The 288,358-nt window shown below is 39.5% G+C and overlaps 3 protein-coding genes across 10 annotated transcripts in view; 2 read left to right on the top strand and 1 right to left on the bottom strand.

Moving 5' to 3' along the window:
* LOC126281321 (leucine--tRNA ligase, cytoplasmic) overlaps positions 1 to 66,076 on the top strand; it is a 142,542-nt gene extending 76,466 nt beyond the window's left edge. Inside the window, exons 6-19 of the mRNA XM_049980169.1 lie at positions 625 to 850; positions 10,712 to 10,930; positions 11,533 to 11,673; positions 11,760 to 11,884; positions 33,054 to 33,241; positions 36,138 to 36,276; positions 39,304 to 39,577; positions 53,802 to 53,940; positions 54,023 to 54,125; positions 54,209 to 54,443; positions 54,669 to 54,923; positions 58,446 to 58,658; positions 60,137 to 60,365; positions 64,068 to 66,076. Coding sequence (XP_049836126.1) covers positions 625 to 850; positions 10,712 to 10,930; positions 11,533 to 11,673; positions 11,760 to 11,884; positions 33,054 to 33,241; positions 36,138 to 36,276; positions 39,304 to 39,577; positions 53,802 to 53,940; positions 54,023 to 54,125; positions 54,209 to 54,443; positions 54,669 to 54,923; positions 58,446 to 58,658; positions 60,137 to 60,365; positions 64,068 to 64,300 — 2,719 coding nt within the window. The 3' untranslated portion in view covers positions 64,301 to 66,076. The remainder of the gene's footprint in view (positions 1 to 624; positions 851 to 10,711; positions 10,931 to 11,532; positions 11,674 to 11,759; positions 11,885 to 33,053; positions 33,242 to 36,137; positions 36,277 to 39,303; positions 39,578 to 53,801; positions 53,941 to 54,022; positions 54,126 to 54,208; positions 54,444 to 54,668; positions 54,924 to 58,445; positions 58,659 to 60,136; positions 60,366 to 64,067) is intronic.
* Positions 66,077 to 95,706: 29,630 nt separating this feature from the next.
* Positions 95,707 to 232,826, bottom strand: LOC126281323 (AP-5 complex subunit beta-1-like). 6 transcript variants are annotated; one of them, XM_049980174.1, is made up of 18 exons: positions 232,496 to 232,826; positions 232,302 to 232,424; positions 232,117 to 232,212; positions 220,954 to 221,097; positions 206,984 to 207,114; positions 206,764 to 206,863; positions 180,123 to 180,305; positions 169,162 to 169,432; positions 156,611 to 156,761; positions 143,911 to 144,154; positions 137,671 to 137,806; positions 137,457 to 137,563; positions 131,129 to 131,297; positions 122,939 to 123,055; positions 118,621 to 118,780; positions 118,445 to 118,539; positions 97,711 to 97,881; positions 95,707 to 96,114 (listed from the first exon to the last, which is right to left on the bottom strand). In XM_049980174.1, exons 1-18 carry the CDS (start codon positions 232,595 to 232,597, stop codon positions 95,954 to 95,956), a joined length of 2,661 nt encoding a protein of 886 aa, XP_049836131.1. In that variant the 5' UTR covers positions 232,598 to 232,826; the 3' UTR covers positions 95,707 to 95,953. The 6 variants fall into 6 exon arrangements, 5 of the variants coding, with proteins under 5 accessions (XP_049836131.1, XP_049836132.1, XP_049836133.1 ...); XM_049980175.1 differs by lacking the exon at positions 180,123 to 180,305 and having other exon boundaries at positions 232,496 to 232,813; XR_007551250.1 differs by lacking the exon at positions 95,707 to 96,114 and having other exon boundaries at positions 97,795 to 97,881; positions 118,445 to 118,534; positions 232,496 to 232,815.
* Positions 232,827 to 233,195: 369 nt separating this feature from the next.
* Positions 233,196 to 271,884, top strand: LOC126281322 (zinc finger RNA-binding protein). 3 transcript variants are annotated; one of them, XM_049980172.1, is made up of 19 exons: positions 233,196 to 233,346; positions 243,875 to 244,032; positions 249,148 to 249,309; positions 250,546 to 250,719; positions 251,033 to 251,316; positions 258,055 to 258,228; positions 258,405 to 258,624; positions 259,004 to 259,135; positions 259,529 to 259,757; positions 260,204 to 260,357; positions 260,687 to 260,897; positions 263,147 to 263,330; positions 263,598 to 263,790; positions 266,900 to 267,056; positions 267,893 to 268,002; positions 268,907 to 269,002; positions 269,120 to 269,329; positions 270,786 to 270,927; positions 271,227 to 271,884. In XM_049980172.1, exons 1-19 carry the CDS (start codon positions 233,297 to 233,299, stop codon positions 271,313 to 271,315), a joined length of 3,129 nt encoding a protein of 1,042 aa, XP_049836129.1. In that variant the 5' UTR covers positions 233,196 to 233,296; the 3' UTR covers positions 271,316 to 271,884. The 3 variants fall into 3 exon arrangements, with proteins under 3 accessions (XP_049836129.1, XP_049836128.1, XP_049836130.1); XM_049980171.1 differs by having other exon boundaries at positions 233,201 to 233,346; positions 260,189 to 260,357; XM_049980173.1 differs by lacking the exons at positions 267,893 to 268,002; positions 269,120 to 269,329; positions 270,786 to 270,927; positions 271,227 to 271,884 and having other exon boundaries at positions 233,238 to 233,346; positions 260,189 to 260,357; positions 268,907 to 268,996.
* The last annotated feature ends 16,474 nt before the right edge of the window (positions 271,885 to 288,358 follow it).

The following is a 288,358-nucleotide window of genomic DNA, read 5'->3' as shown; positions in this document are numbered from 1 at the left end:
CTGTACAAAGCTCAAAGTATAGTGCTGCCTGCATACTCCACTGCCTTCTCCCTCTCTCACCTCAAACCTTCAGGCTGTCAATTAAAAACTTTAGGAAACAGTACATTTTGGAAAGTAAACCTATTTTTGCTATTAGCTTCAACCCCCCCCCCCCCCCTCCCCCAAATTCACCCACCAGAAATTTTCTTTTGGAGAATAGGTCCTCTGGTCAAGAGTCAGATCATAGAATGGGCCTTTTAAATCAGAGGAGAGAGGCTATTAATTATAAGGATAGTTCTACGTGTGGGTTTCTCTGAAAAGGCATAAAATAAAAATAAGGAGCTCTCCTAGTGTATTCGAAGCATGTGATTGATAAATTCACTTTCCAGCTGTTAGAATTTGGTAGGCTTGGTTTCTTTTCTGTAAAGCAACTATTATATCCAGATATAAATAGAATAGGAACTTGCAATTGATTTCAGTGAACATGTTCACTGGAAAATACTATCTATCAAACACATCACAATCCTCTCTACTTTTGTGTTCCATGCTTATTCTTATTGCATTTAATAGGAGTAATTTTAAAACTTGCATACATAATTATTTATAAGAAATGTTCTATATATATTCTTTGGTTATGTTTACAAGATCCTTGACTGGACGACCAGTTTTTCTTGTTGCTGCTACTCTTCGTCCAGAAACAATGTATGCGCAGACAAACTGTTGGATGAAACCTGATATGCGGTACATAGCTTTTGCTGCTGCAAAAGAGGAAGTATTCATTTGCACTGCCAGAGCAGCAAGAAATATGTCTTATCAAGGTCTTACGGCACAAAGTGAGCGTGTAGATATTCTTGCAGAGCTTACTGGTCAGGTAAGTGCAAAGAAAATTACTAAAGTTTAAATGAACTTAATCATTTATTTTAAAAAAGACTTGAAAATGAGTGAGTGTGTGTATTTAAAATGCATTGTTGGGACCATCTAATCAGGAATTCAGATTCATTCATGTTTTTAAACTTACTGTTGTGAAAAAATGAAAAGTTTTAAGCAGTCTTCCCCAATTTTTAATTGCTTAAGTAGGAAGATAGATAGTTTGCCACTGAAAATACACGTTTGCATGGAGTACCTCACAAGCTCTATCCCTCACCTTGATCCTAATCTTCATTGCAGATAGGCAGACAACAAGAAATTAACTTTACAAAAAAGTAGTATAAGTTTCCACATAAGCAGAAAACACAAAAATAACTCTTTAAAGGTGAAAGATGACCTCATAGAATGTGTATTGCACGCAAAATTTCAAGGGATGCATGTTGACGCACAACTAAAATGTACTGAGTGTGTTGCTGTTATCGCCATCGGGAAACGAATAGCTTCAGCATGCTTTGCAGAGAGAATAATAAATTCTGTGTATAGTAGCTCTTGCACCAGAACAACATATTTTGCATATACTGTATTCATTCTGTGACGAGTTATGGGATAATGTTGTGGGGAACAAATGAGCGGAACAGACAAACAATCTTAAAGCTACAGAAAAGGGATGTGGGAATTATGACAAAAAGCAGAAAGAGAACTCACTGCACCGAGTTGTTTATATCTATGGCAATCTTGACTGTTCCATGTGAGTACATTTTGCAAACACATTAAAAAAGATGTTGATCAGTACCCAAAGAACAGGTCTCTACACGAACATGGAACACGTCCAGCCACAACGTATATCTCAATTTAGAAGAAGGAAAAAAAAAAGTACCACAAGAAATCAAAGACAAAAGTTAAATACATGCCTTCAGGAGTATAAAAAAATTATATTTATTATTTAAAATGAGGTATAAATTTTGTCGACAATTGTGCTAATGATTAATTATTGCAATTAAGAGGCATTTTACAATATATTCAATAGAACAGTCAAATCCAATGTCCAATGGTTTAATCAGCAAGACAGGACATGTATGTATCTATTTATGTGTGTAATTGTGTGTGTTTATGTATCTGTGTCTCTGTGTTTTATGCATTTATGTTTTGACAACATCCATACAACCTACATTGCCTATGGAGGGATAAATAAAATAAAACTTTACGTTCAAGTTGCAATCAACATTGCTTGAGTATGATACAGGACGTTCATTATTACAAACTGAATATTCTGCCTGGGATTAAATATCTGTGGCTTCTTCGGAAGTGGCATATCTTTTAAGGTCATAACTGTTAGTTGAACATGCAAATAAATCTCTCTTAACTTCTGTGAATAAAACAGTTTTTGTTTTCTTCCTTTTTTACTTCCATTCATTCATTCAGTCATCATGTTTGGCATACCCCATCAAGAAAGGGAACCTTCAAAGTTGTGATATAGTTCAAGTTATATATTAAAAGGAGGTAGGGAAATTATAGAAACTTCTGTATTAGTAGTAAACTGTCATTATACTCTTTCATTACATTCATGCTTACACCATGTAAATTTAATCAATTAAATTAAAATACAAGCAATACTTTGTAAAAAGTTGCTGCCTTGTCATTTAAACTAAAGAGTTTCTGTTTATAAGCCATTATTAGCTTACCATTTGCTTGATTACATTGGTATTTTTGAAATACTGTACGTGCTGTGTTGTTTTTACAGTGCATTACTACATTTCAATAAAGTTGTAGATTTACAACTAACACTGACTGAGTGAGGTGGCGCAGTGATTAGTACACTGGACTCGTATTTGAGAAGATGATAGTTCAAACTGTGTCTGACCATCCTGATTTTGGTTTTCTGTGATTTCCTTAAATTGTTTCAGGCAAATACCGGGATGGTTCCAGTTAAAGGGCACAGCCAACTTCCTTACCAATCCTTCCCTAATCTGATGGGACCAATGACCTCGCTGTTTCGTCCCCTCCCCCAAATCAACCAGCCAGCCAACAAACACTGCTACTTGCCCTGTAGCTTACAGAACTTTTCAATCCTTGAATCTAAATATGTGTAAAAAGAGGGGCAGATAAGATATTTTTTTAATTGGTTGGGATTTCCATTTCTTGTTCCATGTTAGGTGGCAGCTTTTTGTATGTCTTATCGTGAGCATACATAATTCTATTCTGAACCCTAGACAAGGAGGCAAGTTTACTTTAAAATTAGTTTTAATGCCTTATCAGCATAAGGCATTGTTGGGAAGTTAGCTTGAGAAATCAAAGATCCTTTAAAAGGTTCTGGAAGACATACCTTACTTACTGTACACAATATTCTTACAGCTTGCTCCTATTGAATATCTACTTTATTTGTTGTAGGTTAATCCCACAATACAAAAACAATGAAAATATGCAACATAAGCCAACATTCTTGTCTTTCGTTCAACACAATGAAAGATGCTTCTAAGTGCAAGACATACCAAACTGAACTTCTCTATTAGTTTGTGTGTTGACACCATTCTAACTTGTTATCTGTATGGTCTCCAATGAATTTTGCACAATTTGAAATCACAAAATATGGGTGGCAGGAAATGGTTTCCACACCATATAGGAATAGCCTGTAGTGAGAGCCTCTATTTGGAGTGAGTGACACCAGGGCAGAAGGTCTACTGTGAGGTATATCACACTTTCTCAGAGTGGTGGCCATATGATATCACCAGATATGTTAGTTCATTAGCTAGTTTTATGTTCCATAGATCATTTACACGATAAATCATAATGATGTAGAAAGTCACTTTACATTCACATTACGAATTAATTTGTGAATATGGCTACACACTGAACATTTAAAAGCTTTTTTCTCTTATTGTTATTTATTTATGTTAATGTACAGATGTGAGTTAGTAATGCATAACCACCACCATTTACACATTACAACAATAGAAATTCTTCTGCAGAATAGGAGAAATTGCCAAGGTGAAACCATTCCGGTTTGTTTCACTTGTCAGTCTGTCAGACATTCCAGTGGTCTTGCTGCAGTGATAATACCAGTCCTGTCATATCACTAAAGATAAGTACTGTCAGGCTTGGTTAGCACTTGGATGGGTCACCGTCCACGTCTGCCGAGTGAGGTACATCCAGCCCTTGTGAGGCCAGTTGAGTAGCTGCTTGATTGAGAAGCAGTGACACTGGTCACAAACAGAGAACAGCCAGGAGAGCTGTGTGCTGACCACATGCCCCTCCATATCCACATTCAGTGACACATGTGGGCTGAGGATGACACAGCAGCTGGTCTGTAGTGTTGGTCCTCCAAGGCCTGTTTGGACAGTGTTCACTTTTTTATCTGTCAGTCATTTTATATCACTGGGTCAGTTACTACAATTTTTAGTTGCTGTGTTGTACTCCATATTTTTGTGCTAAAGGAAACCTTAATGCAGAATAACGACTAATTTTTCCTTCTGGCATTGAAATTATGTACGTCATTGTTCCTTTTGTACTTCAGTGGATTATTTACAACAAACTTCATGAGTAAACATACTGTGAAGCAGTAGTCAAAATGCCCAACTCCTTAAGCAAATATGTTGAGCACCACTTTGAGCAGCGAAGACTTTAAGGAATTAAGTTGAGTTATATCAGAATATTACTCAATATATGTTGCCGGAGGACACTGCCTTATCGTAGACACCTTTAGAATCAGAAGGGGTGGGGAGGTTGCTAATTCAATGATACTACTGGCAGGCTGACCGGACAAGACTAAGCAGGACTGTCCGACGAAGAGTATTCCACAACTTAGGGAAGGAGAACTGTCTTTCTCCTAGGGGTCTCCATCAACAGTGATTGGGTATTTTCATGGTGATCCCAGATTTCCCAAGCTGGGGACTGGCTGGCACCACCAGACCTCTTCAACTGTGAACTGTGGGCATACTTCAGGGGCCATTATTAGATGTGGTCGTGGAATGTTGTGTGTTTCAAAGAATGGAGGCCTTGGCTTCACTGCCTGGACTGCAAAGAAGGCACCTCAACCTCAAGGTGTGCTGTGTGTTGACAAGGTGAATGGCTGTTGAGGTAAAACAGTCTCTAGAAGATAATCTGTGGGACACCTGTTGCCCTCCAGTTACATTAGGCTGACTCAGGCACAGAGGGTTTTGCTTGGATTGATATTTATCTCCCTAGCAGCTCAGGGAATTTCTGTTGTGTGAATTCAGGTCAAATCTTCTACCAAAGGGACAAGTGTACTGTCAGGTAGTACCTGCACACACCTGATAAAGAGCACTCAGTTGTTCAGCCTGCCGGAGAAGAAATCAGAATTGTAGTAACTGGGCACTAGTCTACCATAACATCATAAATCAACACCTTGTGATGACCGAAACAAAGACCATTGTTTTTTAATGTCAAACAAAACAGAGCTCCAACTCTTACTTAAAGAATATGTCTTATCTCTGTTTATAATGTTATCAGACAGGTGGATTTCAATAGCTTCTTTCACAATACAGTCCTAATAACATGATGCAGGGCAACCATGTGTGTCTCATTGTACAACATTTTATGTCCTTCAGTAAGACAGTGTTTCCACAAATGCAGTTTTCTCGGGCTGAAACAAAGGTGTGTTGCGATGGTGCTCCACGCGTCGATCCTGGACCAAATGAATCATTTGTCCAATATAGGCTTTCCTGCAGTGTCAGGATATTTTCCTCAAGTCAAAATCATCCTTTGCTAAGCCAAACAGTGTTCTAGTCTTAGCTGGGAGGTGGAATACACTTTTAATATCAAATCTCAATAAAACTCTTCTTATTTTTAAAGGTATGTTACACACGAAAGATAGAAATGCCATTGTATCTTCTGTTGGTTCCTGCGAAGGTGTAATCTGTAAAGCACAAAAGATCTGATTGTCGGTATACATATTCTGCTTGAACACTGCCTTTAGATGACCCAGTTCTTGTGTCAAACTATCTGCATCTGAGGTGGCATAAGGTCTTTTTACCGATGTATGGAGGACCCTTTTGCGTTGGTATATGGACGACAACTTGATGCATGAAGATACTGGTTCGTATGCCTGAGCTTACAATAAACACTTGCATCCTAATATGTCTACAAAATTCCCTGCCATTGTAGGAAAGCCTATATTGGACAAACGATTTGTACAGTCTTGTATTGCTTTGTGGAGCGGTATCTCACACACTTTTATTTCATCCAGAAAAATCTGTGGTTGTGGAACATTATCTTAGTGAAGGACATAAAATGTACAATGAGACACAAGTAGTTTGTGATCATTTTAAGTCGGACTTCACACGAAGTTATCATGTAGAAAATTCAGTCTAAGACTGAACCTTAGGGAACCCCCTATGCGATTTCTGCGCAGTCAGAATCATCTCCCCTGATCTCATTGTTTGACTTACTAAGAACAACTTTCTTCACTCTTGTGATTAGATATGACATCTGTTGGTTGGCTATACCATCAGTTCCACAAAACCACAATTTATCCAAGAGAATTTGTGATTCACAGAGTCAAATTTCTGTACATAGGTCGCAGAAAAAACCAGTAGACATTACTTCTTGTTATTTGATGCTTGTAAAAATTGGTGATTGAACATGTAAATGGAGTTTTCAGTGGAGTAGTCATCTGAAATACAGTCTGTGATTTACTGAGGATATTATTGTTGCTCAGGTGGGATACTACTTTACAATACATTATCTTCTCAGAGTATTTGGTAAATGATGTCAGTAGTCACAGGTCAGTAGTTGACATTTCTCCTATCATCTTTCTTGTGGAGATGTTCAACAATGGCATATTTCAGTCTCTCTGGAAAAGTGCCCTGAGTTAGTGATGCATTACATATTTATGAATTTTTGTATAGGGGACAAATCTTTATTACTCTGATGGAAACGTTGACAGGTCTAGATAAGCTTTTATTTTTGACAGAATATTTAATTCTCTGTATGTCCATCTTTTTAGAGATGGTTGCTGGACTCTGCTGTTCGATAGAGGATGTCAAATTAAACACCTTTCAGCCGCCAGATTTCCAACCTTATTTTATTTGGCAACCAGTTTCAGAATTTTACTGTGCCATTTTCAGGCCCATGACCGACATGTAGGAAGAATCTACTTCGGTTGTGATCAAAACAGGGGTCAGCAATATTGGAATTAGTAGACTTTTGCTATAATGATCACTTCAACACTCACCTGCAGACTTTATTTAATTTTCTTAATTTCAGAGGAGAAGTTGGTGATTCATTCATATGACTAAATTTTACAAGAGTTGCCTTTGTAACATAACTGCTTTGATTTTTCTCTTGAACTGTTGATTACTATACACATTTGTTACCTGTGGCTCATCATTAGTAACCCTTCCATTTAATTCAGAAGTTATGTTATCCTGTTCTCTGACTGGTTGTCTTGTCTCATTTTGCTATATTCCATGTAGCCTGAAGTCTTTTGTTGGAATTACAGATTTCTGACATAATGTGCTTATTCCTTGATTTTTTAACAACTTTTATAAATAATTTTGGATAGTTTTTGTAGTGTGCAACTACTGCAGGATCTACTGGTTCTTTCCAACGATACACTTCCATTTGCCTTTCACAAGATACTTTTAACTCCCCAATGAGTGATGGTTTTTTATGTAACTATTTAGTGTCCTTTCTGATTAGCTTAGACGGAAAGCTATTTTCAAATAATGGTACGAACTTATCATGGAACAGGTTGAATTTCATGACAGCTTTTGGTTCATAGAAAATTTTGTTCCAGGTAACCTCTTGAAACTACCCTTAAAATCATTTGTCCACTGAGGAGTATCAGTACTGTGAAGACACCATACTATATATCCTAACTAACTGTGCGTCATGGCCACAGAGAGCGTTTGTTACTGGGTGTAAAGTTATTTTCTTGCTTTAAGCCTTCATCAAAGAAAACAATGTCAATTAGAATCCTCTTGTCATTATTCATGGGAGGGGGAGTTTACTGAGATTAAAGTAAAGGATCAAAATAAGGTTTCCTGGTCATTTTGCATATCAAACTCATTTCGAAAATCTACATTGAAATCACCACAGACTATTAACTGTTTGCTGCTGTCGGACAGGTAGCGTAGTAAGCAATTTAAATTCCTTGTAAACAATTCAAAGTTTCCGAGCGGAGGTCTATATACAGTTACAATTAAAAGTGGACTATTTTTTCACTATTAATTCACAAGCACACACTTCCGTGTGCTGACCACTACAAAATCTGCTTAATTTCTGTCTTGATATATGGTATGTAACGACTCTTTTTGCCACATTACTTGTACATGAGTAAGATTCTGGAATGTAATCTTTTGTACTTTTCTCTGATGCTGTGGCTATGTGGTCCTCAGATAGGCATAGAATGTCTATCATTTCAGGACTTTCTCAATTTTTTAAACATGTAACTTATTACCCAACCCTCAAATATTGTGCTGAAATAAGCTAATTTTACATTTATGTAGATTCTGAAGAATATTGTGAGGCTCTCCTGTTAATTTAATTTCTTTTCCAGCAGGGTGCCTGAATTATTGTTCTAAACAGAAAAAGATGGGCCCCTCTGACATCAGTAATCATAGCAATGGGGTGATGATGCCTTCCCCCCTCTCTCTTTCTCCCGTACATTTTCTGCAAGAAGCTCAGCTATCCTATCTTTCCCTCTTTTATTCTAGTGTGGGCGTGTGCAGTGTTAAACCAGCACTGGTCATGGTGCCATTGGACCTCCACAAAAGTCATGCTTGTGTGTGTAGTCATTGCTCGTATTTCATCCAAATCACCCATAATGCTGTAATTTCTGTTTTTAGCCAAGCTGCTCTCTGCTCCAGTCAAGCTGCTCCCTGCTCCCTCTACTCTGATATTCTGACCATCTTTGTCAAAATCTATACAAAATTTCCCTTCATCCTATGTCATTTGGCTATGCTATCACTTAGCGTCACAACACTGTGACCTCGTGCTAGGTTCCTGATTTGTCCTGGCATACACATCTCCAACGGCTGTTACCTAGCAGCAAGACTCTTTTAATGCTACTTGCTGTTGGTACTGACTTACACCTAGTTTCCTTGCTTGAAGTCTGCTGCACCCTACTGTGACCTACAGCAGGATAAGATTCTTCACCCACTACATCAGGTAACAAGTCAAACCTGTTAGATACTGTAACCTCAAATGTAGATGAAGTTGCAGAGCTTGTTGCCCTTTCCGCATTACTTTTTGTATGTACGCAGTTCCCATTATCTTCCCCTCTTTTCAACCTATCTAGTTCATATTTCATGCAATCAGGACACAAATCTTTGTCTCCTGTTCAGTACACCCCACCCCCCTCCCTCCCAGCGCCATTGAGTCTCCCATTCAACATTGCAGCACTTCAAAACGGAATTCAATCACATAACACATTTTACAATAATTTACAAGCTGCAAAAATTAGACCTATGGGTTAGCTGTTCTAACATGAAAAGTTAATTATTTTTGCTTAAAACAAGAACTTGTCGCTCACTCAGCTGTTAATCTACTTTTTCACAATAAAATTTAACTTTTAATTGCTACCTATCATACATATTACTTGATATTAGACAATGTTTGCTGTTGGTAGGATACAGGCTACTCTGCATTTTTCGATTTTACTTGATAATTTAGAAAGAAAAACCTCAGATCACAAAATGTTCAATTGTGTGGGTAAAGAGAGCATAAAAGAACAAACTATTTCATACCATCACTTTATTTTATGAAAATTGACTGTTTAATGCAGAGCTATGAACCTATAATGTTCACACCCAGTTAATTACTGGAGGAAACTCAGGCTAGGAGAAATGCAAGTAAACATCCAGAACTGATGCTAAATCATTCACAACAAGAAAACAACTTTTCTTTTTCAAACTAGAGCCAGTATAGAAAATAAGAAATGGATCCTTTCCAATTGAAATACACTTCCTTGCACTGCAGTTCTTTTATTACTTCCTTTGCTGTTGTTTGCGCAAGACCCTCCGTGCTTAATAAGTATTCACAAGGTGTTTCTCATGCTGTTCTTACCAGTGTCCCCATGTCCTCAGGTGCAATATAAGCACAGATCAGTGTGATTTTGTGATTTCTGTCACCGTTTTGCTCTCATATCCAGTTGCATAATACTTTTGTGTGTACTTGCTTTGTCACTGCAACTATTCTTGCTTCTTTTTCTTTTACACCATCATTCCTTCTAGTCATTAGTTGTTACTGTTTTGGCAGATGGTAAGTCAATGGTGATCTCTCATAAAAAAAAAAGGTTTGATGATGTGATGACTGTCAGATTATTATGTCAAACAATGTAAAATCCAGGATGGAATGTAACTACTAACTGGTTTCAGTTGCCTGAGACTGCAGTCGTGTTGTGAGTTGCATTTGATGAAGGCCTTACTGTTCGAAAGCTCTATTTGTGACATTCTTTTTGTTGTGCCCATCTGCAACTTAGCATCTCCGCTACATGGTAATTGTCAGATTATAGTGTGATGACTGTCAGATTCAGTGCAGCCACTCTTCATGTACTAATGTTTGTAATGTTTACAGTTGCAATTGTTTGTATTGGTGTTTGCCGTTAAAGTTATCTATGTGAAATAAATATTTCATGAGACATTTGTTACTTCCAAAAATTGATCCAGTAAAATTTCAAAATGTCTGAGGTATTTGTAAAAATGGTAATGTAACTTTACTGTGGAAACTTATACTGTCAAGAGTCAGATTACAGATACGTAAAATAAAGCTGAACCACAGTTTGCTATTTCCATTTTATTTTTGAATTGAAGAATCTTCTGCCACTTTTCTCCATTTTTGCCTTAAATTTCTGAAAATGTAGTTTCTGTTATGTACTAAATGATTTAGGTTTTAATGTTTCTTACAGGATCTTATGGGTGTGGGACTGAGTGCACCTTTGACTGCTTACAAGACCATTTATGTGTTGCCTATGATGACAATAAAAGAGGACAAAGGCACAGGTGTGGTAACAAGTGTTCCATCAGACTCTCCAGATGATTATGCAGCTCTTGGGGATTTGAAACGGAAACAACCGTTTCGGGAAAAATATGGCATTGAAGATCATATGATTTTCCCCTTTGACCCTGTAAGTTCATGTTCTTGTATAAGAAGTGGTATTTTGTGCACTTCAAATAATTTTATTTAGGAATTTATTATCACACATTCTTCAATATATCTTATAAATTACATTTTATTTTAAAGAAATTGTGAAAGTCAGTTTGTCATAAACCTACATTTTTTTGTGCCCCGTCTGCTATAGACATGTGGTTGCCTTTCCCTTGTTTTGTGTATTGCTCCACAGTAAGTTTTTCTGGGATGACTAAAATCTGATTGAGGAAAATTATTCACGGATATGTATGTTTAGAACTTGGTGGGGCATGTGAGAATAGAATTACCAACACCAGTCAAACTGTGATTTTAACTAAGAGGAAAATAGTGGTTGAAAGTAGAGACTGATTACTGATATTGCTAGGGATAGCATATGTTTCTTAGCATCAATAAATAACATATTTTTCTGTATGTTTCACAAAGTTCCTCCCTAGTACAAACATAAGCTCTCTTACAACTCTTCCAGTACACATTAATTAATGTAATCTCACACAGTGGCCAAAGCTCAGAGAAGTTGCTGAAATGGATTTAGTTGAAAGCATATATATTTTTTTAATACCTTATTTCAATTTACCACAGATTCCAGTTATTGAAGTACCGGAATATGGACAACTTACAGCAGTGACTTTGTGCGAGCAATTAAAAGTACAGAGTCAGAATGACCATGAAAAACTTCAACAAGCTAAGGAATTGGCATATCTCAAAGCCTTCTATGATGGGGTATGTAGTTATCAGGGTATTTGATGAAAAGTGGAAATGGTTGCAAAATAAGTTTTGTACTAAACATATCCTGGAAATTTTAACAGATTATGGTGGTTGGTGACTTTAAAGGAAAGAGAGTTCAGGATGTGAAGAAACTGATACAGAAGCAAATGGTAGACTCTTCACAAGCTGTCATATATTACGAACCAGAGAAACAAGTGATCTCCAGGTGACTTTCCAACTCATTCTTATACTAACTTTTTTTATGATCTTTGAATTACTGGCCATAATCTTTGTCAGCTTCTTTTAAAATAATATCTACTGTATAGTGATGCAGCTAGTTACTTCACTGGTTTCCTCAGAGTAAAGAAAAATCGAAAGTATGGTGTTAACTTGGGGGAAACTTAACTTAAAGATCATTAGGTTTGTTGTTACCACAGTACTTTTTTATAAAATAATTACATGCAACTTACAGTGTTGAACTCAGCTTGTCATAGCTGATAACTCTGTATTTGTGAGCAGAACAATTGTGATATTGAGAAATTAAAACTGTGATGATCAACTTTCCTTAACAGCATAGAGGTTCTGATTCGTTGAACAAATTAGTAGGACAATGTCCGTAATGACTAAACCTCATGAAACCACACTTAAATTGCGCACGCAGAAACTGTTCCAAACTCGTCACGAATCGTGTAGTAACCAAGTAATACACAAAACTGATCCAACCAACACAAATATGGATTTATACATAAACCTCTGTACAATAATGGTAATAAGCCTGTAACGACTCCTCACATCACAAGACTAAAGAATAATACAGAAAGTTCAGCAATGCACGAAACAACTAATGTAAGTGGTACAAAGTAAAGTGTACATAGTGAACATGGTCAGCATTGCTCCGCATGCATATTGTATAGGCATGAATCGCCGGTAGAGGACACTGCAGAGACGTGACGTGTGCACACTTCCTACAGGCAGCATCTAATGGCTGGCCCACACTGATAGAGTTGGCAGATGATTTAAGTACACACACCCTAGTAGCTGGATACAGCATTGCTGAATTTATAGAAAACATTTGTTCGTGTCCCCTTAGTGTCTGTAGTGTGATTAATTTTGCTACAGTCTGTAAAATAGTTTTCTTGCATGTACTTGGGAAGCTGTGCTAGTGGTAGATAAATAATGAATCATATTTCCCCCCTCTTGAAAGATAATTTCAGCATCAAGTTGCTCCTAAACACAGCTCAGTTAATCACTTAGAAGCTGCTGTTTGTATATTTGTAGTTCTAATGCTAGTACTTTATCTAAGAAATTATTATTCCTGTCAAAATACAGACATTTTAATTCTTTAATAGCTATGCTTAGAATTTTAGAATGAAGTTTATAGTGTGATTTAATCTTGTGATCATGTGTGTTCCTTGATATCAAGTAGTACTCTCTTAGTTTTGCATGATATTTTGATTTCGTTCTAACCCAGAGTTGATGAGCATTTGATCTACTTCTTCCAGGCTAATGTCTTAGGATAACAATTTTCAAAATAGACTATAATTGTGTTAGAGGTACATTATATTTTTCATTAACACCAAGTGTTTTGTGTATATCTGTGTAGTCTTGTATTTTGCAAATGTCTAAAATGCCTATTGAATTTCTCAATTCCTTTTGCATCCATTAGCCTTGTAGTTTTTCATTTCATTCAATTTGTCATACACCCTGTCATTAAATGTCAGCAATTGGCCTAGGCTAGGAATTACATTAGGACTTCTCAATATTGATGCATCTATGTCAATGTTGTCAGTAATAATAAATGATGTGATCTTCAGTCCAAAGACTGGTTTGATGTAGCTCTGCACTCTACTCTGACATGTGCAAGCCTCTTCATCTTTGAGTAACTACTACAGCCTACATCCCTCTTAATATGATTACTGTAGCCATCTCTTGGTCTCCATGTATGGTTTTTACCTGCCATTCTTACCTCCGGTACTAAATTGGTGATCGCTTGATGCCTCAGAATGTGTCATACCAACCAGTCCCTTCTAGTCAAGTTGTGCCACAAATTTCTCTTCTCCCGAATTTTATTCAGTACCTCCTCATTAGTTACATGTTCTGTCCATCTAATCTTGAGCATTCTTCTGTAGCACGATATTTCAAAAGCTTCTATTCTCTTCTTGTCTAAACTATTTATTATCCATGTTTCACTTCCATACATGGTTACACTCCATACAAATAGTTTCAGAAAGGACTTCGTGACACTTAAATCTATACTAGATGTTAACAAATTTCTCTTCTTCAGAAACACTTTTCTTGTCATTCCCATTGCCAGTCTACATTTTATATTCTCCCTACCTCAACCATCACCAGGTATTTTGCTCCCCAAATAGCAAAATTCACCTGTTACTTTAAGTGTCTCGTTTCCTAATATAATTCCCTCAGCATCACCTGATTTAATTCAACTATGTTCCTTTAGCCTCAGTGTGCTTCATCTTATATCCTCTTTTCAAGACACTGTCCATTCCATTCAACTGCTTGTCCAAGTACTTTGCTGTCTCTGACAGAATTACAATGTCATCGGCAAAACTCAAAGTTTTTATTTCTTCTCCCTGGACTTAAATCCCCACTCCAGATTTTTCTTTTGTTTCCCTTACTGCTTGCTCGATATACAGATTGAACAACATCAGGAATAAGTTACAACCCTGTCTCACTCCCTTCTCAATCACTGCTCTCTTTTGGTGCCCCTCAACTTATAACTGCCATCTGGTTTCTCTACAAATCGTAAATAGCCTTTCATTCCCTGTATTTACTCCTGACACTTCTAGAATTTGAAAGAGAGTGTTCCAGTCAACATTGTCAAAATCTTTCTCTAAGTCTACAAATGCTGTAATCGTAGGTTTCCCTTTCCTTATCTTGTAGGAGAAGGCATAGGGTCAGTATTGCCTCACGTGTTCCGATATTGCTCTTGAATCCAAACTGATCTTCCCTGAGGTCAGCTTCTACCAGTTTTTCCATTCTTCTCTAAAGGAATCGTGTTGGTATTTTGCAACCGTGACTTATTAAACTGATAGTTTGATAATTTTCATATCTGTCAGCACTTGGTTTATTTGCAATTGGAATTATTATAGTCTTCTTGAAGGTTGAGGATATTTCGCGTGTATCATACGTCTTGTTCACCTGATGGACGATTTTTGTGATGACTGGCACTCCCAAAGCAATCAGTAGGTCTACAGGAACGTTGTCTACTCCCAGGGCCTTGTTTTGACTTAGTCTTTCAGTGCCTTGTCAAATTCTTCTCGCAGTATCGTAACTCCATTCTCATGTCCTTCTATATCCTCTTACATTTTGGTAATACTGCCCTCAAGTACATCTGCCTTGTATAGACCCTGTGTATACTCCTTCCACCTTTCTGCTTTCCCTTCTTTGCTTATAACTGGTTTTCCACATAAGCTCATGATATTCATACAGGTGATTCTCTTTTTTTTCCCAAAGGCCTCTTTAATTTTCCTGTTGGAAGCAACTGTCTTACCTCTGATGATACATGCTTCTACATCCTTACATTTGTCCTCCAGCAATTGCTGCTTAGCAGTTTTGCATTTCCTGCCGATCTCACTTTTAGATGTTTGTATTCCCTTTTGCCTGCATCATATATTGCATTTTTATATTTTCTCCTTTCATTGATTAAATTCAATGTCTTCAGTTACCAAAGGATTTCTAAAAGCCATCGTCCGTTTACTTACTTGATCCTCTGCTGCCTTTATATTCATCCCTCGAAGCTACCCATTCTTCTTCTACTTTATTACTTCTCCTGTTCTTCTCAATCATTCCGTAATGCTCCCTCTGAAACCCTCTACAGCCTCTGGTTCTTTCAGTTTATCCAGGTTCCATCTCTGTAAGGTCCTGCCTTTTTGTAGTTTCTTCACTTTGAATTTGTGGATCATAACCAGTAAATTGTGGTCAGAGTCCACACCTGCCCCGGTAAAGTCTTGCAACTTAAAGCCTGGTTCCAGAATCTCTGTCTTACCATTATATAATCAGTCTGAGACCTTTTGGCATCTCCAGGTCTCTTCCACATATACAAGCTTATTTCATGATCCTTAAACCTAGTGTTAGCTACGATTAAATTATGCTCTGTGCAGAATTTCACCAGTTGGTTCCCTCTTTCATGCCTTTCCCCCGGTCCATATTCACATACTACTTTTCCATCTCTTCATTTTCATATTCTCAAATTCCCGTCCCTCACGACTGTTAAATTTTCATCTACCGAGACTATCTGAATAATTTCATTTATCTCATCATACATTTCCTCTTTCTTCTCTTCAACTGTGGAGCTAGCTGGCATATAAACTTGTACTACTGTGGTAAGTGTGAGCTTCGTGTCTTGGCTAGAATAATGTGTTTACTAGTAGCTTATCCATGTTCTTATTTTTTATTATTATTATTCATTATTAAACCTACTTCTGCATTACCCCTATTCGATTTTGGATTTATAACCCTGTATTCACCTTACCTGAAGTCCTGTTCCTCCTGCTCCTGAACTTCACTAATTTCTACTAGATCTAACTTTAACCCATCCATTTCCCTTTTTAAATTTCCTAACCTACCTGTCCGATTAAGGGATCTGATGTTCCAGGCTCCGATCCATTGAACACCACTTTTCTTCTGATAACGATGTCCTCCTTCGTAGTTTCTGCCCGGAGATGCAAATGGGGTACTATTTTACCTCCAGAATATTATACCCAAGAGGATACCATCATCATTTAAGCATTCGTAGAGCTGCATGCTCTTGGGGAAAAATTATGGATGTAGTTTTCCCTTGCTTTCAGCCGTTCACAGTACCAGCACAACAAGGCCATTTTGGTTAATGTTGCAAGTCCAGATCAGTCAATCATCCAGACTGTTGCCCGTGCAACTACTGGAAAGGTTGCTGCCCCTCTTCAGGAACCACACATTTGTCTGACCTCTCAACAGATACCCGTCCATTGCGGTTGCACCTATGGTATGCCTATCTGTGTTGCCGAGGCACACAAGCCTTCTCACCAGTGGCAAGGTGGTTCAACTACTGCTATTTCCTGTAACTCTTTTTGCAAAGTGTGTGAGAGAGGAGTTCCTAGATAACAGAACGCAGCATGTCATTCTCAATGGAGAGAAGTCTTCCGAAGTAAGAGTGATTTCAGGTGTGCCGCAGGGGAGTGTCATAGGACCGTTGCTATTCACAATTTACATAAATGACCTGGTGCATGACATCGGAAGTTCACTGAGGCTTTTTGCAGATGATGCTGTGGTGTATCGAGAGGTTGCAACAATGGAAAATTGTACTGAAATGCAGGAGGATCTGCAGCGAATTGACGCATGGTGCACGGAATGGCAATTGAATCTCAATGTAGACAAGTGTAATGTGATGCGAATACATAGAAAGATAGGTCCCTTATCATTTAGCTACAAAATAGCAGGTCAGCAACTGGAAGTAGTTAATTCCATAAATTATCTGGGAGTACTCATTAGGAGTGATTTAAAATGGAATGATCATATAAAGTTGATCGTCGGTAAAGCAGATGCCAGAGTGAGATTCATTGGAAGAATCTTAAGGAAATGCAATCCGACAACAAAGGAAGTAGGTTACAGTACGCTTGTTCGCCCAATGCTTGAATACTGCTCAGCAGTGTGGGATCCGCACCAGGTAGGGTTGATAGAAGAGATAGAGAAGATCCAACGGAGAGCAGCGCGCTTCATTACAGGATCATTTAGTAATTGCGAAAGCGTTACGGAGATGATAGATAAACTCCAGTGGAAGACTCTGCAGGAGAGACGCTCAGTAGCTCGGTACGGGCTTTTGTTAAAGTTTCGAGAACATACCTTCACCGAAGAGTCAAGCAGTATATTGCTCCCTCCTACGTATATCTCGCGAAGAGACCATGAGGATAAAATCAGAGAGATTAGAGCCCACACAGAAGCATACCGACAATCCTTCTTTCCACGTACAATACGAGACTGGAATAGAAGGGAGAACTGATAGAGGTACTCAGGGTACCCTCCGCCACACACCGTCAGGTGGCTTGCGGAGTATGGATGTAGATGTAGATGTAGATGTAGAGTTAGATTACGTTTACACAAAGGACTCTAGCATAGCTATAAGATAAATAGTTTGTAAAAAAAGTTGCTACATTCGTAATTTTTTTCCTCTTGGTATTACCTCATTCTGCTTGGAAGTTAAGAAGTTTGATAATGCACCAGACTGTTTCATGATTTACTCAGTTACCCAGTGGAGCTTGTATATTGTAACTTTTATTATTAACTTTTGCAGCACAAGCTTCAAAATGCTGAACACTGCAGAATCTGATGGTTTCAGTGTTTACATAGTTGTATCCTGTCTTGATGTAAGTGACAGCTGCTTCTGTCTTCATGCCTGACTTGCAGTAACTAGATGTTGAGGTGTGATATCCATCCATAGTCAGCATTTCCATATTAGGACTCAAATGATTTTTTGAAAATATGCTTTTTACACTACATTTTATGCAGACAAATCAGAAGTTAATTGATTTTGATTTTTTAACCTTTTAATATTTGGATGCAATAAGTGTACTTTAACTTACTTTTATCTTCAAATATTTCAGGTTCATAATTTTCAGTTATATTTACTCTTCACTGTTCAAGTCAGTAAACCTGTTCATACACAAGAGCTACAGTTCAGTTTATTAATGTACTTAAAGTTTCGTAATGACTCAGTCACAAAAGAGCAAAAAATGTCGTCCCCCTCAAGGTGCTGCCCCTAAGCCCATGCCTAGTGAGCCTGTATGTAAATCCACCACTGGTGGTCTCCTTTAATCTGAAGGAGAATATAGATTTTGATGATAGTTCTTGTTTACATAAACACTGTGACCAAACAATACTTTCCATTCGTTAACAGATACAGTACACTTCTATAAAAATATTTTCATCTGATTTTTCGCAATATTCAAACAACATTGCAGTACAACCGTAGTTGAAATGTTACCACTTTCTGCATAATGTGGTTTACTTTGCGGTACAGCACTATCCAGTTGCTTATGGAGGTTTTTTGTGCAAGGATTTTGGACAGGAGCACCATTGTGTAATAGTGAGTGAGTGATACGCAGTGGTGTTCAGAGTGACTGGGTAAAAATAGGTCCCAAAACACTCTGACTCCCTTGGGTACATGCTGGTGACAATGAACAGCTTCAGTAACAATGCCTCAAATCAAATTACAAGTGCCTGTGTGCAACGTTGATGTTCAAATATTGCGTAAGTTGCAATCACAGTTTGCTCTCACATATGAGCTTGGAAGTGTTTAGTTCTGATGTGTAGATATGTGGTGTAATTGTTGTGACAATGGCTTCATTGTAGTGAATGTAGAGGCATGAAAAAGGATGAATTAAGTGGGATTCTTCCACAGTATTTTAGAGTTTTTGATCAAGAAAAATAACTGTGCTTACAAATGACAAAATTTTTTAATATTGTTAAACAACTTGCTAGTTCAAATAGGCCTTAAATACGAAATTTGACAATACAAGCTTGGAAATATCCATAGTTTACTTGGTGACTGAATGGAAATTTAACATTGGATTTCTGTCTGTTATCATCTTAATGATTGTTCAAAATAGCTGTCAGGACAGCAATCTTTAATACAATGTTTGAAATGTTATTGTTCCGAGAATCTTGTTGGCTTCTACTTAACCCTACTGTATTCCCTGTGATGACTGGGACCCCTGAAAAGCTGTGATAAACTGATCAGCAGTTTCTTAAATACTGTAACATGGGTGGGCCTCAGTATGTAAAACCCAACTCTACTTAAATTTCTTGTACAGATTATGGGGAAGTATCAAGTCAACCCTCCATTACTGTAATTAGTGTGAAAGCTCTGTGATCTTCAATATCTGAGCTTTGACTTAATGACACTCGTTTAACAAAACATGTTGGTAATGGAAGTGTTTTACATTTTTAAACACATGTTTATACAAAAAAAGAAGATAAGCTGAATATCTAATAATGTGTGAAATACACTTCTCAACAACTGAAAAAATTTATTTATTTTTTTACTTAGTTACATTTTTGGCAAAAAAAGAAGAAAAAACCAACTTTCGTTTGTCTCATTTATTGTGCTGCAGTCTGTGCAATCAAATAGTACATGGCATTGCAAATTTTATATTAAACTTCTTAACTAAGATTTTTTTCTTTGATGAAAGGTTATTTTTATTTTATGTTGGAACAAAAGGTGCATTTGCGTGTAGACATAACAGCTGTGTTCACACAAATGACAACACACCACATCAACTGCCAATAAGACTACTTAAACTTTGTAGTCTGTCTTCTCTGCTTCGCTAAAATGTTATAAGAATAAGTGGGATAAGAGTCGGTCCAGCACACCTCACTGCAAGAAACTGCAAAAATTGTTTGCTTTTTAAATTAGAAATACAGTGCCAAGAATATTGAGAACATATTTGCGTCCCAGCTAAAAGTTTGGCGACACAGGAAACAGAAGCCAAAAAGGGACTGTTCCATTTTCTTTACGAGACAAATTCCAGCCGGCAGGTGTGCTTCTACTGTTCACTGATGACAGAGAAACAGGTGACAATGAAATTAAATTATTCTGAATTGTCGTTATTTCATAGCACAGTTACGTCGAGTAATCAGAGTTGGTCAGTTCATCACTCTGTGTTTAAAGGAAAAATCTTTGTGCTCCTGTGCCATGTTTAAAGTAAAAAACTTTGTGCTCAGATGCAGTGTAGTGTGATTGGAACAGGATACAGTCTTGAAACTTCCTGGCAGATTAAAACTGTGTGCCAGACTGAGACTTGAACTTGGGACCTTTGCCTTTCCCGGGCAAGTACTCTACCATCCCGAGTTTGAGTCTCAGTCTAGCACACAGTTTTAGTCTGCCAGGAAGTTTCATATCAGCGCACACTCTGCTGCAGAGTGAAAATCTCATTCTGGATAGTCTTTCTTTTCTTGTACATTTTTTCTTTTGTTTTGACTGTTGGATGGCAATTTTGTATGTGCCTTAACATGAATAACAGTGAAAAAAGCAAACATGCAAAAATTAAGTGGTGCGGCATTTCGGAAATTATCAAACAAGAACAAGTAGCCAGTGTCCTAAAAACACTTGGCAGAGTAAATAAATTTTTTGCAAAAAATGTTCAAGTAGTATGGATGATATTTCTGGCACTGCAGCTGTTGGAAAAGAAGTAAATACAGATGAAACAAAAGTTAAAAATGAAGAAAAGCAAATTTTTCCTGATTTTGAGTTTCACAAAAAACTAAGTGTCGAGTCAGACATCACAAAAAGAAATAACCTTGTTAGTGATGATCCTGCAGAATGGCGTGTCAGTGAATCAATAATTGACATTCTCTTACAACATGGCAGTAATCAAAATTGTAACAGTGCTTTTTCTGATTCAATAAGATCAATAGGTTATAAAACCAGATATTTGAACAAAAATGTATTTTACCGTAAACTTTTAAATGGTGAATCAACTTTGTGGTTTTCTATTATACTCCTGTAGCACCAGTGCTGTTTTTTGTGCACCATTTAAATTGTTCGTAGGTTAGACCGTGATTGGTACTAATGGTATTGCTGATTGGAAAAATGTTTCTAATATTTTATCTCATCGTGAGAATTCACTTGAACACAAAAATTCTGAGTTATCACTCATAACAAGAAAAAAGTTACTTGGAACAATAGATAACCATTTGAAATCATATGTTGAGACAGAAAAAATGTACTGACGCAGTGTGTTGAAAAGCGTGTTTGCAGTAGTGAAGAAGCTAACAAATCGTGACTTCCCCCTATGCGACACGTTGAAAGATTCCATTCATTACATAATGGTCAATTTATGATGTCTCTTGAACTTATAGCCGAGTTTGACCCTTTTCTCAAAGAGCACATTGAACGATATGGAAATCCAGGGCAGGGACATAAAAGTTATCTTTCTTCAACAATTTGTGATGAAATAACAGAGCTTCTTTCTGAATGAATAAAAAGAATTACCGTAAGTGAAATAAAACAGGCCAAATATTTCTCTATAATAGAAGATTCTACTGCAGTCATTTCACATAATTGATCAATTATCTTTCATATTAAGATATGTGAATGAGATTGGTGAACCTGTTGAACGTTTCCTCCTGTTTTTACCACACCCAGGACACAAGTCCAAAAACTTATTCCATTGGTATTACTGACTGTAGAGGCCAGTCATATGACAACGTAGGAATATGTCAGGAACCTACACTGGTTTGCAGGCATGCATTAAAGAATGAAATCCGAAAGCTCATTATGGGCCTTGTGCAGCACATTCTTTGAATTTAGTCAGCACTTGTGCTGCAAGCTGTTGTCTGGAAGCATGTTCAGTTTTCAATGCACTGCAAAACCTTAAAAATTTTTCTCTGCTTCTACACAGCGCTGGAATAAACTTCTTTTTTTCATGACGACCGGAAGCAAAATGGTAAAAAGTTCATCAAAAACACGTTGGTCAACAAGAGAGGAAGTGTAAGTCTATAAGAAAACTGGGAGGGCATTATCAATGCCCTCACGCATATTGCCAATAATATGTTTGAAAACCACTTGTACAAAATGAGGTTTCAGTTTTATTGAATAAACTCGACAGACTAGAAACAATATTCATATTGACAGCTTGGAAGGACGTACTCAAGAGATTTTATAGTGTAAAAATGAAAGTGCAAGGTATAAATATTGAATTTAAAACAGTGCATGAATTATATGAATCACTTGTAGGATTTATTGCATCTATTCGTGGCATGTTCAACTATTACGAAAATAAATCCATGGAAATTGTGACTGATATAGACTGTGAATGCACCTATAAAAGATCACGAAAATGCAAACTTCATGATGACAAAGAAGCGGACTCTGATGAAGTTTTTCTGACTGGAAGGGAAACAAGTAGGGTCAAAACATTTCTCCCAGTACTCGAAAACTTGTACGCTGAATTAGTGAGGAGGAAGGAAAGCTACAGGACACTGTTGGACTCCTTCACAGTTTCCACTAACCGTAAGAACAGTTCAGCAATATTGCTGAACGTTCTGCAAATCTCCAAGCTTCATATGACACAGATTTAGAGCTTTCCTTCCCTAGTGAATGTGTACATTTCACGGAAAATTTGAAATCTTCTGAGATTACTGATATACCTATCCAAATGAGTAAATTTTTATGAAAAGAGGTTACAGTCTGTTTTTCTGAATGTTGACATTGCTCTTAGAATATTTCTATGTGTGGCACTTACAAATTGTTCAGCAAAACGCTCATTTTCGGCTCTTAAAAGACCGAAATCGTACCTATGTTCTACGTTGTCTGAGGAGAGATTGAACATCTTGTCCATTCTTAACATCGAAGCCGACCTTCTAACTGATAACCGTCTGAACTATGTAGATACAATCAGCGAGTTTTATGCTATCAAAGCCAGATGCAAACTTTGCTGACTGGTGAGTTTGTTTATTTATTCATATTAGTTTTAAAAATCTAAGGTTATAATGTGATTTTTATTATAATTTAGAACACATTCATTGGATGTCCAAACTACATATTACCTGTTTATTTTACAATTGGCAATGGCAGAACGTGGAACTAAACCTCAATTACATGCAGACGTGACCCAAGGCACCCGACAATACTATACAATACTCGAATGACCCAGGACGCTCGGCACTGTACAATCAAGTCATACTGATACTGTAGTATATCACTGGTACGTATTCTTGGCGTCTGCTGAAATGTATTGTTATCGCGGAAATATACCTTATCAGAGAGTACACTCAGATGAAAAAGCGTTAGTAAATAATGTAGTTCAGTGCTGCCAATAAATACGTAAAAGCTTAGCTAATAACGTTAGAAAGAGCTATGGTGAGAGCAATAGCTGCAGTACAAAACTGTTGAGCCATTACATGGATTATAGGTACTGTGTGCACTACTTATGCAGCATCTAGCTACACAAACGCTAATGCTTTACATGTTAACTATTAGATTATAAAACAAATTTGATTTTTCTACACTAGTTTCTAAAATTATGTAATAGCAAATCCAGTTCTGTCTTTGTTCATCTGTATTTAGTTATTAATTCGTGCACCAAAATCTCTTTTTTATTTTCATTTCTTACACTTTCCTATAGATTCACATATTAATACCGAACGTGTTTTTTATTAAACATGTTTTTTTTTATTTTTTATCTGCCACACATTCAAGGTATTAGATCATAAAACAACAGTTTAATTTTAATTTTGAACACATCTCTGTAAAAGTACATATTAATTTCTAAGGTATGACATGTTTGCTTCAGTTTTTAGATCTTAACACAACTTACTTTTACTTTCATTGGTTTCATGTAAAAGAACATATTAAAAGTGAATGTATAACAAAAATCCATTGTCTCCTACACACTCTGCTGAACTTTTAGGACATAAATGAAAAGTTAGTTTCCTTGTTCTGTTGACTTTCGACAGAAGAAGGTGTTAAAACAATGCTGTTTTAAGTTTGTTTTATTTGTTGCTGTACACAAAGTAGAGTTCGGGAACCATATTGCATTTTGATTGAATGCGACTAGGCCGCTGTTATGTCCTTCAGAACAACGAGTAGCAGAGTATGGAAACAGCTCATGGCAGTCCCACCCAAAATGGCAATTGTGAGGTGATCAGGTAATAGTTATTATTTAAAACATGTTTGTTTTGGAGGGTGTGTGTATATAATATGGTGTGCCTAGGGGCACAAAATTTTTAAATCTGCGACTGGAGACCACTCACCGGAAAACAGAAGTGTTGAATTATTTATAGGTACACACAAAAAGAGAAACTTTGCTAGCTTCTTAAGTTATCTTTTGATGAACTAAACTAGAGTAAAAATGCCCCCCCCCCACACACACACACACTAACTAACTAACTAACTAACTAACTAACTAACTAGCTAACTACCTATGCCCCTACATGGTGGTGGCTGGACACATTGTTAGCCCAGCCTATCAACAGCTCATTGCTTTTCACTTTTCAGTGAGTGATCTTCTTCAGTCCAAAAGTACTTATATTTCACAAGACTTTCCTATAACAGTTATATATTCTCTTCCAATTGCTAAGACATTATCTTGGTTTGGAGAAATTTGACATCACATTTTCTTTGAAACAGTTGATTTCCTCTTGACAACCTGCTACACCTTAGTTACACTTACACCTACTGGAGATTATTTCTTTTCTAACTGAGGTAGCTGGCCAAAGCAATTTTTTGTGCCTTGAAAAAATTGTCGGATAATGGTCTGTGGCCTCTGTTTCCTTCTACCATTAGAACTGAACATTTCAAGCTCATTTGTGAGAGCAAACTGTCATTGCACCTTACACAACAATTGAACATTATTGTTGCTCACAGGCACTTGTAATTTGATTTGAGGCATTGTTGCTGGAGCTGGTTATTGTCACCAGCATGAACACAAGGCAGTCAGTGTTTTGGGTCCTCCATAAGCAACTGGATAGTGCTGTACCGCAAAGTAAATCACATTATGCAGAAAGTGGTAACATTTCAACTAATGTTGTACTGCAATGTTGTTTGAATATTGTGAAAATTCACACAAAAATATTTTTATGGAAGTGTGCTGTATCTGTTAACAAATGGAAGGTGTTTGCTCAACGTGTTTATGTAAACAAGAACTATCATCAGAATATTTGTGACTGAATCATTACGAAACTTCAAGTTACATTAATAAACTGAACTGCAACTCTTGTGTATAAACAGGTTTACTGACAAGAACAGTTTGCAAAAATGTTGTAAACTTATTCATAAAATAATGGAAAATCAGGACTTTAGTTCTGGTCACATGTGTGTGATTAACCGTCATCCAATGTCAAGTGAAATTGGTTATTTTCATTTTAGGACTTCCAGAATACACAAGTGTATTTACGGGTTCCTGGTATGTTATTTGTGACTCAGCTTGCTACTTACATAATTAACGCTTTCAGGTAAGATCTGTGGCAGAGCGAACATTGAATGGTTGCAGCCTATGTACTGTCAGAAGCTGAGTGACTGATGTAAACTGTGTCATGCTCTAGCTGGACATTCATGAACATTCAAATATACCATCCATGTTTTATTTCGTAATGTGCCCTCTACAGGTATTGGCAGCATGGTCATATGTGATAATAAAAACAGTACCTATGTAAAATTCAGTATGAAAGGCTCTGAAACATCTTTCTTGTAAAGAGTAGGAACCTGTTGATACATTGCTGTTAACACTGAAGTTGTATACCATGTCGAGCGTACAGTTGTTAAGTAAAAATAAAAATAAAACAGAGTTGCACAGAGATTAGTCAGTTTCTGGATTGTGAAAGTTTTAGGCCTAGAGGTGCACCTGCACCTGCATATTTAAAAAAATTCAGATTAGCTCATGAAATCTTCAGTACTCTAATTGACAGAATGCTAATGCTCGTATTGAAAACAAAAGGTTAAATACTACTCTTAATACTTATGAAAAAGACTTGATCTGCCTACAGGAAATCATTGCAAACTTACTCATTGAGAAAAATGAAATTATAGAATTGAGTGTACTGTGTGTGAATTACTGCTTTGTCTGGAATTCATTGATTCTGAAAAAGTTTTTGACTCAGCTAAACCAAAATCTGTACTAACGCACCTGGGAAAAAACAAGCTATTGATTTAACCTATATTAGCACAATTAATCCGGATAATTGGAAACTCAAAATGGGAAGAGGTGGCTGGCAAGGAGATTCCATATTACTAAAATTATTCTCACCAGTCTTAGAGGTAGTTTCCAAGCCCTTAACATCGTTAAAAAAAAGAATGAACTTGTTCTATGAGAAAATAACTGAACTGCCTTAATTTTGCTGAGGGCACTTTGTGATACTATAGACTGCAGCATATTGACAGAGCGAGTGTGAAAATAGGCCTCAAAATCAGTTGTAATTAAACTAAGCTACACAACCAACACATCAGAAATGAAATATTACTAAACTATCAATGAATTCTTACAACCAATGATGATGATGATTAAATTTAAAGCATCATAATATACAGGGTGATTCATGAAGATACGCAAATTCTTTAATATGTTATTCTACAAATAAAACTAAAGAAAAAATTCGTATTAACATAGGTCTGCAAATGTTTGGTTACGGAGTTACGGTTAATAAAAGATTTTGCCTGAAATTTAGCAAATTTGCTAATATGAAGCCATCCCAAAACTGTATGAGGTTAAAGTAAAGCACGATTTCCATTTATTTTGTTGTTATTGGTCTGGTGAATCTAATAAAACATGTGGCAGACATGTATCTTCAGTAGTTTTCCAGAACACCCAGAGAAGCAAAGAAGGGATTTCATAAAATTTTTAATTTATTAACTACTTGGCCCAGTTTGTTTTTTTTTTAAATTCCAGACAGTTGCACAGTTTTCAACAGAAGTTGTAGAGAATGTATTTTTGGAGACATGATGGTAATAACATTAACTGAAACTGTAAGAGTGTATCATATAATCTGTTGTTGTTAATACCATAGCACAAACGAATTCAAATTAAACCAGAAAAAACTAAGCTCAGTGTCAAGGAAGTTATTTTCTTTCACTGAACAACACAGAAAACTAACTCATTTCAAGGTTAGGAAACGACTGAAGCAACTCACTAATGGTTGGAAACAATGACATAAACATTTCTACATTCTTAATTGAAAGTAAACAAATTTACTTATGTAATAATCTTTGATTCTTTGTATGTTCTGGAAAACTACTGCAGATATACATCTGGGATGTGTTTCATTAGATTCACCAGCCCAATAACAGCAAAATAATCTGAGTCTTGCACACAGTTTTAATTTGCCCAGAAGTTTCATAGTTTAAATCTGCTTCATATGCTTTGCTTTCTATTGTACTGTACACAGTGGATGGTGCTTTGCACCAGTGTTAGCTATTTTCTGCGTTATTCCATTCACATAATCAGAGAGAGAAAAATTGCTGTAGGAATGTCTCTGTATGCGAATGTAGACGAGATGTGGCTCAAATTCAAAGATATAGTAGCAACAGCACTTGAGATATTCATACCTCATAAATTGGTAAGAGATGGAACGGATCCCCCGTGGTACACAAAAAAGGTCCGAACGCTGTTGCAGAAGCAACGGAAAAAGCATGCGAAGTTCAGAAGAACGCGAAATCCCGAAGATGTGCTAAAATTTACAGACGCGCGAAATTTGGCACGTACTTCGATGCGAGATGCCTTTAATAGGTTCCACAATGAAACATTGTCTCGAAATTTGGTAGAAAATCCGAAGAAATTCTGGTTGTATGTAAAGTACACAAGCGGCAAGACGCAGTCAATACCTTCGCTGCGCAGTGCCGATGGTACTGTTATCGACGACTGTGCCGCTAAAGTGGAGTTATTGAACGCAGTTTTCCAAAATTCCTTCACCAGGGAAGACGAATGGAATATTCCAGAATTTGAAACACGAACATCTGCTAGCATGAGTTTCTTAGAAGTAGATACCTTAGGGGTTGCGAAGCAAGTCAAATCGCTTGATACGGGCAAGTCTTCAGGTCCAGATTGTATACCGATTAGGTTCCTTTCAGATTACGCTGATACTATAGCTCCCTACTTAGCACTCATATACAACCGCTCGCTCACCGATAGATCTGTACCTACAGATTGGAAAATTGCGCAGGTCGCACCAGTGTTCAAGAAGGGTAGTAGGAGTAATCCATTTAACTACAGACCTATATCATTGACGTCGGTTTGCAGTAGGGTTTTGGAGCATATACTGTATTCAAACATTATGAATCACCTCGAAGGGAACGATCTATTGACACGTAATCAGCATGGCTTCAGAAAACATCGCTCTTGTGCAACGCAGCTAGCACGAAGTAATAGCCGCTATCGACAGGGGATCTCAAGTTGATTCCGTATTTCTAGATTTCCGGAAAGCTTTTGACACCGTTCCTCACAAGCGACTTCTAATCAAGCTGCGGACGTATGGGGTATCGTCTCAGTTGTGCGACTGGATTCGTGATTTCCTGTCAGGAAGGTCGCAGTTCGTAGTAATAGACGGCAAATCATCGAGTAAAACTGAAGTGATATCAGGTGTTCCCCAGGAAAGTGTCCTGGGACCTCTGCTGTTCCTGATCTATATAAATGACCTGGGTGACAATCTGAGCAGTTCTCTTAGATTGTTCTCAGATGATGCTGTAATTTACCATCTAGTATGGTCATCCGAAGACCAGTATCAGTTGCAAAGCGATTTAGAAAAGATTGCTGTATGGTGTGTCAGGTGGCAGTTGACGCTAAATAACGAAAAGTGTGAGATGATCCACATGAGTTCCAAAAGAAATCCGTTGGAATTCGATTACTCGATAAATAGTACAATTCTCAAGGCTGTCAATTCAACTAAGTACCTGGGTGTTAAAATTACGAACAACTTCAGTTGGAAGGACCACATAGATAATATTGTCGGGAAGGCGAGCCAAAGGTTGCGTTTCATTGGCAGGAAACACTTAGAAGATGCAACAAGTCCACTAAAGAGACAGCTTACACTACACTCGTTCGTCCTCTGTTAGAATATTGCTGCGCGGTGTGGGATCCTCACCAGGTGGGATTGACGGAGGACATCGAAAGGGTGCAAAAAAGGGCAGCTCGTTTTGTATTATCACGAGAGAGTGTGGCATATATGATACACGAGTTGGGATGGAAGTCATTACAGCATAGACGTTTTTCGTCGCGGCGAGACCTTTTTACGAAATTTCAGTCACCAACTTTCTCTTCTGAATGCGAAAATATTTTGTTGAGCCCAACCTACATAGGTAGGACTGATCATCAAAATAAAATAAGAGAAATCAGAGCTCGAACAGAAAGGTTTAGGTGTTCGTTTTTCCCGCTCGCTGTTCGGGAGTGGAATAGTAGAGAGATAGTATGATTGTGGTTCGATGAACCCTCTGCCAAGCACTTAAATGTGAATTGCAGAGTAGTCATGTAGATGTAGATGTATGTGCCCTAATCTTTTTTACCACATTCTCATGATACCTGCAAAAGATTACATGGTGACGACAGTATTCTTGTACTGCCTTCATCAAATATTTACACTCTAAATTTACCAAAATGTGTTATGCAAGGACAAAATTCCCTTTCTCAAAATGTGTTATGCAAGGATAAAATTCCCTTTCTTCCAAAGATTCCCATTTAGATTCTATGAGCAGTCTTAAGTGAGCTGCTCTACCTTTTTAACCTTCCCTAACCTAAACCTCTCAGTGTATGTACTTTTACATATGACATTTTCCCTGAATGTAAGTACTGGGCTGAAATTATATCTCATAATTTTATTATTTTCTTCACAGAATTGTTTTTTATGTAGTTTTAAACCGTAATATCAAAAAAACTTGTGTTCAAAATGAACTCCTGAAATAGATTTTAATTTTCATACAGAAAGTGAAACATTATGTTTAAAATTCCTTTTAGGGTCACCTGAATAAAAAACCAAAAGGCAGCTATTTGCTGTAGATGTATGGAGCTTGCCCTCCTGCCTTGCTGACTGTGGTTACGTGTGTGTGTGTGTGTGTGTGTGTGTGTGTGTGTGTGTGTGTGTGTGTGTGTGTGTGTGTGTGTTTTTTTTTTTCTCCTAAACTTTTTATTAGTTTTCATAACAAGACATAACTACCTCTGTGACCTGTGCTCTACCAAATTCGTAGACAAAATGTATTTGGGAACCTAGTGTCTGGTCTCTCATCCATTCCAACAGACTTTTCATCTCAGATTTGTTTGTTTATTTTCCATTGCAAACTAACCAGTGTAGGACTTCACAAGCAATATCACAAAGAGACATGATTAAAGCTTTGCTAAGTACTAACACTAGAAATAAGGACATTTAAAGGAACAGAGAGAAAAAGAAGTGTGCACTACGTAACTTGAGACATGAATGTCAAATGGAAAGTATTTAATGGGAAATAATGTGTCATAACAATATTAGAGAAAACTCAATTCTCTAAAAGATAAGTTGTGTTTTTTGGAAGTGGTTTATTGGTAAAATAGTGTAAAATATCTTCATTGAGTCCATTTGTCTAAGTCATGTGCCAGTTAATAAGCCAAGTGCCTTCAATGTTTTTAAGAAATGACTCATCTGGATGTTTTCTCACTGTTGTTTGATTCTTGTAGTCCTCGGGGAAATGAATAACACCTTGAAATAAAACAAAATTTATGAGGCAAACTGAAAGTTGTCAGTAAATCACTGTAATTTCTTACTTGAAGAGATTTATTTGTTTCACCACTCATCAATATTTTCATTCTATTGCTGTCTGCCTTATTTTGCTGGATTCAGTGTTTTTACTGAATATTGGTAGCACACATTAAAATACTTCTGAAGATTAGAAATCAAAAAGTGTCTTCTATTTTTATTTTACTCATTATTCTCTTAATTTACTCATGCTTATTTTTTTTTCTTGTATTGTCATTTGCACAATAACAATTACCATTTCTCATCAAGTTGGATGTTTTTTTATGTTGGGTATGTGTTGTAAAATTGTTATATTTTACTCTCAAGTTCTGGACATAATGCTGATTCCCAGCCTTGGAACAAAGGTGTGGGCCAAAGTCTACGTTTAACAGAATGAGAGGGAAATAGTTTCTAAGGATGCTTAGCACAGGTGCTTTTGGAATGCAAAGGAGAAATTGTTTGCTTTGTAGGAAGTGAGTAAGGATGTAAACACACTAGGATTCAGATTAAGAAAAATTTACATCATCATCATCATCTCAGCCTTGATATTTTGATAACGTGCTGAGGATGCAGCAATGCTGTAATGGCTAGGCAAGGATAATACCCTCAGGCACCAAGGTGGGGTCGGCATTGCTTTGCTGGATCCTTCTCTTCCATAAATTCCTATCCAGTGCTTCGTCTCTGAGCCAACCTTTCTCCCCTAGGTCCCCTGCTACCTTGTCTTTCCATCTTAGTTTTGGTCTTCCTCTTTTTTTGATCCTTCGATTTCTAGACTATTTCCCAATAGTTCAACCTTATTCAGATAGGCGTCTTACAGTAACTTTGTATCTTTGCAAATCAATTAGCACACCGTATCACTCATTTGTTAGTTTTATCCAGAAGTTCCCAGTCACTGAGCTCTACCTCTTCCCTTCTGAGGTGAGCGCTCTGCTTGCAGATAGTTACAATAATACACAATCAGAACCGATAACCACAATGGGAGACAAATACAAGATTGTGATTCTTCTTTATATTCTGACACACAGAAAATTACCCTTTGCAACTCTACAAAGTCATTCACAATAAGAGAGAAGTTTAAGGCAGGGCTTATTCCTCTTATCACCAACTGCGCCATAATCGCATGTACAAACAGTGATCCAATACGGTAAATTGCTTTTTTATTCCGGTCTCTGATCACAAATGAATTCTTTAGATGATGACTGGTTTCAGTCTGTAATGACCATCTTCAGATCTTTTTTACACCATGTCCTAAAGTGATACGGCCATAATGGCATTGTCAAAACACACAAATATAATCAGCATATTAATGTCACATAGATTTAAAATATGGTGTAGAACAGGCCACATTGTCAACATAGCGATTATTGCCAACTACCTAGTTACAATAATACACAATCAGATACGTTAACCACAATGGGAAACAAGCAGAGCGCTCATCTCAGATGGCAAAAGGAACTGGGAACTGCTGGATAGAACAAACAAATGAGTGGTACGGTGTGCTACTTGATTTGCAGCTAGTGGTCTATTCTACACCATATTTTAAATCTATGTGACGTTGCTATGCTGATTATATTTATATGTTTTGACAATTCCATTATGGCCATATCACTTTAGGACGTGGTGTAAAAAAGATCTGAAGACGGTCATTACAGACTGAAACCGGTCATCGTCTAAAGAATTCGTTTGTGATCAGAGACTGGAATAAAAAAGCAATTATTCCTCTTTATTTTCTGACACATATAAAATATCAACCATCACCAGTTGCTGCTGCTGCTGCTACTACTACTAGAAACAAACTGTACATAGCTTTTTCTTTACTAACAGATTCTCCCATAGATTTTTTGCCACCCCCCCCCCCCCCCCCTCCCCTTGCGATTCTTCTGAAGGTATTTCTAAAGATTCTTCCAGATTCTTGCAGAAGGTATTTGTATGTCCTGGCTGTATGCCAGCATCTGTTAGTCACCTTGGTGCCTGGGGGTATTATACTTGCCTAGCCATTACAGCATTCCTGTATCCTCAGCATGTTAACAAGTGGGACTTCCTAGGTAGCACTGGCCCCACTTTCTGATGTCTGTCTCACACCTTGCTTCTGTGTGACTTTAAATATTACTTTAATAAAGTTTTGTCTCCTGTCCTCACAGCCACTTTCTACATTAATAAAATTTGATAGCCATGACAGCTGTTGTAATTGGGATTTTTATTTTGTTTTCCAGATCTGGTGATGAATGTGTAGTTGCTCTTTGTGATCAGTGGTATCTTGACTATGGAGAGAACAACTGGAGAGCACAGGCTGAAGAGTGCCTTGACGTAATGAACACCTTCCATGAAGAAGTTAAGAAGAATTTTCAAGTGACCCTGAACTGGTTACACGAATATGCTTGTTCCAGGACATACGGTTTAGGTAATTTCGAAGAAATATATGTTACACTAAAGAAACTAAAACAAATCTTTGTTAGCACATAATTCCTATTAGTCCCACATTTGTTAAGGAATTAGAGTGAAGAGCTGACAACTGCTCCCAAGGCCTGTGGAAAAGATTACTCACAGTAAGAATTCCATTTCAGTAAAAGTCAGGGCAATCATATCCCTGATCAGTAGCAGATTCAAGAATTCTAAGGACTAGAATCACTTTTTTAATGAACTTTGCTTAATAATTTACAGTAAAGTTTTGAAAAAGGTGGTCACAACCATTATTGTAACAACATTCAGATAAAGAGTTCCAAAGTTGTTGTAAGTAGGGCATGGATCTAAAACTGTAAATTGTTCTCTTACATAAATCACAAAGGAATTCTATGAGAATCATCACTATGGGAACAGGAGTTTTTAAAATTTCTATCTACTTCTAAGGTGTGAGTTGAATAGGGAGTTAAATTATCATATAAAACTGATAATTCCTGAAAAGTAAATGATTTACTGACACCCCAGTTATATAAAATATGCATGGAACACTTGAATTCAGTTTGTACTACTGTTTCTGATGTATCTTCGGCATTTCTATGTTGTCATTTCATTTTTGCGTTGTTCCATCTTTCCTCCCTGAATCTGTATTCGAGTTTCTAGTTTTATTTTTTATTTAATTTTTTGTTGTTGTTGTTTTATATGCAGACCTTTCCTTCTCTGTATGTATGTTCTGTCATTACGGTGGTGCAGAAATTCTGCAGGTAAAAGGGTAACCAAAAGAAACTATAATCAGATACACCAACTGTTTTGTTTCTGAATGGAGTTGTCTATTCTGGTGCAAAAGTCCGTAACAGATTGTTATCAGACACCAGGCAGGAAATTGGAAATCCCCAAATATTTAAAAACAAAGTAAAAAAAAAAAACTATTAGCCGCTCATTCTGGGATTTGAGACTGCTTGGACTAAAGAATACAAATGCCACATAACTCAAAAGTCCTTGGCTGCTGAGGCCAGACATTACATTCCATCCTGATATTCCATTGTTTTATTTTACCATAATTATAGTTTGAGTAGATCCGCACTACTCACAATTTGTTGTTGGTGCACTTTACAGGACTAGCCAGCACTGGTTACTTCAGCACTTCAGTGTGTAAATTGTCTTGTTCCACATCCCTTAAGCCACCCCCTCAAGACAGGATCCATGGAACGTGATATGTGAAAGAAATTAGAGTGAGAGAAATCAATAGTGAACTAAGAATGACAAAGATATAATGAAATAATCAGCAACCAGCAGCATAAAAGAAATTTAATTTCTTTTATGCAGCTTACTGCAAGTGCCAAATTTGTTTGTGCACTGCTTCGTAGTTCATGTGTGAAATTTGTGCTCGATTCAGTCACTATTGACCACCCGGCCTGCTAGTATGTCAGCAGTTGCATGCACAGTCTGCTGGCTGTATCCCCGGTTAGAGCTAATGACTATATAGGCTGGAGCTGAAGACTCTGCTGGCCACATGTGTGGCATTTGTTGTATGTACTTTGTCTCTCGTGTTTATGCTTTTTCGTGTTTATGCTTTTTCGTGTAATAAAGTTACAGTGATCTGGGGTTAGAGCACAAATGGTTGCTGATTATTTCGATGTATACAACTACAGTTGCTGAAGATGGATAAAATACTGGTACTGATGACAGACAACAACTTAAGAAGTTAAAATTGACAGAGAGTGAAGTTAAGGAAACTTAGATAAGATGGACAGAATGAAAGTTGATGCGTAGACTAGAAGAGGAAAAGGAGCAGGGGATAGCCTGGAAAGAAAAGACAAAAAAAAATACATCAAAATATAAATAAACCAATGAGAGAGACATTAAACATAGAGGAAATCATGGATGAAGGGTAGACAGCAATGGGAGTGATATGTGTCAGTTGGTGCCAAATATGTGCTGGAAACTGAACACATACTGTAGAGTAGAGTGGCAACATGGAAGTTCTTTATCACTGAGATTGAGACATTAGTCACCTTTGAAGTTAACAGCAAATTCTTGTCTGTTGTGCTTTACATCAGTGTGTTAGTATTTCTATGCATTCACCTTAACCGACTGCTCTGTTGTTTTCATAAATAGATATAATTTTTTTTCTATATCTGTGCAAGCACCTCAACGGACAGCTTTGTTGTTTTTCACATATAGATAGAAAGCTGCTCAGTGGCTGTTCATTATTGGCACATGACTGCAAATAAAATTACAGGTGGCCGCCCTTTTTAATCAAGTATGTAAGAAATGAATGGGATAAAACACATGCTGGTAGGATGGTGCATAGGCAAAATTTAGTAATGGGGGCATTCACTTGGCTACAAAACTGAAAAGCAGTGAAATGAATGAAGATGGAGTGCATATAAAGAATTTTTCAGAGTTTGGAAGGTTGATGGAAATCTAGTGTAGGTGGCGTAAGCAAAATAGTGGAAAAGATTGGCCACATTCACTGCATAACTTCAGAAAATCGTAGCCCTGACATAAAAATTGGTGGAGGCTCACAAGTACGACATAGCGACATAGATTTTTTTTTGATAATGTACACTCATTTTCTGTTTTTGAAGAAAATAGATAGTTTTGCACCTTGTTTATGTGCATTTTCCTTAATATACTGTTTAGTAAATTATATAATTTACGTAATCTGTGTCTTTGCAGTGGCCAGTACCTGGATTCAGTAGATCAGGTAGTGACCAGATGATATAAGAAATTATTTTTCAACAAGTAAAATCATCATAAACTTGTTTTTTTTTTAACTATATTAAATTGAAAATAAAAATAAAACTATTAATCTTTTTTCTTGGTGTTTCTTTTCTTTATGTATCTCATGATAGAAGTGAAGTCTTGTTTATACTGATGTGTGGGAAAATTTCCAGGTACAAGACTTCCTTGGGACGAACAATGGCTGATAGAATCTCTGTCTGACTCAACTATCTACCCAGCATATTATACTGTCGCACATTTTCTGCAAGGTGGAACTCTGAAAGGAGATAAATCCAATGCTCTTGGAATTAAGTAAGAGTTCTTTCTTAGATGATAGCACTTACCTTGTTAATAATATGTCTCATTGTGTATATTACAAATAATCAGTGGAGAAATTGCTGTATTTCCCAAATGTTTACAATTTATCTTTAGGTTAAGACTGCGTGCGGATAATTTAAAACTGGCTTGTGCATGTTCGATGTTGTCATCCACATTGACAATGTAACTGACTGTCCTTCTCCATTGTCTACAATAAGTTGACAGTGGATGTTGCCACTCGGACAAGGATGAAAAGCTTATCTCAGAATCACAAAACACAAAGAGCAGGTTTTCAGTATATTTCAAATATTCATTAGGAAATGTTTAAGCTGGCTAGACTAAGAAACTGTTTATTCTTAACACAGCCATGCAATGTCTGGTGTGTTTAGAACATCCCAAAATAAATTTAATTATGTTGCAATTCCAAATTTTTTAGATAGTCTTCAGCTAAAACTTAATGAAACTTTGGACAAGCATAGATAAACTTAATGAAGTAACGACGAAAGAGTTTTATAGGAGGAATTCGATCTGGAACAGCATTAGGAGTAGTTTGTAGTAAACATCAGCATGTAGCTTTTGACCATATAAAATCTTGAGCACAGTTTACTTTCATACCAATCATACATATGCTACAAATAGCAGATCTGAAAACATTGTATAGTGCGGTGGTGTTGCATATGCTATAGAGACTGTCAGAACAATAGAAATGTGACGTAATTTACCTACTGTACATGGTGCAAGAAGTATCCTTGACAGCTCTCAGGTTATAATTAAAGGAAACAATCCAGTGGTGCAATAATAGTTCCTGAAAGGGGTTAAACATCATAAGTACTTTCAGATTTAGGAAGATATATCAATAATTCGTAGAAAAGTAAAGCATGTTTGTCAGGTGCTGTATAACATGGTAAGCAGCATTGATACAAAAACTAAAATTATCAGTGGCGCAATGGAACATCTGGCTCATAGTATGAAGCTGCAATTGTGTGTGCATAATTTGCTTGCCAATGCACCTTCTTAGCAGAAAGGGTGGAAGCGAGGAAGTATAGAATTTATCTTAATAAGCATATCAGGTTGTAAGTGCACTAAACTTGGGAAGCCGTCCTGAGAGAGTCAAGAAGAGTCCTTAATTTAATTTTTCACGATAAAGGATGACAGCCAATGAAGGTCTCGCATAATTAGGTAAAGGTAATAAAGAATGAGACATTTATTTGTTAAGACAGCGAGAAATGTTAGAAAAACATGGGAAACTTATGTTCATTGAGTGTTTCAACATGCCATACAGAACATTTTCTATTTCAATGGTTGCTTCATAATCCATGCGATCTGGATACCCAGTACCAACTCGTTGTTGCCGCTGCCTCCTTTCCATTAATCTGCAGCTCCACTGATATCCTTGTGGCCTTCCAACTCCTCTGTTCTATTCATTGTCCACAGCTATCCACCCATGGCACTCCTCCAGTTCATCGTCTGGCACATGCTACTTCCTCTTACCTACTCTCCGTGAGACAATCCTTATAGCTGCAGTACTCAAAGACAGTGTGGACGTGCTTGCATGTGTTGATCTGTGTGTGTGTGTGTGTGTGAGAGAGAGAGAGAGAGAGAGAGAGAGAGAGAGAGAGAGAGAGAGAGAGAGACGTGAATTACGTGAATTTGTTTGTTGTTGTTGGTAGGTTAGCCCAGAGGAAAGCCATTCTCTGAAAGCTTAGCAATCACTTCTGTCTCATTTATGTGTCTGTTGACTGGTCACCATAGTAGCTACATGATGAATAGTGACCTTCACTTTATTAGGAATGTGTTTCACATTGGTAGCTACAACTGCAGTAAATCATAGCTTATGTGAAGAAACTGGCAGTTTCAGTCCAGGGTAGGATACTCCCATGAGATAAAATTCGGTCTCTTTATTTGTTGAGGGAGTCGGTAGTTTTGGAGCTAGCAATGGTTGCAAGGGAAATTTATTTGCAGACCAAGTTGGTGGAGATAGTTTTGAACTGTGAATTCAGTGATAAGGCTGTTATGTGACTTTGTGTAGCAAATAAGTATCCAAACAAACTGGTTATTAAGCTACATGGGAGATAACATTCTCTGTCAAAATGATGATAGTTGTCATATTGAAAGTTCTCTTGTTTGTTGGTGAGCTTACAAGCATGAAATAATGTAGCTGGGTATGTATGGGATGGGATGAACCCTCAGTAAGGTGGCTTGAGGTTCAGAAATGGAATGGATGTACCTTATCCTGGAAATTAAGCAGTTATTTATCATAGGCTCAATAATGTATATATGAGTGCAGTAAAACGATCACCCAATGTGCTTGTTGGTTCCTGGAATCCTGAAACACTCTTGAGTAACACCTGAAAGGTTCCCTCAAGCTATAACTTTGATTGTTATTGGTAAGTTCCTTATATGTTCATGTTTCATTTCCTGAGAGCACCAAAGCTGCTAACAAGTGTGAAATTAAAGATAATAGCAGAGGTGCTGATTCATTAATAGGTGCTTAAGCAAGATTGAATACATTGCTAGGGTTCAGACAAACCATTCTTTAGAGCTAATCAAACCCCTCTATAGCTACATTGTCCTAGCTGATTACATTGTGCCAGCATGTAAGGTCGACTGGAGTGAGGGACTCTATTGAATGCAATGGACAAGAGGAGAAAGGAAGTAGTGAATGGGAAGGAGGGTTGGGGAAGGTGATTGATTGTTGCGAGGTAGTAAAAGTACAGGATAGGAATCAGATGCTGGTGGACTCATTCTGGCTATAGGCAGAGGCCATTCTGTGCAGTGCACAGTGTCATAAAGTGGAGAACAGATGAAGATGGAAACTGCGGAGAAGAGGTGTCACTGCAGGGTGATTGAAGTTAGGACTGTGGAGCAGAGGTAGAGAGGGTGTTAAACTTCCCCCTTCCTTTTGTTTATCTGCAAAATAGATACTATCAAATTATCAGAGATTTTTCACTGTGGAATTCCTATTAATATTTTTCAGTTTTAGCTATGTGTGTCTGTGATTTAATTCAATCTAAATTACAGGCCAGAACAGATGACTCCAGATGTCTGGGATTATATCTTCATAGCAGGGTCCCCATTCCCCGAGAAAAGTGGCATTCCACGGGAGATTTTGGACAAAATGCGACGGGAATTTGAGTTTTGGTATCCTGTGGATCTGCGAGCCAGTGGGAAAGATCTTATTCAGAACCATCTTTCCTTTTTCATCTATATTCATTGTGCAATATGGTCTGATGATAAGAGTAAGTGGCCAAAAGGTATAAGGGCAAATGGTCACCTTATGCTCAATTCTGCTAAGGTAAGTGATCTTAGAAATCTTGTTTTTTTCCACACATTCTGTTTTGGTATAAATTTATATTAGTTTTGTGCTTCTTTGGAATATTAGTGTATGGTGTAATATTTACCATTAAAAAAATCTTACTGAGAAATTTTTATAAACGTAATATGGCTTAGATCTTTTCACAACTGTTCAAGAATAGTGGCATCATATGTACAAGACACTTAAAGTTGTGAAAATCCTCAGTAAGTAGGGTCAAGTCTGAATAGATTAGTCAGTGCAATGCATACCCACCAGGTTAGCCAAGAGCCCTAATGCACTGCTTCCTGGATTCGGGGAGGCGCATCGGCCCTGGAATGAATCCACCTGGCGGATTAACTATGTGGGCCAGTGTGTCGGCCAGCCTGAATGTGGTTTTTAGGTGGCTTTCCACATCCCACAGGGTAAATATTGGGCTGGTCCTCACATCCCACCTCAGTTACACGATTCAAAACAATGTATTTTGTTACATAACCCTTGCAGGTTATAATGCAAAAATGATAGATTACTATTGTGTAAATATAACCCTGTCTGGAGCAGATGTGAACGACATACACTGCCATTATCTAGTGCAGCATTTGTCCTAAAAACCATCAATTTTGCTCTACAGATGTGTTGTTTCACTGACATTGTTTCCATGATTGATTCTCACAAGAAATTATAATTTTTTTTCCTTTAGAAGAATGATCTCTGTAGCATTACATTGACCATTCAACGTATTGTTTAATATTTCTAGAATCTGAGTTACTACTAAGCCTTAAATATAATGTCCTGTTTATATTATGCACTTTATTTTACATTAGTTTGTAGCCTTTTTAAGCACAGAAAGTGCAGTACATGGTCATTAATGAAACTTAAAACAAAAGGAATAAATCCCTTGAAGTGACTATAGAAATATGAGATAAAATTCCTTAGGAAGTGCTTAATCAAGCAATGGAAACTCTGGGTTGGAATAACAACAATATAAGGAGAATGGCGCGTGGTGTGTGTGTGTGTGTGTGTGTGTGTGTGTGTGTGTGTGTGTGTGTGTGTGTGTGTTGTTTGTTTGTTTGTTTGTTTATGTTTTTCCTTTTCCGATGAAAGCTTTGGCTGAAAGCTGTTGTGTAAGTGCCTTTTCGTTGTGCCTGTGTGCAGCTCAGTGTGTTATCTTTACAGTATGCAGCAATCTTATCTTTTCCTTAAATTGTTGATATACACATTGCTTACATTGAGGAAAAGGTAAAATTAGTAATACTGCTGATAAACATGTGAAAGATAAAATTACATAAAATACCCTGCTTTCAGAAGTACAGGGATAAGCTGTCAAAGGTTTAAAGGAAAGGGGAGGTCACTCAGCCCGCACTATTAGAAGAGCCCGTATTACGACCGCTGAGACCCTCCCATCATGGGATCTGTCATCCACTTGCATGTAGTTGGCATCATTGTCATCATTGACTGGTTGAGTTCAGCTCAAGTTGTCAGAGTCCTGGAATCTTGGCGGGGGGCAGAAGTGAAGGGCAGCTCAGTCTAGAGTGCATTGCAACTTTGTGTATCAACCTGAACAGTTTTGTCCCAGGAGTAAAACAAGCCAAGCATTGTGCCAACCTCAATTTACTTCTTGTATGATAAATGCTTCATTGCATTTTGCTGTCCATGCAAACAGCATTCACTTTTTTTGCAATTTTTTCAACAGATATGCGTTTTACCACTTGGGACATGTTTTTTCCATAGGAATTGATATTTCTTGAAAAGGATTGCAGCTCTTGAACATTTCTGCGTGAAATTGAGTCCAAAGTTATTTTCAGACATGACAACATTGCTACCTAAAATGATGCCGAGTACTCAATAGTGGTGGAGATTTTAAATAATGATGCATTTCTAGGTTTGTTATTGATGTTGTTACCCTTGGCCTGACTTCAAATTGTTCCTGTACTTATCACATGCCAAGTGTAATGCTCCCAGGTTCCCAGGGTATAGTTTCCATGGTGTGGCAAAGCCATTACACTGTTGACTTGTCAGCATAGCCTCCTAGTAAGAAAGATTGTGGAGCCCAACCAGGCAGACTAAAACTGCATAGCCCCACTTGTGGTGGAGTGTGCAAATAAAAGTCTTGGGTCATGTTCCTGAAAACACTGCAAGCAAGAAGTCGGCGGCTGCTCATAAAAGCTGTTTGTTAGTGTGGTACAATTAGAGGTATAGGATAATTCTGAAAATGTGGCTAGGCTATAATGAGGCACAAAATTTGTTGTTACATACAGAATTTAACATACTAAGACGGCTGAGCTAGCCATGTAAAGCTTGGGAATTTTGTTGGAATTGACGTGGATTGAAAACTGAGATGATTTCATCGGTACTACTGCTACTTCAGATAAAAATTAAAAGTGTTGGTAAGGTGATTGCTACACTTAAAAACATGGGCTATAAACATTACATTGTCAAGTGAGGGTCCTTTCAGTGGTATCCTGTTTGACATCTGTGTTAAGTGCAGAACAGACAATCACATTTCATAGAAGAAAGTCCAGATGGGCTCATTAACAATTGGGAATATAACACTTCATAACTTCATATACAGCTAATTCACAAAGATTGGTAATTAGAGTTAAATTTGATGACCCTGGCATGGGCTGTACCAAATCCCCTGCCAATCCAGAGATGTGTTTATTGCTCAAAATGTGTAAACACCAGTGGCACACACATTTACTATTGCCAAACAAGTTGGCTATTGCAGAGCACTGTTTTAATAAAATACACACTATGGAAAATGACTACACCAGAAATTGGCACAAACCTTTAAATATTGGGACCCCAAGTTCTAATATATCAATGAAAATAGAAAAAAAAAAAATGGGCTGATAAAAAATCTACTTGCCAAGTGGCAGCAGGAGAAAACACATCCAGTATAAAAATCATGGAAATGTGCAATCTGTTGGTGCCAATGGCTCCCTCTGGGTGAAAGGTTGAAGGAGAAGGAAAGAGGGGTGAAGGAAATGGACTGACAAGATTTGGGAAATGGCGAGAGTCACCCAGAACCCTGGATCAGAGGAGAAGTACCAGATGGGATGAGAAGGAAAGACATTGTTGGGCACTGCACCAGGTGAAATTTGAAAAGCTGCAAGCTTAAATGTAGAAATTAGGGTAATAAGAAAGTCCGAGATCACTGCCAAAACATTTTGCAAGAGTCAATGAAACAGACAGTTATTTTTTTTTCGGGGGGGGGGGGGGGGGGGGCGTCGGGCAGGCGTTTTCATCAGTCTTCTGACTGGTTTGATGCGATTCACAACATATTTCTCTCCTGTGCCGACCTCTTCATCCCAGAGCAGCACTTCCAACATACATCCTCAATTATTTGCTGGATGTATTCCAATCTCTGTCTTCCCCTACAGTTTTTACCCTCTACAAGTCCCTGTAATACCATGGAGGTCATTGCCTTATGTCTTAAAAATGTCCTACCATCCTGTCCCTTCTCCTTGTCAGTGTTTTGCACATATTTCTTTTCTCTCTGATTGTGAACAGAATCTCCTCATCCCTCACCTTATCAGTCCACCTAATTTTCAACATTCATCTGTAACAGCACATCTCAAATGCTTCAATTCTATTCTGTTCTCTGGTTTTCCCACAGTCCATGTATCACTACCATACAATTATGTGCTCCAAACATATATTCTCAGAAATTTCTTCCTCAAATTAAGGCCTATGTTTGATACTAGTAGACTTACCTTGGCCAGGAATGCCGTTTTTGCCAGTGCTACTCTGCTTTTGATGACCACCTTGCTCTGTCCATCACTGTTTACTTTGCTAAGTAGATAGAAGAATTCCTTGACTTCATTTATTCCATAATTATCAATCCTGATGTTAAGTTTCTTGCTGTTCTCATTTCTGCTACTTCTCATTCTATATTCTATACTCATTGGACTATTCATTCCATTCAGCAGGTTATGTAGTTCTTCTTCACTTTCACTCAGGATAGTAATGTCATCAGTGAATTGTATCATTGATATCCTTTAACCTTGAATTTTAGTTTCCCTACAGAAACTTCATTTTAATTTCATCAGTCCTTCTTTGATATACAGATTGAGCACTAAGGGCAGAAGACTGGATCTCTGTCTTGCACCCTTTTTAATCCAAGCACTTCGTTCTTGTCTTCTGCTCTTTTTATTCCCTCTTGTACATATTATATGTTACCCGTCTCTCCCTCTGTCTTACTCCCATTTTTCTCAGAGTTTCACACGTTTTGCACCACTTTACATTGTCGATTGCTTTTTCTAGGTCAACAAATCCTATGTATGCATCTTGATTTTTCTTTATTCTTGCTTCTATTATCAACTGCAATGTCAGAATTGCCTCTCTGGTGCCTTTACCTTTCCTAAAGCCAAACTGATCATCATCTAACACATCATCAATTTTCTTTTCCGTTCCTATCTATATTATTCTTGTCAGCAAATTGGATGCACAAGCTATTAAGCTGACAGTGCGATAGTTCTCGCACTTCTCAGCTCTTGCAACCTTCAGAATTGTGTGGATGATATTTTTTTGAAAGTCGGATGGTATGTCACGAGACTCACATTCTACACACCAATGTGAATAATGATTTTGTTGTCACTGCCCCCAATGATTTTAGAAATTCTGATGGAATGTTATTTATGCCTTCTGCCTTATTTGACCTTAAGTCCTCCAAAGCTCTCTTAAGTCCTGATTCTAATACTGGATCTCCTATCTCTTCTAAATCGACTCCCTGTTTCTTCTTCTGTCACATCAGACAAATCTTCCCCCTCTTAGAGGTCTCATGTTCTCTTTCCAACTATTCACATTCTCCTCTGCATTTAACAGTGGAATTCTCATTGCACTCTTAATGTTACCACCCTTGCCTTTTATTTCACCAAAGGTTGTTTTGAATTTCCTATATGCTGAGTCGGTCTTTCCGACAATCATTTCTTTTTCAATTTCTTCACATTTTTCATGCAGCCATTTCATCTTAGCTTCCCTACACTTTCTATTTATTTCATTTTTCAGCGACTTGTACTTCTGTATTCCTGAATTTCCCTGACCATTTTTTTACTTTATTCTTTCATCGATTATCTGAACTATTTCTTCTGTTACCCATGGCTGCTTCGCAGTTACATTCTTCGTACCTATCTTTTTCTTTCCAACTTCGGTGATTGTCCTTTTTAGATATGTCCATTCCTCTTCAACTGTACTGACTACTGGAATAGTCTTAATTACTGTATCTACTGCCTTAGAGAACTTCAAGCGTATCTCGTCACTCCTTGGTAGTTCCATATCCCAAATGCGTATTGATTCTTCCTGACTAATCTCTTGACCTTCAGGCTACTCTTCATCACTACTAAATTGTTATCTGAGTCTATATCTGCTCCTGAGTACGCCTTACAATCCAATATCTGATTTCAGAATATGTCAGACCCCAGACATCATCTTCCCATATTACCTGGCCTCTTCCAAGTATATCTCCTCCTCTTGTGATTCTTGAACAGAGTGTTCACTCTTACTAGCTGAAATTTATTACAGAACTCAAGTCAACTTTCTGCTCTCTCATTCCCTGTCCCAAGCCCATATTCTCATGTAACCTTTTCTTCTACTCCTTGCCTTGCAACTGTATTCTAGTCCCCCATGACTATTAGGTTTTCATCTCCCTTTATGTACTGTATAACCTTCCCAATATCCTTGTATACTTTTTCTATCTCTTCACCTTCAGCTTGCTTGTATGTTGCATGACCGGAACTATCATGCCGGTGTTGATTTGCTGTCGATTCTGATAAAAACAACCCTATCACTGAACTGTTCACAGTAACACACTCTCCACCCTACCTTCCTGTCCATAATGAATCCTACTCATGTTATGCCATTTTATGCTGCTACAAGCTTCTGCCATTCCATGTCCAACTCGTAGAACACCATCTTTTCATTGGTTATTCATGCTTTTTCCCATGGTCACCTCCCCCTTGGCAGTTCCATCCCGGAGATCTGAATGGGGGACTATTCTGGAATCTTTTGCCATAGGAGAGATCATCATGACACTATTTCGATTACAGGCCACATGTCCTGCGGATACATGTTGTGTGCCTTGACTGCAGTGGTTTCCATTGCCTTCTGCATCCTCATGCCGTTGATCATTGCTGATTCTTCACCTTTAGGGGCAATTTCCCACCCTAAGGACAAGAAAGCACCCTGAACCTCTGTCCGTTCCTCTGCCCTCTCTGACAAGGCGGTTGGCAGAATGACTTCTTACGCCAGAGGTCTTCGGCCACCAGTGGTGATTATTGATCAAAATTTAAGTGGTGGCGGATTTTGAACCTGGGACCGAGGATGTTTAATTATTAATTAAAGACGCTACCACTAGAGCCGGTCCAAAACGTGCACTTCCACTTTTTACTTTCTTCCTAAGACCCACAGACCCAGTTACCCTGGCTGTCCCATAGTTGCTGGGTTCGAAGAACCCATTGAATGCATATCTGCATTAGCTGATCAACACCTGCAACCTATAGAAGGAAGCCACCCCTCCATATTAAAGACACCAACAATTTCCTAGACTGTCTGAAATCTGCACCCATTCCACTCCCACTACATACCTTCCTTGTCACCACCTCCCTCTATACCAATATTGCCTATGTACTAGGGGTGACCCAAAAATAACCAGAATAGAACAGTTGCACATGCACGCTGTGTAGTTACACGTTTTACCACTAGGTGATGTTAGTTTGGGTCCCCCACATCACTCGGTAAGCTGGCGTCAGTGAGAGTTAAATGGTTTGTTTGTGATTCTCTGTTGTTTGCAGTACTATTTCAACCCTTGAATATTAATGACATGGCCAATAAGAAGGGGCAAAGAGTCTGTGTGAAATTTTGTTTCCTGCATCCAAGAGTATTGGGATGCTTCGGCAAGCCTTTAATGGTGATTCGCTGGGAAAATCTCAGGTCTACATATTGTTTTCTCATTTCAAATCTGGCAACATTTCAACTGAAGACTGCCACACTCCAGTTGTCTTTTAGGAAGAAATGATGGAGACATTGCCTTAATCAAACATGCAATTGATGATGATCCTCGAAGGGCCATTGATCAAATTTCTGAGGAAATGAAAGTGTCTTGGAGCATGGTTGAATGAATTTTAACCAAAGATTTTCACATGAGACAGATGCGTACAAAATTTGTTACTCGCTTGCTCACATATGACCAGAGAGAAAACCGCATGAATATTTGCCGCGACTTGAAGAGCGAAGTCCAGAATGATCCAAATTTTCTTAAAAGAATTGTGACTAGGGATGAGAGTTGGGGTTACGGATTGATCCAGAGTCAAAGCAAGTGTTGAGTCAGTGGAAAACTCAAACGTTACCACTACCCAAGAAAGCACATCAAGCGCAATCCAATGTTAAAACTACATTATTTTATTTTTTTTGTCAGTGGCGTTGTTCACAAGGAGTTTGTTCCTCCAGGACAAATAGTGAACCAACATTTTTATTTTGACGTGTTACAAAGATTGAGAGTGTGTGATGAAAACGGCCAGAATTGTGGAAAAATGGGAAGTAGTTGGTCCACCACAACAATGCTCCAACCCACACAGCTCTGACGGTTCGACCATTCCTCACAGAAAAAAACATGGTGCTTGTGCTTCGTCCACCATACTTACCCAATCTTGCTCTGTCTGACCTTTTTACGTTTTCTCCCCACTGATGAAACCAATGCTGAAAGGAAACAGACTCATTGATGTGGGTGACATCAAAGAAAACACGCTAACGGCTTTGAACAGTATCCAGCCTCAGGAGTTCCAGAGCTGTTTCCAGCAGTGGCAAAAGCATTGGGACAAGCACACATGGACAATACTTTGTAGGGGACTAAAGTACTGTGAATGTAGAGTTCAGTAAAAATGCAAAATAACAAAAATTCCCTTTGTACATGGACTGTCTGCTGCTGAACCTTACCTCAAACACAGTTCACCTAATTCCTAACCTACGACATCCTTCTTGCTCACCTTAATCAACTGCATACGTAAGAATGTGTTCCCACTAAACTCAAGCATATGTTACTGAAGGCCAATTATGGCAGGATTTTGTTGTGAAAAGTGTAACCACTGGATCATGGTGTGCCCTCACTTAAGAGGCACTATTTCCTCACACTGCTTAAACTCGACTGCCTCCACCCAAAAAACTATTTCCACTGACCCCAATGGCCTTATATCATTATTCCACATCTCACGCAATCTATAGTGTGGTGGGTTCCGTTGCCTCTGGCCCACTGATTTCCTACTGGCTATCAATACATGTGCCCCTGTATCTAATAAAAACTTGTACTTTCTTCCCTTCTCCATACCCATTATTGCACACTCTGCCTCTGTATTCATACTTGTTGCATCTAAGTTTAAAGGGAATGCCTTTCAGCAGACTTTGGGCTCCCTCTTGTGTTTAACGGTTGCTTGTTTCTTCTCTGTCCACCCCACCACCATTACCATAATGCTGTTGACGACCTGTATCGTTGCTATTCCACCAAGGCTAGTGGCACCGCTTCTGCATATGCCCTGTACGCCCACAATTCTAACACTTCACATTTGCGGAGAATATACGATGCCTATCCCTCACACCTCTCAACACATCAATCTCCACACACTCTGTCCTTAATCCCACAGCTGAATATAGACCCTTAGACACATCTATGCACACACTACTCAACATATACAGTGGCAAACTCCTTAGGAATGCATCGAGAGCCCTCAGCTCAGCCTCCAGCAGCAAAAAATTTATTCGCTTCATCGCTCTGAGTCAGGTCATAGTTTCATACATTCAATTTCCGTACTCTGTTGGCAAAATCTTCCACACTTCCCCTTGCCTCTTCATAACAGCACTCAACTGCTTCCCAAAGAATCTTGTGCTGTTCTACATCTTGTGTGTTTGTAGTTTACACGGGTCCAACAGCAAGGTTATCAGCACCTATTTTGCTTCTTACACCTCTGCAGAAGTCCCTGTTTCAACTGCTGAAACATTTCTGCCTTGTTCACCACTTCCATGCACCTCACAAAAGTCTTTGCCTGCCCCATCAAACATAGCTTCGTTACTTGCAACAACTGATTATCAGACCAATCCCCAATACTCGCCAACATTGTTATGTCCTTCACAATTGCATCCTCGGACGACCTTCCAGAAAAGAGACTGATTTGTTTAGTAGCAGCTGGCTCTATTACAAGGCTTGGTGCCATGAGCAACAATAACTCATCACATTTAGTTGCAGGCTTATTAAGAAGACCATATTTTCTTCTCTCCATGATGTTACCTGAACTGCATCCGGCCCAGTGACACCCTGGCTGTCCCATTAAATCTTTACCCCTCATTCATAAACAAGTTACATACTATGCTCTATCATCAATTACCTGGATTCTCTACGCTGCTTTGTAACATAACCAAAATGAAGGCATGTAAAACAGCCTGCAGGTACAGATTCAACACATGATTACACTGCGAACACTTCATAGGCTCTAAACACTGGCATTTACTGTGGCCAGTTCAGACATTTCATCCAGTTCTTCTGGTCTAAAGAACAGAGCCTTCTAAGTTATGGCACTCCCTCTTAGATCTCGTGCCTGGCTCACACATATAAAGTAGCAAATAGTTTCTCCAATCACCCCCCCCCCCCCCCCCCCCCCCCCATGTTGATACTGCAGATTGCAGTCCACATGTTGCACCTCATGGACGACTCACTTTCTGCTGTCCACTGATCTCAGCACTTCTGCCACGATTTTATAGTGGTCTTCTGGATGGTGTGATGACTACTTTGTAAGAAGTATGGGTGGCAGTGGCTGAGAGTAGATGGCAGACTGACGAGGCCCAGAACAAAGAGGTTGTCGAAACTAACACTTTATTTCCAACTTAAATATTAGTTCTGTGGTGTGATGGGGAAGCGATTGCACCATTACCCCACAGATGAGAGGGCTAGTAGTTGGTCAGCCATTGGATAGCATCCGTCTAGCTGGGTGCAACATTTGCTGGTGCCGTGCTGTGCTTTGCTATGTATGCACTCAGTGCCGGGCCCATGGCTATTTTGAACGTGCCACAGCACTGGCTTCAGTGGTGTGTACAGGAATTTTGCAGAAGTATCTCCCTCTTGGATGAATTGGTGCAGCCAAGCATGTGGCAAGAGGCACGCCCACCACATTGTTGAAAGGTGGCTGCTGTGCCTAGGGTACGACCCACTGCCTCCTGACAGGAGTCCAGCACTGCTGAAGTGGGCCTAGGACCTGCAGCACTGGCACCAAATTCTCTGGATCAAATTCTCTGGATGGACTTAGTGCAAGAAGCATGTACCCCCATGAGAACTTGAAAGTGTGGTTGGGGCTGGCAGTTCCATGGCATCCTGTCGTCAGGCATAGCACCTGTGCCTTGGTGGCACTACTGTACTGTGAATGAATCTATTACAAAGTCACAATTGTTTATAGCAGGTAGTAGTGCATGTGTTGTGCCAATATGCCACACCTGGTCACATACTCAGCAACACCACTGAAATTCAGAAGATGGAGGCATCTTGCTTGCATCATGCATTATTGCTGCATTGGCAAGTTATGCTGAGCAAAGCCAACCCATCTCATAATTATTTCACATGCTTGTTGTCTTAAAACCAAATGTTGATATGCCATGCTATCGGCCTACAGCTGCTAATGCAATGTTCCACTGCATCTTCTGACATAATTTACTCTTAAACCTGGTAGCAGCACTGCAGAGCAAAAAGCCAATTGCATTTACTAGGTAGAATAGTGAGGTGGGGGTGGGGGTGTGGAAAAGTAGACAGGTCTAAAAATAAGACATAGAAAACTAAAAGGGGAAAAGAAAAGGACCAGTTACTGAATATGGTTATAATGGTTCTGAGCACTATGGGACTTAACATCGGTGGTCATCAGTCCCCTATAACTTAGAACTACTTAAACCTAACTAACCTAAGGACATCACACACATCCATGCCCGAGGCAGGATTCGAACCTGCGACCGTAGCAGTTGCCCGGTTCCAGACTGAAGCGCCTAGAACCGCTCGGCCACAACGGCCGGCAGTTACTGAATAGAAATGCCGAGACCAAAGAAATTAATGTAAATTTAGGCCAGGAGTTGGATTAAAATTCAAAGTGAAAGGATATCAGCGATATGATTCACTTATGACATTTCTATCCTGAGTGAAAATGAAGAAGAATTACATGATGTGCTGAATGGAATGAACAGTCTAATGAGTACAGTATATGGACTGAGAGTAAATTGAAGAAAGGTGAAAGTAATGAGAAGTAGTAGAAATGAGAACAGTGATAAACTTATCAGGATTGATGGTCACGAAGTTAAGGAATTCTGCTACTTTGGCAGTAAAATAACCAATGACAAACGGAGCAAGGAGGATATCAAAAGCAGACTAGCACTGACAAAAATGGCATTCCTGGTCAAGGTAAGTTACTGATAGCAAATATAAGCCTTAATTTGAGGAAGAAATTTCTGAGAATGTACATTTTCAGCACAGCATTGTATGTTAGTCAAACATGGACTGTGGGAAAACCAGAACAGAAGAGAATTGAAGCGTTTGAAGTGTGGTGTTACAGATGAATGTTGAAAATTAAGTGTACTGGTAAGGTAAGGAATGAGAAGGTTCAGAATTGGAGAGAAAAGGAATATGTGGAAAACACTGACAAGGGGAAGAGACAAGATCATAGGACATTTGTTAAGACATCAGGCATTGACCTCCAAGTTACTAGAGGGACTTGTAGAGGGTAACAACTGCAGGGGAAGACAGAGATTGGAATAAATCCAGCAAATAATTGAAGACTTACGTTGCAAGTGCTACTGTGGGATGAACAGGTTGGCACAGGAGAGACGTGTGGCAGGCCGCATCAAACCATCAGAAGACTGATGCCCCCCTCCCACCCCCCACAAAAGAAAGAAAGAAAGGAGTTAGATGGGTGGCAAGAACAAAAGATATGTTGTAACAGCAGTTCCCACCTGCGGAGTTGCCACCGTTTCTGTCCCATATTCCTGGGTTCAAAGCACCCACTAAACGTATACCCGCCTTAGTTTATCAGTACCTGCAACCAATAGCATAGTACTTAAGATACCAACCATTTCCCAGACAGTCTGAATCTGTACACATTCCACTTCCACCACAATCCTTGCTTGTCATCATTGATTCCACCTCCACTTATACCAACATTCCCCATATACATGAAACAATCCAGTTTTAGAAAAAAGTACAGGAACTGTAGGGTATTGTCAAATGTTTGTAACTGGAAAAAAAGTGTGCCATGCTTGTAAAATTACATATTACGAGCAGATAATAAACCAAAGCAACATGTGCCTGTTTCACCACCTGTGCCATCTGAATTCTTCCCCTTGACATCAATCTGTCAGAATTATGCAGGTGGGAACTAGCATTAAAACATGTCCTTCATTCATGCCACCCACCTGGCCTAAATTAATGGAAATTGCTATAGTCTAAGCATTTCTTTTCAATAACTATTCTGTTTCTTTACTCCATTTGAGTTTTCTATGTCTTTTACTTTCTGATTTACTATTTTTTCGCCACCTCGCCTGTCTACCACGGGTAATACTCTCAGCCTTCTGCTTCTATTAAATTGTACACAGTGTTTTGTCAATAATCTCTGTCTTGCTTACTACCCTATCTTCCACCTTTAAGCTCTCAAGTTTTCGAATCCCATCCCCCCAACAATTGGTCTTTCCTTCTGTTCCTGTCTGGTATGTCTCTGCTGACTTGGGGTTGTGGGTGATTTATCCATAACTCTTTCCATTTCCTGAACCTTGCCAGTCCTTTTCCTTCGCCTTCTTCCTTGCACTTCAGCCAGAAGGCGCCATTGACTCTGAAAGCTTGCACATTTCCACAACTTTTATATGTGTTTTCTCCTGCCGCCACTTAGTGAATAGATTTCTTATCCCTCTAACTATATTTTCAATATTGGGTCCATATCATAAGACACCATCCAAGTACGAATCAAGGACCAACTGAAAAACTGTGACTGTCGGAGAACCAACACTCAGTATGGTTAAGGAGAAGAATGAGCTATTAAGCAAATACAATGAAACGGGTTCTGAGATGAGTGAAGTACCTACAGCTATGTCACCATCATCATCACTGCCACTGCTGACACACAGTCCCTGACGCCGCCAGTGTATAGAGCACTGCTTCAGAGACATGGGTGGATTGTATATCCACTATGCATCCAGGAGGACAATTTTTCACTGCACCTTGAAGCGTAAATACACCTACATCTGTGGAATGTTCTGTCAGCAAATACGCCAGAAGATACTAACAATTAAGAAACGGTCTAATTTTTGACTATGACATATCAGTTTAGTTAAATATGTTGGAAGAACACATATATTGGGAAATTAACAATATTATGAGAAGGAAAGTGGCTACTCACCATATAGCGGAGATGCTGTGTCACAGATAGACACAACGAAAAGACTCTCACAATTAACGCTTTTGGCCATTAAGGCCTTCATCAACAATAGACAAACCCACAAGTGTGTGCGCACTCACATTAGTACATGCACACATACACAAACGCAACTCACATTCAAGACTGCAGTTTCAGCCAACTGAAACCACACTGCGAGCAGCAGCACCATTGCATGATGGGAGTGGTGACTGGGTGGGGTTAAGGAGGAGGCTGGGGCTGGGAGGGGGAGGAATAGTATGGTGGACAATGAAGTGCTGCAGGTTAGATGGAGGGCAGGGGAGAGGTGGGAAGGGAGGGGGGGAGGAGAAATGGGAAAGGAGAGGTATAAAAAGACTGGGTGTGGTGGTGGCATGACGGCTGTGTAGTGCTGTAATGGGAACAGGGAAGGGGCTGGATGGGTGATGACAGTTACTAACAAAGGTTGAGGCCAGGAGGGAAGGCCTTAATGGCCGAAAGCTTTAATCACAAGTCTTTTTGTTGTACCTATCTGCGACTCAGAATCTCCACTGTATGGTGAGTGGCAACTTCTCTTCTCATAATATTGTTACATTCCATTCTGGATTTTCCGTTGTTTAGTGTCGGGAAATTGAAATTTACAGTCACTGCACAGCTCTTGATATATTATTCACTTATCTGTGAATGATAAGTACTATACATGTCTTGTGTAAATGGATCTTGTTGTAAAGCTTAGTTTACATATATGTGTAATGTACGATTTTTCTGTCTTTATCTGCAAATTTAAGCCATAGTATTGTGCTGGGACTTCTGTATTGCTTACTCTGCAGATGTCAAAATCTGAGGGTAATTTTCTGACACTTTCGGAAGCCGTGGAGAAATTCAGTGCTGACGGAATGCGTCTAACACTGGCTGATGCTGGAGATTCACTTGAGGATGCAAATTTTGTAGAAAATATGGCTGATGCAGGTATTTCATTAAAACATCTATTATCTGAACAGTGAATAAGATGTCAATATTTGTGTTTAAATTTATTCTACTGTGTTGACAGGTATTCTCCGTCTTTATACATTCATCGAGTGGACAAAAGAAATGTTGAAAGCAGAACTGAGAGATGGTGAACCAGATAGCTTTAATGATCAAGTATTTCTCAGGTAAATAATAATTGGGGAAACTATCATTCTGTGTAATTATGGTGCTGCAATATAGTTTTTTGATATGCTGAATATTGTTTCAGCGAGATGAATCTCAAAATAAAGGAGACGGAAAACAATTATAATAGACTGCTTTTCAAGGAAGCTCTAAGAACAGGTTTCTTTGAGCTACAAGCAGTTCGTGATAAGTACCGAGAACTCACTGTGATGGAAGGAATGCATCGTGGTCTCATCCGGCAGTTTTTGGAAATTCAAGCATTACTTCTGTCACCTATATGTCCTCATGTTGCAGAACATGTTTGGTCTCTTCTTGGGAAAGTAAGAAAGCTCTAAACTCGAAGGACACATTGTAAATTACTGTTAAAAAATCTTTGTCCTGCAGAAAGAAGTGATCTTAATTTATACTTCTGGAGTTATTGTGTGCATTTGCTACAGATACAGCAATTCTGCATCAATTGCATGTTACTGGTTGTGCCATATAGTGTCTCAAATGTTGTTTTAATAATATGTCATGTAATGTTCTATTCTTTTCCATTTCTTTAGAAGGAAAGCATAGTCAAGGCCCATTGGCCAGTGGCAGGTCCTGTTGATTATATATTGGTCAAGTCATCTGCTTATCTCATGGAAGCTGCACATGCTTTCAGAGTATACTTAAAGAATCACCTTCAGCCACGGAAAGCTCGTAAAGGTGAAAACACCGTTGCACCAGTGAAGCCTACCAATGCCACTATTTGGGTGGCAAAAACATTTCCACCATGGCAGTGTACAGTTCTGACACACATGAAAAATTTCTTGTTGGTAAGTAGCAAAGAATGCTCCTATTCATTTTTTTTCCTCAGGAGCTCTGAAATATTGATATTTCAGTGCTCTTTATATACATGAACATACCTACATACATACATACATACATACTTTATGTACATCTACATATCTACATCTGCTGTGGTACAATACACTTCTTACTACGCAAAAAATGAATACACACTTAAATTGTAGAACACACCAAGAGAGTAATCCAAATAGTCCAGAGCCAAGCAAATCCGTCAATAATCCATGTTACAACCATGCAAAAAAAAATAGTAAAGTTGAAATCCAGTAAACAGCTATAACATGAAAGTATGTTGTAAGTGGGGTACAGGTTTTAGCACAGCACAACTTGAAGACTCTTGTAATCTCACAGTAGTCCAGTTTTACCTCTGGTGTGATGTCAATGGCTAGGTCCATGTGGCAGCCTGCTGACGCCTTTTACCTGCTACCGGAGGAATTGGTGAACATAACAGGGTATTAAACTTGTTGTCGGATGATAGAGATATAGCACTTTTAACTTAAAGTGTAATAACAGCAGTTAATTGCAAATAAATAAATACAAAGAAATGGGTGAAAGGTGTTCAGTGAATAAAGCAGGACTATGACTATTCCTTAAAGAACTGATATCATGCACACCATTAAATCCTTGGCCTATAATGTTAGATCAAATGCTAAAGTTTATTCTTGAAACATGAAATTTTTCTATCTTAGATGTGATAACTGTTGTTCTTATAAGTTTATTCTGCTATTGTGTTGAGCAATAACAACAGGAGGTAAAGTGAAGTAATATATGCGTAACAGTGAATCAAACATGAAACCGTCAAAAAAGATAAAGCTGAGTTATTTCTTCATCTATTAAAAGAGGAAGAGAGAGAGAGAGAGAGAGAGAGAGAGAGAGAGAGAGAGAGAGAGAGAGAGAGAGAATATCCAAGGCCTAAGAGGCATTTGTACTTTGGGAAAAGCTAGAAAGTTAATCATAATTTTTGTATTGAGATTAAATTGTTTCTTCCATAAAGCTCTGTACAAAAGTGCATGTAAACAACTGTTTCTGGATATTGACAGTTGCCATCATTTCAAAGTGAAATCCTTAATTTTTCTGCCAGTTTCACTCCTCCTTCCTGTTTCTACTAAACAGACAACCAACCTCCCCACTGCCTTCACTTCTCCCAATTAGTTCACTACATCTTTAATTGAAATAATATTATGATTGGGAACTAAGAGCACAGGGAGAAGCAGCATGACATGCAGAATACTAACACTCTTATTCTCAGCCTTTCATGTCACAATGAGTACATGTGCTTCAACAGTGTTGATTTGATGGAGGCTTACTCCATCTCTTAACTCCTTAAACTGTTCAGTCACAAAGTTATTTTAATCAAGCTATAGTTTTATTCACAATCAGATTTCCCAACAAATCGTAAGGACCCCTCAGCACAAAGGCTGAATGAAATGAATGCTTCAATGCTGTGTAAAACATGGGGTCCTGTTGAGAGCAACACACTCTTGCTCTCTTAGTCTGTGAATGGACTGCTCACCCAAATGTAGGACAACATATAGTTTAGGATGTGAACCATTGCACCTCTCAGCACTTTTCTTGTGTTCAAAGCAGCATTAGAGGTGAGAATAAAGATGAGTGATGGACACCTTTGGATTTGTGAACTGAAATGCATTTGTTCAAGCACCGAGCAACACATACAGATATCAGAGACCATTGAACACTACATAACTGCAACTTATGCCAAACTCTTCTGCTTTTGTCATTCTCCTTTTCACTTAACTTTTGTCATAGACTTTCTGTTCAGTCATATTTGTTTCTTATTATTGTGTCTCTTTTTTATGGTGTTCAAGCAGGGAATCTGTTGTTTCTTTCTTTTTCTTTACTGCTGTTGTTACTTCCTCCTTGTCTAATCAGTGCTTATATTCTAGATATCTTCTCCTTGTCCAACTTTCTAATAACCTTTCTTTGATGTCCTAAAAATCCCAGATTCTCTTTTCTGACAGTTAACAGCAAGCACTAATTTTTTCCATATCAGCATTACTGAAATGAAGTGAAGTGAAATGACATGTGGCATTATTGGCCAGGAGGTTCCATATCGGAAAGTTTGGCCACCGGGTTGCAAATCTTATTTCAGGTGACGCAACATTGGACGACTTGTATGTCGGTGGTGGTAGTGGTGGTGGTATCACAACACCCAGTCCAAGGGCAGAGGAAATCTTCGACGTGGCCGGGAATCGAATCCGGGCCTGCTGCATGGTGGGCAAACACGTTACCATGCAGCTGAAATCACTGCACATGATTCATGTTAATGAGTGTATTGTTTCTACAGAAAATAAATTATTCAGTTAGAATGTAAATGCAAACAGCTGCGGTTGAAAGGATTTGCTTGACCAAGAAGAGGATGAGGAAGGAGTTTCTGAAAAGTGATCAGTTATGACCTTGTTGCAGATGATGAGACTGTGAAGTGTTCTGTTTTAGGTTTGATGAATGCAGTATGCAGGGCACCTAATCTGTAACAGTTATCTGAGTTGACTGTTGTATCATGCTAGTTAGTGGAATTTTTTTAAAAATTTGTCTTGCAGGGTAAAATATCTGAGAACTATAACTCTTTCACACTGTTATGTCCAAGCTCAGAGACTTTCTGATATTACTTATTTCATCAACCATAAATGATAGTGAAATGTAATTGTACAGATAAAAAATATACTAACCAAGCAGTGGCAGGAAAAAATGTATATAAAGGTTAAGTAAATGTGCAATCTTTCCTTCTCATCCTGTCCAGTACATTTAACATGACTCGAGGTCTGAACTCTCCCCATTTCCTAAACCTTGCCAGTTCTTTTCCTTCCTCTTCAACTCTACTGCGAGAAGGAGGAGCCACTGGTTCCAAGAGCTTGCACATTTACTTAACCTTTACGTGTATTTTATCCTGCTGCCACTTGGTGAGTATATTTTTTACCTATCTAGTTACATCATATTTTCAAAAATTTACTATTTTCATTGTTACAAATGAGAGTGAGCCACACACCACCTCCAAGCAACATCTTCTGAATAGATGGAGTAATATAGTGTGTGTGATATATATATATATATATATATATATATATATATATAGAGAGAGAGAGAGAGAGGGGGGGGGGGGGGATATTTTTGTCGTCTTATAATTGCTAAAGAAGGGGTGGAGGGAGTAAGTGTGAAAAGTTCCACCTCATTGTGATTTCCTTAATTTCATGATTCTCTGAAGTGATCCAAGTAACCTTTAAGAATTCAACTTATTTCAGAACATCCACCTTTTGCCTGAAATTGGAAGCTTTTACTCCCAAAAGTGTTGATTTTAATATGATCTGATTTGATTTTAAGGTGGTTAACATTATAAATGTGGAGCTGAATCATTCTCTTAAATGTTTGTTGCAATTAATTGTGTCCTTCTTTTTTTTTCTGTTGTTGTAAGTATGCCATACCGTTTTCTTTTTTCTTATTTGAAACAGCTGTCATTGTTTTATCTGATTTAACAGGCAAATGGAAAACTGCCAGACAACAGAGTTCTCTCAGCAGAACTAAATGCACTTCCTGAGTTGAAGAAGTACGCCAAGAAGCTGATGCCATTTGTCCAGGCAACTCGGGAAAAGGTGGAAACACTTGGAGCTGATGCCCTGAACCTTTCTGTGGACTTTGATGAGAAGGAAGTTCTTATGAAGAATCTAGTATATCTGAAGAATACCCTTGATGTAAGACATTGTTAATTGGAATTTTTCAGTGCTTTCCAGAATAGTGTAAACGTAAATGTTTTACTGTATTAGCAGTGTTTATAACTTCTGCCTTAGAATTAAAAGTTTTATATGTTTGAGGAGGAGGGGAAGGGTAGAATACTCGAGCTTACAGGGCATATCTGATTTGGAACCACTACACATGTATGAAGACATCTGGTAGGGAGATTGTCAGAATCAAACAGAAATGTACCCATGGTATGACGGCCAGTAGTGTCACATCTGTTTCTTTCATTCTTGCATTTTGGAGTGCAAGTTGAATATGTAGTAATAAGTATTCTGCTGTTGCATATTTGATGGCTGCTGGAATGTTATCATTGTGATCTGATGTGATAGTAATGAACATGCCCAGTGGTACAATATGATCAATGTTTGTTGCCAGATGGTTTCCATCAGGTTCAGGTCAGGCGATTTTTGTTACCAAAACATCAGAATGAGTTCAATATTGTGTTCTTATACCAATTTAGTGTGATTTCTGGCCTTGTGACACGGTCGCTTGTCCTGCTTGAAAATGCTATCACTTTAGGGGAAGACATCAAACATGAAGGGATGCAAGTGGTCCACAGTAATGTTCACTTAGTCCACAGCTGCCAGGACAGTGCATGTTTCAAGCAGTCTTTTGCCTGAATGAAGATGATGTATCCACACATGACTATCAACCACGTGCAAGAAGACGCACGATTCATCCACCCATGCAACATATGACCACTGATCCATGGCCCAGTCTCGATGCTCCTGTGCCCACCGCAGTCATAATTGACAGTGTTGCTCAGTCACCATGGGAACACAAGAGGGATCGTCGCCCATAGAAGCGCTTGTTCGACAACACACACTGAATGGTGTACTCTGAAACAGTTGTACCTCAACAGGATTTTACTCTGTCATCAAATCTGCCACAGATAGCTGCCTACCCTGCTTTACAGTGTGTGCAAAGGTCTGATCTCTGTGTTCATTCTCAATACCTTATTGCCTACTCATGGTTTCACCATCCTTCAGTCACTTTCCATAGATGCTGACAACAGCAGCATGTGAACAGCCAGCCAGCGTTGCCATTTCCGAAAAGCTTGTTCAGAGACCCTGGGTCATAACAGTCAGCTCTTTGTCAATAGTTTTCACCACTTGTAGCCTGTATTATCACTAGAATGAATCGCAATTGGTTGCTGCTTTGTATATATACTTTCCTTGCTGCATCATGAGCACTAAGTGGCATCCAATCTCGCATTGAGCAGTGGTGACTACGTTTAGACTCATTATAGGGTGTGTTTGTGTGTGTGTTGTGAATAAATTGGTGGTGTCAGGCATTTTAATGTTTTTTATGTTACGAATTAGATTCCCATACGCTATCTATTCTAAATTTTATTTAGAATATTAAGGATAAACTGTGTTTGTTAGAACTGAGTTAATTGTATTTACTTGGAATTGCACTTCTTTTCTTTCAGATAAAAGACATAGAAGTCCGTTATACAGATGAGGCACCCGAAAATGTTGCACAGGACTGCAGGCCTGGTTTTCCTTTCATGACATTCAGTGCTCAACAGGGAGTGGAATTAACCTTAGTGAATCCACAACCATGCAGTGGACACTTCACTCAACGTATAATTGTTTACAATGGTGACACAGTGTCTACAATTCTGAAGCAACTGATGCAGTGCAATGGAAATATTAAAGGTTAGTTTCATATTCATAATTTTTGAATGGAAAGTTAATATGACTGCATGCTTTTATAGGTGCTTGGTTAGTACATTGTGTTTTAAGTGCTCCTGCAGATGTTAATGCATTGTGATGTAAAATACAGTTTATTACCAAGCACAAGTGGCATGTTTTGTTGCTCAAATTTTACACTTTGTTAATTTTTTGGTAGGACTGTTATGCATTGCTTTTGGTTTCACTTGACCAGTTGTGGCTGCTCTTGTGGGAATGTAGATTGTACAAAAAGGTAGAAACATTGAGGAGTCTTTAGATTTGTGCGTCCTTCATAATGAAAAAAATAGGTTTGAATTATGTTATTTAAAAGAACAGATATGACAAAGGAAGAGCCGCAATCAGATATAGACATATAGTGCACTTAAGAAAATCAGAGAAACAGCAGACATCTTAAGGGAAGATGATGATGCTTAAAAGTATCAACAAACTTCTGTGGATATGTTTACACACACAAAAAGAGCAGCTCATCACAGAACCATTATACCATACCTGATGTAAGGGTATGTTGTGTAAAAGAAAATTGACTGTTTTGTATACTTATAATATGGCTGGCAATATCAAAAATGAATTAATAGGGGCATTGGAGGACTTTTTCAGAAAGCAGGATTTTTGCTGTCGACAAAACTATACATAGAGAGCTACACATCCATACCATGCAGAGCCAATGGAATAGACTTATAACTACTTCACAGCAAATAGCTTATCTCTTAATCTTAGGAACATTCATTTTATGCAATTCCAAACAAATCAGAATGACTTGCAGGTACCAGAAGTAGAGATCAATGGGCACACACTAGATGAGGCTCCATGAGGGAAATTCCTTAGTATCCAAATGATTAATGAACTGGAGTGTGATCAGAACATGGATAAGTTAACCAGAAAAGCCGAATTCTATCAGATTTGCATTTACAGACCTTGTTGTATTGACCAATATATGGACAACTATTATACTTCCTCTCAAGATTGCCATATGACATAATGTTGTAGGATAATGCAGCTAAGGTAAAAATACTATGTCTTCTACAAAATCACGTAGTAAGAGTATTATGTAAAGTCTGTAACCAAACATTTTGTAGAAGCTGCTTCTGTGACACTGGGATTTTAAAACTTTTTTGGTGATATATACAATCCCTAATAGTATTTGTGGTTAGTAATCAGTATTTTATTTATAAAAATCACAGTGCTCACTGTGCTTTGCATAATCTGTTAATCAAATCAGACTGCTACAGATGAGATAATTTGTGATATACTGCTCCAGTGACACTGATAGCCAAATAAATCTCAAATCCCCCCACCCCCCCCCACCCCATAGATCTCATCCCTTGTTTTGACCTAAGCTGAAGTCTGCTAAATTAACTGCACTAACAGTTCTGCATTCAACAGTACGACAGAAAACAATCCCAATGCAGTGCACAATGCAGGTAAGCTCTGTGGAACATAAAGCTGACGGGAAGGCAGGAGGAGAGGTGGGTGTAATAAGACTTATTCACTTGTGCCTTCATTTTCGCATTTGTGCATAATTATATATATTTCAGTAATGTTTAATATCGAATAAGTCCAAGTAAAGTTTAATTAAACAGCTTCTTTTGTGCATTGTGGCATTTTAGATCAATATAAAAATTTGGAAGCCTACAAAAGGCAGAGACCATGAGAATTATGTTTTAAAACATATTTCCTTATGCTACGGAAGAAGCAAAGTAGCATTATCGATTTTGTGAGACTTGGTGACCAACTGCGTGTCAGACTGCCAATTGAAAGGTGCAAGATTCACTTGTCAATCAATCTTAAGATTCTTTATGTCATTTATCACTTCTTTCAGCAGTATATGTAAAATGACTAGCAGCACATTGGTTTGGAGTGCACATTGAACTGTAGATCCCCCTGTAACTGACTGGATAAGTCAGAGGAAGCTAAGGGAATGCCATCTTCACTAGGACTGTGCCTTGTAATGCGCTGTGGTGTTCAAACCAAACTCTGGGTTGAGGATGCTCTATTAAATCTTCATGAAATCTCAATCTTTAAATGTAGAAATTCAGCAAAGCACAGAACAGGGCAGTTTCTAGGAAGAATTAAAAACTGATCTTGCAGAAATAAAAGTTCATGTAACTGTAACATTGGTGGATAGTTTGCACAGATACAGTTCTGATTGGTGCTTGTTGATAGCAGTGGCAGTCGTACAGCAATATCACCTCAAGAGTTGTAAAGATGGTCATCATTCATCTGTGGGATTATGAAACCCTTACATATATCAGTGCAGGCGAAATTCAGCCTGGTCATTTCATCTTAGCCAGCCAATGAGAATAGTTAGTTCTGAGGTCCATTGTTAAAATCTATTTGAAGTTCACTGCCTGCCCATTCAAACAAAATGTGTAATGTTATTTTACATAACAGCATGAAGGTTACAAATTTTACATTGTACTTTCACACCTTTTGGACACATTCACATGATACCACATTAAAAGTTTAAGCAGTTTACAGTAGTCAGGAATTCTGCAATATTCTTAAGTACGTAATAAAAACTATGTACACTGTAAGATCGCTTTGACAACTCCTCTGAAATAATGAAAATCAACAAAGCTTTCAGATTAAAAAGTTTGTATTTTGTTGTGTTTATGGGCGAAGTTGGCGATACTTTGAAAACAACCAAATGCCACCAATCGCTGGTTTCTCTCTTTGATGCCATCCTTAGTCCATTCATTGTGTACTGTTGAAGTTGTGGAGATAAGAATGTTTGAAGTGTTTGCCAAGACGTCTTCTGTCTATTTTCCACCAATGTATTTTTCAAGGGAAAAGATTCATATTATTTTATAATGTTTTTGAATGTTAATGTCTGTTATGAAATGTTCAAGAATATTCTCAAATGTTTTAGAATACAGTGGCTGATATCACTATGATCTGCACTCTTCATAACCAAGTGTATCCACTTATAGAGAGAAACTATTGTGTGAGTTGGCAGTTTCAGCAACTAAAAAATAACAGTTCAGCCAATAAATTGGCAAATATGGAATATGATAATGGGGAAAGGCAAGTCAGTATTGTACTGCAAATTCCATTCATTTCAACTAACTCACCATTCAGCTTTTAAAGCCTCAAATTTATGGTAAAATTAGCATACCATATGATTAGAAAGCACAAGAACAAATATTCTAATGATGCAGAGTGAATTTTAGCTGTTCTCCCAGGAACTATTATAAAAAGCTTTTTCCTCAGTGCACCCAAAAGTAAACAACCAAACGTAATGTATAACAGTATATGTAGAAAAAGTTTGTTGCTAACAGATAAGGTAATTAATTGCATATCTTTCTCCAATTCGGAAAACAAACAGAAAAAAGACTAAGTGAGTCCTTCTCAGCCAGTGAGTCACTAAAATGTTTGTGGCTCTGTGGTGTTTGACATAGCAACATGTATAAGTAATTCATTAGTTCAGTGTAATCTCCAAGAACCTCATTACATAACTAACAATTTTTTTTTAGAAGCTAATGTAGTTAACACTATGCACTAATGGGATACTTCGTTTATCACTTCATACATGCCAGGGAAGTCACTATGCTGAGACAACTAGTTACACATTTACATACAAACAGTTGCATCATTTAAAAAGTAAGTTTTGTTGTATTCATAGGTCCATTTGTTTGATTTGTAACTATTTGTGCTGTTTTGTTTCAGATACATCATGTATTCAGTTGTGGTTTTATAAAGATCCTGAATTGGGTCCCCGTAAAGTGCCTGTAGCTGGTAAAGAGACTCAACACGCTGTTCGCATAAGCCTTGAGGGAACACTCCATGTGAATACAGATAAACCTGGAATTGAACTTGAGTGCAATGGCACACGACAGTACATTGGAACAAACATTTTATATATAATTTCATCAGCAGAATCTAAGAGTGATAATGCATAGTGGCCGTTCTCATGTATTAGTTCATCAGTGCATGGTCAATCTCCATTAATAACTGAAATGGAACTTGCAGTATTTTGTAATTATGTGCATAGTTTAATGGCTATTTTAGTCAGGACAACAGATTGGAAAAAGGAATATATTTTCTTAGGTAAATGAAAGAAAGGATATGATGTGATTCGTTATGTAATAAGTACACTAGATCATCTCAGTACCGCAGTGGAATTATATTTTTAAGAGTTGTGGCATTGTTTGTATCGGATCTTACAACATCTAATGAAGGGAACTTGAGAGGGGCATGTGTACTTAAATATAAAGTAGTAAGGAAGTATGCCTGACTTGCTGATGGGGTAGATATGACTGCCTAAAATGTACACACGATTCTCGCTCTTCTTCCTGTTGAATTTCATATTGTTCTTCAAATTTGAATAGGTCTGGTTTTGTAGCAAGCCTGATATACATTACGTTCTTCACTCCACATTACTTTATTTTTTGTTAACAGGTGCTTCAAAAGACCTAGTTTCCCATAGTAACAAATGGATTAATCTTCATTGAATAATGCATGCTGGTTTCTTTAATCTGGCAGTTCATTACTTTCATTGTGTCCTGCTTTAAATATATTTACTGTTTTCACTGCAATATTTTGTTTTGTGTAATGAAGCTAATGTGTGTGTGAAGCAGGTATAAAGTGAAAACTATTCAAATTTGAGTAAAGTGTCAAAATAGAATAAAAACTGAAGAAAATGGCAGTGGCTGAAAAACAGTTAAACGGATGTTGTTATCATTGTTTTATAAGCATGTTGCATCTGCGATACCATCCTACATTGTAAGTAACATTTTATTACATGGTCTCAGTCTACTGTGAGGAGACTTGTGCTCATTCAAATTTTTCTGGTTCCACGAAGAATGTTAATGTTTTCAGATCCTGGCTTTAATTTGGCAATATGTGTCTCTTGAAATTACATACCTTGTAGGTTGCCTCAATATTCTGTACAATCAGACCAGTCTAGTTGTATAAAACTAAAAAACAACTTCAAATGCAGGTGTGATTGTACAATAAAGTACAGTTTCTTAAATTGACTGCTCTTTTAAGCTGGACATGTTTATGTACAAAAGTAATGGTAAGCTATTCCTTGAAATACTATTGTTTTTAATGTTCTGTGTGTGAGCTATTCCTTGAAAGTACTATTGTTTTTAATGTTCTGTGTGAAGTACCAATCTTCTGAGTAAACGAGACATTTGACTGACAGCAACAAATTATCTTGAAGAGCTCCAAACTTCAAATTCTACCATTCAATAAGAATGTTGTTTCACGGTTAGTGGCGTATTTTTGTTTCAAATTTCAAACTTAGTAACAGATTTTCTCACTAATCTTTTTTTCCTCATATTTTCTACAAAAGCATCAAAGAATTCTTAAAATAACATTTTATTTGAGAGTATAAGAATTTCAAACAGTGGAAAGTATGATGGAAAACAGCACTACTGTATGGAGATATTGTTACTCACCCAGTTGAAGAGGCATTGAGTCATAGACAGGAACAAACACACGACACATGGTCAGTCTCTGGAGACCCAGATGCCCTTGGGCCTTAGTGTCCAGAGACTGGCCAAGTGACTAACAGTTATGCTTGTGCATGACTTTTCTACTGCTGACGAAGCACTTTGTCCATAAGCTGAAATATTTGTAGCTCTCTTTCCATTTTACCTGTCTGCTACTCAGTGCCTGCCCTTTGGGGTAAGTAGGAATTTGTCCTTTCCAAGTTAATGTAATAGCTTCAACGTTTAAGATCCACACTGTAATCTGGCTGGCAGCAGGTTTAAATTTCATAGCACACTGAACTTGTGTGTATTTCTTGCAAACTTTGTTACCTGTATGTCACACACAATTTTACAGTCATAACCAGCTTTGTTTTATAGCACTTAGGGTTCAATCCTGTTTTTCCTGATGGTTGTTACCTTACATCTTTGTTTTATAGATTTATAAATTATTAATTTAATATTTATTGAACAAGTGTGCACCATTTATTTATATATTTTCCAATAGAATATTTTCACTATGAGGAAATGTGTACTTATTTATTTATATATTCTCCAATAAAATATTTTCATTACGAGGAAATGTGTGTTGTTTTGATACACATGATGGTGCTTCTATGTTGGAAGACTCTGTAAAGAACTTCAGTTGATATGAATATTACACTGAAGTGCCACAGACACTGGTATAGGCATAGGTACTGAAATACAGAGATATGTAAACAGGCAAATCAGTTACTTCTGCTACAATGGCAAGTTATCAAGATTTAAGTGAGTCTGCTGCAAGAACAATACCAATGACGACTGAAAAGAGTTGTTCAGCGTGACGGGAGGGCAACCTTTCCGCAAATTGCTGCTGATTTCAATGTTGTGACAACAAGTGTCAGCATGCAAACCATTCAACTAGACACCATAGATATGGCCCATTCGTGTACCCTTGTTGGCTGCACAGCACAAAGCTTTATGCCCCGCCTGGACTCAACAATGCAGACATTGGACTGTTGAGTGGAGAGATCTCCATCGCCTCGTACTCTTATGGGTTTTTGGATAGCCCTGCAAGATTCATGGTGTCAATTCCTTCCAGCACTACTTCAGACTAGTCAAGTCAATGCCATGTCGTGTTGCGGCACTTCTTTGTGCACGCAGGGGCCCTAAACAATATTAGGCAGGTGTACCAGTTTCTTTGGCTCTTCAGTGCAATAATCTTCTAGCAACTATCTGCTGTTAACTGATTCTTTGCAATTTGTGTCATTAACTGTGTGATTAATTAAACACAGACATGACTTCTTAATGATACAGTTCTGCATAACTTACAGTCCCACTGGTAGACCCTTACATCAAAGGAAGCATGATAATAGACTGGGGAATTTTTTTAGGAACAGGAAAAAAAATTATTTGGAACTGATATTCTGGAGGAATGTAAGGAAGAAATGAATATTATAAATTGTTGAAAGAATTGATTTTGAAGAAGTAGCTTTGACAAGAGAGTTTGGAGCTGTGCTTGGTTGCTGGAACTCCAAGATGACATATTCAGAAAAATGGTGCAACGTCTGAATCGATAGCCTCATAGTTGAAAGGATATGGGTTCAAATTCCTGGCTTGCTATCCAGATTTAGGTTTTGCATGGTTTGCTCAAAAAAGAAGGCTGATTTTTCACACTCCATTCTTGTCCAATGAAAACATGTACTCTGTCTGTAATGATCTCACTGTTGTCAGGATGTCAAACGATTATCTTCTTTCCAAGAAAATAGTAAGTAATTCCCATTTAGAATATGAACATTATATATCCAGGAAAATGGCACGGTTCTGAGGCACTACAACCTCCATTAAGCATCCTTGACATTGGTTGCGTGTAGTTTCTCTAACATCACTTCAGTGGAATACTGGCTTGGAATTGTCCCTTAAAAAAGGCCACAGCCAGTTTCATTCCTCATTCTTGTTCCTCTAAACTGCTTGTTAAGCAGTGGAAAATCCAAGATGGAATAATAACAACATTATGAAAAGATGACATTTTAAGTTATGGACAGGCACAATTAAAAGATACACAAAGCTTTTGGCCATAGCCTTCATCAGCAAATGAGAAACACACACCATTCATACACACAAGTGCATGCACGCGTGCTCACTCGCGTGCTCTCTCTCTCTCTCTCTCTCTCTCTCTCTCTCTCTCACACACACACACACACACACACACACACACACACACACACACACACACACTGCCAACTCTGGCAGCTAGGGCCAGAATACAACTTTCAGGTGGGATGGAAGCAACAGTCTGGAGAGGGTGGGGAAGGGGAAGGGATAATAGCGTATAAGTGGCGGGAGAGAGGAATGCTGTCTGGCCACATGCGCTGGAACTTGAATTTTAACGGGCACAGAGACCGGAGGTTTTGGGCAGCAGGGAAAGATGGTGGGTGCATTGGCAGGGGGTGGCAATTAAAGAGGGTGAGAGATAATTCCCATTTGCACAGTTCAGAAATGCTTTTGGTGGATAGGAGACTCCAGATGGCTTGGGTAGTGAAGCAACCACTGAAGTCATACATGTCGTGTTAAGCTGCACGTTGTGCAACAGGGTGGTCTACTGTGCTCTTGGCCACAGTTTGGCGGTGGCCCTTTACCCGGTGAACAACTGGTTGCTAGTCATACCAATATAAAAAGCTGTGTAATGATTCCAGGAGGGCTGGTAAATGACATGGCAGCTTTCACAAGTGACCCAGCCCCTGGTGTAGAAGGATAAACCTGTGACAGGACTGGAATAGGAAGTGCTGGGTGGGCAGTTCTTGCACCTGGGTCTTCCGCAGGGATATGATGCTTGTAGGAAGGTATTGTGATTAGGAGTGACCTAGAGATTGACAGGGATGTTGTGGAGGTGGGCTGGGCAATGGCACACCACTTCAGGACGGGTGGGAAGTATCTGGGATGGGATGTTCCTCTTTTCAGGGCATGATGATAGGTAATCAAAACTGTAGCGAAGGATGTGGTTCAATTGTTCCAATCCAGGGAGGTACTGGCTGATGAAAAGAGAGGGGGGGGAGGGCGGCGGCAGGCACTCCTCTGTGGCCTGTTCTTCGGGTGGTGTGATGAGAAAGGCACATGAGATTTGTTTGCTGACTACGTCTGGCATTGGGGAAGGGAGCTCTTGTCACTGCAGACATGCCATCTCCTGGCGGCAAAGCTGTATGAGAGGGACTTTTGGGTTTGAAAGGGATGACAGCTGCAGCTGCTGTTGGCGGTTGATAGGTTTAATATGGACAGAGGTGTTGATGGAGCCATCAGAGAGGTGGTCATGAATGTCTAGGAAGGTGGCATCTGGGTTGAGGAGGACCAAGTGAAGCAGATGGGAGAGAAGGTATTGTTGTTGTGAAGGAATGCAGATAGGGTGTCTGGGCTCTTCCATCCAGATCATGGAGGTATTATCAATGAACCTGAACCAGGCTAGGTGTCTGGCATTTTGGGAGGTTGGGCCAACCTGGAACTGGGACTTAACATCTATGGTCATCAGTCCCCTAGAACTTAGAACTACTTAAACCTAACTAACCTAAGGACAACACACAACACCCAGCCATCACGAGGCAGAGAAAAATCCCTGACACCGCCAGGAATCGAACCCGGGCGTGGGAAGCGAGAACGCTACCGCACGAGATGCGGGCCAACCTGTTTATGGGCCACCCAGAGGAAAACTTCCTAGCCATTTAATATGTAATCTTTACATTAGGTAGCAATCTGTCTTTTTACTACTTTGTTGAGATTCTTAACTGGAGTTTCCTCTGTTTAATTTTACCGTCCTATAACCCCATATGTTTTTCTTTTTTAGCTTCTCTATAACACTACTCTTTTCACTGTCCAGTCTTTCTCTTCTTTCCTGCCTCCAAACCACATCTACTTCCAAGCCATATTTTGTCAGCAATCATCCACACACAACACAGGCTTTGTGACTTTAGGATTGTTGATGCACCATCTGATGCTCCTGATTCCTTCCTGCAATATTCATACAGTAACTATATTTATTGCTATTGATCTGACTTTATCCCTCACCCTGATGAGCTTTAGTGTTTTATTTTCGAAATCTGCACATTCCCCACGAACTTCTGATCCTCAACCTAACCCATCATCCCTCCCCCTCTCTTCCCTTATTACATATCACAACACACACACACACCTCATTCGTTCCTTTCCTCTCACATTTCTGTATGTTTTTAATGTATTTATGCCTTCATTTATGTGGTTTCGTGTATTTTTGTATGTATCAGTGCATTTCTTACACATATTTTCTCTTATCCAGCTCCTGTCACAGCTATCAACACCTATTTTGCCCATTTCCCTGTTATTCCGATGTTCTTTGCACCAATCCTGCCACAATGGACCCCTGCTCCATCTTTCTGCAACAGTTCAGAAAATTATCCCTTTCCCTAGCTAAAACCCAGCCCACATCCTATTTCTCAAATGTTGTCTAAACCATCCCCTCAAATGGCCTAGCCATAAAAATTCCTTTCTCTGGATAGCACCCCAGCACAAAGTAGTGCTGGAAGGAACTTTGACATCCTTCTCTGATGGCTCCATCCATGCATCTGTCCACATTTAAGCCCACCACAACAGTACCTGCCCAATGACCTGTTGTTGCCTCTCCATGTATGCCAAGCAGGGGGTGCTTGTCATCATGCAGCACTGGAACTCCCAGCGGCAACGGCTGCCAAGCCAATTGGCTGTTGCTGTAGCTGGGTGGCGGCCATGGGGAGACTGCCTAATCAGAGTGGGTGGTATTAGGGCAGATGCTTGGCGCATGAAGCGTATCAAGCTGCAAAAATCTGACCACTCTCAAATGGCTGTCTCTTCAAACGGTAAAGGGTCATTGAATGCTGCTTCGTATGACACAGCAGCCTTTCCTTCCCTGGCTACACCTTGAGAGGAGGGCCAGGCTCACTGTCTTGGGATGAAACACTTCCCCACTACCTTGTCTCCACTAGGAGGGGTGGGGACACATTCATCACCACAAAGCCATTGTTTTTTGTGGAGAATGTCAAGGATAAGTTTGGTGAAGTGGAGTATGTCAGATGTGCTCAGGCTGCCTATTGATCAAAGCTGCTTCTACTGCCCAATCTGCATCTCTTTGTGCTTGTGATCATCTTGGCAGTATCCCAGTGTCTCTTACACCTCACCAGTATCTGAATATGGTCCAGGGAGTTATTTTTCACAGGGACCTCATCCTAAAAACTGATCAGGGGCTCCGGGCTGATCGGGAGCGACACAGTGTTTATGTTGTTTGGTGTATGCGGAAGGGTCGTAAAGACAACTGCATCGATACCCGCCTTCATTCTGGCTTTCAAGGAAGATACCATCCCATGGAAGATCAAGGTAATGTGCTACAGATGTGATATGAAGCCATACATCCCACCACTCATGAGATGCTTTTGGTGCTTGTGTTTTGGGCATATGTCTTTCTGCTGTATGGCAGACCCTCTGTGTAGTGACTGCGGGACACCCACTACATAAGGGAATCCCCTGTGTTCCGCCTGTATGTGTCAATTGTCGTGACTGCCACTGTCCTCACTCACCAGATTGGCCAGCTTACAAGAGAGAAAAGAAGATCCAAGATTACAAGTCCTGCATTGCCTGTCTTATGCTGAGGCTCACCGAAAATATGAGTGATTCGGTCAGACTCACTTTCTTCAACTTTCGCTTCTGTTACATCTTTTCCCCCTCCTTCCTCTTCCTGACCACAACCCCGTCCCCCAATCCCTTCCATCTCCCTTGCAGTTCCCATGCCCTCCCCTCTGGGTGCCGGTCCCCTCCCTGGCCGAAGAAGAGGAGCACTTCTTTGGCACTGCCAGTGATAGATCTCCCTCCATCATGATCCCTCCTCCCAATGTCTCCCAGGCGAGAAGCCTAATACAACTCTGCCACGAGATGCACTGCCTGTGTGCCCCAAGGTCACCTGCTCTCTTTCAGTTCCGGATCTTGCAGAACCTGTTCTCCCTCTGTGCCCTGCCCCCCCCCCCCCCCCCCCCCCTCCTCCACCTCCAAAAGAGAAGAACAAGAAACACAAGTCTCAGGAGAAAGCCTCCCTGGAGCCCCTAGGGCTGTCATCACTCCCCCCACAACCTGAATCTGATGTCTTATCTATGGATGTCACCCCATCCTTGTCAGTGATGACCACTGACCATATGACATGACCTCCCCCGGTTTCTTTATGTCTAACCTGGACTCTCACCACAAGATAATCCAGTTTGACTGTAGCGGATATTATTGTCATCTATGGGAAATACAACACCTTGCTTCCTCTTCCTTCCCACTCTTCAAGAAATGTACTTCCATGATGACCATTTTCCAACATTTCGTGGTTATTGGGCATTCTGCTGGAACCACCGGCCCTGGGATAGCAGCTGAAGTCATCTGCACTTTGGTTCGCAATGATGTCATTAGTGACTGGATTCCCTTCGTACCAACCAGGAAGCAATAGTGGTTAGAATGCAAACAACCCCAGCAATCACTGTTTGCAATATCTATCTCCAACAAGGTTGGCCACTTCCATACATTGAACTGTCTACCTTAATACAGCAATTTCCACCCACATATCTCCCCAAGGATTTCAGTGCACACCACCCCATGTGAGGGAGTGCCATTTCAGTGGCTAGGGGTCTTCTAATTGACCAACTTATTACAGACTTTGATTTGTGTCTCCTCAATGATGGTTCCTCTACCCACTTCAGTGCTGCTCGTGGCATCTTCAGTGCTATCGATCTCATGATCTCCTCACCTGCTCTCATGGCTTCCCTACATTGTTCACTGCATGATGACCACTTTCCAGTGATTTTATTGTTCTCCTGCTGCTGCCAGGCAGACAGGCCCCCATGTTGGGCATTCCACAGGGCCAGTTGGCATGTATATATGTCTGCTGTGTACTTCAACACCTCCCTCTCGAATTCCTTTGATGTAGTCATGCAAGGCATCTCTGTCACTATTTTTCATGCTGCTGGCACTGCTGTCCCCCTATTCACAGGTCCCTTCATCACCAACCTGTATTGTAGTGGACCAAGACTGTAGCAGTCGCTGTCCGGGACTGTCGACAGGTGCTGCAGCAATTTAAATGACATCCTTCACCGGCCAATCATATGACTTTTAAGCATCTTCATGCTAAGGCTTGCTACTTTATTAAGCAGAGTAAAAAGGAATACTGGGAGCACTACATTTCTTTCCTAGGGATGTTTGCCTCTTCATTGCAGGCTTGATCCAAGTTTCGTTGCCTTCTGGGCCATCAGCAACAATCGACTGTCCAGGGTCTTATTCTCCAGGGTGCTCTGTGCACTAATCAATCGGTCCTTGCAGAAAATTTTGTGAGACACTTTGCGACAGCATTGCCCTCCTCTTCTTATCCTGCTACCTTTGTCCGGCAGAAACGCTGAGTTGAACAGATGCCCCTCTGTTTCAACCCCCACCAACCAGAACCCTATAATGAACCCTTCACTGAATAGGAATTCTTGCAGGCTCTTACAGGGTGTTTCAAAAATGACCGGTATATTTGAAACGGGAATACAAACTAAACGAGCAGCGATAGAAATACAGCATTTGTTGCAATATGCTTGGGACAACAGTACATTTTCAGGCAGACAAACTTTCGAAATTACAGTAGTTACAAATGTCAACAACAGATGGTGCTGCGGTCTGGGAAACTCTATAGTACGATATTTTCCACATATCCACCATGCGTAGCAATAATATGGCGTGGTCTCTGAATGAAATTACCCGAAACCTTTGACAACGTGTCTGGCGGAATGGCTTCACATGCAGATGAGATGTACTGCTTCAGCTGTTCAATTGTTTCTGGATTCTGGCGGTACACCTGATCTTTCAAGTGTCCCCACAGAAAGAAGTCACAGGGGTTCATGTCTGGCGAATAGGGAGGCCAATCCACGCCGCCTCCTGTATGTTTCGGATAGCCCAAAGCAATCACACGATCATCGAAATATTCATTCAGGAAATTAAAGACGTCGGCCGTGCGATGTGGCCGGGCACCATCTTGCATAAACCACGAGGTGTTCGCATCGTCGTCTAAGGCAGTTTGTCTCGCCACAAATTCACGAAGAATGTCCAGATAGTGTGATGCAGTAATCGTTTCGGATCTGAAAAATGGCCCATGATTCCTTTGGAAGAAATGGCGGCCCAGACCAGTACTTTTTGAGGATGCAGGGACGGTGGGACTGCAACATGGGGCTTTTCGGTTCCCCATATGCGCCAGTTCTGTTTATTGACGAAGCCGTCCAGGTAAAAATAAGCTTCATCAGTAAACCAAATGCTGCCCACATGGATATCGCCGTCATCAATCCTGTGCACTATATCGTTAGCGAATGTCTCTCATGCAGCAATGGTAACAGCGCTGAGGGGTTGCCGCGTTTGAATTTTGTATGGATAGAGGTGTAAACTCTGGCACATGAGACGATACGTGAACGTTGGCGTCATTTGGACCGCAGCTGCAACACGGCGAACGGAAACCCGAGGCCGCTGTTGGATCACCTGCTGCACTAGATGCGCGTTGCCCTCTGTGGTTGCCGTACGCGGTCGCCCTACCTTTCCAGCACATTCATCCATCACGTTCCCTGTCCGTTGAAATTTTTAAAACAGATTCTTTATTGTATCGCTTTTCGGTCCTTTGGTTACATTAAACCTCCGTTGAAAACTTCATCTTGTTGCAACAACAGTGTTCTAGGCAGTGGAATTCCAACACCAGAAAAATCCTCTGTTCTAAGGAATAAACCATGTTGTCCACAGCACACTTGCACGTTGTGAACAGCACACGCTTACAGCAGAAAGACGACGTACAGAATGGCGCACCCACAGACTGCGTTGTCTTCTATATCTTTCACATCACTTGCAGCGCCATCTGTTGTTGAAAATTGTAACTACTGTAATTTCGAAAGTTTGTCCGCCTGAAAATGTACTGTTGTCCCAAGCAAATTGCAACAAACGGTGTATTTCTATCGCTGCTCGTTTAGTTTTTATTGCCGTTTCAAATATATGGGTCATTTTTGAAACACCCTGTATCTTTTCCCAAGACACAGTCTCAGGCCCAGATTCCATCCACAACCAGATGATCTAACACTTGGGAGTTATCCAAAGGCAACACCTTCTCAAGGTCTTCAACTGCATTTGTCTCACGGATGCCTTTCCCTCACAATGGTGAAACAGTATAGTTATCCCCATCCTGAAGCCTGGAAAGAACCCAACATCTCTCGACAGCTACCGGCTGATTAGCCTGACAAACGCACTTTCTAAATTGCTCGAGAGAATGGTTAGTTTACAATTATGTTGGATGCTTGAATCTCAGAGCCCTTTGTCCCCAAATCAGTATGGCTTGTGGGAAGGACTATCTGCAACTGACCACGTGTTCAGATTGGAAACAGCAATCAGCAGGCTTTTATTCACCGCCGACACCTTGTCGCAGTTTTCTTTGACCTACATAAGACATAAGACAAGCTTGGTACTATCAGATATAAGTATCCTCCATGACTGGAGCTTTTGCGGCCAACTCAAGATTTTTACCTGCGAGTTTTTATCCCACTGGCTCTTCCATATTGGAGTTAGCACTTCACTCAGCACCTCCTCGGGTTCAGGAGAATGATATACCACAGGGTTCTGTGCTACGTGTCACACTCTTCCTCATAGCCATCAATGGGCTTGTAACCTCTTTAGGGCCTCTGGTTACCATGGCATTGTTCATCGATGATTTTTTCATCTGGTGTAGCTCTCACTCGATAGCATTTGTGAACCCTGGCTACAAGGCACCATCTGGCGGGCCTCTGCATGGGCCCTCTCCCATGGCTTCCTGTTTTCTCCCTCCGAAACACAGGGGGACCTATGGTACATCCTGATCCAAAACTTTATTAGGCAACCAGTGCCTAGATGTTGTAGCACAGTCTTGTTTCTTGGGACTTATTTTTTATACAAAGTTGATGTGGCTGCCCCTTATTTGCCACCTGAAGACAACATGCATGCAGAAGCTTAATGCTCTCCACCTCCTGGCCCACATGTTTTTCAGTTGCAGATGGTGCTACTCTTCTCCACCTTTACTGTGCTCTGGTCTCGTCCAGACTAGATATGTTAGTCATGTTTCTGGCTCAGCAGCACCTTCCACTCCGAAAATACTTCACCCTGTTTACCATTGTGGGGTGCGTCTGGCTGTTGGTGCCTTTCACACTAGTCGCATTGACAGTCTCTTCACAGAAGCAGTGATCCCCCCCTCCACAAATATGATGGAGCCAACTCCTGGTTTCGTACGCAATTGCCACTCACTGATTCTCCGACCGTCCCATGTACCCTGTCCTTTTTGCAAATGAGGGATGTCTCCCTCCTGATACTCGATCCACAGGTGGGATTGCCAGTTGTCATACATCCCACTCCCCCCCTGACAAGAGCTACATCTTCACTCACTGGAATGTTCCCCTTGTATTTCCTTCCTCTCCCCCTCCCCTGTGGATAGTGCCTATATCACAGATTAGGACCGACCTATTCGAGAGTCATAAGGTCTGACGTCTATATCATCTTCCGGCATCTTGTACATTCCATCCTTGCTGAGTTCCAGGGTACTACCATCTTCTACCCTCTAAGACAATAGATAAGGCGGGATATGCCTTCACGTCTCTTACTGACTTATAACACCATTTATTGCCGGGATCATGTAGTGTGTTGACAGCAGAGCTCCTGGCCATTAACAGGGTTCTCCGTTTTGTTACTCAGGCCTCCCTCCACCGTGTTTTAATATGTACCGACTCAATGAACAGCCTGCAGGCTATAGACCAATGCTACTCTTGTCACTCTTTAGTCTCTGCTATTCAGGACCTTCTCTCTGCCCTTGGCCAATCCGCCTGCTCATTTTTCTTCCTCTGGGTACCAAGTCACATGAGCATCCCAAGTATGAACTGGCTGACTGTTTGGCTAGAGAAGCAGATACTGACTCCCCATTACTTTTCATGGTTCCGGCTGCAGATATGTGAATCTACATCAAGTCTCTCTTTGCCCAAAAGGGTAATGACATCCGGTGTGCTACTGCTCTCAGTAATAAACTCCACACCATCAAGATAACTACTGTGGTTGGCACTCTTCCTTTCGATCCTCTCATAAGAAATCCACCGTCTTATGCCATCTAAGCATTGGTCATACCAGGCTCACCCATTGTTTTCTCGTGCATAATGAACCACCCCTATAATGTGACTTTGGAGCCAGATTGACTCCCATATATTGGTGGAATGTCCCCTTCTTTTGGCCCTTCATATTACATATAGTCATCCAGATTCATTATCTTTAACATTAGCAGACAATCCACAGATGGCTGAACTGGTCTCCAGTTTCCTCCGTGAAAGTGGTTTTTATTTTCAGTTATAAGGTTTTGCTTTACTCCTGGAGTAGGGGCAGGATGGTTTCGGTTGGGGCCTCTCTTCATGTCTGGGAACCATGACCACTCTGCCATGCAAAGACCTCCATGTTTTTCCAGTTTTTAAATTTGGTATACCCTTTTGTGCCTTTGACTGTGTGTGTTTTAACTTCGTAATTTTATAATTTGACCCCTCTGACTGGATCTGTCCACTTTTAGAGAACCCTCCCTCATCCGCAAGTAATTTTGGAATTGTGGGACTGATGACCTTGCTGTTTAGTCACATAACCCCCCTCCCCCTCAGTTAATCAATCAGCCAACCAACCTATACAGCCTGTCTATCTGAGAACTGCATATAGGCAGTGCCAAGAACTCCCTTCCCCAGTATGCTGAGAGTCTCACCCAGGCCTTCACAGACAGGCACTATCCACCCCCACCCCCCACCCCCAGTCCCGAAACAAATATCCCATGACATTTACCCTCTTACCCCCAATCCTCACACCGCCCCAAAGAACCAGCCACAAGTGTCCCCTTCATCACCCAGTACCACCCCAGACTGGAACAACTGAAGCACATCCTTCACCAGGGCTTTGATTACCTATCGCAATGCCCTGAAATGAGGGACACCCTACACGAGATACATCCCACCCCTCCTAAAGTGGTGTTCCATCACCCACCCAACCTCCACAACATCCTAATCCATCCTTATGCTACTTCCAAACCCAGCCCATTGACACAAGGATCATATCCCTGTGGAAGACCCAGGTTCAGAACCTGTCCAATCCACCCACCCAGCACTTCCTATTCCAGTCCTTTCACATGTTTATGCTACCCTATCAGGGGTCAGGTCACTTGTGAAAGCAGCCATGTCATTGACCAGCTCTGCTGCAATCACTGCACGGCTTTTTATATTGGTATGACTACCAGAGTGAACGGTCACTGCCAAACTGTGGCCAAGTAGACCACCCTGTGGCATGCAGCTTAAAATAATATGATTGATTTAAACGACGCGAACCATCTGGATCCTCCCTTTCACCTTTTCTGAACTGCACAGGTGGGCGTCATCCTTGCAACAGATTCTCCGCTCCTGTAACCATCACAGCCTTGAACTATGGTAACATACTGTCTTCCGCCCTCTCTTTCCTATCACCTCATCTCTCTTCTTGTCTCCCACCCTCTTTGCTGCCCTCGGCCAATGCAACTGCCCATCTTTCCCCGCTCCTCTCCTTTTTCCCCACATCTCTGCACCACAACCTCCAAATGCAGCACCTGCTGGCATTCTAGAACCTACACACTCCGCCGGACAGTGTTCCTCTCTCGCCCTACCAAGACACTACTATTCCTTCCTCTTCACCTCCCCTTCAAGATTGTTGCTTCCATCCCACATTGCGTTCTTGCCCTAGCTGCCAGAGTTGTGATGGTCATGTGTGGGTGATTGTGTGTATGAATAGTGTCTGTCTTGTTTTCTTAAAGACACTTACGCCAAGCCGAAAGCTTGGTGTAAGTGTCTTTAATTTTGCCTGTCTGCGACGTATTATGTCATCTTTACAGTACATAGTAATCTTCCTTTTCCTGCATTGTTGATTTTTCTACCTGGACTTTCCAGTGTTTAATATTATGAAAAGGATATATTGCTATTCACCATATATTGGAGATACTGAGTCCCAGACAGGCACAACAAAAAGACTCCAAGACAAGTTAGCTTTTGTGCGTGTGTGTGATCTACTACAGAAGAAGGCATTTTTGCCAAAAACTTACTTGTTTAGTAGTCTTTTTGTTGTGCATGTCTGCCGATCAGGATCTCCACTATAGGCAAGTAGAAATCTTTTTTTTCATAAATTGATCCTTCTCACATTGGAGGAATGTACAGATCTATCTTACCTTCTTTGTTTAATTTAGAATATAAGATTGAAAGCACTGAGCAGAATATTTCAAAGCCTGTCTGTTATTTCTGTATATGTTATTTAGATTTGTTTAAACAATGGCCAGAGCATGGAAGGGTGGTCGGAAGGCCTGGGGTTGTAAAGAGAATGAAGTAACTTCACATGGTTAGATTTACTTTTGACAGGAGATTGAATGCAACACTAATTTGTAATAGCTCCAGAGAGGTGGAGTGGGGGGGGGGGGGGGGGGGGAGGTGGCATCTTGTAAAATGCAATACCTAATTCATAATGAAGGGTGCCCTATCTTTGTGGAATGCAATCTCAGGTGTCCTTACTAAGAAGTGGAATTGGTCGCAGTTGAAGCATATGGAGATTATTTAACTGTAAGGCTTTTTATGCACCATTATCTTTTCTCTGTAATATTGCATGGAACATATTGAGTTTTAATGAGCTTCAAACATGCTCATTACATTCACTGTGCACTAAAATCAAAAAATTTACTCTCCCATTTGCACAGTAATATAGGGCCATCACAAAAAACTGGTCTTTCTGCAACAGGTATTCACATTTGATGTAGTCCATGTACTGACCACACTTCAGTCACTTGACAAAGACCATTTCTGGGATAATGGCAGTACTTGAGTTGTATAACACTTAGTATTACAAAAGTGTTCACAAAAATCAGTCAACAGTTTAATTGCTTACACATAGCTGTGAATTGCTCATTTGTCTATACACAGATCACATCTAAATGAACTGTTTTCATGAAGGCTGTCCAAAAATATAACCCCCATTAAGCTATAGATAAAATACTGGTACAATCCAAACATGAAGATACAACTTTATTACTTCTCTACATAACCATGGTTTAGATTTAAGCTTATTTTGTCTCATAATGGGTTGACAAAATCTGCATAAAATTCTGCAGCCAGCCTGTGGCAGAATACTGAAGTTGTATAACAAAGGTAGTGTTGGTAGCCAAACCACATTTTCATGTGTTGAAGTGGAAACAAGATGCAAATCTAAAATGTTGAGTGGATTTTTGAAAACATCTCATTTTAAGTGATGCAAGAACACTGTTTGCTAGGTGAAATTTGGCTGAGCACTGTCAAGCAAAAACACAATACTAGTAGTCAAAAGGTTGCCTACAGTTTTCTTAATGTCTCACTAGGCTTCACAACTGATTGTACTACATTCCTTAAAATCCACAAACAAGATTACATTAGTGACAGTTTAGTTTTGTTTGGTGAAACAGTATGACCCCACACCATTGAGTGCTTTTTGTCTCTGCATTAGTATGGAATATCTATGTTCTGTAACCAGTTATGATTCTGTTCAGTATACATCCTCCTTCCATGTTATGGCAAAAAACGAAGTCCTAATGAAGCACATCTGCCGAGCTTTGTGGGTTTTTACAAAGGAATTTTGGAACCCAACAAGCACAGAATGCTACCCTACTTGATTAGTTATGTAGTCCCAGCACAATGTTTTCAGCTGGCTCAGAGTAACTGTTCAGGTCTTTACCCCTAAACTATTTAAAGATAAGCTCAAATATGTAAAATAAGGTAAAGACAACCACATGGCACGGCACACAGACAAATGTAATAGAAAATTCTTGCACTCACTTACCAATACATTTACTCTTAAACCATTTTTTATGCTGATAGTAAAAATCAGTTTCAGCTGAAATATGAATTACAGTCACAATATGAGACAAAAAAATAATTTTCACTTAGACTTTGTGTCCTTATCCTGCATTCAGAATTAAGTTATGTACTCCGGTGGAAAGTTATTCAACAAGCTTCCATCCAGCACAAAGCAATGGTAGTAATTACTATAAATAGTACTGTGTCTACATAATATGTAGAAAAATGTTTTTGTTTGAAACATATCGTACCATTTCAGTCAAATAAATATTAAGTATTGATAGTGGATAAACAACAGCTATATAGTAATAAAATGGAACAGGCAGCAACATTTTACTAATTCACTCAATTAAATTGAGATAGCTTAAGTGTAAAAATATCATTAAAGACTGCTTATGCAGTTTAAATATAAAGTTATAAGTTTCTATGCTTTCCGTTTCTCTTCTTTATACTATATGTTGACTCGTGCCACATTTTTGATGAGACCTGTGAAACACAAATAAATCTACAAGGATACTTTGAAAATCACACTTTAAAGTTCCTGGCAGAGGGTACATCAAATCACCTTCACAATAATTCTCTATTTATTCCACTCTCAGACACATGGAAAAAAAGAATGCCTATAGCTTTCCATGTGAGCTCTGATTTCCCTTACTTTATGATGATCATTTCTCCCTATGTAGTTCAGCATCAATAAAATATTTTCACATTCAGAGGAGAAAGTTGGTGACTGAAATTTCATCACAAGATACTGCCGCAACAAGAAATGCCTTTGTTTTAATTATGTACACCCCAAATCTTGTATCATGTTGTGAGACAGTTTCACATATTTCTCAATAATAAAAGGTGTGCTGGACTTCTTTGAACTTCCTCAATGTACTCCATTAATCCTATTTGGTACAGATCCGAAATTGCACAGCAGTACCCCAAAGAAGACGGACAAGCGTAATATAGGCAGTCGCTTTAGTAGATCTGTTGCATCTTCTAAGTGTTCGGCCAATAAATCGCATTCTTTGGTTCACTTTCCTGACAACATTTTCTGTGTTTTCTTTCCACTTTAAGTTGTTCATTATTGTTAATCCTAGGTATTTAGTTGAATTCATGGCCTTTAAATTTAATTGATTTATCACATTTTAATAGATTCCTCTTAGCACTCATGTGGCTGATCTCCCACTTCCATTTATTTAGGGTCAATTGCCAATTTTTGCACCATACAGATAGCTTTTCTAATTAATTTTGCAATTTGTTTTGATTCTCTTATGACTTTACTAGACAATAAACCACAGCATCATTTGCAAACAACCTAAGACGGCTGCTCAGATTGTCGCCTACATCACTTATATAGACAAGGAACAGAAAAGGGCCTACAACACTATCCTGGGGAATGCCAGAAATTACTTCTGTTATACTCGATGACTTTCTGTCAGTTACCATGAACTGTGACCTCTCTGATTGGAAAAGTTGGTAATAAGCAGAAAAAGTCAGCACTGGTTACTAGCATTTGATTGCAAATGACGTACCTACTCCTATCAGTCATGTAAGACAGAGTCTTCATAGAGTGCGCTTATACTATTATTATACTTAGAGGCATAATTTGTAATAAAACAGACCTTCTTTTGTTGAAATTAGTTTTTCCAGTCCACTTAAAAGTTTAATGAAGATATGTTTTTGTATTGTAAAGTCAGAGGGGACACATTGAGACTTACCCCAAAGCCCGTCCTAGCTCTTACTGTTCTGTATGAATAAAGCATAAAGAAACTTCTTATAGTTCTTCTCAGAACAGTGGCAAAATCTACAAATTTGTGATAAACAATTTACAAGTGTAAAATGACACACTTTTTTTTAGAAAAATAAAAGCTTTTGTGAACAATTGACAATGCCATGCATACTACAGTCAATGAACTAGATAAAATCTTGTACCTTAGTGTTTGAGAAAATGTGTTACCGGTCAAATGGCTAATGATTTTGCACAAGCAGCAACTGAAACAAACACATATATTTTATGGATGACCATGTTCCTTGAGAGTCAGCTCAATAAACTGCTGTGCAAAACTGAATAGTTCCCGCACCGTGTGTCTGTACCCACCAGTAGTAGCAGGTACGGCAGAGTGGCAGGGAAAAAAAAAATTGGGGGCTTTGTTTCAACACTGTTCTGCAAAGGACTGCCCTCTTGGGATCTTGATTTTGATTAGGTGTTGTTACTGTCCAATGCACCACCCAGACTGTGGGAGTATTGTTTTGGGAATTGGTGAATGGCATTAAACATGCAGCCAAAGCCTTCATCAGAAAATAAACACACACAATCTGGTGGCTTCCGGCAACTGGAGGAAGCAATACGGTACTGGTGTGCAAGACTCACACATCCCCTTCATCATTGGACTTACTTGGAGGTGCTTTGCCAATCTTCTACTCAGGATCGCCAGCACCGACGGTCTGCCCAACTTCTTCTCCAAAGATATGATGCTGTTTGGTGGAATTTTCTATACTCTTAAAATGATTGCGTACACTCAGGATACTTTTAAATCAACCCTCCTATATTTCACTTCCACAAACAGAACACTACACAACAGTTTCACACCAATGAATCATATTTCGTAAATCCAATGACTTCCGGTCCATCAGAAACTATTGATTACTTTTACAATAAATACAGTTCCAAAAATCTCTCAAGGCTCTCACCAGTCCACCATCCGCAACTCTAGAGAGTGTCAGTAAGTAAGTAAAAGTGTCTGTCTTTTCTTTTCTGTTTGACAATTCAATTGTTCCTAATAATGACTGACATAGTATCGTCACAGACTAAGATGCGCTTGTTCCTAGTGCTAGTCATGTAAACTTCTGTGACGAGTGAGGCAACCACTTGCCCGTTCCAATCAACCGTTCACCTTGTTGCATTCTCTTGACACAAATCCACCCTGCACACACAGAAAACCAGCAAGGTAGGCACACTCTTGTTTTTCATGCTCATACGTAAAATATCGGGTGTTCGATGCAGTGGAAAGCAGAGGGTCTCTAGAATTTGCGTCGAAATTCTCAAGCCACTACATAAGGTGGACTCTCTCCCATTTTTCACACTCAATGTAAAATATCAGGTGTTAAAGCTGAATGTGCAAGTCTTGTGCCTGCCTGTGACCTGTGAGTTGTCCCCCCGTTTGTACTGTTCTCTCTCGCATTTCTCTCCTCCATGTCTATTCTAAATGTGTTTTTTCAACGCCTTTCAAACGAGCCATTGTTCTAACTTTCGAGCCATACTGGCGATGAGGCCCGAGCAGCCAGAGGTACTAATCGTTTGTGTGTGAGGTGTGCTTACTCGTATGAACGCATGGTTTTTCTTGTCTGATGGAGGCTTTGACCAAAAGCTTAATGTGTAACAGTGTTTATGTTGTGCCTGTGCACAATTCATCATTGTCTTTATGGTGAATAGCAATGTATCCTTCAGCTTTTGTACTGAATTACTGTTGCTTCTTAGAGAGAGAGAGAGAGAGAGAGAGAGAGAGAGAGAGAGAGAGAGAGAGAGTCTGAAAAGTAGCAAAGAGAGGACAGAATGAAGTAATTTTTTAATACAATCTTTCACAACTTAAGGAACAAACGACATTTGGAAAGACATTTAATTTTAATTTCAGATACATGTGCTGGCCAGAATACAAAAAATGACTGTTATGTAGTTTCAGTACATACTGGCTTATGGTATGATGATGATCAACCAGTAACTTTTCCTTTTTCCCGTGAGAGGCCATTATTTAACCTACCAATCAGGATCAGTATTAATCAGCCAATAACTTTTTCAGTGCACACATAATTGCAGAATGAAAATCCATTCTGGTAACAGACCCCCTAGGCCGCAAATAACCTGTTTCTATGAAATATCCTCTCTCCTAGGAGCACTAGTCCCGCAAGGTATACAGGAAAACACTTACGAAGTTTGCAAAGGATGAGAGTGAGTCTGGCAGAAGTAAACCTGTGAGGGCTGGTCACCAGTAGAGCATTTGTCATGGGAAAAACAAAGATTTCCGGTTCGAGTCCTGGTCTGACACACAGTTTTAATCAGCTAGAAGTTTCAACATTCATACTGTTTGATACTATTAGTAATATTAAATCAGTTAGTTCTGCTAAGATATTTGTCAGTGGAGTAGGAGCTGGCCACCACAATACATCCCTTAAGCTTTTCTTAAACTGAGCCTTATTAGCAGCTAATGTTTTTGTGGCTGCTGAGCTAATGTTTTTGTGGCTGCTGTATTTTACAAAATGTTTCTTGTTGGGTTGCATTACTTTACTAGTATGTCATCAAAACAAGATAAAAAAACATAATTGAGAACAAAATTACATCCTGAGTTGCAGACAGGAACAATGAAAAGACACTTACCCATTAGCTTTTGGACAAAGCCTGCTTCAGAAAGAACACACACACATATATATATATATATATATATATATTTTCCAGTTCGAGCTGCCAGAGTTGGCGGTCGTATGTGCATGATGAAGTGTGCTCGCTTGTGTGAGTGAATGTGTGTGTTTCTGAAGAAGGCTTTAGCTGAATGCCAATGTGTAAGGGTCTTTTTGTTGTGCCTGTCTGCAACTCAAAAGTGTCATCTTTACAGTGAATAGCAAGCCATCATTTTCTTATATTGTGGATATTCCAAACTTGAGTTTCCATTGATTGATTGACATTTCAGTAGTTAAAGCAGACACAAATCTGTGTGGCCAATAGATACAAGTAACAGTCTGGTGCTGACATCTAGTGGCTAGAAAGAAAACTGCTAAAACAATCTCATATTTTCTTGGAAGTGAAAGGGTATAAATACACTTTTACCTCTTGCTACAAGTGAATGCAAACAGTTCTTTGTTTTCCGCACTGAGTCTTTAACAGAAGCTATCTAATTTAAAATTATTACATTGGTTATTTGTGATTTATTCTTATTATTTTATTTCCTACACACTTCGCTAATGTTATATATGTTTTTAAAATATAAAAAGTAAGTGCACATCTTTGGAAAATGTCTGAACACTACAGAGAGTTTTGTGCAGAAAATAATTTACCACCTGTTAAAGAGAGTTACTATGGATTTGTGTTCAATACAGCCTTCAGTCTGGTCTGCCATATACCTTGTACCAATTCTTGTGTGACATGTGACAGGTTGCAGAATTTGTTAGTTCATGGAGACCCAAAAATGTTCAGACTGACTCTTGAAAAGGAATTACATTTGCATAAGGCACAGGCAGCTAGAGAAGCACAAATAAGGCACAGGCAGCTAGAGAAGCACAAGACAGGGCAAAAGAATGTTCCAAATATGACAGTTCACAATTGAACTGCAGAAGACACTCCCTAAACATGTGTTTTCTTGCAGTGGAGTGTATTATGTAAGACAGCTGTCTACCTACAGTTTTTGTATACATAATTTATCCTCTGGAGTTGCAACAGTGTACATTAGGCATGTGAGTCAAGTTTGTGGATGCCAAGGAATTGCCTCCTGTCTTTTACACTATGGAAGTAGATTACCCACATCAGTGAAACACATCACAACTTTTAGTCACAACACTGGGGGTCAAAATAAAAGTAAGTATATTGCAAAGTTCTGGCATTACATTACCCAGAATTCGCACTTTCAAAATTTCATGATTTCTGGCCATTCATATATGGAATATGACCAAGATATTGGAAATGTTGCCAGGAAAAAATCCTTGGATTTTTGTACCTGATGAGTGAGCATTGTTTGTTTCCAAGGCCAGCAGGAAGTTTGAGGTAGTCCAGATGATTTCATCACACCAAGTGGATTCAATAACTATCTCAAGGACTCAGTGAAAAGCTTCAGAAAAATGAAGTGGTTGCATTATCATAAAAAAAATCACCCATTATCTTATTTTACAAAGAATCTCTCTATGAAGAGCTGGAAGCTTTTCAAAATGTTAATTACAAGAAAGCACATCTTTGTGGCAGAAATATCAGTGTATTCCCTGCTCTAGAAATAAACAATGAAAAGCTTCAGTGAAAAGGTCTGAAGTACAGAGACCTACAGACTCCATTTCCCTTTGTGCCACCATTACATGATGAATTTTACGAGAAACCTTCACCTCATGAAGCTGCAAGAACAATGAAGCCAGTTAATCAGAATCATGATGAAGTTGATTGTTATCCATAAAATGAAATGTGACAACGGACTCTGAGTAGACTCATGGTCATGTTCAGTTCATATAACGAGTTACTACCTGCGTGAAAGTGTTCTTATTAATGTCACCATGATCCACAGTTTTTAATTAATAATGAAAAATTACAACTGTACAAAATTCAACATTGATTGTTCTGAATAAGGTAGGCAATAAAGCTTCAAAAGTGTTGAAATAATTACTTTTCCTTAAGCTCCTCATAAAATTTTCTGGGATGTGTCAACTCAAAACTAACATTTAGTTCCTTAAATCCCTTGGCTTCTAAGGGTCTCAAATGATTTGTGTTCTTTGTTACATATACATCTATTCTCTGCAAAGCACTGAAGTGAATTAGGTCTCATTGTACCACTTATTAGGGTTCTTCCTGTCCCATTCATGTACAGGAAGAATGCTTGTTTGAACGTGCCTGTGTGTGTGTGTGTGGGGGGGGGGGGGGGGGGGGGGGGCTGCTGTAATTATTCTAATCTTATCCTAATGATTCCTATGCCAGTGGTATGTAGAGGTTTGTAGTACATTCCTAGAGTCATCGTTTACAGCAGATACGTGAAACTTTGTTAGTAGACTTCCTGTTTACAGCTGTCTTCAAGAGTCTGCCAATTCAGTTCTTTCAACATCTCAGACACACTCTCCCACATGTCAAACACACCTGTGGCCATTTGTGCTGCTGTTCTTTGTATACTTGCAGTATCCCTGTTAGTCCTATTTGGTTAAAGTTCCACATGCATGAGCAGTACCTAGAATCAGTTGCACAAGTGATTTGTCAGCAATCTTTTTTGTAGTCTCAATGCACTTCCCCAATATTTTACCAATCAACCAAAGTCTACCAATCACTTTATCCAAGACTGAGACTATGTTATCATTCCATTTCATATTCCCACAAAGTGCTACACTCACGTATTTGTATGAGGTGGCCAATACCAACAGTGACTCATTATTATAGTCGTAAGATACTATATTTTTAATCTTTGCAACCATCTGAAATCTTATCAGGATCTTATTGAATATTTACGCACCTTTATTCAGACACTACTTTATTATAGATAACTGCAACATCTGCAAAAAGTCTGACATTACTATTAATATTGTCTGCAAAGTCATTAATATACAACATGAACAGCAAGTGTCCCAACACATTTTCCTGAGGCACACCTGAAGTTACTTCTACATCTGACAATGACTCACCATCCAAGGTAACACGCTGTGTCCTCCCTACCAAAAAATCATCAATCCAGTCATAAATTAAACTTGATAGCCCATATGACTGAACTTCAGACAATAAGTGCAAATGTGTGTCAAATGCTCTTCGTATATCATGTGAGAAAAGTGTGATGTTTTTGAAATTGTGCTGGTTGGAGTTCTGTTCAAGATACATCATTATGTTTGAGCTCAGAGAATGTTCTAAAATTCTACAAAAAATCAATATCAAAGGTATTGGTCAGTAGTTTTGTGGATCGCTTCTACTACCCTTCTTGTAGACAGGTGTTACCTGTGCTTTCTTCCAACTACTGAGCATGGTTTTCTGTTCAAGGAATCGGCCAACTCAGCTCCAAATTCAGGTTAGAATCTGATAGGGATTCTATCAGGCAATGGAGCTTTGTTCAGTTTTAATGATTTCAGCTGTTTCTCAACACCACTGACACTAACACTGATTTCACTCATCTTTTAGTGGTATCAGGATTAAATTGGTGCAATTCTTCTGGGTTTTCCTTTGTAAAGGAAATTTGAAAACAGAGTTCAGCATTTCGGCTCTTGCTTTGTTACCCTCAATTTCAGTTCCTGGCTTGTTTGCTGGGAACTGAACACTAACTTTGGTGCCACTTACAGCCTTTACAGAGGACCAGAATTTCTTTTAAGTTTTGTGAAAGATCATTTGACAATATTCTGCTACAGTAGTCACTGAAGGCTTCACGCATTGCCCCCTTGACAGACAAACACGCTTCATTCAGCATCTCTGTATCTACAGTCCTAAGCTTTGTTTTACACCTGTTATGCAGTAAGTCTCTGTCTGTGCGTTAGTATCTTATGACTATAATAATGAGTCGCTGTTGGTATTGAGCCTCTCCTGCGCTTGTGACCATATTGATTGGACCCTAGATGAGGGGAAAATCATGGCCTGATCAGAGGAGTCCTCATTTCAGGTGGTAAGAACTGATGGTAGGATTGGAGTGTAGCACAGACCCAATAAATCCATGGACCCAGGTTGTCAACGAGACACTGTGCAACCTGGTGGTTGCTCCATAATGGTGTGGGCTGTGTTTACACAGAATGGAATGGGTCCTCTGGTCCAACTAAACCAATCATGGAATTGGTTATGGTTGACTGCTTGGAGACCATTTGCAGCCATTAATGGACTTCATGTTCCAAACAATGAAGAAATTTTTATAGAAGACAGTTCACTATGTCCCCCTGTCACAATTGTTTGTAACTGGTTTGAAGATCACTCTGAACAATTCAAGCAAATGATTTGGCCACTCAAATCACCCAATGTGAATTCCATCAAACATTTATGGGACATAATCGGGAGATCAGTATGTGTGCAAAATCCTGAAATGCTATAGAGGCAGCAGGGGACTTCCAATTACTTGTGGAGTCCATGCCATATCAAGCTGCTGCATACGCCAGGCATAAGGAGGACCAATACAATATTGGGAGGTATTTCTTGACTTTTGTCACCTCAGTGTATACTTCAGGATAACTATTTCTTCTGCAACTCGCAGCAATGTGAGTTGACTCAGAACAAGCTGAGAGAGGATTAAACTGTCATGTACTCAAAGACTCAGAAATGTCTTTTGCTGCTGTGTGAATCACTCCAGCATGTTCCAGAACATAAATGCGTATTGTTTCACTGCATATTCTACAACTAATGGGGGTGTGACAAATGTAGTTGCAGCTAAGAGTGATTTGGGAGGTCTGTGATAAAACCAACATGTCAGAACTGGCTTTTAATTGAGTCACATGTTTGTTAGCATTGTTGAGTTTAACTGTGTTCTGTAAGTTTTCCTCTGCTACATAAACTTTTGTTCAAAAATGTATTCCAATATTTTAAATACTTTCCTTTGATAGGTAAATACATTTAAAATTATTCCTGCCTATTCGATTCCTTTGCTTTCATCCCACAGCTCTTTACATATAACCAAGAACTTTTCACCACTAGCATATTTGTCTATTCAACCTGAAAAACAAGTAAATAGCTAAAGATAAAAATAAAATCACTCCAATAATATGATTCAGTAAGCCAATAAGTTTTCAAAATATTATACTTGTTATGTGATATTAGTCAATCCACTGCCAAGTTCAACATTAATTTTTTTCAAAAATAGAAATATATACACTACTCCTAGGTTCCTCCTAAATTTAATAAGAGGCAATACATTCACAAACAGATTGTGAAATTTCTTGTTGGCAGCCCCCCCCCCCCTCTCCCACCCACAGGTAAATGGAGGCAACCTTCCCCTGGGCCAGCACACACACACACACACACACACACACTCTCTCTCTCTCTCTCTCTCTCTCTCTGTCTGTGTGTGTGTGTGTGTGTGTGTGTGTGTGTGTGTGTGTGTAAAAACTACAATTATTTTCAGTGCAGAATATGTGAGGCAGTAGATATGAATATGTCTACACGTGCATGTATGTAACTACTTGAATGCGGCAGTGGCTAAGTAATACACTCCTGGAAATGGAAAAAAGAACACATTGACACCGGTGTGTCAGACCCACCATACTTGCTCCGGACACTGCGAGAGGGCTGTACAAGCAATGATCACACGCGCGGCGCAGCGGACACTCCAGGAACCGCGGTGTTGGCCGTCGAATGGCGCTAGCTGCGCAGCATTTCTGCACCGCCGCCGTCAGTGTCAGCCAGTTTGCCGTAGCATACGGAGCTCCATCGCAGTCTTTAACACTGGTAGCATCCCGCGACAGCGTGGACGTGAACCGTATGTGCAGTTGACGGACTTTGAGCGAGGGCATATAGTGGGCATGCGGGAGGCCGGGTGGACGTACCGCCGAATTGCTCAACATGTGGGGCGTGAGGTCTCCACAGTACATCGATGTTGTCGCCAGTGGTCGGCGGAAGGTGCACGTGCCCGTCGATCTGGGACCGGACCGCAGTGACGCACGGATGCACGCCAAGACCATAGGATCCTACACAGTGCCGTAGGGGACCGCACCGCCACTTCCCAGCAAATTAGGGACACTGTTGCTCCTGGGGTATTGGCGAGGACCATTCGCATCCGTCTCCATGAAGCTGGGCTACAGTCCCGCACACCGTTAGGCCGTCTTCCGCTCACGCCCCAACATCGTGCAGGCCGCCTCCAGTGGTGACGCGACAGGCGTGAATGGAGGGACGAATGGAGACGTGTCGTCTTCAGCGAAGAGAATCGCTTCTGCCTTGGTGCCAATGATGGTCGTATGCGTGTTTGGCGCCGTGCAGGTGAGCGCCACAATCAGGACTGCATACGACCGAGGCACACAGGGCCAACACCCGGCATCATGGTGTGGGGAGCTACACTGGCCGTACACCTCTGGTGATTGTCGAGGGGACACTGAATAGTGCACGGTACATCCAAACCGTCATCGAACCCATCGTTCTACCATTCCTAGGCCGGCAAGGGAACTTGCTGTTCCAACAGGACAATGCACGTCCGCATGTATCCCGTGCCACCCAACGTGCTCTAGAAGGTGTAAGTCAACTACCCTGGCCAGCAAGATCTCCGGATCTGTCCCCCATTGAGCATGTTTGGGACTGGATGAAGCGTCGTCTCACGCGGTCTGCACGTCCAGCACGAACGCTGGTCCAACTGAGGCGCCAGGTGGAAATGGCATGGCAAGCCGTTCCACAGGACTACATCCAGCATCTCTATGATCGTCTCCATGGGAGAATAGCAGCCTGCATTGCTGCAAAAGGTGGATATACACTGTACTAGTGCCGACATTGTGCATGCTCTGTTGCCTGTGTCTATGTGCCTGTGGTTCTGTCAGTGTGATCATGTGATGTACCTGACCCTAGGAATGTGTCAATAAAGTTTCCCCTTCCTGGGACAATGAATTCACGGTGTTCTTATTTCAATTTCCAGGAGTGTATCTTGGGCAAAGTCACCTATGTCCAAAAATATGCCTACTGACATGCACACACTCCTCAGCTTTTGGTAAGATCAATGTGTAGCAGAAAGGAAGGCCCCTTGGGCCCCATAATATGTTGTGGCACAGATTATATGAGTCTTTCATCTTGAAGGGATATGTGTACTTCATCACATATGCATATTATGTGTATTGCATCACATAATAAGGAAGGCAAGCAAGAGACTTTATATGTACTGACATTTTGGAGTCTTGCTTATATTAAAGAGATTGTGTATGTACCATTAATATATTAAATTATAATCTTAAATGCCAATACATCTGAAGGAATACAACTTTCCAAACTTGAAGCTAATTAACTTAAAGCAGAAAATTAGCCATTACTGTGGAAACCACTATTCACACATCATCAGCTACATTTAGTTGACGAGTTGGTACATTCCTATATAAACATATCAAGTTAAATAATCACTCACTCACTCACTGAGATGCCTGCAATCTGTGTTCATCGTGTCCTACTATTTACAAGACAGTATTGGATAAGAAGATAGATTACAATATGAATGATGACATGACTAAATTTATTCATATTCTGCACGGGCAAAGTGTATTTTGTGGTGGTCAATTTCATTTTCTATAACTAGCATGCAGGTTCTGTTCAAAACTGCCAGACTATTGCTATCATTTGTTTTTGTACTGTATGAGTTTGGAAAGTTTCCCCTCCTTGAGATGTATTGGTGTTTATGAGATTTATGGTAACTAAAGCAGAAACTGCTCCTCATACAGATACTTCAGCCAAGCAGCAGCAGCTTTCCATGATGCAATCCAACAATGGTATTTGTTATCTAGGTTGCATGATGGAGGTAGTGGCTTCTAGATTTACTATGTCCCTGCTACCGAAATACACTTCACAACTATCTCCATGTGCTGGCAGTAGCCGTGATCACGTAGATCAGGCTTATGAGCACTCTGAACATATGTAAGTCATGTACCAAGTGCATCTGTATAACTGAAGGTACTAGACTTTTCTGAAGCTGCTGAGTGTGGCATCTATTTAGAGGAATACCATTCCCATTCAGGTATGCATTGTCATTGCCTTGTGTGTTATGTTAATGGTATTGAATTAAATGAAATTAATGAGGCTATGTGGTGGAATTCTGGTCTTGAAGTTCAGTTAGATACTCAAGACATAAGTCACCAAACACTCGATTGCAATGCATTACTAAGAGCTATTGCTTTCCATCAATTAATACTAAAGGACTCCCAGTTTAATATTTTTGTTCAGATTAAAATGTGGGTGGAATGACCGTCTTGTGATTGACTATGCAGATTGGTTTGTTATTAACAACTGTTTTTGTAAGAGGTCATGGTATTTCAATGAAGTTTAAGTCAGTTGAAATATGACTAACATATTGTGTTTTGTATATTCAATAAATAGAACCATATATTAAGCTTGCCAAAAAGTTGAGAAGCAATTTCCCCTTTTCTTTTGCAGCCATTCTGGGCTCTCAGTGCAGTATCATGTTTCCTGGGGCTCCCTATGAGTGCTCAATAGATTCTGTAAGCTGTTGCACTGTCCTTGAGCCAGTAAAAACGTACCATAGTGATAGGTGGTTCTATATTTACTTAGCCACAGCTGCAGACACCATTGTGGCGTACTGTCTGCTACATCAACATCATAAGAGTTACCACATTGTTATATAAGCACACCAAGTTAAAAAATTACTCATTCATTTATGTTGTGTACAGCATGTGTACAGATGGCAGCCTATCACATACAAGACAATATTGGATGTAGAGACAGATTACAATATGAATGTCGACAAGTCTAAAGTTATTGCTGATCTGTATGGGCAAAGTGTATTTCCTTGTGGTAGATTTAATTTTGATTTAGCAAGCATGGGTACCTATTTACCATTGTTCATATTGAGTCTGCTCTACATTTATTACCTACATGTTTGGAAAGTTTTTGTGTACGAAATTGATGCAAGTGTAAATGTCCAAAGACAGTGCTGTACTCTTACATCTTTTGTCAAATACATGTTGCTGTTATAAAATAAAGGCATAAATTTATAACTTCTTAAGTCTTCAATTACTGATTCTAATTAGGTTTTGCAGACAACAATCTTGAAAAGAAGTATTACCATCAGCAGCACCAACATGGAGTATTTAATGAATATATTTGCAGTGACTCCCACTATATACATAAGAAAATGAAACATCTGTAGCCATCCTTATGATGTCATTTATTGTATGGCTAATGCTGAAGGGGTTAACACCATCCATATACATGATGCATCAGTGGCCTACACCTATAACTGCTTTACACAGACTACTTGTAACCTTGATGATGTCTCTCCAACTTTCAACTGACTCACTCACTGAGTCAACTGGTAGTTAATGGTTGGAGCGACAACATTGCAATTAGAAGTAGCCTACGTAAACTAGTTACAGATGTTGGCCGGCCACTGATGCATTGTGCATACAGATGGTGTGTAATTACTTCAGCATAAGCAAAAGTCTGAAGATGGTGCACTGAGGCACCAAAACTGGCAGCAATACAACAAATGACATCTTATAAGGATGGCTGTAGATGTTTCATTTTCTTACATAAGTGAATAGCCGAAGTCTCCCAGACCTCCAATCACATGGATGGACATACAGAAACCCAATATATATGTTCCGCAGTACAATTGTGTAGACTGTATGAGAGTTCTATGGTTCAGGGCTGCATTATGGTTATTCCTTGTTTTGTCTCGTTTGGACACTGAATGTTATGCAGACTGCATACTTCTGTGTAATTACTCTATATGGGGAAATAAATCTTTTCATGATTTAACCGCATATAACTGGTACACCCAATGTGATTATGCATAACAGTACATCTGCACCATGTCAAAACTACGAGTATTACTCCCGTGCCAGCCATGTCGGTTTTTCTTTCCGCACGAAAATGAATTCCTCACCAGTACCTAAAGAGACAGCGTCAAGTAATGGAGTTATCAACAGGGTTACGACCAAACAACCGCCTGTTTGGCAAAATATCTCTTTGCTTTGGTTCACATGATTAGTGAGCCAGTTCTTCTAAGCACAGATTATGGCAGATGTAATGAGTGGCCATACACCAGCTCTGTTACTGTGGCTTGGAGACGACGCTTGAAGGCTGTTCGTAATCCTAGTAAAACAATCAGTAGTATTTCTGTCCACTTGTTTGTCACGTGACATCGAAGGGCTGATTTCAATTGTCAGTGCAGGCATTCCGCCACGCTGTTCGCTGCATGATAATAAGTGGGGGTCCTCATTCGCTTGACACCTAACAATGTGGCAAGGGCTTTGAAGAGGTATGCCTCAAATTGACGTCCTTGATCTATTGTTATTCTCAATGCCACACCAAAATTCACAATCCATCCTCTGAAAAATATTTTTGCCACAGTCTCCCCAGTAATGTCTGCCACATGTAATGCTCCTGGTCATTTAGAATGTGTGTACATGACTGTAAGGTCATAACTGCAGTCTTCAGATGTTGACAGTGAGCCAACAATATCCATGTGGACATAGTCAGTTCACTGACTAAGCAGTATAAATGTACCTAGCAGCACCTTGACATGTTGTGCGATTTTGTTCTTTTGACAGACGAAACATTGTCAGACATACAGACAGCCGAGGCTTTCACTTCGTGACATAACATAATAATTTCCACATATTTAATATTATCAGGCACTGTAATTACAACTGATATCAACATATAATTCATATGCTTTTAATACTCATAACAATAAAAACAGTTCAAATAAAATTTAAAGTAAAACAGTTCATAAATAAAATAGTAAAAAAGGTCAACAACAGATCATTCAACTGCATCACAATTAGAGTCTCTCTCTCTCTCTCTCTCTCTCTCTCTCTCTCTCTCTCTCTCTCTCTCTCTATCTATCTATCTATCTCCCCCAATACTTCCTCAAAACTGCATCAATGCATAGGTTACAGTCTGTATTTAACACAGGCCCCACTGTTCAAAGAAATTTCCTGCTAGTGCCATAATATAAGCTTCTTCTGTTAGAAATGTGACAGCTGATTTTTCATCACATATGTGAAATTCTGCCAATAAATGATACTGAGGTGGTAGATAAATTCCAACATGGTAATGACTGCCATCTGAAAAACATATAAATACCACATGGAAGATTAAGTACACCTTGAAATTAACAATATTAATGTATTAATTTTATTATTACATCTTTTTTCCCATAAAGATAATATACAATATAGAACTATTATTTAAACACACAAAAAACACACACAAGAAAATATGTGCTGCTAATCGGTATAATTACAGAGTTGGAAAAGACAATTACTGTAGTGATGTGGAATCCAAAACAGAACAATTATAGGAAATCCCTCAGTATTGGCAACAGTAGCTCACTGGATTTGCCAAAAGTCTGAAATGTGACTGTGCTGCTAAACATAGTTCAGATCCCTCACAAGTATCTTTTTCATTATCACTAACATTTTCATGTGTAAAGAATACCAAATAAACAGGACAAAGATATTATCATACTTATAAAATAATGAAAATGTGGGGTCACACAGAAGCACAGACAAAATCACACATTTCTGAACATCTACAATGGAGGGAAGGTAGGGGAAGGACAGGCAGCTGTTGCATGGGATGTGAATGTAGAACACAGGCACCAGAGCTGGTGCATTTTCACTTTGCCAGAACTTTCCTTACCGCAGTTCCTATAAGATGTTTTGCAAGCTTGTTACGAATGAGTTGCCATTTCACTGAGATATTGTGGTTGAAACTTCCTACAGCTGACAAATAATTCCATAACAGATTTGCAGCAGTGTGGGCTCCCATTATTCTAACAAAAAAAGGACCAATGACTTGTCAAAAATGAAAAAAAGATCAGTTTTCTATGGTTGCCACAGTGTGGGTACTGAAATATAACCTGTGGTTCAAGGTCCTGTAACTGGTAGCCCAGTATCACAAGATCATCACTGCCCCCCCCCCTTTTTTAAGGAACAATATATTTACTTGTTACTTGAGAACCGGTTGTCTGGCATCCACCACTTTTATACACATCCTATGGGTGCTACATGTGGCACTTCCATTGCTCTGGGAGTCTATCTGCAAAATGTTTGCAGTAATATAAGCTGAATCTAAGGGATCATTTACATGATCTTTTCTCTAAATACTACAGCTGCTTTGTGAATCTAAACACAAACATCCTTCCTACTCCTTTCTCTCTCCCTTTCTCATTGTGTCACTCTTTTTACTGATGTTAATGTCTAGAAGCCAATGAGAGGTACGTGACCATAATTTTTAATGAAGCTTACTGGTTACTCTTCACATTTTGTAGGCATCAAGGTCCTATCTGTCAGTATCACTAACTTTAGTAGATGAAATGAAGTTTTTTACACCCTGACATTTCTTCTCACTGCTGTATCGTTCACTGTTGAACACAGTATCCGAATATTGACTGAAATCTCAGTGATGAAATAATAACACAGATGATCTCCAAGACTGCAACATTCCCATGTGCAACACAGCTATCATTTATTTCAATTGAAACTACTCTAAATAGAGAGCACAATGCCGAATGCACACAATTTACATTGTTATCAGAAGAATGTGTGATTAGGTGGAAGCTACAGAAAAGAAATTAATCCTGCAAGTTGAAGGGTGGGGTGTGGATGTGGGAGAGGATAATGAGGTCACTTCACTGAAATTTATGGATCAGCTCTTACCTGATTTGCTGTGCATTATAAAAGGTCCCAGTCTTTCTTCCAATTCTTTGAGAATTTTCTCTTTTGGAGCATACAGAATTGTGACAGACTCACAACATGATGCTTTTAGTTCGCTCCACAATGCACTGTATAATCTCTCTTGAAAGGTGCTTTTTACAGCAGGATCTGAATCTAGAAATAAAAATTCCATAATGTGCGTTTATTACATTACAGTGCCACATAACATGCATTGTAATATATTACTAAAGTTTTTCTGAAACTAATTCTTAATGGAAATAAATTAAGAACACACATAATATTTCTGAAAAAGACAGCTGAAAGATATTGCTTCAGAGACATAAATTTCCCCTTTCAGATCTAAGGCTGAAAAGAAAGACGACAGAGACTGCATAGAAATGGAAAGAAAGAAAGAAAGGGCATGGGCTGCTCAATTTTCATTAATAAAGGATCTGCAATTTATCTGGTAATTCCTGTTGTTTTTCCACAAGTATTTGTCTCTTGTCTGTACATTCAACTGCTTGAAGTGAAGCAGTTGATTTGTGGCTAGGAAAGTGGGAAGACAGGAGGGTGGCAAATTTGCAAGCTAGGTGTGTGATGCACAGTTGTTGGAGTCAGCGAGGAATGACACGAGCTGAAGGTGATGTGGGGATGTGAATTGGGAGGGGGCAACAGAGCAGAGGGAGGAGAACTATTGGGTGGACGGTGTGGGGCCAGAGAGTTGCTGGAGATTGGAACCAGGGTTATTACAGGAGTGAAAGATGTGCTGCAAACTTTGTCCTTGGCAACAGTTTGACGGTGGTCATTCCTCCTGGTGGACAGCTGGCTGGTAGTCAGATCGACATATAAAGCTGTGCAGTGTTTGCAGCAGAGTTGGTATATGGCATGGCTGCTCTCATAGGTGTCCTGGTGTCTGATAGGGTAGGATAAGCCTCTGACAGCATAGGTGTAGTTTTCCACGGTCTTTAGTACGGACAGGGACTGTGATTGTTGTGTGCAGATGCGAGCCGAATTGGTGACACTACGCTCCCAGCTTCAGTCTGTGATGGCTTCGGTTACACAGCTTGAGGATGGCACCACTGTTATGGGCCGGCCGTGGGGATCCAACAGATGTCCAGCACATCAGAGTCCTCCGATCAGTCCTCACCGGTGGCCAACCCAGTTACTGCTCGCACTGAGGCTGACCCTTCACCTGTGGTCGAGTGGGAGGTCACCCTGGGGCAAAGCAGGCGGCGAAAGACTTCCCAGGCGGCTGCACGTAAGGCCTCCCCGATTTGTCTGACAAACAGGTTCCAGGTGCTGTCTGTGGCTGACACTGTCACTGAGCTAGATGCAGTCGCCTGTCCTGTTTCAGAGGAAACCACTCAGCTTGCAAAATCCGGGCAATCGCAGGGGGTGGGATTATTGGTAGTTGGGAGCTCCAATGTTAGGCGTGTTATGGGGCCTCTTCTGACAAGAAGGGTAAGAAAGCCAATGTGCACTCCGTGTGCTTACTGAGTGGAGTCATTCCAGATGTGGAAAGGGTCCTCCCAGATGCCACAAAGAGCACAGGGTGCAGCAAACTGCAGGTGGTTGCTCACATCAGTACCAATGATGTGAGTCACTTTATATCAGAAGAGATTCTCTCTGGTTTCGAGCGGCTAACAGAAGTGGTAAAGGCTGCCAATCTTGCTTGCAAGATGAAAGCAGAGCTTATCATTTGCAGCATAGTCGACAAGACCAATTGCAGACCTCTGGTACAGAGCTCAGTGGAGGGTCTGAATCAGAAGCTTAGACAGTTCTGTGACCGTGAAGGCTGCAGATTTCTTAACTTGCACCAAAGGGAGGTTGGGTTTCGGGTTCTGCTGAATAGGTCAGGTGTCCACTATATGCAGCAGGCAGTTACCTGGGAGCAGGTGCTGTGTGGGGTGGACTGGGCAGTTTTTTTAGGTTAGAGTGTCTTGGGAAAACGCAAGAAGGGCTTCAGTCACAAAGGGCGCAGGCTGAACACAGGAAGAACGGAGATACAGGAACCATTGGTATAACAGTTGTAAATTGTCGTAGCTGCGTTGGGAAAGTACCAGAGCTCCAAGTGCTAATAGAAAGCACTGATGCTCAAATAGTTATAGGCAGTGAAAGCTGGATAAAGCCGGATTTAAGCTCAGCCAAAATTTTTGCGAAGATCCTAATGGTGTTCCAAAAGGATAGGCTAAACATGGTTGGCAGTGGCATGTTTGTTGCTGTCAGAAGTAGTTTATCTTGTCGCGAAATTGAAGTAGATTCTTTCTGTGAGTTAGTATGGGCAGAGATTATTGTTGGCAATGAGAATAAAATAATAATTGGATCCCTTTACTGACCTCCCAATTCAGATGATACAGTTGCTAAAAGGTTCAAAGAAAACTTGAGTTTGATTTCAAACACGTACTCGACTCATATGATAATAGTTGGTGGTTACTTTAATTTACCCTCAATATGTTGGCGAAAATACATGTTTAATTCTGGAAGAACACATAAAATATCATCCGAAATCGCTCTTAACGCATTCTCTGAAAAATTATTTTGAGCAGTTAGTTCATGAACCCACCCGAATAGTAAACAGTTGTGAAAACACACTTGACCTCTTAGCAACGAATAGTCCTGAGTTAATAACGAACATTAAAACTGATTCAGGAATTAGTGAACACAGAGTTGTCATAGTGAGGTTGAATATTATAATCCCCAAATCCTTATAAAATAAGCGCAAAATATACCTATTCAAAAAAGCAGATAAAAATTCACTTGGCGCCTTCCTAAGAGACTAACTCCACTCATTCCAAATTAACAATATAAGTGTAGACCAGATGTGGCTCAAATGGAAAGAAATAGTATCGGCAGCAATTGAGAGATTTATACCAAATAAATTAACAAACAATGGAGCTGATCCTCCTTGGTACACAAAACGGGTTAGGAAAATGTTGCAGACACAACGAAACAAACATGCCAAATTTAAACATGCAAAATTCCCAAGATTGGTGATTTTTACAGAAGCTCAAAATTTAGCACGGACTTCAATCCGAGATGCCTATAACAGTTTCCACAATGAAACTTTGTCTCGAAACCTGGCAGAAAATCCAAAGAGATTCTGGTTGTATGTGAAGTATGTTAACGCTAAGAAACAAACAATGCCTTCTCTGCACGATAGCAATGGAGATACTATCAAAGACAGTGCTGCCAAAGCAGATTTATTAAACACAGCCTTCCAAAATGCCTTCACAAAAGAAAACGAAGGAAATATTCCAGATTTTTAATGGAGAACAGCTGTTGACATGAGTAACGTAGAAGTAAATATCCTCGGAGTAGTGAAGCAACTTAAATCACTTAAAAAAGACGAGTCTTCTGGTCCAGACTGTCTACTAATTACGTTCCTTTCAGAGTATGATGATGCATTAGCTCCATACTTGATTATTGTCTACCAATTAGGTTCCTTTCAGAGTATGATGATGCATTAGCTCCACACTTGACAATCACATACCCAAAGGCTGGAAAGTTGCACAGGTCACACCAACATTCAAGAAAGGTAATAGGAGTAATCCCCTAAATTACAGGCCCATATCGTTAATGTTGATATGCAGCAGGATTTTGGAATGTATATTGCATTTGAATATTATGAATTACCTCAAAGAAAATGGTCTATTGACACATAGTCAACATGGGTTTAGAAAACATCATTCCTGTGAAACACAACTAGCTCTTTATTCACATGAAGTGTTGAGTGCTATTGACAAAGGATTTCAGATTTATTCCGTATTTCTGGATTTCCAGAAGGCTTTTGACACTGCACCACACAAGCGGCTCGTAGTGAAATTGCATGCTTATGGAATATAAACTCAGTTGTGTGACTGGATTTTTGATTTCCTGTCAGAGAGGTCACAGTTCGTAATAATTGATGGAAAGTCATTGAGTACAATAGAAGTGATTTCTGGCGTTTCCCAAGGTTATAGGCCCTTTGCTGTTCCTTATCTAGATACATGATTCTGGAGACAATCTGAGTAGCTGTCTTCGGTTGTTTGCAGATGATGCTGTCGTTTATCAACTAAAATTCATCAGAAGACCAAAACAAACTGCAAAACGATTTAGAAAAGATATCTGAATGGTGCAAAAAGTGGCAGTTGACCCTAAATAACAAAAAGTGTGAGGTCATCCACATGAGTGCTAAAAGGAACACGTTAAACTTCAGTTACAAGGTAAATCAGTCTAATCTAAAAGCAATAAATTCAACTAAATACCTAGGTATTACAATTATGAACAACTTAAATTGGAAGGAACATGTAGAAAATGTTGTGGGGAAGGCTAACCAAAGACTGCGTTTTATTGGCAGGACACTTAGAAAATGTAACAGACCTACTAAGAAGACTACCTACACTAGGCCTGTCCGTCCTCTTTTAGAATACTCCTGCGTGGTGTGGGATCCTTACCAGATAGGACTGACGGAGTACATCGAGAAAGTTCAAAGAAGATCAGCACATTTTTTATTATTGCGAAATATGGGAGAGAGTGTCACAGAAATGATACAGGATTTGGGCTGGAAATCATTAAAAGAAAGGCGTTTTTCGTTGCGACGGAATCTTCTCACGAAATTCCAATCACCAACTTTCTCCTCCGAATGCGAAAATATTTTGTTGGCACCAACCTACATAAGGAGGAATGATCACCATGATAAAATAAGAGAAATCAAAGCTCTTACGGAAAGATACAGGTGTTCATTCTTTCCGCGCTATACGAGATTGGAATAATAGAGAATATCGTGAAGGTAGTTTGATGAACCCTCTGCCAGACACTTGAATATGATTTGCAGAGTATCCACGTAGATGCAGACGCTGGTTGGGTGCTTTGGGCAGGTCTTGCACCTTTGTGTTCCATAGGGATATGATCTAAGGGGCAAACTTTTGTGAGTAGGAGAGGCATAGAGACGAAGCAGAGTGTTGTTTAGATCCAGTGGGTGAGACAACATCACTTCAGGAGGGGTGGGAAGGATCTTTGATAGGATATACCTCATTTCTGCCCATGATGAGAGATAATAAAAGCCCTGGGGAGGGGTGTCTGTCTCAGCTGTTCCAATCTGGATGACAAGGGGACTGTTCCTTTGTAGTTGCTTCTTGGGAGTTGTGGAAGGATAAGGCAAGGGAAATCTGTTTGTGGACTATGGGAGATTGTGCTTGCCTGTGAAGGCCTTCGTGAAAACTTCAGCATACTGGGCAAGGGAGTTTTTGTCACTGCAGATACTTTGTCCACGTGTGGCCAGGCTGTATGTGACAGTTTTTTTTGTGGAAGGGATGGTAGCTGCCAAAATGCAGGTACTGTTTTAATGTAGATAGAGTTGTGGACAGATCCATCAGAGATGTGGATATCAACATCCAGGAGGGCCAAGTGAAGTGGCTTGGAGAGAAAATGTTGAGGTTGTGAAGGAATGAGGGTATGGTGTTTTGGCCCTAAGTCCAGATCATGAAAATATCATCATGAACCGGAACCAGACAAAGGGTTGGGAGTTTTGGGAAGGTTTCCTCTTGGTGGGCCATAAACAGCTTGGCATAGGAGTGTCCATGTGGATGCCCATGACTGTGCTGCATACTTGTTTGTAATCCCAGATATAGTTGGTAAGGTGTATAAGAAATGGGAGTGTGGGTTTGGGATCTGAAGTACATTGGAAGAGGTACTGTTTGACAGCAGCAAAGCCATGGGCACGAGGGATGTTTGTGTATAGGGACAGGGCATCAACTGTGATGAGGAGGGATCCAGGAGGTAAAGGACTGGGGAGGGTGGAGAGTCTGTGAATAACATGGTTAGTATCTTTTATGTGGGACATTAGTTTCATACCTTTGGTTGGAGGTGGTATTCATCAAGATCACGAATTCTTTCAGTGGGAATACAATAACCAGCTACAATGTAGTGTCCAGGATTGTTGGGTCTGTGGATTTGGGGGAGCATGTAGATGGTGGGAGTGCAGGGTGTTTAGCTAGAAGCGTCAGCCAGTTGGTGGAAGTCCTCTGCCAGGCAGTTACTGTGACTCCTCATGACAGCGGTGGAACATTTTTCTGCAGGGAGGATGATTAGGTCAGGATGTGGTTTAAGGTTGTGTTTGGCTGTGCTTTCTTCTGCTGAAAGGTTAGTGTTCTTAGGGAGGTAACTGGGGAAGGATGGTGAGACCACGTTGAAGGTAAGGAATTCCTGAAATGTTGCTGAAACATGAAGGGTACAATATAATACAATGGTACTGATATATGGGTGACATAATCCCTCACATAGATGAAACACAAACTAAAACAGAAGAGCGACAAAGTAACATCAACACAGTAAATGCATAAATACACTTCACAATGGAAACCAAAAGAAACAAGAAACTAAATTGCCTGTACCTTACAATTACAAGAGACAACAACCCACATTAATTTTCTGTCTACAGAAAACTTACATCCACAACCACTGTTACCCATAGCTCATCCAACCACATGAGAGCTCAAATAAGTCAGTTTCAAACACATGCTCCATGGAATAAACAAAATACCTCTCAAAACTAAAAATTACACACACAAACTAAATATAATCAAATTGCTGTTGAAAATGAGTGCAAAACAGATACCATAAACAAGCTAAACAACAAGATAAAAGAAAGATACTGATATTGGAGATCAACTTAAGTACACAACCAACGAGTCTGAAAACAGAGAGACAGAACACACAGACAACACAGCACGTGACACACTGTCAGAATAAAGAACTAAATGGTACAGTCTAACATACAAAAATAAAATACTGCATAGCATTGAAAATATATTGAAGAAGCAAGGGATCCCAATAGCATTCAGAACAAACGACACAGTACAACAAAGACTACAATCAGACAAAAGAACTCCACACAAATTCAGCAATGTAGGAAAGTACTAACTTATGCACAACTCCTGTCAATACCAATACATAGGACAAACAGGCAGAAACTTTGGAATAAGGTACATAGAGCACATGATAGCTCTGAAGTGTGACAGAACACATTCCACTCTCATAGAACACTTCATAAATACAAACCACCATCCCACGAATATTGAAAATGATGTACACAACAGGTTATAACTGAAGCTAGCATTAGAAGAGAATTACTGCAGACAAAAGGCTACACTGAAAACTAGTGACACATGCAAATAGCAAGACTGCATAGTGTTTCGGATTACTGCCAAGGTGATAAGTTATGTTTTTGTGTGCTTTTAGACCATCCACAAGATGATCAACTAACATGAGTATACGACAGGTTACAATATACCCTAGTGCCCACCATGACTGTGTTCACATCAAAACCACTATTCCTAATACTAGAACACAGACATATGCAGTTCACATTCTGATACATGTTAATAACAGCCATTCATACAGTTGCAAATGACATGCTGTATGCCAAAATAATGGCAACAACACAGAAAACTATGCAGTGATTCAAAAGTAAAAAAGTTAATATAAACCTATTTACATCATACAGTATCTTGAACCAAACAGTAATCCATGTAATAATGCTGTGGCTTTTCTGGCTTTCCCAACGTATCTGTTGGAAATGCACTTCTTGGGTTTTCCAGCAGACCTACTGTACAGCTCCCACAATACTTCGATACAACTGTTCAACATGTTCAGGTTGTGGTAGATGCTGTTGTCAGTGCTGCAAGATGCAACTGACGATAATTGTGTGATGGTGTTGAAATTTATCAGGTCAGGAGCAGGCAGCTGAAGGAAAGCAGTGCTTACAGTGCCCCCTGATGGACAGGGCTGCTGAGAGCCTGGACTGGGCTTGAGGAAGGGTGTGTGATTGGCCTCCATGTCCAAATGCAGCAATCCAATTTTACTTTATTTTAGAAAAGGTTTGATTTAAACAACACAATTCAGGAAATACTGGAGATAAACAAAAGATACTCATTAGGACGAAAAATTGGATAATCATAATTTCTTACTAAGTGCTCAACATATCCAGAATGAGATTTTCACTCTGCAGCGGAGTGTGCGCTGATATGAAACTTCCTGGCAGAAGGTAGGAGACGGATACTGGCAGAAGTAAAGCTATGAGTACTGGACATGAGTCGTGCTTCGGTAGCTCAGTTGGTAGAGCACTTGCCCACGAAAGGCAAAGGTCCCGAGTTCGAGTCTTGGTCGGGCACACAGTTTTAATCTGCCAGGAAGTGCTCAACATATGTTTACAAACATAATTTATAATATCATACAATATTTTGCACAAGATATTGTCAGCAGAATTAAAGCAAGCTAACAGCTGTTCACGGCACAAAATACTGAATCATGTAGCACTGAGCAACTACAAACAGCACTAAGTTCAGCTGCATGTTTGATGCAGCGTTATCGTATGTTTCACAGCCTGTGAACATTCATGCAAGTTATAAAGTCTGTGATGTGTTACTGCATTGCGCTTAGAAAGCAGATACCTCCAAAGAAATCACTTGAAGTTTTCCTATGCAGAGCAGAAGGTGTACATGCAGGTTTATAAGAGTAACTGTCCCTAATTTTTCTGATGTCGCACAAGATGTGACCATAAACATACCCATAAATAATACAGCATCTGCAAATGCTTCGTTTTCTATACAGAAGCCAGTGATCACCACTCAGATTTCAGATACTTCCATTTTAGCTCTGATTTTTACCACAGAAATGATGAATTACTCAAGTTTGTTCGTTATTATAAGTCACAGATATATCTTCTTGAAATTTGTTTACTTAGTATCTAGTGTTAAAACATGTGACATTGTTTTTCTTCAGACTTCTTAATTACAGAACTGACACAGAAAGTTAAATTTCCTGCCTTCAGTGCATAATTTTTTTTCGAAGCACACCTTCTGCATTCACATTTCTCATTTCCAAACACATTTTCAACCAGAATGAGAATAGACTGCAGTAGTTACAAATTTACAATATATATTTGCAATTTTCATTATATTTAATTAAAATAATTTCATAGAAAGAAAACAGTTTGTAGTGGACTTGCATAATTTCTCCATTGCTAAGATTGTGCTCTAAATTTCACATTCATTTTGCAGTGAAGTCCTTCCAGAACTTTTATAACAATATACACTTTCCTTCGTTCCAGTACAAGTTCAAAATGACACATTACTGGTCATTGCTTTATTAATGACAATGTTTAATTTCAAGCCATCTGTTATTTCAGAAGTGATACACCTTGTATCATGTTCTATCACAATCAACATCATTTGGAATGCAGTAAAACAAAAAAATTGTCATAAATCATGTCTCCAATTTCGCACTATGGTTTTGGATGAACTAAAACACCAATTGGATGCATCATGAAAGAGTGCAAAGGTTAAACACACGGGGTGCCCGATACGTAAGTTTCCCTGCTTTATATTTAAAAACAATTTATCATGTTAAATTAATTTTATTGACAGTGTGCAGTGCTTCTGTCACTTTTCTATATAGTAGCCATGTTTTTGCATGCATTTTTGGTAATGTGACAAGTTTTCCCAAACTAATGCACTAATGCTGTATAGGTCGGGTCCTATGCTCATATCACTATAGTGGGCCTCTCTGTGTGCTGTTCGTCATATACATTCTTCGCGCCCTCCCACATACTGCACACATCAACATCGAACGATTGAAATGCCCATACAACCTTCCCTGTAGATGGATATCAACAGTGGATAGTTGTTTTTCTGTTAAAAAGTGAATGACAGAGCGCATCTCGCAAGCGGACACACTTTGCAGTGATAACTCCTTGCTAGGTGGCAACATACTGGCAAGATATTGCGGATGAATAACAATAACGACAGTCAACACTCAATAACCAATCAAATTATCATAAAAATTACAACAATTAAAAGGTCAATAATGATGAGGTGTTTCCAAAAGCCACATAGCTGTATGAAGATGCTTTATTCGCAACTACCGGTTTTAAGTCAGTATAGATGCTTCTTCAAGTTTATAATGGTTATATTTCCATAATGTAGATGAGCAGTTAAGCAGGCCAATTTCTCAGGAAGCTATCCTTGTTAATAATCAAAGCAGAATGGTGGGTTGTCATAATAAAATTGAGTACATCCGAAAGAGGCGTCTCGAAATGTACAAAGCAAGACTGTTGCATAAGCCAGGTCGGGTAACACCACATAGGATATAGTACAAGATCTGTTAAACAGTAACTGTATAAACCAATGAAGTAAAACTTAAAATGTGTGTAGTCTCGCCATATTGCTAACAAGCTGATGTGTTGTAAGCGGCCCATGGAAGCTGTATACTACTAGCCTCCATGGGCTGCTTACACCACTTTGGTATTTTGCAATATGGCAGAAGTACGCACATTTTAAGTAAAACTTAAAATGTCAGTTTATACAATTGCTGTCTTAACAGGCCTGTATCACTCAACAGTCATGTATATACTGAGAAGCATCTTTTGGGTGTGCTCAATTTTATTATGACAACCCACCATTGTGGTTTGACTTTTTACGTAAATAACTTCATGAAAACTGGGGCTACTTAACTGTCCATCTACTTTATGAAAATATAACCATTATAAACCTGAAGATGCATCTATATTGATATGAAACCGATAGTTGTGAATAAAACATCTTCATACAGCTATGCGACTTTCGGTAACACCTAATCATTCTTGAATTTTTAATTGTTATAATTTTTATGATAATTTGAATTGTTATTGTTCTTCATAATATGGAGCTGTGGTTGCCGTCCCCAGAAAGTTATTTGTAAGATATTGTGGTAAGCAGGTGTGAGCACTGACAACACATACCAGTCAAACTCGCCAGCCTTATTGGATGACCTCATATATCAAGAAAGGACAGCACCAGCATGGCACTTTCACGGAATAGGAGACTGACTGTATAGTACTAAATATTGGTTTGAAAAACAGTGACAAAGTGATTAGAAAGCCAGGACTGGATGACAGCTCGACTGAGACCAACACTGCAACACAGAAAACTGATATGACTGATAAACTTACTTCTTACAAGTTCGACTTCAGATGTTATTCTCAATAATGAATTATTGTAAACTTATGTATTTGCCATTTAACTTTATTTCATCAATTGGTTTAATTTAACTTCACTCTGAAACAAAAAGCTAAATATATTCTGATTTCTAAGTCGCCAGTAATATTGTGATATGGAGTGTTCAGTTCCAGATATCCACTGACATGCCTACACATTTCAGTAAACAGACATCAGTAAGTTTGCATGTGAACTGCAATGAATTGTGCAACATGTTGCATATTATAACCTGCTTGCCCATAACACTGTCAATGGCACTATGTAAACTTTTCCTTTAGTGACTGTTAGAATTATAGCATCAAAATATAGTTGTCTTGCCAAATTACATTCAGTGTCAAGGTCCCTAAATCTATGAGACATTGTTGATGCACAGTTATCTGAGAATTTTCATCACAAGTCAATGTGCTGAATGCTACACCTTCAGCTACATTTGTTGCTGGAAGAGTGTAGGAGATAAGCATAGCAACACATAAATTCAGAAATTTTAAACTAGGGCAACTTACTCAAGAGGTCTGATAGTTCCAAAGTAATGTAGTCAAAGTTTTAATTATGAATTATTTTCTGATATTTAATTTCTTCTTCCAAGTCTTTTGTACCATCAATGTAATACTCACTAATATCTAACTAACATGCCTCAGCAAGCTGACTGTCAGTCAATTTTGATTATTTCCATAAAAATCCATATGTTTCATCTAAAATCTTCCTAAAGGTTCATCAAGCTGGTCATTAGAACATCAATAATGACATAAAAACATTTATCTTTAACAAATCTTCTGAATTCACATTTGTCACTTACTCCCTGGTTTCATAAAGAAACCATTTCTTCTTCACAATGTGCACCTCAGGAAATTCAGGACCTATATTAATTACACTGGCAAGAACTTAAGTTTGAGGGACAAGAGTGTCCCAATTCTCACAACGATATCTTAAGTTATTTAATGCGGTCTCAACGTGTTTTACCTCAAAATCTATGGTAGTATTTCGAGCTTTTACTAATTTGTTTCTCTAGTCAATTAATACCAACAACTTTAGCTAGGTAGTTGTCACAGTTAAACACTTGAAAAAACACACACAATTCAAAAAACCTGTACCACTTTCTGTGAGGCGTCAATCCGAACACTCCAATGGATATCAGACATGAAATATAAGGAACTTCCAACACACTGTTTCAGAGTTTCCCCATCGTTGTGGACTGCAACTGAACAGGTTGTAAGAAGTTGAATCACTCCAAAAAAATGTAAATGCTTTATTACAACTCTCTGCTCCAAAGCTCTGACAAGCATACAGAGAAAATTTTGCAAGAGGATTCTCTGAAGAAAATGTGCATGAGCTCCTTTATATGACCCTTTCATCTTACTTCTATTACCATAACCTCGTCTGCACACTTTACTGATAGGAACTGAGTGTTTCAGAAGTACTCATCGAATTAAATGCGGAGCAACAATTCATCTTTCTGATTACAATCTAGGAATGCCAAAAGCACACAATTTATTTCATACTAGCAAATTTCCTTACTGAAGTAAATATAATGCACGATGAATGTTTTCTGCCCAGTATGATTTGAATCAGAAGTTGTATCAACAATAGTTAGCATTCGTGACATGATGAGTACAACTAGAAATAAATTTATTCCCATGATCATTTGACAGATAATGCACTTGCAAACACTTTCCACCTATCTTGCATCTTGGCTGTTAATGAGTTTTGCAAGAATTGCATCATAGTGCCCAAAGAGCTCTAATGTTTTGAAAAAATTTCCATTACTGGACCTCCACTTTTGTGAGATGAATTTCTGAAGGCAAGCCTCTTTAACCAAGATATAACATCTCATCAAATAAGATGAAAGCTCCCATGTAAGTTGGGTATTCTACAGAAGAAGAACAGTACCTCTTTACTTCTGAGCATCAGCATGGCCAATGTACCACTTTTATATGTCATTTAATTTCCTTGCTTTTACTGTACTTACAGAGCAGTTATATACAAGTACACAATCTTTTATTTTTGTTTACTCTTGAATGCAAAATATTTTCAGTCTATTTCGAGTAAAATCACCCGTAAATGGAATCAGTAAGGCATTATTTTTTAATGTTGTTGGCAATCCTATCAAATTTTAACAATGTTTCACAGCTGTTGCCATATGCATTTGTTGGGGAAACATTTTGGTAGGATTCCAAAAATATTTTATAGAAGTGCATTTTCGATTTCATTTCAAGGTGGTTTAAGCAGATGATGTCTACAGTATATATCATGCACTTAAGATTCAACATGAAACAGAACTGCATCTAATTGGCCTATAAGAATCACAAATGTCAATAGCTGAAGTGGAGAGCAAGAGCTAGATTGCTAGGCTGCTGTCGGGGTAATGTCCTTTTATTTTTTATATGATACAGAATTTATCTTACGATAGTAGTCTGATATTTGTCAGCTGAGCACCCTTGGGAACCTGATCCCTCGAGACAGTTGAGCCCCCATGAGGCTAGGATCCTGAGGATTTTACCCTCCCCCTTCCGTCTCATTGGGCCTGCTGCCAGGGGGCGTAGAAAGGCCTTCCGTGAGTGTGCAGTGGGCAAAGACTGTGCTGTTGGATGCTCCTGTGGTTAAAAGCTGAATTAAATCCCAGCAGTGCACTGTGTCTTTTCATGATTTGCAAGTTATTGTTTCTCCTGTTTTAATTTAATGGTAGCCAGGGCTGGACTCCAGGCAGCGCTTAATTAAGAACTTGAACCACTGTTGGTAAGATCTGCCATATGGATAAGTATGACCTCCTTAAGAACACAATTCCAGAAAGATGATGCTGAGGATAAAACTTCAGTATTCTCATACAACATGCAATGCCCCATGTCCAGGCAATCCTCCGCCACCACTGATTTATCAGGTTTCCCCAGGTGTGTTTGACGATGGTGTTCGACATAATATCCTTGCAGCAAAGTTTGACACGAAACTTCCTGGCAGATTAAAACTGTTAAAACTGTGTGCCAGATCAAGACTCAAACTCGGCCCCTTTGCCTTTGACAAGTTAGAGTCTCGGTCCAGCACACAGTTTTAATCTGCCAGAAAGTTTCATATCAGCGCACACTCCACTGCAGAGTGAAAATCTCATTCTGGAAAAAGTTTGACTCATTTGCCCAACATAAGATTTCCCGCAATGGCATGAGATCTTATATACATCACGTTTCCTAAGGTTCAGATTGCCTTTGACTGTACACAACAAATTCCTCAAATTTTCTGGTGGCCAAAACACACACTTGATGTTGTTTCCTTTGAGGATTTTTCTATTATTGAAGACACGCTGCCAAAATATGGCGCAAACGCCATTGCAATGGTTGCCTCCACATCTTTATTAACATCCCTGCTCTGAATTTGCTTAGAACAGAATGCTTGGCTATTCTGTCAATCAGAATAGCCATTCTGTTTGAACGATGTTCTTAGGTGTTGCAGCTCATCAGGCAGACTGTTGGCGGTATCTGAAACCACATGTGGTTTATGTATTAAGAGTGTAAGTCACTACAATGTGTAGGATGATAACAGCTTGTGGCCTGCAAATATAATTCTGCACAAGTTGGTTTGTGGACAGTGTCCCAGTGTAACATTGGCTTTTCTTCTAACCATGATGTTCCATGATGTTCCCATGGTGAACTGTATAAATAGATGGCACGAATTCAGATGCTCGAAAAACATAGGTAATTTCTATTCTGTGGGGCCACACCACAAATGTATTGTCTACATACCGCCAGAAGCAGGAAGGTTGGAAACTTTCCAAATGCAGCGCAATTTTCTCAGAGTCTTCCATAAAATAGTTGGCCACCGCGGAAGACAGACGACTTCCTACAGTGACACCTTCCACTTGTTCAAAATATTATCATCAGTCGCATCTTGTAGCAGTGACATCAACCACCACCTGAAGATATCAATGAAATATTGTTGGATTTGCAGAACACGATCCCGTGACAAACCTCAGAAGTGTATTTGCAAAACATCTGTTGGGAAAGTCTGAAAGGTCACATCTGGTACCTCTATGGGGAGGTGGTGGCCAATGATGTACACGAGTTTGACAAATTACATAAGAGAGGTAAACTGCTGTGCACTTTGGCCTTTTTATTGATATGGTGTGACAAGCAAACTGTCCCAATGTTTCCCAAGTTTAACCCTATGCTGCATGAATTATTAACAGGTGAGAAAATTGTTTTGAAATGGGGTTTATATAGTGAAGAACAATGCCTATTACCACAAAATACAAAGTTGTATTCAAATTTTCTATTTACAAAAAGAAAAATACAGATGTCCACTGGAGTGGACACTATGCACTTAAGAACTCTTGGGTCTGTGTCTGTTAATTATTTCTTTTTGTATGGAAACTCTCAAAACAATTTGGACATAGAGGTTCCTTACATTTAGTGCAAACATACTTAGTTTTCCTTTTGCACAATTGACTATGACATCTGTTTGCATTTTTTATGTCCAAAAGTTTCGGCTAATGACCCCTTTGATGAAATCTCACCTCATCTGCTGCTTTACAAACTGGTCTCTTTTTCTGGGATCTTGGAGAACAAACAGCTGACTGTTCATATTTTCCCAGGTTTCTGACTGATAGTGCCACTGACACCTTGAAATCAAGGAGACGGATGGGATTACTTGCTTGCCTATATAGCAACCAAGAGTTCACAATGGCCACATCAATAAAATGAAAAGAGACATGCAGGTACCACCACCTGTTTCGCTGACAATGTGGATATAGTGCTAGACACTGGTCCATGATGTCTACACCTCCCATATGACATTTGTAACAAGTGGAGCTGAATGGTTGAGGTACACTGATGGTTTTGTTCTCATTTTTGCTTCAGTGCTGAACTTGTGATATGGGCTGTGCACCAGCACAGGTAGAAGCAATATGCACACAACTGTTGTCAAACCATGTTGTAATGGTTATGCCCTCTTTACACACAACAGATGCACAGGCCTCCCGTGCACCCTTTCTCACATCTGTCTCAAGGAAGCACCGACTGAGCACCTCAAGGTTTTCTCGGCATGTCCCAGTGCCTCAAATGCCATTTTTTTTAGTTCCTGGAGTAGTGGGACACTTGAAAAAATAAGTTGTCAAAAAATACTTGGTGGTTCTTGTACTTGGTATCAGCACAAGCTCCAAACTCACTAACTGGCTGCCTCCCACCAGACCTGCCTTGGTATATTTCAAAACGGTACACATAACCAGAAGAACCAGCTTTCACCCAGACTTTCAGTCTCAATTTCTTCAGCTTGTTAGCAACACACTGTTTGATATTGCTCCTATCCTTGAAAGGTATGGTCTTTTCGTCAATACACGGATGCTCCTCAGCTTCTGCGGCAAGAAGAAAGCTTTTTGGAGACACTCCACAAATGGACGGATTTTGTACAGACGATCTGTGTTGCTTTGATTGACTGCACTATTATCCACAAAATGAAGAAAATGCAGTATGTTATCATACCAACTGACTGGTAAAGAGTTGGCTACTAAATCCATCCTTAGACCTTCCTCTGATGACCAGTATGACTGGGTACAAGGGTACTTGATGTATGTCATGACTATGTTCACACCTAGTAATGTTTTCAGTTCAATTTGCCATTCTGAAGATCATACAGATTAGTTTGAAACACAATGTCTTCCACCATTTCATTGGAAATTATTTCTGCGGAGAAATCAATAGGACTGTCTCCAGTTATATTTATTTTTTCCACACCTGTACATTTTGGTACTGGAACAGAATTACTGTCAATCTGCTGCCACTTGTAGATTGACAGCTGTGTTCTTTTCACTGGCTGGGAACTTGTAGCATCACATGGAGTTTCACGCTCACTATCATCAGAACCATTGTCGTGAAAGCTGGAACTTGTTTCCACAATTAAGTTTCTCGATGACTGTGGTTCCCTGAATTCATTGTCAGTTTCGTCTCCTACTGTGCAATCTGAATCAGATGGCAAATTTTCAATTACTTCCTGAAATTCAGAATTTTGGGACTAATTTATGATTTCTTGTGTCATAAATTATGAGATCTATGCTTAACTAAGAAACTATACTAGAAACTGTAAAATAAGAAACAAACTAAATGCTTCAGAGTGCTGAGTTACTATGTCACATTGTAAGACAGCTCATGACCAATGCCATTACTGCATGATGTCCCCTGCAGTGGACACATACTTTTTGCTTCATAGTAATCGAAATGATATGTTTCGGCGATCTTTGATTATTTATAAATGGAGCAGTATCTATCTAGATTCATTACAAATTTTCTTACCCTGTATCTTGAACGCCCATAGAAGTCTTTCACTAAATACTACACGCTGGTCCACAACCACGCTTCCTAGATACCATCTTGATCACTTGTGATGTTTGGACACAATCAGACGCTCTAATAGTTCTGCTATCACCCTACTGATGTCAGCACCAGGTGGAGAGTGTCCACTGGGACTGCATGCACTGACAACTTAAAAGTGGCCAATAACATCCGTCCACTACAGTGGACACCATGCACCACAGGGTATCATATTGACTCTGCAGCCTCTGCTAGAATTAAAAGATGAGAGGTGTTACTCAATGGCCATGATTATTGCAAGCTATGAGAGGATCCAAGATGCAAGATCCATAGAAAACATCAGACTGTCTCCAGAAAGTTCTATTCCGACTGAAGTCAAACTCTTAGAGAGGTTGTTTTGAAGAATTCCTTGCCAGTTTTGTTGCATAATTTCCCTGAGAGAATAAGGAATACCCTCATCTGGTTGCTGACTCTTAGTACACTACCATTTTTGATGCCCAGGTTCTCCATAATGTGTACGCATTGCTTGATCTTCTCTGAGAAATTTTGTGATTTGCCCTAGATTGCAACAATTACTTCATCTTAATACTATGTCAAAGGCCATAAACAGGGTGCTTCAGGAAGAATAGTAAATATTTCAGGAGGCTGGAATCCCACCTATTATATTTACTGATTCAGTCAAATCCTTTGAGCCATTTCACTGGATCATGATCATCATCTCTGAAATCACTGACAGATGCTTGATGTGCAGCTGACTTACTGCTGTTTTGGATTCCACTGTTATCCTGGATACAAACCTAGCGAACGATGTACTAATTGTATTCCAGTTTCTGTCCATGAAGGCAATGACTTTTACAATGCCTAATTGGAATCATAGTGATGTAGTTGTTTAGAAGTATTCGGCATCTCCACCAACCTATGTCATGTCATAATCAAGTCTGAAACCAAAAGCTGGGTTGTCAATGAAGTACAACTCTTAGTACTGAAAGCACGTTTATTACGGACACCAATGCACGGACAGAACAGACTTGCCTCCTGGAGGGAATGTGCTGCTATTTACACAGAATATGCAAACACTACAAAAATAAGAAATTCTGTGAACCTTCTAGAAATGATAAATACTAAATAACCAATATTTCCTGATAATTGGGTTTGAAATGACGACCTGCAGCATGCTAGCCAGTGACACGAACCACTACTCCACACTGTGTGCACACAGCTGGCAGCAACATTTAGAATCCCTCCTGAAATACCCTGTGTAGACACAAAAGTAGTACACGCACATTTCTTTTGTATCCAAAAGAAGACCTTTTACTCAAGTACTAACTTAAAATGGATGACAAAATTTAAGTTTTACATTTGGAACTAGCTTGAAACTGTTTAATTACACTCACATGCCATTACATTACTTCTGTCAGCTTTCTCAATGATGTTTCTCTATTTTGTGGAAACGTAGTCTCAATTACAACAACACTGTTCTTTATTCTGACATTTTTTAGCTGTAGAGCAAGTAAAAAGATCATTAGATTGTGTTCCTTTTAAAGGTTCAGTCCTCATGGTCATACTGTATTTCAGTTCATGTTGATCTGACCAAACAGCTGCAACGTAACTTGAAGCTTCTTGAATAGGTTTCACTGCCTCTCTGCTACAAGAAGCAATTTCTTTACTTCATTACATTGCTTATTCCCCCCCAATAGTAACTGATGGATCTTTCTCACGGCTGCTTTCTGTAGGAGATAATTAACACCATTTACTGACACCCCCTCAATTTTGGCCAAGTCAATTTCAATGAAAATTTTCATATGAGTACTAATATTTTACATTCTTTGACCCATTCTCCATCCCCATATGTTTCTCTGTTAAGCCTGGATGGTAATGTAGCCAATTCTGTAGGAAACTTTACAGGTACCTTGCACTCTTCTTTTAGTCTGCAAAAGCCGAGCAAGGTGGCACAGTGGTTAATATGCTGGACTCACATTCAGGACGACGACGGTTCAAACCCAAGACCAGCCATCCTGATTTAGATTTCCTGTGACTTCCCTAAATTGCTTCAGGCAAATGCTGGGATAGTTCCTTTGCGAGGAAAGGGTCAACTTCCTACCCCATCCTTCCCCAATTCAATGGAACTGATGACCTTGCTGTCTGGTCCCTTTCCTCAAATCAACTAACCAACTCTCCAAAAAATCTCACTGTGAAGGAATACCAATCACTGAAAATGAAACAGGAGTTTATTTACAGTTTTATCAATGATTCTGTATGTTATAAATTCATGCTGCCCCTGTTCCACTGTTAGCATCATCAGTTACCATTCCATGCCATGCCATGCCATGTCAATGTGTGACATCCCTAAGTATATGAAAAATCTTCACAGAAACACACTTCACACTGTTGTCACTGGAATGTTATATCAATAGAAGTTAATAGCAATCGTTCATATCAAGTTCCAAACTGGATGCTCTTCACAGTATCGGCACTGTTGACTTCAAGCATAATACTGCAATAAAGCTGATGAACTTCTACTTTGTATTTAAATTATTAAAAAAGAGCCGAAACTCTGATCTACAAACAATTTATGCTCAAGTATTTATCCATATTTACATTTTTTTAAATAAAAAACCAACCTATGCTTTTGTGCGAATGACTAATTCACAGCTAGATGAAAAATTATCATGTATATGTTACACACTGTCGCATTCACAATTGTGTTAGGTGAAACAGACCTGGAACCTGACAACCTATTAACAACAATCAAGACACTTGAGATCAGCAATTGCACTGTACTACCATCAATACACCTCACGTCTCCTTAAGCAACCATATAGCTGATTCTTTCCAAAGCTGAATCTTTGAATGAATTGCAACAAAATGACTATGTACATTTAATTGGTAAACAAATGCTTCAACTGCCTACCAAAATGCTCTGTGGGGACTTTCCAGGTAAATTCAATTTTAATGAAAATTTCCTATTTTCCAGACAAGTTTTCTATCCAACAGTCGCATCAAATTTTAACTTTGGACCCAAAATTAGAACCACATGGAACTTTGCCGAGAGCCAGAAAATTTACTTACTCTTTTAGGGTTCAACCTATCAGTATAATAATGACCTTTCCCCATCTTTACAACTCGTATCTTCGTACACCACAGTTTTAACTATGATGTTACTGGAAATTTCATAATGGAGTTAAAAATAAGGACAGACAGAAGTGCATGCTGATCCCCCCCACACACACACACAGGCAGGCAGGCGTGCACGCCCCACACACACACACACACACACACACACACACACACACACACACACGGGAGGGAGAGGAGAGAGGGGGGGGGAGGGAGGGAGGGAGGGAGGGAGGGAGGGAGGGAGAGAGAGAGAGAGAACATAATCTGAAAAAAAAGAGATTTTTTGATTTTTGATTAAATATACAGCCCTGATGTACTAACCTTGCACAGGTAAACATTCAAAGAAGTCTACAAATTCAATTGGAAATGAATCCAAGGAACAGACATGACATACTTCACCAACAGCAAATTCTGCTCTGAAACATAAGGGCCATATTTACCAACATAATATAATGAAACAGGAAAGAGAGCTATTCAATGGTTATTTTGTATCTCACCTCACTTCTCCTGTTATCGGATATGGCTTACGTGGAAAGCAAACTACTTCAATCTGATAGATATCTCTGAATTCTCGGAAGTTCTTCTTGTTGATATGGCCAACCATAGTTGTTTCTATGTGGCCCCAAGTCTCAGGGACTGAAAACCTGAGTGCTAAACCTAGATGCAGAATGATAATAAATAAAATAATGTTTTATTATATCCAAGTGAATGATGAGGCAATGAGCATGAACATGATAAACTTTGCTAGCAGGTTGTAAAAGCATTTTATTTATTAATATAAATGAGAAATGCAGGCAAGTGATGTCAAGTTGGTCATGAATTACTCAGTTGTCTAATGTTTAGTCCAGCTCATGAGTGATGCAGGGACAGCTCTCACACAGTGTAAAGCCATTTGTCAATCGCAGTTGTATGATTGGAAGAATAAGAAAGGAAGATTAGGGTCTATGCTCACTTGACACTATGGACATTACAGACAGAGCACATGCTCCGATTTTTTCAATAGGGTCCCAGAAAATAAATACACACACACACACACACACAAGCATGTGCGCGCGCAACTGAAACTCGCAGTTTCAGGAAACTGAAACCACACTGCAAGCAGCAGTGCCAGTGCATGATGGGAGTGGCGACTGAATGGGGTAAGGAAGAGGTTGGCGCAGGGAGGGGAAGGGATAGTACGCAGGGGGTGATGGACAGTGAAGTGCTGCATATTAGACAGAGGGCAGGGGAGATGTGGTGAGGGAGAATGGGGAAAGCAGCAGAAAAGTAGAGAAATAAAGAAACTGGGTGTGATAGTGGAATGACGGCTCTGTAGGGCTGGAATGGAAACAGCAAAGGGACTGGATGAGTGAGGACTGTGACCAATGAAGGTTGAGGCCAGGAGGGTTACAGGAACCAGCGCAATTCAGAAAAGCTGCTGGTGGTGGAAAGGATCCATATGCCACAGGTTTCAAGCGGTCATAGAAATGAAGGATATCATGTTTGGCAGCGTTTTCAGCAAGAGGGTGGTCCACCTATTTTTTGGCCACAGATTGTCAGTGGCCATTCATGTGGACAGACAGTTTGTTGATTGTCATGCCTACATAGAATGTACCACAGTGGTTGCAGCTTAGCTTGTAGACCACATGACTGGTTTCTCAGGTAACCCTGCCTTTGATGAGATAGGTGATGTTAGTGATTGGACTGGAATAGGTGGTGATTGGAGGATGTATGGGACAGGTCTTGCATCTAGGTTTATCTCAAGTGTATGACCCATGAGTTAAGGGACTGAGAGCAAGGGTTGTATAAGGATGGATGAGTATATTGTGTAGGTTTGGTAGGCAGTGGAATAACCCTGGTGAAGAACTATGGCTGGACGGTGGGACTTCGGGAGGTAGTAGGAGGCTGGAAAGATAGTGTACAGGAGATTTGATTTTGTACAAGGTTGGGAGGATAATTACCGCCAGTGAAGGCTTCAGCTTTCCCATAGCTTTCAAACAGTCGGAAATTGTTTGTTGTGCAACGTTTAGCATTGCTGCCATTTTCTTCTGACTCAAAGTATCATCTTCATCCAATATTGCTTGCAGTTCGGCGTCTTCAAACTTTTTTGGTGGTCTTCCACGTTCTTCATTTCTTACATCAAAATCATTATTTCTGAACCATTGAAACCATCTTTAGCATGTTGCTTCTGATAGAGCATGATCACCAAATGCCTCGACAAGCATTCGATGTTACTCTGCAGCACTTTTTTTCAAATAAAACAAAAAATTAATGCTTTCCGCAAATCATCAATTTCTGGTACAAACTTCAACATTGTTAACACGATGGAAACATATGATGATGTTTGTTTCATGACTTGATGTATACTAAATACCTTTGACAGATGTCATACCAACCAAAAAGTTAAGGCTCGTTCACAACAAATGTTTCCTATTGACACATTTGTATCTTAACGCTCATTTCATACCAGTACACCTGGTAGCTGTACCCCAGATTTGTTTGTAGGTAATGCCTTCAAAGGAGAAGTAACTGAGGGTGAGGATATAGTTGGTCATGGTGATTAGGAAGGAGGTTGTTTGTTCAGAACCGCCAGGCGTTGGGAAAGTTAGTGTTCAATAGCGGTAAAGCCATGGGCATTAGGAATGTTATTGTACAGGGAGCTGGCATCAAAGGTGACAAACAGAGCACCTTATGGTAAAGGGACAGGAACTGTGGAGAGTTGGTGGAGGAAATGGTTGGTATCTTTTATATAGGAGGGTAGGTTCCGGGTAATAGGTTGAAGGTGTTGGTCTACGAGAGCTGAGATTCTCTCAGTGGAGGCACAGTAACTAGCCACAAAAGTATATCCTGGGTGGTTAGGTTTATGGATTTTAGCATGTAGAAGGTAAGAGTGCAGGGAGTGGTAGGGGTGAATAGAGAGGAGGACTCCAGGGAGAGGTTTTTGGATGGGCCTAAGGATTTGAGTAGTGACTGGAGAGCCTGCTGGTTACTGGAACGGGGTCACTGTGGCAAGATATGCCGAGAAATATACTGCTCACTGTCGGTCCGCAAGAATGGCCACTGACAAACTGTGGCTAAGAAACAAGTGGACCACCATGTTGCTGAAAACGCTGCCAAACATGATATCCTTCATTTCAATGACTGCTTCACAGCCTGTGCCATATGGATCCTTCCCACCAACACCAGCTTTTCTGAATTGTGCAGGTGGGAACTTCCACATTCTCACAATCCTCCAGGCCTCAATCTTTGTTAGTTTAGTCACTGTCCTCACCCATCCAGTCCCTTGCTTGTTCCCATTCCAGCACTACAAAGCTGTCATCCCACCAAAACACCCAGTCTCTTTATTTCTCTCCTTTTCCACTACTTCCTCCCCCCCCCCCCCCCCCCCCCGCCCACTTCACACCTCTCCCCTGCCCTCTGTCTACCCCGTGTGTGTGTGTGTGTGTGTGTGTGTGTGTGTATTGTTGATGAAGGCATTAATGACCGAAAGCTTTAATTGTGAGAGTCTTTGTGTAATGCCTATCTGGGACTCAGCATCTTCGCTATATTGTGAGTGGCAACTTTCCTTCTCATAACATTGTTACATTCCATCCTGGATTTTCCATTGTTTGATTTTAGCCTTACTAAAGTATTTTAATGATGCACTGACATCAGATCATCTGGGATCTGCAAAGATCCTTGACAGAGTCACTGGGCAGGTCTTTGTTGATCTGACAGACTTTATGTAAGCCACTGCAGGAAGTGCTAATGATGAAAACATGCATCTGGTACCAATTCCTCCTGCAGTTGCTTCATTTCATCAGATTATAACTGATCTCTCGGGGATGCTTCCCCAGTTGACAAATGGGAATAAATGGATAGTAGTGTCCACTGACTACTGTTAAACTGTCACCAAGAATGTACCTACTGCCAATGCTTCAGAAATACCCAGGTTTTTTTTTTTTTTTTTTTTTTTTTTACATGACAATCTCTGGTAGTGAAAAAAGTGTTTCAGTCATGACTGGTGTCAGAAGTAATTTGGCTTGCAAGATGTCAATTACAAAATCAAAGATGATGATCTTACACTGAAGAGACAAAATTGCAGACATGCCTTCCACATCCTTTCCATTAAGCGTTTTCATCAGCTTGAGGTGCATACTGATAGCAAGAGATTCTTTACAATGAACATGAAGATGTGTGCACCAGTCAGGATGCCTGAATACGAGTAACTCTACTTCAGTGCCATGGTGACAATGAGGATGCGACAACATTACCAGTAACTGACATCCACCACTGCCACCATATGGAGCACCACTGACTAGATAGTACAGTCTGAAATTAATTGTGTGTGTGTGTGTGTGTGTGTGTGTGTGTGTGTGTGTGTGTGTGTTTTTGTGGAGGTGAGGCTGCAGGCATGAGTATGTATGCATGATGGATGCACAAACACACTCAAATGTCCACTCACACAGTATCTTATTCTGCCTTTCTGAATTTGATAATATGATAATGTGAACAGTGATATCCAATGAATGAGCAGTATAGAAATTTGGCTTGTTCTGCAGTGTGATGGGTCTACTGTTGATGAACTTTAATGTTTACAAGAAAAGGATCTATAACGAAGATCTGTGCAATATATTAAATGTTGCAAAATAATCATTCTTACCAGAAGCTGTTACTTTTATGAATGGTTATTTATCTAATCTCTTGGTAAAGCACCCAAAAACTGAAAGTGCACAATTTGAACTTACACTTTCTTTATTTGGAGAATGAGGAAGATAAATGCCTATTTCTCACACAGAAACAATAACAGGGAGAGACTGACAAAAATTATTAATGAAGCCAGTGTGCTCAACTTACCATCAAGAGATTGTATGTTTCGACCACACTCTTGGGTGAATGCAAGTGAACAATTTAAAACAATACATGCCTGGGACCTCACATTCTTTATACTGCTGTAATATTCCTGTGCAATTTCTGAAAAATTAATTAAAAGAAAACATATAAAAGCTGTGGCACATCATTTAAACATTCTAATGAGTTTATCTTTTTGTCATTAACAAAAAATATGTAATGCAATACATTTTTTACTGAAAAAACTTCATTTCATTTATTAAACTCTATTCTCTTCACCTAATGTCCTATCTCTTAAAACTACATACACAGTATTGAAGACTTATGTAAAATAATGGACAGGCAACCATTTACCTGTATATGATTGGTGCATGGTGCACAGAAATACACAATTGTAAACAGTTAACACTAACTTCGAAGCTTTTGTCTTTTTTCTAGTAGAAGTACACACATTTCCATGAACATCCAAATGACCACAGCCATGATAGCAGTGAGACTGGTTATGGAAAGTAGTTGCTTGGGTAGACAGAGACTGAGAGGAGATAGCTAAGGACCCACAAGGTGAGAGGGCGGGTCTTACACCAGATGGCTCAGTGACTCCACAACAAGACAAAATAATTTCAGAGGGTAGAGCATATAGGGGATAGAGAGAGGGAGAGGGGGAGGGGGGAGGGAGAAAGTTGGAAAGTGGTGGTGATGAGGAACCCACGTGGGAAGGGGGAATGGTGGGAAAAGGTAGTATATGATCTGGATGGGGAAGGAGTCGAGTGGACAGAGGAGAGAAGAGAAAAGGTAAGCTGAGGCAGTGGGAAACAAGTTAGTGGAGATTTAGTGCAGGGGAATTGAGAGAGTGTGGAATATGCTGGAGAGATGATTCCCACCTACGTAGTTCAGAGAAACTTGTGCTGAAAGGGAGTATCCAAGTGGCCTGTGTAGTGAATTAGTTGCTGAAGTCATCAGTATTGTGGCGTACAGCATGTTTGGCAACTGGAGGGTCAAGTTTGCGATTTGCGACAGTTTGACAGTGGCCGTTCATGCAAATAAACAGTTGGTTAGTTATCAAGCCCACACAGAATTCTGTACAGCAACTGCGACCTTTTACTGGGTAGTAGACAATGTGACTGGACTGTGGTAGGAGGTGGTGCCTGGATATTTGGGACAGGTCTTGCACATGTGTCAACCAAAAGGAATGACCCATTTGGGTGCCCAACGGCGAGGTTATCACTGCCCTGACATTTATTACAACAAACAAATGTAAATAAGAACTAAAACTGGTGTACACATATGCACTCGAAATGACCACACAATCACACTATCGCACAGGTATTCTGAAATCCACCAAAACCAATGATAAGGGAAGACAACTAATCAAGAAATTAAAACAGAGGGAAAACAAAACACAGAAGAGCTAAAAGAACAACACAGGGAAATGTGACTGGCTGACTACTTACAAAAAACTTGGATGAGCCAGCAACCCTGTTGACACATGAAAAACATCTCCCCAAAATCTTGTTACACATGTGGGACAATTCACAAAACTACACGAACCACAATCATTTGATCATTACATAAAATAGACTGCAGTTACCTCAGCAAATCTGCTGCAGTCCGCTGGTCGGCAAATACAATTCAGTCCAGTAAAATGTGGCGCACCGTGATCCGCACACCACAAGCACCACACATGGGAGGGTCCTCTTGCCAGAGTAAAAAACCATGCATCATAGGGCTGTACCCAATGTGAAAACGAGTAAGAAGGACCTCGTTCCGTTGACGTGGCTGGAACGAAGTACACCATGGCCGAATTGTGGGCTTGATGACACGGAGCTTGTTGTCGGTCACTTCTAACCACTCGACTTTCCATCGACACAGGACTTTATACCTCACAGTAAGGTGAGAGTATACAGGGGGATAGCACAATGAAAGACCTGACGGTCACAGCATGCCTCCTTGGCTGCTCAATCAGCCCTTTTATTCTGAAGAATTCCCACGTGCCCTGGTATCCAACAGAAAGACATCTTCCCCTTTCGGTGTAGTTGGAAGAGGGCATCCTGGATAGTCTGGGTTACTTTATCTGCTGGGTACAAACTTTGGAGAGACTAAAGGGTGCTCAGAGAATCTGAACATAAGAGAAATCTAATATCATGTGTTTCTGTGTGCCACACACCAATCCTCTGCAGATAAGTGGTTGCATTTCCCTTATTTTACATATGTTTCAATCCAGGAATTTCCATTATTGTTAGTATTGAAGATACATGACCATGTCTTACTACAAAGTGTTTCTTAAAATATCTGTTCTATAGCAGAGCAAGTTGCAACGTTTTTCCAGCTGGCACACAGATGATCTTGGTGCCACTGAGATGCTTTTGGCATTGTGCAATAATATAAGTGAAGTATTAACTTTATCTGCACTTTAATTATAGTATTTAGTTTGAAGTGCATACATTTTATAATTGCACTCAAATGGAATATTTCTGGTCATAAAATACATTGTATTGGGTGGTTTATTGCCAATGGAAACTAATACAAAGTTGGTTGAAGATTATTTAACCATCTGCTCCTTCATTTTCAATTCTGTGGAACAGACAGTTGGATTTAAACTATGTTGTATTTCTCTAGGAGATGATCTATGTATGTAAAGCATACCCTAATCTGAACTAAGATTGAAAAATGTTCGAAGTCCACACAACACTGAACAATCAGCAAGGTGCGTGTAATAGTTGATTCCATAGATATTTCAGAAGGAGTATCGTGCACTTTACAATAAAAACTGACTATGACAAAGTTTCCTAGCATTTTACAAGAATGTCGGCCAATTATGCTGAATACATCTACATCTACATCTACTGACCAATAGAAAACTCAAAAATATATTGGAAGTGTTTCACCCATTTTAAACAAAATTCAACTGATTTCGTGAGCCAATGTGTTACTTGGATGAGAGGGTAGATCACTATTTTACTCTACAAATGAATAATTTGTCAAAACAATGGGTGGAATGCAGTATGTGTGAAAAGGGAAAAGATAAAGTGATTTCATTTTCCAACATGCAACAGATATTACTCTTATTAATCACCTTGCAAAAGAAAAGAGAAAAAAATGTTTTCTCAGGATAATACAGGTGTCCACAAATCTGCTTTGGAAACTGAAAATTGAGCAATTTCAAGTATAAAACCTTGGAAGATCAACCTTGTTACACTTGGGAGATTGAACTTACTCACTAAAAAACCAATGAACATAGTACAGCTTGAAAAGCAAAAAACTTAAAAAATTAAATGTTCTTTCCACTTGAAAATAACCTTTCACACCCAGACCAATACCTTTTCATGTGACTCATGTACATCAGTTCATAGATGGTATGCCTACTACATTTTATTTCTCTGCGATGACTCAGCCTTTGTACAAATTGTCTTGTAATTTTTGATAACATCAGAAGAACTAGATACAAGAAACTTTCAAGACTCAGGATAACTTTGGCTACATTGTCATGAATATCTAATAAAGAAAGGATCACATCAACTTGTCCAAAACTTTTACTAAAAGACTAAATAAAAGAGCACTGAGCCCAGGTGACAGATTGTCAGTAAACTGTTGTGTACTTAATGAGAGAGAGAGAGAGAGAGAGAGAGAGAGAGAGAGAGAGAGAGAGAGAGAGAGAGAACCCAACAGTTGACAATATGTGTAACAGACTACAGAATTCATGAAACAACAAGTTCATAAGTTATTGCCTGTTGGTGTTCTTTGCAGGCACTCTGGCTGATGGCTACTTAACTGTTTTTCTTATATTCTGCCAAGACAAATGGCTGGCTCTGTCAAAGAATCACTGTTCATTCACTGATTCATTCACTGACTCATATGGTTTTCCATAAATACCACAGTCAAGAAGAAGAGCCTTAACGGATGGAAAACAAGTTCATTTACATATCAAGAAATGAATGGATTAACTCTATGTTACTTTTCTAAAGTAAAACAACAACCATTTGTGAATTCAGACTACTATCAACCACAATATACAAGAAGAGAGCCAAAACTATCACATCCATAAGTGGCCACTAGAACATAAACAATTTCATTGTCCTTAAACAGAATGCTAACTACTCATAAATTTTAACTACTGGAGAAGTCACATGACTTGGAACATTCCATCCCCCCCCCCCCCCTCCCTCCACATCCACATCCACATCCATCCATCCCATGTTCACCTCCATCTTTTCCTCTAGTTGCATCTCCTGCTTGCTGACAGGGAGCATTTCCGTGTATGTTAAAATTTGTGTGTGGGGGGGAAAAAAAAAACTGGAAAGTAAAACGATAAAATTGTGTTTATATTCAGTTAGCATGAAACATGATTTGCTGCATTTGTGGAGAAGTAGACTGGATTAGTTCAAGCTGGTCTTGCCTATCAGCAGTAGCCAATAGCTATGGACTGTGGGAAATTTTCCTTGGTAACACTATAGCAGCAAGAATTTTTTTCTGAACATTGTTAATATTACTGTCAGAGCACTACATGACATTTAAAAAAAAGAAACAGGAATTATTTCCTGTAACAGATAACATAAATCAATTAACAAAGAGGAACCAACCACTCAGTGTTGTACTATAGAAGATTTCACAACTTCAGATATGTGAAATGACAGATTCAAAATGCAAGATATGAGAGTCATTCAGAAAAAAAAGATCATTTAGCTACACAAAAAGAAAAACAAATTTATTGGAAAAATCAATTCCGTTACATTCCTGGAGCTCAGCTCCCTTCATTCCTCTATGTAGTCACTGTCTATACTCAAACAATTGTCTATCTGGTCACGAGCTTCAGAATTTCCATGTTATACTCTTCTGGTGCCAGTTCCTCAAGCCATATAGTCACAACATTAAAACAAAATACTGCTCACATATTTCTGTTGCAGAGCTCACTCCTCTTCTCTTTTCAGGGTCAACTGGCTTCCATAACAACTGTGCTCATAATACAGTGAGTGGAGGTTGCAGGAAGATGCCCTTGTGCACCTGGCATGTGGTCAAAATGAACTGCGAAATTGAAAATCTCACCGTGAGGTAAGGAGAGTTATTCGATTTCTGGACATTCAAAATTTAGTAGCAACTGAAAGCAGGATATGGTGATAATGCAAGGAATGAAATAACACAGTGTTTCTCGAGAATATGGCCTATCTTGTCATCAGACTTGCAACTCACTCTGAGGATGGCCAGATGATACATGGCCGAAATATCACTGGAAAAAATTTTATTTGCACGGCTGAATAACTGAAATTCAATGGACTAATCATCCTCATCCCTCAAAAAACTGAAGAAATTTAAACAGACTCTCTCATACAAAAGTCATGGCAACCATCTTTTGGGATCGTAAATTTATTCTTTTGGTGGATTTCACACTAAAAGGCATTATGATCAGTGCAAATCATTATTGTGAAACACTAAGAAAACTCTGGCACGTTACCCAATATGAGAGGTGAGGAATGCTTTCTGGAGGAATTGTACTTCGTTAGAACACTGCCCATTCTCACACTGCTGCTGCAAATCAAGAATTGCTGGAGGATCAATTTGAATAAGAAATTTTTGTTCACCTACCTGATAAAACTGACCTTGCTTCTACTAACAATTTCCACACTTTCTCTAATCTGAAAGACTTTCAGGGCAGTAAATGATTTGGAAGTGATGAGGAGTTGGAGAACGCAGTGGGCACCTGAGCTAATGAAGAGTATAACATGGAAATTCTGAAGCTTGTGACCAGATACACCTGTTTAAATATAGAAGGCGATTATGTGGAGAAGTGAAAGAAGCTTTGTGTATGCAACAGAATTATTTTTTCCAATCAATATTTTTACTTTGTATTACTAAGAAGTCTTTATTTTCTGGATGAACCCCATATCTTACAATCAAAGGAAACAAATTAACAAAGCAGATTTTAATATAAAATTATCATAATATATTGAATGAATCTGAGTAATAAAATAACCACAGCAAGAAATAACAGCTTAGTTATATTAATAGTACATAGTTTTACAGGGTGTATATGTGGACAAAGAAAAAAAATTCCCCGGATTTCCTGGTAAAAAACACACATTCTCCCCAGTGAAAATACACTTTTTACGTGTTAAGTGACAGTACACCCTTCCTCGGCACTGTAAAACCTTTGAATGTTTATGGTTTTATGTACCAATGTATGCCTGGTTAGGTGTAAGAGAGGGCCTGAAGGCCCTAATCTTGCCAGGTAAAATACATGCATAAATAAAAAAATAAATAAATTTCCCAGCACTTCAGAAAACGAAACTCTCGGGAGGGGGTATTATTTTTGTATTACGAAGGTATAAATTTGAATTCCACAAACAGCACAGGTCACTTTCCAAAGCATTGAAATCGGGATAGTGATGTGCTTTTGTAAGCCAGTCATAGCTCATCTCACTTGATCTCGCCTGCTGACAGCATAGGACATGTGATGTAATCAGCCAATAGCAAGATCACCCTTAAGTAGCACGAACACACAAATAAGAAAAGTTCATGGTTTAAATTAAGGTACATCACACAAATGTGCCAGTAAAATTTTTAATAACGATGTTAATGTCTGATCTGGGCTCGAAATTCTTCTAAATGGTCGTCCTCAAAGGGTTGATTTTTAAATGAGAATCAAACGCTTTGTGATTTAAGAAATTCATCGTACATTCTTGCACACAGTTCATCTTGCGCAAAAGGAAATTTGCTTTGCTTGTAATGCTTTTCAAACCACAATTCGCAATGTTTTCCCGCGGCCTGTTAGAAATAGGTTCGTTTCAGCAGTTGCAAGAGATCGCCACATATCAGGTGTCACCGCGCTTGCGCTGCTACGATGACGCAGGAAGCCTATATGTTCGTACGTGTAAAACATTAAAAGATCTTATATTATGACATAAATGAAACAAGACATCAGAAGATACTTCAAGAGCATCAGAATTTTGTGAACCCCACTAATAATTCGGCTTAAAGTGCACATTTGTATGTCCATATTTGGATGTAAATTTTCTTGGAGTACCAGTGCTGTATTATCTCGTGTTTGGTTCTTTATTATGGTATAATGCCAAACATGCACTTAAAATGCAGCGAACAGTTGAACCCAGCCAAGAGTGTGAAATTAAACTCTTCATTTCAAATAAATTGACTGCCTAAGCAGAAAAGATTAATAAAAGTCAAATATCTTCATTGTTCTGCGAGGCGATTAATGCTTCACTGTCAGAAAAGTGGAAATAAAATTTGAAAGTAATAACATATTTTTGCCTTCCGTTACCAAGTGAACGTATTTTAATTCATTTCATAGCGACAAAAATCCGTTTCATCATCATTTAACGTGAGAGCAATAAACGAAGACGAAACAACAAAATCACTGAACATAAAGACGGGTCACGTAGAGGCGACCCACCTCCCCACCACAACTCTGACTGCTCTGTACATCAGCCCCAGATTTAGTATATTCCCAAACTAGGGCAATATTAGGTAGTGGTGCCCAGCCACACTTCGGTAACCAGAAGTGGGAGAAGGTACTACGCATACACCACTAAACTGCGCATTGCAAGAGCCCACCCGCAACTGCTCAAACGACTCTAATTTAAACCAGTAGTCACATCACTCTCATCAGAGGCAACTTGTTGTTATGAAGCATTGCATAGTCTTCCTAAGCCTTCAACACACTGTGCTGTTGGCAGACACTTGTATGAGCACTGTGTTTTGTTGTTGTGTACGGTGCATTTCCTTTGCAACTGAAGTTTTATTTTAGTTTTTTTCTCTCATTAATGTTTTTTTTGCTGCAGTATTATTCTGCAGTAGCAGGATACAGTAATATCCTTAGTCAGAGTATTGCTTCTTACCAGTCAAAAATCACAAAAATTTAACTGAAAACCAAAACAATGAAAAATTCCCGGAATTCTAAACAATTCCCGGGTTTTTCCTGGTTTTCTCATGGAGTAAAAAATTCCTGGGTTTTTCCTGGATCTCCTGGTTGTTCTGGGTCGTATACACCCTGCTTTATACTTTAATAGCCAATGTGTCACATCCAATCATAGTACTGCGAATGTCATGAAACATTTGATGGGGTGCATTTCTTCTTTATATGCAAAGACCTTAATTTCTTAACACACAGCCACCAAAACATTGTCTTTCACCACTCTACCTAGTGTATATACTACGGAACAATGAGGTTCAAAAAATACATGTATATACCTTTCTCTGACATATCTTTGATTTCCATGGAGAATAAATTTGACTGAATTTTAGTTCCACATTTTGAAAGTCTCAGGATTGGTTTTTCCAGTTTCTTGAAAACAGAAGTTGGTTTGAAACTCTCTTCACATTCATCTGCTCCCAGTGAAATTTGTTTTGGCACATTGAGCTGAAAAAAAGAAAACAATTCAAACAATGGAAACTCCATATAGGAATAACAATATAGAAAAATATAGATTGCTATTTACCATAAACATAACACACTAAGTTGCAGATGGGCACAATTAAAAGACACTTACACATAAGCTTTCGGCACAGCCTTTGTCGGAAAAAAAGAAAAATGCACTATTCATTCATGTAAGCAAGCACACAACATCCACACATGAAAGGCAACTTCAGCAGCTCAGATCAGAGCGCAACTATCACGTGGGATGGTAGCAGCAATCTGGAGTGGGCAGGGGAAGAGGAAGGAGAAGGGATAGCAGTGTAAACTGCTATTTCCCCTTCCCCTCCATAGCACTTTATAGCTGCATTTTGGCCTGACCTGACTGGTTAGCGGTCATTTGAGTGTAAGGTGTATTTGCTTGTGTGAATGAATGGTGCGCTTTTCTGTTTTTCCAATGCAGGCTGTGGCTGAAAGCTTATGTGTAAGTGTCTTCTAATTGTGGCTGTCTGCAACTTAGTGTATAATCTTCGCACGTGCGTTGGGGGGGTGGGGGGGGGGGGGAAGTTGCGCAAGGGGGGTGGGGTGTCACGTGCACGTGTGCCCACCCATTGACTTGCTTGAAAGAAAAGATATGAGTTTACAGACTGGACAGAGTCATGAAGATAAAAGACTCTCCATAACGATGAAGAAGACTCATCACTCTAATGAAGAGGTGTGAGATCACATGTAACTGCTAGAAGTTCAACATGAAGTGGATTATTCAAAAAGTAGTAGTCGTAGTAGTAGTAGTAGTAATATTATTATTATTATTATTATTATTATTATTATTATTATTATTATTATTTATTATTATTATTATTATTGCCTCCTATGCTACACACACTTCCTTCAAACATTCTGCCAAGAAAAGAAAATCTGGACCTTTCTGCTGTTTATCAGAGATCCAACATCTATAGGTTGTGGAGAGTGTTATTTAGCGCCTGAGTGGAAGACTTGTGTAGTTATAGTTTATTAGTAAATAACAAAACAAAAGGAGCAATGAAAAGGAACTGAAACGAACATGTACTGGAGAGAAAGGGAAAGGGCAGTGCCGGGGGGAGGGGGGGGGGGGGTGTTACAGTGGAGGCATCCATCTATTTTCAGAATATTGCGATAACAATGCAATCTACCAGTTCTTTATGGAACTGGCATCTTACATCATGTTAAACAATCACACTCTGCACTTGGACAATGCCTATAGTAGTATGATCAAGACACATTGGAAGAACTATCATTGTTTTCTGGTGCAGTGGCATGAGGAGGATTTTTCAATATTCACAAGAATTATAGTTCGTCCAGTGTGTCTTGAACATACTACTATAGGCATTGTCCAAGTGCAGAGTGTGACTGTTTAACATGATGTAAGATGCCAGTTCCATAACAAACTGGTAGATTACATTATTATTGCAATATTCTGAAAATAGATGGATGCTCCACTGTAACGCCCCCCCCCCCCCCCCCCTCCCCCCAGCCCTGCCCTTTCCCCTTCTCTCCAGTACATGTTCGTTTCAGTTCCTCTTCATTGCTCCTTTTGTTTTGTTATTTACTAATAAACTGTAACTACACAAGTCTTCCACTCAGACACTAAATAACACTCTCCACAACCTATAGATGTTGGATCTCTGATAAACAGCAGAAAGGCCCAGATTTCCTTTCTTGGCAGAATGTTTGAAGGAAGTGTGTGTAGCATAGGGAGCAATCATCATCATCATCATCATCATCATCATCATCATCATCATCATCATCATTATTATTATTATTATTCCTAAGACTTTTTGAATAATCCACTTCATGTTGAACTTCTAGCAGTTACATGTGATCTCACACCTCTTCATTATAGTAATGAGTCTTCTTCATCGTTATGGAGAGTCTTATTTTCATGACGCTGTCCAGTCTGTAAACTCATATCTTTTCTTTCAAGCAAGAAAAAAGTATATATATAAAGAAATATTCCACATGGGAAAAATACATTAAAAACAAAGATTCCATGACTTACCAAGCGGGAAAACGCTGGTAGATAGGCACAATAAACAAACACACACACAAAATTTCGAGCTTTCGTCAGGAAAGAGGGAAGGAGAGGGAAAGATGAAAGGATGTGGGTTTTAAGGGAGAGGGTAAGGAGTCATTCCAATCCCAGGAACAGAAAGACTTACCTTAGGGGGAAAAAAGGACAGGTGTATACTCGCACCCACACACATATCCATCCACACATATACAGACACAAGCAGACATATTTAAAGGCAAAGAGTTTGGGCAGGGATGTCAGTCGAGGTGGAAGTGCAGAGCCAAAGATGATGTTGAATGACACGTGAGGTATGAGTGGCGGCAACTTGAAATTAGCGGAGATTGAGGCCTGATGGATAACGGGAAGAGAGGATATAATGAAGGGCAAGTTCCCATCTCCGGAGTTCGGATAGGTTGGTGTTAATGGGAAGTATCCAGATAACCCGGACGGTGTAACACTGTGCCAAGATGTGCTGGATGTGCACCAAGGCATGTTTCGCCACAGGGTGATCCTCATTACCAACAAACACTGACTGTCTGCCTGTGTCCATTCATGCAAATGGACAGTTTGTTGCTCGTCATTCCCACATAGAAAGCGTCACAGCGTAGGCAGGTCAGTTGGTAAATTACGTGGGTCCTTTCACATGTGGCTCTGCCTTTGATCATGTACATCTTCCGGGTTACAGGACTGGAGTAGGTGGTGGTGGGAGGGTGCATGGGACAGGTTTTACACCGGGGACGGTTACAAGGGTAGGAGCCAGAGGGTAGGGAAGGTGGTTTGGGGATTTCATAGCGATGAACTACGAGGTTACAAAGGTTAGGTGGACGGCGGAAAGACTCTCTTGGTGGAATGGGGAAATGCACAAGCTAGCCAAATGACTGAGTGTCCTTTCACATTCAATAAAGTAATCAGAGATTGTCATTCATATTTTGAATGCTTTATGTTTAAACTAGCCCTGAAACAGTTACTTTTGCAAGTGAATGTGAACATTTAATCAACTATGAATACATTATGGACTGAGTTTTACGCCTTCATCTTGTCCTGGGTTTCCAGACAATTATCCAAACTTCAAATAACTCTTGAATTAATGTTGATTAAGTGTAACAAGTTAAACTATATTCAATAAGGTATATGTCTCCATGAAAATGTAACTCCATCACATTATTAAAACTATGCTGGAAAAGGAATTAGACTTTATTCTGTGTTTCAGGTGCTGTGCACTACCAATTGTCCTATCCCAAGTAGTCTGTGAGATAAATGTATTGTCCCTTAGTAATAATAATACTGAGTTATTGCCTCTGATGATGATGATGATGATAACGACAATGATTATGCATAACTGTGCTTTATAAAAGAAATCCTTCATCATTGCAGACTGCCAAGCAAAAGGTATTCTCTCAACAGAGAGAGTCACAACAGTATCTGTAAATGTAAGCACAGCACCACTGACCAATAATGAATGCAAAAAAATAATAAAAATTTATTTTCTTATATATTTTTGACCAAAGTTCAGAGTTTTTATTACTTACAAAAGGGAAATAACTTTCATTTTAAATTTATTCCATTTTGTTTTCTTTTCTTGCTTTTCATAAAGTTATTCTTAGTTACCCCAATAGATGTGCAAATCGAAGGAAACGGATGTGTCAAAATGTCTAACAGACACCATACTGGCAAGACTTCCAATATCACAGAGTGGTCACATGAAATTACACAGCACGCCAATAAAAGGCAGCCTGATGGCTGGCTTGCCCTCAGCATTTTCTTTGCTAGCTGCAATTATCTGCCTCTGCCTCTACGAAGTGAACTATGGCTGCCACTGATGCTTACCTGGATCTGTGAGTGGACAGTAACTGCTGTGCTTTCAAATTTACTTCAAGACTAAAGTGAAGGGCCTGTTATCTGCATACCATGGAGTGATATAACATTTATGTAGAAAGCTTTTATTTGATGAGCACTGTGAGACATAGCTGCCACTGTGTTCAATATAATAACTGTAGTAAGCATGCACAACAAAGCTATTGTGTTTGGACATCATTACTTTTGAAACTTCCTGGCAGATTAAAACTGTGTGCCCGACCGAGACTCGAACTCGGGACCTTTGCCTTTCGCGGGCAAGTGCTCTACCAACTGAGCTACCGAAGCACGACTCACGCCCGGTACTCACAGCTTTACTTCTGCCAGTATCCGTCTCCTACCTTCCAAACTTTACAGAAGCTCTTCTGCGAACCTTCGCAGAAGAGCTTCTGTAAAGTTTGGAAGGTAGGAGACGGATACTGGCAGAAGTAAAGCTGTGAGTACCGGGCGTGAGTCGTGCTTCGGTAGCTCAGTTGGTAGAGCACTTGCCCGCGAAAGGCAAAGGTCCCGAGTTCGAGTCTCGGTCGGGCACACAGTTTTAATCTGCCAGGAAGTTTCATATCAGCGCACACTCCGCTGCAGAGTGAAAATCTCATTCTGGAATCATTACTTTTAATAAGCCACTATTACTGTTTGGTTTGGTTTTGTGGACTAATGAACAGCTTAATCTGTTGTTACAGAATGCTAATTTATGTTCAATAAATGTTTGTTGGCTTTCAGTGCCAGTTACAACACTTAGAATTCGACACAAAACCTCCCATTCTGTTCATGCAGTTTTCCATCTGTGAAGTAATACAGATAGCACAAAATCCAGCTTGCTCTGTTCATACACAAGATCCAGACATCTGTAGGCAGTGGAGCTCATAATTACACATGAAGGGGCTACAAAAAACAAGGAAATTATGTCCGTTAGTAAAAATTAATATTTTATGAGCTGTACACTGACATCAAGGTAGTGCTCTGCTTGTCATAATACATACCTATTAGGGCATCATTTCCTCTAGCACACAGAACTGTAAAGTATGAAACATAGCACTCTGATACTGCAGCTCAGCACCAGACATTAGTGGGATTTCAGCTCCCCAGTCTAGCATGCTATGAGGAAATGATGTATGTATCATGACAAATGCAGTATCACCTAGACATCATGGTGCACCACATATTCATTTTTACTAATGAACATGAATGCAACTAAGAATTTTTCCTCTTTCTGTACACTGCCTTGGTGTATTATCTACTGCACTGGATATTTTTTGCTTTATTCATTGTGTATATGACAGAAGGTACACCATGGTTTCCTAAAACTGATTCTGTTAAATATTTCACAGATGTTTTCAGCAACATTCCTCCCCTGTATCCCTGACAAAAACCAAGCTCATACGTACATGTGGACATCAGACTTTTCTCTTCGTAAGCAACTTTGCATCTATTTAAAGGTACATTTTACCCTAACTCTTTCTTAAGTATAGTGCCTGTCATCAACAATACAAATGTTAGCTGTCCAGTAACCTCACCATACACCCATTTCTCTGTTAATGTTGACTCTTCATGCCAATGAGTAACTACATTTTGTGTTGAGTGACGTTGAATACAATATAGTGAAAATAACACAACAAAAACTCTACTTCATGCCTGGAATATGACATAACACTTTGAGAAAAGTGGATGCATATTACGTAACTGTAAAAAAGTGTAGGACAAAGGCAAAAAACTGGAGCATACAATACTGCATTATCACACTCATGTTAATTTTTTGTGCCCCCCACCCACACCAACTCCCACACTCACCCACACTCACCCCCCCCCCCCCCCCCCCCACACACACACACACCTACACCTACACCCACAAGGCTCCTATCCCGTATCACTGAAGAACATGAAAAGTGGAGGGGGGAGGGGTGGAGGGAGTGAGAGAGGAGGGGAGGGAGAGAGAGAGGAGGGGAGGGAGAGAAAGAGGAGGGGAGGGAGAGAAAGAGGAGGGGAGGGAGAGAAAGAGGAGGGGAGGGAGAGAGGAGGGGAGAGGTGCAGACAGCAGCACAGTGAATGGAGTAGATGTTAGCAGAAAAGTATGTTTATCATTCCATGCTTTCAGAGGGAGAAACAAAAAGAGCTCACAAAATGAACTATGGAGAATGTGGAGAGGACATACGTAATTAAGCTTAAAGAACGTCAAATGATACATGTGTAATGATAAAGATGATCAGAACAAAGAAGTGACAAGAATCAAAATGAATTTCCATACAATTAGAATAGTAATTTACCTTTTTAGCTGAATGACTTGCCATTATAGCATAATAGATCTGTGCTCTGTCTTGCAAATCGATATCAGTGCTCCAGGCAATTATTGATCTCAATACTTCACAAAGTTCTGAAATAGAGGTGAAGAGTAATGTTACAACTATTAATTAAATAAATGTACCAAAAAATCGATGTACATCTTGACAAATTAACAATTTATGGGCTACAAATACTCACCAAAGTAAACTTCTGCAGGGTCATATTCCATCATTAAAAAGTAACACAACGACAATATCTCATGACCTGAGGACCAAGATAGAACACTGCAATTTTCTTGGTTTACCATATGTTTCATAAGATATAGTAGAATTGTCTGTAAATAATTTTTTAAAAAATTGTTAGAGTAGAAAAGATAAATTAGATGAGATTTTTCTGACAAAAGTTTGGTACATTATCAATATTAATAACTATACTTTAAATAAATGTTGCCTGCAATGTTTTTTTTAGATTAAATGTATACACAGTGTAGCAATATGAATACAAAAATATGTCCTGAAGTGGTTATAAATTAAATAGAAGGGTACCACACTCTATAAAAACAACATTTAATGTTCGGTTTATTCTCAGTACTTGATGTCCAGATTTTGTTACTGAGATTCATGTCTGTACAACCGATTGTGACTTCAGAGAAGTCATATTGTGACAGTGCAACAAATCATCACTCCAAGTCTCATTTTATATTCACACATAATCATCTTCAAGAGATTGTCAGGTTGCATTTGCTAAAACGATGCTGTCACACAAATATGTACAATGGGAAGTATAGCACATCATGTCTTATGAATAAGACATTTACCCACTACAAGCTTTTAAAATTTCTTGAAACAATTTACTATACCTAATGGAAATTAAGAAAATGTATGGCATAGACAGTGGCGGCTGGTGATTAGGTGCTAATGTGCTACAGCACAATGTAATTGTCACACTTAAATTATGCCATTTCTCTTCAAATGCAAGCTGGTAATCACATTACAAATACACCTTTTCTCTTGGAATGCATGCTGGTATACAAATAAAACAGATGAAAAAATGTATTGTAGCATCATGTCCATGATAATTATAAACCAGTGTTGAGTGCTGAAATGATGGTGAGCTGCACTACAATCAACTCTAAGTAGGGACAAAGCTCTCTGTTTTTGGCTGTGCCTGTTCGTATGTGGCATCATATCTTCCGGCATTGTAGGTGCTACGTTGCTCACAGCACAAAGTCAATATTTTTCTTTGGAAGTGCATGTAAAGTATTGTGCAAGCGACATGGCAAATCCAGTAGATGATCTGATAAAGAGGCCCTTTTCCAGTATATCTTAGAAGGAGATAGCGAGTAGAAGAAGGTAGAAGCTCCTTTGAGCTCCTAGAATATTTTGCCCGAATGATTCGCAGAAAAAGGTAAGTCACTCTCTAAAGATACATACAGTGGTCAAGTGCTCCAATGGCCAATTCATTGGCTTGTGTATAACTGCTGGTGCTGTCATCTTTCTTTTTATTTTAATTTTATTCCTTGCAATGTTAAACTATTAATTATAAAATTATTGCAGCATAAATATACAAAAAAGATAAGCACTATTAAATTGTTTACATAAATTTTGCTTCAGAAAATTATTTTTTATTTGAAGACCAAGAGTAAAAGTATTAAATTATTGTGCAAGTATGTAAGAGTCAAAGCAGCAACAAGCACAACATAAGCAAGGTGTTCTGGGTTAACTGTGATTCAGAACCAGACTAGCCAGTGGACTTTGTCCCTCTCAAGTGGCATGACATTTACAGCTGCCAAGTCTCTGGCCAGTGTTACCTCAACAGATAAGCCTCCAGCCAATGACTTGCCAGAGAAAGTGCATTACATGTGCCAACATTTGACATAAATAATAACCCATCAACAGTAATAGGTAACTTTGGTGGTAAACAGGAACACAGCTGAGACTGAACAAACAGCATTTTGCAGTACTGTTCCCTCTCTGTTTTTGACAAGTAATGACTGGGGCTCCATCTAGCACTGAACAAATACACCACAGTGTATTCTGCCACCCACCAAACCCATGCAATATCCTTGTCTATTCCCAGTCCACCCCTGATCCCTTCCTTAGGGATCATATTCCTGCAATAGACTTTGATGTCTGCCACCACCACCACCACCACCACCACCACCAGTCCAGTCACAGGTGTCACCCGATCCCATCAATAGTAGAGCTACCTGTGAAAGTATGAAAGCAATCATGTGATCTACAAATCGAGATGTAACAACTGTGCTGCTTTCTACATGGGCATGACAACCAAGATGCTGTCTGTCCGCAGGAATGGCTACCCACAAACTATGGTCAAGAGGCAGCTGGACCACGCAGTTACTGAACATACTGCCCAGAAGAATTTACTTCTCTTCAATGACTGATTCACAGCCTGTGCCATATGGTTTCTTCCCACCAACACCAGCTTTTCTGAACTGCACATGTGGAAACTCTCCCTGCAGTACATCCTACATTCCCATAACCCCTGTGGCCTCAACCTACTCTGATCCCTGTCCTCCACCCACCTATACCCTTCCCTGCCACTGGTCCACCAGCACAAAGCTTTCTATTTCACCACCACATCCACTGGTCTTTTCTCTCCACTACTTCTCACCCCCCCCCCCCCCAACCCCCTCCCAAACCCTTCAACTGCACCTAGCAGCCATACCCTGGCCCCACCATGCCCCTGCATGCTCCCACAAGCAGCACTACACTTTCTCTCACCCCTATCCTACTATCCCCCTCCCTCCCTATCCCAGCCTCCTCCTTACCCCCACCACTCTCATATTGCTTTCTCATCAGGTGCAGTTGCTATAAGAAGCCTGACCTCAGTGCCCAGACACATTGGGAACGTGTGTGAGAGTTGTGCTTGCACGTGTGTTTTCTGTTTCAGAAGAAGGCCCTTTGGCCAAAAGCTCAAATGTATTGTTTTGCACAGTGAGTGCACATAATTAAATAGCGCATGCCTCCATGTCCGGCCTAAAGAGGACACCTCACACCGGCACAGGTGGCACATCAAATGCTGCACCATGTGCAAAACAACCATATATATAAGCCAGTGTGCCAGATCCTTGGCCACTCTAATGTTTAAGTGACTACTGAATACTTCACTGTAGACTGTGCCTTCATGTATTCCCTGATTTCAGGTGTTATACTGACTACAATGTCATTCAGAGACTTAGTATTTTTCTTTATGTGGAGACAAATTAAAAGTTGGTTGGTGGTAATTCTGTTATTATTTGTGTAATGTTAGAGCACACAGCAGTTTTTGTTGCGCCTGTCTCACACATCTCTATATGAGTAGTAATCTATCCTTTTCATAATATTAAAAAATCTAATACTCCTTTTCATTTACAAGTTAATATCAAAATGGTTTCAAGTATGTACATGTACATATATATACACTGATGTAAATAAAATAGAAAGAAACTTCCACATGGGAACTTTATGATGTAAAATGTTTATGTGTTTTATTTATTGTGCCTGTCTACCGGCGCTTTCCCGCTTGGTAAGTCTTGGAATCTTTGTTTTTGTATATACACTGAAGTTCATATGGTAATTCTTAACAATGTAGGAAGAGAGAGATTGTCACTTACTGTAAAGAAGACATGTTAAGTTGCAGACAGGCACAATCAAAAGACACTTCCACAGATCTTTCACATACAGCCTTCATCAGCAAAGGGAAACAGAGGAACATACAGCATCCATCACACAACCAAGCGCATCTCATGCACACATAACCACCAACTGCTGCAGTTCAAGCCACAATGCCATTCGGGCCTGAACTTCCTGAGCTGGTGGTCATGTGTCCATGAGGTGGGCTTGCTTGTGTGCACGAATGGTGTATGTTTCTCTGTTTCCCTTCATGTTAAGTGTCTTTAATTGTGCCTTTCAGGAGCTTAATGTGTCTTCTTTATGGTAAGTAGCAATCTATCTTTCCTACATTGTTGATATTTCTACATGGAGTCTCCATTGTAACATAATTATTAGGTTGTTGTAGCCATGTATGATCAAACAGAAAGCGGTTTACAACATTTATTTACAATGATCATATTACTGCCCTGATGAAATGAGAAGTCAGATTTTAAATAAGACACATGTTATTTGAATCAAGCAATGGAAAAATCCAGGATGGAATGTAATAATATTATGAGAAGTAAAGTTGCAACTCACCATCAGCAGAGATGCTGAGTCACAGATAGGCACAACTAAGACTCTCACAGAGCTTTTAGCCATTGACTTCCGTCAACAATAGATACACACACACACACACACACACACACACACACACACACACACACACACACACAACTACAGTCTCAGGCAACTGAAACCACATTACGAGCGGCAGCACCAGTGCATGGTGGGAGTGGTGACTGAGTGGGGATAAGGAGGAGGCTGGGGCAGGGAGGGGGGACAGATAGTATGGTGGGGGCGGCAGACTGTGAAGTGCTGCAGGTTAGACGGATTAGACAGAGGGCAGGGGAGAGTTTGGGAGGGGGAGTGGGGGGAACCCTCCCCCCTGGAGGGGGAGTGGGGGGGGGGGGACCCTCCCCCCCAGCCTCCTCCATATTCCCACCCAGTCGCCTCTCTTATCATGCACTGGTGCTGCTGCTCGCAGTGTGGTTTCAGTTGCCTGAGACTGCAGTCATGTGTGTGAGTTGCATTTGTGTGAGTATGTGCGCGCATGTGTGTCTATTGTTGACCAAGACCAATGGCCAAAAGCTTTAATTGTGAGTCTTTGTTGCGCCTATCTGCAACTCAGCATCTCTGCTATAGGATGAGTAGCGACTTTCCTTCTCACATAAGTTATTTATTAATATTAATAACATATACCTCAATTGGTTCAACTAAGAAATTTAACAGTGGAGTAGATGATATAGGCTACCAATAAATCCTTTAAGCTCCTCTTAAACTCAACTCTATTAAGGGTTAAAATTTTTAGGGGTGACGGTAAGTTATTGAAAATGTGTGTTCTCAAAGCCATTCTTCAGGAACAAATTATGTGACTATATCCTCCTTTCAATTATTTAAATTTTTAGCACTGATTCCACAAATTGAGCTGTTGATTTAAACAATATATACATTGTTAATGATAAATTTCAGTAAGGAATAAATATACTCAGAAACAGTAGTTAGTGTCGCCGACATGCTCATGTAGTGTAATGCGTAACATGCTAGCTTGCGAAACAAGATGAGCCACATCTACATCAAATCCACATGATCGATAATGCACTGACCAGTCTGAGTGTGGTTTTTAGGTGGTTTCCCCTACACTCATTTAGGCAAATGCTGTGCTGGTTCCAATTTCCACAAACAGTTAAAATACAATTACATACAGAGGAAAGTTTACATAATTCACAGCCATTTGGCACACACGACTTCTCTCCCTTAGGTTATTTGCAACTGTGGAATTAAATAAATATGTCAGATTTTGAGTGCAGCAGACTCCATACTAGGCAGGATAACCCAGAAGAAGAAGAAGAAGAAGAAGAAGAAGAAGTCAGTAGCCCCAGTCCCTCAAATATTCCTCTGAAGGACATCCTTGAACTTATGCCATATCTTTATCATTTTCTTAATGATCACCCCAGTGGCAGTGCAAACAGCACATAATGTAGTCCACATAGGAAAATGCTCTGGTTTATTTAGTGACTAGAGAGTAGCAATAAATTTAATCTTATGAACGAAATAGAGGGAAACATTCCATGTGGATTCGTTTGGTAAGTTACATCATCTTTGTTTTTAAATTAATTTAATCTGTTTAACAGTGTGCTTCCAGGTAATCTACTGAGTTCCTGTTTCCATTTATGCACAATATTTCAACATCTGACTGAGCCATCTTTTTCATGTGCTTCTAGTTTTGCTGTTAGGAGTACTCCCTGCCTGGACTCCAACCAGATTGGTTGGATTCCAGGAAAAGAATACGCATAACAGCAAAACATGACATCTGAAGAAGACAGATGGGTCGGTCGTCAAAATACGCATAAAAAGTATGGTTGAGTCCAGGCAGCAAGTATGACTAACAGCAAAACTCGTAGCACCTGAAGATGACGACTTGCCCAGTCATCAATATATTGCTCAAAAAATGGAAACAACAGCTTGGCAGAACACCTAGAAGCATTCAAAACGTAACTAAAAGGAAGACTGCATAATAAAATTAAAGATGATATAAGAAATTGAAAAGATACTGAATACAGATTAGGAAGATATTACCTCGATCTGTGATGAGTAATAAACTTTAAACTTAGGTTTTCTCACAAGTAAAAAAGGTTCCCCCTTTAGTGCCATTATTTTGTGAACTATGCAACAGAGCATGCTCAAATCTTCAGCAGCAACAACAGAAACAGCGGAGGACACTGAGGAGGACATGCATCTCAAATACAGTAATGACAATCACATGAAAAGACAGGAGCATCACCTTCACCCACTCCATCCCCTTCTCCAATTGACGAAGAGCAGCCCAGAATACTGACACCAAATGACCTAATGTTGTATCTTCCATGTGCACAGCTCCTGGAGCAGGTTGTGTAGTAACCTGCACCAGCAATGAGAGCAGCTCTCTGGGAACAGCACTTTCAGGTCGCCGGTCACGCATTTTCTCCTCAAGGCTGAGTGCAAATGGGATGAATGTCACATCGTCCTCCACCACAGAAGCCACCAAACTGAGAAAGAAAAAAATTGTAATCAGTAAAAATAAACCAAGAAGAGTTTATAGAGATTACTATTTCAATTAGTATTATGCAAAAACTGGAAAAACAGGAATGCTAACTTGGACATCATTAGAGACAATTTAGTATTGTTCACATTTTTTTGTGTGGCTTAAAGACCTTGCTGAATGTGAGCTCACTATCAATACCTTGGTTTTGACAGAGAGATGGAGAGGGTTATGTTGCTGAAGGTGCCAGTAAAACATGTAACAAAATTAGTTTTAGGAAATCATGCAGTACCTTATGTCATATACACAATGGCTAAAACACAAAGTTTCCACATCAAATAGTATCAAGTACAATTACATTCAGCACAACAGCACAAAAACCCTTTACAAGAGTGGAGGCTGCCATTACACATGGACACACTTTCATAAGAAAGACAAATGATACTACCGTAACAATGAAAACTAATTAACTTGTTATTGCAGGTCTATATGGTCTGCGCATGCAGTAAGAACATCTAAAAGTGAATCTTACTCACTGACCCTCTTCAGTTTTCTTCACACTTACACTACACTGTGACAAAAGTCACGGGATACTTCCTAATATCCTGTGGAACCGTCTTTTTCCTGGTGTAATGCATCAACTCCACACGTCATGGACTCAACACATCATTGGAAGTCCCCTGTAGAAATAGTGAGCCATGCTGCCTCTACAGCCATAGATAATTACGAAAGTGTTGTTGGTGCAGAAGTTTGTCCACAAACTGACCTCTTGATTATGTCCCATAAATGTATGATGGGATTCATGACAGGCACTCTAGGTGATCAAATCATTTGCTCAAATTGTGCAGAATTATCTTCAAACCAATCGCAAATAATTGTGGCCCAGTGATGTGACACATTGTCATCCATAAAAATTCCATCTTTGTTGGGGAACATGATGTCTCCAAGTAACTGAACATAACCATTTCCATTTAATGATCAGTTCAGTCGGACTACAGAACCCACCACATTCCAGGTACACAGCCCACATCATCATGCAGCCACCAGCAGCTTGCACATTGTCTTGTTGACAAATTGGGTCAGTGGCTTCAACGGGTCTGCACCACACTCGAACCATCCACCAGCTCTTACCGAATCGAGACTCACCTGACCAGGCCATAGTTTTCCAGTCATATAGGGTCCATTCAATATGGTCATGAACCCAGAAGAGGTGCCGCCATACTCAAGTTACGGCAGATGCAGCTCGTATTTAAAGGCTCTAAGGTGAAGCCACCCCAAAATAATATATTAAAAGAAAGTCTCAATAATGTATTAGAGAATTTAAATTATCAGAACATATTCTGCAGATTTCCCACATGGATTTAATTAATGTCGGTCACTGCCACAAAACAATAATACTTGATGTTTCAAAATGAAATACTGAAAACATTAAGCATGAAGTGAAGCTAACACACACCATGTTAAAGATCTCTTCAAAATACATCTTATAGTATGATTTGTTGAGGTAAACTCTTGGGCAGCATTATGTTGTTGGATAAATAAAATACCTATAGATTTTATCTTGGAGTTAGCTTTTGATATTATTTAGTAGTTGACTATGAAACAGAAAGAAGATACAGTACGTTAACGTTTGGCTAGAGTGCAATACCCCCCCCCCCCCCCCCCCCCCCCCTCCTCCTCCTGAAATCTTGGTTGTCGTGACAGGCTGATTCGTAGTGTGACCAAGATCTAGGTTAGTTCCGATCGATAACTGTCACAGCTTTCCACACTATGGAAACCACAAGCCATGCCTGAGTTACTGGTACCATTACATCAGGTTAAAGGATTCGAGTAGTTAGCATCAAGCACATAATTATAATCAATTGCAGCATCTGTCACTTATACATGCGTCCACTGTTTTGTACAATTTTCTATTAGGCAAATCGACAGTCCACTGCACTGTTCCACATATTGCTTGATCATAGATTACAGCAGTTTTAGTTTGTTTTATAATCAGTTTCCTTAAATATATTGAACTTGTATAGCACCTACAAAAAAAAACGAAAATCCTGTCATTGCAAAGCCCTGGTTACATTCTAGCTAGCAGCAACACTATTTTTTACATTTATTTATACTCTATATTTATTATCACGTGTAAATTTCATTTACAAATAAAGAATTACTTTTTTAAATAAAAGTAACATCTATTTATTTTTCATTATCAGTCATTACAACAAGGGCGTTTTTTGTTGAAGTAAGATCTTTCTGCGAAATTTCAGTCAATAACTTTTAATCCCACCTATATAAAGAAAATTGATCACCATAAAAGAATAAGATAAGTCAGAGAGCCTACAACAATATTTAGTGTCCTTTTTTTCACATGCTATTTCAGAGAGGAATGGCAACAAATAGCCTGAAAGTGGTTCTATCAACCATCTGCGAAAACTTAAGTGATTTGCAGAGTAGTCATATGTGCGCAGATGTTGAACGCACACCTCAGATATCAAAAACAAAGTGAGTGAGAAGAAATCCCCACCCTCTAGATAATTAATGTTATGTCACATTCAGGACTAAAACTGATCTATAGTGTAGCCAGAAGTATAGGTTAGGTTTATGGCTGATAGTTTAAGTAGTGAGTTGACAAAGCAGTACCAAAGACTTCAATTAACCCAGTGCTGATAGATGAGATTATTATCAAAATATCAGTTTAATAAGTTGTAGTTGCAAAATACCGACACAGATTACTTACAGAAGAGTGAAAAACTAACAAAGGCTGGACTCAGGTGTAATCAGTTTTTGGTTCAGAAGAAATGCAAGAACATGTGGGGCAATACTGACGCTATCTTAAAAGATAGTCTGAGAAAGGCAAGCAGCATTCATAGCATTTGTAGGTTTAGAGAAAGCTTTTGACACTGTTGACTAGGATACACTCCTTGGAATTCTAAAGGCACCAGGGACTGAATACAGGGAGCAGAAGGTTAATTACAACTGTTACAGAAAGAGAGACAAAAGTTATGAGTAAAAGGAAATGACAGGGAAGTAGTAGTTGAGAAGAGAGTGGGAAAGGGTTGTGGCCTGTCCTCATGTTTTTCAATTTGTACACAGAACAAGTATTAAAGGAAACTTAGACCAAATTAGAAAATAGAATTAAAGCTGAGAAAGAAGAAATGAAAATGACGAGTCTTTCCTATGGCATTGTAATTCTGTCAAACAAAGCAAAGGATGTGGAAGAACAGTTGAATAAAATGGATAGTGTCTTGAAAAGTGGTTATAACAAAAATTTCAACATAAGTAAAATAACAGTTTTGGAGTGTGGTCAAAAAAATTAAGTGGCACTTATGGAATTGGATTAATAAATGAGATACTAAAAGTTGTCAATGATTTGTGCTACCTGAGCTAGCAAAAGAACTGGCATGGGCAATATAGGCCAGATGTAAAATGCAGACTGGCAAGAACACGAAAGCACTTCTGAAAAAGAGGGCTTTGTTAACATTTAATACAATTTTAAATAATGGAAAGTTCAGGTCGGAATATCAACAATATTATGAAAAAGATAGATTGCTACTCACTGTAAAGAAGATATGGTGAGTTGCAGACAGGCACGATGAAAAGAGTATTACATACAACCTTCTGGCCACAGCCATCTTCAGAAATCAGAAATGCACACGACCCCCTCCCATCAAAACACACACACACACACACACACACACACACACACACACACACACACACAAGTAAGCACTCCTCTCCGGCCCGACTGCAACAGAAATGCGTTCAATGGGAGCAACAATTCGCAGAGGGGCTGGGAAGAGGGAGGGATAGTAGGGTATCAATGGGGGGGGGGGGGGGGGAGGAATCAACACTGCTTGGCAGAGCATGCAAGGATTAGAGGTGGCAGGACACGGCTAACACGCACAGTGTCAGGAGTCTGTGGGGGAGGGAGGTGTGCCGCAATGAGCAGTGCACAATGAGGGTGAGAGCAGGTGAACTGAGAGGATGTGACAGGGCACAGGGGGAGGGCAGGGGATGAACATCTGGGTGGACGAATCAGGGACAGCAGGTCACCACAGACTGAGGTTGGGATGATTTTGGGAGTGGAGAATGTGTTGTAAGGATAACTCCCATCTATGGAGTTCAGAACAGCTGATGGTGGAGGGGAGCATTCAGATGACGTGGGTTGTGAAACAAGTATGTTATGCACAGCTGCATGTTGGGCCACAAGGTGGTCCACTTTGCCCAACAGCTGTCCACGAAGATGAAATGCCACCAACAAACTGTGGCCAAGAGCAGTCATACTAATATAACAAGCTGAACCAAGATTGCAGCAGAGCTGGTATATAATAATGGCTGCTTTCACAGTTGGTCCGGCTTTTGATGAGGTAGGATAAGTCTGTGACAGGACTGGAATAGGAAATGCTGGCAGGTCTTGCACCTGGGTCTTCCACAGGGATACGATCCCTGTGATAAGGGGATGGAACTGGGAGATCGTAAGGATGGACTAGGACGATGTGGAATTTAGGAGTTTGATGCAACGCCTGTTTAGAAGGGGTGGGAAGGATCTTGCGTAGGATGTCCCTCATTTCAGGGCTTGATGGTAGATGATCAGAACCCTGACTAAGGATGAGGTTCAGTTGTTCCAGTCGGGTTTCTATTGGGTGACCGGGGGTGCTCCTTTGTGGCTGGTTCTTGGGCTGGTGGAAGGATTGGAGGTGTGTGGGGTACGGCACAGGAGACCTGTTTGCAGACTAGGTATACAGGATAGTGTGTGCCTGCAAAAGTCTTTGTAAGACCTTCAGTGTACTGGGAAATGGAGCCTCTGTCACTGCAGATATGCTGCCCACAGGAGGTCGGGCTGTATGGGAGCAAAGGTGGAGAAGGAAAGCAGCTGCACCCTTCCGAAGGAACCATCCCTGCATTTTTCTTAAACGATTTAGGGAAATCAAGTAAAACCTAAACCACGAGAGCTGGATTCAGGTTTGAAGTTGTCCTCCTGAATGCAAATCCCGTGTACTAACCACTGTGCAACCCCATTCAGTTTGGTGTGGAAGGGATGACAGCTGTCAAAATGCAAGTATTGTTGGTGGGTTTGATATGGCCACAGGAGTGGCTAGAGCCATCAGAGAGGAGGTGGCCAACATCTAGGTATCGTATTTACTCGAATCTAAGCCACACTTTTTCCTCGGTTTTTGAAATCCAAAAAACCGCCTGCGGCTTAGAATCGAATGCAAAGCAAGCAGAAATTCTGAAAAAAGTTGGTGGGTGCTGCCACAACTTACTTCTGCCGTCGATTATATGTAGCGCTACACAGGCATGCTTTGTAGGAACAAAGATAAATACTGGCGCCAAAACCTCTGCGTCAATAAATAAATTAAAAAGTGGAAGATGAGCTATTTTCTGCGTCCCGAGTTTCGACCACTGCATTTTCATACATTATCCAACGAAGTAAATACAAATTCCGTATTGTTCATCTTCGAATGTAGCAGCATTTCAATGTACTACGAAAATCCGACTGGCAAGACTGTTTGGGATGTTTGTCAATATGGCCAAATCTACGTTCTGAATTTTTTCCTATCTGTGAGAAGAGATGGTTGCTAATAGGAACTTTTATAAATTGTGAATCACATGCAGTATTCTCGTCACCATAAGAGGAATACGCATATAAACATTTTGCCATGTATTGTTTCATGTTTGCTGCTATCTCATTTAAATCCTGTCTGCCTAATAAACTACGAAACTAGAGTGAGACAACAGCAAACGCGGAAGAATATACATATCATGTCATGTTTATATTCATATTATTCTTATGCTTACTAGTGGAGCAGTCACAAATGAAGCACGGCAATTGACTAGATTTTTAAATGTAAGATGACTAATTTCTGTGTAGAATGTAATGTACTAAAGAGGCGCCTGCACAGATTTTCAAACAGAGAAAATTTTTTGCTAAACTCTCGTTCAGAACATGTTCTATCATACGCAGTCTATTATTTGGTTCTTGTTGATCATTATCAAAGAAAGCAGCAGTGTAAGACAACAACAAATAGCAGTTTCTTGCCATTGTTTCGCTAATGAGACGATTCCTCTCTCTTTTTTTGTTTTTTAATTGTAGCGTGCACAAAAGCAAGCCATGCCGCGAGCGGCCACAGGCCGTAAACATGCACTATCAGAATGCGACAAACTATGCATGACACAGTGCAGTAATGCATTTTCAGCTTAGAGTGATGTAAACACCTATAGCAAAGAAACCTGCGCTTATCAGATCAAAGAAAAATAAGCAATCAATTCAAACCAGACGAAGCATGTAGAAAAGGAAGGGTACTCGTATAAATACGGACAGAGTGCCTGACGCATAACAATGGCTACCTGATAAAGCGTAACTGCTAAGCTTACGTCTCTAACCGAACTTCTGTAGGTGTATCATCATTCATTCGACCTAAACTGTATCTCATATTACAATGGGCAAACTTTGTTTCGATTTGGAGATGCGGCCTATAATTTTTCTCTCCCCTTGAATTTCGAGTCTCAGATTTCAGGTGCGGCTTAGATTGCGGGATTTTTTTTTTCCTTGATTTCGAGTCTCATTTTTCAGGCGCGACTTAGATTCGAGTGCGGCTTAGATTCGAGTGCCACACTGGTTTGAGGAGGACCAAGTGTAGAAGCGGACAGGAGAGACGGCATTCAGGTTGTGATGGAATGAGGATAGGACCAGATCATGAAGATACTATCAATGAACCAGAACCAGACCAGGGGTTTGTAGTTTTGTAAGGCTAAAAGGTTTCCTCTAGATGGCCCATAAACAGATTGGCATAGGTGGGTGCTATGCAGGAACCCATGGCTGTGCTGTGGATTTGTTTTTATACCTTCCCTTCAAAGGTGAAGTAATTGTGTGTTAGGATATAGTTAGCACAATGTATGAGGATTGAGGTAGTGGGTTTGGAGTCTGAAGGATGCAGGGAGAGGTAGTGTTCAACAGTGGTAAAACCATGGACATGAGGAATATTGGTGTATATGAAAGTGGTGTCAACAGCGATGAGTAGGGGGATTGTTGGTATGTTTGATGTGGGAGGCTAGAATTTGGGCAACAGGTTAGAGGTGTTGGTCAGTGAGGGCCAAAATTCTTTCAGTGTGAGCATAACAACCTGCTAAAATGGGATATATAGAATTGTTGCATCTGTTGATTTTGGGAAGCATGTAGAAGTTAGGTGTGCAGAATGTCATAGGAGTGAGAAGGGAAATGGATTCAGGGGAGAGGTTGTGAGAATGTCTCAAGGCTTCAACCTAGGACTGGAGATTATGTTGGACTTCTGGGATGTGATCGCTCTTACAGAGTTTATAGGTGGAAGTGTCAGAAAGCTGGCAGAGTCCTTCCACCAGGTAGTCACTGTGATTTGTAACAACAGTGGTGGAAGCTTCGTCTGCACGTACAATAAGGTCAGGATTTGCTTTGAGGTTGTGTATGGTTGTCCTTTCTTCTGCTGAAATGGTGGTGTTCTTCGGAAGAGACCTGGGGAGGAACAATGCGGCCAAGTTGGAGGTAAGTAACTCCTATATGGTGATCACGGGGTGGCTGTGGGGGAGGGGTGAAGGCTCACAGTTGGATGATGGTGTAAACTGGAAGAGGCAGGGTTCAATAATATAATTAGGTTGGATTTGGTAGGAAGGACTGTTGGCAAAGAAGTGTTTCCATTGCAGGGAATGGGAGAATGAGAGTTGCTCTTTGACAAGTTTAACATGGTTAAACTGTGGTGCAGAACTGAAAGTGAGGAATTTGGATAGGACTGAAACTTCTGTAGGGCTGAGAATTTGGATTCTGCCTGACATTCTCCCAACATATCCACTTTCGTGTAGCAGCCAAAAATTGAAATAGTTTTCTCTTCCAGTCACTGTGCAGTTTCTTCCTTCTTTGTATTTGAATTACGAATTTCTCCTTCTTTCCTTGAACGATAACTGTTATCCATGACGAGCACACAACCCTCTTCTAAATCATGTAATAAACCAGCATTTAAATACGTCATGATAATCACTGATTTGCTGTGCACTTTTGATATTCAGATGATCCTGCATGATAGATACACTTTCTGACATGATTTTGATTGAGCCATGTCTTATCAAGATAAATAACATAGCAACAATGATTTTTTTTATTTTTTAGGATTTGGTGTATTTCTCTCAGAAAAATTGCCCCAGGTGCTTCAATATCAGATCTCTCCCTCAGAATACATCTTCCACTGTTGCAAAGATTTTAGAATTTATCCACTCAAGTGGCAACCCTATGTGAACACAGTCTTGTCGTGTAAAAGATCTGCTACCTTTGGCCTTGTAGAACACTTCTCATAATAAGATGATTGTTTTTTCTGGATATCATCCAAATTAGTTTCGATTTTTCTTCCACTAATATCTTTTCTCAGAGGTTAAAACATCATTTCATGACCACAAGTTTCCGTTCTCCATGTTCTTCCGCATACTCTCTGTACTGTTCATAATTAAACACTATACAACTTTCCTGTTGGAGTTTGAGGTGCTGATAAGATTTTCTCTCTTCTGGTATTGTCTTTATGATCACAAAGAAATTTGCGAGTCTTCTAAGTGACTCTCTTTGTTTTGCTCTGTGTGTGTGGACACTACGGCTTGGAAGCAAAAACAGAAATCTATGCAATGAAAATTACTTATCTCTTCACTAACATAAACCTTCTTATGGCAAATACAAAAACAAAAACAAGGCAACAACAAGGTTGTAAAACCATGTCCGACGCAGCATGAATCAATCTGTTAATCCTATTAATGGTAGATGTTTACTAGCTGTTGCTTCTTATAGTTCTATCTAGAAAGGACCTGTGACAGAACTAATACTATAGCAACAACATGTACTCAAAGTCTAAAGACCAAGCCCAACTAGCCAAACACTTCTCAAAGGTCATTAGAAATGGAAGGAAGATGAGGGGCAAGAGAACTCCCAGTTGGCACTTTTGCTGATCCCAACAGTCTGTTCTAAATTAATTTAGAATTGATAGCTATAACAAAGGTAGTACGGGAGAGGCCCACTTAGAAAGCTCAGCATGCATACTGCCAATCCCATAAGACCCGTAAGAGCAGCAAGCTCCTGTAGCTGCCAAACCTTCACTCACACATTTGTTAAGTGGTACAAAACACTACCAGAAGCAATTTCACACAAAGCTAAGAGTGGAAAAGTTTGACATCGATCTCTTGGCCAGAAGAGGGTCACACGAGGTCAGTTGAGAGAAATATTTTGTGTCTTATTGCCTACTCCGAGACTGGAAATGTTAATAGTGGCCCACTGCTTCCCATTAATAAGGTAATAAATACAACTCCTGCAGCTCTGAATATAAAGAAAAACACTGTTGTGAAGACTGGCATGGAAATTTTCGAGAAAGAAAAGAATGATGGGAAAACAATGAAGCTTGAAACTACGGGGGAAAAGCCATTGTGTGGATAAGCACATTGCCCATATAAATTAATATATTGAGGATGTGATTCATCTTAATATTAATGATTATTATCATAGAAAGGAATATCTGATGCTCAGCTAGTTACTGGTCATTGTTAAGCGATGATGCCTTTTTCAAGTAGTCGCACATTGCTATCCACAGTTTTACACAACCCATGATTTCACTACAGACCATTCTGTGGATGCACACTTTTGATGGAGAGGGAGGATATAACCGCATAGCTATGCAGATTTTGAAGGCAGATTCATGGCATGAATGTAGATAAAATGGTGTGGTTTAATGAAATGTTGGTGAATTATGGTCACATTGTCGAACAGGGCTGGGCAGACAACACCATTAAAGAAAGAAAAAGCAATGCCTTTCGGCAAGGTGGGAAGGTGGAGGAACCTCACACAGTTTTTTCTCGAACCATTTCCTGCCTTTAAATTAAAGAAGATGAGATTCTCACAAAGGAATAAACCATGTTATGTTTATCAAGTGGTTCACAAAAGCGCTAATTCGAAATCTGGGAAACCAGATAAGAATTGTTCTAGATAATGCTCCTTAACGTTGTAAAGAGTCTTCACGGGGTTGCTGCCAGATGACATTGTGCAAATTCCACAATGTTTCCATGGAGCAACTGTTCAACATCTTCAGCTGGTTGAAACTTGCTGGTGGCTAGGTATGACTGATGGTATCTGCATGTCAAGAATGAGCAGGTGTGGAAATCACACATGTGCAATGATTTGCAGATAGATGGCTTTCGGCGGAGGCCATTGAGTAAAGTGCCATCTATCTACAAATCATTGCACATGCGTGATTTCTGCTCCTGGGCATTCTTCATGCATGTGTTCTATATACAGGGGCGTCGACGTGTTGATACTGTCAGTTGTGCCTAGCCACCAGCAAGGGTTCAACCACCTGAAGATGTTGGACAGTTGCTCTGAGAGAATAGTGTGGAATTTCCACAGCGTCTTCCGGCAGCAAATCCTTGAATACAATTTACAGCATACCCACCACAAAAGCTTGAAGAGTAACAATGCTCCTCAATATTTAGCTGCTGTGACAAAGCAACTACCATGGCAAAGCAAAGGAGTAAATGCTGATGTAAGTAATAACCTTACAAAGGTGGAGATAATTCCGCTAATCTCTCTCTACAACCCACAGTTCGCCAATGATGAAATTGAAGAGCTGGAAAATAAATAAATAAACTGGGTGTACAGACTTAGGTTACCACCTTACCACTGTCATTTCAAGCTAATAGGGGTTAGTATATGCCCAAATAACAGGTTATATTGCCAGGAATAATAATAAACAGACACTTACAAAGTAAGGTATTAGGGACATTGCCTCTGAAGACTGGAAGGAGGTCATCAACCCAATGTGGAGAATCATATAAAGTTCCAAGCAGACTGAAGCTGTTTTAGAAAATTAAATGGAGGAAATGATAGTTTCATTAAATAACAACAGTGACACTCACAATGAAGTTGACAGAAACACTTCAGCCAACTTTCATAGCAACAAGAGTGATGTTAGTGGAGTTTTTCCTATTATCATACTAGGAATACAACACTGGTGGATATGACTTAATTTTTTGGAGTATGGAAAATAGCTAGATAAAAAAAAAAACTCCTCTCAGGAGTGCAGTGTACATCACACAAAATAAATATCACCATTCACAATGTAATTGCTGCAATAGTAATACATTACTTCTGTTCTCTCCTCTACTACCAGTTACCTAATTTAAAGTAATTTTTCTTACCACAATAAACAAGCATAATCTTACTTTTTTGTTAGAAATAAACAGCTGGATCAGAAAACTTAACAACAGGTTACTCATAAACCTAATAATTTGTTTCTCATGACTGAACCATAAGGAACGAGAACATGCAAGTAGACCATTGTGCATCATATTTAAATGAAATTATCTATGTCAGAAAACTTTGACAGAGTTCCAGTTTGGAGCAGATGAAAACATTATGCTTTCTTGCAAGTTTGTTCACATAAAGTACTCGTCTAACATCAGCAACAAAGAATGCTTCCTGCATATCACAAATTCAGTAAAGTTGTCAGCAAATTCATTTTCATATAACATGAGCACAATGATGCCGGTTCCATCTTTGTACAGCATATAGTTGTCCAATTTGAGTGAGTCGAATGAAATGTAACGTGATGCATGTATTCCATGTGGAACATATCAACTCGGCTCAGTGTCTCCCTGTGCTCCTACCAAACTATCAGTCGCAAAGTAATTTTGATCAGCCTGAAGTAAAAAGAAAGGGGTTGATTAATAGAACACATCCTGAGGTATGAAGGAACTTTCAATTTGGAAACGGACAGAAGTGTGTGTGTGTGTGTGTGTGTGTGTGTGTGTGTGTGTGTGTGTGTGTGTATGTGGAGGGAATTGGGGGGGGGGGAGGTAAAAACTGAAGAAAAAGAGCAAGGATTGAAGGCAGGAAGCAGTAGTTATGCAGATGCGAAGAGGCCTGTACAAGATAGATTTTTGTGGAAAGTTGCACCAAAAAGTCTTTGGACAGAACACTACAACTAAATTCATTCACACACCTGTATATTCCATAGATTGAAGTATTAAAACAAACTCTAATAGATTTTTACTACAAATGATAGTACTCTTAACAAATAAAGATTATTTTGTCATCTGTAAAACAGATTCGAACTAGACAGAGATATATGACAACTAAGCACATTGATTACTGATAAACCTGGTAGGAGCCTTTACACAATTATAAAAGAATCAACTCCTTCTGTATTAAAATTCACAACAATTATTAGATAATTTGGTAACTATGTATGCCTTCTGTTTTTAAATGACATGCATTTTGGAGAAGAATAACATTCCCACAGTATGTGTGTGGTATCAAACCAATAATAGAGTTAAGTTAGCAGATAAAGAACTGTGCCACTTCACCTCATACACTTAGTTGACAGTGTGAGCAATACATCACATTATCAGACATGTTTTCTTCCTCCTTGTTTCCACATAACAAATAGATACACACATTGATGATTAACACACTTACTTTGGTATTTTGCTGTTTAAATCACAAAGATGCAGATCACTCCAGCACAGGAAAATAGCCTTGACTAATATGGATTTTAATTTTGTGGAACTTCTACACAAAATTTCTTGCCTTACACTTTCTATCACAGGTACTATGACAGCTGCGGCGCCTATGTGAAAAAGTTTATATTAGTTCTGTTGTATCACAGGGGGGGTGTAAAAATATGAAATCATATCTAGTTCTAGAAACTGAAGCCTTAACAATGCAGCTGCAAACAAACAATACTGAAATACACAATATAAATTATAAATATAAATTCAGCACTCAAAATGACAACAGTATCATTTAGTCAAAATTTGCGAGTGCTGTGAGTGAGCACCAAAAATCAAATCCAATAGATTGCGAACTTCTCCACTGTACAGTGCAGCATGTTTTCATATATAAGTACCTGGTCACAATGCGAGTTCCAGAAGAAGACACCTCTTTAGCATACTAATGACCTTATAATTACAAAATATAGATAATAGTAAGTGAATGCACATTCCTGCACTAAGACTGAGAAAATTTCCTGAACAAGTATTTTATTCACTAACATGGAGATAAGAAATGTAATGCAAATAATTGCATTCAAGAACTGTCTGTACCCACAGGAAATGTAGCAGTCTTTATTTTATGAAACTTTCTCCTTTGTAGAAATATTCAAGTGACAAACTAACCCCTACTGGACCAAAATGTGTCACACAGCAAAGATTTGTGAAGGGAAAATTCACAATTTTCAACTCAGATGTATTTTTTATTTTAATCTTTTGAGTCACAAGTATATTTTACTTCAGGGTGTTAATTTCCTTATACACGTCCACATTTCTCTCTCAAGTGTGGCATTTGATCCGAGCCAAAGCAGTTCAGTTGTGGAATGAGCCCCTACATAAATATGACTACCACAATACACCAAAACCCATTAAATTACTGTGAAAAAACTTTTCTTCAGAATAAACATTATGTAGCACAAGGAAACTTTTCAACTCCAAATAAACAACTGATTTTTTTACTCCCAGTGAAATCTACCTAAAATGTAATGTGTGAACTAATGCAGAACCTTCTGTAAAATGGCTGAGAAAAGAGTTATTAGAGTCCCAATTATATTTCTGGCTAATGGTCCATGAGTGAACTGCAGCTTCTTTCCCTGGGCATGGTACCCAGACCCAATTGAAGGCTGCCTGCTGAGTGGCTTCCAGGGGCAACAAAAATTTGGTTTTCAATATTTTGCATAATTATTGACAAAAATCAAAATTTTAAAATGCTGTCATAATCTACTCATTAGGAGGTATGATCTTCTGTTAAAAGTTTAAAACAATAACGACAGAATTACAGTTAGAAACAGTGTGTTTGTCTTGAGACAATGTAACTGAGAGGACACAAATGGCTGGGTTTCATTCATCCATTATTTGAGAATGAGAGCACTTAGCAACTTCCAACAAGCTTTACACACAATTCCAAACCTTTTTTGATACTTTTTCTCACCGACAGCCCTAACAAAATGGTGAAAAAAGCATTTATTGGTTATTACATCTCTGCTGTTCCTGCAGTAAAATGCCAACATCGTGAATGATGCTTTAATTCATTACTTCTTTACTACTGGCTCTATTCACGTCACAGTTTGCAGACAGTATCCATGTATACCACTGAATGTACCTAAAAAATTATACCATTATAGAACACATACTTCAGGAGATATGATGTCCTTTGCTTAAAATGGAACACAAATTACCCAGTTTACATTCATCCAGTGTTTCATAATGGGAGCACTTAGTAAATTCCAACAAACTTAAAGCATAATTTCAAACCTTTCCTAAATTTTTTTTTACTCACATGCTTCAAGGAAAATATTTACGACATTTACTCAACTGTAATGGAATCAGATGTTTGAAGCTACTTTAACATAGGAGTTGGATTCTTTAAAGTATTGGGGTTTGCTTCCTAACCACAAATGACACAAGGTCATACATTCACAGGAATGGCAGAATTATATGATGTATGTCCATATTTCTTTTTGAAATTTGCATACTGACATCACAGAAAGTAGTGATCACACTTTTCTGAGCTCAAAATGTTCCTTTTATAGGCACAGAATTACCCAATAACATGATACAACATGACATAATTGAATGAAAACAAGCACAGGAAAATATTTGGAAATTATTCTGAATGTAGCACTTAGTTTCTGCATAATATTCTGATATAAGTGTTGTAAGAAAACTTTCCAGTCTTGCCACAGCCATGGGACTGTATTGTATGTTTGGATATCTATGTGCTTGTGTGTGTGTGTAGCATTGCTGGAAAAAAAGATAGTGCTCAATAGGTAGTGTGAATCCTGTTTTCTGTTACATGTTACTGTGCTCCACATATCAAGCCATGTAAGCGAGTTGTTGCCTTTCTTCCTTTTCGCATTTTACATACGAATAAATATTTATTCTGATATGGACTGCTTTCCTTTAAAATATTATGATCACTGTTGTTCCATAATGAAGTCAAAAGTTATTTAACTATGTATGTAATTTGTCTGTGATAATCCATACAATATGCTGCTCATAGTAGTCCACTCACATTCTTTTCTTGTTCATTACAATACCTATTCCCATATTACCCCTACTTGATTTTCATGACATCATTGTACTCAGCTGACCAGAAATCCTATTCTTTTTGACACTCCACTTAATTACTTTGTACTATACCTAACTTAAATTTATCAATTTCCCTATGCAACTTTATAAGTAACCTACATAATTTCATGATGTAATACATAGGACATTAGAGTTGTTTTTCTGATGACAACTTCCAATGCAGTCCCAGCCTGCAGATCAGAACGAAGGACCTTTCAAACCCCAAAATGTTTTATCCAAAAGGACACTATCATCAATAAACCATGTACAGGGGATAGGGAAAATAATGTGAACAGTGGTAATGGGATGGTTAGGTTCGACTGTCAACAATGCAGGAAAGGCACATGTCACGCTGGACTGTGCATGTTTAGTACAGACTAGGCATCAGTACACGTTGTTTACGAGTAGTGCACACTTCGTATTTGCATTCAGAGATTGCGGTTGATGTGCAATGAAAGACCTAACGGAGTTCCAAATAGAGCGGATTAGGGGGGAGAGGGGGGGGGGGGGGCGATTAGCTGGAGCGTCAGTAACCAAGACAATCAACTTACTGAATGCTTCAAGAGCAACTGTTTCACAGTCTTAACAGCCTACACAAAACGTGGAAAGACACCATTGTGAAAATGTAATAGTGGGTGCAAATCGAAACCACATGACAGATCATTGTATGCCAACACGAGTTGTGTCTAAACAACACAAAACTATGGTAGCTAAAGTGACTGCAGAGCTCAATAACCATCTCTGAAACCGCGTATCTACTGACACTGTCCACCAAGAACTCAATAAAGTGAATATTCATGGACAAGCTGCTATAGCGAAACCATTAGCGACAACTACCAATGCAAAGAAGCTTAAAACATGGTGTCAGGAGCATAAATCCTGGCCGCTGATCAGTGAAAACACGTCATAAGAATCCGACGAGTCAACGTTTTCGTTATTTCCACCATCGGGCCGGATTTATGTATGGAGAATGCCTAAAGAAGCCTACAATTCTGATTGCTTGATTTCAATGGTTAAGCATGGAGGTGGAAGTGTGATGGTATGGTATTATGCTGGTCCCAACATTATTCTCAGAGTATGCATTACAGCCAATGATTACGTGAACATTTTATGTGATCAGGTGCACCCATGATTCAAATGTTGTTCCCAACAATGGTGTCATATTTCAGGATGATAATGTACCCATTCACACAGCCAGGACAGTACTGGCATATTATGAGGAGAATGCAACTGAACTGCAGCGTCTTCCCTGTCAGCACAGTCCCCGGACTTACACTTGTGGGTGGTATTGAGGTGCAGACTCTGGAGCAGGAGTCAGAAGAGGTTCTGACAGAAGAGTGACATACAATCATTACATGCCAGTATTCCAAGAAAAATTGTAGCTGTATTACGGCCAAATGGGGGTGCAACCCCCTTAATAATAAATCATTCCAAAGCAAGTACAGGTGTTCACATTGTTCTGCCTATCCCCTGTATCTTAGGGCAACATGTCATTAAGAAACGTAAGCGTTGTAGTTTCCCCTTGCTTTTAGGCATTCACAGCACTGACATAGCACCATCTTACTGAGTTATCCTACAGATCATTTCATTCTCCAGTCTGTTACACCTGGAACTACTGACCAGGATGCTGACTCTCTTAAGGAACAATTTATTAATCTGGCCTCTTCACAGATACCCTCCAATGTGGCTCCACCTAAAGTGTGGCTACTTGTATTGTTGAGGCACTCAAGTTACTTCACCATGGCACGGTTCATGGTTTGTGTGGATCACTTAATTTAAAGTAATCAATTTCATCTGACTTAAATCCACTTTATCCCTTGTTACAAACAAAAGTGAAATGATCATTAATACACACTTGTAATAGGGTTACTTATGACATATTACATGTTAAGATGTATTGCCCTAAATACTATTTACTTTCTCTGTTTCACACAATGCGGTGACTGCTGTTTTTTCTTTAGGGAATCAATGTAAACTATTTTACTGCTCAAATCTTCTGGCTATTAAGGAGGACATAACAGTACCAATTATTTTGACAGAATCCAACAGGACTTAGTCAGCATTTGGAGATTTTCTGCTTTGAATAAAATGGAGATCATACAGTGTTTTATTGTAGTAATCTAATTTATCTTTCATAAATGACAGTATTTTTTCCTTCCCTGCCTGTTTAGATGCTAACTGTGTGTTTTATGACAGCTCCCATTAATATATACGATTTATCAGTTCCATGACTATAATTGGTACTTTCATACGTGTCCACCATTTTACATTTTTAATATATATGAAGACTTAAACGTATATGGTGATAGCGTTGGAAATTTCCATATTTACATAAGATGATTCAATGAAATGATAAGTGTTTGGAACTGTAATTACAGTACTATAACATTTTTGTTTGTTACCTTGTCTACTATATTCTTCAGCTTTTCTTCAGTTGTCTTCGTTTCATTAAGCTAAACTTTATAAGCACCACCATCACTGGGAAGTTGTCTGAAGACAGGTTTCTGAATTCTTCCATGTTGCTAATATAATGTAGGCTTTCAAGGCCAGTATTAACTTCACTTAAAACTTTCAGACTGACAGGCTGTGGTTGATATGTAAAGCTTTCCTCTAACATTTTGTGTCTGGCTGTGGGAGACATCCTCAGAGGTGAAGCGGGCTAGGGTGGTGGTTAGATTCTTTATGAAGGTAACGATCAATATGCATGGCTTTTCTATAAACCTTACGGATCAATGACCTGCCCATACATTTGCTTACTATCACATCCAGAAGATTAAATTACCCATTATTCTCAATCTCCATAGTAAATGAGATTTTTTGGTTGTTACTATTCAAATGTACTTAGAAAGAATCCAACTCTTCTGCATGTGTCCATATTACAGGGGTATGATCAACACAGCAGTACCACACATCTGGTCTTTTACTGGCAGTCTGGAGTGCCCATTATTCAAAAGTATCCATAGCAAAATTGTCCGCAGATGGACAAACAGAACTGCCCTTAGCCACCACATCAATCTGTTCACAACAAGTATTGTTGTATTGGAAGTAAGTTGTGATGGAATGAAGTCTGGATAACGACACCACATCAAGTTGAAAAATATCTGCTATTTACGAATAGCTTTATTCACTGGAATCGGGGTAAATAACAATGCAACATCAAAACCGACAAGAATATCACTTGTGCCCACATTTATATTTTTTTTATTTTGCAATAAGATGAGCTAAATTTTTAATATAACTTATGTATGTATTTATTACCTACTCTACCTTATTCTTAAGTTTTTCTTCACTTTATCTTTGTTTCACTGTGCTAAACATTGTAAGCACCAACATCACTGGGAATATGTTTCAAAGACATTGTGGCATTCACAATAGACCTCAGAGGAATCTGTTTTAACATTGTATCAACACGTTATCAGAAGCAACACCAATCAAGTTTTACACTGCTTTCACATGTGAAGAGATCCACAATGAATAAGGTATAGAACAGTAAAAAGTCTCATAACTATAGAACACATCCATACACAGTCTCGTAGATGAGCATACAATAAGCAACTAAACATAAGTGAGGGTGAGGGCTCAGTGGGCAGGTTTGTGAGGGCTGTTCAAAAAGTAAGGTGACTTTTTAAATTGTGCTGGCAATGTACATTTGATTATCTATTTTTTTTTATGTTGGCACACATGCTCTGAACATATGTTCACAGTTTCACATGTACAGCATACTTTCTTTGTTTCTGGCAGATATAAAGGTTAGACGTGTTTTAGTGTGTGCAGCAATTTTTTATTATTATAAGAAATTGAGCAAAGAATTTGCATCAAATTTTGTGTGAAAAATGAAATCAAGTGTTCTAAAACACTTGAAATGTTGACAGTGGCATATGGCTACTCTGCTCTAAGTAACAAAAAATGTTTACAATTGGTACAAGTTCTTCCAAAAATGGCTCTGTGCACTATGGGACCTAACATCAGAGGTCATCAGTCCCTTAGAACTTTTTTTTTTTGTCATCAGTCTACTGACTGGTTTGATGCGGCCCGCCACGAATTCCTTTCCTGTGCCAACCTCTTCATCTCAGAGTAGCACTTGCAACCTACGTCCTCAATTATTCGCTTGACGTATTCCAATCTCTGTCTTCCTCTACAGTTTTTGCCCTCTACAGCTCCCTCTAGTACCATGGAAGTCATTCCCTCATGTCGTAGCAGATGTCCTATCATCCTGTCCCTTCTCCTTATCAGTGTTTTCCACATATTCCTTTCCTCTCCGATTCTGCGTAGAACCTCCTCATTCCTTACCTTATCAGTCCACCTAATTTTCAACATTCGTCTATAGCACCACATCTCAAATCCTTCGATTCTCTTCTGTTCCATTTTTCCCACAGTCCATGTTTCACTACCATACAATGCTGTACTCCAGATGTACGTCATCAGAAATTTCTTCCTCAAATTGAGGCCGCTATTTGATATTAGTAGACTTCTCTCAGCCAGAAATGCCTTTTTTGCCATAGCGAGTCTGCTTTTGATGTCCTCCTTGCTCCGTCCATCATTGGTTATTTTACTGCCTAGGTAGCAGAATTCCTTTTCATTGACTTCGTGACCATCAATCATGATGTTAAGTTTCTCGCTGTTCTCATTTCTACTTCTCATTACCTTCGTCTTTCTCCGATTTACTCTCAAACCATACTGTGTACTCATTAGACTGTTCATTCCGTTCAGCAGATCATTTAAATCTTCTTCACTTTCACTAGAACTTAGAACTACTTAAACCTAACTAACCTAAGGACATCACACACATCCATGCCCGAGGCAGGATTTGAACCTGCGACCGTAGCGGTCGTGTGGTTCCACACTGTAGCGCCTAGAACCGCTAGGCCACTCCGGCCAGCCAAGTTCTTCCCAGACAGCCGAAAAAATGCCAATGACGAACCTCGCTCTGGACGCCCGAGCACATCAACAACAAATGATAATGTCAAAGCAGTGAAGAAAATTGTTTTGGAAAATCATTGAATTACTATAAGAGAAACTGCTGAGAATGTTGGCATATCAGCCAGCTGGAGTCATGCAATTTTTCAGGTGTTTGGGGCATGAGACCTGTGCAAGCGAAGTATGTTCCAAAATTCCACAATTTTAATCAGAAGAACCGTCGCATGAGCATCACTCAGGAACTCTTGAATGACGTCAATGATGATCCTGATTTGCTCAAAAGGATCATAACTGGTGAGGAACCATGGGTATATGGTTATGACATGGAAACCAAAGCCCAGTCGTCCCAATGGAAGTATCCCGGAGAGCCAAGACCAAGAATGGCACGCCAATTTCAATCAAATGTCAAAGTTTTGCTTACTGTTTTTTTCTTTTTTTTTTCCAATTACCATGGCACAGTGCATCATGAATTTTTGCCTTAAGGTCATACGGTCAATAAGGAGCATTACCTTGACGTCATGCGCTATTTGCAAGAAGTAATACACAAAAAATGTCCGGAACTGTGGAAAAACAATTCATGGCTTTAGTACCACAACAATGCACCTGCTCATTCAATGTTGCTTGTCAGAGGCTTTATGGCCAGAAATAACACAACAATCCTGTCTACGCCAGCATATTCACCGCTTTTTGGCCCCTGCACCTTTATCCTGTTCCCAAAACTGAAGAGACCTATGATGGGATGAAGATTTTCAATGACTGAGGGAATAAAAACTGCATCGCTGGAAGTACTCAAGGCTGCACCAAAAAGTGCTTATGAGAAGTGCTTCAAGGATTGGAAGAAGCATTGTTGTTGTTGTGATCTTCAGTCCTGAGACTGGTTTGATGCAGTTCTCCATGCTACTCTATCCTGTGCAAGCTTCTTCTTCTCACAGTACCTACTGCAGCCTACATCTTTCTGAATCTGCTTAGTGTATTCATCCCTTGGTCTGCCTCTATGATTTTTACCCTCCAAGCTGCCCTCCAATACTAAATTGGTGATCCCTCGATGTCTCAGAACGTGTCCTACCAACCGATCCCTTCTTCCAGTCAAGTTATGCCAAAGCTTCTCTTCACCCCAATTCTATTCAATAACTCCTCATTAGTTATGTGATCTACCCATCTAATCTTCAGCATTCTTCTGTAGCACCACATTTCGAAAGCTTCTATTTTCTTCTTGTCCAAACTATTTATCGTCCATGTTTCACTTCCATACATGGCTACACTCCATACAAATACTTTCAGAAACGACTTCCTGATACATAAATCTATATTCGATGTTAACAAATTTTTCTTCTTCAGAAACACTTTCCTTGCCATTGCCAGTCTACATTTTATATCCTCTCTACTTCGACCATCATCAGTTATTTTGTTCCCCAAATAGCAAAACTCCTTTACTACTTTAAGTGTCTCATTTCCTAATCTAATTACCTCAGCATCACCCGACTTAATTTGACTACATTCCATTATCCTCGTTTTGTTTTTGTTGATGTTCATCTTATATCCTCATTTCAAGACACTGTCCATCCCGTTCAACTGCTCTTCAAAGTCCTTTGCTGTCTCTTACAGAATTACAATGTCATCGGCGAACCTCAAAGTTTTTATTTCTTCACCATGGATTTTAATACCTACTCTGAAATTTTCTTTTGTTTCCTTTATTGCTTGCTCAATATTCAGATTGAATAACATTGGGGATAGGCTTCAACCCTGTCTCACTCCCTTCCCAACCGCTGCTTCCCTTTCATGCCACTCGACTACTATAACTGCCATCTGATTTCTGTACAAATTGTAAATAGCCTTTCGCTCCTTGTATTTCACCCCTGCCACCTTCAGAATTTGAAAGAGAGTATTCCAGTCAACATTGTCAAAAGCTTTCTCTAAGTCTACAAATGCTAGAAATGTAGGTTTGCCTTTTGTTAATATTTCTTCTAAGATAAGTCGTAAGGTCAGTATTGCCTCATGTGTTCCAACATTTCGACGGAATCCAAACTGATCCTCCCCGAGGTCTGCATCTACCACTTTTTCCATTCGTCTGTAAAGAATTCGCGTTAGTATTTTGCAGCTGTGACTTATTAAACTGATAGTTCGGTAATTTTCACATCTGTCAACACCTGCTTTGTTTGGGATTGGAATTATTACATTCTTCTTGAAGTCTGAGGGTATTTCACCTGTCTTTCACATCTTGCTCACCAGATGGTAGAGTTTTGTCAGGAATGGCTCTCCCAAGGCCATCAGTAGTTCTAATCGAATGTTGTCTACTCCCGGGGCCTTGTTTCGACTCAGGTCTTTCAGTGCTCTGTCAAACTCTTCACACAGTATCGTATCCCCCATTTCATCTACATCCTCTTTCATTTCCATAATAGTGTCCTCAAGTACATCACCCTTGTATAGACCGTCTATATACTCCTTCCACCTTTCTGCTTTCCCTTCTTTGCGTAGAACTGGGTTTCCATCTGAGCTCTTGATATTCATACAAGTGGTTCTCTTTTCTCCAAAGGCTTCTTTAATTTTCCTGTAGGCAGTATCTATCTTACCACAAGTGAGATAAGTCTCTACATCCTTACATTTGTCCTCTAGCCATCCCTGCTTAGCCATTTTGCACTTCCTGTCAATCTCATTTTTGAGACATAAATAAAATAGAAAGAAACTTCCACTTGGGAAAAATATATTAAAAACAAAGATTCCAAGACTTACCAAGCAGGAAAGCACTGGTAGATAGCCACAATAAATAAAACAAACACACACACACACACACACACACACACACACACACACACACATATATATATATATATATATATATATATATATATATATATATCCATCCGCACATACACAGACACAAGCAGACATTTGTAAAGGCAAAGAGTTCGGGCAGAGATGTCAGTCGAGGCGGAAGTACAGAGGCAAAGAAGTTATTGAAAGACAGGTGAGGTTGAGCAGCGGCAACTTGAAATTAGCGGAGGTTGAGGCCTGGCGGATATCGAGAAGAGAGGCTTTGCCTTTACAAATGTCTGCTTGTGTGTGTGTGTGTGTGTGTGTGTGTGTGTGTATGTGTGTGTGTGTGTGTTTTATTTATTGTGCCTATCTACCGGCGCTTTCCTGCTTGGTAAGTCTTGGAATCTTTGTTTTTAATTCATTTTTGAGACATTTGTATTCCTTTTTGCCTGCTTCATTTAATGCGTTTTTATATTTTCTCCTTTCATCAATTAAATTCAATATTTCTTCTGTTACCCAAGGGTTTCTACTAGCCCTCGTCTTTTTACCTATTTGATCCTCTGCAGCCTTCACTATTTAATCCCTCAAAGCTACCCATTCTTCTTATACTCTATTTCTTGTCAATCATTCCTTAATGTTTTCCTGAAACTCTGTATATAACCTCTGGTTCTTTCAGTTTATCCAGGTCCCACCTCCTTAATTTCCCACCTTTTTCCAGTTTCTTCAGTTTTAGTCTACAGTTCATAACCAATAACCAATAGATTGTGGTCAAGAGTCCACATCTGCCCCTGGAAATGTCTTACAATTTAAAACCTGGTTCCTAAACCTCTGTCTTAGCATTAGCATAAGTGTATTGTATCTTAGGGGGATTACTCTGAAGGGGACAACATGAATATTAATGATTAAATAAATATTTTTTCATAAAAATATAAAGTCACCTTACTTTTTGAACACACCTTGTATATTGGGCTGTTGTGCAAATGCACAGTGCTTGCTATGCTGTCTGTGCAGATTGCAAGGTGATCTCTTTAGGCAGGCTGTGGGAGCTCTTTTATAGTGCGCTGTTTGATTTTGAGCACTCACACTTTAGGTTTTCAACAGAATCTATGGCTTGTGCACTTTGGGTGATTGATAGAGCCTAGGTGGGCACACTTCCATTTCACAAAGTAGCTTTTGTCATCAGAAGTGAAGGAAGACGTTTTCACCAATTGATTGGTGATTCTTAAAATCTTCATGGTGAGATCCTGCTAAAGATTTTTTATAATTGGTGAGACTCAAAACATCAATGAACTTTCCCTGATAGTCCTCACTCTTCATCACAGCGATGGCATTACCCATCTGTGGTAAGAACGATAATGTTACTAACTGTGTTAATATCCCTCAGTGCCTTCCCTGGTGTATGTAAAAAAATACTGTTAGCCAGCTTACACTTTCATAGGATTCTAGCTGTTTCCATCCAAATTATATCAGTGAACTGTTATGGAAGCTGTCAGATACCGCCTCAATAGTTGCTCCATGAGTACCTTTAGAGGTGCCTCCCTCAATGTCTGATTGCCCACTCCACCTTTGAGGATGTTTCCTGCAACCAGAGATGAAAAGTTAGCCTCAAAGTTTTAAGTGAAGTCTTCCTGTTGGTCACAATACAGTATAGCCTTACATCTGGCCACACTATTCCTTCAGTTCTGACACTGACTGCACTGTGAAGTCATTGAATTGATAGCTATTCTCTTCCACAACATTGCTGAAGGTTTTTAGACTTTAGCTTCCTACAATATTTTCCACATTCCTTTTCTCTTTATTAACATAGATCTGTCATTACAATGTAATGCAATATATTTATGTTACACATTGTCTGAAGATGTGAATTACAGGTGGGACACTTTGTTGTACAAGTGATGTTCACTTTATTGCTATCTGCAAGTAGTGCAGTTCACTCTCCATTCTGCTTGTTTAGTCTTTTTCTGGAAGAAATCTATATTAGAATTTCGGGGTCAACTTGTGACATTTCCAACCAACTTAACAGTATCTACCACATTATGAACACTTTCAATTCACGAGTATGAATTCCAATCCTCCTTATGTCTCTACTTGACTATGGTTATCTTTATTCCACAAATTCATGAATAGTATTTATACTATCTGAAATATACATCTTATTGTTCTCATCACTGACATTTTGTGTAATAAGCACACACTTCCTCCTATGAGGCATCAGTTGCTATATTATCAGTCACATACCATGACGAGTGTGCAGCACACTAGCTAATGCAATTATCTTCTTGAGCTGTGTCTCAGGTCCATCAAATGATGCTGGGAGCAGGACAGTAACAGCTGCTGCCTGACCCACAGGATTCACTGCAGAAGGTATTGCAGCAAGGCAGTCAGCAAGTATGTCGAGTGCAATAAGACGATGAGCGACAGGAAGGCATGTTGCAGACGCATTCAATGAGAGTAGTGACAAACTGTGTGACTGATCTTGGTTACTTGTCAGTGTCTCACCAATGTCCCGCTACAAATTTAGAACAGGCATTAAAACATTGTTTACGATTACAAATTTTAATCAAATATGGGCAAAAATAATACAATTAACATATAACATCATACACAAATAAAAATGGAACTAATCCTACGCTTCAAACCTGGTAGCTACCTTCTCCAACAAAGAAAGAAAATGTTTAGAAGGGACAAGTCATTCAGACAGTAAACAAAATATTCTCACTTGATCCTCGATTCAGGTGGGCACACCAGGGCAGGGTTAAGATAAATCAAGACACTGGTGAGCCAAAACATTATGAACACTTGTTTAACAGTGTGTTGGTGCACCTTAGGAATGCAATACAGCAGTGATTCCATGTGGCACAGATTCCACAAGCCTTTTTTTTTGTTTTTGGAGGTGCACGACTGCAGATTCCGATGCACAGCTAATGCAGTTCCTATAAATCATGGGTTAATGGTTTATGGATGTGGAGCTGGCAACTGACAGCATCACAGTCATGTGCCATTGTGTTCAAATATGATGGCCAAGACCTCAATGTGAGTAGTATCACAATCCTCAAACCACTGTAGCAAATTTCTGGCCTTGTAACAAACACAGTTATCCTTTAGGTAGATGCCTTCACTGTCAGGGAATACATCAAGCAAGAAGGGGGGTAAGCGATCTGCAATAATGTTTGTGCAGTCTGTGGCTGACATGATGTCTGTAATTACTCCCACAGGTCCCTTGGAAGCCCCTGTTAGTGATAAATATTTGCCAGGATAGTTCGGCTGTGGGTAGTATTGTAGATAATCAGTATGAGTGTTTCTAGCCAACTCTGATAAACAAACAGTTGACATTATCTAGAAAAGTGATAAGCATGTGTGATCTATTTTTGTGTTTTCCTTGCTCAGCAAACATCTTATTTTTGTGACAACTTATTATCAAAGCAGTACTTGGTTTCAGAAACTCAAAGATTACATTGTAGTAGACACACTTATGTCATAAGGAGCACAACTGCTTAGTTGTCAGAAACTGACCACAGACAGGTGTCATGTGTGACAAAAAATACATAAGCAACATAGCTGGGTAAGTATTTAACTGGAGAAAAAATACATTGAGGTGGCAAAAGTCATGGGATACCTCCTAATATTGTGTATGACCACCTTTCATCAAGCATAGTGCAGTAACTCAATCTGAAATGGACTCAACACGTCATTGGATGCCCCTACTGAAAAAGTGGGTCATGCTTCTTCAGCCCATAAATGTTCAATGGGATTCATCTCAAGCAATCTTGGTTGCCAAATTGTTCACTCTAATTGTCTTGAATGTTCTTCAACCCAAGTGCAAACAAATGTGTCATCCATAAAAACCCATTGTTGTTAGAGTAGGTGAAGTTCATCAATGGCTGCAAATGGTTTCCAAGTAGCCAAACATAACCATATCCAATCAGCGATTGGTTCAGCTGGACTAGATGACCCACTCCATTCCATGTTCACACAGCCCACACCATTAGGGAATGACCATAAGCTTGCACAGTGCCCTGTTGACAATGTGGGTCCATGGCTTTATGCGGTCTGTGTCAAGCTTGAATTCTACCATCAGCTCTTACTAACTGAAATCTGAACTCATCTGACCAGGCCACAGTTTCCAAGTCACCTAGGTTTCAAGCGATACTGTAGCAAGTCCAGGAGAGACACTGTAGGCAATGTCTTTCTGTTGGCAAAGACACTCGTAATGGTTGTCTGTTGCCATAGCCTATTAACACCAAATTTCACCACACAATCCCAACAGATACATTCATCATTCAGCATATGTCTCACACTGATTTCTGCGATTATTTCATGCAATGTTGCTTGTCTATTAGCACTGACAACTCTAAACAAATGTCGCTGCTCTCTATCATTAAGTGAAGGCCACTAACCACTGTGTTGTCCACGGTGAGAGATAATGCCTGAAATTTAGTATCCTCATTGCATTCTTGACACTGTAGTTCTCAAAATATTGAATTCTTTAATGATTTATGAAATGGAATCTCCCCTGCATCTAGCTCCAACTACCATTCTACATTCAAGGTCTTGATTCCCGTTGTATGTCCATACTCACACTGGAAACCTTTTCAAATACACTCCTGGAAATTGAAATAAGAACACCGTGAATTCATTGTCCCAGGAAGGGGAAACTTTATTGACACATTCCTGGGGTCAGATACATCACATGATCACACTGACAGAACCACAGGCACATAGACACAGGCAACAGAGCATGCACAATGTCGGCACTAGTACAGTGTATATCCACCATTCGCAGCAATGCAGGCTGCTATTCTCCCATGGAAACGATCTTAGAGATGCTGGATGTAGTCCTGTGGAATGGCTTGCCATGCCATTTCCACCTGGCGCCTCAGTTGGACCAGCGTTCGTGCTGGACGTGCAGACCGCGTGAGACAACGCTTCATCCAGTCCCAAACATGCTAAATGGGGGACAGATCCGGAGATCTTGCTGGCCAGGGTAGTTGACTTACACCTTCTAGAGCACGTTGGGTGGCACGGGATACATGCGGACGTGCATTGTCCTGTTGGAACAGCAAGTTCCCTTGCCGGTCTAGGAATGGTAGAACGATGGGTTCGATGACGGTTTGGATGTACCGTGCACTATTCAGTGTCCCCTCGACGATCACCAGAGGTGTATGGCCAGTGTAGGAGATCACTCCCCACACCATGATGCCGGGTGTTGGACCTGTGTGCCTCGGTTGTATGCGGTCCTGATTGTGGCGCTCACCTGCACGGCACCAAACACGCATACGACCATCATTGGCACCAAGGCAGAAGCGACTCTCATCGCTGAAGATGACACATCTCCATTCGTCCCTCCATTCACGCTTGTCGCGACACCACTGGAGGCGGGCTGCACGATGTTGGGGCGTGAGCGGAAGATGGCCTAACGGTGTGCGGGACCGTAGCCCAGCTTCATGGAGACGGTTGCGAATGGTCCTCGCCGATACCCCAGGAGCAACAGTGTCCCTAATTTGCTGGGAAGTGGCAGTGCGGTCCCCTACGGCACTGCATAGGATCCTACGGTCTTGGCATGCATCCGTGCGTCACTGCGGTCCGGTCCCAGGTCGACGGGCATGTGCACCTTCCGCCGAGCACTGGCGACAACATCGATGTACTGTGGAGACCTCACGCCCCACGTGTAGAGCAATTTGGCGGTACGTCCACCCGGCCTCCCGCATGCCCACTATACGCCCTCGCTCAAGGTCCGTCAACTGCATATACGGTTCACGTCCACGCTGTCGCGGCATGCTACCAGTGTTAAAGACTGCGATGGAGCTCCGTATGCCACGGCAAACTGGCTGACACTGACAGCGGCGGTGCACAAATGCTGCGCAGCTAGCACCATTCGACGGCCAACACCGCGGTTCCTGGTGTGTCCGCTGTGCCGTACGTGTGATCATTGCTTGTACAGCCCTCTCGCACTGTCCGGAGCAAGTATGGTGGGTCTGACACACTGGTGTCAATGTGTTCTTTTTTCCATTTCCAGGAGTGTAATAACCTGAGTACAAACTAAAGCTCCGTCAATGCACTGCTCTTTTGTACCTACCATATGGTATACTACTGCTACCTTATATGTGAATATCGCTTTGTAAAGGCAAAGAGTTTGGGCAGAGATGTCAGTCGCGGCAGAAGTACAGAGGCAAAGAAGTTGTTGAAAGACAGGTGAGGTATGAGCGGCGGCAACTTGCAATTAGCGGAGGTTGAGGCCTGGCGGATATCGAGAAGAGAGGACATACTGAAGGGCAAGTTCCCATCTAGCGAGTTCTGATAGGTTGGTGTTAGTGGAAAGTATCCAGATAACTCGGACGGTGTAACACTGTGCCAAGATGTGCTGGCCATGCACCGAGGCATGTTTAGCCACAGGGTGATCCTCATTACCAACGAACACTGTCTGCCTGTGTCCATTCATACGAATGGACAGTTTGTTGCTGGTCATTCCCACATAGAAAGCTTCACAGTGTAGGCAGGTCAGTTGGTAAATCACGTAGGTGCTTTCACACGTGGCTCTGCCTTTGATCGTGTACACTTTCTGGGTTACAGAACTGGAGTAGGTGATGGTGAGAGGGTTCATGGGACAGGCTTTACACCGGAGACGATTACAAGGGTAGGAGCCAGAGGGTAGGGAAGGTGATTTGGGGATTTCATAGGGATGAACTAAGAGGTTACGAAGGTTAGGTGGACGGCGGGAAGACACTCTTGGTGGAGTGGGGAGGATTTCATGAAGGATGGATCTCATTTCAGGGCAGGATTTGAGGAAGTCATATCCCTGCTTGAGAGCCACAATCAGAGTCTGATTCAGTCCCGGAAAGTATCCTGTCACAAGTGGGGCACTTTCGTGGTTCTTCTGTGGGAGGTTCTGGGTTTGAGGGGATGAGGAAGTGGCTCTGGTTATTTGCTTCTGTACCAGGTCAGGAGGGTAGTTGCGGGATGCGAAAGCTGTTTTCAGGTGGTTGGTGTAATGGTTCAAGGATTCCGGACTGGAGCAGATTCGTTTGCCACGAAGACCTAGGCTGTAAGGAAGGGACCGTTTGATATGGAATGGGTGGCAGCTGTCATGATGGAGGTACTGTTGCTTGTTGGTGGGTTTGATGTGGACGGACGTGTGAAGATGGCCATTGGACAGATGGAGGTCAACGTCAAGGAAAGTGGCATGGGTTTTGGAGTAGGACCAGGTGAATCTGCTGGAACCAAAGCTGGATTTTTCACACGTGGAATGTTTCCCTCATATGTGCTTGTGTCTGTATATGGATGGGCCATTGGACAGATGGAGGCCAGCTTCACACATCCGTCCACATCAAACCCACCAAAAGCAACAGTACCTCCATTATGACAGCTGCCACCCATTCCATATCAAACGGTCCCTTCCCTACAGCCTAGGCCTTCGTGGCAAACGAATCTGCTCCAGTCCTGAATCCCTGAACCATTTCACCAACAACCTAAAAACAGCTTTCGCATCCCGCAACTACCCTCCTGACCTGGTACAGAAGCAAATAACCAGAGCCACTTCCTCATCCCCTCAAACCCAGAACCTCTCACAGAAGAACCCTAAAAGTGCCCCACTTCTGACAGGATACTTCCCGGGACTGGATCAGACTCTGAATGTGGCTCTCCAGCAGGGATACGACTTCCTAAAATCCTGCCCCGAAATGAGATCCATCCTTCATGAAATCCTCCCCACTCCACCAAGAGTGTCTTTCTGCCGTCCACCTAACCTTCGTAACCTCTTGGTTCATCCCTATGAAATCCCCAAACCACCTTCCCTACCCTCTGGCTCCTACCCTTGTAACCGCCCCCGGTGTAATACCTGTCCCATGCACCCTCCCACCACCACCTACTCCAGTTCTGTAACCCAGAAAGTGTACACGATCAAAGGAAGAGCCAGGTGTGAAAGCACCCACGTGATTTACCAACTGACCTGCCTACACTGTGACGCTTTCTATGTGGGAATGACCAGCAACAAACTGTCCATTCGCATGAATGGACACAGGCAGACAGTGTTTGTTGGTAATGAGGATCACCCTGTGGCTAAACATGCCTTGGTGCACGGCCAGCACATCTTGGCACAGTGTTACACCGTCCGGGTTATCTGGATACTTCCCACCAACACCAACCTATCCGAACTCCGGAGATGGGAACTCGCCTTTCAGTATATCCTCTCTTCTCGATATCCGCCAGGCCTCAACCTCCGCTAATTTCAAGTTGCCGCCACTCAACCTCACCTGTCTTTCAATAACTTCTTTGCCTCTGTACTTCCGCCTCGACTGACATCTCTGCCCGAACTCTTTGCCTTTACAAATGTCTGCTTGTGTCTGTGCGCGCGAGTGTATACCTGTCCTTTTTTCCCCCCTAAGGGAAGTCTTTCCGCTCCCGGGATTGGAATGACTCCTTAGCCTCTCCCTTAAAACCCACATCCTTTCGTCTTTCCCTCTCCTTCCCTCTTTCCTGAAGAAGCAACCGTCGGTTGCGAAAGCTAGAAATTCTGTGTGTGTTTTTTTTTTTTTTTTTTTTTTTTTTTTTTTTTTTTTTTTTTTTTTTTAATTGTGCCTATCTACCGGTGCTTTCCTGCTTGGTAAGTCTTGGAAAAATAAAATAGAAAGAAACTTCCACATGGGAAAAATATATTAAAAACAAAGATTCCAAGACTTACCACGCGGGAAAGTGCCAGTAGAGAGGCACAATAAATAAAACACACACACACACACACACACACACACACACACACACACACACACACACACACACACACACCCATCCATACATACACAGACACAAGCAAACATATGTAAAGGCAGAGATATATATACACACACAAAGATGATGGGACTTACCAAACAAAAGCGCTGGCAGGTCGATAGACACACAAATATACACACAAAATTCTAGCTTTCGCAACCAACGGTTGCTTCTTCAGGAAAGAGGGAAGGAGAGGGAAAGACGTAAGGATGTGGGTTTTAAGGGAGAGGGTAAGGAGTCATTCCAATCCCGGGAGCGGAAAGACTTACCTTAAGGGGAAAAAAGGACAGGTGTACAGGGGCGGGCGCGCACGCACGCACGCACACACGCACACACATATCCATCCGCACATACACAGACACAAGCAGACATTTGTAAAGGCAAATAGTTCGGGCAGAGATGTCAGTCAAGGCGGAAGTACAGAGGCACTGCATATATACTCTTTAAAATGTATGCTACTTTCTCTTATTAGCTTGTGTCACTGAAGATATATGTCACTGAAATTTATTAAGAAATGTGGGGAAGCACCATTAAATTCCACTTAAACACCAAATAAAAGTTCAATGAAGACAGAAAAATTGAAGGAAAATATAAGGACAGTAATATGTACTATTTACTCCAATTGTATACAAAAATAACAAGAAAGATGTATAATTTTGTATATTATGACAGATAAATTGTATTTTAATAAAGAAGCAGCTCAAAATATACCAAAGATCTGGACCTTAACTCGAGCAATCTTCCCTTCATGATACGCACTTCTTTTAATAATTAGAAACAGAAATACAATTTAGGTTACACCACAGAAAGCACTTAAATTTACTGCCTAATGTAATAAATATTGATGAGGCTCTCAGGCATTATGTGGAAGGCTTTGCTAATGCTTTGTGATATTTCAAAGCAGCATCTACTTGTTGCCTTCAGATGATGGGTTTTTGGCGAAAACCTAGATAGGATGTTAATCATCATGGAGAAAGGAAAGTGAACATGTGACGCTTTAGTTTTTTCCTGGAGCTAATGATAATTTTTCTGTCATCCAAAAAGCTGGACTTATCTGCGCAACAACTGCAGTATTTTTGAAAGTCAGCGTCATCAGATGTGCCAATGACCAACTGCTTACGGGTGAGAGGCGGGCATTTATTTCCATGCTTGTCCTTCCTCACGGTTGGTCTGTGGCAGCTCCGTTATTCTGTCCATGATTTATCCCTGTGGGAACATTCAATGAGCAATATATGAATTGAATGTGGTCTACATTCAAAACCTATTCATTCTTGTTGCAGGGTAATGCATCGAAACTTATAATTAATCCAAGTGGCCTGGGGGACAGCACTGCATCCTTCCTCCACATCATACAGATCAGAGATACATCATTTTTCTTCAAAAAAGACTAGTGGAGTTCTTGGAAGATACAACACTGAATATTCATAAAGAAATGTGTGCATTTTCTGCAGTCCTTCAGCAATGGTAATCTCGAGGCAATGTTTGGGGAAAGATGGCTATGTAAAAATGGACCACAAGCTTCATCACCAAGATCCCAATATTTGGCCTCCTTAGATATTTTCTTGTGGAGCATGAAGAACCTTGTTTATTAGAAACCTGCAAATCTGGTTTCAAAAAATGGGATGGCGAGAGATGATTCTCCTTGTACCAGATATTTGTGATGAATTGTATTACAACTTTCTGAACAATTAAAACTTATGTAACAACACAGTGATTATCATATTATGCAGTTCTTATTGTCCTATGTGATGTAATCTGCACAATAATCTCAGTTTTGGTGCAGACAACAACAGACTAAGACCACTGTGTTTGTCTTCCTGCATTAACAAGAGTAATGTAATAGAGCGAAGTTGAGCTATTGTAGTATGCAATACATTTGTTTAGTAAATCATCTAATCCCACTCAATTCAATTTTGTATATAATTATGTGGTTATTCTTTCACGTTTCAATCTGCATTTATTATTCTTAATGATGTTAAGAACTATATAATGAATCATTTTAATAGTATCTACAACGAATCTCTATAAAATGAAGTGTAAAATATTTGTAATGTAACCGTATGTCACATTTATCATCTACGATACAAACTGAAACAAAGTTTTTTCTATAAATAATATGAATTGTCATAAGAAACACTACAACAGGAGGGAACTGAAATTATAATTTAGTCACATTTAAAACTAACATTTTGTAGCACTCACTGTTTAAAATAACTTTTGATTTAAAGGAATGCAAATTTATTAAATTTTACTACAATATTTTGTCACATATGTCATGGTCTGATAAGATAACATGGTAACGACTATTTGTAAACATAACTACATGAAAATGTTATTGTCGATAATACATATAGGAGGACCATTCAGAAAGTAGGGAACATTTCCGTCTGATGCCGCTAGACGTGTGCCGATCACGTATATTTTGATAAGTGCATACTCGGCAGCTCAGTCGGCATCCACCCTTAACAGTGGGAACATCTCTGTGTGTCTGGTTTTATCGATATTCGAATTTGAAACGTGCGCTGCAATCGAAAATCCCGCCAGTTGTGAGGTGCGGTCTGTGATACGGTTTTTGTTGCCAAAAACCCTTAAACCTATAGAAATTTATCGTGAACTATGCAAAGTGTATGGAAACATTGTAATGAGTGAATGTTCCATCCAGAAATGGTGCATTCAGTTTTAAAAAGGCCAAACCAACGTCCACGATGAAGAGAAGAATGGATGCCCGAGCACTGTGACTGACAATCTTGTTGCTGAAGTTGATGAAATGATTCGTGACCACGGTCGCTACACAATAATGGAGCTTTTGCTTTCTTTTGCACGAGTTTCACGGACTCTGTTGTTTGAAATTATCACTTAATAGCTAGCCTACCACAAATTTTGTGCACAAAGGGTGCCCAAATTGCTTATAGAACACCATAAATGGGGGCAACGTTGACATTTATAGAGGCCTACCACAAACATGGTGATTCATTACTGGACTGAATCGTAACTGGTGATGAGACTTCGGTGAAACATGTCAATTGCAAGACACAATTACAGTCCATGGAGTGGGGGCACACACAGTCCCTCCAAAAACCACGAAAATGTTTGCAAATATTGTCAGCAAGGAAGTTGATGGTAACAGTGTTTTGAGATAAGCTAGGTGTGCTGCTTATTGATTTTCTCGAGTGTGGAGCATCCATAAATTCTGCCCGGTACTGTCAAAGTTTGCACAGCCTTAGAAGAGCAGCTCGAAACAAACAATGAGGAAAATTGATGTCCAAAATTTTGTTTCTGCACGACAATGCTCGACTTCACATGGTAAACTGCACTAAAGAGCTCCTTAATTCATTCAAATGGGAAATTTTCCCTCATCCACCCTACAGCCCCAATCTTGCACCAAGTGACTTCCACTTGTTTCCCAAGATGAAGAACTGGCTTGTAACACAGCACTTTGATGATGAACTCCAGACCAACGTGACTCACTGGCTGAAGTCTCAGGCGGCAGAATTTTATGATGAAGATCTTTCAAAGCTTGTCCACTGGTATGATAACTGCCTCAGTGTGTTTGGTGACTATGTGGAAAAGTAGTATGTCAGTCGCTCTTTCAGATGTATTTCTTGTACATAGTTTTTTTTTTTTTTTTTTTTTTTTTTTTTTTTTTTTTTTTTTTTTATGCTAACACGTGACCTACTTTCTGAATAGCCCTCATACTCATGCTCACTGTTTGGTGGTTGTGTCTGCCAAACAGTGCAGTACATTTTGCTCGCCAAACTAGTATGCTGTGAAAGCAGTCAGTCATGTGGAGTTGTAAAAGTTTGGAGAATGCTGTGAAAGTAAAACCATTATTCTCTAGTAATAATAATACTTCCAGAAGTTATTCTGTGAATAAATCAGAGAAGTAACCAAAATATGGAGCCTGAATGCTTATTATGAGAAGAAGTCAGTAACTCTAAACTATAAAATTTAGGTGTCAGTGTACCTCCAACAACAAATATAGCACTACCTGTTCTACAACATTTATATTGAAAATAAGGTTTATTTACTACTAGGAGCCGTTGCAATTAAAAAACTTGAAATTTTGAATATTATTAGCATTTTTTAATGACAATATAATTAGAGTAGGGTTGTTACAATTATACAAGAAATGTAGATAAAAACAAGATAGTTAAGGGACATGGGTCAAATATGGTTTGGTTTGTGTGATTGAAGGGACCAGACTGCTAAGGCCATCAGTAGCGGTTGAATATTTTGTCCTTGTAACATTATACTGTTAAATGTACATCTTCTCCTACACAAGCATAAAATATAATTATAGAAAACCCACAACTTTAACAAGTACAGACCTCCAAAATAGCGTCGAGAAAAAAAGAGAGAGAGAGAGAGAGAGAGAGAGAGAGAGAGAGAGAGAGAGAGTAGACATTCTCATGATTCAAGCAATATAGAGCACATACCTGAAGCAAATGCACAATATGAACTAGTGGAAGGTAGTGTGTACGAGTGGCAGTCAGAATTAGAGGCTGTAAGAGAGGTAGGCAGCTTGGAACAGACTTCAACAGTGGTGCTAGTTGTTCCACTACCCATGTTATTGCCTCACTTGTACAAAGAGGCACCTGGTCGACCATAAATGACAGAACCTATAAATAATGTAAATAAAATAGAAAGAAACATTCCACATGGGAAAAATATATTAAAAACAAAGATTCCAAGGTTCTTTTCCGCTTGGTAAGTCTTGGAATCATTGTTTCTAATATAGAACCTATAAATAAATATACAAAGATTATTGTTATGACTACTTTATGAAACTCTTCAACAGTACTTTATATAAGAGCTTCAATTTTCACCTTAAAAACTTTCGACAAACTTTAAAAAAATATTCAAAATGAAAGTAGGAACGTAATATTTACAGTGCTTGTGACAGAGAACAAATGCCCTCTTACTCCCCACTGCAGCAGGATGAACACAAACAAGATCGAAAAACACAAACTCTGAAATATGATTAATCTCCGGCTTTTGTGATATTTTCAAAATGCTTTCATAGGGAGAAAGAAAAAAATATATTCAAACAAGAAATGGATGCAGCAATACACTGTAGTGACAAAATTCATGGAATACCTCCCTACATCATGTTGGAAATCCTTTCGAACAGTGTTGTGCAGCAATTCAACATGGCATTGACGCAACAAGTCGTTGAAAATTCCCTGCAGAAATACTACGCCAAGCTGCCCCTACAGCCATCCATAATACTGAAAGTGTTGCTGGTGCATGAACTGACCTCTCAATTGTGTCCCATAAATGTTCAATGGGATTGATGTCATGTGATCTGATCGGCCAAATCATTTGCTCAAATTGACCAGAATGTTGTTAAAACCAATCACAAACAACTGTGGTCCAGTGACATGGCACATTCTCACCTATAAAAATGAAGTCCATGAATGGTTGCAAATAGTCTGCAAGTAGCCGAACACACCCATTTCCAGTCAATGATTGGTTCAGTTGGAACAGAGGACCCAGTCCATTCCATATAAACACGGCCCACACCATTATGGAGCCATCAACAGCTCCCACAGTGCCTTGTTGCCAACTTGGGTACATGGCTTCATGTGGTCTGTGCCACACTCTAACTGTACCATCAGCTCTTACCAATTGAAATGGAACTCATGTGGCCAGGCCACAGTTTTCCAGTCACCTAGGGTCCAAGTCAAATTGTTATGAGCTGAGGAAAGGTGCTGCAGGTGACGTTGTGCTGTTAGCAAAGGCACTTTTGTTGTTTGTTTGCTGTCATAGCCCATTAACACAAAATTTCGCTGCACTGTCCTAACGGATACATTCATCGTACATCCCACTTTGATTTCTGCAGTTATTACAAGCAGTGTTGCTTGTCTACTAGCACTGACAACTCTATGCAAATGCTGCTGCTCTTGGTCGATAAGTAATGGTCGTTGACCACTATGTTGTCCATGGTGAGAGGTAATGCCTAAAATTTGATATTCTCGGAGCACACTCTTGACACTGTGAATCTTGGATATTGAATTCTCTAACAATTTCCAAAATGGAATCTCCCATGCCTCTAGCTGCAAATACCATTCTGCATGATCACATCCGAAACTTTTTCACGTAAATCACCTGACTATAAATGACAGCTCCTCCAATGCATTGTCCTTTTACACCTTGTGTACATAATACTACTGCCATGTCTATAAATGCATATTGCTACCCCATGACTTGTCATCTCAGTGTAAGTATCTACAGCTGCAGAAGAAAGAAAATCTTGTTTGAAATATTGATTTAGAAGAAACTATACAGCAGAAATGGTTTGGAAGTAACAACGGAGAAATAGCACAGTCTGAAATTCCAGAAAGTCACCAATAAAGAACTGCTGGTAGTAAAGAAATCATAAATTGAAGGAAGGGCACAAACAGAAGTGAGAGATACAGCAAGGTAAAAATAAGGCTGATGGTCAAATGGAAAAAAGAAAAAGAAAATCTAAATTAGATGAAATACAATAATAAAAAGAACTTTTAGGAAGATGGTGCACGGAGAAAGCAAGGAAAAAGGAAAGTGAGGTTAGCAAAGAATATGACCTGGGAGATAGCATAATCAAACTACACAAAGTAGACTCAATTCTAATATCTGGACACTGGTAACATTGGTGCTGAATGGAGGGATCCATTCAATACAAGTGCTAAGGTCTCTAATGTCACATTCCACAGCATGCTTAGCGAAAAGATACTGGGTGTCGCATGTGAAGACAGTTTGCCTGAGGCAATTTTTGGTAACCAGGTAGTGGCTGGCCAATATACAATGCAGGACAAAAATTACTGGTTGGCTGAATAATTAAATGGGTGCTCTTAACTGTCTTTTCTGCAATTATGTATAACTTGATAGTGTTATATTAAAAACAAAGATTCCAAGACTTACCAAGCGGGAAAGCGCCGGCAGACAGGCACATGAACAAAACACACAAACACACACACAGAATTACTAGCTTTCGCAACCGATGGTTGCTTCTTCAGGGAGGAGAGGGAAAGACGAAAGGATGTGGGTTTTAAGGGAGAGGGTAAGGAGTCATTCCAATCCCGGGAGCGGAAAGACTTCCCTTAGGGGAAAAAAAGGACAGGTGTACACTGCACATTGACAGGACAAATAAGACAGCTCTTACATTGCAGGCAAACAATGGCATTCATTAAATGCAGTCTGATCAAATAATAATTTTATGTAAACAGATTTTGGTAAAAAACGAAATTAGTTTAGACTCGACAGAATATGTACCATGTGTATTATTAATTACAAGTTGAGGCTGGATGCTTGATATCAATCTTCTTCTGCTGCTTATCCATTAATGAATGTTGATGACCACATGTTGCATCTTTCTTCCGTGAACTGCAGTATGTAATAGCTGGTCCACACTTCATAGTCCTGTCCACTACTTTATACTGTCCAACCAAAATGTTGTTCTCCGCCCTTGTCTTCTTTTTTGTTCAATCTTTCCTTCTGTTATTAGCTGCAGAAGCATATATTTGGTGTTCCATACTATATGTCCTAGACATGCAGTTTTTCTTATTTCAAGCACTGTCAACATTTCTCACTTCTTGTTCATTTGTTTCAGTACTTCATTGCTGGTTATTCTTGCAGTCCATGCTATTTTAAGTATTCTGCAAATAAATCCACATTTCAAAGGCCTCTCACTTCTTTGTTGTTGTCATATGTCATGTTGTGATATCAATGTTTAAGCCCAAATGGTTTCTTTTTGTGGGAAATGCATTTCTTATTCACCCACCTGAGCGCATCAGAGGGCAAATCAAAGTTTCCGCTTGGCTGTTTTCTCTCCATGGCTTACAAGCTCTACAGAAGTTCCTTTGTGATGATTTAAGGCAAGCAACTCTTGGATAATGTATTTGTTAACAGTGGGTTGTAACAGCCAATGTCATAGCAAGTTACTGACACGAGTCTTGCAAACTTGCAAGAGTGCACAGTTTATTACACCTGTTATTACAGAAGTCATCTGGGTCACCTCCACTAATATAAACATGTGCAGGAGGTTTTGCTTGTTTCCATATGCATGGTGTTTCAGAATGACATTAAAAAATTTGGGGTCAGAGTCCTTACACCAAACCAAGAAAGAAATGTCCAGTAAACATGGACCTAAAATGCAAACCTTAAGAGCTATGATCACTTGTTCATCTTCAATACTGTACCACAGTTCTTTTACTGCAAGCTCTTTGATTTCCATATTTTGGGAGGAGGTAGTATGGACCAAAACAAAAAAAGTCCAGTGAACATGAGGCCTAAAACGCATACCTTGAGAGTTACAAGCACTTTTCATCTTCGTTTCAGCGAAACACGTCTCTTCTACTGCACAAGTGCTCATAGCTCTTAAGGTATGCATTTTAGAACACATGTTTACTGGACTTTTTTCTTGTTTTTAAAATAGCATTTTGCAACCCCTTGTATACACATTGTCACTGAAGTTTCAGTGCACCATATTAACACAGAACACAACTTCAATGTAATGCTGTGTAGCACATAGATGCTCACTGCTTGATTTTATTCTCAACAGCATCTTTATGTTTAGTAAAACAGGAACTATGTTGACTACAAATAAACATGAGAAAAATCAGTCTCTTACAAGCACCTGATTGATGGGTGGCACATACTGCCCTCACTATGGCAGTGTTGTATGGTAAGTTAACTTAGAGTTGCAAATGACACCAATGACTGCTTATCAGCTGCACACTGCACTGGTGCCTGTCCATTTCAGAGCATTGGAAGATGGAGTTGCAGTAGGTAAGGTACAGATCTCATCAGGACTGGAAAGGAAGGTTGATGGAGCAGATTAGTACGAGTATAGGTGGGGGCAGGACTATGCATAGTCAAATCCTATTTTTAGAGTAGATTACAGCAACAGGTTCCCCTACCTGAAAAATGTCTCCACCAGTTTAGAGATTTCTGTGACAGTTACACTGAAGATAGCTTGTATCACACTGTAGGACACAAACGCCAATAATAGGAAATAAAAGGTAAAAGGCCATACACCACAGAAACACATACAGAATTATCATCTTTCTTCAAATATAGTCTGTTGCAAATTAATTTTGAAAAACACAGTAGTACACATTACAGAGGACTGGTGTAGAGACACTGAAATGTAGCACATAGTTCTATCACCACATGAAAGGGCAAGCTGTTACTGTAGAACTACCATAAATAGCATGGGTTCGTGCATTTAAACCTGAAATGGGACACATTTGAAAGATAGTCAAAATCTGATCAAATTTATAGTGTTGTGGATGTCAGGATGCAGGTGATAGTGTGCTGCACTGTGGCAAGGGACAGTTTATCACATGACACTATAACAAATAGTGCCATTCAGTTGTGTCTTTTTAGCATACACTGAGTTGCACACAGAACATTTAGTGTCGATTTTCACATTAGTTTATATATGGAGAACATATTTAACCACTCAAGGATTTACTTCTTGATGGCATAAAGCAAACATTCTAAGTATTATCTTCAAAAGAGTCAGCATCAGTTTTTTGAAAATATAAATTTTTCTCAGGAGCATCCCCCCCCCCCCCCCCCCCAATGAACCATGGACTTTGCCGTTGGTGGGGAGGCTTGCGTGCCTCAGCGAAACAGATAGCCGTACCGTAGATGCAACCACAACGGAGGGGTATCTGTTAAGAGGCCAGACAAATGTGTGGTTCCTGAAGAGGGGCAGCAACCTTTTCAGTAGTTGCAGGGGCAACAGTCTGGGTGATTGACTTACCTGGCCTTGTAACATTAACCAAAACGGCCTTGCTGTGCTGGTACTGCGAATGGCTGAAAGCAAGGAGGAACTACAGCCATAATTTTTCTCGAGGACATGCAGCTTTACTGTATGGTTAAATGATGATGGTGTCCTCTTGGGAAAATATTCTGGAGGTTAAATAGTTCCCCATTCGGATCTCTGGGCGGGGACTACACAAGAGGACATTGTTATCAGGAGAAACAAAACTGGCATTGTGCATATCAGAGCATGGGCTGTCAGATCCCTTAATCGGGCAGGTAGGTCAGAAAATTTTAAAAAGGAAATGGATAGGTTGAAGTTAGATGTAGTGGGAACTAGTGAAGCTTGGTGACTGGAGGAACAAGACTTCTGGTCAGGTGAATACAGGGTTATACATACAAAGTCAAATAGGGGTAATGCAGGTGTAGGTTTAATAACGAATAAAAAAAATATAGGAGCAAGGATAAGCTACTATGAACAGCATAGAGAACACATCATTGTAGCTAAGATAGATACAAAGCCCACGCCTACCACAGTAGTACAAGTACATATGACAACTAGCTCCACAGGTGACGAAGAGATCGAAGAAATGTATGAGGATATAAAAGAAATTATTCAGGTAGTGAAGGGAGATGAAAATTTAACAGTCATGGGGGACTGGAATTTAATAGTAGGAAAAGGAAGAGAAGAAACAGTAGTAAGTAAATGTGGAATGGGGGTAATGAATGAAAGAGGAAGCCGCCTGGTAGAATTCTGCATAGAGCATAACTTAATCATTGCTAACACTTGGTTTAAGAATCATGATAGAAGGTTGTATACGTGGAAGAGGCCTGGAGGTTTCGGATAGATTATATAATGGTAAGACAGAGATTTAGGAACCATGTTTTAAATTGTAAGAAATTTCCAGGGGCAGATGTGGGCTCTGACCACAATCTATTGGTTATGAACTGTAGATTAAAACTGAAGAAACTGCAAAAACGTGGTAATTTAAGGAGATGGGCCCGGATAAACGTAAAGAACCAGAAATTGTAGAGAGCTTCAGGGAGAGCATTAGGAAATGATTGATAAGAATGGGGGAAAGAAATACAGTAGAAGGAGACTGGGCAACTTTGAGGGATGAAGTAGTGAAGGCAGCAGAGGATCAAGTAGGCAAAAAGACGAGGGCTGGTAGAAATCCTTGGGTAACAGAAGAGATATTGAATTTCATTGATGAAAGGAGAAAATATAAAAATGCAGTAAATGAATCAGGCAAAAAGGAATACAGACGTCTCAAAAATGAGATCAACAGGAAGTGCAAAATGGCTAAGCAGGGATGGTTATAGGATAAATGTAAGGATGTGGAGGCATATATCGCTACAGCTAAGATAGATACTGCATACAGGAAAATTAAAGAGACGTTCGGAGAAAAGACAACCACTCGTACGAATATCAAGAGCTCAGATGGAAAACCAGTACTTAAGCAAAGAAGGAAAAAGAGAAAGATGGAAGGAGTATATAGAGGGACTATACAAGAGTGATGTAATTGCGGGCAATATTGTGGAGATGGATGAGGACGTAGATGAAGATGAAATGGAAGATATGATACTGCGTGAAGAGTTTGACAGAGCACTGAAAGACTTAAGTTGAAACAAGGCCCCGGGAGTGGACAATATTCCATCAGAACTACTGATAGCCTTGGGAGAGCCAACCATGACAGCTTCCCTCTGACAACCATGCCTCCATCCTTGCTACCTTCCCTGTTTTCCTTTCCCTGTTGCTTCATAACCTGGGTTTTGAGTAACTAAATCCACTTTCCCTTCTTCCCTTTCTTTCCCCTCTCTCCTCCCTGATGAAGGAACATTTATTCCGAAAGCTAGGAACTTAAATTTTCGGTTGTTTTTTGTGTTTCTATCGGCTGTACTGAGCTGAGGTAAGTACTGGCCAGCCCCTCTATCTCTTTGTTAGTAATTGTTTCACAACCATGATAAAACTCTACCATCTGGTGAGCAAGATGTACAAGACAGTCGAAATTCCCTCAGATTTCAAGAAGAATATTTTCATGTAGAGGAAGGTGTAATTAGATGAATGACGAACACCAACTTCACTTAATGAAGGTTTATGCAGCACCTGCACATACATGAGTGCAGAGTGGTCTGCTTCCGGCCACAACACATACGGTACATATACAACTACAGAACATTCCAGTACAATGATTCTTGCCATTTGTGGATACTTCTAGAATGTACTCAAACCAAATATAGAATTTAAAATGTTTCAGTTCAGGTGAGTTTTAAACTCATGACCATCCATGCAACAATCGAGTATCATAACCACTACATTATGGTGACTGCGCTACTCGGCTTCTTCTGCGACATTGCTCCCTCCTCAAGAGGACAGCATCTCGGTATTATGTCCTCCTAGTCCGTGAACAAGTCATCGGTAATGCATACTCCAACTCCCAATGACTGATGTTTGCCCTGGCAGTGATCTTCTTAGAACGTCTTGCCGCTACATTCTTCGGTACCTTTCACTTATTCCCTGTTGCGGGAGCTTCAAATTTACCCTGGGTTGCAGGATCCTTATAGGGCTTCATTTGAAGGATGTGGCCCGTATCTCTGATGTTTCATCATCCTGTGTCAGGGTCGAAATCTTCAACTTCATAAGTAACATTAGACAACTGTCTTACAACCTTATAAGGTCCAAAGTACTGCCTGAGGAGCTTCTCAGAGAGACCAACCTTCAAAACATGAGTGAAGATCCAAACGAGGTCACCAAGCTGGTAGACAACAGGGTGGTGGCTCACGTCATACCTTCGGCGATCGTTTTCTTGAGCCTGCAGTGTGCAGAGTCAACCTAACTGCAAAGCTTCCTCAGCTCTGGTTAACACATGGCCAGCCAAGCTTCCTCAGCTGTGGTAAACACCTGGCTGATGTAGTCGTCGCCCACATCATCAGGATGTAATGGAAACACAATGTGCATTGTCGTCGTTGCCTCATGCCCATGCACCAGGAAAAATGGTGTAAATTCTGTGGTGTCTTCTTTGGCCATGTTGTAGGCAAACGTCTCGAAAGGTAGCACGTCATCCCAGTTGCTCTGCTCAACACTGATTGCATGTCGACCAAGGTCTTATTAAGGCGTTCCGTAAGCCCATTAGTTTGTGGATGGTAGGCAGTCTACATGTGATGAGTAATGTTGCACTGATGCTTTATCTCTGTCACAAGATTCGATTGAAAAACTTTCCCTTGATCCGTAATTAATGACCTTGGGCCACCGTGTTTTAATACAATGTCTTCTACATTGAATTTGGCTACCTCAAATGCTTCAGCTGTTTTCACAGCTTTTGTAATGGCATACGATGTCAGATAATCAGTGCAAACAATAATCCATCTATTGCCACTAGCCACATTGGAAATCATCCAACGAGATCAATCCCAACAAGCTGGAAAGGCGTTTCGGCTGGTGGTATTGGTATGAGTCGGCCAGGTGGTTTCTGAGGACCTGCCTTTCTCCTCTGGCACTCTTGATAGTGCGACACATAGTGACGGACACTCCTAAATAAACTAGGCCAGATAAATCTCTTGTGGATCCTATCGTATGTCTTAATAAATCCTAAATGTCCGGCGTCAGGTGTGTCATGGAATTTCTGTAGAACATCTAAGCACATGTGTTTAGGAATCACTGGTAGCCACCTCTTTCCAAAAAGATCATAGTTTTTCTTGCAAAGTAATCTATTGACTACCTTAAATTGGCCTTTCACATCCTCCGGCCGATTTAAGGCAAGCATAATCTGAGATAATTTGCCGTCCTCCTTCTGCTCCGCAAAGAGAGCCTGAAGTGCAGTGAGACAGTCACTATCTTCATCAAAGTCTTGATGGTCTTGCACAGGGTTTCTTGAGAGACAGTCGGCATTTTGGCATTTTCTTCAACTTTTGTACACTATGGTAATCTCATAATCTTGAAGGCGCAGTGCCTACTTGGCGTGTCAGCCTATTGGATCCTTAAGACCTGTCAATAAGCAAAGTGAATGATGGTCTGTAACAACTGAGAATGGCATTCCATAGAGATACTGTCGAAATTTGCACATAGCCCAGATCACAGCAAGACATTCTCTTTCTGTAGTTAAGTAGTATCTCTCATCTTTTGTAAATGTCCCACAAGCTATAGGCTATAACCCTCTCTTTTCCATCCAAAATCTGCACCAGAACAGCACCGATCCCATATATACTGGCATCTGTGTGTAGTTCTGTAGGTGCTCTCTCATCATACAGACCAAGTACAGGATCAGTCACCACAGCTTTTTGCAGCACACTTAAAGAATCTTGTTGAGCATCACACCAGATAAATTTAGCATCGGCTTTTAACAACTATTGGAGTGGCCTGGCTTTGATACAAAAGTCTTTGATAAAATGATGGTAATAAGAACATAAGCGGAGGAAGCTTCTCACATATCTAATACTTTTAGGAGGAAATTCCGTTATAGCTCTCACCTTTTCTGGATCTGGGTGCACAGCTTCGTTTGACAAACAGTGCATAGATATTTTGATTTCTTTTGCTCCAAAGAGGCACTTTCTTTGATTAAGTTTCAGTCCGGCTTGTTGGAGACACTTCAGAATGGCCCTCAGTCTTTTTATGTGTTCATCAAATGTCTCTGAGAACACTATAATGTTATCTAAATACCAACGACACATCGTCCACTTCAGGTGCCTTAGAAGATTATCCATCATTCAAAAATTGCTGGTGCATTACACAAACAAAATGTCATTACCTTAAACTCATACAGGCCCTCAGGGGTAATGAATGTAGTTTTCTCAAGATCAGCCTTACCTACTTCGATTTGCCAGTATACTGAGTACATGTTCATGGTTGAGAAAAACTTAGCCTCCTTCAGTCAACCTTGTGTATCGCCAATTCATGGAAGAGGGTAAACATGCTGTTAAGCCATCTTATTAAGCTTCCTACAATCAACACAAGAGCGCCAACTGCCATCCTTCTTCCTGACGAGAAGCACAGGTGATGACCATGGGCTTTGTGAAGGCTGAATGATGTCATTCTTCATCATTTTCTATACCTCGTCATGAATTATTCGATGTTCCGCTGCCGACACACAGTATGCTCTCTGACTTATTGGTTGATGGTCTCCAGTGCTAACCCGGTGCTTCACTGACAACTTGTCTAATTTGCTCTTCACCTGTGGATTGAAGCATTCAAAGAACTCTTGAAGAATGGCAAGTAGCTGCTTCTGTTTTTTTAAGTGAGGTCTGGCGATAGTCGAGCTAGAAGATCTTGTCTCATAGTGGTAGCACTAATTTCGGCCACAGACTCAGCATGGGAGGTTTCTATGACACTCAGCTGTTCTGCAATTAACGGCTCAGCATTTGCTATGCACATGCATATTGGAAGAATTTGCAGTTCTCGGCGACACTTAACTATCCACAACTCGCCGAATCCATTGTTAAATGAGATGGCAGAGGCTGGGATGAGCAAGTTATTCTTCAGTGGTATGCTTCTCTTACATTCCACTACAAGACCCATGGGTTGATGCATGGCATGACACATGACAGCTACCTTTCTAGCTCTTACTGCAGGAATAATCACTTCATCCAGCACACACAGTCTCCACACACTCGGATGCTCATCTTCCTGTCCACAGTATCTCATCTCGTCTAGCATAATCTTCGACCGACCACAATCTATAATTGCCTGAGAAGCTTTCAAAAAGTCCCATCCGAGAATGACGTCATGACTACGCTCTTGTAAGACAAGGAATTCTAAGGGCTGTTTATGGCCATTTATATCCACATGAACGGTACATCTTCCTTTAGGTTTTACATATTTCCCATTAGCCACCTTCAGCAGAGATGTATTGTTGTCAACAAATACGGTATTCTGCAACTGGCGACCATACTTCTCCGAAATGACTGAATATGATCCTCCAGAGTCCACAAGAGCTTGGGCTGGTCAGCCATCCATGAGGACACTGAAGTAATTTCCTATCATTTTTGTAGTGATCGATGGCAGAGGATTTTTCTCTTCGGCGGCCTCATCTCCAAGGAAGGTCGTACCCTTTAGTTTTCCGGGTTGCGGCATCTAAGTGACTGGCTGGAGCTTCTAAATGGCGATGGAGACCTTGATCGGCATGTTGGGGAGCGTCCTCTCCAGTGGCTAGGTTGTGGGGACGGTAACCTACAACATCCTGCACCCACGTCATCTTGTTCATCTTAGTTGTCCTGGAGTTGGCGTCAGCTAAGATCGGGCTGACGTCTTCTGGCACGGACATCATCAAATATCCACCGCCTTTCTCGACAATAGTGCACCACATGTCCTGGTCGTCTGCAGTGGAAACATACTGGTTGGTTATCCTGAGTCCTCCAGATGTCAGTCTTCCGTGGTGCCCAAACAGATTCCTCATGCGGCATTGTGGGAACGTAACTTCGCTGTTTTGAAGGGAAATGAAGGACAAGAGTCTGGGTTCAATGTCTATGACCTTTTGAAGTGTCTTGGTTTTTTGCTCGCCGTGCAATCCAAGTGCCTTCTGAACTTCCTCTCTCACTATCTGACAAAGAACACTTGGGAAATCAGTTTCTTCCTCCATCACAGACATCAATACGAAATTTGGAAGCCTTCTTCTTGCCTGTAATTCTTTTTGGATGCATTGTCTCGATATACTGGCACCATTTTATGAGTCGTCTGCTGTCGAAACCTCCTTCAGGAGTAGGGCTTGATATATGTTCTCAGCAACACCCTTCACGATATGTGCAACCTTATCTTCCTCCTTCAATCGAGAATCCATTATTTACACAGCTCCAAGACGTCTTGAATGTAGGATGCTGTCATTTCTCCTGGATGCCATACCCTGCACTTTAATTTATCTACGGTCTTGCACTTCTGCCGTGTGTCGCCGAAATTCTTGTGCAGTTCCCCCTGGAATACTTCCCAGCTTGTGAACTTCTCCTCATTGTTCTCATACAATTGCTTGGCAGTGCCCTCCAAGTAGAAAAATGTGTTAGCCAAACACACTGTGTCATACCATTTGTTAAATTTGGCTATATGCTCATATACCTTCAGCCACTTGTTTGTATCTTGGCCATCGTCAACAGAGAACCCGGTACATTGTCTTCTTCTTCTTCTTCTTCTTCTTCTTCTGTCTCCGATAGATTGATCTGTTGAATATGGCTTGAACTCAGGTTTTTCGCCATGTAAACGGCAGCTCTGTCGTGGCCTGATGGGAGCCACTGTGTCGTTGATAATGTGCAGTATCACAAGTTCCTATACCTAGCGCATCCACCAGAATAATCTCACATAGAAGAAGGTGTAATTAGATGAATGACGAACACCAACTTCACTTAACGAAAGTTTATTCAGCACTTGCAATACAAGAGCGCGGAGCGAAATGCCTCTGGCCAGAACACATATGGTATATATACAGCTACAGAACATTCTAGTACAATGATTCTTGCCATTTGTGAATACTTCTAGAATGTACTCGAACCAAATATAGAATTTAAAATGTTTCAGTTCAGGTGAGTTTTGAACAACCATCCATGCAACAATATGGCAACTGTGCTACTCGGCTTCTTCTGCGACAATATAATAATTCAAATCCCAAAGAAAGCAGGTGTTGACAGATGTGAAAATTACCGAACTATCAGTTTAATAGGTCATGGCTGCAAAATACTAACACAAATTCTTTACAGACGAATCGAAAATTGGTAGAAGCCGACCTTGGCGAAGATGAGTCTGGATTCTGTAGAAATGTTGGAACACGTGAGCCAATACTGACCATGCGACTTATCTTAGAAGATAGATTAAGCAAAGGCAAACCTACATTTCTGGTTTTTGTAGACTTAGAGAAAGCTTTTGATACTGTTGACTGGAATGCTCTCTTTCAAATTCTGAACGTGGCAGGGTTCAAATGCAGGGATCAAAAGGCTATTTACAATTTGTACAGAAACCATATGGTGGTTATAAGAGTTGAGAAACATGAAATGGAAGCAGTGGTTGGGAAGTGAATGAGACAGGGTTCTAGCCTATCCCAGATGTTATTCAATCTATATATTGAGCAAGCAGTAAAAGAAACAAAAGAAAAATTTGGAGCAGGAATTAGAATCCATGGAGAAGAAATTAAAACTTTGAGGTTCACCAATGACATTGTAATTCTGTCAGAGACAGCAACGGACTTGGAAGGGCAGTTAAAGGAAATGGACAGTGTCTTTAAAGGAGGATATAAGATGAACATTAACAAAAGCAAAACAAGGATTATGGAATGTAGTCAAATTAAGTCGGGTGATGCTGAGGGAATTTGATTAGGAAATGAAACACTTAAAGTAGTAAAGGGGTTTTGCTATTTGGGGAACAAAATAACTGATGATGGTCGAAGTAGAGAGGCTATAAAATGTAAACTGGCAATGGCAAGGAAAGTGTTTCTGAACAAGCGAAGTTTGTTAACATCAAGTATAGATTTAAGTGTCAGGAAGTCTTTTTTTGAAAGTATTTGTATGGAGTATAGCCATGTATGGAAGTGAAACATGGATGATAAATAGTTTAGGCAAGAAGAGAATAGAAGCTTCCAAATTGTGGTGCTAGAGAAAAATGCTTTAGATTAGATGGGTAGATCATGTAACTAATGAGGTGGTACTGAACAGAACTGGGGAGAACAGGAATTTGTGGCATAACTTGACTAGACGAAAGGATCGGTTGGTAGGACATGTTCTGAGGCATCAAGGGATCAACAATTTAGTACTGGAGGGCAGTGTGGAGACCAAGAGATGAATACACTAAGCAGATTCAGAAGGATGTCGGTTGCAGTAAGCACTTTGAGATGAAGAAGCTTGCACAGGATAGAGTAGCAAGGAGAGCTGCATCAAACCAGTCTCAGGACTGAAGACCACAACAACAACAACAACAACAACAACAACAACAACAACAACAACCCAGGAGCATCAGAAGCACAAACAGTAGTGCCTTATATGGCACACACCTCAGCATTAGCAGTTACCAGTTTAGGCAATGGCTTGAGCATGTGGCTAGTAACAGATACAGAGAGAAAAATGGCTCCAAAATGCTCCATTGAATTGTGCAGAATGCATCATGCACTTGCCTTCTTACTTGCTCTCTACTAAAGTGTAGGAAAACTTTTGAAATTATTTGAATTAACAAAGCTTGACATCTCATAACCAGTTTCAGGCTAACATGCCCATCTTCAGATGGCTAATATTTTTCATTGCACAGATGCTTCGATCAACAGCACAGAGCAAGAGATGGTGATTTGTTTTGTTGTGGCCCATATGATTTTCTAGCTGAATGTAAATGTTCTTGAATGAGAGTGACAGTAATTTATATGCAATATATATGTGTTGTGTGGAAATCAAGAACATATACCTAGAGCTAGAAAGCCGTAGGGGTCACAGCAAAACAAATTGCATCTACTGCAATGTATTGTGGAGCAGACAACATGCTGTTGATAAAAACATCCGTGTATTTGTGGCTCGTTGTGTCATTCACCAACTATCATTAATGGCCATGGTGTTCACAAGATACGACATGGATAAAATAAAAACAATATTAGGTGGAGGTGCGAACATAAACAGAAGTATTAAGGATAAAATACCATAAGTTTCCTACTATCTCATCCCGTATGGTATGTCTCGCCTGACCAGCGGTTCTGTGTGACTTTACCCATCTTCCTTCCCCTTCAACCCAAAAGGAGCCAGTGGCTCCAAAAGCTTGCCAGTCACAATAATCTTTTATGTGTGTATTCTGCCACCACTTTGTGAGTAGATTTTTTATCTATCTACTTAAGCCGTTCTAAATATTTTTTGGCATAGTACAAATGGTAAACAGTGCTACAAGGGCAAAAAACACTATTCATCAGCCTTAAACTATGTTCTTACAGATACCAGCACAGAAACTTGCAGGGTATAGGTAAAAGAGTTAGGCCTCAGCATTTGCTACTGCTAAATAGTAAAGCTAAAGGCAGTCTTGGAAAATCCCACTGCACATCTACAACGTAAACATCTCTAAACAACGAATGAAATACTACTTCAAGGATTTTGGCAAACCAAACCTTGGATGAAGCGTATACAGAGAACAATGTAGATGCAAAACTCTCTCAATTCTGTACACTGTTCAAACTAATGTTTGAGGGTACAGCTCCAAAAATTGGACATTTGAGCAACTGGATATTATTCAGTGAACTGAGGCAATTAATGGTCTCAATAATATTTTTAAAAGTATAGATTGTACTCACTGTAAAATTAACATGTCAAGCTACAGACAGTCATGAAGAACACACTGCTATATGTTTAGCTTTTGGCTATAGCCTTCTTCAGAAAAGGAAACACACACACACACACACACACACACACACACACACACACACAAGCAAGTGCACCTTATGCACACAGGCTGCCATAGATAGTGGGCATCTGTGTGTGGGATATGCCAGCTTGTGTGAATGCACCTGCTTTTTCTTCTCTGAAGAATGTTATGACTGAAAGCTATATGTGTAACAGTCTTTTCTGTGTGCCTCTATGGAGCTCGATGTGTCATCTTTAAGATAGGTATCAATCCTCTATGGTTTTCATAATATTGTCGATATTCCAACCTAAACTTTCCATTGTTTGACTTAAAAAAACACTGCACTAATTCATAATGGATAAATTATCAAAGTTACAGAATGATATACATAATGGTACTTTTTGCTGCAAAAAATCCATTTAAACAAAATATATATAATACAGAAAATAAAAGATAATACAAACAGGTGCCATAAAATAAGAAACTGGAAAAGGAAGGCCTGTAAAGTAACATACAAATCAAAGGTAGTGGCACCAGATTAATAGAAAATCTACATTAACAGAGAAACTTTGAAAAAGTTTTTTAGGTATTGCAGAGAAGCTGCCAAAAAAAAAAAAAAAAAAAATCCCTAAAACAAGGATATCACCCATAATGGATTATGCAGCCAGCACAACAACATTGTATCTTACAACAAATTATGAAGTTGTGAAGACAATACAAAATTAAAAAAAAAAAAAAAAAAAAAGAAATATGGGGTGTCAGCAGGGCTATACAAATTGCCAATCTCTGTTCTGAATTCACGCACAGACAGCACAGAAACTTCGTTAACAAAGGTAAGGTATTTTTCTGGAATACTAAAGCATGCTAGATATTGTTTTATGTGATCATCTAACTCACTGAACCTAAATGCCGGGATGGTTCTTTTAACAAGTCCAGTCACCAGTCCATTCCTCATAAAACACTTGGGTATATATTACTATGTTTTGACATATTACTTACAGTTTTACTTTTGTCAGACCGACAAAACCTGTATCACTTTAAAATGAACATTGAATGAATAAATTTCTATAATGTGAAAAGGAAAGTTGCTACTCATCATATAGTGGAGACACTGTGTTGCAGATAGGCACAACAAAAAGACTGTCACAAATACAGCTTTCGGCCTGTAAGGCCTTAGACAAAATTAGATGAGAAACACACACATACACACCCACGCAAATGCAACTCGGGCACACCTGACTGCAGTCTCGAGCAACTGAGGCCACACTGCAAGCAGCAGTACCAGTGCATGATAGGAATAGCAACTCGGTGGGGAGGAATAGTAGGGTAGGGGTGGTGGACAGTGACATGCTGTAGCGAAGCGCACAGGGACAAGGTGGAAAGAGGGTACGGCAGCTATGTGCAGTCGGGAGGTTGGAGGTCGGCAGAGAGGAGGGGAGAGCGGGCGGGGTGCGGGGGGGGGGGGGGGGGGGGGGGGGGGGGGGGTGCGAGAGGAGCGTGGGGCGGTTGGATAGCGGAAAACGAGAGAAGTAAAAGGACTGGGTGCGATGGAAGAATAAGGTTTATATAGTGCTGGAATGTGAACAGAGAAGGGACTGGAGGGGACAGGACAATTACTAACAAAGGTTGAGACCAGGAGGGTTATGGAAACATAGGATATACTGCAGTAGAAGTTCCCACCTGCACAATTCCATAAAGCTGGTGTTAGTGGGAAGGATCCACATGGCATCCATATGGAGACTGTGCCATATGGATCCTTCCCACCAACACCAGCTTTTCTGAATTGTGCAGGTGGGAACTTTCCTTGCAATATATCTATGTTCCTGTAACCCTCCTGGCCTCAACCATCGTTATTCATTGTCGTTTCCCATCCGCCCCCCCCCCCCCCTTTCTCTGTTCACATTCTAGCACTACACAGACCTCATTCCTCTATCACACCCAGTCTTTACTTCTCTTCTCTTCTGCTATCCCCCCCCCTCTCCCTCGCCAACCCTCCGTCTAACCTCCCGACTGCACATAGCTGCTCTACCCTCTTTCCACCTTGTCAATGTGTGCTCCCCTACAGCATGTCACTGTATGCCACCCCTATCCTACTATCCCTCCCCTTCCCTGCCCCAGCCTCCTCCTTACCCCCCCCCCCCCCCCCCCCCACCCAGTCGCCACTCCCATCATACACTGGTGCTGCTGCTTGCAGTGTGGCCTCAGTTGGCTGAGACTGCACTTTTGTGTGTGTGTGTGTGTGTGTGTGTGTGTGTGTGTGTGTGTGTGTGTGTGTGTGTGGTCTATAATTTTTTGACAAAGGCTTTATTGGCCGAAAGCTATATTTGTGACAGTCTTTTTGTCGTGCCTATCTGCAACTCAGCATCTCCGCTATATGGTGAGCAGCAACTTTCCATCTCACAATGTTCTTACAATCCATCCTGGATTTTTCAATGTTAAATTTCTATACTACTACTATACTACAAACATATACTACTGTGGTGGGTTGTGTCTTTTTGTCTATCTTGGTTGTGATATTTTCATTATGTTATTGACATCAGATTACTTGCATACCTGTCACCTTGTTTATGACTCTGCTGCTATTGTATTACATTCACTTCATTTTTTAACCAGTAACTCGCTACTCACCTAACCAGAAATCCCTGACTTCCCACCACTTCACCAATCCCCATTATGTCAACCTATCCAATGATCTTTTCAAGTTTCTAACCTACCTGCATTATAAATGGACCTAACATGACACAGCATAACACACCTTTTTTGTTTTCTCGCCCATTCTAAAGACAACATTCAAGTTAAATTAGGCAACACTGAGGGAATTACATTAGGAAGTGAGACACTAAAAGTATTAGAAGAGTTTCACTGTTTGGGCAGCAAAATAAATGTTTATAGCAGAAGTAGAGAGGATGTAAAATGTAGAGTGGCTATAGAAGAAAAGTATTTCTGGAAAAGAGCAATTTGTTAACATCTAAGTTAAGTTTAAGTGTTAGGAAGCCTTTCTAAAGGTATTTGTCTGGAGAGTATCCTAGCATGCAAATGAAATGTGGGCGATAAACAGTTCAGACAAGAAGAGAATAGAAGCTTCAGAAATGTGGTGCAACACAAGAATGTTTAAGATTAGAGTAGACCGAGTAACTAAAGAGGAGGTACTCGGTCAAATTGAGGGGGAAAAAAAATATATTGCACTTCTTGGCTTGAAGAAGGAATTAGTTGAGAGGACACATCATGAGGAATCACAGAATTGTTAATTTGGTAGTAGAGGGAAGAATTGTACAGGGAAACCAAAGCAAGACAGTAAATAGTTTCAGAACAGATGTAAATTGCAACTGTTGTTCAGGGATGAAGGGGCTTGCACAGGATAGACTTATGTAGAGAGCAACTAAAGACCAACTGAAACTACAGAACTGGCTGCTGCTCCTCTTCTAAAACCTTAAATTAATTTCACCTCTGAACTGTGATGAGGAGGTGGAATTAACATAATACAAAAATGAAGGTAAGGAAAAATAATAGGACAACAAGGACTGGGGAAACAGATGAAATCGGAAGCCAACTAAAGAATTCTACACAATTTTAACACTGTTGGTACTTTGTTAAAGAATCCTGAAAGAAGGTTGTATACCTGGAAGGAATCTGGAGACATAAGATAGATTAAATAACTTTACAACAGAGATTTATAAAGTCGATTTTACATTCCATGGCATTTCCAGAAGGTGGTGAAATCTGTGTAAGTTGAAATAACCAGAGCTTGTTAAGAGTTTCAAAGGAGGTATTAGGCAATGACTGACAGTAATAGGTAAATAAAATATGTAAGAAGATAAATGGAGTGATAAAATAATAAATGCAGCAAATATACAACTAGCCAAAAAGAAAAAGCTCAGCAGGAATACTACGATAATACATAAGATACTAAATGTAATTGATCTAAAGATAAAACATAAAAATGATGCAAGAAAAAGGGAACACAGACGCTGCCTAAAGAATGTGATAGACAGAAAGTACAAAAAGGCCAAAAGAAATGGCTAGTGGAGAAATGAAATCTGTAGAAGCATTCATGACTGGGGGAAAGAGAGGCAGCATACATCAAAATTAAAGATATCTATGGAGAAAAGGGAAGCAGCTGCATGAACATCAAGAACTCAAATGGCATGTCAGGACTAAGCAAAGAATGAAAGATTGAAAGGTGGAAGGAATATAAAAGTGTATATAAGTGAAGTCCGCCTTTGTTACTGAGTGGTTGCCGCATGTGACTGCCGGGTAGGGGACCCAGGTTTGATTCCCTGTATCCCCAAGGACTTTTCCTTAGTGGGAGGACTGGTGCATGGTACTCAGCCTCATGAGGCCAACTGAAGAGTTACACAAACTATTAGTAGTGGTTTCAAGGTAAACAAACCTAACAACGACCAGGAGAGCTGTGTGGTAACCACATATTGCATCCAATGACACCACTGGCAGAGGAAGACACACCAGTCGGTTAGGTCTAATCAGCCCATCTAGAGCCAGACTGTGAACTTTAGCGTTACCTTATATAAAGGAAAGAATCGTGAAGATAATGTGATAATGCTATGGAAAGGGAAGTGGAAGTAAATGGATATGGTATGAGAGTGCAATATTTTGAAAAGCATTTGACAGAATAGTGAATGATGTTAAGTTAAAACAAGGCAATAGAAGTAGATTCTCTCAGAATTATTAAAATCCTTGGGAGTACATACGATAATGAAACTGTTCCATATGGCATGTATGATATGCAAGACAATCTTCCAGAAAAAAAGTAACAACACCAATATCAAAGAAGTGATGTGCTGACAAGTGTATTATGGAACCATCATGTTTAATAAGATATAGTTGCAAATTACTAACATAAATTATGTATTGAAGACTAGAACAACTGATAAAACCAGAATGTGAGAAAGATCTGTTTGGGTTCAGGTGAAAATTACAAACTTTAGAAGACAGATTGAAGAAAAACCTACATTTATAGCATTTGCATACACAGAAAAAGCATTCGATAATTTTAATTGGAATACATTATCCAAAATTCTGAAGTTATTAGGGATCAAATTCAGGGAGAGAAAGGTTATCTACATTTTTATAGGCAGAAGTTAATAACAGCTGAAGGAATTAAAGGGAGGCTGTAGTTGACAAAAAACTGAGAGAAGTTTGTAGCCTAGTAACTTTATAACTGAATCTTTACATAGGCCAAGGAGTTAAGGAAACCAAGGAGAAATCTGAAAAGGATATAAAGTTCGGGGGAGGAAAAAAAAAAAAATTAAGCCTAGTAATGACAATGTAAATTTGTCAGAGATGACAAAGGACATGGAAGTTCAACTGAATACACTGGACAGTGTTCCTAAAAGTGATCATAAAAAATGAATCACTAAAAGAAAGATCTTCAAACTTGGAAAGTAAAATAACTTATGATGACTAGTGTGTGCATTTGTGTGTGTTAGAGAGAGAGAGAGAGAGAGAGAGAGAGAGAGAGAGAGAGAGAGAGAGAGAGAGAGAGAGAGAATACATGTATGTTTATAAATAAGTAAGTAAGTGAGTGACTGACACAGAGGGAGACAGAGGTTAGACTGCAGTAAGCAGGTCCAAATGGATATAGATTATAGTAGTTAGGCAGCAGTGAAGACGATTGTAAAGGATAAGAGTGCTGTAGAGACCTAACATCAAACCATTCTCTGGATTGAAAACCACTACATGAAATATGAAACAAAGTAACTAATAGTAATTACTCACCATAAGAATGTTTTAAACTTCCAGATAAATAAACACTAACCTTAAAACTAGGATGTTTAAGAAGAATGGAAAAGCATTTCAATTTCTGACTGTCTCAGGCGGAGTAGACAAAAAATGTAAACAGCTGGAAATTATTAAAATATTCCAGGTTATTAGGCCATAGAGGAATTTCTTATCGAACAAATTCAAGGAGGGTTACAGCTTTTTTGAAGATCAGGTGCACACCTCGGCTTGCTAATAACTGAAGTAAAATTCTGTGTCCACATGCTCCCATGCAGAGGTGTGACATCACACGTTTTGAAAACACAAATGTAATTGGCTATTGTCAGTTGCTCCCGTCTACCGTTGCTATCACCCTACGCTGGAAGAGCGATACACAAATTCTTCAACATCAGTACCCTGATACCATGTAGTTTCATACCCTCCTACCACCAGCTAAAATTATTGGGGTGTTATCTCTGTGGCCTCTAAGTATAGCCTTCCAAAATATCTGCTCATGGCTTTCAGTACCAGAGTCTTGTCAAATCAAATGTGGCGGTCTCCTAGCCGTAAAGGAGGTTCTGCAATAGCTTATCTATCGGCTTCTCCACTTCTATTGCTGCCCTTGTGTTGCTCCAGTCATTTTTCAGCCATTCTTTTAGTAGAATCCTCTTTACATGTCTCCACAACTACATGGTTTCCTGTAACGGCAGCTTTCTCCAACAGTTTGTGAGCATCCTTGGCAGACTGGGTATTCCTGTATCTTAGGGGTGGGTTTGCAGACTACAATAATATCCCATTTCATAAAGATCTTTCCCATGTGGTCAGCATTGTCTTTTATGAATGGCGTTAATTCATAGAATTTCACAGATGCCTGTACATTGCTGTTTTATTTTTGTTGCTTTCTTAATACTCTTTATCTAAGCATATGAATATCTTTCTTAAGCACTGGATGAGATTCTGAATTCTGTTTCAAGCTGCTCTGGTTCATAGATGTTCCCTGCTCTATCTGCTAACAATTTTGTGACATCTTGTTCTTGTCATGAATGATGACTAGAATTTCGGTGTAGGTAATTGTACATGTGCATGGCTTTTCAATACACTGTGTGGCTGGAGCTATAATCTTTTTTCTTTAAGACTAGCACATCAAGGAAATGTAATTTGCCATCTACTTCCTCCTCCACAGTGAACTGAATCTTCAGACTAAACTCACTGAGATGTTCATGAAAATGTTACATAATGCCTGTTTTTCCAGTTTTTCCATAGAGATGTTTGCTATCATCAGGCCTACGGCACTCCCCAGAGCCATGCCATCCACTTGTATGTATAATTCATCATTCCATTTTAAGTATATGGTCAAGAGACAATATTTACAGAGTTCTTGAACAGTGTCAGGAAAAATCCTCATTCAGCTGTTTCAACACATCATTAATCGAAAGGAGGAGGGTGCAAAAGTAAATGGTATCTGGATTCTGGTGCTGAAGACTATTTGCACTGGACAATGACCAAATGCAATGGGGTTTTTAAAAGATGTGGTGTCATGCGTCTGCACAGGAGCACACAGAAATGCAATTTTACTTCAGTTAGTAGTCAGCTAGGGTGTGCACTGGATCTCTGAAAAAGCTATGATACCCCTTGAAGATGCCCTCCACAAGAGGGACGAAATGTGGGGCTTCAGCAAGATTCATTTGACAGCATAATATCCTCAAATGTTTTAATAAGTGCGATATTTACAACTGAGAATGATTACATTTTACAATTAGACAATTCTATAAGGAGGACGTGTCAAGAGATAAGTGATGCCTGGAAAGACTCTGAAAGATGAGAGCACAGCTTTTGTGCTCCCTCACATTTATGTCTAGTTCCAGGGCAATCATTGATATTCCAAAGTTTCTGAAGAGAAATCATATATTCAGCTCAGTCAATGCACAGCGGATTTTCAAACCAACAGAGGCGGCTTTACGACATGAGCACATTCAACAGACCTGCCAGGATCTGGCAAGTTCAAACTGTAAATTAATAACTCTCCATATGAGTATCAGTGAGAAATTGCATTTTGGTGACTGGGATGAAACTGAAAGATTGTTGCATAATACTATGGGGAAGCCCATGGTGACAATGTCCAGAAGGCAGCAGAAGAAATTTGAGAATTTACAACCAAAAGTTCATTATTTGATAATTGATCTGTGCTTTCCAAAGACAGAAATTTTGCTGTTAGTCTGCAAGTTACGCCCACCGCGAAAATTGTAAGCAGGCACTTGTAATGTGGATGTAATAGCAGCAGAAGAAATGTATATAGAAGTCATACGAATATTGGTATGCCAGAAGCCTTCTAAAAATAATGAAATTGTGGGTGAGAGGAACACAATAAAATGCCTCAATCAGGATAACAGTACTATCATTCTCTCCAATGACAAGAGTAATGCAAAGTATTTGTGACTGTCACCCACTACCGCAGTAAGGTTACAGACTTGTTGAACCAGTACACATACAGGAAGCTGAGTAAGGAATCAACCAACAAATTTCTTAGGTGATTTTGAACAGAGTAAATTACATGGCATAGTGGTGCAGCTGAAAGAGATATTATTCAGTTTTGATGTATCGCTGTTTACCATGGTTCCACGTAATGACTTATTGGAACAGCTATATCGGATTTTTCCTGCCAATACTGCAGAACTCTTTAAATATTGTCCATTGACATTTACTTCAAAGGCAAGAATGAGCTTTATGAACAAATGGATGGCGTGGCTATGGCGAGCCCCTTAAGCCTGGTGATAGAAAATTTCTTTAAGGATAAATTCAAAGAACAGGTATGAGGAACTGTCAAATATATAGTTTCATTAGACAGATGATATGTTTGTGTTGTGGACACAGGGCTGAGAGGATCTGAATCATTTTCATGAACATCTCACTGTTATCTACTGAATGATCCAGTTCTCTACAGAAGAGGAGGTAAACAGCAAATTACTTGATGTGCTAATCTCCAAGAAAGAAGGTTGTAGTTTTGGCCACATAGTATACTGAAAACCCAAGCACACAGACTATTATTTGTGCGGGAATTCAAATCACTATACACAACAAAAATGAAGTGTTATAAAAATATTAGCGAATAAAATGAGGAACATATTTGAACTGAAATATCTCACCAATACATTGCTAAAGAAGGGATATTTGCCTGTTCAGTTTAAAGAAGCATGAAGAGAGTCACAAAAATAAAATAGCGATGTACTGGCATCTGCAAAATACTATGTTTTCCTGCGATCCATAAAGGATTTTACTAAAGGCTTAGAAAAGATCTTGATGAAATGAAATATCATGTAATCTACAAACCCACCTGCGAGAGACAGGAACACTAAGTCTGCCAAGGATACTCTCAAACCCCTGGATAATGGAGGCATTAAGGATACTGTGTAAATGCTCATGTGGGTACAACTATAAAAATAGTCAAAAAATGAATATAAAGACACAAGAGAATATGAGGGCAATTGTAGAAAGGGAGAAACTGATAAATCAGGTGTTGCAGATATGCTTTACAATCACAGGACTATTGGATTCAGTTTGACTCATCTCAAGTACTGGTAGCCACAAGCAGACACTATGAAAGAGTACACAGAGAGGCCATAGAGATTATTAAAAACCCCAATAATTGTAATTGGAAGGATGAGGTAGCAATGGGAAAAACTGATTAGTTAAGACCAACACTAGTTTTTTAGTTCTGAATAACGGGTATTTTTTGGTATTTGCCTGCTATCATTATAACTGATGTTTTTATTTTTATTAATAAACAGGAAAAGAAGAAAGAAATATCAATTAGTCATTGTGTCAGCGTCAAATTTTTTATTTTTTTTATTTCTAAATAAACCTTTTTTAAAGAATGAGTAATTTTTTTTTGTAAAATTTGCATTGCTTTGGAATATTGCATTATTATAGAAAATGGGAATAGTGATCAGTGCTATTTTAATAAAAATAGCAACAGAAACGAGCAACAAATTCATGGCATAATAACTGCTGAGATAATAATGTACCTGTTACCATGTTGTGTGGCCCATTAGATGGTACGTGTATACATGCAGTGTGCAACACATCTCTCATCTGGTCTATATGGCAATTTCTCACTGTCATCTTTGGACATCAATTGTATTACAGGATGGCTCCATCCTTTGTCTGGAAGTTTTTATGAAGTGCAGTATCAATGAAGTACAATGCTCCATTTGCTTTAAGAGGTTAAAAAAACGGGAGAAGCCACAATGAATTTTTTACACTACAAGGACAAAACTTAACAGTTCATTAATAGTTTGCAATAAAAATATAAAGCGATTCATCAGCTGCTGTTGTCTACACAACATGTCTTTACCTTCATGGAGCCTTTCTTAAAGGCAAATTAAACAAATTAAACGAAAGATACAGTTCTTCAACCTCAGTTTCCACTCTTCAGCACTGACTATTCATAAACTCCAAATAGTGGTACGACCCCCAATTGCAACATTATTTTTGACCAGAGTTTCAAAAAATTAGAATCAATAGGAGAATACTAACAATTTTTTGTAGTAGTCAAGCACTTATCACTTTTCGAGAAAAGCAGAAAATGGTGGATGAACTAGGTTTTCTTTCATCTGTCTATTTAATTTAATATTTTGATCCTATGTATATTAAAACAGAGGAAGTCCAAATTTTTCAATCTTTGTTCCATTTCTATGTTTAATATAGGAAATAATAGGAATAAAAAAACCAAAAAGTGGTTATTGTGATTGGTTTTAATAGTCCAGTTCAACTTGCATTAAAAACAGTTGTTTCAGCAATAACTTCCATCCGTAGGAGGGGTATGTGCAACACAGTATCTTGATTCCAATGCTGTAAAAATGTGTACAAGTCTCCTGCCATGGGGTGGCAGCAGTAGCAGACAATATCATCAGACAAAGGCCAATTGCATTTGAGTTTTCAAAATAAGTAACATCACACCTCTGTGCGGAAGCACGAGGAAATGGATTACTACTTCAGTTTGTAGTGAGCCAGGGAATGCATCGGATCTTTGAAAAAGCCTTCTTGAAGAGTTATACACAGAAGGATATGAAACATTGGGTTTCAACAAGAAATTCATCTGACCATGACATAATACTTTAATAGTGAGAGTAAGGTTTAACATCCCACTGATTAGGTCATCAGGGAGGAAGCATAAGCTCAGATTGGGGATGGAAATTGACCATGTCCTTTTACACAATTCGAATTAGGGAAAACTAATTTTGTATGGCCAAATTAAATAATTACAAAAGTATTTCACTATCTGGCAATATCTGTACACTTTGTTTTAAAAGGAATTAAGCTGTCTAAAAACTTACTTGATTTATGTTGGAAAAAGAAACATCAGGAACTGCAGTTTCAGGCCAAGCCATTGCACTCGGCAATTGTTCTCGAATAGTAGGTGGCAAAATGTCCAGGCTATCCATATACAGAGTAAATGTATATTTTACAAAAATTGTGATTACATACAAATATCAGACAACAAAATTTGATTAATGATACATATACGGTACGAGTTTAGAATGATAATACATTTACCTAGCAGATGATTCATAACAGAGAAAATTCTTAATGGTTAAAGCTAACAGACAAAGATATTGCTGATGTGCTGTTGTTGTTTCTGTAACAGTGGCTGTGTACAGTGTGTCCACATACGGCTTCAGAAGTGCCTGCAGAATAAAACATTATGAATTAGAAAAATGAAGCAGGAATACTTACATACATATCACACAAATTACTAAAAAATGTTTGCACCTTATATTTTCACAAGCTGCGGCATAGTCGCTAATGCAAACTGTGATCCAGGTACTGTATATAATCGAACGACTTAATAGTATGATCAAAGACTGGAATAAAAAACTTTTGACTTACCTAATATTAATGTTTCTTGTTATATATAAGGATGCAGTGTGTAAAGAATGATTACCTAGAGACTTCTTTGTGAAATGTTATGAGTCAAATTTTACCGGGATCGCTACGGGAGCAACATATGGCAAACGTAAGAATATTTTTAGATTTTACCGCATGACAACTGATTCTTGGAACTATTTATGAAGGTTTGCATGGAATAAATGGCAACTTTCTACTTGAATGAAGTTAAGTCTAACAAAATTAATGCAACAGGACATTCTCCAGCTAAAAGGTTAAGTTTGATAGAAGAATTATGCAGGGTCAATTGATAATTTGTGCTGGGTATTAGACTTATTACATAAAAGATTCTTTATGACAAAGCTTCATTAACGGTACACTAATATAATTAGTATTTCATTGTGTGTACTTTATAAGTGTTGAAATTTTCATCATACATGCATGCTAAGTGCTCCCTTTACCTGAAAAAATGATTTAGAAATGAATTCCATGAGACTAATAACTTACTATTAACAATTCACAGTATGGGATAAAAAAGTCTTAACTTTCTTCAATATATTATGATCAGAATAACACAAACGTTTAATATATATTTATTAACCATTTGTGTTATTATATTAACCGTTTGTGTTATTTTTCCCATGTGGAAGTTTCAAAAGAAACTTCCACATGGGAAAAATATATTAAAAACAAAGATTCCAAGACTTACCAAGCGGGAAAGTGCCGGCAGACAGGCACAATGAACAAAACACACAAACACACACACAGAATTACTAGCTTTCGCAACCGATGGTTGCTTCTTCAGGAAGGAGAGGGAAAGACGAAAGGGTGTGGGTTTTAAGGGAGAGGGTAAGGAGTCATTCCAATCCCGGGAGCGGAAAGACTTCCCTTAGGGGGAAAAAAAGGACAGGTGTACACACACACACACACACACACACACACACACACACACACACACACACACACACACACACACATCCATCCGCACATACACAGACACAAGCAGACGTATTTAAAGGCCAGCAAATATGTCTGCTTGTGTCTGTGTACGTGCGGATGGATATGTGTGTGTGTGTGTGTGTGTGTGTGTGTGTGTGTGTGTGTGTGTGTGTGTGTGTGTGTGTGGGCGCGCGCGCGCGCGCGAGTGTACACCTGTCCATTTTTTCCCCTAAGGGAAGTCTTTCCGCTCCCGGGATTGGAATGACTCCTTGCCCTCTCCCTTGAAGCCCGCATCCTTTCGTCTTTCCCTCTCCTTCCTGAAGAGGCAGCCATCGGTTGCGAAAGCTAGTAATTCTGAGTGTGTGTGTTTGTGTGTTTTGTTCATGTGCCTGTCTGCCGGCGCTTTCCCGCTTGGTAAGTCTTGGAATCTTTGTTTTTAATATAGAGAAAGAAACTTCCACATGGGAAAAATATGTTAAAAACAAAGATTCCAAGACTTACCAAGCGGGAAAGCGCCGGCAGACAGGCACATGAACAAAACACACAAACACACACACAGAATTACGAGCTTTTGCAACTGGCAGTTGCTTCGTCAGGAAAGAGGGAAGGAGAGGGAAAAATGAAAGGATGTGGGTTTTAAGGGAGAGGGTAAGGAGTCATTCCAATCCCGGGAGCGGAAAGACTTCCCTTAGGGGAAAAAAAGGACAGGTGTACAGTCGCGCGCGCGCACACACACACACACACACACACACACACACACACACACACACACACATATCCATCCGCACATACACAGACACAAGCAGACATATTTAAAGGCCAGCAAATATGTCTGCTTGTGTCTGTGTACGTGCGGATGTGTGTGTGTGTGTGTGTGTGTGTGTGTGTGTGTGTGTGTGTGTGTGTGTGCACGAGTGTACACCTGTCTTTTTTTCCCCTAAGGGAAGTCTTTCCGCTCCCGGGATTGGAATGACTCCTTACCCTCTCCCTTAAAACCCACATCCTTTCATTTTTCCCTCTCCTTCCCCCTTTCCTGACGAAGCAACTGCCAGTTGCGAAAGCTCGTAATTCTTTGTGTGTGTTTGTGTGTTTTGTTCATGTGCCTGTCTGCCGGCGCTTTCCCGCTTGGCAAGTCTTGGAATCTTTGTTTTTAATATATATATATATAAAATGATCCTGCCCCGAAATGAGATCCATCCTTCATTAAATCCTCCCCACTCCACCAAGAGTGTCTTTCCGCCGTCCACCTAACCTTCGTAACATCTTGGTTCATCCCTATGAAATCCCCAAACCACCTTCCCTACCCTCTGGCTCCTACCCTTGTAACCGCCCCCAGTGTAAAACCTGTCCTATGCACCCTCCCACCACCACCTACTCCAGTCCTGTAATCCGGAAGGTGTACACGATCAAAGGAAGAACCACGTGTGAAAGCACCCACACGATTTACCAACTGACCTGCCTACACTGTGAAGCTTTCTATGTGGGAATGACCAGCAACAAACTGTCCAATCGCATGAATGGACACAGGCAGACAGTGTTTGATGGTAATGAGGATCACCCTGTGGCTAAATATGCCTTGGTGCACGGCCAGCACATCTTGGCACACTGTTACACCGTCCGGGTTATCTGGATACTTCCCACCAACACCAACCTATCCGAACTCCGAAGATGGGAACTCGCCCTTCAATATATTCTCTCCTCCTGTTACCCATCAGGCCTCAGCCTCCGCTAATTTCAAGTTGCCGCCACTCGTAGCTCACCTGTCTTTCAAAAACTTCTTTGCCTCTGTACTTCCGCCTCGACAGACATCTCTGCCCGAACTCTTTGCCTTTACAAATGTCTGCTTGTGTCTGTGTATGTGCGGATGGATGTGTGTGTGTGTGTGTGTGTGTGTGTGCGCGCGCGCGCGCGCGAGTGTACACCTGTCCTTTTTCCCCTTAAGGGAAGTCTTTCCGCTCCCGGGACTGGAATGACTCCTTACCCTCTCCCTTAAAACCCACATCCTTTCGTCTTTCCCTCTCCTTCCTGCTTTCCTGAAGAAACAACCATCGGTTGCGAAAGCTAGTAATTCTGTATATATATATATATATATATAAAGGTGGTACTATTTAGATTTTATGCACTTGTTGTAGCCACACGACATATTAGCCAAGGTTGGGCACTAACTGCTGATGTTTGGTTTGGTGAGCTTTGTTTAGTTTTTGAGCACCATATTTGTGAATCATGATGTGGAATGTGTCAGTAAATTTAGAAAATGATACATGTTTTCTCTGTGAAAACAGTACTGCATGCTAGCCATTCATATAACTGGTTTTTTCTTATAAGCTTAATCCCCCCAAAAAATTTGATAAATCTAACTCAACCACATACGTACTACCTACTCCAAAATTAATGTATGAGACACAAGGAGTTGTCAAGCAGAAATGATATCAATTTGTTTTAAAACTTTCATTACCTAACAGCCCTTCAATTCATGAGACACCTACTTAAACATTTTTATGGCTACTTAATTTGCTATTTTCTGTGCACGAGTAAGGTTAAATTGTGGACAGCGGGGATTATTTTTATTCTTAGTGTTACTATTCTGCCTGTTTTCAAATTGTACCTGATTCCTCACAGTAAAGTTTGTAGGAGGTTATATGTACTATGTGGTGGTTGTTAGTCGCCTTTATGAAGTTTGAGGATTGGCAACAGATATTTACAGGATGTTTCTGTGCAATGAATACTTTGTATTTATGAGTATGAGTGGAATGCTCCAGAAAATAATTCCATATGACATATACGAACACCAGTATGCAAATTCTCTTACTCTGCCAAGCAAGATAATTTTGTAATGCTTCTATCATAGAGCCCTGCATTTACAAATGTTGCTGAAATCAGGTGTTTGATACCTATAATATATAAATTACAATTCAAGTTCTGGTCAGTAGGGGCACCCAGGAATTTCAAACAACAAATTCTACATATTTTCATTCCCCATTGCTACACTGTTATGATTCATGATCTATCCTGCGCAATACAGAAAATAATGGACTCTGTTTTTTCTAAGTTATGTAGTAGACCAATTGCCGAGAATTATCCGAGAATACCTGTGAATATTTCATTCATTGGTTTTTTGTTATTGCACTTCTGTTGGGCTTATAATGACCATTGCACCATCAGCGAAGAGCACTATTTCTGCTCTATCAGTGTTAGATAGAAGGTCATTTACATATTTCATAAACGTGAGTGGACCCAGAATACAGTCCTGAAGAATGCCAGTAGAAATTAGTCTCCACTAAAAAGAAGATTGGGGCAACATAAGCTACTTAACAAGAGGTTTTATTTCCCATCTGTTAAATATTAAGGGGACCACTTAATATTCCTCATGAATATAGTACATCAAAGAAGCCTTCACAAGTGACTGTAGTTTATGGAACACAATCAGACATATCCTGGAAATGTTAAACCAGTCAGTGGCTAAACCTTCCACTCCTATGAAACATCATCAGTTAAGTATCAGAGAAAGTTGGCAAACACATACAATTGGTTCTTTTCAAGACTGAAATTATCATGACTTCATTCAATACTGGATTGTCAAGACAGAAAAGAACTACTACTATCACACAAGTGGAAACAACATTTATGGTCATTTTAGCATAAGAAGAGGCAGACAGGTGGATAAATGAACAAAGAACAAGAATTTCTGGGATGAATGCGGAATTAGAATGCCATAATGAGCACTATGGTAGCGCTATCTTTTTAAGACCAGGTACAGAGATTGAGGCAACAAGCATCATGGACAAAAACAACATTGAAATTTTAACAATTGAGCTACTGTCATGTACTACTATGTCAATTTACAAACCACCCAAAATCTATTTTATCTTCCACAACCCAAATAATTTTCATAATGAAACTCTAGAAACCCCATTCTCACCTAAAGAACTGGAAACAGCAGTGCCACAATGAAATCTGCAAGCCTTGATAACATATGAACTGAAAAAATAAAACAGTTTAGTCCAAAATGCTGTGCCTCCCATGAGAAGATACTTGATAAGAATTAACATGACACAGGTAAATAAGGGCAAGGGTTTATTATAAACAAAGTAAAGAGATTTAATAACAAAGTAAGACCTTTATCAATAAAAAAATAATACAATTTTTCAGACATTAACAGCTTACACCTGGAACACGCAGTAAATAAACGTAGTGAGACATAAAGACTGTGCCACTGATAATCCCTAATGACAGGGGTTAAGTGTTCGGTGTAGTTGGCCGAGAGGTATGTCTTGGGATATCACTGAAAAGTCTTAGGATCCACCGTGGTGGCTTCCAACCAAGCTCTGACTGATGGGCAGTTAAGATGCGGAGCACAAATTGGCCCATAGCTGCGATGGGGCAAACTGCTGACATGTTGGCTGGGTAGTGGAGCAGTTCGTGGCAATCTAGTTCCACACACGACGGATGAAATAGGTTCCTGGCACAGAGGACCTCTGGTGGTGCTTGTCCTGCCATCTACCGTCCTTTTCGTGATCGACACAGTCTGGCGAGGCAATGCCTTGTACATGTGCAAACCCTTGATGATTCAGTGTCTGAGGGTTTGCCAATTTCTGTAGGTGGACAGTGGGTACACGGCACAAAAACTAACAAATGACTTGTGAGGACGATGAACAGATATTTGGAAACATTTCTGATTTGCAAACTTCGGAGAAAAGCACAAATAGTTGGATTACTAAAGCCTGACAAAGAGCCATCCAAGCCAAACGTTTTCCATTCCATTTCCTTAACCTGCCACTTATATAAACTATTTGCAATAATGACTCTGTCTAGAATAGCAGCCAAAATTGACACCAAACTTATTACTGAAGAAGCTAGTTTTAGATCAGAGAAACTGTGTTTTAGTCAAATACTAAACCTGACAACGCACACTGAAAACAGTTTCGAAAGGAATTTAATAGCTGCTGCTACGCCCCCCCCCCCCCCCCCCCCACCTTTTTAAAAAAATGTATATGTACACAAATGACCAGCCACGTCAGATGGAAATAAAAAGCAGACGATGCCATCATTACTGCTTAAAGAAGAACTAAAGCAGACGATGCCATCATTACTGCTTAAAGAAGAACTTTTGTAGAGGTTGAAAGAAAATTGACAGAGGCTTTGGAAACCTAGGGAAACTATTATGAGGAAAATCATCTATGACCTAATCTAGGAAAAACTGGAAGCCACAAGACAATTGGAAATAAATGGAGGGGCACTGCACCAACACAAAATACTTACAGTCACGCTAGATCACACACTGTCATTTAAGAAAAAAACACTACTCTGAGCTTAAAGGAAAAATATAAATAAGAAACAATATTATATGTAAACTGCCTGACTCAAAACAGGGAGAGGAGCCTTTGATCATCAGCAATATAGCTGTAGAACATGTGGCATCAGTATGGGAGGTGTCTTGCCAATCCAAACACATAGACATCACTTTACGTGAGACTCTTGGGGTTGTCACCAGACGTCTGAGGCCTATACCTGTCCACCGAATTTACACACTGGCCGCCATAGCAACCCCAGACCTCAGATGCAAAGTAGAAAGAGAAACACAGAGAAAACAACAGCAATACAATCAACAGCACTTAACGCATTATTACCAAACAGTTACAACTCGTCTAAGTCAATAGGCAGTATCACTGCCTGAGGTAATGACAAGACAAACAGGAAATTTGTTGTGTGTTACATATTCCAAGAAATATCCTTATAGTGTTATTATGTCTTGTAGTGCTATTATTTATTAATGTAAAAATCATTGTAACTGTATTATAAATTTTTGACATGTCTTCTGTACGCAAACCAAATGGATTGCAAATGTACATCATGGTGAAGTGTGCTTATTCTGAAGATGACCAGCACAAATGCGAAGGAACACAGTTGACGGAACGTTTACTCATGTGCCACTGGAAGGTTGTTTTTTTAAGGCAATGACAAGGCTATTAAAGCTGCAGACTTCTGGAACACAAGAGAGTTGAGATGTTCTTGCCTGGACACACACAGTACAGTGAAAGAAATTCCTCAGAAACCATAAATATTGAGCTCCTTCAAAAGAACATTGTCTCAGACAGGTAAGAAAAAATCCTGATAGGTGAAATAGTGTCATTCACATATTTTGACACATAGTCAATAAAATGGTAGATGGCATCCTTAGTGGGGAGTCCTTCTAGAATCCAAAATGTGACCAACTCCAAATCTTATATTTGGAGATACATTCAACAATTTTTAAATATATTATTTTCTTACAGTTCTAAGAAGAAAGTTAACAGTGAAAATGCTCAATAATTATTACTATCTGCACTACACTTCTGAAACCAGGATCTAACAATGGCACCTGTCTGGAAAGCTGCCTTATGAGAGTGTGGTAGTAAATAAAATGGCCCAGTATAGAAGCTCTATCAGAAGAATATGCTTTTAATATTTTGCTTGAAATGTTATCAGCAGCATGAGAACTTTTACTTTGAAGAGAGTTAATAAAAAGATGAAGAGATTTCGAATTGATGGGATGCTTGTGATACTCATTGTCACATATACAGCAACAATTTTTCTTTTGAAAAACATCCTGTAGACAGAACAGTCATTAGAGACTGAGCACAAGTTCAGATTATGAAAGGATGGGGAAGGAACTACACTGTGTCCCTTTCAAAGAAACCATTTTGGCATTTGGCAGGAGCAACTTAGGGAAATTACGGAAAACTTGCATCTGGATAGCTTGACAGGGATCTGAACCATTAAATTTCTTTTGAGCTGACTGTATCTAGTTTCTCAGTTACATTTAAAAAGTGGCTGTTAAATATGCTTGACATGTTTTGTGTGATGGACCATTTGGTCATTATCTTTAATTACTAGATCATCTTGTTCCATACCAGACTTATGTTCCCCTCGCAACTACAGTCTACACTGTTTTCATTGCCTCAAATATCTCATTCTGTCCTATGCTTTGAAGGTTCTTCTAAAGCTGTCTGTTGTGAGCTCATCACCCTTTTTAAAAGTTTTCCTACTCATTGCAAGATTTACAGTACACATGTCGATTGTTATAGCCAGCTGGTCATCATGGTTTGATTACCTATTTAAAACTGGATGAACACTATCTCTGTTGACAATGCTAAGTCTACTTCGAACAGTTCATAGGCAGCAACTGATAAAGGTAGGGAGGAAGACAATAAGGAAACTATCAGGCAAGTTATTCACAGAGACGAAACAAGGAAATTCATCCTGCTGCTTAATGGGCCTCATGTAACAGTAAGAATTCTCCATCATAAAGTGGTAATATTAGCCCACCAAAATTCAGAAATAATGGAAGTCTTATACAGTGTACAGAATCTGAAGAAATACATACCTGCAGAACAGAAAGAGAGTATAGATACAATAATTTCACTTCCTGAATGAGATTTTCACTCTGCAGCGGAGTGTGCGCTGATATGGAATTTCCTGGCAGATTAAAACTGTGTGCCCGACCGAGACTCGAACTCGGGACCTTTGCCTTTCGCGGGCAAGTGCTCTACCACTTGCCCACGAAATGCAAAGGTCCCGAGTTCTAGTCTCTATCGGGCACACAGTTTTAATCTGCCAGGAAGTTTCAATTTCACTTCCGATGAAAGTAGTAGTAAGTGCAACTTCAAATGTAAACTCCAAAAATGAAGATATAGAAAACTACCCACCACTGAGGTTTGGGAATGCCTGGAGTTTATAGTAACACAGGAACAAATAACAGATAGCAGTACCATACAAAGAGATTGTATGTCCACGTTGGACAAGATTCCTGATGACAATGGGAAATTAATCACTAGGAAATGAAAGAAATGTCCACAAGCCCTGTTGGCCCACTGATAGTGACCAACTGCTGTGTCGTCATCAGCCAGTAGTGTCACTGGATGTTGTACGGAGGAGTGTGGAGTCAGTGCACTGCTCTCCCGGCTAGTGTCTGTTATTGTGAGCTGAAACTGCTACTTCTCAATCAAGCAGCTCCTCAACTGGCATCACAAGGTTAAGTGCACCCCATTCCAGCCCTCCTGCCACGGGAAATCACTGCAGTACTGGGAGTCAATCCTGATCCTCCGCATGGCAGTCAGCCATGCTGACTACTCAGCTATGGAGGTGGACAATGTTGCAAAGCTTTAGTGATAAACTCCAGGAAGTATTTTTACTGGGGTATTATGAACCAACAATATTTCATGATAAATCTAGACCACAATGAGACAGACATGACTATACAATTCTGGCCAGGAAGCCAATGTCAGACAAATGCAGTATAGAACAAAAGAGGGAATGGCGTAGATGACTTGATGGAAAAGTTAACCAAATCCCATCTGGCAGGCCAAACAAACTATTTACTGTGGCCAACTTAAACTTTAATTTATATTGTGGTGGGTGAGGGAAAAAAAGAAAAAAAAAGGGAGGTTCTTGTTAATACACACACCCGCTCAGACACTGGTCTAGCTGAATGCAGACTAGAAGGCAATGCCCAATTTGTTTATCTATTTATTTTGCAGGTGCAAATAAAAAGGAGAGATTGGCCTCAAATGGCTTATTAATGGTGGGACATTATGCTGTTAATAACTACCGGAAATGTTATAAACTTAGGATGTTAACCTGAAGAACACCACACCCTATCTTAAACTTCTGACAGAATTTCACTTACTTTATGTATACCCAAAACAATCATGCAACAGGAAGGGCTAAAAAATAATGAGAAGATATCCCTGAACCACTCTCTGATCATGCTATCCAAGGACATTATGCTCCCCCGTGAGAGCCTAGGTAAGACAGTTGTTCACGCTATATGTTGTGTTACAAGCTGCAAACGATGTTAAATCCAATTCCCATATGGAAAAGCAGCACTTACAAATTATTTTGTTGTTGGAACAACTTGTTTTCTCTCAAAATAAAAACTGAAAAGTACCTTCTTATTTGTACAAAAATTGACAGTTTCACACAGAGATGCATTATTATCATACTTAAACAGGATAAATAGCTATCAAGAGAACTGACTGAACAATATACAATGGATTAATATCACATTCAGTCGTGACAAATGAGGATGTATTTCAGCAATTCACCTGAGTGTTTTTAAGGCACAAACTCAAAAAAGTTCAGAATAGAATAGAATAGAATATTTTTATTCGCCTTTCAGTATTTTTCATACAATTGGCTTCGTCAAAGTTTACAATGGAGTACAGTTAGGTCAATAAACACTTATATACACAGAATTATTTAGCTTATTTAAGAATTGAAAACATTTATCACTTATCAAAAGCTTATATTATAATGAGTATTTCCTAGGAATTCTTCAATTGTATAGAATTCACTGCATTTTAACCAATTTTGCAATACACTCGTGAATTTATTAAATGGGGCTATACGAGCTGAGTATGGTAACTTACTGAAAAATTTTATGCCCAAATGTTTATAGTTATTATGTACAGCAGCTAGCCTCGAGAAAGGAAAATCCAACAAGCGACTATTTCTAGTATTGTGTGTGTGTACATCACATCTCGTGCTAAATTTGTCCAGATTTTCTTTAGCATACATTAAACAGTTATATATGTACATGCTAGGTACTGTCATTACATTGAGATATTTAAAGTGGTTTCTGCAGGAATCTCTGGGTGCTAATCCTAGTATACATCTGATGGCCTTCTTTTGCCATCTGAAAATACATTTAGCCCCCGAGGAATTACCCCAGAGCAAAATTCCATACTCCAGATGGGAATGGAAGAAAGCAAAATATGACTGGAGTAACAGCTGTTTGCTCACACTGTTTCTCAATTTGTACAGTAAAAAAAGTACATGGGCTAGTTTGCTGCACAGGTGATTGGTGTGTTCTTCCCAGGACAGTTTTTGGTCTATGTGCAATCCAAGTAGTTTCACTGCTTTATTTTTACTTTTTGTAGCTTTTAGGTTAAAAATTATTTCTTCTGTTTTTGTATTGTTTACGCACAGTTGATTGGCCTGACACCAGTGACTAGTCATTTACATTATTTCTCTGTTGTTATCCAGCACAGATTGTAAATTGTCACCTGAGGTTATTAGTGTTATATCGTCAGTGAACAGTATATTCTTACATGGAATATAATTTGAGAAATCGTTAATATAGACAATGAACAGGAAAGGCCTAAGAACTGAGCCTTGGGGTATTCCTCTTTTTATAGGGAGTATTGCTGATCTCTGTTTATTTGCATATACAAGCTGTAACCTATTGCTTAAAAAAGATTTGAATAAGGTGAGTGGTATATCTTCAACACCACAGTATTCTATTTTTTTTAATGATTATGTCATGAGACACTGAATCAAATGCTTTGCTTAAATCAATAAGTGTTCCAGATATATGCAGCCTCTTTTCATATGCTTCATATACGTTGTTCACCAAAGCTTCAATTGCTTTTACAGTTGATAGGTGAGACCTGAATCCGAATTGCTGTTCATTTAGTAGTTTGTTGCTTTCAAAATAGCTGTATAGCTGCATATGCATACAATTTTCTATTATTTTGGATATGATTGGTACTATTGATATGGGTCTGTAGTTGTTTGGGAGGTTTTTATCACCTTTTTTATACATAGGTAGTGTAACTGTGAGCTTAAGACATTCTGGAAAAATTCCTTCATCTAGTACTCTGTTTGACAGTGAGAGAAGTGGCATTTTGATTTCCTTTGTTATACGCTTTATGATGAAATTACTGAGTCCATAATAGTCTTCTGTTTTGGAATTGCTTAGTTTGTTTATCGCTTTGCAAATGTCATTTAGGGTGATAGGGGTCCAAGTAAATTTCTCACTAGTCTGTTTTGTATGAATGAGTAGTGTTTCTGCATCTGTGGTAGAATTATTGAGTGGAGTGGTAGTGGCACTATTTACAAAATAATCATTGAGTGTATCGCAGTCTATAGGGATGTTGTTTTCTTTATTGGTGTTATTAATTTCCTGTTTTATGACTTTCCAAGCTGCTTTACATTTATTTTTGGAATTCAAAATATATTAATCATTTGCATTGCACTTATCCCCTTTTATTTCTGATTTGTAAAGTTTTCTCATATTTATGTAATTTGCCTTGTCTTGATCACTTTTTCCAGACTTATCCTTCAGAATTAGGAGTAGTATCCTAAGTTTGTTAAGTTTTGGAGTGTACCACTTGTTAGCAGGCCACTGCTTATGTGTATTATTAGGATGTTGTCTTTTTGTTACAGTGGGGCACGTCTTTTCTACAATGTGCTTAATTTCTGTGAGGAAAATAGTAAAGCATTTGTCAGTTGTTTTATTATTATTAATTTTATGAGACCAATCAATTTCCTGTAATTCATTAATCATGTTATTTACATTGGATTCTCCTAGAAGTCTATATGTTACTTGTCTTTCTTTAGGGTTGAGTTTTGTATTTTCTATTCGAAGCCATAGTCCTGCATGATCTGATATTCCTAACTCTATTACATCACATTCAAGAGTATCTTTATATACATTACTAATTATGTTATCAAGACATGCATACTGTCTGGTGGGCTTTTCATTAAGACATTAAGATATTCGGGAATATCAGTAAATGCTTAAGATCCATTCTCAAGTATCCCACCTTGGGCTGCAATTTTGGAGGAGTAAAGAGTAGGAAGGGTGGATGTGGGGAGAGAGGGAGGGTATGTACTGACCCTACTTGGGCATACCCGTCTATGTTGAAGCTAGTTATTTAATTTCATATTCCATGGATCAATTTATACAATAAATTGAAATTATGTGGAAAGGGTCATTTTACACTTGCATCTCAAAAATATAGAGGTGAATTGGTAATTCCTACAGACCACCTTTTACACATTACAGTAACAGAAATTATTCTGTAGAGTAGGAGAAGTTGTCAAGGAAAAACTTCCAGAATGAGATTTTCACTCTGCAGCGGAGTGTGCGCTGATATGAAACTTCCTGGCAGATTAAAACTGTGCGTCGACCGGGACTCGAACTCGGGACCTTTGCCTTTCGTGGGCAAGTGCTCTACCATCTGAGCTACTGAAGCACAACTCACAGCCAGTCCTCACAGCCTTACTTCTGCCAGTATCTCGTCTCCTACCTTCCAAACTTTACAGAAGCTCTGCTGCGAACCTTGCAGAGCTAGCACTCCTGAAAGAAAGGATACTGCGGAGACATGGCTTAGCCACACTGGCCGCGAGTTGTGCTTCGGTAGCTCAGATGGTAGAGCACTTGCTCACGAAAGGCAAAGTCCCGAGTTCGAGTCTCAGTCGACACACAGTTTTAATCTGCCATGAAGTTTCAAGGAAAAACTTCTTCAGTTTGTTTTCAGATTTAACTTTGTTGTCCGTCAGACACTTTATATCGTTGAGTAAACGAACAAAAATTCTCGTAGCACCACTGTGCACCCCTTTCTGTGCTAAAGATAACCTTAATGCAGAGTAATTAACATTGTTTTTCTTTCTGGTATTACAATTGTATATCATTGCTCCTTTTGAATTACAGTAATCAGATTTGCCAAACACAGATGTGTCCAAGATGATTGTAGGTGAGCACCACGTAATAATCAGCATTTTATGAATGGTAACAAAAATAATTAACGAATGAACTGTGTACTGTTGTATAACTTACTGCATAGAGAAAACAAATTGATAAGAGTAACACATCTAAAAAAAACATGTATGGCAACAGTAAACACAGTCTAATAAAAGATGTAAGGCAGTTTACTTACTGGAAAACACAACTCCAATTCCAGAAGACAATTGGCAGCAACTGATCTTACATGCGAGTTTTTCACATTATTCACTTGTTTCACAAGTACCATTAAAAAATTGAGGACTTCCGAGAATAGTCCAAATACTTCAGAGCCCTGAAACTTTTGCAGAAAAATTGCATTTTAAATTAAAACAAGGAAGTTATTGTTATGTCAAAACATTAATTGTTGACCATCATGACATGTGAGCTTGAGCAATTCCCTGGCGTATAGACCATAATTTCTGAAAGAGTGACTCAAAACCAGGGTGATACAATTCACCTAAATGCCACAAGACATTATTAATATAATTATTTCTTTTGAAAAAAATCAGGACAATTACAATCACTTGCAAAATAATCATATGTAGTTCATCTGAGTTTCATGTGTTTTGCTGATGTAATGAATCTTTTTGTAGTGCTAATTTCAGTCTTACAGATGCTGTTCTCAAATCATCATTGTAAGTAACAAACAGAAAATGTTTTTCTTTGAATGGGAAAGACTTGATAATTATGCTGGTGTATCAAATTATTAAAATTTTAAGAAAAATATGTAGTTTATGGATTTGTTCCACGAATGTCCTGTGCAGTTTTGTCTTTGCGTAATAATCTGTATATGCAGAAGATGGGTTTTTGTTTGTTTGGTGGCATATATACATATGTTAATTTATAGACTTTCTTATGATAAAAAAATAAAGGTAACTGGATAAACCCGCCACCCACCTATGGGAAGCATTGACTTTCATTGATGATTAAAAGCATATACATTGTTCTTTGGTCTACCAACCTAACTTTACTCAGTTCCATAAGATATTATTAGTATAATAACTTTTTAGTTTTTAGTTTTGTGTTTAGCTCCTCATTTACTTTTCGCTGTCATGGCATGTTTTCATCATCATAAGAATAATATTAGTTTATTTGGTTCTGTGTGTATGACTGAATTATTATTGCTCGTATTATGGAAGAATCCTGTAACTTGGTGAACCCTAGAATACAAAGGAATACAGAAACCCCAGTCAATGTATAAAATCAAACAGTGACTTCACATTATAGCTTTTATTGAGTTGTAATGGCAAAGCTGGTTTTCAACTAAGAGATCTGCAAAAGTGGATAAGTGAATTACAAACACAAAGTGCAACACACAGCGGCATTAATTTATTCCTGCAAGCAGCGAGATGGACGGTATATATGACAAACAGTACTTATCAGAGAAGCCAGAAATGTGGTTTGCAATGTTAGACATGGCACCATGCAAAACATTATTACTAGATATCACATAAAATTTGCAGTGACAGTTAACAGCTTAGATGCCTGAACAGTCACAGTGGTTTCAGACATTACATTAAAGTCCCCCTTGCAATATCAATATCTCAATTTGAGGGACACCTTAGTCAGCCAAATGTGTAAATCAGTAGACCAATGTATGCTGCAGGTATCCCAGTGTGAACATATTGGTGATAGAGCATAATCTCAATTCTGGTGACACCTAAGAAACATCACTAAAGAAGAAGCAAAATCAGATGTAATACTACGACATGTTTGGCTGACACAGCTAGCCTATCAGTAAAAACTGCCATGGTGATGTGCGATAAAAGTGATATTAATCCCTTATTATCAGTAGCAGACAAAATTCACACTATGATGGAACAGGCAAACACTTAGAGGTAGTGATGCAAGCAATTAATGATGTCAGTTACACCGCTGCTATATGACATGAGCAGCAAACTAACACGAATAGCTCTGGAGTCGGATGTCATACGGACGCACTTCAGAAGCAGTGACAAACAAGCGATCCTGCACCAGACAAAATAAAGAAGACAATCACTCATTCCACTGGTAGAACCAAACAGATGGCCAAATAACAGAAGGAAAACAACCTTACTCTGTTTGTTGGCACCACAGGCATTTTTGCAGTCAGGCCACAAGGTGCACGTCTCCACACCTACTCCCATATGTCATCAGCAGTCTGCAGTGGGCACAGCAGATAACATTGTCCCACAAAAGCATCAAATCACAAATTGAGGAGCCACTGTTAGTCCTGGAAGCACAGCTGATGACATAACCAAAACTAATCAAGACACATTACTTAAAATTGGACATTCAGTGGAAAAGGCTTTTTAGACACTGTCAATGGCAAAGCTATTGAGGATACAAGGTACTTATGAATGGTGGAAAATTCGGATTTTTTTAATGGTTTTATTAAATTCTATAGTCTTTCCTGATTATATTGATATATACATTACAGGGTTTCAAATGAAAAATTACCTATATACACCAAATTTTAAAGTTACGGTCATGTACACTGCCACACTCCATTTATTTTTGTTACAGAAACCAGAATTATTTTGAAAAGAACTGAACTGTTTCTAGTGATTATACATATGAAACATTGTATATGTTGGTAACAGTGCATGTTTCTGGGGTCTGTAAATGATTATCTTTGCTGGTATTTATTTTGTTTCCCTAAAGCAGTTTGTTCATGTGTTACTCAATGTTTGTTGCCCAAGCGCTACGTATATTTGTGGAAGTACATATCCTGTATTGTGCAATAAATATGAACTATACCACACATCAAGAAATTCCATGGTAACCAGTTCACAAACAAAGCAAGTCACACAGTTGAAGGTAATCTATGTATCAGTTCTTCAGGGAAGAAACTCCCACATGGCACGCCTCCCGATCATTCAAATTTTTGTGTTAACAACAACGCTATTTGTAGTAGATTTGTTGTTGTTGATGTGGGCATTTTATCTTCTTTGATGAAGGAAGTGGCGAAATGTAAACAATGTGATGGTGTAGGCTGTCTGGGAATAACTGAGCAACAAAGTAGCAGGAAGGGTTTAGCGTCCAAATTGGTTGTTCTGTGTAGATGCTGCAATAAATCTGCCTCGAAGATGACTTCGAACATTGCGCATAATTCATATGATGTGAAATTGTAGTTACTGTATGCAATGCGTGCAATAGGAAAAGGAAAAACAGACTGCTCAAACATTTTGTGGTTTGATGGCCCTTCCTCCTCCTCCCAGTAGGTTCAGTAAAATGAAATGCCGTGTAGCTAGGGCCTTCCGTCAGGTAGACCGTTCGCCTGGTGCAGGTCTTTCGAGTTGACGCCACTTAGGCGACTTGCGCGTTGATGGGGATGAAATGATGATGATTAGGACAACACAACACCCAGTTCCTGAGCAGAGAAAATCTCCGACCCAGGTGGGAATCGAACCCGGGACCTTAGAGTCACGCTGACCACTCAGCTACCGGGGCCGGACATTAGGTTCAGTAAGAACATACAAATACTTTTAGGTGCCTTGACAGTTGTGTCTAAAGCATCTATGAAACATGCAGTAGAAGAAACTGTAAATATTAGTGGAACCAGGGACATTGCTGTTGCAGTTGATGGGACATGGCGATGTTGAAGACATTGTTCCTTGAATGGTGTTGTAAGTGTTACTTCTCTGGAAAATGGAAAAGTTGTTGATGTTGAGTTCTTATCTAAGTACTGCCACACCTACCATGGCAACACTGGAAGGGAATATTGAACATCAGTGTTCTAAAAATTATGATGGTTACGGTGGAGGTATGGAGTGTGATGGGGATCTAAAAATATTACGAAGGTTGGGGTCTATTTATAATGCTAGATATACGCAGTACCTAGGCGAAGGGGACTCTAAAGCTTTCAATAAAATTAATGAGTTCAATGTATATGGTGATGCCTTGGCAACAAAACTGGAGTGTTATGGACATGTGCAAAAGAGGATGGCTGCTAGATTGAGCAAGCTACGAAGAGAAATGAAAGTAAAGTTGCTATCTGATGGAAAGTCTCTGTCTGGCCGAGGCAGATTGACAGAAACTGAAATAAACCTCCTTCAGAGTTATTATGGACTGGCCATTAGATGAAATGCACCTCAGAATGATGTTACAGCAATGATAAAAGCTGTATGGGCCACTTACTTTCATAAGTTGTCCATAGATGACCACCCCGTTCACGGACTTTGCTCTAAATAAGCAGATTCTTGGTATGGTTACCAAAAAGCAAAAGAAAGTGGTCAAATATATCATAAGCATTCTGTTGTTGAGGATGCTATGATGAAATAAAACCAATTTTTAGAGACCTGAGTGATCCTGACCCCACTTAGTAAATGCCTTCATGGGGGCACTCCGAATACAAATGAAAGTTTCAACCATTGCATATGGAAAAGATTACACAAGAATGTTTTTGTAGGACTAAATACATTAAAAGTTGGTCTACTAGATGTAGTGATATGTTTCAATGATGGAGTGATAGGAAGGGTGGAAGACCTGAGAAATTTAGGCATAAAATGTGGCTCTAATATGGAAGATCAATTGCTTGCATGTGACAGACAACAGGTGCTTGAAGCTGAAAGATTGACTCTTCAAGTTACCAGTGAAGCAATAAGTGCTAAAAGGAATGCCAAGAGGAAGCTTGAAGATGAAGAAATGCTGCAGGATGAAGACTATGCTGCAGGAATGTTTGAGGCGCAGTTTAATTGGACTCACATCTTCATTTGCAAATTTCCTGCAAGTTGTATTTTTCAGAATTCAGGTACAAATATTTCCTAAAGTTGATAAAGTATTGCTATAATTGTTTTGTGTAACTTGCAATAGTCCATACTCATGTAGTAGACCTAAGCTTTACTGAATAATCAACTAATTTATAGAAAAAATAACATTTTTATTGGGAAAAAAATTATAAAGTAAGATGTGAAGTTTTTTATCTTTGTAATATTGATAATAGGTGGAATTAAATAGGTCTAGTACCTCAGCCATCATGTCATGCATATCGGGTAAAAACGTATAACATTAGATTAAATGGTACCTCAATATGAGGAAGCTCTTTGGGAAAAAAATGCATCAATTTCTTTGTAAATTTTTTAATAAGCCTAAGCAGGTTCAAAAATATCAAAATACCTCTAATTTGTTTAGAAAGTGTGCTGCATTACCTGATATCAACAAAAAATCTGTAAAACATATACATTATAGAAAGTGCCTGAAAGAAATATGTGTTGATTTTTACATAATACTGAGCCGGAAAAGTACCCTGTATCCTTAAGCCTCTGAAGAAGAAACAAGCTGCAGAAAAAAAATGAGTGGGAAAGGATGCAAAAGCACATGAACTTATTGCTGATGTGGATCACCTACTGTCATATACGATCTCGGCTGGCATGTGGCCTAAACTGAGGGCAATGTATGAGAAAGAGTCCACAGTGAGCATTCACCTACTTCAGCAAAAGTTTTCTCACTTCAATTTGGTGATGACTCGATAGTTACAGTTATGTCAAAAATAGAGGATATCAACATTAATTTGAAGCAAGTGGGTGAACCACTTTCAGAGAAAATGATAATAACCAAGGTGTTGATGTCCTTGTCAGAGAGATATAAACATTTCCATTCAACATGGGAGTCCATCCGCTTTGAGAAGCAAACACTTAATGAGTGAACTTCAAGACTGCTCATTCAGGAAGAGAGAACCTATCAGCTTGATTAACGGAAGGTAGCTTTGGCCAGTGTACGCAGGCAGCAAAAAATTACCTGTTACACTTGTAGTAAAGAGGGCCATTTTTCAAAGGACTGTAAAAACAAAATGAAGAGGGAAACGAGAAGCTACAATTACTGTAAGAAAAAAGGTCATTTGAAGTCAGACTGCAGATTGCTGAAGTCCATGGCAGGCAAAAAGTCTCAGGATGTAAATGCCTTTATGTGTAAGAGTCAAGGAGCTGACCTAGAAGATTACTGGTTCACGGATACAGGGAGTAGTCAGCATATTTGCAATAAGTGTGAGTTGTTTAAGAAAATGGACAATGTGTGAAGCTCAATGAAAGTAACTGTAGATGTTGATAAACTCATTGATGTGATTGGGCATGGTACTGTGGAACTGTACACCTGGAACATCATTAAGTTTATCAGAACAATAGTCAGTGGAGTGTTTTTAATGCCTGAACTGCAATTCAACCTGTTTTCACTAGGAATTGTATTGTACAAAGGTATGTGTGTAGTGTCAAACAGGGAACAATGTGAATTCTTGAACAGTAAAAGTGAAGTTCGTGCATTATTCCAACATGTAAATAACATGCATTGTATATTGTTTTCCTTAAACAGTACACAATCAGAGCAATATCAATAGTTACTTTGAAGTGTGGAGATAAAATGCACTGCACGGTTGACAGTATGACACTAGTGACTTTTCATAGATCAATATTGATAGTGTGTGTGAATTACTGAACTATGGCATGGTAAATTTGTCTAAAATGTTGAGAGCTTGAGTGTTCAGCATAAAACATTGTGCCATCACAGCATTACGCTTATGAGAGAGTTATGTTGCAGAACGGGGTGGACTTCGTTATTGACTTTGTCACTTGCAAAGCGTGTTTGGCAGGTAAACAAATCACTTGTCCTTCCCCATCAGCTCAAAAGCTAAAGCCTCTTTTGAATTGGTTCATGCCAACATTTGCGAACCTGTGGAAATATATTTACTTCTTGGAGGAGCGTGATTTTTGTTTTGTTTTGAGGATGACTATTCAGGTTATCACAAAGTATTCTTTATAAAACAAAATGATCAGGTTAAAGATTTGATGAAGAACTTTATTGCAAAAGCTTACAGAGAAACTGGCCTAAAAATTCAAGTTATAAGGAGAAATAATTGACAATAATTTATGAACACTGATTTAGGTCCATTTCTGAGTGAAACTGACATAACTCATCAAAGAAGAACTGAACACATCACAGCAAAATGAAAGAGCTGAAAGAGAAAGATGCACTATGGCTGAAGCTTCTTGTTCAATAACTTCAGTAATACCCAAAAATTAATGGGCTGAAGCAGATAACATAGCAGCTTATGTAATAAATAAAACTGGTTCAAATCTTGTGAGAGGTAAAACTCCTTTTGAAGTCTTTCATGTAAGAGGATTACCATTACAAGATCCAAAAATGTTTGTTGTTCATGTCTCTAACCTTGTACCCAAAAGAGATTGAAACTAGACCACAAAAACAAAACAGGTTTATTTATGATGATGATGTGAAAGCGTAAAAAATATTTAATCTTCTACAAAAAAACTGAGGTGCACTGAGATCTAGTTTTCTTGTTGTCAACAAGCTCTGAAAGGAAGAAGGCACAGTAAGTGGAGGAGTGTTCATTGGATTGGGCAAAAATATTTTATCTAATGAGTCTGACTATGAAGTTATTGGGACATGTCTAACATATCTAGGTGAACTCAAGTCAATTATAGGATGTAATTCTTCAGGCTTTTCAAGCATTCTATTGACATTTAGTGGTGTCAGGTGTTCTACTGGATGTCAGTGTCATCCACGCACAATGTTTTGGTAACATGATGCTTTGTCTTCATCAGGTGCTACTAAAACTGCTAATCAAGTGGAACTGGTCCAGAGTTTATATCTACTGCTTTCCTTTTCCGTAGTTGGTACTAGGTGTCTCATCTATGGTTCATTCCCCCAAGAATTGTCCTGAGACATCCGTTTTCGGTCCAGTGGACCTGGCCATTAGTTAGCACACCTAATTTGTCCAGATTTGCTTGATTGTGGTCTGGCATTCTGTTCTCAGTACAGTGCTTCTGGGGTTCGTTCCCCTTTCCACATTCCATGATCTTTTTCTTGAGTTTTGTTGCAGTGCTGTTTTAGCAACTCCAGTACAGGGTCTTAGTGTCTTGATTCATTAGGTTTCTCGCCACCTTTGTCCCTCTCAACTCTTTATAACATTTCCCAGTCTGTGTCAGAACCATCATTTTTTTAATAGTTCATGTCATGATTAAGATACAGATAGTGCTCGCCAATGGCTGACATAGCTGTCTACCTCAACTGGGTGTGCATCTCATGTTCTTTGCATCTGAAGACTATTGCCCTGGTTGTAGCATTGTATGACATGTCACTTTGGCATGGAATATCGTAAAACCATGGTTTGTGAAAATCAAGGTCATCTTTCAGATTTCCAAGTAGCCCTTTTATTTTGGCATGGTATATGGAAAGAACACTTGATGTAATGCTTCTTGAAAATCCTGCTGTTCTTGGCAGAAATAGGTCCCAAATGTGGTAGGTAAGCCACAGTCTTTACTTCATCTTGCTCTACTTCTCTACCATGCAGCAAAGTAGCTGGTTGAAAAGCCTTCTGAAAATGGTTGACTGTGTAACCATTTCTGTAGAAGATTGGGTATAGGTGCTGTATTTCTGATGTGAAATTATTTTGGTGTCATAAGGTTAAAAGTGACAGTTTTAGTATCAGTCAAATAAAGTCTACACTCAGTACCACAAAAATACACAAATTGTGTAACAGTTTGCAGGCAGTAAGGACAGCCAATATTGTGAAGTACATTTAAACACATTTTCCAAAAATTGTCTCGAACAACAAGTTCGACAGCTGCACACAATGGAGATGTTTCAGACCTTGTAGCTTTAGCACACATCAACAGCTAGAACACAAGTAAGTTGTGTTTTAATTGTTGATGTGTGCTAAAATTGTGTTTATGTAAGCTGGTGCAAAGACTGGTTATTTTTCATGTAGGTCATTCACATAATTTATCATTGAAAAATTCAGCCACTGTCTAGAATGGAGGACATATTATATTGCCAAAACTTGTAGCCAATAAAATAAATTCGGGATGATGGCATTTTTATATTTCTTACTGGTCTAGCTCTTTTCATCAGCACAAATACAACTTTTGAAATATGGGCTTGCAGTGAACCCAAGCAGAGCTATGTGTAAATTTCATAATCTGCTATTAATCTTGTCTCAGAAAACTATTCCATGAGCTGCAAGGGGCGGTAAGTAACTTAACTAAACCATTCCAGCAGCATCTGAGGCATCCAGGGCAAAACATGCAGAACTGAGTCACTGGGAGAGTTTCCAGTTTATCTTAGTCAACACGTATTCCTAAAAGTTTTGCTCATCATACCCTTTCTAACTCATTTCCACCCAGTACCAAATGAAGATTTTGGTTTCAATTCATCTTTCTAAATTCTACACAATCTATTTTTGTCACATTAACAGTAACCTGTTTTCATTCAACCATAAATATAAGGACTTGATCAGTTGTTGTGGAGAGAGATACCTTAAGATCACTTACTGCATTAGTATCATCTGCAGAGAACATGGTCTTGCCTGGAGTTTCTGAGATTCGTATGTCATTTGTATAAATATGGAATAGATGGGTGCCTAACACACTACATCTACATTTTTACTCCGCAAGCCACCCAACGGTGTGTGGCGGAGGGCACTTTACGTGCCACTGTCATTACCTCTCTTTCCTGTTCCAGTCTCGTAATGTTCGCGGAAAGAACGACTGTCTGAAAGCCTCCGTGCGCGCTCTAATCTCTCTAATTTTATATTCGTGATCTCCTCGGGATTTATAAGTAGGGGGAAGCAATATATTCGATACCTCATCCAGAAACGCACCCTCTTGAAACCTGGCGAGCAAGCTACACCGCGATGCAGAGCGCCTCTCTTGCAGTGTCTGCCACTTGAGTTTGTTAAACATCTCCGTAACGCTATCACGGTTACCAAATAACCCTGTGACGAAACGCGCCGCTCTTTTTTTTTTTTGGGATCTTCTCTATCTCCTCCGTCAACCCGATCTGGTACACATCCCACACTGATGAGCAATACTCAAGTATAGGTCGACCGAGTGTTTTGTGAGCCACCTCCTTTGTTGATGGACTACATTTTCTAAGGATTCTCCCAGTGAATCTCAACCTGGCACCCACCTAACCAACAATTAATTTTATATGATCATTCCACTTCAAATTGTTCTGCACGCATACTCCCAGATATTTTACAGAAGTAACTGCTGCCAGTGTTTGTTCCACTATCATATAATCATACAATAAAGGATCCTTATTTCTAAGTATTCGCAATACATTACATTTGTCCATGTTAAGGGTCAGTTGCCACTCCCAGCACCAAGTGCCTATCCGCTGCAGATCTTCCTGCGTTTCGCTACAACTTTCTAATGCTGCAACTTCTCTGTATACTACAGCATCATCCGTGAAAAGCCGCATGGAACTTCCGACACTATCTACTAGGTCATTTATCATTCACAACTTGCTGCTGCAGCTGCTTATCCAACGGCGGCAGGGAGCACACTGACTGTGATCAACCGACACTGGCCGTTCAAAACACACTCCTGTGGGAATACTTGTATAGACTTTTCCCTTGCATCTATTAATATGAGCTGATGTGAGCTGCACAACCTGTGATAATATTTTGCCTGGAAGGCAATTCATGAACTTTTATTACAAATATTTCAACAATTTACTAACAAAATTTTGACAGTCAAAGTGTCTTTACTTTCTACTTGGTCTGAATTTGCTCTCTACATATTGACAGGTGAGCCCTACAGTTTTCCACCCCACAATGCAGGTCCAGAAATCTGCAGCTAAAACTGTGACAGAACCAAAGAGCCCTTTGGTTGAGACCCTCTACTTGGTTCCAAACTAAAGTCCCCCCCCTCCAAATTGATTCTGGGAATGAAGCTGCAAATTGTGAGCTCTGCTTGCACCCGATATGTGAAACCAGCATTCTTCACAACTTCCACCAGCTGCCCCTACAGACTGAGGATGGCCTAAGAACCCAAGCAACAGACATCACTGGTGCTGACATGAGCCAACACTTGCAGACTGCATCCTACACGCCCGACAACTGTGGGCAGGGTTACCTCCATATCCCTGTATCCCTGCCACAATACAAGTCACAAAAAAATACTTGTCCACAATATTTGGGGGATGAACAGAAGCGGAAAACTTCAGAAGAATCATCTGGATTCTATGATGAATAGGCTTAAATTCAAACAGTACACCGACTTAAAACAGTCGGATGAGGAGAGACTAATATGGCAGCATCAGCAAGGCCTAGCCTATGGGAGAAGATGGTGATAAAATCAATATCACAGTGAAAACATTCCTGCATGAATGGATAAACAAATAGATTTCATTTTAAATAATCTACCTGTTTTAAAAATAGAAGTTTTACTTCCAGCTGTTATTCAATACATATTCCTGTGACTTCTAAGTATCAAATTACAAGAGAGTTTTCGTGGGGTAAAAAGTTTTTTTCCGAATCATTGTTAGTTTTTATTATCATAACATATCATTTAAACAGAGTATGGGTTACGAAAATTTGACTTACGACTGTTATTGTTTGCACCAGCACAGTTGTCATTGTTGACAAGCATTTTCCTTGTAGCAGAATATCATCATCTTCCACACAAGACTCAAACAAATTCTGAAATAGATTGAAATTATTCCTTTTGTTGCAGCAATGCAGCTAACTGCTATTTGGTTAGAGTACTTACTGGTCCTCCAGTTACTTGCCTTCAGTGTTGCAAAAATTAATTCTGCGTCAGTCACAGAGTTCAACAGAGACGTCTGTTCTTCTATAAACGTGCATATACTTAATTTGGTAGTCATCACAACATATTTTTCCTCTAAGAGCACCTGAAAATTTGACTATTACAATAGGTGAAAGTGATTTTCATCTTTTACGTACGCTGGAAAACAACTTTTACCTTCAGTGCACAGTCAAAAATGTCGTGGAGTTCAAGAGAATTCGAAAATACATCCTTCAAGCCAAGCAGTTTCAATTGATGCTTATCTTTGGTGGTCAACATTATCAAAACGGAACATGAACTTAGCTATTCGTATGTGATTTTAATTTTCATCATTTAACGCATAACGTGTTATCCAAGTGACTTCTTTCGTTTAACATGTCTTTATAATACGCACATTGTGCTTTACTTTGACAGCACAATACGCCTCTAACCTTCACACCATCGTTTGTTTACTTACACTGCCTGTCAGATTACAAAACACAGCAAACTGCAAAGATATTTATCTAGATTGTTGGGTTAGATTCCTTCGACGGTAGATTCTCAGTTGAGAATGGAAAACATGGATTGTTGAAAATTAAGATGGAATAGTTTCCTTCCAGATCAAAAATTTGTTTAACTGTATCATAGAGGTTTTAATTAATAAATTTTACTATTTTAAAATTAGATCTGAATATAATATGGACACTAAAAATGCTATGTGATTATCCAAATTTATGTGTAAGGACTTCCTAATTCAATAATAACATTCTAGTTTAATCAGGTTACAAGCTAATAAAAGATTGGCCCAGTTTACAGTAATAATAACAATGTATTGTGAAATTTCTAAACTTCACATTCCTGGAATTTACAGAACAAATATGTTATCTGTGGAATTTTTAAGCCACGTCCCTGCCTTTCGACCAATCGGAATAGCTCTTGCTATACAACGGGTCTGTAATAGCAGCGATCTTGTTCTTTCTCTTGCGTTGTCGGAGGAGGATGGCTACGAACAATTATTTTGGTTTTACGCACGGCGGGACGCAGTATGGGTGTGTATATATTTGTTTACGTTTTGCATGAGATATTTTTCTCTTATTATTGTTATTAACTTAAGCGATTGTTATCAAGCAGGGTTATTTTTGGTGAATCCTGTTCACCGGCTTATCCGATCATCGTGAATGGCGGCGAGGGGTGTCGGTCTCAAGCATGATGGAATAAATATGTGATGGAAGCTAGTGCTATATGTTCAGCTGTAATGTAAAGAAAAAGTAGTAAGGACTTGCGGGTTAATTACATTATTTCTTATCCTTTTTTAGGAAGTTTACGTTCGCTCGTGAATTGGCGGTCGTGAAGCGACGCCATCTTGGCCTTTGAATTTGTTTAGTTGAATTTTAGGTAACAAATTTGGGTTCTTAACATTGTCATTTCGGCGAATCGACGCGAAGCTATGCTTATTTGCGAAAATGTTAATATACTCTAATTCCCGCCTATCCTTTGAAGTGATTGTGTTGAATTCGTGTACGGCCATTGTCTAAGGAAAAAGGCAAGGAGGATACATCACGTATCAAGTTTGAGGTACAACTTAATCAGGAAGAGTTCGTTTAATAATTAGCCTATTTATGGGAAGTGGTTTGTACGTTGTGTGTTCTTAAGTGCTCCTCGAACGATATACCGTTGTACTTGATGTCGCGTCCTAGAATGTTTCTTTTACGCGTATCGATTGACGATAGATATTGCCCGGGGAGAGTGCTTTCATCCTACTGGTTGAAATAAGTGATAGAGCAGAGCAGTTTAGGTGTACAGATTGTTCGAACCAGCTTGGAACCTCTTTAAGTATCAGTAGATTACAGTATAAATTGTCACGCCAACCAAAAGGTAGAGCGTCGTTGATTGACAAAGATCGCCTGTACTGTTTGTTTTTGGATCATATCCAAAAATTACCAAAGTGTGGTAACAATTAAATCCATGTAACTGGTAATCTGAAATTAGTATGTACTTGTCAGTGGATTTATCCTGGTAGTAATGGAAATACATTGATTGTATCTATTCTCACGTATTGTATTAATGTGAAAGATGCCATTGTAGAGTAATAGCATATCGGATATTTTATTAAAGCATAGTAAATAATAAAATTTAAACTGTAGTTAATTTATGTCTTGGTTTAAAATTAGTTTTTTCGCTGTTTCCACACTGTTTATCTGAATTCGTTACAATTTATAATTACTTTTACTAGAAGCGTTACATATATTGCAACACCCATTTTACAATCAACCATGTTATAATTAGCTGATTGAAATTTTTAGCTATGTTTAGTTCAGCCCAGAAATTAGCCAATTAAGCAGTCTCTAGATGCAAAATATTAATGTATGTTTTGTTAAGGGTGGTGGTGCCTGCACTGTACAAAGCAGCTGATAATTTCTTTGTCACCACTCATCAACCCTTAGCGGTCTTAATGTGGAGGCAAGACACACCTCCTACCATTACTGAAAGTTATCTCGTGAATCGTCAACTTATCATGGTCTAGCCGTACATGCATGTAACTTTTGTACCAATTTGCTATGTCTTAGTTATGTCAAGGAAACTAGCTTGACACTGGTTCATAGCATCTAGTATCGGCTCAAAGCAACTCAGATTTCCCTCTATTAAACAGTTATCATATTGTTAATAGCCTCATTATGTAGCTCTTCCGCCAACTGTGACACCGCTTTTGCTCAAATCAGTACTAAATAAAGCATTACGTTTATTTCAGGCTTGTTTCATGATGGCCGCACTCCATCTTGTACCAAGAGGTGATTTGCAATTTTAATTTCAGTCACTTCTGTTATTGTATTATCACAGAAACGATTAACACTTGTGAATGCAGGTGGTGTGAATATTGTTCAGTGTCTGTTCTATTGCATATTCTGAAATGCCTAGTTTATTGGGCACAAGATGTGATAAACTTCACGTGTTCTTGCCAGTGTTGCTCTACAGTGCACACTGTCATTTTTGTCATTAGCTCACAGGAAGGCAAAAATGTAAGATTCTTGTGTTCTTTGTGTGTAGTGTCTGGACTAATCTGCGAATCACGCAGTGATTGTAGTCTTTTGGAAGACTTTGTAGGTGGCTGCAGTCTTGTGACAAGATTTTTGTTATCTTTAGTGCTTTTGCTCAGTGCAGCAGCGTCTTCAGGACATTATGCTTTCTGTGTCGGCTACCAGTAGCAGAGAGCATGCAGATAAGTTGGTGTATGTGTTTTGTTACACTCTGAGGAGGTACTCAGTTTTTTCACTAGAGAGAGATCAAGGAATGGCATGGCATGGTTTGTCACCATTGTGAACATTGTTTGCAAAAACTATTCAGTTGTTTGAGAGCTCTTAAGTTCGTTTGAGCAGTTGCCAGACAACAGGCTGTACTGCTCATAATGCTTTTTGTTGCATTTCTGTGTGTAATTTTGTGTGTGGTGGGGCATCACATGACAATGCACAGTACTGCAGCATCAATTCTATGCAAATAAGGAAGCAGTTTTTTGCTATTATTCATTTCAAAGCTATACTCCACAGCTCAAAGTACCATAACATTTTGCTATGTAGTGAAACTATTTCAAAATGTGTGAAAAATTAACAAGGTTGTCAGTGATGCATAGAAAGTGTACAACTGACAGTTTATGTTCTACTCTAGGAATAATAATAATAAAGCCATGTTGGGAGTTAAAATGATGAAACACGGTATGCTGCCTGTCTACAATTTGGCATAGAATGGCATTCTAGAAATTTAAGATGTAAACAGAAATCAAGAAATAACTTCAGGACTAGAGGAAGTACTAGACAAGTGCCTTGTGATAAAAAAAAAACACTGTTTCACAGAAGGCAGATTTGTAAAATTCTGCTACAGCTGTCAATATATTTGAAACAAAATTTGTAGTTCAAAACTACTGACCAAATTTGCCTGCTTAGCCACTTCAAGTCAATGTTTACGTATGTTTGTACATATATAGCATTAAGACATCCTACCGTGTCATAAAAGGTTTAGGGCATCAGCGTCTAATCCAGCAGTATCAGAATTTCGTGAACCATACTAAAATGCTTCATTCCGCTGTAACTGCACATTTCTACATTCGCAGCTTGGGGTCTCGGGGTTGTGTTCTCGCTTCCTGAGCACGGGGTCCCGGGTTCGATTCCTTTCGGGGTCAGGGATTTTCACGTTTCTCGAGATGACTGGGTGTTGTCGTCGTCATCATTCATCCCCTTTACGGATGGAGGAAGGAAATGGAGAACCACCTCCACTAGGACCTTGCCCAGTACGGCGGTGCGGATCTCCCTCATCGTTCCCCCTACACTCTGTCAAGGAGTATGGGACTTCGTCGTCATCATGTCCAGATGTAGTCTGAAGTACCTGATATTCAGCTTTTCTATGTGGTTTTCATGATATCGATTTTCTTGGAGGTCCAGTGCTGTATTCTCGTGTTTGGTTCTTTGTTATGGTATTGTCATTTGTCCCAGAAAATGAAAATTTGCACTTGAAATTGAATGAAATTGGAAGTAGACAATAGTGTGAAATGAAACACTTCGTTTCAAATAAACTGCCTCAGTGGAACTAATTAATAGAAGAAAATTTCTCTACAAAACTGGCAGAAATAGCTTCATTCAGACTTTAATGGTTGGCTGATAATAACGTGTAAATATAAAAAATTGGAAAATTGAAACTTCTAACTTATTTTGGTATTTCATGGTTATGAGAATGTATATTAATTCACTTGATGGTTCCTGGCCACAGAAATGTTTTGTTTTCATTTGACGTCGGAGCTGTAAACAGAGATAAACATCATGAAACGTGTAAAATGGTCATGTGAAGGATGACTTCCCCACTAAAACTCAGCTTGCTCTGCGCATGCGAGAATCTGGCAGCTTGGGTGCACCAGAATAATTTTTCTGGGTAGCATCTGGCTACTTGCTGCTACTGCTTATACGGCAAACACACACTTCAAGTAGCACTACTCATACACAAATTCAGTCCTGTGCGTGCACATGAGCCCACTGGCAGCTGCTCAAATGAACCTCTTCTTTCCATCTAGTAGATAAATGGGTTCATATAAGCAATGTTGTTCAAAGTACTTATGCTTTCTTGCTAGAGCCACCATTGATTGTATAAAAAACAAGACTAATCCTAGACTGGTTCCCGGTTAATTTTTTTAAAATTTTAACTGGTAAGAACCGATACTCTAACAAAGGGTATTACTGTATCCTGCTACTGCAGAATAATACTGCAGCGAATGAGAGAAAAAACTGAAATAAAAATTAAATTGCACAGGAAATGCGCCATATACAGCAACAAACCAGTACTCATCCAAGCGTCTGCCAACAGCAAAATGTCAAAGGCTTTAGGAAGACTATGCAATGCTTCGTAACAACAAATTGTGTCCAACGAGCATGACGTCACAACTGTTAATATTAGATTTGTTTTAACAGTTACAAATGGGATCATGCGCAGTTGAGTAGTATCTTCTCCACTTGTGGCTACAGAAACGTGGCTGTGTAAGCGGCTGCAAAAGAGAGAGAAGCTAGGCGCTACCGGGAAAAAATTTACTGTCACGGCCAAGTTGCCAGATTGTGCAGCAGCCCTGGATCTAGGAGTGGGGTGGGGGGCAATTCATGCTCCTGAGGAGAAAACCTTGTTTCATGAAGTGCCTAGCATCCAGCGCACATTGGTCTATCCGTTATTCTAATGACTTTGAAACATGTCCTTCTCGGTTTCTGAACGTTGTTGAACACATTCCAAGTTGATTTCTGAATGAATCATAAGTTGATTTGTGAATGCATGCATAGTGTACGTGATGTCTTGTCAGTGGAATCCTCGTCACATCTAGAAATAAACTTTCCTGCAGACAAAAGGGGCTATATGAGCAGAGCAGAGTATAGACGAACGAAAGAAAGCCAACCACTCTCTGATTATGTGGTTGATTGGGTTTGTGAATGATGAGCGTTGTTATGATTACCAGCGAAATCCATTTCAGACTACCAGAGTGCGAATAAATGACTAAAGGGAATAACAGGTTAGAAAGATTACGTATTATCTTCTCGGTGTATCCAGGACAATTTTTGGCCAGATCGATATACTAGCAAGGGCCAGTTGTACAGTCTCCAGCTAGCAGCCGCTTTAAGGTCTGTTCTGGAAGTAGTGTGGAAAACACATTGTACAAACACGTAATACTGCCTAACCGGAGAATAATTGCGGGATAACTTAACTGGTGATTCTAGAAGAGTTAGTCAAGTTATCTGGCAAATAAACTTTGACACTGGCAGGAATAGATACAGAATTAGTGATGGCAACATTGTTAGAACGAGGAAGGAGGAGAAATGGTGACATCACTTAATTTATGGAAGAATATGACGATTCGAAATTTATTTAAAGATTTTGCACTACCGCTTATCAATTTCATGCTTGTGAAACTGGAGCGTACGAATGAAGTGTAAAAGTATTTCCTAACGAAAAGCTTTTTGCTTGTGGCAGGTCTAATAGGCATTTGTTATTGGTACTCTTTTTTAATCATCATATTCTGCCATGCTATAAAAATGACCATTTCTGTCAAAAATCTCGCTTATTTGGCGTGTGTTAAAATTGCTGCAGTATTATAAAGGCCTATTTTGTTTTATCTCAGACAGTGACAAAATACAGGTAATCAGGTTGAGAAACCACACCAGTCTTGGGTCTATTTGTAATTACAGCTTTTTCAGTATTAGACAGTGGCATTTTGAATTTTCTTGTAGCACAACGTTTGTACTTTGAGGTAACAGATCCTTTTGCAGAAAGGAATGCATGCCGTGTAAGGCTGTAGCATGATTAAGAGAGAGAGAAATTCTAGGAGCTAAGGATTGAAGAAATGAGTACTGTCTTGCTAGTCTCTTCTCTTTACTGGTTTTATGCATCCTATACTGAATTTTATGTCACACAAAGCAGCAAGATGTTAGCCAATAGGGAATAAGAGTGCAAATTTTCTAGAAAGAAAGAAAAAGAAAAAAATGGGGGGGGGGCAGGATGTCAAACCAGCAGATTGGAAACAGGAGAGGCACCATAGGACATTTTAATTTCCACTGTCCTGTATATAGTTTGATGGCGATACCACAGGCCGAAATACAGTGACGTGCGACAGAAGAATGTTGTATGAAGAGGTGTGGTGCTGCACTTTGGCACACTTAAGATCAGATAACATGTCTTACAATTCCCCAGACACGTATGTTTTATGTATCAGATTCTTCAGAAAGATTTGTGCTACAGTCCTACCTCAAACACTTGAGGAACGCCACTATCTACTATTATAGCCCCTGTTCGGAAATGTCGTAGATACGCGTGTGTTGCGCAGAGCAGTCTGAGTTATAATAGGGCAGCGGGTAGTCTACACGTGGCCCGTGTTTACATTTAGTGATTTTGCCGTTTCCTCTTTGTCTACTGCACTCACGTCAAATGAAAACAAAATTGATTTCTTTGGCCGGGAGTTATCGTGTGAATTAAAATACATTCACGTGACATGAGCTATGACTGGCTTACAAACACACATCGCAATCTCGATTTCAATGCTTTGGAAAGTAACATGCGGTGTTTGGTGGAATTCATAAAACGAAATTATGCAGCGTACATGTTTTTGCACATCAAATGTCTTTCCAAAAGGTCTCCCCCCCCCCCTTGAGTTTCGTTCTCTAAAGTGCCGGGAAATTCTACACCCATGTATAAAACCATAACCATTCAAAGGATTGATAAGTTATACAGTTCCGAGGTGAAATATACTGTCAGTTGACAGGGAAACACTTATGATTCCACCCGGGTGAAAGTGCATTTTTAACTGGGAAATCTGGAATTTTTTTCCTTGTCCTCGTATACACCCGGTACAAGTTGAAACAGAAAGCCAAATAGTTTGCTATGTGTATACAGGCTGCTGTTCCAACATTGCTATTGTGGTATATAGCCAACCTAACTTTATGTAATGCAAATTGTCAAGTGCATTGTTTCACTGGTGCAGGTATAAGGTATGCTTAATCTAGAAATTTGTTCTATGAAAACCCAGATAAAGGTGTATACAGTATTTTCATCAAACAGGTGTAAATAACAAACCATATCAGAAACGACCATTCAATCTCCTCCAAGATACAGAAATGTTGCAATTTAAGATGTGTAAAGGACAAAGAAATTGATACACAATTTGGCCAGAATCCTAGGTTCGTTTAAGCAGTCGCCAGATAGAACCAGACAACAGGCCATACTGCGCATGCTCAGCTATGATGACCTAGGCAGCTCGTGCTTGGCGTTTGCTCTGCTCATACACTTTTCGTCACATTTCTGTGTGGAATTCTGTGCATGGTGGGGTGTCGCGTGACCATGTGCAGTCTTGCGGCATGTTGTTGAAGAGGACCTAGGGAATTGTACCTGGAGCAATTGTTTTATCATATCCTAGCCATGTAAGGAATGGAAATAAGGAAACAGTTATTAGCATAATATTAATTTCAAAATTAGACTATACAGCTCAAAGTACCATAACATTTTGCTATGTGGTTACATTGACAGATTTTTTGTTAATTGGTACTCAGCAGTATTGTTATGTAGCTTTTCCAATCAGGTTAACAACTACACAGCACTGCAAAAAGCTAGTAAGAAGGAATAAAGGTTTTTAAGTGGTCCTTGTGTAGCTTAACACCAGAATAAAGGACAGTAAATTCCATGACTATTTCAACATGTGTAAAAAATTAACAAAGTTGTCTGAGGCAAAGTACAGCTGAAAGTTTATATTCTATTTTAGGAATAAATATATATTCATGTGGGGGAGTTACAGTGAAGAAGACATGACATGCTGCCAGTCTACAGTTTAGCATAGGTTAGCATTCTATAAATTTGAGATGTAAACCCATATTAAGAAATAACTTCCGGCCTACGGGAAGTACTAGACAGGTGTCTTGTGATTAGAAAACTGTTTCACGGAAGGCAGATTTGTAAAATTCTGCTAGAGCTGTTGGTATATTTGAAACTGAATATTTAGTCAAAACTAAATTTGCCTGTGTAGTCATTTCAAGTCAATGTTTACGTATATAGCTTTGAGATCTTACAGTGTCATAAAAGTAACGGGGCATCAGAGATACTCAATCGGCATCAGAATTTCATAAACCATACTAAAATGCTTCATTCCACTCTTAATTGTACATTTGTGTGTCCAGATGCACTCTGAAGTACCTGATATTCAGCTTTTCAATGTGGTTTTCAGGTTACCAGTTTTCTTGGAGGTCCAGTACTGGTTTCTCATGTTTGGTTCTTTATTATGGTATAATGTCATTCATCCCAGAAAATAAAAACTTGCACTTGAAATTGAACGAAGTTGAAAGTAGCTATTAGTGTGGAATGAAACTTTTTGTTTCAAATAAACTGACTCACTCAGCGAAAAAGATTAGAAGTGAATTTCTTACAAAACTGACAGAAATAGCTTCATTAAGACATTAATGGTAGTTCACTGATAACTTATTTTAGTCTTTCATGATTTAAGAGAATGTATATTAACTCACTTGATGGCTTCTGGCCACAGAAATCTGTTTTGTTTTCATTTGACATGGGAGATTTAAACGGAGAGAGACTGGCAATATCATGAAACATGTACACGGTTCATGTGGAGGATGACCCCCCCACTATAACTCGGCTTGGCTGTGCCAGAAATCTTGACTGGGTAGCATCTGGCTATTTGCTGCTACTGCTTATACAGTAAACAGCCACACTTAAAGTAACCAGAATTGGGAGAACACACTGCTCATACCCGAATTCAGCTCTGCGCATGCGCACAAGCCTGCTGACGAGTGCTCAGATGAACCTTCTCTGATGGTGTCAGCAGCTATTGTGTTGTACATCAATGTTGGAAATTCATTGACTGTTGTAGACAGTGGGCCAGTGAGAATCGCTAAATGTAATTATTTGTTTGGTGGAACATGAAAGTAGTTTACATCTGTTTTCAGTATGGAGAGTGTCAAAATAATTTTTACTGATCCAGTTGTTACAAATTTTAAGGTTGGTAACAGATTATTTCGTTTTACTTGGTAACTGAAAACAAACTTTTATGTTCTGACAAGCTGACCTGTAGTGAAGCCCAAGGCCTAGGTCAGGTTAGAATGTGATAAGTGTGCTTTTGATACGTCAAACCCAAAGAAATGTCTATATGAAAATAAGATAGCTGTACTAGATTGATGTGTAGTGTAGCCCGAGTTGCAGTAGCCTACTTGTCTTATTTCTGATTTTGCTGGAAATCTATAGGAGATGTGTAAATTCTAATCTAATAGACTAAAATATCATATAACTTTATTAACATACCATAGGAAATTATGAAAGAGCACTGTGGTTGGCTACTCACAACTGAGTCAAGATTCCTTGTATTCAGTTTCCATCTCACAAAGTACAGCTGTGAACATTGTAAGTGTGCTTTTATCCACAATGTCTGTCGCAGTTCATTAAAAAAAGTATTTGTGAGAACCGAAGTTTCGTCACATGGGTATTTTTAGCTGTCCTTATTGTCTTTATATCATAAGCTATAATATAAAGACAACAGCTAACAAAAATTTATTTTAAATGAACTGTGACACATTGTATGCACAGAAACCAGAGGACAGTTAAGTCAAGGGGCACAAAAGGGAAGCAGTGGTTGAGAAGGGAGTGAGGCAGGGTTGTAGCCTATCCCTGATGTTATTCAATCTGTATATTGAGCAAGCAATAAAGGAAACAAAAGAAAAATTTGGATTATAAATTAGAATCCTGGGAGAAGAAATAAAAACTTTGAGGTTTGCTCATGGCCTAGCATTTTTGGCACAGGCAGCAAAGGACTTGGAAGAGCAGTTGAATAGAATGAACAGTATCTTGAGAGAAGGTCATAAGATGATCATCAACAAAAGCAAAAGGAGGATAATGGAATAGTCGAATCAAATCAGGTAGGGTTAAGATAATTAGAATTAGGAAATGAGGCACTTGAAGTAGTGAATGAGTTTTGTTGTTTGGGCAGCAAAATAACTGATGGTTGAAGTAGGGAGGATATAAAATGCAGACAGGCAATGGCAAGAAAAGCTTTTTTGAGAAATTTGTTAACTTAGAGTATAGATTTAAGTGTCAGGAAGTTCTTTCCGCAAGTATTTGTATGCGGTGTAGTCATGTATGGAAGTGAAACATGGACGATAAATTGTTTGGACAAGAAGAGATTAGAAGCTTTAGAAATGTGGTGCTCCAGAAGAATGTTGAAGATTAGATGGAGGGAACGTGTAACTAATGGGGAGGTACTGAACAGAATTGGGAGAAGAGAAATTTTTGGTATGGCCTGACAAAAAGAGGGGATCAGTTGGCAGGACGCATTCTGAGACATCAAGGGATCACCAATTAAGTACTGGAGGGAAGTGTGTGGGGTAGAAATTGTCGAGGGAGGCAGAGATGAATGCGGTAAGCAGATTCAGAGGGATGTAGGTTTATTGTTGCTTGGAGATAAAGCAGCTTGCACTGTCAACAGCAGAATCATAAATGCACTAACACAGTAAATTATTCCTAACGCGTGTGCACTTCTCTGCATAATTTGATCATTGTTTCTATTATCAGAGCGACAGGTGCTGCAGCTTACCAGACTGGACAGACGGGATATGCTGTGACTCCAACTGCAGCAACAGCAGCGACATACACAGCGCAGAGAGCTGGCACAGGGTATGAGACGGCTTATCAAACAGCTGCCACTCACACAACAGCTGGGACCTATGCAGGTGGGGAAATATTGTATTGTGTATTCATTTTGGAATATTGTATGTATTTCAGGCAAAGCTAAAGATCTCGTCCTTGACTGAGTAGTTGTGACACTGCTTACTGACTGCATGTACACAGTGTTTTATCTCGTTACATTAAGTATTTACCCGGTAGCACAGTAAACGGCCTTGTGTAATTATCAGTATACATTATGGCTGGTAGCCTGTGCTAAAGCAAATGTTTCCTCACTCTACACTATTTGCTCTGCCAGTGTTGCAGAACTAATTAAGGGTGTAGATACAACATACTTAGATATTACACAGATTATAATAAGAATTTTAATAATAAATGGAAATCAAATTATTTCTATTGTTCCTGCCCAAATTGTCAAATTTTCACAGGAACTATGAAGATATTTGTTCCTCCCTCCCGTCCCTCCTATAAATCTTTTTGAGGCTTATTATTTCATTTTGTCAAGATTATTGTTCTGAATTTCCAAATATTTGCAAACCAGATTTTATGTATGCGGTGCTTAACTTCTTGACTATTGTTCAGAACTGTAAATGAAATTTCAATTGCCAAACCATCACTAGCTCCTTCTAGGATCTCAAACAAAACATCAGAGAAATGTCGTATGTATTGTTTGAGAACTGTCATCACATTCTGTAGCTATCATGCTGAAATACCTAGTTTGTTTCCACCGTGGATTAATGTGCCATAGTTCGTGTGACAGTAGATTCCTAAATCATTGTAATCCAACGATATGATTTGTATCCGCACTCATGAGGGCTACTACACTTTTTATATAAGACGGCAGTTAATCATTCGACTTTGTAATTTGTGTATTTTCCTGAATACATTTTCAAAAAGGATCCATTTTATTTGCAAGAGGTGCATGAAATGAATCTATGAAACTGCATGATTCGTTTTCAGAACATTCTGATTCTGCAGCTCCCTGTTATAAATAAATTTGTCAATCTTCTTGTGTTGGCAAGCAGGCTGGTTTTCAGAGAAATTTTGTCAAACGATTTGGCCAACAAGTTCAACCATTTGTACATGCATTTGTGAAATAGTGAAAGTGCACAGAGGTAGCAAGGGTATTTGCAAATAAATTTTTGAAGATGTACCTTACACACTAAAATTGGAGAAGTCTGAGAGTTTTGATGGATTTGTTTGATAGATAAACTTTGCATGGAATAAATTAGTCAGTTCGAACAGTCCTAACTCCATTGCAGAGTTTAGATTCATTCTACCGCAAGCATAGCTGACACATAGTAAGTTCACCGCGTCCCTTAGTAAAACCCTAGATAAGCAGAATATTTCCAGTGATGTGTGAATTCTCCAATAACTTGATTGAACAGTTAAGGGAGAGGTGGAATGCCCAAGTGAAAATTTACAGTATCTTTGGGTTGATTGTGGAGAGGCGTAAATACTAAAGCTGATTTCATGTCTGTTTCTTTGCCAAGATATTTCCCTAGTAAATATAGTTAGATAATTTCCAGTTCACTTAATAGAATATGATTCAAGATTTCTTTTGGGACAGTTCCCTTGATAAATTTTGTTTAATGTTGGTGTTGATACTACGTGAAAGCATACAATGAACAAATTATTTGTTGTCTTCTCCTAGCTACCATGAGACCTCAATAATACGGAGGCTTCTACAGTGATTGGGTGTTTATATTATTTGACCCTCCTTGAAGTAAAGGACAGTTTGCATGTGCTAGTAAAGTGTGAGGTAAATTAACATCTTTCAGCTGAAGACTTCTTGTGGTATTATGGTATTACATATAATCTGTTCTTATCCCTAGTGTATCTGCGTTCCTATTTAGCAAATTAGATATGTGATGAAGTTGACTGTATAAAATTTTAGATCTCCTAAGGTGTATCTTCCCACCACCACCCACCCACCCAAACTGGCTCTTTTTACGTTGTCAGCCAACTTTTAACTTTTATCCTAACATGTATCCACCAGTGGAACAAACATCAACTTGGGACCTACCAGAACACACACAAAGTTTTCATTGCCTATTTTTAGTAGAAATTGTACTTCACAGCTTAAAATTCCAGATATTTCTCCTTAAACATATCATACATGTCTTTAAAGTCAGTACCACCATTAGACAATTGTTTGTTTACAGTGTGACACTTGCATAATGATGATTTTGGCTTCAAAGTGCCATTATCAAGTGTTTTGTTATAAATTGCCTAAGATGGCATACTGTTGTATTAAATTACACTATTAGACACATTGTCTAAGAGTCGATATTCTATATTCCTGGCAGAGCCTTTCATCTTGAGTCAAGATGGTGTATTCAGTAATGAAAAACAGCCAGAATTATCAACTCTTAGACATTGTGTCTAGTAGTGTATTTTAATATGACAGTGTGCCATCTTAGGCAATTTATAACACTTACAGCACTTGATTATGGCACTTTGAATCCAAAATAAGTGTTGGTATGTTGATAGGAGACAATAACACACACACACACACACACACACACACACACACACACACACACACACACACACACACACATCGAGCTTTCACAACCCAAGGTTGCTTCATCAGGAAAGAGGGAAGGAGAGGAAAAGACCAAAGGATGTGGGTTTTAGGGGAGAGGTAGTGATTCCAATCCCGGGAGTGGAAAGACTTACCTTAGGGGGGGGAACGGGGACAGGTATATACACTTGTGCACATACACACATCCATCCGCAGACACATGTAAAGGCAAAGAGGTTGGGCAGAGATATCAGTCGAGGCGGATGTACAGAGGCAAAGAGGTTGAGTGACAGGTGAGCTACGAGTGGCGGCAACTTGAAATTAGCGGAGGCTGAGGCCTGATGGGTAACGGGAGGAGAGAGTATATTGAAGGGCAAGTTCCCATCTTCGGAGTTCTGATAGGTTGGTGTCAGTGGGAAGTATCCAGGCATCCTGGACGGTGTAACACTTTGCCAAGATGTGCTGGCCGTGCACCAAGGCATGCTTAGACACAGGGTAACCCTCATTACCAACAAACACTGTCTACCTGTGTCCGTTCATGCGAATGGACAGTTTGTTGCTGGTCATTCCCACATAAAACGCTTCACTGCAGGCATGTCAGTTGGTAAAGCATGTGGGTGCTTTCACACATGGCTCTGCCTTTGATCGTGTACAACTTCCGGGTTACAGGGCTGGAGTAGGTGGAGGTAGGAGGGTGCATGGGACAGGTATTACACCGGGGGCGGTTACAAGGGTAGGAGCCAGAGGGTAGGGAAGGTGGTTTGGGGATTTCATAGGGATGAACAAAGATGTTACGAAGGTTAGGTGGATGGCGGAGAGACACTCTTGGTGGATTGTTGGGGGGGGGGGGGGGGGAGATTTCATGAAGGATGGATCTCATTTCAGGGCAAGATTTGAGGAAGTTGTATCCCTGCTGGAGAACCACATTCAGAGTCTGATCCAGTCCTGGAAAGTATCCTGTCACAAGTGGGGCACTTTTGGGGTTCTTCTGTGGGAGGGTCTGGGTTTGAGGGGATGAGGAAGTGGCTCTGGTAATTTGCTTCTGTACCAGCTTGGGAGGGTAGTTGTGGGATGCTAAAGCTGTTTTCAGATTATTGGTGTAATGGTTCAGGGATTCAGGACTGGAGCAGATTCGTTTACCACGAAGACCTAAGCTGTAGGGAAGTGACTGTTTGATATGGAATGGGTGGCAGCTGTCAAAATGGAGGTGCCCTTGCTTGTTGGTGTGTTTGATGTGGACAGATGTGTGTGATTTGTTCGTACCCTTTCGAACTAGTGTGATTCTTTAACAGGAAAAAGTGACATGTTGACTTTTAATTGCTTCAGTGTGCCCTGGAATTGCACTTAAGGGCCTCCCTAAACCTCTTTTTATCTGTAGGAAGTTGTCCTTAATGCAGTACTGATCTGTACTAACTCCATGAGAGATAGAAAATGCTTTCTTCATGGTTGCTTTCTATTTCTGGCTCTTGTAGTATTAATGAGAATTACAGGATTTTTCTTGGTTATGCCTTCTTTTGCATGGCAGCAGGGCTGATAGGTTAAATGAGCTTGTTCATTCTATGTAGAATTTTAATCCTATGAATTTCATCTTTCATTTCATTTCTTGGTTATGCCTTCTTTTGCATGGCAGCAGGGCTGATAGGTTAAATGAGCTTGTTCATTCTATGTAGAATTTTAATCCTATGAATTTCATCTCTCGTGTCGTTCAGCTTGGCAGTAAAATTCGTCTGCACAAGGACAAATAATTACATTGTGTATTGGGTGGTTATCTTCACCATTTCCAACATTATATCCAAAAAGCTTGGAGTAAGTTACTTACAGTTAGGCCATTTTTCTGTAGTTAGTAAGTAAGAGATTAAGTAGAAAGAGTACTTGCAGCGAATATTACAACTTTGTGGATGTAATTCTTTATTACTGCCTACATATATAGTTCATTTTTATTATGTTATAACACTTATATACATGTGTGTTTCTAATTCTTTTTCTTTTTGATACTAACATTGCTATATTATGAAGAATATATGCTTTGAACATGCTTAAAACAACTGGAAAAGCATTATGCATAAAAAGTGCTTCATGTGATATCTGAAATTCTTGTTACCAATGATGCCGGTAACACAACTAGTAATGAAAACGGTTACGCAGTTCGAAAACCAAAGGAAATATTCGCAATTCCCGCATGGTCATTATATATGAGTTTTCCACACATAGTGACATATCTACCCTTCAATTATCATTTTGTCTCAAAAGATGGAATTGTCAAAGTGTCTAATGAAATTTTAAAATTGATTCAGTTGCAGTTAATCGCAGTTTCCAGTAAAAATATGCATTTTCAGTTTTCTGTGAGTTGCGCCATTCTATGTTCTCAGATAATCGGGAGCTCGCTGTAAATCGTTGAAATGTTTGTCAATTTTGTAGAGTAATTCTTGTTCATACAGATAAAGTAATAGTGCGACCAGCAGTCATCGGTTTCAAAATATGCGAGTTTCTTAAACTGTACATACATTATTTTGTCTCATCCCTGTCCAGCATCTACCACATTGTGGTGGGCAAGGGTTCTTTCTTGAGTTTATTATTGTTATTCTCTTATTTCATGTTTTAAGTGAAATCTTAACAAATCTGTTGCATGTTACAGCTGTTGGGGCTGGTACTCCTGCAACTGCCACTACATATGATTATGGATATGGACGCACAGCACAGACAGCATATGACAGCACTAAGACATACTATCAGCAACCTGCTGCAGCTGCCGCAGCAGCAGCTGCCACCTATTCTACTACAGATACACACTATCAGGGTAAGAACAGTAAACATTTTGCCTTAGATTGCCTTGTCTTCGTTGAGCTTATTGTGGATGTATACTGCCTCTTTTATTTTATCTTACAAAGATAATAAACATTGAATGGAACTGTTATCATTGTAATAAGTTTATGGAGCAGAAATATGAGCAGTAGCAGACTGATAATGATTATCAGCTGTGTGCAAAATTATTTTGGCAAGTTTCTGTCATCAAGAATTTTTCAGAAAACTAATGGGAAAATGAAAGGACTGTTGGGGTCGAAAAAAGTGCTTGATGTAATTGACAATCTTCAATTGAATAAGAACAACATGAAGTAGTTTGTGGCAAACAGAATTATAGTGGCAACTATGAGACGTAGAAGACCAAGTGAATTTGACAAAATTGGTGGGGGGGGGGGTGGGTATTTTATGCTCCCAAGACTTATTGGATATTAATGTTGCTGTACAGCTACTTTTAATTGATATTACCATTTTAGATATTACAACAAAAAGTGTTGAATAAGGAGTGACAGAATCACTTAATTCAGTAGTGAGAGTAATACTGATATTTGATGTAAATTATCTATTGAGGATGTAAATATAGGTGGTTAAAGTGTACAAGCACATTTCCACCAATGCACTTTAAGTGCCATATATCATTTGGGTCATAAGCGTTCTTTTCTGTACCTGCTACTGCTTGAAAACTAGCTAATCTGCTCCACACTAACAAATAGCCATAATTCCTTGTAAGAGGTCGGATTCTGATTGATTGGTACCATATAAATCGCACACCCCATTTATAGCAAGTGATAAAGCAAAGCAGTAATACAGCTGGAAAAGCTATCCATTACTATCAGATGTAGTCCATCCAGTGATAAAATTGAGATTGAACAGTATTTTCCAAAATTGAATTTGGTCCTCTTGCTGTTAAATATCTTAGTGTCATTGTTACAAATTTTGAGGTGTAACAATTTACTGAATTAAATTCAATGTTTAGTTCATCTTTATGTAAAAATTACAAACTTTCAAAATTTTGGATAAGCTTCGAAATGTAAAGTGCAAGAGCAGGTGAGAATGAATAAATGATCTTCTGTACCTTAATTTAGGTACCTTCCTAATGGTGTATTGGTGAGGTCCCAAAACTATATTGTTGCATTCAGATTAATTGCAGTCATTGATTCATCAGTTGTTTAAACCTGGTCCAAAACCTTTCCCATAATGTGTGTTTAAATAGAGCTGATTCCAATTTTTGCAGCATCGAAGCCAGCTTTCAGCACGAGCACCTACACAGCAACAACAAGGCAGGTGACTCAGACAACACCTAAGGCAGCATCCTACAGTACTGCTTATACCACACAAGGCACCCAGGGTGCTAGTTACACTTCAGGTTACACAGCAGCTGCTGCACAGACAACAAACACCACAAAGGGTAAGAACTGTCTCGATGGAACTAATACTTCTGTTATACTTTGTGTATTCACGAGGCATCAGAGTTATGTGGTGTAGACTTTGATTTATCGACTGCATAATGTTTTCAGTCCTGAGTTCTCATTACTGTGAGCCCACATTTTTTAAATTTATTTAATATTAAAAGTGTTGCTAGTTGACTACTTTAGAACCTTATTAGCTATAATGACACACATTAAGTTTTTGAGTAGCATTGATAACATTCAGATTTTGTTCACTTTGGATGATAAAGTAGATATATACATATGTAAACGTATTTTTGGTATAACTTTCAGCAACTGGCAACACAACATACTCTGGTTATGATGCTGCCCTGTACAGTGCTGCTACTATGTATGTAGCTCAGCAAGCACAAACAGGTTCGGCAGCTGCAGGCACTGCAACAGGTGCCACAGCAGCAGTAGCCACAAATACAGGTGTTGCAAAACCTGCAGGCACCTGGCAGGGTTATAAGAAGCCAGTGCCTGGAGGTGTCAAGACAATGAAGCTCAAGCAGCCACCAAAGCCCCAGCAGCTGCATTATTGTGATGTCTGTAAGATCAGCTGTGCTGGTCCACAGGTGAGTTGCAGAAGGGGTTGCTCCTTTTGTCACATTCAATTAAAACTAAACGTATGTGAGTAAACACTGCCTTACCACATTTATTCATTTTTTCTTTTTATTCTAAATGCGTTGGTATAAGATTGGGGTTTAATAAAATTTGCCAGTGGCTTTGGTGGCTGAAATGAAAAATGTAAGATAACATTAGTTCATTGAAATACTAATATACTTGTAATTTTCATTGAACTAATTTAAAGTTTAATTTGTAAGGTAATGGTATGATTAAATCTGAAATTTACTAAAAACAATCTTGATCATGTTGAGCACCACAGTTCACACTGATATTAACAAAAACCACCTCAGCTGTATTTTACATATACATTGTCTTTAGGCCAGTTTCTTTGTTGAACAGCCTCAGGTTGCAGAGTTGTGCTGCAGCAATGGTAGTAAACCCTTTTTATCTACTGCCCACTGTTGTATCTCTGTTAATAGAATTTTCAAACCATTAACTGGTTCCATGGTAATGGTGATTTGACCAGGTTAACTATCTCTGTACTAAGGCAATGACATGGCCTGGTTGTCATATGAAATGACCTAGACAGAATGCAAAAACACCGATCATAAACATTCCACCAGGTGGTCAGCAGAATGTTTATGATCAGTGTTTTTTAATTTACTCTTTAACATTCCATACAACAATCTGTCATGACTTAGCTTAGCACAACTTGCAACCAGATGATATTAAAATGGTCTTAAAATGAAACTACTCATAACACAACAAAATGTAATAATACAGTTGTGGTGGCATTTGTTAATCATTAACATAATATTATTATTTGGTCACATCACAATGATTTTAGTGACAGTTGAAATGCAATTTTATTTCATTTAGTTTGCAGAAATAAGTTTTAAAATTAATGTAGAAAATTACCTGCTGTAATTTGTGCAAAGAAGCAATTATTATTATTATTATTATTATTATTCTCTCTCTCTCTCTCTCTCTCTCTCTCTCTCTCTCTCTCTCTCTCTCTCTCTCTCTCTCTCTCTCTCTCTCATCCAAATGTTGGTTGAAGTACCTCATTCCTGTTGTTTGGCAGCTCATCATAATTTCTTCATGCTATTCAAACAATCTGCCTCCACACACATTCATCTAGGTCCACCCCTGTTATTTCTTTTTATAGTAGCAACATTGCCTTGTGCAAACATTTTGATCTTTCTGGTGTTTTAATTTTATCTATTCCATTGCAGGGGTAGCAAAATGTCTTCCACTGCTTAAATGGTCTCTTCACAAAAGTTGGAAACTTGGTAATGCAGCACATACTGCTGTACAGAATTATACCTACATGTCAATGTGCATATTCATCCTTCCGTTAGCACATTTGTTTCATTGTGTATAGTTCACAAATTTCATTTACTGCATTTATAGTTTTTTATTTGGCCTGGTATCCATATAACCTCTGACATTTTTTCAGTAATTGATGATTTGTTTCTCCAAAGAACATACAAAACTCTTCTAATTAACTCGTTTCCTCCCTGTTTGATGTACCCACAATGCAGTTTCAGTAATTTCTTACGTTAAGTGTTGTGAAATGCCCAGTGATACCCACCCGATCATTTCTGAGTATATCTTTTGTAAATACATCTAGCAGCACTGTGGTGTGGGGAGCCCATCTTTAACCAGCCACAAATAATAGTTTTATGGGTGGTTTCATTCAAGAATTAGTTTACTAACACACTGTCCTATTGTTTGCTTTTTTTACAATTGCCTCCGTTCTCTATCTGAATATATTGGATGTCCCCGAAATGTTGAGGTATTTTAGATGGTGTTTTGTGGAACAAACTGAGGCTAGGAACTTGTCTGGAAATGTCCTCCAATGACAGTACAGGGCATTGAAGTTACAGGCTCCAGTGTGTGCCACCAGGCCACCCCCTTTGGTAGTAAATGTTTTTTTGGATAATGATAGAAGCTGAAGAAATGAATTAATATTTGTCCTGGGGCCAGGACCTGAACCTGGGCCCCCTCCTTACTAGATGATGTGCTGGCCATTTTGCCATTGTAGGAGTATAGCTAACTCAGCTGCATGGACTACTATAGTCCAGTGCCCTCCTTCACACAAACTTCAGTTCACACCTTCAGCCCAAGAAGAGGAAAATGGACTGAAAGTGTGAATTGAAGTGTGTGTTAAGGAGGGAACTGGACAAGGGTTGTCCATGCAGTTGTGCTAGCTTTACCACTACAGTGGCCTAATGGCTAGCACATCTGCCTAATAAATAATAAGCAGGCAACCTGCCTTAAAAGTCCTGGTCATGGCACAAATTTTGTTTCTTCGCCTTCTATCATCAGTGAAGATAAATTTCTGATCCTCATGTCTCAAGCAAAATTCAATGCCATCAGATGTGACTTACATGCTGACAGACAATAAGCAGAATGTTTCACTGTTTGTTATTCAGTTGAACAACTGATTACTGCGATTGCCAATGGAGAAGATAAAAAGCTAGCTACTGTATAGAAAGGACTTGTCCAATGAATACAATGTTCCATTGCCTTCGTGGATTATGGTTTCAGGCAGTGATATCATTTTTGCAGTTTTTCTCTTGGAACCCTCTAAAACCCCTAAGTTTTGCAATATATAGGACAAAAGTACCTTAAATTGTAATCCACCAAGCCAAGGAAGCATCCCATTCATAGGAGACACAAGGCCTGTCCATGCAGCAGCTGGCTCTGTAGTCTCTACTGGTGATCATGGCAATAAATTGGAATAACTGGATAATAAAAAACATTGCCATATGTTCCACCTATGGTCTGTCAGCATAGTCACATTTGCTGCCAAAGGCGTGGTATGGCCACAGGTGCTGCACCTATAACGTCAACGCTCTGTAATGTCATTCAGTGACGTTTCTGTACATGCTCTATGGACTATCACTTTTGGCACGACATCTTAAAAATAGAATAAAATATTGTGGTGCCGGACATGGGATTGAACCATCGACGACGGTTCAGTCCCGCGTCTGCCCATGGTGATTTAGGTTTTCTGTGATTTCCCTAAATCGCTGCAGGCAAATGTCGGGATGGTTCCTTTGAAAGGCCACGGCCGACTTCCTTCCCTGTCGTTCCTTAATCCGATGAGACCGATGACCTCTGTCTGGTCTTCTTCCCCAAAGAACCCAACCCCTATTGTGGTGCCAAATTTTGGTTATTTTGGAGGCATTACCTCAAATGTGCATTCAGTTTTTTAGCCTGCTATATCTAGAAAGAGTACTCTTGGAGCCTAAGAAGCTGGTTTCAAACCTGTGCATACGTATGGGTGAAATGCCTTTCAAAAGATTTTGTTAATGAATTACTGAAATTTATTTTACAACATTAAGACAATGACGGCATATTTTTACACCATTGTTGAAGGGATTTATTTAAAACTCAGTTCCTCTTCAGTTTTATTCTTGTAATTAGCTCACTCTTGCAAAGTTTTGTGACTGGACCTAATTGTCATAAGTGTTCATATTTTTATCATGCTAAAAGCTTAAGCTAGTGGTAGTAAATAAAGCTTAGATCAGAACTTAGCTTGACAGAAGAGACCCAGTGTTTTTTTTTTTCCCCCAATGCTTTGTTGATGACAATTTCAGTTTCTGCAAAATTCATTTGAGAAAAACATTTAAGTGTTTACAGCCAGTTGACATTTCTCGTATTGAGAAGATGAAAGTGTTGACTAGTAAAGTTTGGCCAGAATCTTTGCCTCATATATAGACAAGGATTTGATCATAAGCAACAAATGCCTCATAATGAACAAGAATCAGTATACAGAAGCAGTTGATATTTGCTACACGGTGAACACTTCAATAGCATCTCTTGACTGGCTTTTGGAACTAGGTATGGATTAGCAAAAGGGATTCAATGGATTGCATAGGATGGAAAGTTCAGAGAGCCCAAGATTCTATCATCAAGGTTACAGGAGCAGCACTGGTTGGGAACACCTTATGAAGCAATACCAGAAATGAGAGGATATGGACATTTTAAAATGCAGAACACAAAGCAGTTGTTTAGGCAAGACTGTTACTAAAGAGCTAGCTCAGACTCGATCTCCAGCAGTATTAAATGTTCAGTTCAAAACACCCACCACTTAAAACAGCCACATTAAGTTTCCGCATTACACAAGCTTTTGAAAGATGCATTGTCTCCAGTCTTAGTGCTGTGTTGCATTATGCGGTGTGTGTGTGTGTGTGTGTGTGTGTGTGTGTGTGTGTGTGTGTGTGTGTGTGTGTTGTGCAGACAGTTCAATTGCGCATACTTCAAACATGGCATCAGAGCATTGAGTACACCGGTGCGTCGTTGTGTTTGTGCATTGTTTTACTTTGCAAACATGCTCTTATGTGCATTATCTTCCCAAGTTGGGACTCACTGGATTATGTGCATTATCAGTAACTGAAAATTGGGGTCATTGTTGGTATTTGTATGTAGAAAATATAGCTGTTTCAGTCAGTCAGTCTGTAATGAAACAGTTCACCGGAATAAAATTTGCTGTGAAATGTTGTGATATTATCACAAGTGGGAGGGGGGTCAGTGTTGTACAAACTTGTTCAGTATTTCAGATATACTATCTAACTTGTCAACAGGGATGCACAGAGTTTAAAAAGACTTCTCATTAAAGTGGAGAAATGTGATAAAGGCAGCGGATTCTCCAAGTTCATCGCAACCATTTGATTTTGTGCGATTTGCTTATGAACAGCATTGATTCCCCTAAAAGAAGTAGGGGCTGATGAGTCATCTGTTTTTTCAGGATGTTCTAAGCTAGGCCTGGCCAACATTTGCACTCACTCTCTGTGAGCTTCCTCCACAGTGCATTTTTGCGAGCAGGTGTGTGAGGTGGCTATACACAAAGTGCTGCATGTGTGGGGATAATTAGGAAGTCATGTTTGCAACCACTTCCAAGAGGTGGTAACTGCAGCATGTGTTGATAAACAGAATATTTTGATATTGGAATATGTAATACATCTGGTCGTATGGCTCGTGATACAGTCACACATGGAGTTAGATCTATTAAAATCTGTGAAACATGAATGTTTGTGTGGCTTTATAAATTTCATAACACAAGGGGAAAAACATTTGCAGCGTACCAAATAAAATAACTTAGCGGCTTGTCTGTGCAGTCAAGGATATTGTTCTTGGGCCAGTATTTACAGAAGTTTTGTAATAACTTCCTGAGTTGAACAAGCAGGCTGTTGTGCTGTGTATGTCTATCACCTCAAGTCTTAAGTAATGAGATAAATTAGCAACAGAAAGATAGAATGAATTTTTGCGATGTCTTGGAATGTCTTTGAGAACTCGTGAAGTACAGGAAACATTCAAAGTCATTAACAAGAAGCTATTTCCATAGGACTTTTGTTTGATAGTGTCAATTTGTCTACAATATCTGTTACTGAATGATTCTCCCCTTGCATTTTAATAATGAATTCAAATAATTGGTTACATCAGCAACAAGATTTTGTCACCAATCTATCTTCCAGCGACCCAGTTCTTCCATAATGGCCTCATTCAGTTTGGCCAACATTCACTGTTAGTCAAAAGACAAGTGCATCATACTGTCTTCCTGGCTGAGTTGTAATAATAATCCAATGAGTGTTTTTACCAACTTATAATAGATTCTTAAGTGCTTTGCGTGGCCTTTTAAATTATACGAAAAATAGGTAATTACCATTTGACGTGGAACGATGTGGGACACCATAGTATTCCTAATACACAATGAAAATCTCATTTATCGCAAGCAGTTTTGTAAGCAAACAAGGTGAATACTCCAGTGGTGTCTGGCTAGACCCTGTATTTTCCTCCTCCGGGAAGGAGGGTAGCAAGAGTGCTTGTGGAGTACTGTTTGGCCAGGCCTGTTCTAAGCAGACCTTACAGGTGATGGAGAGGTAGTGACATTCCATTCTGTTCAGCCTCTAGCTGCCGTTTTCACTGTTGCAACAGTTGACTACTGGGGCTGTTGTGGAAAAATTGAGATGGGGAGACATCTACTGATGCTAATTTTCTAAGTCATGCCATCTTAATCAGTGCCTGCACCTAAATCTGATAAGTCACTTTCTGGTAAAATAATTTGAATGCTCCAGAATAAGTATAATTAAAGTTTGAAAATGCTATTTGCCAGCAAAAAACAACTAAAAAGTTATGCAGCATCTGCCAGTTATTATTATTATTATTATTATTATTATTATTATTATTATTATTATTCTAAAAATGAGGTAAACAAGTATATTTCATAAAATTATGAAAAATGAATTAAATTGCAGTGTACTATTGCCTGCAGTAGAATAAACGCGAAAAAAAGCATAGAACGATGGAAAGATGCTAGAAACTGAATTCATCTTTTGTGGAAATGTCATATTACACCTTTCAATGTTTGAAGTTGATTAGGAATATTTTGTGATGTACCAAAAGTAGTTTGTTTTGCGACCTGAATAAGTTATCTATTATTATGATTTACATATTTTTATGAAGAATTCACATTGAACAAAATGTCTCAATATCTGCAGTTTCTAATGCATTGGTATTCTCCACGGAAAGACTTAATGGGAGACCATACTGTCCCAGTTGGGTTGTATCATAACAATTGACTGCTGTATATTTACATTGTATATTTTTCTTCCTGTTTTTATTTTGTTTGAAATTAAATGATTGTGGTTTGTGTTTATGCATGAACATAATTGTTATAGTGTCTTTCAGTAAAAAATCTGTGACCTACAAATGTAGAAGGGAAACTAAATTTTCAGACATACCGTGAACATTTAGATGGCCAGAAACACAAGAAGAAAGAATCTGCACTTACAGCTGGTTCAGCCCCAGTAGCTCGAGGAGGCAATGCACTCCGTTGTGAGCTTTGTGATGTCACATGCACTGGTTTTGATGCATATGCTGCCCATATACGAGGTGCCAAACATCAAAAGGTAATGTCTATCATGTTTATTCACTTTTTTACCAAAAAGAGGAAAATGTCGTACATACTATTGAATAGTTGTCACTGACTTCCTTCTGAGTTGGTCTGATAAGTATGTCAGTAAGCTGTGTAATCATTTTCATGTACTGTAAGTAATTTGGGTTATTTTGTTCAATTATGTTGCAGGTTGTAAAATTGCACACGAAACTTGGCAAACCCATTCCATCAACTGATCCTGTAGTAGTAGGTGGTACAACTACTAAAACTACAGCAAGTTCTGCCATCACAACATCTACTACGTCAACAAAAGCTACTCCTGGTACTACTACTACTGCAAAAGTAACTGTGGCAAATGCAGCTGCCAAGAAACCAACCACAGCTGCACCTAAGATCAATTTTGCTTCAGGTATGTGCAAAAATATTAACTTTAAAATAGGGTTAAAATAGCAGGTGTAATTGAAAGTATTGTGAATTTTGGTTTGAAAATAGAAAAGTCTGTTAGAGTAATTGAATTTTTCAGTGTATATCAAGGAACTAATTGCATTTTATATTTGTTTGTTCCGTTTTCTGTTATGATTAGAACTTTTTAATAAGGCTGCAGTGATGACATACCTAGCTCGCTTTGACTGAAGGATGAAGAATATTAAATGTTCCCTATTTCTTTTCTGAGCAGTCCTTGTTTTGAGAACCAGATATTAATATCATAATGTCACTTGCTTTTTTAATATCAGTGTCATTTTTTTAGTATTCTGATGTCACTTTACATATGAATTGTGTTTATACAGGCACATCGGCTAACACAGAAATAAAATGTGATACTAAAGAAGAAACTACAGTATCTGAAGATGTAGCACTGAATGATAAAGATGTGCAACCTGTTGGTCAGGACTATATAGAAGAGATAAAAAATGATGAAGGTAATATTTTAAATTTACATCAGAACACTGTTGTTTTCCTGTTTGGTAAAATCACGGTCCTCTTATCAGCTTTGCAGTTCATTTATACTGTGTAGTAGTGGGCATAGAGTTGAAATTTAACAGATTTGCCATTTATTATTAAACTTGTGAATTACTTGGAAAAAGTTTCACTGGTAGGCTGTGTGACCTAGTCCTCTCCCATCCAAAATGCTATGAAAATATAATATGGCTGGAATGATGATATACCTAGCTCGCTTTGACAGATGGATGAAGAACATTCAGTGTTCCCATTAAATACCTGATCAGTCGTATCATATAAAATTCTCATTATATGCAGCATTAGAAGCCTCTACAGAAGAAGTTGTCTTAATTTTATTTTTCTTTAATTTACAGGAAAAGTTATCAGTTTTAACTGCAAGTTGTGTGAATGCCGTTTTAATGACCCAAACGCAAAAGAAATGCATATGAAAGGTAGACGTCATCGTCTTCAGTATAAGAAGAAAGTAAACCCTGAACTAGTTGTGGATGTAAAACCATCCCTACGCCAGCGTAAATTACAAGAAGAGAAACTGCGCCGTCAACAGTTGCGTGCTGAATATTGGCGAAGACGGGATGAGGAAAGGTAAGACACATGTGGATTGGTATCTGTTTATGGTTTTGCAAGTAGTCATTATTATAATATTGGGTAGTGTGCTTATTTGGGGGGGGGGGGTAGTATATGTGGGGATGAGCAAATAATATACAGTCGGCATGGGGTCATTCCTTTTCTTATGTAGTGATTCATAGGATTAAGCCTTAATAGCCTTGTAAAAAATACTTAAGATTCTATTCATTCAATGTCATTCAAAGTTAACAAAATTCAAAGATGTGACTGCAATGATGATATACCTAGCTCGCTTTGACAGATGGGTGAAGAACATTTTGTTCCCATTTTATAACTGATCAGTCATATCATAACAATCTCTTATTTTTAAGTATTTGTTCTGTAGTAAGACATAAGCATTGTAACGTTTTATAATATATTTGCAATTTCATTTCTGCAATAATAAATAGGAATATACCATACAGGATGATGGAGGAAGAAGAACGTATGTATTGGGAGGAACGTCGCCGATATGAAGAGGAGGTGGAATATTTTGAATGGTACAGGCGATATGGTCGTGATCCTCGTGCTCTTCCTCCACCACCACGCCCATTTGGACCTGGTGTACCACCACTAATGGTAATTTATTCGTCTATAGAGAAATACTTTGTTTTATTGGTTGAGGAAACTGAGATAAAATAATTGAATACAAATTTCAAGTGATCTATCAGCATATAGGAGAAAAACTGTTCATAGTAGTAACGAAAAAATTTAGGGAAATATTAGAGCTGAATAGCTACATTAATAAATATTGTAGTTCAATACATCGTCAAAATTACTCAGTCTGACTGGTACTGCAAGAATTTCTAATAAGAAATTACTATATTGGAATGTTTTTAGAGTTGTGGTAAAATACTTAAATTTAATAAATTACCTTGTGTTGTAAGTAATTAATTTTATGTCAACAGTTTTTCCCTCAGCCACCAGTGCGGCGGCCAGACTCTAGTGACGATCGCCATGTGATAGCTCGCCATGCTGAAATCTATCCTAAAGAAGATGAACTGCAAGCTGTCCAAAGGATTGTCTCTCACACGGAAAAGGCTCTAAAATTTGTATCGGACCAACTTGCAGATCAAGCTATAGCTGCAGCTAAAGCGAAGAATCCTGTTACAGCCTCAGGTATGACCTTAGTTTCCATTTACTATTATTATTGTAAGTTGTTTAGCATATCTTCTATGCTTATGATTATTTCCTTAGTTACATTAACCATAGTGTCAAACACTATTGGGTACACAGAATAAATTTCTTTGTTGTATTGCAATGCTACAAATTAGGTTGCAAAAATATTTAGTGAAATGTTTACCAAACAGGACCCCACTGCTCTCCGCTGTCACTTCCTCTCTATTTTTGACGTGTTCGGGGGCTCTGAAGTGGTTTATACTGACGGCTCAATGACTGATGGTCACGTAGGCTTCACCCTCTGGTAGCGCCCATTCAGGAGTCCATCTATGCCCTGGAACAGTCACGCCATATTTTGGTGTTTGTGTGGACTCCAGGACACGTCGGATCCCTGGCAACGAACTTGCCGACAGGCTGACCAAACAGGCAACGCGGAAACTGCTTCTGAAGATAACTCATCTCTGAAGCTGATGTGCGTTGTCTTACACTGCAAGGTTTTCCAGCTTTTGTAGACTGAAGGGCATAACAGCTCTCACAATCTGCGTGTCGTTAAGGAGACCATGACTGTGTGGAAGTCTTCCATGCAGGCCTCTCGCAGGGAATGAATTGTCCTCTGCCGGCTCTGCATTGGCCATTTATGGCTAACGCATTGTTAACTACTCTGTCGCGAGGACTCACCTCAGTGTCGCTGTTTCTCCCGAATAAGTCGTCAACCTCTCGCTGGACTGCCCACTTTTAGCCTCTCTGCGGCAGAATTTTAACTTTCCCAGCAACCTACCTTTGGTGTTGGACGACAATGCCTCCACAGCTGCTTTAGTCCTGCATTTTATCCTCGAGAGTGGGTTTTATACTTCTATGTAGGTTTTAGCGCCTGTCCTGCGTCCCTGTGTGTCCTCCACCGTAGTGCTTTTTGGATGGGGGTTTTAATTTGTTTCCCTTTTTATTGTCGTTGGCCAGCCACTGTAATTTGCTTTCAAGTTTTACTCTCTTCTGTTTCTATCGTCTCTGTTGTTTTCTTGTCATCTTTCATTCCTTTTAGTGTTCGTTGCCTTCGCAGTCCTTTGTTCTTGCGGCTTTTCCTTTCTTTCCGTTTTGTGTTATACGTTTCATCCGTTTTATTCTCACATTTGTGGCATTGTTTTATTACGAATGCGGGACTGATGACCTCATTGTTTGGTCCCTTCTCCCACCTTTAAACCAACCAATCATCCTTCTGTTTTAATGTTTTGAATGCAAAAACCGCTTCTAATATGTTAAATTCTAATTCGCCGAATCCTGTGATTACAACAATTTACAAAACCAACCAGAGAGATATGTGCATTTGTGCCTGTGTCCATTCAAAGATTAAAAAAGTTCTTGATAGTTTTCATAAAATAATGGTTCTTCGACAACAACATAGTGCACATACCTCCAGATATTTACTTTTCACACTCCTTTTGCTTCCAGCTGCTTCAATTGTGTAATTTTCATCTCCATGTACATTGCAATTAAATATTTTGATATGTAGATGTCGAGCACATTTCTGGTGTCACGTTTTAATACAGCATTTTTGCTTTATATTGAAATAGTGTGAAGGTGGTGCAATAATGGCAAGTCCCAGAGACAGCCTCTGTATTGTCACGCATTGTCAGACATATGAAATGTGCACAGCATTGTGGTCTTGTCTGTTTCATTTATCAAGTGTGTGTGAAGTAAGGGGTGTCAGTTTTATTTTGCAACTGTAATTATTTTCTGACTAAGTAGTCAAGGTGTTAATAAACGGTGAATCTGATTTAGTAATTTTTTATGTTTGTGGTAAAGCCACTTTTCAGTATTAAGACATCACAGGTACTTTCTCAATAGTCCTATTTTGGTATTAGGCAAATTACTTAAACTTATGCTAAGTTGTTAAATTGTGGCTGCAAATATTTTCCTTGTCATTCCAAGTATACAGCATCCAAAGTAGTAGCCTTTTTTGACAGTTGTTTCCATTCTTTTTAATTGTGGTAATTTTTCTGTTTACCATGAAATGCTGTTTCAATTTTATTGAATCTCTTGTCACGTGATTTCCTTTCATTGTCTTCAGTTTGTGAATAATTTGCCTCCCTTCACAGTGTGTTTCCTCATGCAAACTACACCCCACTTTCCTGTCTGTGCCAGTAAAACTGAAAACTTTTAATTGTTAAAATTCTTCCCTTTCATCCCAAAGTGAGAACTATCCAGATAAACAGTGCAAATTTAAGTTTACTAATAAATTCACTCATTTGCAGGAACCACACCTGCAACAAAACAAACTGTTCAGGCAACTGCTACTGCCAAACCAGCAGCTTCACCTGCATCTGTCCCTACTGGTACAAAGCCTACACCAAGTCAACCATCCACACCAATTCAGATAAAGACCGAACCAAATATTAAAGAAGATTCAAAGAAGGAAGATGGCAGAGATGGAAATCTGTGAGTATTGGGGCTAATTTGTAGTAGTGCACTTCTGCATTTTCAAAGGAATGCAGAATTACAGCTATTTTGCATGTGGAATTCAAAGCATGCTCATTGCCAAGGATGTACAATCAAATGGAATGTTGCTTTTTGCTATGAAATGTGCTCTATTGAGTTTTGAAGTTGCTTCCAAATGCTATTGATTGAAATTTTGTCATGGATGTATTTAAGGTTATGTATGATGTTCAGGTGTTTACCATAATTACATTTGTTCTTTCATTCCAGATTCTCATTTCACAGAGATAAAGATGACAGCCAAGTTCCAAGGGTTTTGAAAGGTGTTATGAGAGTAGGTGTACTTGCAAAAGGACTTTTGTTGCATGGTGATACAGCAGTAAATCTAGTTGTCCTTTGTGGGGAAAAGCCAACACGCACTCTTCTAAACAAAGTTGCTGAGTGTCTCCCCAAGCAACTAAAGGTTTGTTGAGATATGTGAAATGTTTGTTTCATATTGTTAGCAACCAGTGTACATTTTTCTCTCATTTTGTGGGCAGTAGTCAAAGAGAAAAACATAATGTTTGGATCTTTGGGTAAACCCATTCCATATATTTAGAACATTGAGCTTTGTTACATCAAATTAAAGGATTGTTAATTAGACATTAGGGAATGTTCTCTGTGGTCTGGAGTAAGTTTACTTCTGTTAGCCTCCTTGGATAGGTAGGAAGACACAATAAATTGGTGTGCTTGTAACAAAATGAGCAGTAGACTTATCATGCCCAGACCCTTGGGGTCACAAGCTCCACTCTTCCTTGTCTTGGCATCTGATAATCTTGGATCCTGGTCCACTTGGACTGCCAAATTGCTTTTGGTTTTAAAAAAATTCACTTGTTATATTTTTTGTTTATTCTTCACACAGTTAACAGTGCTAAAATGTCTGAAATGTCAGCTGACTAATAAGTTGATCCCAAACAGTTGCAGTGGGTTGGTCGTGGCAATTTTGTGGGCGTACCTCAACAAATAATAAGATTTTGTAAGTCTCTATGACAGTGTGTTTGTGTTTTCACAGATCTGTAGACAGCTACTGTTTTCAGCTGCAGCATTTGAAAGCTGGCAACTGTGGTAAAAGCTGTCAGAGATTTTCTTATGCTGTCTAGACTTTCTTGGGCATCCACCATATAATAAGAGAACAACACTTCTAGATAGTTTTCAAAATAATGTTTATTTTTACATCTAGATGTAACATTAGTACTTGCACCATTTTGTATATTTATTTGGATTAGTGCAGCTGATTATATTAGATGGGCTGCAGTAGTTGAAAAAGAAATCATAGAACTGATTACTAGCAAGTAATAACAGTAGTATTAAAGCATGTTCCCAGTTGACTCAAGAATTATTTTGTGAAAGGCATTGTTAATGATTGCACAGTTGTTCCATCTGAATTTGGCAATTTCTAGATCAAGACCACAAAGATAAGAGAGACTAGGGCTCGTACAGAGGCATATAGGCAGTCATTTTTCCCTCGTTCAGTTTGGGAGTGGAACAGGGAGAGAAGATGCTAGTTGTGGTACGAGGTACCCTCCGCCATGCACCATATGCTGGATTGTGGAGTATGTATGTAGTTGTAGAATGCTACTTTCTGCAATTTTTTGCCCAACTGTACTTCCAGTTTATCGTGAAAGTTTGAGGTATCAGTCCTGATCTAAGAGTGCTTCTTGCTGCAAATTTCTTTTATTGTGAATTACCAACCTCAGTTGGTCTAACAGCTCTTGTGTTACTAACTTAATTGCTGTAGCTAATACATCTCAGCATCCTCTGTTACCTGGTTGTGTATTATAATTGTTATCTCATTTTATTACTTGACTCTGTTTAGCTGCTTTCAGTAACCACGTTAACTGTTCCTTGGTGCTGTTCTTTCCTATTAACATTTTTCTTCTAGTATGAGTCATAATTTGTTATCTAGTCTATTATTTTTAATAAGCTTAACATTTCAAAAATGTCTCCATACAATACTGTGCTCCAGATGCTGAAACTGTGAAACTTCTTAAGAGTCTACAGGGTGGTGCACGAAATGGGTTACCATTTTGTTTTTGAATATAAACTTCGTCAATACAATCTGAAAGGAACATATACTACATTGAAGAGCAGTCCATGGAAATTTGTTCTAACTCAGCACATTCTCAATATGTCCATTTCGTTTCCTAACATCCTTCAAATGGACACTGAAGTTAGTGATTACCCTACGGCACAGATCTTCCGTAATTTCACTGCAAGCTTGAAGAATTAGTCTTCTGAACTCCATTAAAATTGTGGACATTTCTGGAAAATTTTTTCCTTTAGGTACCCCCAAAGAAAGTCACATGGATTGCGGTCTGGACTATTGGGGGGCCAATTTTGTCCGTCATTGAAGAGACCTGGAAACCTGAGTGAAATGATCAGCATGTTAAAATGCTCGTGTAAAAACTCCAACAGTGTTTGCAGTATGTGGCCTTGCTCTGTCTTGCATGAACTACTGTGTGTGAAGCTGTGGAGTGAAGCTATTGTGAAGCATGCTCAAATAACACTTGCTGTTAAGTTTCTTCAAAGAAAAAGGGTCCAGTAAGTCTGACTGGAAATTGCTGCCCATGCTGTAATCCTCGGAGCATAATGTTGTCGTTCATGAAGCACTTGTGGGTTTTTAGTGGCCCAAAAGCGTACATTTTGTTTTTGTTAACCACACCATCTAAATGAAAATGCGCCTTGTCTGAAAAAGAGTTTCTTCCTTATCTTCCACCCACTGAGCAAACAGTAGTCTCTGCTGCTTGTGTTCTTCAGTGAGCTTCTGTGCACAGGTCATCTTGTATGGGTTCACATGGGGGTCACTTTAAGAATGTGTTGAACGGAGCAGCTGGATATTCCTAGTTGCACTGCTGCCTTTCTACACGATTTCCCGGTACTTCTCTGTACAGCAACTTGTACCCTTTAAATATTCTCTGGCGAACAAACAGGCTTAGGCCGAGGTCGCTTCGCTTCCAATACTGTACCTTCTTGTACAAATTTATCGTACAACCTGTGGATGGTCTTCTGGCAAGGGACCTATCGCGTGTTAAACTGTTGCCGAAAACGCCTCCGAGTCACAACAAGGCTTTTCGCTTCCATTGTCAGCCATTGCTGCTTACTAGTCTCATAGTGGCAGTATCGTGATTTACACTTCGTTTCGTAAATCATTCGTTTTTCCAAGCTCTGCTGGTGCTGCTATAGAGATCCCAGTGGGATATCTAATGTGTCATAAATTGTGAAAGAAACAATTTGTAACACATTCTGTGCGCCACCTTGTATATCAATATCTGACATAAAGATTTATGTCATTAGTGAAATTGTCATTTGTCTTTGCCAATCTTCTCGTGTCTACTAGTATCTTCCTTGCATTGTCTACCTTATGTCTGTCCAGAAGGGGCTAGGTCATCAGTGTACCATAGCAGTGGCATTTGTGTGTTGCCTAATGTGAAATTACCTGTAGTTGATACTTTATTTTCCCACATATCCATTAGAATTGTTTCATTTGGAAAACTCTTTGTAAATATTTTCTGTATGAAACTTCTGATTCACAGGTGGTGTCCCCAGAGGATACTTATAAGATACAACGGAAAGTTGAAGAAGCTGCCATAGTTGTGATGGGTGTAACAGAACCACACATCACTGTTACTATCACGCTAACTTCCCCTGTTATGCGTGAACAGTTACTGTGTCCTCCAGAAACGAGTGGTGGTAAGACTTCAGTGGAATGTGTAAAGTAACAGCTCACACCAGGGGCCAATTTTGACAACTTAATTAAGAGAGCCATGTCAGGCAGTTGATTGTGGCCCCTGGAGAAATATTTAAAGATAATTTTGTGCTAGCCTGAACAGAACAACTGCCAGTTCAAGGGAGGTGAATTGCAGGCTAGCACCTGCCAGGCCAAGAAAAGGATAAAGCAATGTTTAATCTGTTTTACATTCATGCTGTAATTTTTTAAATATCTTTCATACCAAGAAACTAAATAGTAATAACTTTTAATCAAGATTTTATCATTTTTTCTGATATTTGTTCTTTTCATGAGCCTGTGTGTTAATACTAAGATTTCTAGGTGTCCCATCGACTTAACAGCCACGGAGGAGGGGATCTTAGAAAGTCGAGGCATACTGGAAGGATTTTTGACCATGCATACAAAAAGCATTTTCATAGCCACTAGGTTATGGTCACCAAAGCATTTTTAATTCCTCTTTGACATTTCACATTTTGTTAAGTCAGATATGTTGTAAACATTAGCTCGTGATTAAGCCTGTACATTGTTAGTTTTGCTTGAATTAGTCTGAAAATTCCTTCTTATACTATCTTGTGTTAAACTTTCTTGCATTGATTTTAATGAAAACATTTAACTGTCAATTCTGTATATTAATATAAGTTGTTAAAGATGTTTTATATTGTAATTAAACTGTGTGTAAAATGTGACCTGTACCTGTGACTTGAAACTGTTTTTGGCAGTGTGTGAGCACCAGTACTGCAATGGTCAAACACCCTTTGTAATGTTGTCTGATCGACTTTGTTTCTTCCCCCAACCCCAGACTCGGTGTCTGTGAGTCAGGCCCAGGTGATGAAGGATCCACCAGACGTGCTCGACAAGCAGAAATGTTTGGATGCCCTGGCAGCTTTGAGGCATGCCAAGTGGTTCCAGGTTTGAAGGAATTCTTCCTTTTTAAAGTCAAAAATCTTAAGGAAAATATACTTTTCAGCCTTGTGTCTGTCAAGTAGTTTTGCTGCTGCTTTCTGTAGTGGCAGGATTGCAGTATGGTCTTTTTTGCATGCCAGTTGAATTACTAAATATAAATTTTGTTTAAATTGATATGTGTATGTGTTGCACATTTTGCTTATTGGGTGGGTGGGAACAAAGCAGTTCATGAAATTTGTGGTGGTCTGTAGGAAGAGCGTACTGCACTTCAGCTACTACTCTTTCTCTGCTCTAAAAGCAATTCATTTTTAACGTAACTGTGGGAGATTAACAGTGAAGCAGATTTCGGACTATACTTTGTAGTTTCTAATATTTGGCTAATTTGCATTGTAGAATTTTGCTTTATTAGCAATATTACTTGCACAAGTCTCATCCATATTGTAATCTAGACATAATTTAAAAAATATATTTTTCTTTAAGTGCCAAAGGCCAGTATGTTTAATATTGGGGTCCTTTTGTAATTCCGAACAATGGGAAAAAAATACATGAGGCTGGAAAGTTAGCAAAAGATAGACCACAATAATCATTCGGCTTCACTCTTTGTTCCCAGGGCATTGCCTCTAGGGGTTCAGGGTTGTTTCTTATGAGTAAAACAACAGTTCGTCCATGCTTGTTTATTGTGTGCATGTTAGAAACCTTGTCAGTTTCAATTGGGAGTAAAACCTTCAATAGGGATTTTTTTATTGCACTAGATCTTTGAAACACATTGAAATTTCAGTAATTTGATCAATATATTTACTAGCATGCACATTTGATGTTTAAATTTCATGTTGTTAGGACGAACCTTAGGTACCATTAGTTATAGTTCCTCTTCGTATTCACTACACCTGATACTAAATTTGTTTTACAGGCTAGGGCAACTGGTTTACAAAGTTGTGTTATGGTTATTCGCATTCTTCGTGATCTGTGCCAAAGGGTCCCTACGTGGGCGCCCCTACATAGCTGGGTAATAATTTCTATACTATTATTTGAAGCTGAGATTTGTGTGTTTTTATGTGACATGATGAACTTTGTTTCCTAATCGTCATTTAAAATGAATAAGTGCGTCACTTTCATTTGACAGGCAATGGAATTGTTAGTTGAAAAGGTGATAAGTTCAGCAGGACAACCACTAAGTCCTGGAGATGCACTACGCCGTATTATGGAGGCTTTGGCATCCGGTATTCTGCTTCCGGGTGGTCCTGGGCTGATGGACCCTTGTGAGAAAGATCCCTCTGATGCAGCAGGAAATATGTTGCCACAGCAAAGAGAAGACATCACAGCATCAGCGCAGGTTGGTACTTTGAGTAATTTGAGAGCAGAATTTTTGCGTAATTCCTAATAAGCAGAAATTATTGTATGTGTTCTATACGGTGAATTTCTTATTATTGAGAATTTATTAATTTGATGTGTTAGGAAAATAAAGGTTGCACAAATGTAATGACATATTGGTGCACGTGATGCTCTGGTGCCTTGTAAACTGTGGGCAGTAGTTGTTTGGTAAGACACACATTGTGTGATGCAATGTTGGAATCAGTCAGGGATTCTATAATTTTTATGATAAAGAAACCTTAGCTAAACTTCAAAAGTGTTTTTTCCTTCTCCCATTCACACACTTTAACTTGGTGGTTTTAGATAGCAGATTTTGAACTACGGTTGCATCAGAATACTGACAGAGGTTGGGCCAGAACTGCTTTGTTTGAAACTGCCAACCTCAGCGAACAATGACGCAGTGGCCTGTTCTGAGTGCTTTGTGATGCTTGTGGTTTCCGTTTCTCATTTTGAAATGAGTGGAGAGGCAATGACAGAGTTCAATTATAATATTTGCAATGCCAGACTGGATCAGCAATCTCTGTAACCACGTCAGTTCTGCTTCCACAGAACCCTGGTGTAAACCAGCTCCCTGTGATAGGTGGCAAGGAGGGGGCAGGGTTTGCTTGCTTCCACCACTCTTCTCACAGCTGGCTGCTTCATTCTAGTTCACATTTGCAGCTGTCCACCAGATTATACTGTTCCTCTGCACTCTAGCAACCCAGAAAACAGAGTCTGTAAGCATGCTTTGACCATGCCCAAAGACTTCCCCTAATGAGTGAATTATGTCTCACTTAAGCCAAGTACCTTGTTGGTCCTATCTGTAGTGTTGTGAACTATGAGTCGCATGGGTTCAAATGGCCACAAAAGGTCAAAATAAAATTCCGTATACTGTGTGGTTGTTGAATTGGATGGGGGGAAAGATTGTACACACTTTAAACCAGAGGCAGGGTAAATGTTACTGCTTCTCAACAGAAACTATCATTTGCTGTAAGTAGCCAGTAGAAGAAAACCGAAACTGTGGGGGGGGGGGGGGGGAGAATTGTCAAGAATCTCACCAATAACCACTTTAACAGTTGTTTTCAAAGCACTAAGTGTTAGTCTTCTGACATACAGTGTGACAACCTTTTAAATTTATATGTAGAATCATTTTTAAGAAAAAAATAGTTGTGGATTATGGCAAAAATAGGTAAGTCAGGTTCTGCTGACCATTCCCATTGACTTCGTTTGTATGGCTGGTATAACAAGTTTTTGACTTCGTCTCAACTACTTAAGTGTTTGTAATGGTAAAGGACAGGGATTTTTGCCTCTGATTAACCTGATATCAGAAGTAGGTATGGGTAATAACACTCCGAAAGTACTGAAGCCAGCCATTAGTGAGAAGTTGTAGTAAATGCTCTACTTGTTAAATGTGGATAAAATTGTGATGTTTGTTTCAGCACGCATTGCGCCTGATTGCTTTCCGGCAAATCCACAAAGTTCTTGGAATGGATCCACTGCCTCCACCTAAATTTACAAGAGGTAGATTCAACCGCAAAAGAAGGCGTGATGATAGCAGTGGAGAAGGCAATGGTTCTGAAGGTGAATGTGATATCTGTTGCTATTCTTTCAGTTAGCTGTAAGAAAAACTTCATTTGTATTTGTCATGATGTCCATCAGGGGAGGGAGTGATGCCAAATACATGAAATAAATTTCCATATTGATACAAGACTTAATTGTGTGGGCAAAATAAACTACTAAGGAACTTGTTTCTACAATCTTCCAAACTTGCTTTCTCTAGGTAGCTTTTAACATATGTATTTACTCAAACTTCAGTTACATCTGAAAGTAATTTTATACTGATGCTCAGGTGTATAAAATTTGGTGTTCTCTATCTTCAGCTGGCGATGGGAAGAAGGACAAGAAAGAAGAGGGTGCGGAAGGTGACATGAAGATGGATGTCGTTGTGAAAACAGAGGTTCAGAAGTGAACCCATCAATTTTGTTCCAATTTATTTTGTTTTTGTACAGTTGTTAGCGATGATCACCATCATGTTTTGCAATTTTCAGCACCGTAAGATGTTTTTTTGTCTCCAGCATGTGTACACTAAAAGTATTTTAAAATGGCTGTAAGAAGAACCATCAGCTGCATTATTGTAGAAGGCATGTCCAAATTGTCAGCTTTTCACTACAAAGTAGACATGAAAAGGGACAGAAATTTTCTGTTTATATGTTTCTTGTGGAGTGTGTTCATCAATGTTAACACAGTGAACTGTCATAGGTGATCAGTTATTGTTGAGTGTTAAAATGTTAGATTAAATGTTTGCCATTCCCTCTGAGTAGAATATTCTCCTACTCCACAAAGAGCAGTGAAAAAATTTCCCTCGCAGTATTTTTATTTTCTTGATGCTTGTGTCTCCCAGGGTTAACGTTGTATTATAACCTTGCAGAGATGTGTGTCTGTTGGTGATACTTGTACCATATGTTTCTTTGTGTCTTTAAGTGTGTGTTTATTTTTGGATGTTTCACTTTAGTGAAATAAAGTAATGAAACAGTAAAATGTGTTGTTCTAAGTCTTTGCAGACCTGAGTAAGCAAGCCACTGTCTTGTGACCCTTGTTGAATTGTTTGGTAATAAAAAAGGTATTTATTAATGGAATTTCAACAAGTATTCTATTATGACTACATTTAAAGGAAAGTTGGTGAAACAAATGTTTAAAATTGAAGCTTGAAAAGTATTTGCTTCCTCTGCAACACAGTGGTGCAAGCATTTTTTTAATTTTTTTCCTCGTTCGCATGAAGTCCATCTTTGAGTGGTGGTTCAGTGCTCATCATACTTCTGTTGGTATCTAGGGCTTCACCTCTTGACAGTGGTTGCAGACAGTTGTTTGCCATAGTAAGTTGTTATCTTAGTCTTCCATTTACAACTTTTTGGTTCCTTATCTTTAAAAAGAGATAATTGCTATATAAATAATAAATGGAAAATCTTATGTGAAACAAATACTAACAAAGAGGGGCTGGCCAGTACTTAGCTTAGTACAGCTGATAGATACACAAAAAACAACCGAAAATTTAAGTTCCTAGCTTTCGGAATAAATGTTCCTTCATCAGGGAGGGGAGAGGGGAAAGAAAGTGGATTTAGTTACCTAGAACCCAGGTTATGAAGGAAAAGGAAAACGGAGGGTAGCAAGGATGGAGGCATGGTTGTCAGAGGGAAGCCAAAGATATTCTACTGTAGGTACTGTGCCAGCTTCAAACCAAAGAGGATGCATACAGAAGTAAAGAGGTGTATAGTATAAAGATGTAGGATGAAAAGATGCATGAATGGCTAAAGGGAAAGAGGAGAAGACTGAAAAGTGAATGGGAGTGAGGTTGTTTAACGTAGGTTCAGTCCAGGGGGATGAAAGGATGTGCTGGAGTGCAAGTTCCCATCTCCGCAGTTCAGAGGGACTGGTGTTGGGTGGGAGAAGCCAAATGGCACATACGGTGTAGCAGTTTCCTAGGTCCCTAGAATTATGCTGGAGGGCATGCTCTGCTACTGGGTATTGGACATCTAGGCGGACAGTTCGTCTGTGTCCATTCATGCGCTCAGCCAGTTTAGTTGTCATACCAATGTAAAAGGCTGTGCAGTGCAGGCATGTCAGCTGATCAATGACGTGTGGTTTCACACGTGGCCCTGCCTTGAATTGTGTATGTTTTACCAGTAGCGGGGCTGGAGTAGGTGGTTGAAGGGGAATGCATGGGGCAGGTTTTTCAGCGGGGTGGGTTACATGGGTAGGAACTCATGCCATGACCGCATTTTGACACGGCGAGCCTTGGCTCTCGCGATTCGAAAGGTTGAGAGATTGTCTGCTGTCCGGCAGCGTTTAAACCGTCGAAGAGCCGCACGCCTATCCCAGATGGCTAAATGGCACTCTTCTGTCCATTAAGGGACAGGTCGCCTCTGAAGAGGGCCGAAAGACGTTGGTATGGGTAAATCAGCAGCGAGATGTGATCCACTCATTCCTGGACACTGTCACGGTTTTCAAACACAGCCAACTGGCCGAACAGTGTCCAGTTATCCCTGCCAATCATCCACGTTGGTGGCTTCAGTTCCAGCAACACACCAAGTAGTTCAAGGCGGATCAATAAGCGGTCGCCGGAATGAAGGTCGTCATTGACCTCCCAGTGAAAAGAGTCGGTGAGGGCTGGAGAGCAGACAGGTCAATGGCCGAGAATGACCCAGTAGCACCACAGAAACGAGTTTGAGTACCAGCATTTAGGAGGCACAGCTCTCGAGATGTCAGGAGGCTCTCCAAAACCAGGCCCTGATGGCATGTAGACGTTGAGCCTCACAAGACATGGTGGGCATTGAAGTCTCCCTGGAGGGGAAATGGTTGGGGGAGTTGCGTTATAAGATATGTGAGAGCCTCAGAGTTTACTGTATCCAGTGGAGTTAAATAAAGAGAACAAACTGTAAGATGCTGACATGCAGAAATTTCGAGTGCACCTTCTTGTAGGTTGGTATCCAGGGGAAGAGCGGAGGAGTTGTGCACATTATTGACAAACACAACAACCCCTCCTTTGGATCTTTCCCCAGTCAGGTCAACCTTGCGATATAGGGTATGGCCCCATAGTGCAGGGGCATCAGATACTTTGAAATGTTTCCTGCAAACACGAGCACAGAGGGCGTTGCTGTGCTAGGAGTTAACAATCCCTCCATGTGCGTACTGGATCCATTCATGTTCCCCTGTATAATGGGAGCCATCTATCAGGGATGTAGTGCTTTCATCCTTACTTTCTGACAGGGAGGGGAGCCCACAGTGGAATGGAGGCTCAGGTTTGGAGCGAGATGGTTGTCCCAATCCGACATCAAGCTCAATAGCCTCTAAAGAGAAATCGACTGAGATGTCAGAGAGGTCGATGTTGACATTGTTAGGCCGTCTTCTGCCCTATTCCAGCAGTGTTGACCTTTATAGTTTTAAGCTCCTGTATCTTCAGTTTTCCAGATACACGCTGCAGTCCCGACTCCAGAAGGGGTGAGGTCCACTTCAGTGGAGACGAACAATGGACACTGTCATGGGCTAACTTACCACAGTTGCCACAATTATCTTCTCAATGACACCCAAGAGGAATATGCCTAAAGTGCTGGCATTTGAAACATTACAGTGGGTTGGGTGCATAAAGCCTCACACTTAATCGAAGGAAACCAGCCTTAATATGCTAAGGGAGTTTCATGCCATTAAACATTAGGATAAAGGAGTTGGACTTAACAAGAACCCCATCCACCCTCTTCATGATATTTTGCACATCAACTATTCCTGCTGGAGCCCACTCATCTTCCATTTCCTCTGGGAGTGTCCACCAGATCCCTGCACGTCAAAACACATCTGCTGTAATTCAAGGTGGTGTGCAGCTCAATTTCAACGGCATATTCCCCAAGGGATTGTGTGCTCTGTAGATCCTTAGCTTGTCGGGAACTAGTGGTTTCCGCCAACAGCGTCCCATTACGTAATTGCTTAACAAATTTCAAACTCCCAGCAATGCCTTTGAGTCCTTTTTGAATATAGGCAGGTGCCCTCTTTCCTTTTAACGATTAAAAACAAATTCTGTCAGCATGTGTTTTGTTACTAGTCATGATACCCTGAGATCTCGCTCCCGAGTCAGTTGGACTGGCTACACGTGCCCTCTTGTTGGATTGGGTGTTGGTACCCACCAGTGGCCCACCCTTAGTGCTGAGAGGAGACAAAGAAGATTTCGAAGGATCTATCTTGGTCCCACGAGCTGCTAGGGAACCCTAGACAGAGCCCCGTGTTCCTAGGTAGACCTTATATAACTGAGGTGCGGCAGGTTCTTCAGAGGTTGCCTGCTCATGACTGTTTCACCTCAGCAGCCATGCATCTCATCAGCGTAGCACACCTAGAAATTGAGGTTTTTTTCTAATAGAGGTTTATTCCATCCTCGTGATCCTGGCAGTCAAGCCAAGATCCCCATTCCCTGAGACACAACGTTCCACCCCTGTGCCACATTGTGGTTGCTGAAGCATAGCTAGCTTATGGTGACGGGGGACTGTAGCGCTTACCAGTCCCCAGCTCAGGAGCCTCGGAGTCACCTGAGCCCCTGGGGACTATATCTTCTGGAAAACGAAAACCAAATGTTAAGACCTGAAACGAATTTATTTGCACAGTCAAATTTGACATCTGGAAGACAGCTGTTTCAGTTTGATTTAGTCAGCACAATCACTATTTCTCTTCAATTAAATAGTGTGTTTCAAAAAGGACTTCACGACTTCAAAAATTCATATAAATTTATTGAAAGAAGACATAGAGCTGTGTATAGTGTTATTTTGTAGGGAAACAAGTTTTTTACCTTAAACTAAAGATGTACATGGCTTCTGCTGGTCGTCCTGAACACATTCCATCAGAAGTCAATTTCTTCCCAAACTCGTGTAACATTGCAGGTGTAACTTGTTCAGTGGCAGCTTAAATTCTTGCTCTAAGTTCAGGTAGAGAAGCCAGCACAGGAGGTACAAACACAATATTCTTGATGAACTCCCAAAAAAAAGTGTTAGCTCTGCTCTGTGGAACGTGGGGGTGTGACGTATAGATTTTCGCTGCCTACAGTGTCACACAAATTTGTATTTTAAAAGGGGAGCACTTCAGACTATTTCTATGGGTTTGCCCCCTCATATTTCTTCCACATGTCACAAAATTGTCGTCTGATGTAGTACAAACTGAAAAAATAAATTCCTTTTAAAGTACAGTTTCGTATGTAATTAATATTCAAAACCTTACACCTGTGTCACAGAACAAATTCTACATCGGGAATACCTTACACAAGTTTAAGGGAAGAAATGCTTCCGATAATTATTACAGTATTTAAAGAACAGAATATGGACAGGCTGAAATAAACAAACAGTACATGAGACTACGTTAATCAATTTAACTGTAAAAAGCTAAGGAGCATATTAACAGAATGAGAAATATGCAAAAGTGAAATGCCAAAATGAGCACTTACAAATTTGGAGTAAATCAAAACAATCAGAATGGCTGAAAGAGAGCACAATAACATGAGCTAACAACGAATAAAAGCTAAGCAAATAAGAGAATAAGCAAGAATGAGATGCTTACAAAGTGAGAACTGGCCGAACTCCGTCGGCACTTATACACGGTTGCGCTCGTGGCGGCACCTCGCGGCCCGTGCGCAACACGCGCGCCTGCGACCGCACTGCACTCTTAGCGCTCGCGGCGGCCCGTACGCAAGTTGTTCGATTGCTGTAGCAGGTCTACCCTTAATCTATGATGTTACAGGGGCCATGCAATTGGCAGTTGGCTCATCACGGCCAATCCATTGACCTGGAAAGCAGTGCCATGTCTTATTAAGCACCCTGTTACTACAAAACATTTACGCCACTCATAGCTTGTAGGCCTACTAGGACGATCTTTAGCGTACTTGGGACAGAAATTACGCAGAACTGTTGTCGCTGACTTTGATTCTTCAAACCGTAACAAGCAGCTAGCACACTCAGGTCCAGTGAAGGCAGCCATCTTTAACGTAACTGCCGCTAGCGCTCCTTACTGTGCGATTTGGCACTAGCAAGCTACGTGAGACAAAACTTGTTGTATTTCCCTAGAAATTGACTCTACACTCACCTCTGTAGGTACTATGTAGTAATGTATATGAATTTTCTAAATTGTAGAGTCGTTTGTGAAACACCCTGTATTATAAGTAGGTAGCTACAGGCCCAGTCTAGTATTTCCTCTCCCCATTCACTGAGAAAAAAGTAACTCTGTCCATGTTAGTTGAAAATGTTTAATAACAAGGCGTAACCTGACAGCCGAATCACATTTAAAAATGGTTGAGCATTTATATGGTAGTGAAGTCGATTATGAAAGTGAAAAACAAGCAGCTAGAACCGATTTTCCAGAATCTATTTGGAGTGATTACATGACAAATCAGAAGTGGTAATGGGAAATCGGTTTAGGAAATCCGGTTATGGGAACACCATGTAAACATACAACACATTGACATGCATCACATCCTCTGAAAGATGAAAACCGAATTTCGGAATCTAAGTTTTTACTGTAGTGTTTAAAGTGGATTTACTAACCCAATTATACAGTGTGGTCCACTGATCGTGACGGGGCCAAATATCTCACGAAATAAGTGTCAAACGAAAAAACTACAAAGAACGAAACTTGTCTCGCTTGAAGGGGGAAACCAGATGGCGCTATGGCTGGCCTGCTAGATGGCGCTGCCATAGGTCAAACGGATATCAACTGCGTTTTTTAAACAGGAAATCACATTTATTATTAGATATTTGTGTAGTACGTGAAGAAATATGAATGTTTTAGTTGGACCACGTTTCTCGCTTTGTGATAGATGGCGCTGTAATAGTCACAAACATATGGCTCACAATTTTAGACGAACAGTTGGTAACAAGTAGATTTTTAAAATTAAAATACAGAACTTAGGTACGTTTGAACATTTTATTTCAGTTGTTCCAATGTCATACATGTACCTTTGTGAACTTATCATTTCTGAGAACGCATGCTGTTACAGCGTGATTAACTGTAAACACCACATTAATGCAATAAATGCTCAAAATGATGTCCGTCAACCTCACTGCATTTGGCAATATGTCTAACGACATTCCTCTGAGTAGTTCGCCTTCCGTAATGTTCGCACATGCATTGACAATGCGCTGACGCATGTTGTCAGGAGTTGTCGGTGGATCACGATAGCAAATATCCTTTTTGTTTCTCCACAGAAAGAAATCAGGCGACATCAGATCCGTTGAGCATGTGGGCAATGGTATGGTGCTTCGACGTCCAATCCACCCGTCATTCAGTACCGCTTCAACCACACGCGAGCTATGTGCCGGACATCCATCATGTTGGAAGTACATCGCCATTCTGTCATGTAGTGAAACATCTTGTAGTAACATCGGTAGTACATTTCGTAGGAAATCAGCATACATTGCACCATTTAGATTGCCATCGATAAAATGGGAGGCCAGTTATCCTTCCCACAATAATGCTGCACCATACATTAACCCGCCAAGGTCGCTGAATCATCCCGTAATTTCTCTTGCGCCCAGTGGCAGAACTGTACACGACGTTCAAAGTCGTCGCCATGCAATTCCTGGTGCCTAGAAATACGGTACAGGTGCAATCGATGTTGATGTAGCATTCTCAACACCGACGTTTTTGAGATTCCCGATTCTCGCGCAGTTCGTCTGTTACTGAAGTGCGGATTAGCCAAAAAATGGTTCAAATGACTCTGAGCACTATGGGACTTAACATCTATGGTCATCAGTCCCCTAGAACTTAGAACTACTTAAACCTAACTAACCTAAGGACATCACACAACACCCAGCCATCACGAGGCAGAGAAAATCCCTGACCCCGCCGGGAATCGAACCCGGGAACCCGGGCGTGGGAAGCGAGAACGCTACCGCACGACCACGAGCTGCAGACACAGGTAATGTAACACGAAGCAAATACCGTCCGCACTGGCGGAATTTTGCGTGATACCATGTTCTTATACGTTGGTGACTATTATAGCGCCATCTATCACAAAGCGAAAACAGTGGTCCAACTAAATCATTCATATTTCTTTACGTACTACACGAATGTGTAATAAAAATGGGGGATAAAACACAGTTGATATCCGTTTGACCTGTGGCAGCGCCATCTAGCGGGCCAACCATAGCGCCATCCGGTTTCCCCCTTCAAGCTAGACGAGTTTCGTTCCATATAATTTTTTCGTTTGATGCTTATTTCGTGAGATATTTGGCCCAGTCACTATCAATGGCGTCTTGAGAATAGTTGTTCCAGTTCCTGTTTTAGCTAGCACAATCGCTGTTTCTCTTCACTCAAATATTAGAGGTAGCCAGTTTCATGCTCATTCTCGTATTTCTGCTTCTTCTTCACAGTACAATAAGTCATCCTGTTCATATAAGCCGAATATTTTCAAAACAAGCTGTTACTTGGCAATCGAAGCACGTTTCAAAACTGGTTGTGCATTACGTGGGAGCGAAAATGGGTTGTGGAAATGCCAAATAGGCGGCTATAAACTTATTCCTAGCATCGATTTTGGAATGTTTACACGACCAACCAGAAACGGCATTGTGAAATCAGTTTAAAAATCCGGTTTTGGGAGCCGTACGCAAACATAGTGATAGACAATAGGTGCTTGACTATGCCATAGTCATGTAATACAGGAAAGGCTCAGATGTTGGCTATGCTACAATTCAGTCGTTGCTTGTGAATTCGTTTTGCAATCCAGATAATGGTTATACACCATAACTAGCTGTAATTTTCTAGGTCTTCAAACGATAGTTACAACCAGTTCTATGGGAATCTAGCAAAACACTGATTGCGTATGCAAAATATAGCTATGCCACACACCTAACGTACAGATTATGTAGTCACGATCTTAGCCGACCGATGATACTAGGAGAGAGTCATGCATTAAGATCCAATATGAGTCAAAATTAACAAAACGTGGAATATAAAAACAATAATTTTGAAAGTAAAACATAATTAACAATAAAACTGTAGAGATGTTGAAAGATGTAACTAGCTGTGGAGGTAATGTCAGTAGAAAACTAGCTGCATTAGTAGAAAATTTGCTTCTGAATTTTCAATAGTAACTGTGGATGGGGGGGGGGGGGGGGGGGTCAATAAGAAACGTCATCCAATTGATTTTGTGCAACATTGTGCAAAGCGGTTACTGCATCGATGATTTCAGCTGTAAATAAAAATATTAAAAAAGGTTGGAAGATTTTTCTGTTTAGCAAAAGTGACAAAAAGCAGATTACAGAGTACCTGACGGCTCAACACAAAAGTTTTCTCTCAAGTACAGATAGTGTTGAGGATCAGTGGACAAAGTTCAAAACCATACTACAACATGCGTTAGATGAGTATGTGCCAAGCAAGATCGTAAGAGATGGAAAAGAGTCACCGTGGTACAACAACCGAGTTAGAAAACTGCTGCGGAAGCAAAGGGAACTTCACAGCAAACATAAACATAGCCAAAGCCTTGTAGACAAAGAAAAATTACGCGAAGCGAAATGTAGTGTGAGGAGGGCTATGAGAGAGGCGTTCAATGAATTCGAAAGTGAAGTTCTATGTACTGACTTGGCAGAAAATCATAAGTAATTTTGGTCTTATGTCAAAGCGGTAGATGGATCAAAACAAAATGTCCAGACACTCTGTGACCAAAATGGTACTGAAACAGAGGATGACAGACTAAAGGCGGAAATACTAAATGTCTTTTTCCAAAGCTGTTTCACAGAGGAAGACTGCACTGTAGTTCCTTCTCTAGATTGTCGCACAGATGACAAAATGGTAGATATCGAAATAGACGACAGAGGGATAGAGAAACGATTAAAATCGCTCAAAAGAGGAAAGGCCGCTGGACCTGATGGGATACCAGTTCGATTTTACACAGAGTACGCGGAAGAACTTGCCCCCCTTCTTGCAGCGGTGTACCGTAGGTCTCTAGAAGAGCGTAGTGTTCCAAAGGATTGGAAAAGGGCACAGGTCATGCCCGTTTTCAAGAAGGGACGTCGAACAGATGTGCAGAACTATAGATCTATATCTCTAACGTCGATCAGTTGTAGAATTTTGGAACACGTATTATTTTCGGGTATAATGACTTTTCTGGAGACTAGAGATCTACTCTGTAGGAATCAGCATGGGTTTCGAAAAAGACGGTCGTGTGAAACCCAGCTCGCGCTATTCGTCCACGAGACTCAGAGGGCCATAGACACGGGTTCACAGGTAGATGCCGTGTTTCTTGACTTCCGCAAGGCGTTCGATACAGTTCCCCACAGTCGTTTAATGAATAAAGTAAGAGCATATGGACTATCAGACCAATTGGGTGACTGTATTGAAGAGTTCCTAGATAACAGAACGCAGCATGTCATTCTCAATGGAGAGAAGTCTTCCGAAGTAAGAGTGATTTCAGGTGTGCCGCAGGGGAGTGTCATAGGACCGTTGCTATTCACAATATACATAAATGACCTTGTGGATGACATCGGAAGTTCACTGAGGCTTTTTGCAGATGATGCTGTGGTGTATCGAGAGGTTGTAACAATGGAAAATTATACTGAAATGCAAGAGGATCTGCAGCGAATTGACGCATGGTGCAGGGAATAGCAATTGAATCTCAATGTAGGCAACTGTCATGTGCTGCGAATACATAGAAACAAAGATCCCTTATCATTTAGCTACAAAATAGCAGGTCAGCAACTGAAAGCAGTTAATTCCATAAATTATTTGGGAGTAGGCATTAGGAGTGATTTAAAATGGAATGATCATATAAAGTTGATCGTCGGTAAAGCAGATGCCAGACAGATTCATTGGAAGAATCCTAAGGAAACGCAATATTTCTCTGCCTCGTGATGACTGGGTGTTGTGTGATGTCCTTAGGTTAGTTAGGTTTAAGTAGTTCTAAGTTCTAGCGGGCTGATGACCATAGATGTTAAACCCCATAGCGCTCAGAGCCATTTGAACCATTTTGAAACGCAATCTGAAAACAAAGGAAGTAGGTTACAGTACGCTTGTTCGCCCACTGCTTGAATACTGCTCAGCAGTGTGGGATCCGTGCCAGATAGGGTTGATAGAAGAGATAGAGAAGATCCAATGGAGAGCAGCGCGCTTCGTTACAGGATCATTTAGTAATCGCGAAAGCGTTACGGAGATGATTGATAAACTCCAGTGGAAGATTCTGCAGGAGAGACGCTCAGTAGCTCGGTACGGGGCTTCTGTTAAAGTTTCGAGAACATACCTTCACCGAAGAGTGAAGCAGTATATTGCTCCCTCCTACGTATATCTAGCGAAGAGACCATGAGGATAAAATCACAGAGATTAGAGCCCACACAGAAGCATACCGACAGTCCTTCTTTCCACAAACAATACGAGACTGGAATAGAAGGGAGAACCAACAGAGGTACTCAAGGTACCCTCCGCCACACACCGTCCGGTGGCTTGCGGAGTATGGATGTAGATATAGATGTAGATGTCATGATAATTTTTGTCACTGCTATGACCCATTTGCTTATAAAACAGTTTTTAGAAAAGTTTTTGTATCTGGAAGCACATTCTTAAGCTAACAAGTGTAATAATACAGACATGCCTTATTGTCATTTTGAAAAAAAAAAGCGGTTTGAATAAATTTTTTGTAAGTATCTTAAATCGACCATGTTATAGAGAAGGGAATGGTACTATGACAGAGGTTTTTCTTTTTTTTAAGCAGCTTAAATAAACCATTTGATCAGCTTACACAAACAGGTGCATTGAAAAGGACATTACCAGGAAAACCGCAATAGGATTTGGTTTATGGACCAGGTGATTCTACCGAACAGTTTTTGAAACATGTAGGTAAATTAGACAAGGCATTAGAGAGAACTAATAGGTATTAAGAATAATAGGTGTTAAAATCAGAATGAACATGGTGCAAATGAGCACAGGCGTGGAATCAATGCCACAATAATACAGATATTTATGGAAGGAGAGAAGGAGGAAATTATAGTAATAACTAGCAGAAAGCAGGTGACAGAAGGAAACTATAGTGGAATGACAGGAATAAAAGTAAGAGCAGAATTTACAAAAATAGGTATAGATTATAGGGAAAGAAATAACTGATCATTGAACCACAACAGATATGACAATAGTGATAACTATCAGGTAAATTAGGGATCATCCTACTGGAAGGCTTTGAGTTTGCTTTACTGAACCAAAAAGTGGAATTTCTTCTCAAACAAAACTGTTTATTGTAAATAGCATAAATAGTGCTAATCAAGTCAGGGGATACGGTGTATGATTGTTACAGAATACCCAGAAAAAGTGAGATTTGTTTCAATTAGAGGGAAGATGGAAAAGATTATTATAGTTTAGTTGAAACCAAAGTAGAAGGTGCTGACAAACTTAACCAGAGTCAAAAAAAGGTTTCAGGAAATTTTTGTAAGAGTACTGTGATGCGTTTAGTGAGAAACTTGAGAGAGTAAAGAAGTACCAGTTCAGACTTAAGACCACATGAACCATTTTTTATTAAGCTTCATGGGATACCTATTTACTGGTATATGTAAAAAACTGGTGGGGTAAGATTTTTTTGGATCTGAGACACTTAAACAAAATATAGACAAGTTATTGAGTTACATGATTATGTAAGTTACATAACTAGTCTTGACATTACCTCAGGTTCCCATCAGCTATCAACTTGAATCCAGTTCTGGAAACTATGCTCCTGTTCTATATGGTGACAGGTCATATCAACGATGTGTTGTACCATTTGGATTAATAATTTCCGTTGCAAAGTTTATACTAGGCTTTGATTTTTTCTAGTAAACGAATTACTAGCAAAATGTATTATTTATGTTTGTATTTTAACCACAGGGAAAAGTTGGGTAGGGCATTCGAAATTATTAAGAGAAGTATGGAGCAAGTTAAGGGATGTGGGTATATCCTTGAAGTTGAAAAAGTGTAAATTTACTAGGAAACAATTGAATTTTCTTTCCTGCAACATTACTGATGATGGAATTTTGCCTGACACAGGTAAGATCTTAGCCATAGGAAAATTTGCTGCCCCTAAGTTAAAAACAGAGGTAAAATCATTCTTTGGGTTAGTTAATGGTTTTAGAAAATAAGTAAGAACTCACACATTACATGCTCGTTATCTGAATAATCTTTTAAAGAAGAGTGTTGCGGGCACATGAAGTGGTAACAGGTGTATGTAAGTGGAGCAGATATGGATGGGGGATCGCTCTAGCGAAGATATGGGGCTACAAATGGGGAAATCAGGTGAGATAAGTGACTTTGACAAAGGGCAGATTATTGTTACGGAGGGTCTGCGATCGTGTATCTCGATAACCGCAAAATCTATGGAAAGACGCTGAAGGACATTGAAACTACCACTAACTGCTAAATGGTTGGACGCCCACGACTCTTCACAGGACTTGCGGTTCGGAGGCTTGTCTGCTCGGTAAAGAATCACAAATCGTGGTCTGTGGCATCTCTGCCAAAAGATCACAATGCTGGTGCGTGTACAAGTGCTTATCGTACGTTGTTGAACGTGGACCTATGTGCTCACATGTTGACCCAATGACACCGTCAATTACGATTGCAGTGGGCACAGGACCAGCGGGATTTGACCGTCAATCAATGGAAGCGTGTCAGCTCTTCGGGTGAATCACATATTTGCTCCACTAGGTCGCCAGCCGTCTCCACAAACGCCGTCATCGAGATGAACAGCCGTTCGAAAGGTGCAGCGCGCTATGGACACAGCCTGGTGGGACCAGTATTAGGATATTGGAGACATTCTCCTGCGCTGGCATGGAACTTGTGGTAATAATCAAAGACACGCTGACTGATGCAAATCACCTCCATCCCTTCATGCTTGATGACTTCCACAACAGCGATGTTACCTTTCAGCAGCACAACTGTCAATGTCTCAGAGCCTCGACCGTGCTACAGTGGTTTGAGGAGCATTATACTGAACTTGTAACGATAACACCGACCACCTTAAACGGAAATCGATGGTAACATTAAGACTCTGCCAAGAATTTTTGAGAAAGTTGTCGCTGTGAGATAACCTAATGGGAACAGAACAGTCAGACTGGGATTCAGTTCCGAAACGCTCCAACAAAGTATAACGAACAGTAAACAGGTGGTTCAGGAACAGGCGTTCTCCTAGCACAAAACTAAGTTTTAATACTATGTATTAATATCGGTCGTCAGTCTAATTAGGGATTCTTGTGTCAAGCAATATAGTAAATCAGAAGGCAATGCTAAGGTTAACCTAACCATCCTTGACATACACATTAAACTCTTTCTTTATATCTGTAACCTAATCCTGCAGATAAATGTACTACTAACTTGGAAGTGAGACAAACAAATGGCCAATGAGATAGCATGCAGTAATATATGCCTATCAACGACACATACCTTAAATAAACTAGAAGCAGCAGTTCATAAAACCAACAAACATGAAACAAATAGCAATACTAAACAGAGAAGAGCATGAAATGATTCTGATTTAAATCAGGGGGTCTATTAATGATTATACTATATAACATCATTAGTTAGTACAAAGTTTCTATGCCTGCGCATTAACCAGCTTGTAGCTGAATAGTTAACACAGTAAATATTTCTTTCTTAAGCTCAGTTCTAAGCAATTAAACAGAATGCAAATCTAACTACACTGGCTTTGAAAGAGCCTTTGCTTTGCTTCATTAACTAACTACCCTAGCACATGAGGGTCCTTAAACTTTCATGGTTTGAGAAACCATGCTCATGTTTTACAAGTTGTAAATAGGCTGTTTAAGTATTTTTATTGGTAACGCCAACACCACGTAGCGCTCTGTATGAAAAATCACTGGCTGTGCCGTGTGCAGTCTGTGGCTGGTTTGCATTGTTGTCTGCCATTGTAGTGTTGGGCAGCGGCAGCTGGATGCTAACAGCGCGTAGCGTTGTGCAGTTGGAGGTGAGCCGCCAGCAGTGGTGGACGTGGGGAGAGAGATGGCGGAGTTTTGAAATTTGTAAGAATGGATGTCATGAGCTGATATATATATATTATGACTATTAAGGTAAATACATTGTTTGTTCTGTATTAAAATCTTTCATTTACTAACTATGCCTATCAGTAGTTAGTGCCTTCAGTAGTTTGAATCTTTTATTTAGCTGGCAGTAGTGGCGCTCGCTGTATTGCAGTAGCTTGAGTAACGAAAATTTTTGTGAGGTAAGTGATTTGCGAAACGCATAGGTTAATGTTAGTCAGGGCCATTCATTCGTAGGGATTTTTGGAAGTCAGATTGCGTTGCGCTAAAAATATTTTGTGTCAGTTTAAGCACAGTCGTGTACAATTGTTCTAAGGGGACGTTTCATATGTCGACCCTTAGCCGAGGATACCTCACTGGAATCTTCTGATTTTTTTCTTGTAGTTTGTGTAGTTAGTGTAGCCTTTGTGTATTGCTAGCGCGTAATCATAGAGAGAATTTCCTTTGTAGTTGCAGTCTTTCATTGTTCTACAGTAAAACAGTTGTGGCATGCATGTAGATTTGCACCAAGTATTTCGCAGCTGCGCTTGCAATTAACTAGATATTATTTTCAGTGCTACATTAATGTGTTCTCTTATTTTGCTTTTTAAATTGTGGTTTTCTGTGTTGTTGTGCGAAATAATGTGACAATAATGGCGTGTGACAAACGTAACACTAGGCTCCAAAGTAAACTGAGAAATAATAGTAACGACGAGCGTAGCTTACCAGCACCACTGTGTAATGAATTAACAGACATTCTAAGTAGTAATTTGGTAACTATGCATAGGGAAATGGAGCGGGCGTCAAATAATGGTGTAGACAGTGAAACAGGTAGTGAACAGGGAAGCATTATCGATCGATCGGTCGGCAACAGCTCGCCTCAGGAATCGGGAATGACAGGACACAACCTTGCAAATACTGTACATTCAGGTTTTGTGTCCTCACCGTTTTCTCAAATAAGTCAAGACACATTTTCTGCCTATCAAAATGTAAATGTTGCCGGTGAAAATGCACTGCCAAAAAGCATAGAAAAACAGATTCCAGACACTAATACAGTATTATTGCAATTAATGCAGCAAATGAAACAAAATCAGAGACAAACACAGCAACAGTTAGACACAATGGAACAAAATCTTCAAAAGTTAGACACAATGGAACAAAATCTTCAAAAGTTAGACACAACGCTTGAACAAAATCAGAAACAAATGGGACACAATCTTCATAAGTTAGACACAATGGAACAAAATCTTCGGAAGTTAGACACCACACTTGAACAAACACGTGAAGATTTAACTACTGAGTTACATAACATTGAATCGAAATGTCAAAACATCAGTAATGACGTAAAAACACAAATTTGTGAGCATTTTCAACCAATTTTTTCGCGGCATGAAAACGCATTACAGAATCACGAAGCAGCCATAAAAGAATTGCAAACTATTGTTCGTGAAAATCACGACACCTTGCAAACTAAAATGGACTCAGTTGCATCCACTGATTCGGTTACGCAACTTGCAAGAACTCAGGAAAGGACACAGTAGATTCGATTTCAACACAAACGAACACTGAAACTTGGTTCAGAAAAACACGCTGAGGAAATGTGTTCACTATCGGAGAAAGTAGCTGAACTTTCGGATGAGTTCACCAATTTATCTGCAAAGGTAGATGATGATCTGAATGAGACAAGACCTGTGCCATCACTGGCACTGAAGAGTATGAACAAATTAATAAATTCAAACAAAATCAGAATCAAATTAATACGCAATACAAAAGAGAAATCCGGGAAGTACAAGATCAGTTGACGCAGGTAATACAAAAATTACATATTTCAGAGGACACTCGCGCTCCAACACGGGAAGAGGAACTTAGAAGTACGGAAAAGCCACAAAATAATAACACAGGGAATTTCGGAAATCATGAAAGAAATTGGCAAGGTGCACCGAATTTTGAGATGGAACCGCCGACACGACGTAACAATGACCGATATGCTACTCGCCGACACGATGATTTTGACTATAAGCTGTTCATTACTGCATGTAAATTCAAAACATTTAAGAATTCTGGCAACGACATTCATCCACAAGCGTGGCTCCATCAATTCCTCATTGTTTTCCTCCCAACTGGTCATTAGAGCACAGATTAGAATTTATGTGTGGCTACTTGGAGAATGAACCAGCTGTAAGAATGCGATCGGTCATTCACGATTGTCACAGTGAAGGAGAATTTTATCATGCCTTCCTCTCAGCATATTGGTCTCAAGCTACACAAGACCGAGTAAAACATAGCATCATGATGATGAAACACTTTGAACAATCTGAATTTTCCAGTCTTGTGAAATATTTTGAAGACATGTTGCATAAGAATCAATATCTTTCAAACCCATACAGCCCTTCAGAACTCATCCGCATTTGCTTAATGAAATTGCCGGAACATTTAAGGAATATTAATTTGGCAGGGCGTTGCAAAGACGACACTGAAGCTTTTCAGGGACTCTTAGAAGAATTAGAAATTGA

Source organism: Schistocerca gregaria, chromosome 7, assembly GCF_023897955.1.
Source record: "Schistocerca gregaria isolate iqSchGreg1 chromosome 7, iqSchGreg1.2, whole genome shotgun sequence".
Taxonomy (NCBI): domain Eukaryota; kingdom Metazoa; phylum Arthropoda; class Insecta; order Orthoptera; family Acrididae; genus Schistocerca; species Schistocerca gregaria.
The sequence above is the reverse complement of the archived record's forward strand: the minus strand, read 5'-3'. Positions and strand labels throughout refer to the sequence as shown.

Bases quoted from the DNA above. Each gene is read 5' to 3' on its own strand.
- LOC126281323 (XM_049980174.1), bottom strand. From the start codon at position 232,597: ATGTTGACCACCAAAGATAAGCATCAATTGAAACTGCTTGGCTTGAAG. The intron at 232,213-232,301 runs GCAAGTAACTGG...AATCTATTTCAG, and splicing joins TAATTTTTGCAACACTGAAG to AATTTGTTTGAGTCTTGTGT. The intron at 118,781-122,938 runs GTAAGTTGAGCA...TTCTGCATCTAG, and splicing joins AAACATACAATCTCTTGATG to GTTTAGCACTCAGGTTTTCA.
- LOC126281322 (XM_049980171.1), top strand. From the start codon at position 233,297: ATGGCTACGAACAATTATTTTGGTTTTACGCACGGCGGGACGCAGTAT. The intron at 251,317-258,054 runs GTGAGTTGCAGA...CTAAATTTTCAG, and splicing joins TCAGCTGTGCTGGTCCACAG to ACATACCGTGAACATTTAGA. The intron at 260,358-260,686 runs GTAATTTATTCG...TTATGTCAACAG, and splicing joins CTGGTGTACCACCACTAATG to TTTTTCCCTCAGCCACCAGT.